General features: G+C 42.6%; 2 protein-coding genes across 2 annotated transcripts; one reads left to right on the top strand and one right to left on the bottom strand.

The window, feature by feature from the left end:
* Positions 1 to 28,208: 28,208 nt before the first annotated feature.
* On the top strand, positions 28,209 to 30,140 carry LOC125451399 (cyclin-dependent kinase 5 activator 1-like). Its single transcript, XM_048528437.2, has 2 exons — positions 28,209 to 28,578; positions 29,153 to 30,140. Exon 2 carries the CDS (start codon positions 29,225 to 29,227, stop codon positions 30,119 to 30,121), a length of 897 nt encoding a protein of 298 aa, XP_048384394.1. The 5' UTR covers positions 28,209 to 28,578; positions 29,153 to 29,224; the 3' UTR covers positions 30,122 to 30,140.
* Positions 30,141 to 61,779: 31,639 nt separating this feature from the next.
* LOC125451822 (unconventional myosin-Id-like) lies at positions 61,780 to 197,987 on the bottom strand. Its single transcript, XM_048529446.2, has 22 exons — positions 197,870 to 197,987; positions 191,563 to 191,771; positions 180,442 to 180,535; positions 179,091 to 179,256; positions 174,196 to 174,249; positions 167,710 to 167,805; positions 166,628 to 166,744; positions 161,660 to 161,866; positions 160,109 to 160,254; positions 155,092 to 155,206; positions 151,866 to 152,036; positions 150,197 to 150,267; positions 146,201 to 146,275; positions 122,879 to 123,011; positions 116,756 to 116,922; positions 112,067 to 112,274; positions 102,408 to 102,631; positions 99,267 to 99,411; positions 97,964 to 98,068; positions 93,949 to 94,062; positions 91,280 to 91,434; positions 61,780 to 62,014 (listed from the first exon to the last, which is right to left on the bottom strand). Exons 1-22 carry the CDS (start codon positions 197,962 to 197,964, stop codon positions 61,858 to 61,860), a joined length of 3,024 nt encoding a protein of 1,007 aa, XP_048385403.1. The 5' UTR covers positions 197,965 to 197,987; the 3' UTR covers positions 61,780 to 61,857.
* Between the last annotated feature and the right edge of the window lie 18,593 nt (positions 197,988 to 216,580).

Genomic DNA, 216,580 nt, shown 5'->3' with positions numbered 1-216,580 from the left:
CCAGACAGGTAAGGATGGCAAGCTAATAAAATGTGAGGATGGCAGCTTCCTTCTCTAAAGTAAACCAGATCAGTAAACCATTAGTACACATCAGTAAACCAGATGGGATCAGAGATAATGGGAACTGCAGATGCTGGAGAATTCCAAGATAATAAAATGTGAGGCTGGATGAACACAGCAGGCCAAGCAGCATCTCAGGAGCACAAAAGCTGACGTTTCGGGCCTAGACCCTTCATCAGAGGCTCTGATGAAGGGTCTAGGCCCGAAACGTCAGCTTTTGTGCTCCTGAGATGCTGCTTGGCCTGCTGTGTTCATCCAGCCTCACATTTTATTATCAGTAAACCAGATGGGTTCTTCACATACCTCACAAGTCATTGAATATCCTGATTCATCTCTAGATATACACAGACTCATGTACTAGTCATAGAAGAGACAGTACAGCATAGGAACAGGCCCTCATGTTGTGAATTCTTCAAATGCCATGTGTCCCTAGTCTAACATGGACATGATACCTTGGTGTATTTCATTTGGTACACAGCCTCATTTTAAGTATTCTCATATTAAGTTTTTTCTTCACTTTTAAGCTTCTTTAAGTTTCTTTAAAGACTTCTGCTGGCAGAAACCCTGCTTACTTCAGTGAAGCTTTCCTTGTTTTGCTAGCAAGTTGTTTCAGCTAGGAATTTACAGTGTTCTGCATATATGGCATAGCAGTCAGAATTTTACTTTGGCTTTTCCCAGCAACATCATCCTTAGGAACCCAACTCTGACATTAACATTGAATACTAAGGGAAAACACATTTCACTTAAAGTCAAAGCAAAGTCCTGCAGATTCTGGAGATCTGAAATAAAAACAGGAAGTGCTGGAAAATTTCAACAGGCCTGGCAGCACCGTGGATAGAGGTCCCTTCCTTGCTGAAGAAATGTCATATTGGATTTGAAATGTTAACTTGGTTACTCTGTCCCTTGATGTTGCTAGACCTGCTGAATTTCTCCAGGACTTCCTGTCTACACTCAAGTCATGATTTTTCAGGAGCCAACCCCAGCTTTAAGTAAGGACACCCCAGGTGTGCCCTTTCAAGTGAGTTGCTGTGATTACCAGTGTCATCTCTGTATGGTCACAACAAACAAATCTCCTCCAGAACTTCTTTAGTAATGTCAGACCAACCGTGGATCATGATCTTTTATCACCCTAGATAGTTGTTGATCTTCAAAAGTTGCTAATTACAAACGTTCACCCTGGCTCTGGCCATAGAAAAACAGATCACCTTTGAGAACATGCTCAGCATTGTACTCATGAGTATCACTGCATAAGGAAAGAGGATATCCCAGTATCTGGCTGATATCTTACTTGAACATGATATGTTGGCAGTTAGTAAAAAAACAAAAGAATTGAGGATGCTGGGAATTGCTGGAAAATCTCAGCAGGCTCTGGTAGCATCTGTGGACCAAGAGCAGACTTAAAATTTTCGGACCAGTGACCCTTCTTTGGAACTGATGGCAGCTAGAAAAATGTTGGTTTTCATGTTGAAGATGGAGTGGGGGAAGAGTAAACAACAGGTTGAAATAGACCTCAAAGAAGACAAACAAAGCACTGGTTAAAGATCAGCCTGGGAGAATGACTAGCTACAAGTGGGGACTATAAGTAGCTGACAATAGGGTGTGTGTAGTAGCAGCCCATGTAATAACAAGGCCTGGTGTGTGGGGGCTGGGACAAAAGCATGGGGGAAGGTGCTTAGTTTCTAAAATTTTTGAACTCAATGTTGAGTCCTGAAGGTTGCAGGGTCCCCACGTGGAAAATGAGGTGTTGTTAACTTGCAGCTTGTGCTGAGCTTTGTTGGAACACTGTAGCAAGCCTGAGACAGAGAATGTTGCCAAGGAACATGAGTAATGTTTTGAAATGCCATAATTTTTTTTCAAAACTGCATAATTTTAAATGCAGCAATCAATGTTGGTGAAAAACAGTCAAAAATTTATCAAACACTCAGCTGCTTGATTAACTAGCTCATATTGAGGATTATACTCTCTGATCAGGATCTGGACAAGATTGCTCTACATCTAAGGCTAGGTGTATTGCTTACTTCACTGGATTAATAATCTAGATTAGTAAACCAGAAATCAGTTAATGTCTCACCATGCTGGCAGGGGAGTAAAATGCAGTTAAATAAATAAATTTGGAATTTTCAGTGGAAAAGTTAATATCAGTAACTCTGTAACACATCATTGAGAGGAAGTTTGCTAATAATCTTCAGGGAAGGAAATCTGCCATCTGGACCCGGTATGGTCTATTTGTAAAAGTAAATTGTAAATTGTAAAGAAAGACTTATAAATATTTTCTGTTAAGTGGCTCAATGGTCAGGACTGCTCCCTCTGAGCACCAGGGTTCAATCCCTGTCTCGGGTGACTACCTGCATAGAGTTTGCCGTGTCTGTGTGGGCTTACTCTGGCTTCCTCCCACAGTCCAAAGCTGTGCGGGTTAGGTGGATTGATCATGCTAATTTGCTATGTAAAGTGCAGGCTAGGTGAATTAGCAAGGGGAAATACAGGGTCTTGGTGCGATGCTTTTCACAGGGTTGGTAGGGAGTTGAATGACTTGCTTCCATGCTGCAGAGATTTTAGGAAATGGCTGAACAAACAATCAGCAACAAAACTTTTCACTATCACCCTGTCAAGGGGATTTATAGACTGACAAAAACGTTATTGGCACTAAGAAAAACATTAAAAATGCAGAAACGGCCTACCTTAGATATTCTTGTGCTGGGATGTGGCTGATCACAATCTGGGCCAGTAGCGTGGCTACAATCACCTCAGTGTCCCTTGATCAAGAAGGGGGATTGTTTTACAAAGAAACCTGCTCATGATCCAGTGATCTATTATAGCAATTGCCGCTCTTTTAATAAAGTACCAATCCTCTTGTCCGCATGTTTAAATGGAGGTTGAAGAATATATGACACAGCTTAAGAGCAAGCAAGTTTTTCCATATCCTGGTCAACATTAAATTGTAACAAGCTGCACCTAGCAAGACGATCTGGTCGTTTATTAATCCAGTTGTTACCTTTAGATTCTTGCTGTTTGCTGATTGGCCACCACATTTAGCAGTAGAAAAATAAGGGAATGGGCTTTAAAGCAATTCTCTAGCCCAAAGTGATTTAGGAATTGCTATGATGTTGGTGCCATTCAATGTCGTGAGTTTTTGCTGAGAAATAGAACAGCAATGCACAGCAGCCACCAGGTGGCAGTTGTGAGTCAGATCAGCACAAAGTTTGTCAGAACGTCCAGATCATTGCTCCCAGAAGCCCTGAAGGAATCACATCAAATTTTACATTGATTGATTTGCTTACATCCCTCGATGTAACTAGTAATATTAGATTTTTGCAGTCAGACCTTTGACTCAACCACCAATTGATTGGCTGTCAACTTCAGAAAAGAAAGCACAGCATCAAATAAAAGGTCAAATTGGAACTGAGGTGAAGGGGCATCACCTTAAGCTAAAGTACTTTGGGGAGAGTTGCCATATTTTTAAAACTGTGTATGCACCTGAGTTATAAGGAGCGGCTGGATAGGTTGGGACTTTTTCTTCGCTGAAGTATAGGAGACGGAGAGTCGACCTTATAGAGGTCAACTTGGCCCATATCCTGCCAAACATTTCTTATTCGTGGAGTTATCTAAATGTCTTTTAAATGTTGTAACTTTCCCACTTCCTCCAGAAGTTTATTCCACACACAAGCCACTCTCTATTTGAAAAAATTGCCCATGTCTTTTTTAAATTTTTCTCCTCTAACCTTAAAAATACAAAATCATGAGAGGCAAAGCTAAGGTAAATAGTGAACAGCTCTTCTCCATGGTGGGAGAGTCTAAAGCCAGAGGGCATAGGTTTAGGGTGAAAGGAAAGAGATACAAAAGTGTCCAGAAGGGTCATTTTTTTCCTCACAGAGGGTGGTGAGTGTCTGGAAAGGGCTGGCAGAGGTACAGGTGGAAGTACAATTTCATCATTTATGAAACACTTAGACAGGTATATGATTGAGATACGTACGGAGGGGTATGGACCAAAAGCTGGCAAATGGGACTAATTTAAATTGTGAAAACTGGGCTGCAAGGCCAAAAGGTTCCTTGCTGTGGCTGTACGACTCAATGGCTAACACACACCTTACGCTTAATTGCGGTGTACTGGCAATTTGATCATTTTACAGAAGAAAATGGTTAAAAAAAAACTGGAAGGTGACATGCAAGTGTCACCCAAATGACGTGTGGCTTTGACAGGCAAGACACAAGGGCAACTCTGTCTCAGGAAACTGAAGTGGGCAGTAAATGAGGCCTTTCCAGCCACATCCTGTGAACATTGTAAAATAGATGACATATTGATGCATAGATACATATACATGGATACAAATCTCATAAAGCCAGCTTTACAATGTAAGGACTAACTGTTGTAACTGGAAATACCGGGCTGAAGCCTACCATATGTTTGGCCGTGTCATTTTTGTCAAGTTTCATGGAGGTTGTCCCTTTGTGTGTTTTCTTGCTTAATAGTTCCAAACTCATGTCATTAACTACTAACCTCACTGCCACACCACCCTCCTTGACTAATGCCAACCCAATTTATTTGCTGTAGCAGTGAAATCTCAGCACTGCAGGATATCAGGAATAGACTGTCATCCCTAGTAGCCACGCCATTTTGGAACCTAGGCCTTGCGCCTGGTCAAGTGTTGGCAGTCCAGAGCTGTCATGTTGTTAAAGAGTCATAAAGCACGGAAACAGACCCTTTAGTCCAACCAGTCCATGCCAAGAATAATCCCAAACTAAACCAGTTTCACATACCTGCACTTGGCCCATATCCTTCCAAACATTTCTTATTCATGTTGTTATCTAAATGTCTTTTTAAAGTTGCAACCTTCCCACTTCCTCTGGAAGTTTATTCCACATACAAACCACTCTCTGTGTAAAATATTTGCCCCTCATGTCTCTTTTTTTAAAGCTTTCTCCTCTCACCTTAAAAATATGCCGCCTAGTCTTAAAATCCCCCACCCTAGGGAAAAGACATTTGCTATTCACCTTATCTATACTCCTCATTATTTTGTAGACCTCTACAAGGTCACCTCTCGACCTCCTGTGCTCCAGTCAAAAAGTCTCAATCAATCTAGCCTCTCCTTATAACTCAAACCTTCCATTCCCAGCAACGCTAACTTCATTGAGATTTTGAAGAAGTGACCAAGAGGATTGATGAAGGAACAGAGATGAATGTAGTCTATATGGCTTTCAGTAAGGCATTTGACAAGGTTCTGCTTGGTAGACTGGTTAACAAGGTTAGATCACATGAAATACAGGGAGAACTAGCCATTTGGATACAAAATTGGCTTGAAGGTATGAGTCAGAGAGTGGTGGTAGAGGCTTGCTTTTCAGATGGGAGGCCTGTGACCAGTGGTTCTGCAAAAATCAGTGCTAGGTCCACTGCTGTTTGTCATTGATATGAATGATTTAGTTGACATAGGAGGTACGGTTCGTAAATTGCAGATGACACCTAAGTTGCTGGTGTATTAGACAGCGAAGAAGGTTAGCTCAACAATGGCATCTCGATCGGATAGGCCAATGGGCCAAGGAGCAGCAAATGGAATTTAATTTAGATAAATGTGAGGTACTGCATTTTGGAAAGGCTAATCAGGGCAGGAGTTATACACTTAATGATAAGGTTCACAGGAATGTTGCTGAACAAAGAGACCTTGGAATGCAAGTTTATAATTTCTTGAAAGTGGAGTCACAGGTAGACAGAATGGTGAAGGAGCTGTTGATAATTTGAGTATAGGAGTTGGGAGGTCATGTTACTTTGTACAGGACATTGGTTAGGCTACTTTTGGAATACTGTGTTCAATTCTGGTCTCCCTGCTACAGGAATAATGTTGTGAAACTTGAAAGGGTTCTGAAAAGATTTATAAGGATGTTACCAGGGTTGGAAGGTTTGAGCTATACGGAGAGGCTGAATAGGCTGAGGTTATTTTCCCTGGAGTGTCAGAGGCTGAGGGGTGGCCTTACAGAAGTTTAGAAAATCAAGAGGGGCTTGGATAGGATGGAAAGTCAAGCTCTTTTCCTCAGGGTAGGGAAGTTCAAAACCAGACAGTGTAGATTTAACATGAGAGGGTAAAGATTTAAAAAGGACCTGAGGGGCAATATTTTTGTTTGTGTGTGTATGTGTGTGCGTGTGCATCTCTGTGTGTGGAATGAACTGCCAGAGGATTTAGTGGAGGCTGGTACAACTACAACATTTAAAAGGCATCTGGATGGGGATATGAATAGAAAGGAGTTAGAGGGACATGGGCCAAATACTGTCAAATGGGACTAGATTAATGTAGGATATCTGGTTGGCATGGACGTGTTGAACCGAAGGGCCTATTTCCATGCTGTTCACCTCTATGACTCTATAGCATCCTGGTAAATCTCCTTTGAACCCTCTCCTTCTTAATAATATCCTTCCTATAACAGGGAGACCAGAACTGGACACAATAGTTCATAAGGTGCCTCACTAAATACGTGTATATTTCCAACATAACATAATAATGTCCTTTACCATTTGCACAGTGACACAACAGCCCTTATCCAATGCATTTCGCAACAAGGCTGTGGAACATTCTCATCCAACCTCTGTTAAAGCAACAGGCCACACATCTTACTTGCCAGTAATCGCACACCATCCCACCACCCTCTTTAAATCACTTCTTCAATGTGCCCTAATTCACACTGGAGCCCAGGATATCATCATTGTTCTTTGTGTAACCAGCATAGACAGGACAGCCTTCAAACAATATATAATATACACGTTCTTTACACAAACTGAAACTGAACAGAAATAGAAGGAGTGTTTCACACCCAGCACACAAGTAAACTACTTGCGTTTTCACCAACAAATATTTTGCAGCCAATGAGTGATCATTGCACCCAGCTCTCACTTACTGGAACTGGGTGTCAATCAGGTCATGTCTGGTTTGGAGCACCCGATGCACTTGTGCTCTGTCATACTCACGGGAATATTCCGCCTGCTCAATGGCTTCCTCCTCCTTCTCCTCCTCAGAAGACTGCTCTTGCTCTCCCAGTTCCTCAGCATCTGTTACATTCTCTTTCTGCTTTCTATAGTTGTACAGAGTATACTGAAGGACCACGGTTTGAACCTGAGGCCTGTCAGCTGCTCCACCATGGATTTAGGTGTGGAATGGGCTGCATTGTATCTTGGGCTCTGCCTCAGTCAGGAGGTTGTGTAAGGGAGTCATCAGCCTTGGTTGCAGCTCTTGTCTCCTAGTAACTATCCTCTAAGGCATCTGTGCCCTCCAATGCAACAGGAATATAAAGTGCTCAACGATGTAGGAGTCACTGGGTGAAAACCTCTAAGTGATACAGACCACATTGATTGAATGGAATCCCTTTCTATTGATGAACTTTGCACTGTTGAGATATGGCATTCTCAGTACAGTGTGTGCATTGTCTATTGCAACCTGTGCCTGGGGAAAACCAGGTATGCTGCATCATTTACCCACCATTGATTGGTATCCGTTAACAATCCTAATGAACAAAACAATTAACCTTACTTCTGAAATTTTCAATGGATTGTTTCAGGTTGCAAAGGAATGCTTCTGATGTCATCCTGGAATGGACTAGCTCAAATTTTAATGTTTTGCCTCTTTCTTTTTCAACACTTGCATCAGAGGAAATAGTTTCTCTATCTATGTACATCAAAAACCTTAACTATCTTAAACATTCCAATTGTATCATTCTCTAAACTTTGATTTTCCAAGGAATACAAATCACATTGACATAGGCATCTTCACAAGTCCAGTTTCATTTTCATTTGTTCTAGCTCATTCAAAGCCAATGAACTGAAACTTTTGGTTTTTTTTGTCCCAGCTATTTCTCAGCTAAGAATAACAGATGATGGAGGTTACACACTTCAGGGTGGATACTGTCATTACTGGGCTCCACTGGTCACAAATTTACTTCCCCCACAGCCTCTATGTCCCTTTTTACCTTGCACATCCCTGACAGCCCATTTCTATCCATCACCCTTCATGGGGAGATCTGCCACATTCAACCTCACTCCAAAGGTCCTCCCTGAAACTTGGCACATCATCTCAATGACACTCACCCTTCTCTTCTACACTACTCTTCTGGAGGTCCTGGAGGTGATCACTACTGCTAATACTGTACACCCCACCTCCTGTCATTTACCATGCCCTCTGATGTTGTTCCCCATACCACCCCAAAACACCTTGACTTTCCCCCAAAACTGTCCTTGTTCCAATCTCCACAAATCACTCTGCTTTCCCCTCTATCTAGCCCTGGACCCGCCATCCCTTTTGCCAATGATCTCTCTACCGGACCCACAGCCTCCCATTGCACCCTCCTTAAGGATCATTAGAATGATATTCGCCCTGATCACTGTCGTTGCAGCTCCCTGACTGACAATGCATGATTATCCTGAACCCTGCTTCAGAATGGACCATAGGTCACAGCCCAGATCTGCTGATGGCAAGTGTCCCAAGCCCATGACTGCGATGACAAAGACCCTGGACTGTGCCTAGACCCATAGCACCTCCTCCCTGTCCCCACCCACCCAAATTGACTATACTGAAGACTAATTCCTATCCAGTTTCTGCTGTAGCTATTTGATTGAATACACATGTATTGCGTTTGCAGCTGCTGCACAGTGTATATCAAGACTTTCCACTCCTGGCAGATTTCGACTGACAAACACAAGAAACAGCTTTTCTCTGTTTCTGCACAAAAGGTCAATATGACATTATTGATAGCTTTTGGTTCTAGCTGAAGCGACATTGCATTAGCAGCACAGTCAGCGAGGAATAGATGCTGACAGCATGCAGGCAGGTGCTAAATGAGCGCCATTTTTTTCTGTCCATTTTTGAGATGTGGGTTATTTTTCCTATTCATTTGTGGGATGTGGGTGTCCTTGGCTGGCCATCATTTCTTGCCCACCCCTAGTTGCCCTTGAGAAGATAGTGGTGAGCTGCTTTCTTGAATCGCTGCAGTCCTCCTGCTGTTGATTGGCCCACAATGCCATTAGGGAGGGAATTCCAGGATTTTGACCCAGCGACAGTGAAGGAATAGCGATATATTTCCAAGTCAGGATGGTGAGTGACTTGGAGGGGAACTTAGAGGTGGTGGTCCAATATGTCTGATGCCCTTGTCTTTCTAGATGGAAGTGGTCGTGGATTTAGGATGCTGCTTGGCCTGCTGTGTTAATCCAGCTCCACATTTTGTTATCGTGGATTTGGAAGGTGCTGTCTGAGGATTTTTGGTGAATTTCTGCAGTGCATTTTGTAGATAGTACACACTGCTGCTACTGAGCATTGGTGATGGAGGGAGGGAATGCTTGTGGATGCATTCCCAAACACGCGGGCTGCTTTGTCCTAGATGGTGTCAAGCTTCTTGAGTGCTGTTGGAGCTGCACTCATCCAGGCAAGTGTGGATTAATCTATCAAACCCCTTACTTGTGCCTTGTAGATAGTGGGCAGGCTTTGAGGAGTCAGGAGGTGAGTAACTCAGTGCAGTATTCCTAGCTTCTGGCCTGCTCTTGTAGCCACTGTGTATATGTGGTGAGTCCAGTCGAGTTTCTGGTCAATGTTGATAGTGGGGGAATCGGTGATGGTAACACAATTGAATGTCATGGGACAGTGGTTAGATTGTCTCTTATTGGTGATGGTCATAGCCTGGTATTTGTGTGGCACAAAGGTCACTTGCCACTTGTCAGCTCAAGTCTGGATATTGGCCAGATCTTGTTGCATGTGAACAGGGACTGCTTCAGTATCTGAGGAGCCATGAATGGCACTAAATATTGTGCAATCATTGCAAACATCTCCAATTCTGACCTTATGGTGGAGGAAGGGTTAGTCCTAAGACAGCAAGCAGGAATTCCTGAAAAGCACCCTGCTCCAACCTGTGAGTTAGGTACCTGTTCCTGCTGCAACCTTTCAGTGCTAGTTACTGTACACCTGCAATGCAAATCTGTGCTTCATGAGTGGCCTCCAAGCAGGTCAGAGAGATGCTATGATGCTGGTGAGGCGTTGGCAAATGTTTGATGCTAATATCCATTAATAAGGGGTGTATGTGTGTCTGGTGCCTGTGAATTGTGCCTCGAATTGCTGTTTAGTCCTAAACAATGTGCAAGTCATTTGGAGGAGGGTGTCAGCTGAATTCGCCAAGTGTTTCCATGTTGGGATTTCTTGATATCTAGATTGGAATCCAAATATTAATGAGGTGAACTGGGCCATTGACAAGGTGTTTACCAAGAAATTACTCCTTTAATTAGCAGCTGCCCAGTGAAAAACGTGCCATTTGGCCAAAAGACACAAAGTGGAGTGAAAGGCTGTTGTGGTGCAGTGGCACTGTCCCTGCCTCTGCACTAGAGGCCTGGGTTCAAGTCCCACTTGCTCCAGACATGTGTAACAATACATCCGAACATGTTATTTAGAAAATATCTTCAAGGTGGCGTGGGATACTCCTGGCTTTGAGTTAGACACGATCAGACTTCTCCTCTGATTCTATCACACACCTTGCCATTGCCCATTCAATAAAGACCCATATAAGATTTCTCCAATATCATTCCCAAGGTGCGGTCTCCCCTAAACTGAACGCAGTACTCCAGAGGCTGTCCAGCCATGAGTATTTTTTTGGAATAGAGCATGACGTCCACCCGTTGACGTTACAACACTCGAGATTAAGGGAAACTCCCTCAGCCTTTCGCATTAAAGTGTTTCTGGAACAGTCACAGAGAGAAGGAAAATGGGGAGAAAAGTACAAAGTCTGCAACCCACTGATGCCAGATGCACCTGACTTCTCATCTCAGAGCTTGAGGCTCTTGGCTTTCTCCCCTGAATAGTGTGCCAGGAAATGAAATCAGCTCGCCATTCTAACTCAAGGTTTCTATGATTTACCTTTCACACCTTTTCAGATAAATATTCCATTAACCTTCTTGATTGCTTTTGTGACTGTAAACTAGATTTTAGACAATTCTCTGGTTGGACCATCAAAACTCACAACATTTTCATAGTTTCCAGTTTCTCTGCATTTAGAAAAATCTCTATTTTATATAGTGGTGTTCCTATACTCAGTATGGCTACCTCTATCCTATGGGCTTTTAAGCACTACTGGCATGCACTTCACATTGCTACAAACTGATGACAGTGCCACCTTCTACTTACAAATCAAGTCCCAATTCAACATTAGCAGAGCTGGAGCATATGTACGGAAATACTTCCATTTTTAATATATGCAGAAAAGAGAGCATTTTGTAGCAGCATCCATATTTCCTGACCTCAGAATTGCGGATAGTGCCGCAGGATATTTTACATTTACCTAAGTGGGTGGACAGGGACATGAGTTTAAGTGAAAAGCCAACAGTACAGCACTGCCTTGGTGTCAGTATAGACTTTTATGCTCAAGCATTCAGAATGGCTCTTAAACGAATAATAGGTTCTGCCACAGCAGCGTGAATGCTGCCAGTGAGCCAAGGCTGGCATCGGGCTGCCTTCTTTTCAAAAATCAGGATGTTTCTATAACGTGCTGTTCTCGATATAAAAATAGTCATAGGCTGTGTTAAAATGGAACACGTGTCGTGAAGAACCCTCCAGAGATCTGTGAAAGAAGGAAATTTTTTAACATTTTTGTTCTTATAAAAGAATGTCTCGCTTTTTGGAGAACTGAGCAACGCTGTCCTTGATACTGTGACAGAACGATACAATGAGGAGGTTCAGCTGGACTGGCAGGCTCATTTTAATGACCTTGTTGTCATTTGAGTTTCACCTAACCGAGAAAATAAAGTGTGAATGTTCTCCTTATCATCGCTTCCTAAGGTCTGTGGGATCTGTGATCGGATTGTGAGATATTGGTAATGAACAGGTCAAAATGTTTGGATGAAATTCACTTTTACACTCATTTTAATGAGGTTATTAAGTCAATACTTGAATTAGCAGGAAAAAAATTCATAGAAATATTTTAATGGGTTCACAATCAGAACACAAATCTCAATTTTATTGTATGTTAGCCTAGCCTGCAAAGCCAAATATGTTGAACCATTCAAATTTTCTATTTGAAATTTTCTTTCTCATCCATCTAGCTGAGGTGTTGGTGCTACAGTCAACTTATTAACAATGAGAACTTGGCTAGTCATTTGTTGGGACAAAACAAAATCGAACAGAAAAATAAATCTTCTGGAAAAGAGACAGATTCTGTTCGTGTCAGGCGAAAATGTTGCCTCAGTCACATGTTGCAGCACTGGTGGCCTATAGTTGGAAGAGAATGTTGCCATTAATCCACCTTTCTACTCTTTTATACATAACAATAACTCTGCTTTCTACTCATTACAAATAGAGATTAAACAACTTAGACAGCTCCTGGTGCAGCATATTAACAATGCCAAAAATCAAAGTGCTAATGGAAACACCCCAAACTGCAATGTAAATTTATTCAAATTAAATTAAAATGTCAGTTCAGGAGTTATGATAGGTCCCTGTGGTACCTTTCCAATATGGAGGGCCTGCACTGTACCAGCAGGCATTGTGCTCCTGCCCCAAAGATACCCAGGTGGATCCGAGTCCTCTCCTCTATGATGAGTCTAAGGTCCTATCTAATTATCATTGTTCGAGGATAATCCAAGACTGAATCTTAACAAGAAGAGACATATGTTTTACTCACCAAGGTGTAACTTATTGCATGATAGCAATAGGTACAAGTAGTTTAGTTAGGCAGATTAACAAAGTTTACCAGGAGCCAGATATAGAGTCAAAGAGTCAGACAGTATGGAAACAGACTCCTCAAACCAACTTGTTAATGCCGACCAGATATCCTAATCTGACCTAATCCCATTTGCCAGCATTTGGCCCATATCCTCTGAACTCTGCCAAATTATATACTCATCCTAATGTTTTTTAAATGTTGAAATTGTCTGCACCACCTCCCCGGCAGCTTGTTCCATACACATACCGCCTATATTCACATCCAAATAGTTTATATCAATGGTGAAAAATAATGAGATAACAAAGTGTGGACCTGGATGAACACAACAGGCCAAGCAGCATCTTGGGAGCACAAAAGCTGATGTTTCGGGCCTGATAAAGGGTCTAGGCCCGAAATGTCAGTTTTTGTGCTCCTAAGATGCTGCTTGGCCTGCTGTGTTCATCCAGCTCCTCACTTTGTTATCTCAGATTCTCCAGCATCTGCAGTTCCCGTTATCTGTGAAAAATAATGAACCTAGCACCAATCCATATAGCACACTGCTGATCACAGGCCTCCAGTCCAAAAGACAACCCTGTGTCTCCTACCTTCAAGCCAATTTTGTATCTAACTTGTTAGCTCCCCTGGATCCCATGTGATCTAACATTGCTGACTAGCCTACCATGCAGAACACTTTGCTGAAGTCCATATAGACAATGTCTATCACTCTGCCTTCATCAATTTCCTTGTTATCTCTTCAAAAATCTCAATTGCGTTAATTTCCCATGCAGAAAGCCACGCTGACTGTCTCTAATCAGTTCATGTCTCTCCAAAGGCATTTAAATCTTGTCCCTCAGAATATGATGTGTCTTTCCTTATTAGGACATTGTGCTATACTGCTCCTCTTCAACCAAAGACTGTATGACATTACCAAAACTGGGGGGAGGCCCAATGCAGCTTCAACATTAATCTGTGCTTTATACCAACAGCTTTGGAGCTGCCATTGAGCAAGGTCCCTCACAAGCTATCATACACTGCTACAGGGAATTAATCATCTTTTCAGCCTTCAAGTGGCTGGTTGAATCGGAAAAAGATCAGGAAAACCCTGCTGAGATTCACCTCCTGGCTACTTGCTACCAAACCCTCTCCTACTGCAACAAACAGCAATGCCAACACTCCCCTATGATCCATGATCCCACAATGATACTTGATCTCAGGAGGGAGTTTTATCAGTAGCACTCACAACTGTCCCAGTAGTTACTGCTATTGAATGAAGCCATCAGCTTCTGATTCTTTAGCAGCTGTCAGTGGGATGGACTTCCTTTGCCTGGGTTCTTGATCCTGGAACAAGACCCACGGCAGAAATGTTGGAGAGTGCATAATGCCATGGGCCATTCCACAAAATGGAATACAGGGATTTTATCAACTATGCAGTTGGCGGACAGGAATGTTGCCACCTTCCTTCAACTGCCTATCCAATCCACTTTGCTCTCTTTATCTATCTGAAGTTTTATCTCTTCTTCATTAGCCCTATCTCTTTGACTGTCTGCATCTTTCTTTTCAATAGCACCATCTCTACCTCACTCAGTTTTTCATTTTTCTCTGTTTCACTATGTCAGTCTGTTGGCTGGTTACAATGCAGCATTTTATAGTCAGAACTATAACCAACTGACTGGACTCCCTTAAAGTGAGAAAGGCCCTGCTCAGTTTCCCAGCGGTGGCCAAAATCTTTGCTGCCAGTGGTTGAATGTTAATTGGATTATCAAGTCATCATCAGCAATCACTCACTAATGAGTATGGTTATCCATCTAAGAAATTCTTTGTCACTGATCATATGTTCTGTGGGTTCTTGTGTGGCTGATGACCTCCATCCCAGAGCTGCATCTTTAGTCACACATGTGGCAGTTGTTTCCGTGAGGTAGATTGGCCCTTGGCTTTGAAGTCATCATAGACTCGCTACACTGTGCAAGCAAGCCAATCAGCTGATTGAGTCCACACCAATCCTCCAGACAGCATCACACTCAGACCCATGCCTTGCCTACTATATCCCTTCAATCCTGCATTTCCCACGGCTGATCCACCTAACCTGCGCATCCCTGGACACTATGGGCAATTTAGCATGGCCAATCCACCTAGCCTGCACATCTTTGGACTGAGCACCTGGGGGAAACCCATGCAGACACAGGGAGAATGTGCAAACTCCACACACACACAGTCTCCCAAAGTGAAATTGTCAGACTTCCTTTCTCCATGTTTTTTCCCGCACTCTGTCTTGCTGCAGGGTTTTCTGACAGAATTGTGTCCTCTCAAACAGGAGTTTCCTCCACATTGGTTTCTTCTGAATGAAGGTCTCTCATACGTTGACATCTATGTGGCATTTCTTGAGGGTAGCCTTTAAGCGAACCAGCACATTATCCCCAAGCCCACCACAATTTAGTGGATAACTAGGAATCACATGTCTTTCCCATGTTCTTTTTGGGTTTGATAGTAGCTACTCTTTGCCTGATTGAAGGACCCAACACTGGGAAGGAGGAGAGTGTGTTGAATGCCAGTCTCCTCCGAACTCCTGCCCCACTTTCCAGTGGTCCTCATCTCACCCTTACCCACATGTGATCCCGGCTCCTTTTGTGATTTTGGGTCTTGAGTGGGTACAGTGACACCAGCTACCATTGCTTCCACTGGCACTAGCTACTGGCCGGTGTCCTCAGTGGATGAGACTTCCACTGCTGGATCACAGGGAAGTCCTGAAAGTGGCTGATTCCATCTGGACATCCGTGGGAAATTAAGGAGGTTTGCAGTCTTTCTCTGAATGATGTGTGTGACCCTTGTCAACCCAACGGAGTGAGGAGTATGGTTTCGTAACTATTACAACCCCTCTCGTACCTCATTCAAATATCCACTCTTTGAATGAATCTAGACTACAATTTTGGCAGGTTCACTGTTAATGAAGACTGGAAGAAAAGACCATCAAGGTTGAGACCAAGATTTTCTAACATCCAGCTACATATGTGCATTCACCTACTGGATTCAATAGTTATAAGTGCATTGAATTTTCTCCTTGCGCAACTTCGGATCACTTCTGAATTCGTAATGCCATTACCTCCATGCTGGTTAAATTTCATGCTGTATGACTCAATGACTCAATCTACCAGAAAAGATGAGCTTTGGGTGAGACTAGGTTGTAAGAGAAAGAACCAGGGCCCTGTTGTGTTTATATTGCTTGGTTTTATATTTTCCAGTGCATGTACCATCTGAGTCATTAAGGGCAATAGGATGCAACTTTAATCCTACTACAATAGTGGCTATTAGATTTTCATTTTGATAAGTAATTCATGGTTTATGAAACAAGGTCACACTGGACAAGGACAGAAAGTGACGTTCACAGAGGATACAAAAGTTATTTGTGCATCATTTGACATTCCCTGTGTAGAAGTTCTCTGAGATTGATTGCAGTGTAATTTAATGCCTGGAGCATCTCTTATCTGGAAAATTAAAGGACTGAATGTAATTCTGTTATTTAATTTTGTGTCATTTGTATATTTCAGGCTAGGATCTAAGGAGTCAACTCAGTTAATTCCAGAAGCAAACTGCTCTGAAAACAATTTATTTTAATCACAATGCTAATGTAAATTTCTATTCCTGTGTGACTTGTTGAAATAAAAATAAAGCCATGCATTTATAGAGTGTCTTGTGAACTTTGAAGTGTAGTCACTATATTATCATAATGCAGCCAATGCACATGGCAAATGTTCACAGACAGCGTTGAGATAATGAACATAAAAATATTGCTTTAACAATGGTGACTGAGGAATAAGTATTAGTGAGGACATTCAGATAATTTCCTTACTCTGTTACCAGCAATGATTTATCACCTCATTTGAAAGGGAGTACATCTGACAATGCAGCATCACTTACTGATAGTCTGAATTCTCTGCTGGAGTTCCCAACATGAGATCTGAACCTAAGATCCTCTGCTGCAGAGATAAGAATGCTATCAACTGAGCAAATGCTGATATTATTATGATCAGAGATACTGGGAACTGCAGATGCTGGAGAATTCCATGATAATAAAATGTGAGGCTGGATGAACACAGCAGGCCAAGCAGCATCTCAGGAGCACAAAAGCTGACGTTTCGGGCCTAGACCCTTCATCAGAGAGGGGGATGCTTGCTTGGCCTGCTGTGTTCATCCAGCCTCACATTTTATTATCTTGGAATTCTCCAGCATCTGCAGTTCCCATTATCTCTGATACTATTTAACCTCACTGCGAAGCCTCTTCCAGGGATGCCTAACCTGAAGAAGTTACCCTCCTCCCTCCGGACCAACCTCAGGGAATCTCTCTCCCATTGCAAACTCTCCATCTTCGGTCCGCCTCCCCCTCTCTCCCTATTTATTCCAGTTCCCTCTCCCCATCCCCCTCTCTGACGAAGGGTCTAGGCCCGAAATGTCAGCTTTTGTGCTCCTGAGATGCTGCTTGGCCTGCTGTGTTCATCCAGCGTCACATTTTATTATAAAGAAAACCACTCCTAGGTACTGCCTGGGAACAAAATAAATCCAAATTTTAATGAAATGCTTGCCTTTATCTACAGATGGCTATAATTCAAAGGTGATGAAGTTATGCTTTAGTTGTGCAGAAACTGTATTTGCAGCAATGTGCTCAGTTTTGGGAAATCAATCTCAGCAAAGATATAGGTGCCTTAAAAGGCGTAAAGAACAGATTAACCCAAATAATAAGTCTGGATTATGCGAAAATGTTAGGATCACACCATGACACTCGATAGAAGGATGTTATATGGCCCATTGTTCCTTTTTCAGTTCTTCAGTAGAGCTTTCCAATTATTGTCACTAACCACTCTTCCCTCTTAATGTAGTATTTTTTAAACCTTCACGTTAACTCCTTTTGAACGTCGCTGTTGAATCTGCATCCACTATCCTTTTCGGCAGCACACTCCAAATCACAACAATCCACTATTTAACAATTTCCTCATTTTACCGCTGGATCTACTAAAACTGTGCTGCTCATTATTGATCCTTCTGTCAATAGAAGCAATATTCCTTTGTTTCATCAATTAAGACTGTTCATGGTTCGAACAGCTGTATAAAATCTCCTTTTAATCATATCTATTCTAAGATGTACAACCTTGTCATCTCAAGTTTCCCCACATGAAAGAAAACCCTCATGTCTGGTTCCATTTTGGAACGTCTTTTCTACAACCTTGAAAATCATCATAAAGTGAGATGCCCAGACTTGAACACAACACTCCAGTGGAGGCCCAATCATTAATTTATAAATGTTTAGCATAATTCCTTGCTTTTGTACACTATTCCACTATTAATGAGACAAATAACCCATTTGCTGTTCTTTTACAACGGCCTTTGCACTTGTCATTCAAAGATTCATGTACTCACACCAGGCCTGTATCTTCCAGCGGCCTCTTCAATATTGTGCCCCTTACTGCTCATATTGTTTTTCCTAATTCTGCCCATGATAATGTATATTGCTCACTAGGTGCTGTGGAATCACAAATGTTTAACTTACATCCCATATTACAACAAATTCCAAATTGACATTCCTAAATTTATTATGATTTCAGACATACCACCCAAACTTTTCATGCTCCCAGGTGAGGAGAGAAAAATTGGTACCCTTTATTGATCTGCTTCCTTAGTTGATCTCAACAGGGTTAATTTAAAAGGATCCCCTCCATTGTGGATGCCATTCTCCCGGACCAAATGAATTTACGGTCAAAAAGGAACCAATTTAACCAGGCTTTCTTGAGCTAATGAAAGAGTGAGGTTCTTAGTTACTAAATGTAAGAATTAATACTGCAACACACAATTTAGAATTGTGAAGAGCTGCCAAGACAGAAATAAGTTAAAAGATATAAATCTCAGTCTCTGAGTTGGTCATGAGAGATGTGTAATGGAATGTTGATATCTGAACAGTCAATTTCAGAATTCTTGGCCTGCTAACTAGCTTCCATCACTCAGGGCAAAAATCCTTCTTTAGTCCAGTTTCATTTTTGAAATGGCTCAGAAAAAGAAAGTCCTTTACATGTAACACAGGGCTGACTAATTCATTAATCTTTGATAGTGATTTTCGGAACCCACCAGCATGCAAACCCAAGCTAGGGCACATGTGTACCTCAGGCTCCTGGCACACATGAACACCTCAGCCACGAGCTCTCAAAGATCAGACTTTTAACCCCTATCCCTGCATATTTTTGAAAGGAGAAAAAGCAACTGTGTGTCTCGTTCAGATTGCTGTTTTTTTCTCCCACTATGGTCAGAGTCTGAGATATTCACTGTAGATTACAGGTCTGTTTTCAATGCACTTCTCCCTTTGAAGCTTTCTTGTTACATTTGGGGAGGAATAGCCATGATCATTTTGAATGATGGAACACACCCAAAAGGCCAAATGGCCTATTCATGCTCCAAGTTTCTATGTTTTCAAGTGTGACCCTCTCCAGTTAGCCACTGAAATCATCTTTTGACAATACCGCCTTTTAAAAAATGTTGCGCTTCAAAGTCTAATATTTGTCCAATAGTTCAGTAGGTGATCTAGAACTGTGTCCTGTTGTGGTAGCACCAGCCTATACAAGTCTCGGACATCAATGTTTATCAATACAATAACTTTTTAAAAACTTGATCCCAAAATGAACCTTCAATATATTCCACTGAAGACCTCCCACCAATCTGGAATATAAAAATTGTTCCTCCTCTGCTTTCTGTCTATCAGCTAATGTTGTAGCCATGCTGCCACTGCTCTGTTAATGCACAGGTTTTAGTTTTGCTAACCTGTCTGTTACATGATATTTTGTCAAATCCTTTTTGGAAGTACGTACATATGACAACCACAACATCCTTACAAACCCAATCCATTGCTTCAGTAAAGAATTCAATGAAGTTAATCAAACATGATTTCTCCTTTATAAATCACTGCTCATTTTCACGTGTCGGCTTATAGTTTTTCATAGCATGCAGCCTTGCCCCAGATTATTGTCTCTAAAAGTTTCCCACTACTGATATGAGGTTAACTGAATTGCAGTTGGTGGATTCACCCTTCTCTCCCATTTTTGAACAAGTGTAAAACATTTGCAATCCTCTGGCATCTTTCCATGTCCAAGTAGCATTGAAAGTTGTGACTACAGCCTTCACTCTTAATAAATTAGGATATATTCCATCTAGGCCAAGTGACTTAATTACATTGAGAGACTTTTAAATGCCTCCCTTTTATGCCAATCAAATGTTACTTCTTAATGTCTATCTAATGTTACCACTGCTTCCTACTTTGCCACTCCATCAACAACATGCAAATATTTGTTAAGTACCTCAGCCAGGCCTCCAGAAGAAGATCTCCTTTTGGTCCCTGCCTTCCTTTGGCTACCCTTTCACTACAGATAGTTGTGTTGAAACTTTTGAGAGCTGACAGTACATGAAGATAATAGTTCAAATTAACTAAAACCCTTTCCCAGTCACCCAAAATTCCAATTGCATGGAGTAGATGTTTTTCTAGATTGTTTCAACTTACTTTGGAAAGTGTACACATTCTCAAGCTCAATTCCTGCTGGAGTTACCCCAAAGGTTAATGACTTAGTAAAGGCATGCAAAGTTCTCAATGTACCAGCCTGATGGAAGCAGGTTAACAGAAAACACTAACCAGGTTCTTGTGCTTAACAAGAACTATTTATTACAAATAAAAATATTATAATCACAAAGCAAACAGCTATAAACTATCAACATCTGGCTTCACTCGTTAAAATACTAAATCTCATTAAAACCCTTCAAACAGACACAGAAAAACAAAAATAAACATTAGTGTTATACATAAAGGGGAAAGATAAACTAGGAAACGAGGTCGAGCAGCAACAGTCCACGGGGTTCAATGAGATGTTCCATTTCTTCCTGATGTCTTCACTTCTTTGATACCCCTTTCTCTAGGTTCTTTCACTTCTTAGCAATAAGTACAGGGCAATTAGTGCAATATTTACAAAATCTCTTAGTTATTAGTTGTAAAGTCTACACCTTACTGGTGAAAGAAAATAACTGACTGTCTTCCAGATTCAAGAACTTTTACTGCAGAAAGATAGAGACACACAACTGGCTCTTCCAACAGTCCAGAAGTTTCTTACCATCTCATGTAAACCTCCAAGCCACTGACCTGCCCAGGAGCCCATCACAGAGTTGTCATGAAATTGACCAGAATGACAGATTGGCCCAAAAAGCTGAACATTGAGCTATATTTAAAGGAAATACAGCGCAGGTACTGTTGAGGTACATTGCCTCAACTGAGAAAGAAGGGCAAACAAAGTCAGAGCTCCCTGAATGACAAAGGAGATAAAATAAAAATTATTTTTTTTTAAATGTGCTTGTGGTAAGTCTCGGGTAAAATATACAAATAAGAACCAGTAGAAATACAGAAGGTTCAGAGGGGATCTTTTAAAGCAAATAAGAGAAGCAAAGACAAATTATGAAAAAAGACTGCAGCCAAGATATTAGGGTGTGCTAAAGTCCTGCATAGACTATTAAATAGTAAAAGTGTGGTAAAAGGAGGAGTAAAACCATTTATAGATCAGAAAGGGGATTTCTAAATACAGGCAGCCAGCATGGCTGAGGTGATAAATGAATATTTTGCATCCTCCTTTACAAAACAGACGCTACATGAACCATGTTGAAAGCGAAAGAAACTCCGTCACTAGAAGGGTTCAAAATTGATAGAGCAGAAGGATTTGATTGACTTTGATAATGGGAGCTGCAGATGCTGGAGAATCCAAGATAATAAAGTGAAGCTGGATGAACACAGCAGGCCAAGCAGCATCTCAGGAGCACAAAAGCTGACGTTTCGGGCCTAGACTCTTCATCAGAGAGGGAGATGGGGTGAGCCTTCTGGAATAAATAGGGAGAGAGGGGGAGGCGGACCGAAGATGGAGAGAAAAGAAGATAGGTGGAGAGGAGAGTATAGGTGGGGAGGTAGGGAGGGGATAGGTCAGTCCAGGGAAGACGGACAGGTCAAGGAGGTGGGATGAGGTTAGTAGGTATGAAATGGAGGTGCGGCGTGGGGTGGGAGGAAGGGATGGGTGAGAGGAAGAACAGGTTAGGGAGGCAGAGACAGGCTGGGCTGGTTTTGGGATGCAGTGAGGGGAGGGGATGAGCTGGGCTGGTTGTGTGGTGCAATGGGGGGAGGGGACAAACTGGGCTGGTTTTGAGATGCGGTGGGGGAAGGGGAGATTTTGAAGCTGGTGAAGTCCACATTGATACCATTGGGCTGCAGGGTTCCCAAGCGAAATATGAGTTGCTGTTCCTGCAACCTTCGGGTGGCATCATTGTGGCACTGCAGGAGGCCCATGATGGACATGTCATCTAAAGAATGGGAGGGGGAGTTGAAATGGTTCGCGACTGGGAGGTGCAGTTGTTTATTGCAAACCGAGCGGAGGTGTTCTGCAAAGCAGTCCCCAAGCCTCCGCTTGGTTTCCCCAATGTAGAGAAAGCCACACCGGGTACAATGGATACAATATACCACATTGGCAGATGTGCAGGTGAACATCTGCTTAATATGGAAAGTCATCTTGGGGCCTGGGATAGGGGTGAGGGAGGAGGTGTGGGGGCAAGTGTAGCATTTCCTGCGGTTGCAGGGGAAGGTGCCGGGTGTGGTGGGGTTGGAGGGGATTGTGGAGCAGACAAGGGAGTCACGGAGAGTGGTCTCTCCGGAAAGCAGGCAAGGCTGGGGATGGAAAAATGGCTTGGGTGGTGGGGTCGGATTGTAGATGGCGGAAGTGTCGGAGGATGACACGTTGTATTCGGAGGTTGGTGAGGTGGTATGTGAGAACGAGGGGGATCCTCTTGGGGCAGTTGTGGCGGGGGCAAAGTGTGAGGGATGTGTTGCGGGAAATGCAGGAGACATGGTCAAGGGCGTTCTCGATCACTGTGGGGGGCAAGTTGCAGTCCTTGAAGGACGCGGACATATGGGATGTGCGGGAGTGGAATGCCTCATCCTGGGAGCAGATGCGGGGAGACGGGGGAATTGGGAATAGGGGATGGAATTTTTGCAGGAGGGTGGGTGGGAGGAGGTGTATCCTAGTTAGCTGTGGGAGTCAGTGGGCTTGAAATGGACATCAGTTTCTAGCTGGTTACCTGAGATGGAGACTGAGAGGTCCAGGAAGGTGAGGGAATGTGTTGGAGATGGCCCAGGTGAACCTGAGGTTGGGGTGGAAGGTGTTGGTGAAGTGGATGAACTGTTCGAGCTCCTCTGGGGAGCAAGAGGCGGCGCCGATACAGTCATCAATGTAGCAGAGGAAGAGGTGGGGTTTGGGGCCTGTGTAGGTGCGGAAGAGGGACTGTTCCACATAACCTACAAAGAGGCAGGCATAGCTTGGGCCCATGCGGGTACCCATGGCCACCCCCTTTGTCTGTAGGAAGTGGGAGGAATCGAAAGAGAAGTTGTTGAGGGTGAGGACGAGTTCGGCTAGGCGGATGAGGGTGTTGGTGGAGGGGGATTGGTTGGGACTGCGGGACAGGAAGAAGCAGAGGGCCTTGAGGCCATCGGCATGGGGAATACAGGTGTATAGGGACTGGACATCCATGGTGAAAATGAGGTGTTGGGGGCCAGGGAATTTGAAGTTCTGGAGGAGTTGGAGGGCGTGGGTGGTGTCATGGACGTAGGCAGGGAGTTCCTGGACCAAAGGGGAGAAAATGGAGTCCAGATAGGTGGAGATGAGTTCCGTGGGGCAGGAACAGGCTGAAACAATAGGTCAGCCAGGGCAGGCGGGTTTGTGGATTTTGGGAAGGAGATAGAAACGGGCCGTGTGGGATTGGGTAACAATGAGGTTGGAGGCAGTGGGTGGGAGGTCCCCTGAGGTGATGAGGTCATGGATGGTGTTGGAGATGATGGTTCTTCCCCTCCCCCCACCACATCACAAAACCAGCCCAGCCTGTCTCCGCTTCCGTAACCTGTTCTTCCTCTCACCTATCCCTTCCTCCCATCTCAAGCCACACCTCCATTTCCTACCTACTATCTCATCCCGCCTCCTTGACCTGTCCGTCTTCCCTGGGCTGACCTATCCCCTCCCTACCTCCCCACCTATACTCTCCTCTCCACCTATCTTCTTTTCTCTCCATCTTCGGTCCGCCTCCCCCTCTCTCCCTATTTATTCCAGAACCCTCTCCCCATCCCCCTCTCTGATGAAGGGTCTAGGCCCGAAACATCAGCTTTTGTGCTCCTGAGATGCTGCTTGGCCTGCTGTGTTCATCCAGCTTCACACTTTGTTATCTTGGATTCTCCAGCATCTGCAGTTCCCATTATCACTGATACAACTTAGTTTCAGTGGCCGGAAAGCTTCTATGAACAATTATTCACAACACGGATACAAAATTAGCTGCGTGCTGAAAACAGAGAATGTTAATTAATAGACATTTTTCAGACTGGGGAGATGTTTGTGTTGGATTTCCCAGCAGTTGGCATAAGGACTCTTCCTTTTCCTGATCCAGAGCTAGGTGTGCAGGGGACCTAAAACTTGAAAGAATTGTAAACTGTGAGGAGGAAAGCATTGAACTCCAGAATGACATAGACAAGTTGGTGGAGCTAGCAGTGACAGATGAGGTTCATTGCAGGAAAGAGTGAAATGATGCATTTTGATAGGAAGAATGTTGAAAGACAATTTAAAAACAAGCTTACAATTCTAAAGAATTGCAAGAGCAGGGGGACCTGGGTGTTATCTGTGGACAGCTTATTGAAGATGGCAGGACACAGCAATTAATAAAGCGTATAGTGTCCTCAGCTGTATTAATAGGGGAGTGGGGTACAAGAGCAAGGAAGTGACATTTAGCTTATATAACACACGTGTTAGGCCTTAACTAGAATATGGCGTACAAATCTAGATGTCACATTATGGGATAGATGTGTTTACATTGGAGAGCATGCAGAAGTGATTCACAAGAATAGTTCCAGGGATGGGAAATTTCACTTTGGAGGATAAATTGAAGTTGGGACTGTTATCCTTGGAAAGAAATAAATTAAGAGGAGACATGTTAGAGGTTTTGAAAATCATGAGGAGTCTGGCTAGAGTGTGTAGACAGAAACTGTTTGCATTTTTAGAAGGATCAAGAACAGAAGGTTTAAAGTGATTTCCAAAATAAGCCAAATGTAATGCAAGAAAAAACTTTTTCATTCAACAAGTAATTAAGGTACAGAATGGTCTGCTTGGACATGTGGGAAAGGCAGGTTCAATTGAGGGATTCAATAGGGGACTGTATGGTTATTTAGACATAAATAATTTGTATGGCAAAAAAAGACATTGGCAGTAAGTAATGGTGTTAATTTAAAGAGCTGGTGCACAGACATGATGGGCCAAATAGCATCCTGTGCTGTAACGCTTCCACAATGACTTCCAGCATCCACAACCGGTCGCATTTGCACAAATCAGTCAGTTAGCTGCAACTACCTGTTGCCAGCTCAATCACATACACATTCAATGCCTTGCTATCTTATTTCATCTCCCCTGCTATTTTCAAAGCAACAGCCTAAGCACTGCACAGAGTGAATGCCAGTAACTTACTTTCAAAAGTGCAATAATTACTTCTGCAGTCCTTATTTTTAAAAACTATAATTTTCCTTTTCAGTCCACAACCAAAAACCAAAGAAAAATGAAAAGATCTGGTCTTTACAACATACACATGCCTTATACATAATTAGAATAGGTGGTCTCTTCCATTTTTTCCTATGTGGAACATGAGGTAGGTAAGTCCTTTTCAATTTATTACCACTGAATTACAATGATGGTATGGTAAGTAGTGAGAAGGAAAGCCTTAGACTATGGGCTTATATGGCCAGTCTAGAAAGGTGGCTTGATCAGTGAGAAATTGAATTTCATCCTGAGAAATGAAAGTGATACATTTTAGGTGGACCATTAAGGCAAGGGGGTATATCTTAAATGGTAGGGACCTACAAGAATGTTGCCAGGATTGGCGGGTTTGAGCTATAGAGAGAGGCTGAATAGGCTGCAGCTTTTATTTCCCTGGGACATCAGAGACTGAGGGGTGACCTTAGGGAGGCTTATAAAACCATGAAGGATAGGGTTGAAACGCTAGCTTTCCTGCTCCTCTGATGCTGCCTGGTCTGCTGTGTTCCTCTAGCTCCATACTGCGTTATCTCTGACTCCAGAATCTACAGTTCATACTATCGCTGAATGGTCAAGATATTTTTCCCAGTAGAGAGGAATAGGTTTAAGGGAAAAGTTTAAATAGGGCCTGAGGGGCAACATTTTCACATAGAGAGTGGTGTAAGTATGGAGTGAACTGCCAGAAGTGGTAGGCAGGTACAATTACAACATTTAAAAGACATCTGGATGAGTAAATGAATAAAAAGGTTTTGAATTAGAGTATCCTTTATTGTCATATGTACTGAAGTATGGAAATCAGATGCACAGTGAAAAGTTTATAATGTTGGCACACACTGGCACCATCTTAGGTAGAAAGTATTTAGGTACAGATCATAGATACAAAATAGAGAAAATAAAGGGAAAAAAAGAAAAACAAAGCTCATTACTTACAGTATTTCATAGCGTAAATTAGAAAATTGAGAAATAAAGGTAAAGAGATAAGCTTTCCATGAAGGGCTTGCAGTAAATCAGCGCAGGGGACTTCCACACATGGTCTGACCAGGCTCGTAAGCTGTTAGGCCATCAGCACTGGCTCCCAAATGCTAGCAAACGGGACTCAATCAGTTTAGGACATCTGTTGGACCACAGGGTCTGTTTCCGTGCTGTATAACTCTATGGCTCTATAAGTACAAAAACCAGAGGGATTTTGGTGTTTATGTCCATTGCTCCCTAAAGGAAACAAGACTGGCAGATAAAGTTGTTGAAAAAACATACTTGTCTCCATTAGTCAAGGCTTTGAATACAAGCGCAAGGAGTTTATGAGGAGCTCTATATAACATTAGTTAGGTCACACGTGAAATACTGTATGCACTTCTGGCTAGCACACTCTAGGAAACATGTGATTGTTCTGGACAGAATATGGGCAGAATCACTAGATGTTGTCTGATCTGGGGTGATTCAGCTACAGAGAGAGATTGGACAGGTTAGTGTGTTTGCCCTCACAACAGAGAGGGTGGGTTGGGAGTGGGGTCTAATTGAAGTGTACAATGTTCTGAGGGGCATGAACAGGTAGATAGGGGAAAATGTTTCTCTGATTATTGGATTGGTCAATGACCAGAGGCCACCGTCTTAAGAGATAGTAGGAACTGCAGATACTGGAAAATTCGAGATAACAAGGTATAGAGCTGGATGAACACAGCAGGCCAAGCAGCATCAGAGGAGCAGGAAAGCTGACGTTTTGGGGCCTAGACCCTTCTTCAGAAATGTGGGGGAGGGGATTTCTGAAATAAATAGGGAGAGAGGGGGAGGCGGATAGAAGATGAATAGAGGAGAAAATAGGTGAAGAGACAGACCCGTCAAAGAGGCGAGGGTGGAGCCAGTTAAAAGGTGAGTGTAGGTGGGGAGGTAGGGAGGAGATAGGTCAGTCCAGGTCTTAAGGTAAGGAGCAAGACGTTTACAGAGGATTCCAGGAAAGAATTTTTCACCCAGGAGGTTCTGGGTGTGTGGAACTCTCTGTCGAGGCACGAACCTTCAAATATCGAAGAACGATTTAAATGAATACTTGACACACCATAATATTACAGGGCTTTTGGGCAAGCGATGAATAAGGCGGGATTAAAGTATTTCAGTGTCATAAGATTTAATGGCAGGCACAGACACGGAGGGTTACAGAATCTCCTTCCATACCATTAAAATCTATGACTCTACTTCCAAACGACCTCACTACTCATTTCCCTGGACCACATTCTAGGTCAAACCTCTGGAGTGGAGTTGCATCGCCGGAGAGTTCAGCACAAAGTCTAGGCTTACACACCCAGTGCAGTATACATGGGGAGCACTGTACCGTCCTAGCTACCGCTTTTCCGGGGAAATGTTAAATTTGGTCACCCCCCCCCCCAGATGGCAGGGTGACCCAAGGTACCAGACACAAATTTCGGGATTTGCCCTTGGTCTCCTGCCCAACATTTAATCCTCAATCAACATCACCAAACGTTGCTGTTTGCAGGAGCTTATTAGGAGTAAATACCCTGCAGCGTGTCCGTACGCTACAACAGTTCCGAAACATGCGAGGGGCTGTGAAGGGATGGAGGAAACGTGCTGAGAAAGGGTCTTTATCAATGCAAATCCTTTCCCTTGGCGTGACAGGGCGGAACGAAATTTGAATTAAAATACAAACACGTCCCGGAGACAAGGAGATGGCGGAGAAGCGGGGGGAGAAAGAGATTCACCCCGATAATAGTGAGACCTCTCCCTGGAGAATTCATTTCATCCGGTGCCCGTGAACTGGGAGGAGATGGAGGCGTGTGCCGTCTGCTGTCGGCAGATCGCTTGTCACTTTCTCTCCGCCCCTGAATCTGACTCGGTCAGTTTCATGGGGGGGGGGGGGGGGTGGTAAGAGGAGGGGTGAAGCGGTGAAAGCAGAAGGCTCGGAGCCCGTGTCAGTGAGAGGGTTTTATCCACCCCAACACAAAATGCTAGAGAAAGGACTAAAAATAAGCCGAATGACAAGATGAAGTGCCCACACCTTTCGCGGAGAACAGATGACTGAAAGGGAAATTGAAAGGGGGGGGTGTTCTCAATGGTTGGTTTCACGCTGCTGAAACCCCACGGACTGAGAAGGAATCGCCTCAGACTGTCAACTTAATGTACCACCTTTATTTTCCCCAAAAGCCGGCGATTTGCACCCGCTCCTGAACACTAAAGTTATTTTTATTATCTGTTAATTAATCAATCAACTGCTCATTGCAGTGGGAGAAAACGAGACTTTCCCCAGACGCAGGTGAGATGTATGAATTTATTCCAATTATTTATTTTCTTTTTTTTACAAAAAAATCCGCGCTAGCTTTGAGCTGGGGCTGTTGTGCGTGAGCGTAAAGAGAGAGAGAATATATACATGTCCTACATATATTACAGAGGAATAGGCCGATTGCTGGGTGGGTTTCAATATTTGAAATGATTTAAACGAGACTTGTGTAAGGGGTTCGATAGGTCTGGTTTTTGCCAACTTCTTGGTCCGTTTCGTCTCGTCGTGGGGTGGGCACAGACTGGGAACCCAGAAACGGTTCAGGTATCTGTGGGTTTGTCATTTTGCAGCCCCACCGCTTTCTCTCTCTCTCTCTCTCTCCAACGACTAACACCACAGGGCGGTCGATAGCCTGTTTTCTTTAAATCTGCTTTTGTGTTTTATTTTGAACGCAGTTAGTGGCGCTGAAGGTTCCTTCTGTTTTGCACAGAGTGCTGATTCTCTCCCGTTGGCTGTATTTTCGAGTGTACTGAGAAAGGGAGCGGCGATCATTTGCACGCATTAATCGTCTTTTTTGTGTGTGTTTTGTTTTCCTCCCCTCCGCTTAAAGGAGCCGTCCCCTCACCCCGACTGCTTGGATTTATAATCCTCAGACTGTGTGTGGGACAACGATAGGGTTAAAATGGGTACAGTCCTGTCGCTGTCTCCCGGCTCGAGGAGATCCAGTATATTGGAGGATCGCACCGAGTCCAAGTCCTTAGGTCACTACCATGCTATCCAAAGTGCTAAGAACAACAGCCAGAAGGAGAAGGGTCTGAAACGCCATTCCATGTTCATCCCAGCCTTGACTTGGAAGAGGCTAGTCGCCTCCACCAAGAAGAGGAGCTCTCGAAAACCGAACCCTGGTGACTACCATCACCAGAACGAGGTGGTCCACCTCAACAGCGAGAATGTGAAGAAGTCTCTGTCCTGCGCCAATCTTTCCAGCTACGAATTACAAGCGGATTCCTCGGGCACCAAGCCAGCCTCTTCCAACAAGACAGCTTCACAGAGTGGGCCCGGCTCCCCCAAGCGAGTGATAGTGCAGGCATCCACTAGTGAGCTGCTGAAGTGCCTGGGGGAGTTCCTGTGCCGCCGCTGCTATAAACTCAAGCACTTAGCTCCCAACGAGCCGGTGCTGTGGCTGCGCAGCGTTGACCGCTCCTTGCTCCTCCAAGGCTGGCAAGACCAGGCGTTCGTCACCCCGGCCAACGTGGTCTTTCTCTACCTGCTCTGCAGAGATGTCATCGACGGAGAGCAGGTGGCCACCGAACACGACCTGCAAGCCAACCTGCTGACCTGCCTCTATCTCTCCTACTCCTACATGGGCAACGAGATCTCCTACCCACTGAAACCCTTCCTGGTGGAGAGCGCAAAGGACGCTTTCTGGGACCGCTGCCTCCGCATCATTGACACCATGAGCAGCAAAATGCTTCAGATCAACGCCGACCCTCACTATTTCACCCAGGTCTTTGCCGATCTCAAAAACGAGGGGACCGCAGATGACTTTAGTAGGATTTCCCTTACTTTGGACCGGTGACTCATCGAGGTGGCGGGGGGGGGGGGGGGGGGAGAAATAAGGTCTGAGGTCCGCCCCTGGCTAATTGGCCAGGCGGAGCTGCTTGGTATCTTTAAATAAATATGAAGTAGCGTCTTTCGCCTTTTCAGCTTTGCTAGGAAGCTTTCTGTTGTCTCTTAACCGCTTAACATTGAAAAATGCTGGGCGGAGGGTCCCTTTTCTGCTTTAAAGAGTACCATCTTTTTGTGCACGGGGCGAAAAAGAACTGTGAATGTCCTCTTTAAGCCGGCTGCAATGTGCCTCAGTTGATCATAATGGGCGTCAATGTGCAATGGCTTTCACGTGTCCTTTAATGGGGCGAGGCCGCTAAATCGATATGAATATGCAGCGGCGAGGACCTGTCACGCTGGGTGCAGTTTCCCACCCCCATCCCTCTCTTCCCTCGCCCCCATCCCTCTTTCGCCCCCGCCCCTCCCTCTTTCCCTTCCCCACCCCTTCCCTCTTTCCTGGCTAATTTCCGGGAAGCTGATCCGTGAAGAAAAACCCCAAAATGCAACAACTAAAACTGATAGAGAAAATTGATAACGTTACAGGCCAGTGCTCACGAAGAAGAAACAGGGAGGGGACTGAGATTCCGCTATTTTTGATGTAAATACCTCTTTCCCCACCAAACGTACCCAGTTAATTTATGTACTTAAAGTCTACGTTTCTAAGTTTTTTTTTAAAAAAAGAACAGTAATGCTATTTATTTATTGTGATGGGAATCTCAACAGTTAACAAGGACGGGGCTGGGCGGATACAACTTTATTTTGGCTTTTTTTTGTCCCTCCAAATAACTAACTCTCAATTGTATTGTATCATTTCCCGCTAACTCTTCCCCACCCCTTCGTCAGTGAAGCTGGGAGTAGGTGAGTCTGAAGTGGACTTCTAAAACCCCTGAGTTTCGCCAAAACGAGGAAAAGAACCACATTGTAACTAACCAGGATCCCGGGCGCCTTGGGTCGAAGGTCCCCTCACATGATCCCCGCTTTCATTTGCAGTGAGACAGCTTCCGTAGCGACCGTCACTGTCCCCATCACCAAAATCTCAACAAAGGATGAGGACAATATTTCTCCAGGGCCCGATGACCACCTTATCCCTTCTTCCTTTCGTCCGTGTTGCTCAGAGTCCCGGATGGTGAATGTTCACTGGACTTTATGGAAGAAGACCAGGGGAACAGAACTCGCCAGAAGCTGCCAGCTCCATGTAAATAGCTTAATTACCTGAACAGAAAATGATGGCAGTTCTGTTTTGTGTTGGAGGATCTGAATCTGACCCTTTGGTGCACTTACTGACATGTCCCTTTTTTCACTGGATCTAAACCTGCATGGAACTTCTTCATCTTTCTAACACAAAATTACAGCACTCCTGTCATGGTTTTTGAATGGGGCCCTTGATATTGGCTGGTAAATGGAACTGCTTAGCTGGGCTTTTACAGTTCTTCCTGTGGAGACATGGGTATCTCTTCAATATTATAGCTGCTCGTTAAATTCTTGACTACAGATTAGGAGAGCCTGTCACCAACTTTTGAGATGGACTGTTTTTCCTTTCACTCTTTTGCCTTGCATCTACATCAAAGTAAAATGGATGCATGCATTAGACAAGAACGTCTTCTGATTTACAGGTAGTTAGATCCTCCTTTGGGGCTTCTGGCCAGGCAGTGATTCAGTCTTTTCTTTGTGGGAACATAAGAATCTCATGGGATTTGAGACCACTTTTTTTTTCTCCAGTAAGTTGTTCACGTGAAAAAGGAAAAAGTTATGTCTGAAAGTTAATCAAATCAAAGGATTTTTTGTGGCCTTTTGACTTTGCAAGACATGTCGGCTAGGCCAATGCTGCTATTAATTATTCTGGAATATTCAATGTAAATGTAATATTACTGTGGTGTGCACGTGAGAATTTATGTAAATTTTGTTTACTTATATAATGTTGCAAATGCAAACTGCTTGTAACCATCTCTCAAACCTATTTGGGAGTAGGTTATAGTAGTCAGTGTTATTTATTTTTTCTACTCTCTAAGCTGGTGAAATAGGAATAATTTTAAGTTTTGAGCCTGCCTTGCACCATCCACCTTGAGTTTAGACAGATGTTTGGGAGTGTATTTAAAAAGAGAACTTTTTGCTTCTGTGCTTGAATTACTGCTTTGTTTCTGAGATATTATGTATAGAATGTGATCAAGACAGTTGGGACTTTTTGACTGGAAAAAATGTGCATGTCTCAACTTTTTTTATTTGTTACTTGTTCCATTTCTTTTAAACATCAAGGGAGATTGGAAAACCTTCTTTTAAATAAAAAATAGAGGTGTGTGGGGGGGGGGGGGGCAAGTGACAGACTAGAATTTCAGAGTTAGCCTATGAATACCTAACCAGGTATAATGATTCTGTATCTCTGGAGATCTGTTGGAATGTTCTCCATACCAAGTTCTTTTCCATAACCTGATCTAAAACTAAATATTGGCACAAGCTCAGCTTTAGCCACTAACCATAAAGTTAATTCCCCAACCTCCCAACTGAAAATCTTTTTTTTTCTCTCAACATGCATTTAATTTTGTATCTCTTGCCTTTTTTTTCTCATTCATGAGATGTTGGCATTGCTTGTTGGGCCAGCGTTGACTGCCCAGAGGTCAATTAAGAGTCAACCGTGTTGTTGTGGGGTCTGGATTCACATGTAGGTCAGATCTGCTAGGTGGCAGATTTCGTTCCCTAAAGAAAGTAAACCAGATATTTGTCATGGTAACTGGCTGACAGTTACATGGTCACTATTATTCCAAACTTTTATTTCTTTTATTCAAGCTACACCATTTCCAATGGTTGTCTTCAAACCCATTTCCTCAGAAGATGAGAACCTGGAGTTCTGGATTACTAGTCCAGTGACAGTCTTAACCTGTCAGTTCCTGAAACCATTCTGCAACTGAAATGCCTGTTGTGACACCTAACTGTCCACTATCATCAATCAAGGTGATTGTTTGCCAGACATCTCTCAATGGAGACAGTGTTGTTCTTGAATTGCTCAGAATAAAGTCGGAAGTCCCATCCTCCTTAGCCACTGCCCAAAGAAGGCAAACAATGGACTCGTTATTCATCTCATTGCTGTATCCATTGTTGTTTCACAAAAATATCACTGCCTCCTAAATCTTTTGAGGCATCTTAACAGTACAACAAGGCATTTTGTTAAAAAAAATCAATACAAGTATTTCTAGCTTATGATTTTCATCATTGACTTTTTGCCAAGTTGGGACGCTAGAACAATCCTAATTTAAATTTGGTTCAGAATAGCAAATCTTTGAATAAGTAGAACTGATGACCATCTTTTAAACAAAATGCCAGGAAATTCCTGGAATCTCCCTCTATCCTTCAACTTAATATTACTGGAAACTATTACACATGGATAGGGTTTTCACAGCTTCTGCCCCCTTTCATTCCTCCACCACCCTCGCTCCTCCAATCACAGATTGGTTCTCCCCTTCACTTACTGCTGATAGGGTCATCGGTGTGCCTGGGAGAGAAAGGACCTCTGATTAGAGGAAGTAGCATTTCTATTTATACTGTGATGTTACTTGTGTAAAGTTATGCCATTATTAAGAATGGGGACCTATAAATGAACTGTACATTTTTCCACTAGGAAAGCTGGTGGTTCTTTAAAGGCTAAAATAGTCATACTGTCCATATGTGGCTCATGGGCCATACGCACTCCAGGGTAATGGTAATGCAGTGATTATATTACTCCTTCAGTAATTGAGGTTTGGACTAATAATTCACAGAATGAATTTGTAACCTGATCAACATAGTTTGAGTGAAAATGCTGACATCAGTAAGGTCTCCATGAGGCTGCTGAATCTTCATAAAACCTGACTAATGGTTTTTTTTAGGAAGACCAATATGAAATCCTTGTCCTTCAGTCCACAGCAATGTTATTCACATTTTACTGCCAAGCAAATCACTGTGGTATCAAACTATTTGGAAATAATAGAGATGGGTTTAAAAATTGCTGTCTAAGTGATGCCCTCAATGAAAATAATATTATTTAAAAGAATCAATCTATCCTTTAAAATAAAACAATTTGAATTCAGCTTGGCTTCCAGCTAGTGGTGAAATGGAGACCTCTTACTGAAAAATGCTAGCAGATTGGAATTGACCAATTCTGCTAACCAGTGCACACACCTGCTATTTAAAGATATCCTCAGAAATTAATCCACAGATTTGAAAATCTCCCACACAGAAAGGTGATTTCTGATCTGAATTCCTGATGCATAGTTCATGGCTTAAACTCTGTATGCAACAATATCACAGATGGAGCTGCAATGTGATTATATTCAGGGTTCAAATGTTAAATTATTTATTGTAACTTTTATCCTGAAACATTGAACAAAAATTGCAAAACGTAGTACTTAACTAACCCATTTAATAAGGTCAGTCTTAAAGATCATAGGAAGCAGAGAGAGACAGTTGACACTTATATTGAGGGATATGGGTTTTACTTGCTAGGCAAGTATTTATTGCCCATTCCTGGTTGCTCTGGTGAAAGTAGTGGTAGGCTGGTTTCTTAAACCAACTGCAGCCCTTGGTGCACAGGGACAGGAACAGGACTGTTAGAAAGTGCAAGGACTTTGACACAGCTATGGCAAAGGAACAGCGATCTAGTTCCAAGGGAGGGAAGTGTGTGGCTTGGAGGGGTATTTGCAGGTGATGGTATGCCCATGCATTTGCTACTGTTGGTTGAAGTAGTGGTTTTGGAAGGTACTATCAGTGGAGACTTGGTAAGTTATTGCAGACTATCTTGTGAAGGTTACTATGTTTTAGTCACTCAAGCCCAGTCACTGATTTAATTACAGCATAATTAATGTTAGGTGAAACTATAAAAGCTTGATAAATTATCAAATATGTGGAAAAGTATTTGTTCCATGGTTCAAATTCCACCCCTGGATGTGAAGTATTAGCTCTCCTGTCTTTCATTGATCCTGTCTGTGGTTCTCTCCGGTATTGTCTCAGTGGCCTTGTTGCAGCACCATGTATGCTTGCTGCCCCTTCGGAGACAGTTCTTAGCTTGCATCCTTGGATGACACATGGACATGGGATGGGCTGTTCCACTTCTGTTGACAACATGATGGAATCTGCTGAAAGGACTTTTTAATTCTGCGGTTGTTGACATGCTCACTGAGCTGGCTTGTTTTTGCTCAGACGTTTCACCACCATGCCAGGTGACATCATCAGTGGACTCTCCGATGAAGCTTATACAAGATCCCTGCAACTTCATCCATTGGTGTCTAAAAATGAGACAACAACAGGAGGACACAGTACAACCTTAAACACTGGCCACACTGCCTACTTCAGGAACATATTGGAACTGACAACAAAACTCCTAAGCCCACTAGGAATCATGGTGGCCCACAAGCCCACAGCCACTCTACAACAAACACTCACGAGGATTAAAGATCACATTCCCACGACATGCAGATCCAATGTGGTTTACAAAATACCATGCAACAGCTGCCACAAGCATTACATCGGACAGACAAGGAAACTAGCCATCAGAATACATGAACATCAGCTAGCAGCAAAATGACACGATGAACTTTCCTTCATATCTGTACATTCAGACAATGAAGGCCATCAGATTTACTGGGACAAGGTAACCGTAGTAGCCCAAGCCAACGTAGACACGCACGGGAATTCCTAGAGGCATGGTTCTCCACCCATAATGCAATCAACAAACGTAGAGAATTAGACCCCATATACAAACCCATACAGATCAAAACTGGAAATGACAGTTCTCACCATAACGGACCGGACGGTATAAATTCCAACTGGAGTAGAATAATATCACTTCATCAGAGGTGATGATGTCACCTAGCATGGTGACGAAACATCTGAACCAAAACAAGCCAGCTTGGCGAGCAAGTCAACAATCTCATCCACAACCCAAGCTACAGATCTTTGCTAAAACTTCAATTTTAATTCTTTTTCAATTTTTGCACAATCTATTTCCAGCATGTTCTGCTTTTATTTCACATTTCCAGCATCTGCTGTGTTTTGCCATAGTACTGCCCTGGAATTGTTCATGAAAGGGCCAAAGTTCAGAAATGCTCATTTTCTAGAAATGTAGAAACAGACCATTCAGCCCCTTGAGCTTATTCTGGCCTTGAGTAGTCATGCTCTGATTCAACTTTAACTTCTACATTTTTGCTTCAAATCCCCTGATCCTTTTGCACGTATCCTGAGATTTATTGTTCTCGATCTTACATGTTCCAACTGTCTCAGAAATAAAGCGAAATGATTTCTGCAGGGCTAACCCATGTGTGCTTGGATAGTGATTACCAGCTGTTTTGGGAGCCAATCAATGTCACCAAAAGCTGCCAACATGATGACAAAATGGAATCTGTGCTCTTCCAGTAAGATAGCTCATACGAAGTTGTTCATCAACATTGCTGATGAGACCTACTTCATATGTAGAATGATTGAAATCAGTCAAGAAATCAGTTGCTTCTTGATATACTGACCAAATCAAAGGAATTATAAAATCAACAAGGGCTAAAGGTAGCAATGTGACTGTGTGTTTGTGCTAGTTCTTTGAATGAATGGCCATTTAGTCCCACTACACCACTTTTATCCTGACAGCTGCCTTAAATTTTGTAGCGGATATGTGCAATTTCAATTTCAAAACTTATAGAATCGCAATTTTGTATCAGTGAGGAGGAAATAAATTTAATCTGCATCAGATCAATGCTGGATTAAATTGGGTGCTTGATCTTGATGCTGAATAATTCAAACCAGATTAATGCAATTCATTCATAACTATACTTTAGAAAAGGCAGCCCCATCTGGATCTGAGCCAATAAGCAGATAGAAGCCATTTGGCCCATTGAGTTTTCCTACCCTCTGAAGAGCATTCTACCCAAACCCATAACCTTATATTTACCATGGCCCATCAGCCTAACATCTTTGGAGTGTTAGAAAACTGGAGCATTCAATGAAAACGCACACAAACATAGGGAGAACATACACACTCCTGACAGACAGCCCCTCAAGGCTGAAAATAAGTCTGAGTCCCTGTGCTGTGAGGCAGAAGCATTATCCACTGTGCCACCCCATAAGCTGCCCACCATCACCAGATGCACATTCCCTTCTCATTCCAATCAGCATTCTTTGGGGCACCTTGGTCCATTCCTCCTCCATCCCTAATCTCCCCACACTCCGACAGCAACACCTATGTAATCAGACAATGTGCAACACTTATCCGTTTACCTATAATTGAATCTCATTGTGAGTTGCTACTGAAACAAATCTCTCTCCCTTTTAGTTCTATCAATTATAAATCTCACTGTCAATAATGATCCACATACCACTGGAAATAGGTTCTTTTTTGTTTTTGGTCTATCAACAGTTTCCAACCTTTTATTTAAAGTAATCTGGCATTAACAATGCTGTTTTGACTGTTGACACCTAAGTCTGCATCCATTCTGTATCAGTGGAGTCAAAATCTCTCATCTGGATGTAACATTCCACATGATTTACCTTTGTGTAATGTCAACCCAGCTTCTAATGTCTTTCATGGAGAGCAGTGGCCCTGAATTGTTACTAGATTCTCTACTGGGCTACTTAACGTACGGAATAGAAAAATGTAATATAGATGCAGTTAAAATGTACTTAGCTTATTTAAAAAAATCATGAGCATCATTGACAAGACCAGCATATGTCATCCATGTATAAGACAGCATGTTAATTTCAAATCTGAATTCCTGATGCATATTTTCTATGGATTAAACTCAGTATAACAATGACACAGATAGAGATATAGTGTGAATACGTTCAGGGTTCAGATGTTAAATTATTTATTATAACTTTTATCCTGATGTGTTGAATATGTCTTGCAACTTTTTGTTCACTGGGTTGGTTAAGTACTAAGGCCAGTCTTGAAGGCCACATCAAGTGGTGAGAGAAATAATTGACACGTTTTGATTTATTCATGGGATATGGGTGTGAGGCCAGCATTTATCACTCAACACTGACAGACTTGATGGACCATTTCAAAGGGCAGTTATGAATCTACTGCACTGCAATGAGTTGGGAGTCACAGATTAGGAAAACACTGCAGATTTTCTTTCCATTGGTGACCTAGAGGGTTTTATCCCTGTAGTAGTCTGACTATTACTGATACTTGCTTGTTATTCCAGATTTATTAATTTAATTTGAATTTAAATGTCACAGCTGCTATTGCAGAATTTGACCTTGTCCCAAGGTCACTAGTCCAGTACTCTGGGCTCAACTCCAGTCATAGAAAATACCGTTCATTCTATAACCCGATTACTACAAATTTTTGGAATGGTGAGGAGAAAAATCTTTATTCTTCATTAAACCTATGCTTGATTGAAATCAGTGCTTGATCCTGACTCTGAATAATCTAAAGAAGATTAATGCAATCAATTCATGATTATATTTTGGAATAGGGCAGCTCCTTCTGGATCTGAATTAGTATATGACTCCAGTCTGGAACTATGTAGTTGCACTCTAAAGTGAGCTTGCAAACTACTTGATTGTTACAAACAATCAATAGTGAGTACGACAGGTTTGTCATTTCAGGGCAAATAGAAATAGACATAAGCATGGACACGTTAGCATAAATTTACAGTTTGATACCAAGCAAAGGGAGACCAGGGTGGATGTAGAGAAAACTTTATTCCCAACAAATTATCAGTTATTAATTTGTAGTTGTACTTTAATAGTTGCTGTTGATCTGTGTTCTGTATGAACGTTGCCATCTAAAAGAAGCCATGAATACCTGAAGTCCAGTCATTTCATTAAATTCTGAGCAGTCAAACAACATTTTTTTTTAAAACAGAGGATGGTTGATTAGGGGCTGAAGCAAGTCCCTTAGGGAAGTCCCTGTCCAAGTGCAAGGGACAGAAGAAGCTGAACTGTTGCTCCCTGTAGCTGATGATAATTAGATTTATTTTTAAAATGTACGTTTCAAGTGTGTTTCAGGCAACGTTTGGAATAAGATACAATTGATCATGCAATGTTGGAGTTCCTTTTGAGCCAATCGGTTGTGTGTCCAATACCATAAGCCTTTAACCCATCATGTCCCATTGGGACATCATCTTCACATCATTACTGCTTGTGTCTATATGTTGGAATTTTCCCTAAATTCTTTCCTTTCTTCATCTCTCTTTCTTCCTTTAAGACTCAATTTGAATCTCATCACTTTGACCAACTTCTCTTAAATCCTTCACTGCTGTGTGTTCTCTCTGTTGGATGACATCTCTGCAAAGCACCTTGAGACATTTTTGTTTTTGACATTAAATGTGCTACAAAGATAAAGTTGTGCCAAATTTAAAGTGTTGCCATTGTTTACATGTTATTCTTCATCCCAGTCACTACCGGCATTTGGAACTGAAATTTGCCCAGGACAGGATGCATTGATCAATATATTCTTTGTCTGAAATTTCTGCTGAAAATAAAATGGCAAGATAAACTCCAACTCTAATTTCTCTCCTTTCCAAGGCCAACAAAATGAGCAGACATGAACCTCTTAAATTTTTACTTTGTGTGTGTGTGTGTGTGTGTGTGTGTGTGTGTGTGTGTGTGTGTGTGTGTATATTTTATTTGCCTGGTATATATTATTTATCTATGTGTTAGGTGGGTATGTGTGTACTGCCCAAAGACAGGCGCTTGGTTTATTGCCTGCTGAAGCCTCATCCTGAGCCAATATCTTGGCAGTTTTACAAAGCAGTGATTTACCATTGACTCTAACTCCTTGATAGGGCAAGAAGGCAGATCCCAAGTCTACCTCAGCCAGAACAGGAATCCAACTCACATTAATTCCAGTGGAAGTGAACAGTGTGCTTTCTAAGCCTGAGGGGCTTTTCTGCTGCCCAGTCAGCTGGCTAAATTGACCCTTTGACATTCAGGAGTGTCTCCCAGAAGACTGAAGAGGTTTCTCTTCTGCTGCTTTGACATTATTGTCTACCTTTTATGCTGTAACTTCAGGCTTTCTAGAAGGCTTGTGTTGTTATTGAAGCTAATTTTCAATTTTTAAAATAAAATATGAGTAACTAGTGCAGAGCACTGCACTTTGACTATTGATGTGCAGTTGTCATTGTTCATACAGTAGTCTCTGCTGAAGCAGGGGTGTTGGGTTAATCATGTCCATGTAAAGTCTGATTGTTTTGTGGCTAGATGTGGTGAAAATGGTATGTGGACTATGAGCCATCATTTTTAATAACTGTCTATTTAAATATTTTTGTACTGTATGTATAAAATAAAACACATAAAATTAAAAATGTGTGACTTATTTTCTTTGTCCACTTATTTCCATTTTTCCAAACCTGGACTGGATCCAAGCAAAGGTTATACAGTTCCTCTTGCTTGTTAAGCTTTCAACCATTTTACACTTCTCTTGAAATTTTCTCTCTGCTGGCACTTTTACTCAATCCAGCACTCCTAAGGAACAGGTTGGGCACAGCGTGAAGCGCACTGTACCGTTCTAATCAAAAAGATGTGGATGCTATTGCTGGCCTCCTGACATAGGAAGCCTTGGGGAAGCCCCAGATATGCTAATGCACAGCAAACTATTTTCTGAGAGTAGTACCTACCACGTAATCATTTTGATGTGTTTGTCAAAATGTGATCTTCCCCAGGATCTGAACCAATCTCATGACACAGACCTACAACAACCCTTTTTTAAATTTTGTGTTGTTAATTTATACCGCAGTTGGTGCACCCCTAGCTCAGGATAGTCATGCACATACCCATATAAACCCATTAAGCCCCCATTCATGTTTTCAAAGTGAGGATGGTGCAATTGAATTGTTAATATAGGTCCCTTTTGGCAAAGGAACAAGTAATCAAATAAAGAAATGAAACTATTAGAAACAATTTTGAAGGACAGAATTAATCTGCACTTGAAGAGGTAGGGATTAATCAAGAGCAATCGGCAAGAGTTTGCAAAGGGGAGACCATGTCTGATCAACTTGATTGAATTTTTTGAAGGGGTGACCAGTTGTATGAATGAGGTGATATCCTTGGTGTAGTCTCCAATAACTTCAGCAAGGCTTTTGGTAAAGTCATGCGTGGGCGACTCATAATAAAGGGAAGGCTCCAAAGAAATTTGGGTATTTGGATCCACAATTTGCGAGTGGAAGAAAGCGGAGAGTGATGGTAGAAGGATGTTTTGTGGCTGGAAGACTGTGTCCAGTGGGATCTTTCAGGGATCCACGTTGGTGCCCTTGCTGTTTGTGGTCTACATTAATGCTTTTGAAGTGAATGTGGAAGGGTTGATCAGTACGTTTGTGGATGATCCAAAAATTGGTGGGATGGGAAATACTGCAGAAGAAAGCTTTAGATTACAGGAGGATGTAGGTGGGCTGATCAGGGGAAAATGGAATTCAATCCAGATAAGTGTGAGATAGTGCATTTGGGCTGGGCAAACAAGGCAAGATACGGTGAGTGGTAGACCTCTGGGAAGAACCAAAGATCAGAGATACCTCAGTGTGTTTGCCCACTGGTTGTTTAACGTAGCAGGATATGGAGATAAAGTGGTTAAGAAAACATAGAGCATACTTGCCTTTATTAGCTAAGGCATAGAATTTAAGAGCAGGGAGGGTATGCTGAACTATATAAATCACTGAGTCGGCCATAGCCAGAACATTGTGTGAAATTCTGGAATCCACATTATAGGGGGGATGTGAATGCAATGGAGAGGCTGCCGAGGAGATTTGCCAGGATGTTGTCTGGGCTGGACAGTTAGTTATGAAGAGAGATTGGGTAGACAGGGATTGTTTTTGTTGGAGTAGAGAAGAGTGGGGTGGGGGGAGCAATGGTTGAGATGTATAAAGTTATGAGGGGCCCAAACAGGCCCGATAGGTAAAAATGTTTCCTCTTCTTGGAGGGATCAGTGATCAAGATATTTAAGGTAAGAGGCAGGAGGTTTAAAGGGGCTGAGAGGATAAAAAACTTTTCAAACGGGGTGAAGGAATCTGGAACTCACTGCCTTTGAAGTTGGTGGAGGTAGAAAACCTCATAAAATTTAAGAAGTATGATGCGGAGATGCTGGTGTTGCACTGGGGTGGACAAGGACAGAAATCACTCAACACCAGGTTATAGTCCAACAGGTTTATTTGAAAACACAAGCGTTCGGAATCTTACTCCTTCAAGTGTTAGTGAGAGAGGTAGTATCAGACACAGAATTTATAAATAAAAGATCAAAGGGTCACACCACTGATGAGGATGTACTAAACAAACTTAAGATGCTGTTAAATCCTGAATTCGTGTGAAGCCACTATCCTGAGAGAACTAAAGATTTTATCAGTGTAAAGAAGAGGTGGCACTTTAGGTCATTTGTGAGGCCTTGTTTAGAATCTGTTTGTGTTTTGGTTTGGAGTCAAACTGGTTTTATTTCTAAAGCAGGAATTTATAAAACACCACATTGACTGGCTGTCTATAAATTGTGTGCTTTTTGAATAAAATAGAATGTATCTACAAATGCAAATTAACCCCACAGATTCAAGGGTGTGAGTGTGTGTGTGTGTGTGAGAGAGAGAGAAAGAGAGAAAGTGAGAATGTTTCTGTGTGTGACGGGGATAGAGAGTGTGTGTATGTATATGAGAGAGGATCTGTGTGTGTGTGTGTGTGTGTTTGTGAGAGAGAGAGAGAGCGTATAGTGTGGTGGGGTCACCTGTAGTGCAACATGAACCCCAGATCCCAGATGAGGCCATCCTCATGGGCACCCAGCTTGGCTATCAGCCGCTGCACAGCCAAAGGACCCAAGACTATGGGGCCATGTGCTGAAAAATGGGATTTGAATAGTTGAGTAATTGTTTTTGGCTGATGCAGATTCAATTGGCCAAGGATACCTTTTTGTGTGCTGTAGATGATATAACTCTAAATGTAGAGAGGTATTGCTATCTGAGCATGGACTGAGGAAGACACATTGATTAAATAGACAATAACGTCCCAATGAAGTGATACATTCTACTGGAAGGAGAACGAGGGTGAAAGTGTTAAAGTGGTACTGCTCCTGCCAGGAGGCTTAAGGTGCAGTTATTAAAGTGATGAATCCTGATTGCTCAGGGAATGTGAAAATATTAAAGTGGTATCATATAAGGAGCATAAAAGTTTGCATATTATAGTAATGTTGTGAATGTGAGTATCTTCTAATCAGTCTCTTCATAAAACACCACTCGTATCTCAAGAATCAATCCAGTGAGACTTTATCACACCCCTTCCAAGGGAAGAATATCCTTGCTTAAGAGGTGTTAAAACTCTACACTTTATTCCAGGTGTGGTTTCACCGAAGCTATATATCTAATTTCAGCTACTCCAACCTCCTTACAATTAAATGTAACTTATTATTTTCCTTGCTGATTTCTTGTTGTACCTGCATGTTAACTTTCTGTAGTTTACACACAGGCACACACAGTACTTCTCAATTCCAATATTTATTAGTCTCCCGACATTTAAAAGAAATCTAGTTTTCAACTCTTCCTGTCAAAGTGCATAATTTCACATTTTCTTGCAGTATCCACCAAATGCCAACTTCATCTCCGACCACTTAACCCAACAATATCACTTTGTGTCATCTTCACAATTTACTTTCTCATTCAGCTTTGTATCATTGACAAACTTTGAAGAAACCAAAGAGTGTATGTACCTAAACTGCTAACGCTGAGGTCGAAGCACTGATCCTCTGGGACCCCACTAGGTATAACCTGTTGATATGAAAATGACCCATTGTCAAAGCCTGTGTTTTTATATGCCAGTTAATAAATCCTCAATTTTTACTAATATATTTATGCAGCCACACAATACCCGAATAGAAAGGCAAACAGTGTGTTAGATTTTATTGCAGAAGTATGAAGGAGATAATACACTAAAGAGACAGTGTTCTGTGAAGCGGCGAGCAAGTATATTCCAGTAACTGTGTCTTGCAAGAAGGATGATGGAAATTTCATTAAAGGCACGAAAACAGATGTTGCTAGATAAGCTCAGCGGGTCTGGCAGCATCTGTTAAGAGAAATCAGAGTTAATGTTTTGAAGCCGGCGACCCTTCCTCAAAACTTCACAGATGCTACCAGACCTGCTGAGCTTTTCCAGCAACTTCTGTTCTTGTTCCTGATTTACAGCATCTGCAGTTCTTTCAGTTTTCATTAAAGGTTCGATGCTGGGGAAGGTGAGTACATTAGAAGGACAGCGTAATCTGTAATCAGGGCACAACTCTTCCTCAGATTTCAGAATGTATGACTTAAGGTCTGTCAGGAATGGAGTTTTGAGAAACAAATATGAACACCAAAAACAAATCATGTATTAAACTAAAGGTAAAACATTTCCCCACGCCCAGTGTTCTCTGGTAAGTGCTAATTACTTGGTGTTGGGTGTCTGCAGTGTAGTGGGAGGAGAAAGGGAAGAGAGACCGTGCTGGAATGATATGTGACAGCTGTGTTCCTGCACCAGCTATAAGCTAATTATAAGTCTGGTCTGCAGCACTAGTCATAAATATTTTGAGTAATTGGAATCAATTGGGTGCATTCTTTAATTGCAAAACTGCCCGTGTTATGGGATGTTTCTTTAGAGGAGCTGCAAATCACAGACAATTCCCTATGCTTCTTTATACTGGCTTTTTACTTTCATGTGCCTATCATTTATTCTCCCCTAGCTGTCGCTCCCTATGCACTCTCTCAATCCTATTCTCTCTTCCTACTCAACCCTTGCTGCCCTTCCAATTCTTCTCTCTTTCCTCAACCACAGCACTATGTCAATCCTGGATTGCGGGATGTTTCTCCCATTAGGTAATCCATTGGCCCTGGATGCTGTACAGCTGGAAAGATCCCACAATGTTAATCAATGAAAAACAGGTAGTTTTCCCACCAACTTGGCTGATATTCATCTTACACTAACACCAGTATAACTAAATTGATGAGTCATTCATCTCACTGTCTGGAGGATCTTACTGTGGGAATAGCCTACAAAGTGCTCCTGTGTGCTGTGCATGGTTCACTCACCGAGCTGGTTCATTAGTTTGCAGACGTTTCATTACCCTGCTGGGTAACATCATCAGAGCAGCCTCCAATGAAATGATGTTGTATTTTCCCACTTGCTATTTAAACTTGGAGTCTCGTGGAGTTGATTACCTCATTTCTGGTTTTTCTTTGCAGTGGTGTATATGTAGTGTCTAAATCTATGTGTTTGTTGATGGCCTTCTTGGTGGACAACCAGGCCTCTAGGAATTCCAGTGTTTGTCTCTGTTTGGCTTGTCTTAGGATCCTGACATTGTCCCAATCGAACTGGTGGTCCTCCGTGTCTGAGTGTGTGGAGACGGGTGAGTATTGGTTGTGTCTTTTTGTTGCTAGTTAGTGTTCATTTGTTCTGGTAGCCAGTCTCCTTCCTGTCTGTCCAAAGTAATGTTTGTTGCAGTCGTTGCATGGGATCTTGTATATCACATTCGTTCTGTCCATAGTGAGTAAGGGGCCTTTGTTTCTTGTTAGCAGTTGGCATAGGGTTGACATAGATTTGTGTGCCACTCTGATGCACAATGATCGTAGGAGTCTTGTGGTCAGTTCGGATATGTTCTTGATGTATGGTAATGTGGCAAGTGTGTAAGGGCATACTGTATCTTGCAGTTTTTCGTGTGATAGGCATCATCAGACCCAGCTGTTTGGGTATCCCTTGTCCTTAAATAACTGATGGAGGTACTCTTCTTCATTTTGATGTAGTTCTGGGTTGCTGCAGTGTGTTGTGGCTCATTTGAATAGTGATACAGAGACTTGAAAGCATGGCCCTTCCAGAGGTCCAACCCAGACTATAGACCCGATACGTGGACGACACTTACATCGTCATCAAATGAACCAAACTAGAGGAGACACAACAACTTATAAACAACATTTTCATCAGCATCAAATTCACCAGAGCGGAAGAAAAGAACGAACAGCTCCCATGATAACAAAGTGTGAAGCTGGATGAACACAGCAGGCCAAGCAGCATCTCAGGTGCACAAAAGCTGACGTTTTGGGCCTAGACCTTTCATCAGAGAGGGGGATGGGGAGAGGGTTTTGAAATAAATAGGGAGAGAGGGAGGCGGACCGAAGATGGATAGAGGAGAAGATAGGTGGAGAGGAGAGTATAGATGGGGAGGTGGGGAGGGGATAGGTCAGTCCGGGGAGGACAGACAGATCAAAGAGGTGGGATGAGGTTGGAGGTGCGGCTTGAGGTGGGAGGAGGGGATAGGTGAGAGGAAGAACAGGTTAGGGAGACAGGGACAAGCTGGGCTGGTTTTGTGATGCAGTGGGGGGAGGGGAGATTTTGAAGCTTGTGAAGTCCACATTGATACCACTGGGCTGCAGGGTTCCCAAGCGGAATATGAGTTGATGTTCCTGCAACCTTTGGGTGGCATCATTGTGGCACTGCAGGAGGCCCATGATGGACATGCCATCTGAGGAATGGGAGGGGGAGTTAGAATGGTTCGCGGCTGGGAGGTTCAGTTGTTTATTGTGAACCGAGCGGAGGTGATCTGCAAAGCGGTCCCTAGGCCTTCGCTTGGTTTCCCCAATGTAGAGGAAGCCACATCGGGTACAGTGGATGCAGTATGCTACGTTGGCCGATGTGCAGGTGAACATCTGCTTGATATGGAAAGTCATCTTGGGGCCTGGGATGGGCGTGAGGGAGGAGGTGTGGGGGCAGGTGTAGCACTTCCTGCGGTTGCAAGGGAAGGTGCCGAATGTGGTGGGGTTGGAGGGCAGTATGGAGCGAACAAGGGAGTCACGGAGAGAGTGGTCTCTCCGGAAAGCAGACAGGGGTGGGGATGGAAAAATGTCTTGGGTGGTGGGGGTCGGATTGTAGATGGCGGAAGTGTCGGAGGAACAGCTCCCATTCCTGGACTTGAAGGTAGAACGCAGGGCCAACGGGGAATTTCCGATGAAGGTACACAGAAAGGCCACACACACGGATCAAGTCCTAAATTTCAACAGTAACCACCCCAACACCCACAAACTGAGTTGTGTGAAAACACTGTTCAAATGAGCGACAACACACAGCAGCAACTCAGAACTATACCAAAAAGAAGAATACCTTTACCAAGTATTTAGACACAACGGATACCTAAACAGTTGAGCCCGATGATGCCTGTCACACAAATAACAACAGGAATAAACACAAAAACCGGAAATGCGGTAACCAATTCCAACTGATCCCAGAGTTTAAATACCAGGCGGGAAAACACGACAGCACTTCGTTGGAAGCTGCACTGATGATGTTACCTGACAGGGTAATGAAACGTCTGTGAACTAACAAACCAGCTCAGCGAGTGAACCAACCACAGCATCCACAACCCGAGCTACAGATCTACTGAAGAATTATGCTCCTGTCTGTTTGTCATAGTGTGCTATATTGTGGCTATTTTTCCTCTACATTGGGGAAACCAAGCGGAGGCTTGGGGACAGCTTTGCAGAACACCTCCGCTCGGTTCGCAATAAACAACTGCACCTCCCAGTCGCGAACCATTCTAACTCCCCCTCCCATTCCTCAGACGGCATGTCCATCATGGGCCTCCTGCCACAATGCTGCCACCCAAAGGTTGCAGGAACGTCAACTCAATATTCCGCTTGGGAACCCTGCAGCCCAATGGTATCAATGTGGATTTCACAAGCTTCAAAATCTCCCCTCCCCCCTACTGCATCACAAAATCAGCCCAGTTTTTCCCCTCCCCCTACTGCACCACACAACCAGCCCAGTTCTTCCCCTCCCCCCACAACATCCCAAAACCAGCCCAACCTGTCTCCGCTGCCTTAACCTGTTCTTCCTCTCACCTATCCCTTCCTCCCACCTCAAGCGGCACCTCCATTTCCTACCTATTAACCTCATCCCACCTCCTTGACCTGTCCGTCTTCCCTGAACTGACCTATCCCCTCCCTACCTCCCCACCTATACTCTCCCCTCTACCTATCTTTTCAGAAATATGCAGTGCGCTTGTCAACGCTCGTCATGTTATTGTACATCAGGAACATATCTGAACTGACCACAAGACTCCTACAGTCACTGGGCATCAAAGTTGCACACAAATCTAAATCAACCCTATGTCAACTGTTAACTCGAACCAAAGACCCCTCGCCCAATATCGATAGAACTAACATGATACACAAGTTCCATTGCAAGGACTGCGACAAACACTACATTGGACAGACAGGAAAGAAACTGGCCACAAGAACACATGAACACCAACTAGCAACAAAAAGGAATGACCAATACTCACTCATCTCCATTCACATGGATAAGGAGAGCCACCAGTTCGATTGGGACAACACCAGGATCCCAGGACAAGCCAAACAGAGGAAAGCATGGGAATTCCTAGAGGCCTGGTTCTCCACCAAGAAGGCCATCAATAAACACATAGAACTAGACCCTATATGTACACCACTGCAAAGAAAAACCGGAACTATCAGCATATTTTCTCCGCCAGCAACCTACACCCTACAATCCCCCTCCCTACCTATAGAATCAATGCTGTCCTTTCCTCACCACTTCAACTCTAATGAAGAGCGATCTAGACTGGAAACATTAGCTTGCTATCTCTCCATTGATGCTGCCTGACTCACTGAGATCTCCAGGATTTGTTGTTTTCAGTACAGATTCCAGCATCTGCAGTAATTTGTTCCCTTCTTTAATACGCTAACTCTCTCAAAATAAGGGCCAACATTCCATTAGCCTTCCTGGTTACCTGCTCCAACTTTTTTTAAAATTCATTCAAGGGATGGGGGCGAGACTGGCTAGTCCAGCATTTATTGCCCATTCCAGAGGGCACTTAAGAGTCAATTATATTGCCATGCTCTGTGTTAGCTTTCTATGTTTCATGTACAAGTATCCCCAGGTCCCTTTGTGTTGCAGCTTTCAGCATTTTAAATAATATTCTGTTCTTTTGCTATCCCCTTCAAAATGAACAACTTCATGTTTGCCAACTCTTTGTCCACTCGCTTAACCCAACGGCCTTAATGTAACCATTCACATCTCTCTTGTAACCTGTCTTTCCACCTAGTTTCGTGCCTTCTCGAGGGCCGAAGGGCCTGTTCTGCACTGTATTGTTCTATGTTCTATGTGATTACTGTACCTTTGTTTCCTTCACCCAAGTCATTAATATATGTAACCAGTTGTGATCCCAGCTTCCTCCCTGAGGAACCCCACTGGTCACAGATCACCAACCTATAAAACAAACCTCTATCTCCACTTGCTGTTCCCTGTCCATCAACTGATTCCCTATCCATGCCAAAATACTATGTACCACATAAGTACCCACGTTATTGGACAATGTTAAACACCTACTGGAAGTCTGAATATCACACATTTCCTGGCTCCCCTCTGGCCACACATATTTAGACTTCCTCGAATAACTCTAATTAGTCAGGCATGATTTCCCTTTCATGAAGCTGACTTTGCCTGATTAGATTATCATTTTCCAAATGTTCTCCTATTACTTCCTTAATAAATTATTCCAATAGTTTTCCAACAATAGATATTAGGCTAATTGGCCTATAGTGACCAGCTTTTCATGGGTTCCAGTTGCATTTCAGAGACATCAGCTCGTAATTAGCTCTGACACAGGCTGTGACTGTGAGAATTTCAAGCTTTCCAAAGTTGTGTTATGTCACGTTATAACCTAATATGAGCACAGACACCTATGTTCCTGAGGATTGTAATATTTATATGTAATGGTATATTGTGCTAATGGTCAGATGGATTCTTCAATACAACAACATCAAGGCCCAGTTTCCTATGTTACAGAAGATAACATGACCATTTCTGCATCAGGTAAAATACGCCATCTGAGACAAATGGCAGCAGTAGTTGAATATCTATTAAATATTCCAATTTACTCGTGTTAGTTATTTAGAAAACTAATTGAAAATCAACCAGAAAACACCGTTCAACCCAGAGAATTTAGACAAAGTGAGAGCCCCTTACCCTTAAGCAACATCAGACAAGGCATTAACCACCAAGAAAACAACTTCTTTTTCATTCAAATATAAGTTAGTTTAAGATGAATAAAAATTCTGAAATTATATTAATTAAAAAGGCTGAAGTACTTGATACTTTTGAGCCTTACAGAAAGCGACTGAAGTACAATACAAAAGATGGAGAAGACTCTGTTTCCGACAGTTGATATAACAGTTGTAATGTCTGCATTTTTAGGAAAAGAGCAATTTTAATCTATACTGACATAAAGTCAAGGGCGCATCGCTTAAGATGGATTGGCTCAGCATTTTTAAGGCAGAAACCGGTTTTTCTTTTCTGCCACCGTTAAAAACCTTTGGTCTTTTGCATCAGGCTACTCCACCATGTGCATCCTTCCTCCTCTCCTGACTTTCTCAAAACTAAAACTGGAACCTCCTAAGTGCAAATAGTTTAGATGGAGCAGATTTTGTCGTCTGTGTCCAGAAAGGATTTCTGACTCAATATGTACATAGGCCAACGAGAGGGGGCACCATACTGGATTTGGTACTTGGCAACGAACCAGGCCAGCTGTCAGATCTCTTGGTGGGAGAGCATTTTGGTGTTAGTGATCACAACTCCCTGAACTTTACTATAGTCATGGAGAGGGATAGGAGCAGACGGTATGGAAAAGTATTTAATTGGGGGAGGGGGAATTATATTGCTGTTAGGCAAGAACTAAGGAGCACCAGTTGGGATCTGATGTTCTCACGGAAATGCACAACAGAAATGTGGAGGTTGTTCAGGGAGCAGTTGCTTTGAGTACTGGATAGGTTTGTTCCACTGAGGCAGGGAAGGGATGGTAAGGTGAAGGAACCTTGGATGACAAGGCATGTGGAACACCTAATCAAGGGAAAGAAGGAATCTTACTTAAGGTTGAGGAAGCAAGGATCGGACTTGGCTCTAGAGGTCTACAAGGTAGCCAGGAAGGAACTGAAGAATGGACTTAGGAGAGCTAGAAGGTGGTATGAAAAAGCCTGGGTGGGTAGGATTAAGGCAAGCCCTAAGGCATTCTATGCTGATGTGAGGAACAAGAGGATGGCAAGAGTGAGGGTAGGGCCAATCAGAATTAGTGGAGGGAACTTGTGCGTGCAGTCAGAGGAGGTAGGGGATGTCCTTAATAAATACTTTGCTTCAGTATTCACCAGTGTGTGGACAGCATGGATAGGCTGATTTGCTTGAACACGTTGATGTTAGGAAGGAGGATGTGCTAGAAATTTTGAAAAACATGGGGATAGATAAATTGCCTGGGCCAGACGGGATATAACCAAGGTCACTACAGGAAGCAAGGGGTGAGATTGCTACCCCTTTGGAAATGATCTTTGCATCCTCACTGTCCACTGGGGTAGTAACAGATGATTGGAGGGTATCAAATGTTATTCCCTTGTTCAAGAAAGGGAATAGGGATAAGCCTTACGTCAGTGATGGGCAAATTATTGGAGAGGATTCTGAGAGATAGTATTTATGATTATTTGGAAAAGCACAGTTTGATTAGAAATAGTCAGCATGGCTTTGTGAGGGGCAGGTCTTGCCTCATAAACCTTACTGAATTCTTTGAGGATGTGACAAAACACATTGATGAAGGCAGAGCAGTGGATGTGGTGTATATGGATTTTAGTAAAGCATTCGATAAGGTTCCACATGGTAGGCTCATTCAGAAAGTAAGGAGGCATGGGATTCAGGGAAATTTGGCTGTCTAGATACAAAACTGACTGTCCAATAGAAGGCAGAGGATGGTAGTAGATGGAAATTATTCAGTCTGGAGCTCGGTGACCTGTGGTGTTCTGCAGGGATTTGTTCTGGGACCTCTGCTCTTGTGATCTTTATAAATGACATGGATGAGGAAGTGGAAGGGTGCGTTTGTAAGTTTGCCGATGACACGAAGGTTAGCGGAGTTGTGGACAGCATGGATGGCTGTTGTAGGTTGCAACAGGACATTGACAGGATGCAGAGCTGGGCAAAGAAGTGGCAGATGGATTTCAACTCAGAAAAGTGTGAAGTGATTCATTTTGGAAGGTTGGAATTTGAATGCAGAATACAAGGTTAATGGCAGGATTCTTGGCAGTGTGTGGAACAGAGGGATCTTGGATCCATGTCCATAGATTCCTCAAAGTTGCGACCCAAGTTGATAGGATTGTAAAGAAGGCGTATGGTGTGTTGGCTTTCATTGGCAGGGGGAAATGAGTTTAAAAGCCGTAAGGTTATGCTGCAGTTCTATAAAACTCTGGTTAGACCACACTTGGAATATTGTGTTCAGTTCTGGTCACCTCATTATAAGAAGGATGTAGAAGTTTTGAAAGGGTGCAGAAGACATTTACCAGGATGCTGCCTGGACTGGAAGGGAGGTCTTATGAGGAAAGGTTGAGGGAGGTAAGGTTTTTTTCATTGGAGCGAAGAAGGATGAGATGGTACTTGATAGAAGTGAACAAGATGATGAGAGGCTTAGATAGAGCAAATAGTCAAAGTTTTTTTTCCCGGGTGGAAATGACTGTTACGAGGAGCCATAATTTTAAGATGACTGGAGGAAGGTACAGGGGAGATGTCAGACGTAGGTTTTTCACACAGAGAGTGGTGGGTGTGTGGAATGAGCTGCCACCAGTGGTGATGGAGTCAGACACTTTAGAGACTTTGAAGTGACTCTTGGATAGGCACATGGAGGATAGTAAAATGTAGGGTATGCAGGGTAGTTTGAGCTTAATAAGATAATCGGTCGGCACAACATTGTGGGCTGAAGGGCATGTATTGTGCTGTACTGTTCTATATTCTACGTTCTATGTTCAATCCATGTTCTTAATTTGCTGATGACACATTAATAGATGGAAGGGCATACTGCAATGAAGACAGAAGGAATCTGCAAGGTTTCTAGTGAGACTGGATAAAAGCTTAGAGGATGGAGTGTAATGCAGGAAAGTGTGAGCCCATGCGCTATGGTAGGAAGAATCAAAAGGCAGACTATAATTCAAATGGAGAGAAAGAGAGATTGAGAAAAAGAAAATTGCAGTACAGAGGAACCTGGATGTTCCTGTAGAGGAAACACAAAACGTTAACATTTGGGTCTGGCAATGAGTAAGAAGGCAAATGGAATTTTAGCCTTTATTGAAGTTTAAACATAGGGATGCCTTGATACAACTGAACAGGACATAAGTGAGACCGCACCTGAAATATTTTGTACATTTTTGGTCCCTGAATTCAAGAAATGATACTGGAGGTCGTTTAGATGAGATTCATTAGGCTGATTCCTGGAATGAAGGGGTTATCTATCAAGAAGGTTAACAAGTTAAGCCTTCATTTATTAGAAGAATGAAGGTTAATCTTATTGAAACATTCAATATTCTGAGGGAGCTTGACAGGGTAGATACTGAGAAGATGTTTCCACTAGTGAAGAAATCTCAAACTAGGGCACATTGCTACAGAATAAGGTTACATTCATTTAAAACTGAGATGCAACAGAATTTCTTCTTTCAGAGAATAGTGAATGTCTGGAGTTCTCTACTCCAGAGAGTTGTGGAGGCTAAATCACTGATAGTATTTAAAAGAAAAGGACGCCGCTACAGTTTGATGAGTTGAGGGCTATGGGGAACTAGCTCAAGAGCAGAGTTGAGGTCTGAGGCAGATCAGCCATGATCTTATAGAACAGTTGGACAACTTCATAGAATCATAGAATCTATGCAGTGTGGAAACAGGCCTTCGAGCCCAATGCGTCCACACTGACTCTCCAAAGAGTATCCCACCCAGACCCGTCCCCCTACCCTATCCCTGCATTTCCCGTGGCTAATCCAACCAACCCACACATCTCTGAACACTTTGAGCAATTTAACATGGCCAATCCAACTAATCTGCACATTCTTCAACTGCGGTAGGAAACTGGAGTACCCAGCGAAAACCCACTCAATGACGGGGAGAACATGCAAATGCCACACAGATAGTCACCTGAGTCCCTGGCGCTGTGAGATAGCAGTGCTAACCACTGAGCCACTGTGCCATTGTGAGGGGATGAATATCCTACTCTCAAACCTGTACAATGGAGATACGTCATTCTTTAGGTCATTTAAAACAATCTTTTAAAGATAGAGCCTGACAACGGACTGTAGTACATTGACAAATCATTTCAAGACATGGCCTACTTGGAGAGTGATACATACCATGTTATCATATTGCTATCCCTGCTCAAATGGTCCCACAGAATGTATGTATGTTCTATCTAACCAACAATCATTGTGTCACGCAACAAAACAAGACTGTCAAATTTCTTTGGATTTCATTTTCATTAAACACCAATTCAGAAAGGATTGCTATCCTCAGCATAATGTACGTGCGTACATAAGTGCAAACCCAAATGTGTAGCTATTCCAAAAGTCAGGAAGAAGATCAGCTCTGCTTCTGCTTGAATTAGTGCCAACATCTTCTCTCCGCTATCTCATACTGTCTCTTTCTGTTGCACCACCTTCTGCCCAAGCTTGTTCTCACCATTCTCACTGCTCCATTCAACATCTTCCTTCACTCAGCCACCCCAAAACTTGAAGCATTGTATTGCATTTCCTACTGTCTTAGGGCACCTCATCACCTTTCCCCCAGTTGGGCAGTGGGTACCCATTATTGAGCTCCTCAAACCCTACACGGAGAGCATTCTGGCACAGGCTGGTGAGGAATTAGACTGGTCCTGCAGTGATGTTGAAACACGCATGTCCAGCTAAGATGTATTGTCCATTGCTGTGCTACAGTCCCATAACTCCACTGTCACCCGAAACTCTACCCCTTGCTTGTGATGTGCTCTTTCTTTTGCCTCCTGCAGGTACAAGTGGCAGCTGCATGGTCTTACTGGCCAAGAGGCTGAACCCACAAAAAGCATAGCTCCCTCAGATGAAGCACCAGCAAAACTGCCTCCTGCACCTTCCACTTGTTCAGACACTGACCCCTTGGTGGGTATGCTTGTTAGAATTGATTCGGGAACACATGCTGATGATTACACCTCTGCCACTTCTCTGCAGTTGGCCGAAGGAGAAATACCTCAGGGGTTGCTAACGTTCAGAGGATTGCCGGAAACCAGGCATCTCCTCAGCCCCAGGTGGGAGTGGACCCCATGGTGCTGGTGCTTAAGAACCCCTTAGAAACACACAAACAGGCAGAGAACTAGCAGGTAGGTCTGTCATGCTGCCTCTGGTAAGCGTCCACCAGTAGATGCCATCATTTCTGAGCAGACCTGAGTGAAAGTGGGCTGCCGTCGACATGTGGTGCAAACTGAATTTCAGAGAATAGTGTGAGCAAATTTATTAGAGATCGCAGAGAGAATCCCACTGTGAAAGTTGGTGAAAGTGACACTAAGTTGATTTCTGGTAAAATTCAGACCTGTATTGTTATCCCAGTAATATTGCCAGAATATTATCTTCCTCCATGCCTGTTCAACTATGAATTATTACAGTTCCACAATGCCTACTTCCATATTTCCAACAGAGGAAAACCATCCTATCTGATGAAGAACTTGACTATCTCAACACATACTCAAAGATAAACTTTTAATCTCTAACAAGGCATGGCACTTAATTCCTTCTTCCCAGAAATTGTGAGCCCCATTTTAAAAAGATGGGAATAGGTGGTCACTGGCAGTCAGTGGGCTGTTCATAGTCCTAGGCAAAGGTGACTTTGTCCAGTAACTTATCAGAGTGCAGTGTGATGATGTTGGTAGATTGTGGTGGGAGCATGGCTGACTACTATGGCCAATCTACCAAGAAGGTTCTGCAGCAAATAAGACAGGTTGCCACAGCAGTTTGAGTAAACTGCTGGCTCAGGGCTCCTCTCAGTGCATTTTCTTTTTGCCTCCAACTTGCACATATTTTTTTGAAGTCTAAGCTGCTTTTATTTCGGTTGTGTAAGGTGTAGCAATCCTTGGTGAGTTTCTCCCCGCACTCAGCATCAGTATCAGAACTCCTAGGCGAAGCTTTTAGAGTGTCTTTTTCGTGCTTCATTTGACAGCCATGAGAGCATGCCACAGGCTTGAGTTCTCCATAGAAGGTTTGCTTTGGCAAGTTAGTGTCGGGCACTCCAGCCAAATGTCCAAACCACCTCAGCTGTGAGACTGTCTCCATGTTTGGTGTGAGCACCCTCAATTACTACACCTGCTTTGTCAATTCTTGTATGCACCCCATCACTGCTCAAGAAAGAATTCTGCCACAATAAGTGAATGTGCCCAATACTGACAGCTTGTATATGGATCTTAGGTTTGAGATTGGGATAGTATGATGGGATTAATGTGAATCTGTTTTTTACCTGATGCAAAAACAGAACTTGCTGGAAAAGCTCAGCAGGTCTGGCAGCGTCAGATAAGCAAAAAAATCAGCAAAATGAGCAAAGAATTACTGTTTCTGGTCCGGTGACCCTTCCTCAGATCCTTCCTCAGCGGGGAGGTGATGGCCCAGTGTATTATCACTGGACTGTTAATCCAGAGACTCAGATAATATTCTGGGGACCTGGGTTGAAACCACTGCCACGGCAGATGGTGGAATTTGAATTCAATAAAATATCTGAAATTAAGAGTCTAACGATGAGTGTGAATTATTGGGGGGAAAGCCAACGGGTTCACTACTGCCCTTTAGGGAAGGTCTGCCTTATTTGGTCTGGCCTACAAGTGACTCCAGGCTCACACCAATGTGGTTGACTCTGAACTGCTCTCTGGGCAATTAGGGATGATCAGTAAATGCTACCTAGCCAGTGATACCTTCATCCCATTAATGAATATAGTAACTCTGATTTTTTTTCTTCACAGATGCTGCCAGACCTGCTGAGCTTTTTCAGCAACTACTGTTTTTGTTCCTAATTTACAGCATCTTCAGTTCTTTCAGTTTTTGTTTACATGATGCAATTGGTTTACATAACTGTGATTTCAGTGAGCATGTCTAAAATGAGCATATGAAGAGAACAATCGTGGACGCCTAAAGAGCTGTCCTTGAGAAATTACCATGTTCCCATGTAAATAAAAGAGTTTTACTGTACCTGAGGAATTGAAAAGCCAAAACAAAGAATTGTGGATGCTGAAGATCTGAAACAAAAGTGGAAATTGCTAGAGAAACTCAGCAGGTCTCGCAGCATCTGTAGCGAGAAAGCAGAGTTAATGTTTCAAGTCCAGCGACCTTTCAGACTCAATTAGAGATAAGGAATAAACTGCTTCAGTGTCACTGCTTGTGCAGGCACTAATCCAAGATATGCCAGGCCTATATCTCAATAGTAGTATTGGTTTAAAGCAATTGTGCTCGTCTGAAACAGACTGACACATTACTTCAGTTTTGTTCACGCTGATCATAAGACTGAAGTTGTCAGGAGCAAATTACTGCAGATGCTGGAATCTGTACGGAAGATGACAAAAACGCTGGAGATGACAATGTCCATCGAGAGAGAGCAAGCTAATGTTTCGAATCTAGATGACTCTTCGTCAGAGCTGAAGTGAAGTATGGAGGGAGCAGCATTTATACTATTGTCGGGAGGAGTGCAGGCTTTGGGGGCGGTGGTGTGCTTGTGGCAGATTTTCACCAACACTACACATCCCACCATCACTACAAGCACTCCACCGCACCCCTCCAGAGCTTGCACCCTGCCAACTGAAGTAGTCTCATGATTTGGAGAACAAGTCCAAGCTACATTACATGGTAGCTTTGATCCAGCAAGTATTGCACAGTCACAGACAAACAGACATTGCAAAGTATTTTCTTGCAGTTGTTGAGCTTGGTCCAGAGCAGTCCCAGCTTGAGCAGCTTTCTGTCCATGTGGCCATCAGGCTGACCTCAGCAACATCATCAGGGAAGGTATAGTTGAGAAAGGTGGAGAAAATCAAAGAAAGTTAACATTAACACACACCATGCACAATTCCATCATTAACTGGTATTGAGTCAAAAGACTTCACCATTATCCAGGATATGTGTGAGCCTGATATCATGAACTGTCTAACTCTTGGGCAGCCAGCGTTAACGAATACTGGAGGTGATCGGGGAGGGGGTGGCGAGAGAAGTGATATCCCACCATGATCAGAGGAAGGCTGGAGTTTGGAAAATGACGGGCAGTTTTCTGGATCTCAGGCAGATTTTCTGCTCCACCTGGCCCACATGGAGATTTTAAAAATGTCATTTTAATAAAACAAAGATTGGCCTTATCCAGCTTGTTTATTTTCTCGTCCCGTGGTTCTAATACCAAGCTGTAGGACATTCCCGGCATGATGAAAAGGATGATGACTGTGAGCTGATGAATTGAAAATGCAAAACCTTTGTTCAAAACAAAGGTCTCAGCACAAACAAAACAAGGGGCGGCACGGTGGCTCAGCGGTTAGCACTGCTGCCTCACAGCACCAGGGACCCAGGTTCAATTCCAGCCTTGGGTAACTGTCTGTGTGGAGTTTGCACAGTCTCCCCGTGTCTGCGTGGGTTTCCTCCGAGTGCTCCGGTTTCCGCTCACAGTCCAAAGATGTGCAGGTTAGGTGGATTGGCCATGCTAAATTGTCTGTAGTGTTCAGAGGTGTATGGGTTATAGGGGGATGGGTCTGGGTGGGATGCTTCAAGGGGTGGTGTGGACTTGTTGGGCTGAAGGGCCTGTTTCCACACTGTGAGGAATCTAATCTAATCAAACTACAGACAGATCAACTTCAGTAGGAAAGTATTCCAATTTGATGATCCAAGACAAGTTTAACAATCGCTTAGGACATGTATAGATGAATTAAGGAAAACCAGTAGGCATTTGTTAAAGACATATTGTGTTTAATGAATTTGTTTGAGTTTTTGGGTCATGTAAATAGATTGATGAAGACAATACAGTTCATTTGGTCAAAGGGATTTCAAAAGGCATTTCATCAGGTAACAGGTTTGTCCAGAAAGTTAAAGCTCACGGAATGAAAAGAAAGCTGACCGCACCGACATGAACCAAAAAAAAAGTGCTGGAGAAACTCAGCAGGTCTGGCAACATTTGTGGAGAGAGAAACAGAGTTAACATTTTGAGATGGTATGACTCTCCTTCAGAATAGAACAGTTGGTGGTTTGTAGTCAGGAACAGAACAGGATTGGAGGTTTAATTTGAGGAGCTAGACATCAAGACGTTGCAGCTGAGCTAGTGAGATGGGCAAAGACATGTGGCACAGACAGAATGCATGTGCATTCTCATTGTTTATAGTCAGTATGTTTTGGACATAAAGAAGTGTTGCTTTTCTCACCTTTGGAGAGTATATTTCAATTAAATAATTTAGCAGCAATATGTCATGGAGTTAAAATTAGGTGATTTATTGTCTCTCACACACAATATATAAATATAGCCCACTTTTACAGTTTACAATTAATTCAGTCTCTGATTTAAAATTCCAAGACTCCTACATGACAAGCTCATGATTTAATGAATAGGTTTGGTGATTTAACGCTGAAGAGAAATATTCACAGTAGGTTGTGAGGTTTATTGTGGTTAAATATCTGTTGCGCTGGTTCTCAGGTGAATTTTAAAACTGGAACAAGGGAAGTACTTTGACTGTTTAATGACTTTCAGCTAGTTTCAGCGTCTCGATCCCAGGCTGTTTGATGACTGATCGTTCAAATGGATTTGCTGAATGCAGCCCCTGAACCCAGTTCTGATCACATGACAGATGGGTTGACATTTTTGGGGCTCACACAGTCTAGTTTGTGGGAAACCATTGCGATACCATCGGAAATCAAAACTGGCCATTGAGTATTAATTATCCCTTCAGTCCAGTATGTAACATTGTGATATAAATTATGTGAATTATACATATTTTTAATATTATTTGAAGCTTGGGTTTTGAATTGTTGGTTAACCCATCGATTAGTTTAGAGGGCTACTTTCGAACATTAATTTTTTTTGACTTTAGGATTTTATGAAATATCAAGTAAGACAATTGAGCTTCAATTTTCTGTTAGAAACTTCTGAACTGGGATGTTTATTTTAAGCTTAAGGAAAACACTCATAGTAGAGAGACAGAGACTTTTTTTTCAGGTTTACTAGTTTTGAGTAGTTCTGTGAGAAGCATATATTAAGCAGTACTCCTGATAAGGGGTGTAAATAATAAAACCAGATTGCTTTAAGTTAATGATCATACCAAACCAGACTGTTGACATAAAACCCTGAAGAGCACTTTAGGCTGAGTTTGTTAAAATCAGTTAAATTTGTTAAAGTCAGTTCATGATATTTATAGGACTATCATAGGTTCTAGCCTAGGGCTAGTTTCCTTAAACCTATCAGTGTTAGAGAGATGAATTCTGGTATGAGCACTGAACAAGAGGTATTGTTGGGTACTGTACAAATATTTTTAAACTTGTAGAGGGGTGTCTCAGGATTCATGGCATTATTCTTTCACTTTGTGTTTAAAGATCATTGAATTTGTGTTGTAACTAAATAAATTGATGTATTTTGTTTTATCTTCATTTCTTTTATGAAAGAAGCTTCAGTTTTACAGTTAGATGGGGAAAGACATATGGCATATTGACATGTAATATTGTCAGCTTCTGGTTCATTGAGAGACCACTTCATTAAAACCAACACAAAACATGATCTATCAAGCCACGTTACAGACTGGGATCAGACTTGTTCGGCTGGGAATTAGAACAACACTGTGACAGGCAGTGTGGAAACTCCATAGCCTTTAGCTTAAAGAATGAAATCTTTGAAATCCACAAGTGGCTGTAAGGTATCTTCATCTACATTCATATTTAATCAGGTGTTTACTGGAGACCTGACATTGTCTGCAGTTGAAAAACCAAAAGAAAACACGATTTGTGGGAGCTATCTTAAAAGCACATGTTCAAACTTTTAAAAATATTCACTGAAAGTTCATAATATATATATTTATGTTTATCATGGGAAGTAGCAGATGAAAATTAATGCAGAGAAGTGTGAAGTGATATATTTTGGTAAAAGAATGAGGATATGATATAATAGAGGATACAAAAGCGGATAAAATAGAGGATACAATTCCAAATGGGTGCTAGTACATGGAGGGTTCATATGCACAAGTCCTGGAAGGTGAGGACGATCTGGGCGTTCAGTTGATAACTGGATCCATGGTTTCATCAGTAGCGGCCCAGTGTATCAATGCAAGCAAGTTATGTAAATCTGTGTAAATCATGAACTCAGCATTAACTGGAATATTGGGTCTAATTCAGAGCACCACATTAGAGGAAATGGGTAATACATTTAGAGGTGGTGCAGACAAGATTTATGAGATTACTTTCAGGATGGTGCATTTCTATTGCTTGGATAGATTGGAGAAGCTGAGATTGTATTCCTTTGAGAGTTTTGAGAGGAGATTTGATAGTCGTGTCTGTGAGGATGTGGACAGAGTATGTAGGGAGAAATATTTCCTTCTGGTGGAAAGATCAGGAACAAGGAGATATGGATTTAAGGTAGTTGGCAAATGAGCCAACAATGACACCAGAAAAAACACTTTTATTATACAGTGAATAGTTAGGATCCGTATTAGCACCTAAAGAGCAAAACATTGCAGAGCTGCAGTGAAGGGATATCTGTGATTTCCTCTTGCAGACAGCTGCCACACACTTGATGGGCTGAATGGTCTCCCTCTGCGCTGCAACCCTTTTATGATACAATTCCATCACTCATGCACATGATCACCTGCACACTTTGTAAATTAATTTCACTAGAATACAATATTGACCAGAGAGGAAAGAACATGAATCTTTTATTATATATATATTTAAAAAAACTCACATTACAAACATAACTGAGCGTGCTTCAGAGAAATCCTGAGTCTCAAGAGCACTATATTCCTGACCAATACAATGTGAAGCCTGTGTGATTTTTCTTGAAGTCAGGCTGTGTTTGTTCAATTCTCTCCTCCACCATCACTGTGCGTTTTTTGCCACGCATGTTGCAATTGATTGGGTTGCTGACGTTGACCTGCAGAGGTATCTTATTCCTGGAGGGAAAAAAAGAGCAAGCAGTGAGTGGCTTGAAAGAAAATTCCTGATAATAATTCTTGGAGATGAACGTGGGGTAAATTTTGAACTCCTAGTGCCAATGATGGCAAAGTAAACGGTGAGTCTGATGCACAATGAGGAGCAGGTGAGGACTCTGAATCTGCACTCAATGGAGTTCAGAGAGATGAGGGCGGGACCTCATTAAAATTAACAGAATTTGAGGGGCCTGAATAGATTGGACATGGAGAAGATGTTTCCACTAAGAGAGTAGGTCCTGAAGGCACAGCCTAGAATGTAGGGATGACTCTGTAGAACTGAGATGAGAAAGAATTTCTTCAGCCAGAGGGCAGTTAATTTGTGGAAGTCATTGCTGAAAAAGGATGTGGAGGCCTGCCATTGAGTATATTTAAGACAGAGATAGCTAGTTTCTTGATTAGTGAGGGGATCAAGGATTGCGGGGAGAAGGCAGGAGAAAGGAGTTGAGAGACATATCAGCCAAGATTGAATGGTGGAGCAGAATCAATGGGCTGAATGGCCTTGGCAGCCAAAAAGAGAGTGCAGAAGGATATAGGTATTTCTGTGGTGAAGAATAAGGCAGATGCAATGTAGTTCAGTAAAGCGTGAAGTTGCCCATTTTGGTAGATAGAAACAGAATTATTTTGAATATTAAAGGTACATTTACAGAGAATGTATTCAGACAGACCTGAATATCCTTGCATATGAACACAGAAATGAAACAGATATATACAACATGAAATTAGGAGACAAATGGTATGTTAGCTTTCATTACTAAGGAATGAGAGAAAAAGAATAAATATATGTTGCTACAATTATATAGTATACCCGTGAAGCCACACCTGGAGTATTTGTGTGTGGTTTTCAGTCTCCTTGCCTGAAGGGTATACTTGCCGTGAAGGGTGCAAACAAAGATTCAGTAGGAAAGTTTTTGGTATGAAATGAGAGGATTAGTATGCTGCGTTTATATTCCTTGGAATTAGAAGAGCAAGAGGTGATCTCATTGAAACATCTGAGATTAAAAATTTGCTTACGCAGCACTGATTAAAAAGCAATTCTCCATGGATAGGTAAAGACACAGAATGCTATTGAGTGACCTGTGCAGGAACATCTGTTAATATCAAAATGTGGCTTAAAAATATCCTTGTTAACTTTAATTAATATTTCTATCCACACAGCAAAATAGAAAATGGCCTAGCTTTGTCCTGTACACAAACAATTAACCCCCCTGGTCGACCCATCGTCTCAGCCTGCTCCTGCCCCACCGAACTCATCTCCACCTATCTGGACTCCATTTTCTCCCCTTTGGTCCAGGAACTCCCCACCTACGTCCGTGACACCACCCACGCCCTCCACCTCCTCCAGGACTTCCAATTCCCTGGCCCCCAACACCTCACCAGTTTCAAAATCTCCCCTTCTCCTACTGCATCCCTAAACCAGCCCAGTTCGTCCCCTCCCCCCACTGCACCACACAACCAGCCCAGCTCTTCCCCCCCACCCACTGCATCCCAAAACCAGTCCAACCTGCCTCTGCCTCCCTAACCGGTTCTTCCTCTCACCCATCCCTTCCTCCCACCCCAAGCCGCACCCCCAGCTATCTACTAACCTCATCCCACCTCCTTGACCTGTCCGTCTTCCCTGGACTGACCTATCCCCTCCCTACCTCCCCACCCACACTCTCTCCACCTATCTTCTTTACTCTCCATCTTCGGTCCGCCTCCCCCTCTCTCCCTATTTATTCCAGTTCCCTCTCCCCATCCCCCTCTCTGATGAAGGGTCTAGGCCCGAAACGTCAGCTTTTGTGCTCCTGAGATGCTGCTTGGCCTGCTGTGTTCATCCAGCCTCACATTTTATTAACCCCTCTGCAGTCTGTTTTTGAATATGAATAAAATGATAGAAAGGATCCTTAAGTAGGACTTGTTTAGCAATAACCTTCTCACTGATGCTCAGTTTAGGTTCCACCAGGATATCTCAGTTCTTGATCTTATTGCAGCCTTAGTTCAAACATGGACATAACAGCTGACCTCCAGCGGGAAAGTGCAGGTGACAGCCCTTGACACCAAGACTCTACCTTAACCAGTGTGACAGACCTGGATGCATTCTGGGTCCAAATGTAACAAGACCCGGTCAATACCCAGGATTGGGCTGAAAAGTGACAAATAACATTCATGCCACACAAGTACCAAGCAATAACTACCTCCAATAAGAGGCAATCTAACCGCTACCTCTTGACATTCAATGGAATCCCTCAGGATCAACATTCTGGGGGTTATCATTGACCAGAAGCTGAACTGGGCTAGATACATAAATACAGTGGCTACAAGACCAGGTACAACAAATGGACTGCTGCAGCTCAAAACCATCTTCTCAAAGGCAATAAATGCTTGCTCAGCCAGTGAAGCCCACATGCCCTGAATGATTAAAAATAAAATTAAAAATAGTTAGTTTGTAATTTTCCACATTGCAAAATTATTCTGACCCATTTTATTGACTGCAAAATGTTCAACCATTGGAGCGAGGATGTCAAGCTTATATTTGTGGGTTTATTTCTCTCCCCTTTTTAAGCATCTGTAACATTTGCAACTTACTTGTCCTTAGCACCACACCTATACCTAAATAGGTTTGAAACTGTGTGGCCAGTAACTCCACAGTTCTAAGAGATTTAGAATAGAAAGGATGAAAAGCTTTCATTTTTGGGGTTAATAGTTGAGCTAGAAATTGTGCAAACACTCAGAATTAGACTGGATAGACTGACAAATGGAAAGGGGTTGAAGTGATATGGAAATAGGGTGGGTATGTGTTTACATAATAATAACACTGAAAAATGAGAATGGACCCTACAGAGCTTTGTAAAATTATTAATAGGATAGAAATGTTTACCACTGAGTGCTATATCAAGGCAAACCATGAAATCAGGCCAGGGGACGACAGCATGTTGGTAAAAAGTTAAGGCCAGGGCTTCACACATACAAAAGAGGAATATTTTCACTGTCCTCCACCGGTTATATTGGGCTGGAACACCAAATTGTGACAGTGCCTTGATATTTTACTGCAGGTATCTCTTCTCTCAGAGGGATGTGAGTCTTTAAACTCTTTGCCACAGAGAGCTGTGGGGCAGACTGCCTGTTCATGTGTAAGGCTGAGATACAAAGATTCTTAATCAGTAGGAGATTCAAAAGTTACAGGGAAAAGGCAGGGAAGTGGATGTGGGGAATATCAGAACAGCCGTGATCCTCCTGGATGGTGGAGCAGGCGAAAGGGGGTGAACAACATATTCCTGTTGCTTTCTTTTTTGAAGGTTTTTCTTATTACGGGCTTACGGTATGCCAAAGTTGCAGGCCTTTGGTTTTAATTCATTTGTGGGAGCCTTGTTGAATTTCTGCAGCACACACTGTAGATGGTACACACTAATGCCAATGTATACTATTGTTGGAGGGAGTGAATGTTGAAGGTGTTAGTTGGTCTGTCAGGCAAGCAACTGCTTTGTCCTGGATGGTGTCCCAATTCGTAAGCATTGTTGGAGTTGCACTCAGTCAAGAAAGTTGGGAGTATACTATCACACTCCTGATTGTGCCTCATTGATAGTAGATAGGCTTTGATAAGCTGTGTCAATCAGCACAAAGTTCCTGGTCTACAGCTTGCTCTTGTAGCCACAGTGCTCATATGATTAGATAAGTTCCTGGTCAATGGTAACCCCCAGTAAGTTGATCATGGAAATTTAATGATGACTACCAAAGGGAAATAGTTATTACCTGGCCCTTGTGTGGAGTGCATGTTATTTGCCACAAGTCTCCCTCAGCCATAATGGAGACCGAGCCCCATGCCATTGTCATAAATGTCATCCACATATTAGCAGTCTAGTCAACAGAGTAAACTGCAGCACTTCACACTCCCAACCACAGAGGTAGGCCTAGTGCCAAACTAACTCTGATAATGTGGCTGGCTTGATTTTAAATAGGGTTTAATGTGGATGTTCAAAAAGACTTACTACAGAGACCCTGCCTGTTATGGAAATCAGACTACTGCTTTGGGTCCTACAAAGCTCATCTGGGCCAATGGTAACCTGAGACCCCTATCCTTCATGTTGACAACCTGCCCTGTAACATTACCATGAAAGCAGTGACAGCTTCTGTCTTATCTTGGGGCTTCCATCTGAAAAACAACACTAGAGAGACTTGTTGGATGATGTACAACTAGTCTGCCTGATTGAAGAGAAGTCAGGGATTGCTCCACTGCAAGAATGGACAGTCAATCACACTTATATGTTGGTTAGTCAAAACTAACCCCTATTCTGGGTGCAGGAATGAGGTTCAAAATTTCTTAAACAACCGCATTGAATGTGTTTCACCAGCAACCAGCATTCTCTGTGTTTGTTTCAGATTTTGGCATGGACTGGTTGGACTGAAGGGTTTGCTTCCATGCTGTATGACTCAATAACTCTATGACTGTCAGTATTTAATAAAAAAGTAATTATCAAAAGGATGAGCTAGAGACTGAACTATGTCCCTCACTTACACATTCCTAAGAAATATGGATTTAAAAAGAAATCAGCAGCTGATAGAAGCAGAAACAGAAAGAGAGTCAAAGACCTGACTGTTTCTCTCTATAATGTGTTCAGAGAATGGGTTCATTCAGATATTCACAGGGCCTCTTGGTTAAATTATCTCTGAGGTTCACCCAAGGCCGCCTTTGCACAAAAGAAGTGCTGTAGCATTCTGATTCTTCCACTACAGTGCACCCTGCATTTCCTCCTGTACATCTCAAAAAAATTCCTTCACTTCTGCACAATCATACTTAGACATGATAGGATGCTAATGCCACAGATAATTCTTGAATTCAGCAGGAGCCTAGTTTCTGGAGGTGCCTTGATTAATGCGTCATTGTATTATGTGTCCCAGAGTTCACAGTCTGACCGGATTTTTGCCTGTAGATCGGAGCAAAAATCAACATTAAAGACACTGGCCAGAGATCACGCTTTTTATGTCAGTTTCAGACACTGGTTACTGAGTTTTGTATTACGAACATTAGCTCACGGGAGAAGCTACCTAAGTTGCACTTCTCTAACAGGCATTGAGTCTTACTAGTGTGCTATTCCCATTCACCCCAATTCGAACAAATGAACAGGGATATGTGCCTTTCGAACTCTGGACGGGGGAAGGGACATCCACATTGCACATCAGTATTTGTGGAAGAGAATCATTTCAGAGCACATGGCAAAGTTTTACAGTGAAAATGCATGGGAACAGATATCTTCTTAGCAGCTCCCATTCCTAAAAACAGGGATTGTGACAATAGTAGACATCATAATCAAGAAGCAATTTTTCACAGAAAGCGAGATGGAAATCTGGAAATTTCATCCCTCCAATTGGTATTTTTGGATTTAGTATTTTCTCAAGTTTGGGCACCTCAAGAAATTATCCAATTAAGGTGTTTGTAATGATAAAGGGATATGATAATTCGAAAGGTACAGAAAATAGATTTTCCCTGGTGGAGAAAATACAGTACAGGTGGCATGTTCTAAAACTGGAGGCAGATGGTGCAAGATTGAAGGCTGGAAATATTCACACAGAAAATAGATGAAATCTGTCACATTCTCTCTAAAAGGCAGCTGTAGCTATTTTAATTTAAATGATTGACACAGAGGTTGATAGATTTTTGTCAAATTATTAAAAGATTTGCAGAAAAGGTGGATAAGTGAAATTGAGACTAGCAACAGTCAATGCATATGGTAGGACAAACCTATAGGCCTCAGTTGCCTTCTCCAGTGCATTTAATCCAATCCTTGTCATTGTTATTGGAAAGTATGCTGAAAGAAGACACTAGTTTGGAGGATGTAATGATAATGTCCTTGGGCTATAATCCAGAAGCCTAACACTCTGGGAACATGGGTTTGAATCCCACAATGGCAGATGCTAGTCTAATGGCAACCATATAACCATTATTTATTGTTGTAAAAACCCATCTGATTCCCTTAGGGAAGGAAATCTGCTGTCCTTATATGGTCTGGACTACATGTGACTCCAGACCCACAGCATTTGGAGATGGACAATAAATGTTGGCCTAGCAAGCAATACCCACAACCCAAAATTGATGAAAATTATAGACAAATAATTCAGACAGTAGCAGAGCGAGACAAGGGAAATGAAAGGGTCAAAGGTTCTGCACTATTTTCATCCAGTGAAATTAGTTAGATATTTTTCCTAACCAACCTGTTCAGAGACATTGTACGCAGCTCTAGAACAAGTGGCTCTTGAACCCTGGCCTTCTGGTTCAGATGTAGGAACACTACCAGCTTGCTATAAGAGCTCTCTCCAATGATATTAATTAACTCAACTTAGGCAATAGGATGAAATAGTCATACATCAGTGCTCCATAGTTTAATTAAACACCCAGCAACTCAGATGTTGAAAAAACCTATTATGTTTCCTCTACATTTGATAAAGAGAATGAGAAAGAACTTACATTCATACAGTGCCTTTCACAAGCACGACATTCTCATAACATTAGAAAATTGCTTTAGAAGTTTTGAGGCCTTCAAGAGGCGAGAGAAACTTGTAGTTTCTTCTGAGGTAATGTCTATCATGGGGGACCCAGTAATTAGTGACTAAAACTGACAATAAGGTCTCAAATGTCAGCGATAAGATAATGACCAGATAATTTATTTTAGTGATGTTTATTCCCGGAAGGAAGTATTGGCCATGATACTGAGGTGAACTTTCCTGTTCTTCTTCAAAGGGTGCCCTCTGAATTTTATAGGTCCACTAGAGAATAAATGTTTCATATGAAAAAAATGCATCTTCGACCGTGTAGCATTCCTTCAGTTCTGCATTGAATTAACCCAAATTTTGTGCTCAGTTCCCCAGGATGGGTCATTAATGCACAGCCTTCTTACTCAGTGGTGAGAGCGCATACAGTTGACTGCTGTTTATTTGCTGTTTGGAGCAGAGAGAATCAGGAGTATGACATGAGGTTTCCCATAACATTTACACAGCAGAAGGGAAGAGGGGATGATACACTCCTGCATTTCAGCCATGCCTTTGTTTGGAAAAGATGCTAAGCCCAGGCCTCAGCGTGTTTTGGCGAATTTAAAGATCTCATGGCAGGATTGAAACATCCAAAGCTGTCTTGACTTTGACCAGTACAATTAAACCACACTTTACTCCTCACAAACTACCTGCTCACTGTTTTTTGTGGGATATTTCCAGTACAAAATATTACGTTTCGCTCTCAGCAGCTTAAAAGTAAATTTTCATGTGAAATACTGGCTGAATTTTTGGAAGAAAGTGTTGACAATAATGTTTCCATGTGTTAACAAACATGTGGAATGGACTTTTGTTACCTTTTCATTTTTAGGCTGATCCCAGACTTGTCAACTCAGCCACATAAGACTCAAAGAGATTTGTAAATGCTTCTTGTCAAGAGTGGGGTAAATGTCATGATTTACTGTATCCGCTGTTCCCGTTGTGGCCTCCTCTACATCAGGGAAAACAAGCGAATGCTTGGGGAACACTTTGCGGAAGACCTGCGCTCAGTTCACAACAAACAACTACACCTCCCAGTCGCAAACCATTTCAACTACCACGCCACCCCCCCCACCAACTCCTCGGACAACATGTCCATCCTGGGCCTCCTGCATTGCCACAATGACGCCACCTGAAAGCTGCCGGAACAGCATTTTATATTTTGCTTGGGAACTCTGCAGCCCAATGGTATTAATGTGGACTTCACAAGCTTCAAAATCTCCCCTCCCCCGACCACATCCCAAAACCAGCCCAGCTAGTCCCCGCCTCCCTAACCATTCCTCCCACCTCAAGCCCCACCCCCATCATCTACCCACTAAGCTCATCCCACCTCCTTGACCTGTCCATCCTCCCTGGACTGACCTATACCCTCCCGAACTCCCCACTACATTCACCTTCACTGGCTCTAGCCAGGCCTCTTTGACCTGTCTGTCTCCTCTCCACCTATCTTCTCCTCTATACATCTTCCAACCGCCTCCCCGTCTCCCTATTTATTTCAGAATCCCCTTCCCCTCCCCCATTTCTGAAGAAGGATCTCGACCCGAAACGTCAAACTTTCCTGCTCCTCTGATGCTGCTTGGCCTGCTGCGTTCATCCAGCTCTACACCGTGTAATCTCAAATTTCCTATTGGCTGGATTTCTAGCCCAATCTGATTTTCTGTTCGGTTAAAGGTAAATGAACTGAAAATCTTGTGAACAGTTAGTAAGACTTCTGAATTCCCCAACTTACCAAAACTCACATCAAATCTACGGACCCTTGTGCTGGGGGCATTCAGGAAAAATACAATAAGCAACAGTAGGATTTAAAATTATGACAACTTGGAAGAATTTGTAGCGTTTTGCGTCTCTACTTTGTTTCTCTACTCTGGGTTGAAATCCATTTAACACAGAGCAAAAAGAAGAGCTTAATATGTCTCAGTCTACTTTCAAAGCCTAATAACACCTTAACTTGAATGCTCACCCAGCAGTTTTTTCAACCAATGTTGAATCTCACCCGGGAGAAATTAACCAGATTACAGGGTGTACGCAACCTTTGGTTTATCGAAAATAAAACAAAAACTCAGGAAATGTTGGAGAAACTGAGCTGCACTGGCAGCATCTATGGAAAGCGAAACAAAGTTTATGTTTCAACTTTAACTTGACTTTTCTTCAGGATTATTATACTGATCCTGCGAGTGTTAAGTGGAACAGTGTAGAATGAACATTGCTTAGTGTCTAACATTTGTTGCCTGGGCCCCTGGCGTGTTTTACGTAATAGCGTAGAGTGTGATTTCTTCTGTACTTAACCTATATTTCTAGCCTAACTTTATTTCTTATTTATTACTTTATATTGACAAGAGCTGTAATGTTGAGCTTTTATAGAGATAACAAGGTGTAGAGCTGAATGAATACAGCAGGCCAAGCAGCATCAGAGGAGCAGAAAAGCTGACGTTTCGGACCTAGACCTTGTCACGTGCATTTTTCGACTCTTTACCTAAGATTTTATATCTAGGTACATTTGTACCTAAGATGGTGCCAACTGTAAACTTTCCACAGTACTCTTGTATCCCTGCACTTGAGTACATGTGACAATAAAACCTAACTCTACCTCTATCTAAGTATAGTAATTGCCACTGTATGATGCTTTCAGTAAGTGCTATCAAAAGGAATGCTTCCATTTCCAGTAACAAACACCTTGATAAGCACCAAAAAAAAACGTTTTTCATTAAAGGGACTGTTTTGCACTTTGGATATTTAAATAGCCAACACAATGATTAAGGGATTTTGGCTTCCTATGTGAGGAGGGTGGTGAAGTGAATCCATCTTTGGACTCACAATGCAGAGTATCAGCGATTTGAATCCCACTGCAGATTGTGGAATTAATTAATTAATACCAGCACTATATATTTATTTTCAGGGTGGCTCAGTGGTTAGCATTGCAGCCTCATAACATCAAGGACCTGGGTTGATTCTACCTTTGGGCGACTGTATGGAGTTTGCACATTCTCCCCACAGTCCAAAGATGTGCAAGTTAGATGTTAGGCCATGTTAAATTATACAAAGTGTTCAAGGATGTCCAAGAATGGATTAGCCATGGGAAATGCAAGGTTATAGGGTTAGGGTAGGGGATGTGTTTGGGTTGGATTGTCTTCAGAGAGTCAGTATGGACTTGATGAGCCAAATGGCTTGCTTCCACACTTTAGGGATTCTACAATTCTGAGATGGCCTTCCACACAAGCATTTCTCTGGTTCGTAAATGGATTATTAGTTTAATTAGATAGCTTATTGACAAGAGAAAGATCCTGTTTCCACTGGAAGCCTGTCAATATGGTGCACTGATTTTGACAATAAAGGAATGAACAAATTTCAGATTTTGAAAAAAAAGCTCTGGATCACATTTGCAAGTTATCCCAGCTGATTAATCACTAGCCTGGATATAGTAATGTGTTATTGAGTAAGCAATCAGGTAAAAATCAATTTAGATTCCACCATGGTGATTCATAACATTGAAAAACATGGTCATTTCTTGATAAAAGGTACATAATTATATGAAAACTGCTGGATTGCTTTAAAAAGGCAGCTGGATCACAAATGTTCTTTAGAAGAGATTACAAGTTATCACTGTTCCTGGACTGGACAATGTGTGACTCCAATGTTATACCAGACAATTGAATTGTTAAGTTCTTGGGGCAACAAGACCATTGGGTGGGTGGGGGGTGACATTCTCTTGTGGTGCATGGGTAGTATCTCTATCTCTGGTCCAGGTTAAAGTCAAGTAATAACATCTCTGAACAGGTTGATTTAGAAAATAGTTCAAAAAAAGGAGTATTAAGATTGTTGCTTACGTCCCAAGAACCAATGTTAAACAAAAATGTTGCTATGCGGGTGACATTTTGAGATGCCACAACAAATTGTTCTGTTTTGCGAGTGCATGTTGGCCAAGTGGATAAAATGAGTGGATTTTTTAAAAAATCAGCCCTTAGTTTTTAAAAATATGGCTTTGGACATATGACCCTAACCTGTTCTGTGTCCTGCTCTGTGCTGGCCTCAAACATTGGGCCTCCTTTGTTTAGAACCTGAGGAGATGATTTCAGGGACAGTCCTGGAAATAACAGCTTGGTATTCAATTGTGGGGTCATGATCCAGGGAGACAATAGAATAGCATGGGATCCAGGGTTTGCTAGCTAATTGGATTCAAAATTGGCTTGATGGTAAGAAGAAGAGGGTGATAGTTGAATGTTGTTTCTCAGACTGAAGGCCTGTGACTAGTAGTGGACCACAGCATTCGGTGCTGGGACCTTTATTATTGACGTAAATGATCTGGATGTGAATGTACAAGGCATGATTAGTAAGTTTACAGATGATTCAAAATTCGGAGATATCAATAGCGAGGAAGGTTTTCAAAACTTACGGAGGGATCTTGATCAGATGGGGTAGTGGGCTGAGGATTGGCAAATACAATTCAAAGCAAATAAGTGTGGGGTGCTGCACTTTGAAAAGTCAAACCAAGGTAAGACTTATACAGTAAATGGTAATGTCCTGAGGAGTGTTGTGGAACAGAGGGACCTAGGATTATGAGTGCATAGCTCATTGAAAGTGGCATCACAGGTGGACAGGGTTGTGAAGAAGGCATTTAGCATGCTGGCCTTCATCAGTCAAGGCATTAAGCGTAAGAGTCGGGATGTTATGAGGCCACACTTAGAGTATTGTGTACAGTTTCAGTCACTCTGTTATAGGAAAGACATAGTTAAACTGGAAAGTGTGCAAAGAAGATTTAAAAGGATGTTGCCAGGACAAGTAGGCCTGAGTTATAGTGACGGGTTGGCCAGGAGAGGAATTTATTCTTTGAAACCTGGAAGTATGAGGGGTGGCGTTATTGAGGTGTGTAAAATCATGAAGGGCATAGATAGGATGAATGCATGCTGTCTTTTTCCCAGGGATGGGGAATTGAAAACCAGATGGCACAGGTGAGAGAACGAAGATTTAAGATGGACCTGAGGGGCAATTTCTTCACACAGAGTGGTGCGTATATGGAATGGGCTGCCAGAGAAAGTGGTTGAGGCAGGTACAATAGCAACATTTAAAAAACATTTGGGTAGCTACATGGATGGGAAGTGTTTAGAGGGATATGGACCAAATGAGGGCAATTGGAGCTAGCAGAGTGGGCACCATGGTCAGCACGGACCAGTTTTGAGCAAAAGGACTTGTTTCCACGCTGTATATAGAAATTTATTGTCGTGTATACTTTTACATGAAAAGCACAGTGAAAAAGTTTCATAAGACATCCCACCATGGCTCCTACATCAATGACAGAAGTCATAAATAATAATTCTAAAAAGAATTTCAGACAAAAGGTTATCACAGTTCAGCTAATGGCTCCTGGGCTCAAAGAAACCCAATTAAGGAATGCTGGAAAATCCTGAAGACATGGCTGGGATGAGACCACCATGCCAGGCAGCTGGGTATGAGGCCAGAAGCTCTCGTACTCCACTGCCATCTTGAAAACAAAAAGAAATAGAAGGAATTGTAAGAGAGTTGATGTTCAGCAGGGCACCAACTCTCAGACATTTCATTTTATCTCTCCTGGATTATGAACCAACTTCTGATAACCGAGCTGTTATTTCTAGGACGGTCAGTAACCTGAACCCATCTGAAGATTTTAACTCCACAGCTTCCCACCTCAGACCCTAAACCTGCACTCACTGCTTCAACCTCCTTTCCTAAATCTAGAAATAAAAATCCTCTGGCAGAAGCATTGTTTCAGCCTGTTCCTGCCCCACTGAACTTATGCCTTCCTATACTGATTCTATTTCTAAGCCCCCAACACCTTGTTCAGTCTCTTTTTGCTTACTTTTGTGATTCTTCTGATACTTTACATCAGTCCCACAATTTCCTGTTTTTTTACCATTACTACCTCCTTTTTCACCATGAATGTGCATATCCCGAACCAGCTCAAAGGTATTGTCCTGGTGATGCTGGGAGCAGTGGAAGCTGAGAGGTATAGAGGTGAGAACTGCCATTATTTATTTTCTTCCTTGCTTGTGAAGCACTTCTAAAGGTTTGATGTGAATTATTCATTGTTAATCATTGCTAGTGATTGAAGCCACTACTTGGTCTTAGAGTAATGTCCACGCCACCCACTCAACTGCTGACTCCACAGTGATCAAGGTCATTTTTCTGAACTCATTTCAAGTATTTGAGAAGTTTGGAGAAGGAATTTTTTCAGAATGTATCTTCCTTCAGCTTAGTTTAAATTTCTAACACTTTTGTCAAGAGATTGTAAATTAGTTTAAATTTCTAACACTTTTGCCAAGAGATTGTCTTGCTTTGGGAGGAGGTGTTTAGGGATAACGAGGAAAAGGCAGGCTTTTTGTACTCACTGGCCTATTTGTGCCTGTCATACTCATATATTTTAAAAATCCATTACTCAGCCTGCACACTGAAATCTCTCACCACAAATATGACAGAGGGAGTACAATTACAAACAGTTTGTAACATATGGGAAGAGGGAGCGGAGGTCTCCAGATCTTCAGAATACGAAACAAGAGGAGACGGGGTCTACAGCCAGTGACGCTACCTTTTCTACACACAACCTCTTTGCAACAGAAAGAAGCATCTCTTCAAACCCCTCTACATATCTCTCTTGAACCAAGTCCATTACTCCAGCTTTTTAAATGAGCTTACCTCTGTTGCCTGGCAACAGTTGCCTACGTGCAGAGAAGGGAGCCAACCTCTCCCCCAACAGACTGCTGATGTTAAATAAAAATTTGCAGCCATCTGGGACAGACCCAGAAGTGGGAAAAATCTCTTAAAGCTGAGGATAGGACTGATGAATATAAAAAAATTATATTCCTAGTCTTGCCATTGTTATTGCTGCTTCTCAGTTACTTTCCTGATGATGTTGACCCCTGTTGGGGCAGATATGATCCTAGACAGTGACACAGGTAAGCGCATTGACTACAGGAGGCATCACAAATGAAGAACCAAACAAAAATGACAGAGAAGACCAGCTGCCAAATTTTACAACTAGGCAAACAATACTTTGTAGCTCCTGACCATCCAGCAATTACATTATTTAGCTGAGGCAAAATGAAGAGGTTAAAAATAATCTAGGTCATAGCTGCAGCCTCATCTGGTGCACAGCTGATGGAGCCTACAAACACTGGCCAGCAATGGATAACCCAAATAAATTAATTGCTCCTTAAACCAGGGGTGTAAAATCTACTGGAATGTTTTCAGTGTCAAAGGTTTGCTAATTTAGCTCTGAGACTCTGCAGCTTCAAGGGAATTTTAAAAATACTTTGGGAATTAGGCATCACAGGTCAGGCTGATACTTAATCCTCACCCATACAGCCTTGGTAAGGTGGCAGCCCTTTCCTCAAACCGTTCCTGTCCGGAAAGTGTGGCAGCAGTTGGTAGAGAATTGCAGCCAAGTAGTCTGTCCCATTTTGCTTTTGTTAATCTTGATAATGATTCCATACGTTGAATGACTGGCCTCATTTTGTCAGTGAGTAGATAAGAGTCGACCGCATAAATGAGAGTCTCGAGTCACATATATGACAGTTTGGGTTTTACAATGAAATTGGGATCAGGAACAGACAATTTAGCCCTATAGGCCCTGCTCCACCATTCAATATGATCATGGCTAATCCTCTATTTCAACGTCATATTCCCCATACCCCTTCACAATCCATAAGAAATACGTTATAAATATTTTCTTTAATACATTCAGTGAATTTTACTACAGGAGAGAGCTGCTTTTAGCAGCCTATCTTATATAGATGTTGAAACTGTGTTATAGTACTGAAGAGAGTGAGAGAGCCTTTCCCCTGGGTTAGGAAGCCTGTAGCCCTGAATAACATCTGAGTAGATATCCACAGCCCTGAGATATTATGGAAAAGAATCACTGTGGTAGTGCCGTGCGCCAGAAGTGTAACAACATTGTCAAAGCGATAGAGTGAGAGATGGCTATTCCAGCAAGAACGACATAATGAATGTGACTAGAAAAGTTGATGAGGGTCGAGCTGTGGATGTGGTGTATATGGACTTCAGTAAGGCATTTGATAAGGTTCCCCATGGTAGGCTCATTCAGAAGGTCAGGAGGAATGGGATACAGGGGAACTTAGCTGCTTGGATACAGAATTGGCTGGCCAACAGAAGACAGCGAGTGGTAGTAGAAGGAAAATATTCTGCCTGGAAGTCAGTGGTGAGTGGGGTTCCACAGGGCTCTGTCCTTGGGCCTCTACTGTTTGTAATTTTTATTAATGACTTGGATGAGGGGATTGAAGGATGGGTCAGCAAGTTTGCAGACGACACAAAGGTCGGAGGTGTCGTTGACAGTATAGAGGGCTGTTGTGGGCTGCAGCGGGACATTGACAGGATGCAGAGATGGGCTGAGAGGTGGCAGATGGAGTTCAACCTGGATAAATGCGAGGTGATGCATTTTGGAAGGTCGAATTTGAAAGCTGAGTACAGGATTAAGGATAGGATTCTTGGCAGCGTGGAGGAACAGAGGGATCTTGGTGTGCAGATACATAGATCCCTTAAAATGGCCACCCAAGTGGACAGGGTTGTTAAGAAAGCATATGGTGTTTTGGCTTTCATTAACAGGGGGATTGAGTTTAAGAGTCGTGAGATCTTGTTGCAGCTCTATAAAACTTTGGTTAGACCGCACTTGGAATACTGCGTCCAGTTCTGGGCGCCCTATTATAGGAAAGATGTGGATGCTTTGGAGAGGGTTCAGAGGAGGTTTACCAGGATGCTGCCTGAACTGGAGGGCTTATCTTATGAAGAGAGGTTGACTGAGCTCGGTCTCTTTTCATTGGAGAAAAGGAGGAGGAGAGGGGACCTAATTGAGGTATACAAGATAATGAGAGGCATAGATAGAGTTGATAGCCAGAGACTATTTCCCAGGGCAGAAATGGCTAGCACGAGGGGTCATAGTTTTAAGCTGGTTGGTGGAAAGTATAGAGGGGATGTCAGAGGCAGGTTCTTTACGCAGAGAGTTGTGAGAGCATGGAATGCGTTGCCAGCAGCAGTTGTGGAAGCAAGGCCATTGGGGTCATTTAAGAGACTGCTGGACATGTATATGGTCACAGAAATTTGAGGGTGCATACATGAGGATCAATGGTCAGCACAACATTGTGGGCTGAAGGGCCTGTTCTGTGCTGTACTGTTCTATGTTCTATGTTCTATGTTCTAATTGGCCTCCCCGATCTGTAGAGAATTCCATATGTTTCACTAGCCTTTGAGTGAAGAAATATTTATTCATCTCAGTCTTAAATGGTCTATCCTGTTTCTTGATGCTGTATGCCCTGGTTCTAGACTCCCCAGCCAGGGAAACCATCCACCCAGCATCCAGTCTGTCCAGCCCTGTTACAATTTTATACATTTTAATCAGATCCTCCGTCAGCCTTCTAAACTTATGTGATTAGCAGCCCAGTTGAACTAATTTTGCTTCATAGGACAGTCCTGCCATCTCCTGTATCAACCTTGTGAACTCTGTCACACACCTGCAATTGTAATACAACATGGAAACAGACCCTTCAGTCCAACTAGTCCACATGACTATGTTCCCAGACTAAACTAGGTCCCACCTTCCTGCATTTGGTCCATATTCCTCCAAACCAGCCCAGCTCATCTCCACCTCCTTGACTTGTCCATCTTTTCTCCCACCTGTTGGCTCCTCCCACCTCATTGACCAACACCCCCTCCCACCTCCCACCTACCAGCCTCATCCCCGCTTCCTTGACCTGTCCGTCTTCCCTTGGCTGACTAAGCCCCACCCTAACTCCCCAATTACACTCACCTTTACTGGCTCCATCCCTGCCTCTTTGACCGGTCTGTCTCCTCTCCACCTATCTTCTCCTCTCCACCTATCTTCTCCTCTATCCATCTTCCATCTGCCTCCCCCTCTCTCTCTATTTATTTCAGAACCCCCTTCCCCCACCCCCATTTCTGAAGAAGGGTCTAGACCCGAAACGTCAGCCTTCCCGCCCCTCTGATGCTGCTTGGCGTGCTGTGTTCCTCCAGCTCTACATCTTGTTATCTCAGATTCTCTAGCATCTGCAGTTCCTACTATCTCTGGCTTGTCCAATCCTGTTTCTTCCTCATATAAGATTAACTTACACAGCTATCCAATAGTTTCATGATTATTTCTGCTTTATTTATTTTAAATTTCCAGTTTCTTTTTAAAATGGCTTCATTTTAAATATTAAATTGAGTATTGATCCCATCTTGTGGATTGTCGGTAAGTGATGCCCTAAGCTGTATATAGTGATTCAGTATTTTAATAAGGTGGCTTCTCAGGGTCATTTATGGATCCTGACCCAGGACTGTCAGGAGTAATCACCAGTTATGGGTTTTGTCTGGATGGGCCTATTATTGACCAGAGCTATGTTTACATTCAGTTGAGCAGAATGGACAGGCTCTCAGAGAGTTAACAGCAAACTATCCGGTAAGATAGAGCTGTAGCCTACCACTGAGGTAAAGGAGGGAGGTGCCACCATCCTCAGGTGTCCTCTTCGAAACTATAGAATTTTGAACTCAGAAAAATGACCACAGTTGCCAGGCCACCATTGTGGAGAGATATTGAGGTGGTAACCTTTCTCTCAAAACCATTCATCACCTTTGCTTGACTCCGTTCCCCGCCACCAACCATCTAATCTCTTGCAATTGGAAACTGTCTAGCCAAGGGGAGGTACTGCCACTTGGAGGCCGGAAGCCATTGTACCCTTGATCTGCTAAAATAGACAGAACAGGGGTTTGTTTCTGAGGTGGGATCAGTGGTGGGAAAGGACGGTGCAGCGCAAGATGAAGCCAGCACGCTGACACACACTGGCTTATGGCATCTTATTGTGGGGACCTCTCCACCTACCTTCTCCTTTATCCATCTTCTATCCACCTCCCCCTCTCTCCCTATTTATTTCAGAATCCCCTTCCCCTTCCCCATTTCTGAAGAAGGGTCTGGGCCTGAAATATCAGCCTTCCTGCTCCTCTGATGCTACTTGTGTTCATCCAGATCTTCACCTTGTTATCTCAGCGTCTTATTGCACACCAGCTTGTCTCTGTTCCTGCTCCTAAATTGGGCTAAAGGTCTTGTGCCTTAGTGTCTACCTGTGGAGCTACATTGGCACAGAATGACTACCACATTATCCCTTCCAGCAATTGTCACTGCACTTCCAAAGGTAAATCATTTCATGTAATGTTCTGGCATGTCCTTCAAGCAATGTTGTGATATCATCATAGATGCGCTGGACTTTCTCTATACTGAGGGAAACCTGTCTTCTTTTCCACTTGCAGTGAAATTTATTACAAGGTCCCACCCTCCTAGCCCTGACAATGAGGTTGGGGAATTTGCTATAGCTATTTCTATTCACACTCTTTGAGGAGGCAGAACTTTCAGTTTGATTTTATTTCTGATTATTACAGTAAGTTTCTACCTTTAGGCTTGTCTGGAAAGTCGTCTCACACATTTGATATTTGCCGAGCAAGACTGTCATGACAGTTCATATCTGATTCAGGAGATGTATGAACTGCGACATAAATAGACATTGCCTGTCAACAGGCTCAATTAACCCATGTGATTCAGAGTCTTGCACTCTAGGTGCTCCTCACAAGAAATCCTGTAAGGGCAGCAGCAGTAGGGCCCTCGTAACTATTGCTGCAGGCAGAGGTTTACCAAAACAAGTCAGGAAATGGAAATCAACAAATCTGATGATTCGTAGTCCAGATAAAACGACGATGGGATCAATAGTGACAGCTCGGGGAAATTTTACAGCCTTTGGAGTTGAGATTGGAGACAGGTGAATGAGCATAGTCAAAGGAAAATGTGTTCTGTTAATTTGTAGGTACATTACCATCACGTCCTGCTTTGGCAGGAACAACGTGCAGGGCAAAGGAGCAAATCTAAATAACATTGATAAATAGGCAATTGACACCAATTCTCAAGGGATGGCACATTTTTGATGGTGTTACATTGTCCCTGTACTGTGTCAAATTTTTAGCTGTTCCAAGAAGTGGCTACACAATGAGAGATTGAAGTTTGATGACAACAAGATACGCTTAAATGTTCAATGGTACAATAAGTAAACTTCATGGAATGCTGCAGCCAATGTCTGTCATTGTGAGAGTCGCTCCTGAAGGATACTCCCATTGGATGCAGAGACTGCTGCCAGTTTTGTCAGTCTTTTCTTGTAGCCATTCTGTCCTGGGATCCTATGAAGCTTCTTGGTCACAGCAAGGCCCTGAGCTGTTGTAAAGGCTCTAACTCACTGACGACCCCTAAAACCATCACTGACCAACACCCTACACCAACCGCCCCTTCTTTTTTTAATTTATTCATTCATGGGATGAGGGCATCACTAGCTCAGCAGCATTTATTGCCCATCCCTAATTGCCCAGCGGGCAGTTAAGAGTCAATTGCATGGTATGAGTCTGGAGTCACATGCAGGCCAGACCAGGTAAAGATGGCAAATTCTTTCCCTAAAGAATTACTACTCATGTCTTCCACTGTGAAGACTGACGCAAAGTACTTATTAAGTCCTTCAGCTACTTCCTTATCTCCCATCACTAGCCTTCCAGCATCAATTTGGAGCGGCCCACTGTCTACTTTTGCCTCATGTTTGTTTCTTATGTATTGAAAGAAGCTTTCACTGTGATTTCTAATATGACTAGCTAGCCTACCTTCATATTTGATCCTCTCCTTCCTTATTGCTCGTCTGTCTCCTCTGCACCTATCTTCCCCTCTGTCCATCTTCATTCTGCCTTCCACCTCTCCCTGTTTATTTCAGAACCGTCTCCTCCTCCCTCTTTTCTGATGAAGGGTCTCGGCCCGAAATGTCAGCTTTTGTGTTCCTGAGATGCTGCTTGGCCTGCTGTGTTCATCCAGCTCCACGCTCAGTTATCTTGGATTCTCCAGCATCTGCAGTTCCCTTTTTTTAATTTTGGGGGCAGTTGCTGTCAATACCCACCCAAACAAAAGCTTCATTTGTCATTTTCAAAATTGGTATAGCCCACAATCTGCTGAGTGAACAAAAAAAGTACCCATTTGCCTGTGACTCTCAGATGGATTTCTTTCCGATTTATTTATTCTTTAATGAGACATAGCTGTTGCTGATTGTCCAGCATGAACTGACTTCTTGAACAGCTTCATGTTGCTGTACAGAGACCCACAATGCTGTTCCAAAAGAGATTACGAAGATTGACTCAGTAACAACCATTCATTTCCAAATAAGTTTGTGAGTAGCTTGGAGGTGACTTTTACTGGGGTTAGTGCTACCATGTCTGATGTCCTTGCCCTTGAAGATGAGGTTTCTAAGTCTGGAAAGGTGTGTGTCAGAATAGTGGATAAAAAATGTGGCAGTGCATCTTGTACAGGGACACATTATTGTCTCTTGGAGTTGGCTGTGGAGAGAATGGATACGGTGCCAATCAAGGGGCTGCTTTGGCCTAGACTCAAGATTGTTTTCAGTGTTGTTGGATCTGCACCGTCATTGACACACTTCTGACTTGAGAATTGGAGGAGGGCTGCAGGCTTCGGAGTGTCAGCAGTTTCTACATCAAATCGCAGAGTCGTCTTGCTCTGTCTCTGAGTCTGTGGTCCCGAATGATATCTAAAACCAGGTCATCTCTCTTGTGAGCTTGTTATTCTAAACTGGACATTGCGCTTTCTTTACTCAGAGAGTAGTCAGGGAATGGAACGCTTTGCCTGCAACGGTAGTAGATTCGCCAACTTTCGGTACATTTAAGTCGTCATTGGATAAGCACATGGACGTACATGGAATAGTGTAGGTTAGATGGGCTTCAGATCGGTATGACAGGTCGGCACAACATCGAGGGCTGAACGGCCTGTACTGCGCTGTAATGTTCTATGTTCTATGTTCTAACATTACTGAACCAGGTGGATTTTTCCAACAATGGGAAATGGATTCATAGTCATCATTAGACTCTTAATTCCAGACAAAAATTGAATTCAAACTTCACCAACTACCATAGCAGGATATGAACCCAGGTCCCCAGAACATTCCTGGGCCTCTGAATTAACAGGCCAGCAGCAATACCAGTAAGCCATTGCCTCTCTCTTACACTTACCCCAACTAGTGAACGGGGATTAAGCAGCTTCCAGCACATTGGGTTTGTGGAGCTGGAAATAACGCCACCCATGGTCAAAAAGATTCAATGTCCAAAACAGTCCACCTTGTGGACCCCGTCCCGGAGATGTGAGATACTACAATGTAACAATGAACTTCGATTCTCACAGCACAACTTCCGGATTTCAATTAAATTGACACCATGCTTGAAGTGAACATGAGGGGGCAATGCAGCCTTGGGGTCCGGAAACAGAATTGATCCTGCCTCCCAGACTGAGCTCGGATTGGGAAGAGGTTGTTAAAATCAAACTTTCTCTCTTCAGGACTAGCAGAATATGTGACGGCTGAAGTTCTGCAATCCGGTGCGGGTGGGTAACTTAACTTCGTGTAAGCACGAACTTGCTGCACTGAACAGAATCCTTCTGCTTTTCTACGTGGATACCTGTGCAATATCATGCAAGTGCACAGCTCAGACAGTCTGAGTGCAGCGCTGGAGTTCTTGAGGTTTTGACCAGTAAAGCCTTGTGTCGTGAGCTGAACGTAATTTGCTGTGAATGCACCATTTTGCCTCCTCGCCTCTACTTGTCCATCTTACAGTCTGGTCCTTCCCTCTCGCAAACCCTTCTAGATGAGATATGATTTGGCTGCAGGATCTCTTTTATAATTGAAAGCAGTTCATCCTCCAAAACAAATAACAAGGGAAATGAGTCATCGACACATTAAAGCATTCCAGCTTCCTGTTCGCTAACCAACGTGTGAGCCTCCATTCCCTAGCCTTGGCAGTTGCTATATTAACTGTAGTGAGTTTGTGGATATAGGGCGACTGTGAAATGTACACAAAGCTAGGGATTTGGTTCGGTGCTGATTTCTTCACCTCAGTCAAAATAACATGGGTTTGAATGTCACTCACTCTCAATGTCAAAAAGATGTTCCAGACTGAGACCATTATCACTGCACCATAGAATGTCCTGCGTGTTGGATGAGATGTAAGTGAATGTACCCTTTTTGGGTGGATATAAAGGATACAGGGAGAGGGAGTAAGGAATAAAATAATCCCACCATGTACTGTTTGTAAAGTCTTGTATACAAATTGGATGCCAAGTTACCCTATGCTCAAAAGCATTTAATTGCTTTGGGTTTGATTTATTATTGTCACAAGTACCAAAATACAGTGAAGAGTATTGCTTTGCATGGTATCCAGACAAACCAAGCCTAAGATAAGTACATCAGGGTAATAGAATAGAATGCCGAATATAGTAATACAGCTACAGGGAAGATGTAGGGAAAGATCAACTCTAACATAGGACAGATTCATTCAGAAGTCTGATAACAGCGGGGAAGAAGCTGTTCTAAATCTGTTGATATATGTTTTCAAACTTTTGTATCTTCCGCCCAATGGAAGAGCACATAACCGGTGTGGGAGAGGTCTTTGGCTATGTTGGCTGCTTTCCCGAGACAATGAGAAGTGCTTTAGAACAGGTCACGAAAGGTGCTTTTCAAATCAAAGTTCTTTCTAATATTCAATAAATATGCCTATTTGCTTGCAGACATACAGAATGTTGTCTTTTCCACACATTAATAAGGAGGTGATGTGCAGTACTTAAATATTAAATACACACTTGGAACAAATGCTGACTTGAACCTATGCCTCCTGGTTCAAAGATAGGGACACTACCACCTTGCTACAAGAGCATCCCATGACATGCAGCAGTTAACCTAGTCCAGACTATTGGAAACAGTTGTAGCGGTTCAGCAGTTCACTCGCCAACATTACACCCGGCTCGTTGCAACTATTACAGTCATCGAGTTTGTGTTTGAAGAAGCCTAACTGAACTGGAAATGCTAACTTTGCTTTCTCTCCACAGATGCTGCCAGACCTGCTGAGTTTCTCCAGTGTTTTCTATTTTTGTGTTTCAAGATTTGCAGCATCCACAGTTCATTGTTTTATGTTAAGGTCGAGTCCAATCCTGTCCTCTATTGACGTTTGTACACACATTCCTCTGGTCTCCACTAATGATCAAAAGTGGAAATTGTAATTGAATGTTTTCTCTGGAGACTAATTTTACCGTCTCAAACCTGCAGGCCTACTGCGATCAAACTCATTTCACACAGGCTGAGAATCAACACTGGCTCTCTACTGCTGAGCTTTTTTTATATAAATAGATTTTCCATTGAATCTGGCTGGTCTAAGCAATTGCACTGTGCAACCTGCATCTGAGGTCTCATGAAAATGTGATCAAACATTAATCGTTATTCTTCTGTTGTAGAGGCTAAGTCCTGACAAAGGGTTTGATTGCTCATTTCATTCCTAATTCCATTCTGGGCTTCCTCCCCCACAACACAGCCAGACTGAGGTAGGCCCCCAGTCACAGGCTCCCACAGTGCAGAGGTTGCCCAGTTACAACAATGCTACCAGCAGGTGGCAGTCCCTCTCCAGCCCTGTCTGGCCTCTAAGAAGCCAGTCAGAAGCGTGCTGACAGCTGCCTACAACAGATGGTGCCGGTCAAGTCCTTTGTGCCTGGAGCTTGTGGGGGAGGGAGGGATGGAGAGCTGTACGGTTAGGCCTCAAATCAAGCCATCTGTCACCTGTCAGAGTTCGATTCCGAGGCAGAAAAGCCATTTACGCTGCATATCCCCCAGCTGTTCAATAATGGGATTACACAGGGTCGATAATCAGATCAATTCAATGTTCCCTAACAGAGTCAGAATATTCTGATTCAGGTTCGTGTTTGTCAAATGTGGAAGAATCAAACAGTGAAACTGCACTGTCAGCTTTGAAGTCAACGCAATGACTGAAATCTTTCATTAAAACTAACAATTCATAATTGGACACAGAAAGCAGACAAATTGTGTCAAATTTTTCATCCTTTTTCACCTACCATTACCTCTCTGTATCCAGTACTTTATCCCTGTCTATATATCTCTCTCACGCACACACACCATTACTACAATGACAGAATTTGTGTAGATTTTTCAAAGAAAGTAAGATTCCTATTGAGATCTGACAGCACATTGATGGGAGTGTCCTGTTGTAGGAAGGTAAGAAATAGTATTGTCAACTTTCCTGATTATCCTGAAGTTGCTAGACAATGAAGATTAATTGCACACTCACTGAGGGAAACCCATGAGGAAAAACTGATCTGGGCACGTTTTCAGACTTAGCAACAAGCAAAAGAGTTGCAGGCATTGAAGATGAAAAGCAACATATTAACTCCACAATAAAACCAAGCAATGTGAAGACCAGACTCTGGAGTGCAGAGAATTGTGAGCACCACAGCAGTGATTATTGACTGATTATCACAACAACTGATGTGTCAGATGGTTAGAGGCTGTGAAATCTTCTGGAATTTTACTCAAATGCAACTATTTGGAACTTCAGAGTTCATGCATTAAGTGAGTGAAGAACAAACTGAGAAAGAGAAAACATAGAGAGAGCTGCTTCAGTCACAAAACCACTTAAAACAGAAGCTGACATTTCAGGCCTAGACCCTTCGTCAGAAAAAGGCGAAGAGGAAGAGGGTTTGACCCCTCCACCAAAGACATTTTTCCATCCCCAACCTTGTCTGCTTTCCGGAGAGACCACTCTCTCTGCGACTCCCTTGTCTGCTCCACACTGTCCTCCAACTCCACCACATCCGGCACTTGCCCCTGCAACCGCAGGAAATGCTACACTTGCCCCCACACCTCGTCCCTCACCCCCATCCCATCCCAAGAATACTTTCCATATCAAGCAGATGTTCATCTGCACATCTGCTACTGTGGTATACTGCATCCACTGTACCCGTTGTGGCATCCTCCACATTGGGGAAACCAAGCGGAGGCTAGGGGGCTGCTTTGCAGAACACATACGCTCGGCTCGCAGTAAACAGTTGCACCTCCCAGTTGCGAACCGTTTCAACTCCCCCTCCCATTCCTTAGACAACGTGTCCATCCTGGGCCTCTTGCAGTGCCATAATGATGCCACCCGAAGGTTGCAGGAACAGCACATCATATTCCGCTTGGGAAATCTGCAGCCCAATGGTATCAATGAGGATTTCACAAACTTCAAAATCTCCCCTCCCCCTACTGCATCCCAAAATTAGCCCAGCTCGTCCCCGCCTCCCTAACCTGTTCTTCCTCTCACCTATTCCCACCTCCCACCTCAAGCCGCACCCCCATTTCCTACCTACTAACCTCATCCCGCCCCCTTGACATGTCTGTCCTCGCTGGGCTCACCTATCCCCTCCCTACTTCCCCACCTACACTCACCTGTACTGGCTCCATCCCCGCCTCCTTAACTTGTCTGTCTCCTCTCTATCTATCTTCTCCTCTATCCATCTTCGATCCGCCTTCCCTTCTCTCCCTATTTATTTCAGAACCGTCTCCCCATCCCCCTTTTCTGATGAAGGGTCTCGGCCCAAAACATCAGCTTTTGTGCTCCTAAGATGCTGCTTGGCCTGCTGTGTTCATCCAGCTCTACACTTTGCTATCTCGGATTCTCCAACATCTGCAGTTCCCATTATCTCTAAAACAGAAGCTGTTAGCTTATCACAGATGACTCAGAACTCTTAATACTCAACAGTATTAACTCGTGAATGGAGGATGATTTAAGTAATGAGAGACCACAAGCCAGAAGTGATAAACAATCTGACAAGGCCCTAGAACATCTACATAGGAAGGATTCACCGAACTGTTGAAATATTGCCCTATTTATATTTTTCCTGACTGAGCATTTAAATGTCTGTCAAGTGAGATTAATTTGGAATGTGGATGCTTTTTGATTTCACTGAGCATAAAGTTTTAACTTTTGAAGCTCTATCTACTATTGACAATGTGACATCCTCTGCTGTAGTGAGACCAAATGCAGAGATTGTTTTGTAACGTTTCTGTGACCTGCTTTTACAAGGACATTATAAACCAACAACAGGCCTATTGGGCCCTGTCTTCTTATTGACCATGCCATCACAAGACTTAAAAGCAGATGTAGGACATTTGGCCAATCAAACCTCCTCCACCATTCAAAGAGATCCTGGCTGATCTGATTATTCTCAATTCCACTTTTCTGCATTTTGCCCCAGTATCCCTTGATTCCCTTAAAAAGCAAACTCTCAACTGCAGCCTTGACTATACTGAAAGCCCCAGCCTCAACAACCTTTGTGATAAAGAATTCCACAGATTCAGTGCTCAAAGAAAAATATCTTTCTCCTTTCTTGTCTTAAATGAGCGACTCTTCACTCTGAGGCTGTGCCCTCTAGTCCTAATGTCTTCCACAAGGAGACAAAACCCCTGCATCCAGCCTGTCAAGCTGCCCAAGAGTCTCATTTTTTTCAATAAAGTTAATTCTCATTTATCTAAACTCTAATGAGTACAGGCCAAATTTACTCAATCTCTCCAGAGAAAAAAAATCCCTGCATGCCTCTGATCAGCCCAATTCTCTGGACCGCCTCAAGTGCCAGCATATCCTCCCTTCAATAGGAGCCCAAAATCATTTACCGTATTCCAGATGTGGTCTAGCAAAACTTCTTCATTGTTTCACTCCATTCCCTTTGAAATAAAATTCAACATCCCGTTTGCCTTTCCTTCTGCCTGCTGAACTCATATCCTATCTTTTTAATGATTTATGAACATGGACCCCCAAATCATCTCTCCGGAGTTCTCCCCTCTATTTATTTGAAATCTCTCTCTACAACCCAAGTAATTTGCTCCACCAGATGCAACCTTCAGGATGCTAGCTCACACTTGTAGACAATAGAGTCTATTCCTCTAATTACACAGCCTCCTACCACTACCGTGCTCCTATTTCCCACCCCCAATCATCACGTCAATGTCACTGTACCATTGGTACGATGTTCAGTTTGCTCATTGCCCCAGTAATTCCTCATTCTTATCCACACACTTTTCAAAATCTTCATAACTGTTGGGCAGTTGCAGCAGCCAAGGTTCCTCAGATACTAGTTCCTAGGTAGTCATTCCCCCACCTTGTCTGCAGTTACACCCTCCTGTCCCTGATCACACAGACCTAATGTAAATGACCTAATCTGAGGGGAGTGGCCACCTTTTAGAGAAATGTAGCTAACATCCCAGTTAACTTTCCCTTTCTCTGATGTGGGGCATTGTCTGCACTCAGACTCCAGCTCCTCAACCCGAATCCAAAGTATTTGAATGACAGACATTTGCTTCAGATGTGTTCGCTCTGGACCGCCCTAGTGTCCAACAGCTCCCAGATGCTGCAGTAGCAACAACACTACAGTTGCACTTGAACATGTAACTTGCTGATCCTGAGATGGGAATGTTGCCAACCCATTGTGAAGACTTCCCCTTTGCGAGAGTGTGCTGATCTTTCAATGCTTCAGACAGTTTTGGAAGAGCGCATTGACAGAATAACTGCAAAAGAGTTGCTCATAGAATTCTTCACAGGCGACATCAGTAAGATCTTGAACCTGACCGAAAGATTTAAGTCTAGATCTCTGCAAAATTAAGTGAGGTCCCGTTTGACCACAAGCCACGGTAAAAAAAAACAACATATGGAGAGATAGTAAGAACTGCCAACGCTGGAGAATCTGAGGTAATGAGGTGTAGAGCTGGATGAACACAGCAGGCCGAGCAGCATCAGAGGAGCAGGAAAGCTGATGTTTCAGGCCTAGACCCTTCTTCAGAAAGTTTCTGCTGTGTTCGTCCAGCTATACACCTTGTTATATACAACACTCAAAAGCAACAGCTTTTAAAGACATTAACAAAAACACCTACAGTGTTGTGCAGCAACACCTTGATCACAGGAACCATCAAATAATGCGAAACAGTGATCTATCTGTTGCCATGGCAGTAGAAAGCAGTCTATAGCAGAGGTCCTGGTCGTCAAATTCATTCAATCGTTAATCCTACTCCACGTCTATAGGATTAATACCACTAGCAGACAACCGCAGTTTTATCAAAGGAGACTTGCAAACAGATAAACCAGCCACATATTAGATAATTAGGAGTCAATACGGTGTCACTCAAAGGTAAGCTTGTCTCTTGAGGAGGTAAGTCACAAAAGGGAACAGAACATTCTGCCTTATTTTTCCTATTCAGTATTTGCATCAAACAATCCCAGGTCAGTAATACCATAGGTTCAGCATAAAATACTTTATGCTCTCCTATCAAATGCTTCCAAGTAATTTAGGACATTAATTAAATACAAATTAAAGGTTCTGCTGTACAGCCCAATCAATGTACTCCCACTTAAACTGTCTTCCAACCTGTTCTTGGAACTGATTAATTGATCTGGATTTTGGGACCAAATTGTATCCTTTGTAATTTATCTCTGTGTCTTTACATGCTTTCTGTACCTGATAATTGCCAATCCCGATATTTACAGAAGTCTTTTAAGTGTGGCCATTTTATATTAGCAGTTTGTTTTGTTTTTAATTTGTAACACAATTCTTTATAGTGCTGTCACTATTATATCATTTGTTGCTCGTCTTCTGGAGCTGTGACTTCCCACTGTATCAATAGCTGCACTTCTCCATCCCTTGGTCCTTCATTCCACTTTGTGCTGTTAAATCCTGACATCTATTATTCGAATGCATCTTGTCATCCTACATATCCTCACCTAACCCAAAACACCTCCAGCTTCCTCATATCATCACCAGATTCCCATATCTCCCAGCTCTGCCTTCTCTATATTGGCCGAGCTGTCAAGTTATTCCAAATTTGTCAGAAGTTGGTATTCTGAGTAATAATAATTTTATCCTTAAGTCTGCTGCCTATAGCATCTGTGTGGTCATTATATTATCCAATTGGTTTGCTGATGGTCTATGTTATTGATAGCTGAGGAGTACATTCATTATTTTGTGTCAATTAACACAGAATGATGGGTAGTTTTAGGTGCCAAGCTGGTGCTGTTTTTTATTCCTGTACACAGATGATAGTATCCACTGCTAGGGGTTACCAGGACAAATGGGTGAGGGTAGAACACTGATAGCTGATGGCATGGGAAGAAATTAGGATAGGTCTGTCAAAAAAAACCCTCATCGATCATCCAAGAAGCTAAATGTACTGGAACTGGAAATCAAATGGACAAACATCTTCCTTGTTTGACCCTATGTTGTAACATAGCGATCACAAAGCTGGGGATCTCCTTCACACCCTTGGCATAGCTTTCCTTTCTGTTGTTAATATTATTGAGCCACTACACCCGTATTTACCTCATCTTCTGCTTTTGTTTCAGATCTGGAAGTGTCTTGCATTACAGGTTATGGTCCTTCATGCAATTAAACACTACTAACTTCCCTGTTATATTGACAGTATTAAGATGCACAGTGCAGTAGTGTAAGGCTCATGTATCTCCAAGGAAGTGTATCATGCCATTGTCTATCATTGTGACCTCAACATGATACAGTGTATTAGTGCCATGGCTTATATGCAAGCAGCAAGGTAGAAGTTAAATGTGCAATACTTACCCTCCAAGTCAGCAATATCTGTACATAGTTTTATCTTCAAATAAGGAAACCACATTAGTTTTTCACCAATTCTTGAGCATAGAAGAATAATCATTCATTATTTCTTTGAACGAGCAGTAGACAGCCCACTGCCAAAGTGGCTTCCACAGATATTCTGTGTATTTGTGAGAAGGTGAATTGCTGCATAGTTGGAATGTGTTTACATTGCTTTGTAACATGGTATTGAATGCATCACTCACTTGCTAAAGTGATTGGCCAAGACACCAATAACTTCTCCAATCCTATTATCGTTTCCACGCTGCATCTTGTCCAGACAAACCACCAGATCGTCATTTGCCTTGGTGTGGAAGATGATCAACTGATCCCTGCCATTAGTAACGCTGACCCCAGTGACCTGACGGAACAAATGGGGGATGTTAGATTCACCGAGCGAATGGCTTGTGGGTTTAGATTGTCCAAACTAGGAACATTTCAGTTTAACATTATCCATTTGGCCAGAACACTTTATCTGTTACAGTGGATTTCTGACTCTTACAGTTCAGCCATTGCTGCCAGTGTTGATTGTACAATTCCTCAGTCGAGTAATATGTTTGACCTGTGCGTCGCCATGTCAGTCAAACAGCTGCTTGACTACCAGCTGACACAGCACCTGTGTAACTCAGACCTGTGCCATCGAAACTAAAGGTGGAATAGGTGGCAAGCCTTTCAAGTCTGCGCCTTAACTATTCTGTACCTCAACCGCTGTTTTGCATCATAGCTTGTAACTTTTTTATTCATTCACAGATGTGGCTATCACTGTCAAGACCAGAGGCCTATTAAGAGTCATCACATTGCTGTGGGTCTGGAGTCACATGTAGGACAGATCAGGCTAAGGACCACAGTTTCTTCCCTTAAGGATATTTGTAAACCAGGTGAGTTTTAAATTAGATTCGTAATTCCAGATTTTCATTAAATTTAAATTCCACCATTGGCCGTAGCAGGATTTAAACCCTGGCCCTAGAACATCTCTGGATTAATAGTCTAGTAATAACATCACAAGGCCATCGTCTCCTTTAGACTAATAAAGATGTGTCTGTAACAGTCTAGAACTTTCTATTGATTCCATACCCACAGCCTGCTGGAAATAAAATGCCCCAGATGCCCCTTATCCTGATTGGGCTAGATCTGACCTTAAGGTCATGCTCCTTAATTCAAACATGGGAAAAAGGTTTCTTACGACCTAACCTGTCAAAACTCTTTGTTATTTCTTTTAAAGAAAGGGTCTATTTTCACACAGCATCTTTTATAATCGTGGGATATCATTGAGTGCATTACAACCAATCCAGAGGTAAAATCCTTTATGAAAAAAACATTAAATCTCAGTTAGGAACTCACCAGTTGTAGTGGAGCTCCCTTTTAAGGGAAACAAGACAAATTCGACAAGTATATCGTGTTTGCATGTTTTACCAGTTTTTCCTCCTGGGAAATGAAAGCCCTCTTGCAATTGCAGTTACTGTTGTAGTGGAAAAAAATAATGTGGGCAGTGGCACTAATCTTCAACAAGTATCTGGAGTCAGGAGGAAACCACTGCAAATCCAGGCCCCATAGAACATCTTCCCAAAATGCATTCCATCCCTTTCTTATGGAGTAACAAGAGCCCATTTAAGAACCATTGGTTAGGCTACAGTTGGCTTGGTTCAACTGAGTGAAGTATGTTTTTCTCACTTACACCTGAATATCATATTCAGGGTCCTGCAGCAGATATAGAATCTCCTGTCAAAATCGGCCAGATGGCTGCTTATTTCTTCTCAGGTTCTTCTCATAATTCCTTCTCAGGTCACAAAGGCAGACTTTGACTGAGATGTCACTCAATTCAATCTTGAAAAGATTTGCGGCTTCCAAGCTTTCCAGCCTTCTGTCCTTAAGCAGGTTCCTAATGGTTTGATTCCATCTTTAAGTGCTATGTTTAATGGTGAAGTTTGGAAGAAGCCATACCAGACTCAAAATTCTGTTTCTCTCTCCTGAGAGATTCTGTCACATCTGTTGTGCTCCTCCAGCATTTTCTGTTATATTTCAGATTTCCAACATCTGCACCATTTTAGGAGCATAGGAACTGGATCAGGTAAGTCAGCCCATCAACCCTGCTCCCCCATTTCATACAATGATGACTGATTTAATGCTTAAGTAGCTTTTACCCACTCCATCTTCTTAGTCCTATATGTCACTGATAATTAAAAATTTATCAACCTCCACTTTAACTGCTCAAATACTGAGTTTCCATAGCTCTCTGAGGTAGAGAGTTCAAAAGGCTCGCCATCTTTTGAGTGTAACAATTTCTCCTTTTCACTGTCCTAAATGGCATCCCCTTTATTTATAAATTTTGACCCCAGGTTCCTGGCTGCCCATCCAGGATAAATACCTTACTTGCATCTATGATGTCAATCCCTTTAATTTCAATGAGATCACCTCTCATTCTTCAAAACATTAGAGAATATAGCCACAGCTTTCCAAATATCTCTTCATAGACAGTCCTACCAGCTTGGGAACACGTTTGGTGAACCTTTGTTCCACTCCCCCCATGGCAATAATCTGTCTCCTGAAATAGTGAGACCAAAACTGCACACAATAATCCGGATGTGGTCTAACCGAGCTCCTACGCAATTGAAGCAAGACTTCATTACTCCTGTACTCAAACCCGCTTGCAATAAAAGCTAACATTCCATTGACCTTCCTAATAGCTTGCCATAACTGCATGTTAGCCTTCAGTGACTTATTTACAAGGACAGTCAATTCCCTTTGTACATCTACACTTTTCAATCTCTCAACATTCTCTGTTCTTTCTACATTTATTTTTATTCATCTCAATGATGAGATTGGAAGAACTGTCTCCAACTTATAGCTGTGGCTTGATGCGTGCCTGGATACTCACATGGCTAAGTGGGAGTGCCTTCATGCTCTTATAGCGTTTGGCTGGCTCCAGCTTGTACAGGTGTTGGTCAGTGATGAGAATAGCTCGATCCTCACATTTATTAAACCTATTCACCTAAGTTGAGAAAGCAAGAAAAATGAGCATTTCTGCGAAGGGATATATAAATATTCTGGAGAATGATACAAATACACAACTACACACATGAAGATATGCAAACACACACATGCTTATGTATACAAAAAGCACATGCTTATTACATCAGGGTTCAAATGCTCAAAATGTCTTTTAGCTTCAGATTCACCAGCCACTCTCACAAAGTCTGGTATCCCACCGTACAGCATTTCTTCCTTAATATCCAGTGGGTTGAAATAAATGTAGGTGTCAAATCCCAACACTGAGGTGTGGTTTATTGGAATGCATCACATAATCTATTTGAGTTAGGTGGGTGAATAAATAACAACACCAGGATATAAACTAATAAATGCATTTATTAAACATTAAAGAGGTTGAACAGGTACAACATAGGGTACAACGGGCAAGGATGGTAATGATAATAGTATAATGCAAGAAGAGGTGCTAGTAGATATGACATTCCTGAAGGTGAATAAACCATCAGGGCTGGAAGGATTGTATCCCAGGCTGTTAAAGGAAACCAGTGAGGAAATGAGGGATGCTCTGAGAATCATTAATCAATTTTTACCAGATACAAGCAAAGTATCAGGATTTATGAGGTCTGCAAACTTTACACTGTTATTTAAATTGGGTCTGAGGCATAGGCCAATGACTATAAGCTAGTCCAAAGATGTGCAGACGAGGTGGATTGGCCATGCTAAATTGCCCATAGTGTTCAGGGATGTGTAGGTTAGGTGGATTATAGGGGAACATATCTGGATGGAATGCACTGAGGTTCAGTGTGGATTTGTTGGGCTGAAGGGTCTGTTTCCATACTGTAAGGATTCTATTCCACTCTAGTCATAATGCTGTAAAGGCAAAATACTGCAGATGCTGGAATCTTGAAACAAGCACAGAATGCTGGAGAAGCTCTACCTAGACTTTGGTGATAGGTAATGCAGAGGGGAAAAACAGTAAATAAAGGAAGGATGGAAGCTGGGATTCCACATTGTCTGATAATAACCTCCCCCATCAGGTTGCCTCCCACTCCCATTGTCAGTCAGATTTCAGAGTCCCAATCCCTAAATCTCAACACTCTCCAGGCCCTGTGAGCTAGGCAGCAGGTGCAACGCCCAACCATATCGAATTGATCTGGCCCAGCTTGCCCAAAGTGCTGGAGAGCTGCCAGACTCTGAGTAGCCAGAAGAATCCTAACACAAGGTTTGAAAACGCTGACTTTTGAATCTGGAGCCTGGATCTATCTCTAAAATCTGCTTGTTCTCCTGCAAAATATGAAAAACTATATCAGGCACCAGGTAAAAACAAGTGAATTTTGTGTTGTGACCCATGGAATAGTGGGACCAGAGAAAGACAATGCACTCCTCCTGTCTCTGTTATAGCAAAAAACTGGTGGTGGGGGGGGGGGGTGTACACAGCAGAATGCCCAATGCTGACAACACTTAATTGGATTCCTCAATAAGGTGAGCATCTCTATAATTATACTTTGGGATACAGGCATCACCCAAACTGTTTTGTTGGGGAAAGGCCTGACTTTTCTATCAGACAGTTATGGATATGTCCACACTTTAGTCAATAGTAGTTGTGTGGAGTACTTTTACTGATGTGGTGCTGTTTCATAAAATGTACCATCGATGTACAATGGTGGAAAAATCACATAGTAAATAAGTTGGCATCTCTAATCCCCAAGCGGATTTTTGAGGAACCATTTGGCAGATTGATATAGAGTATGTGGAACCAGAACTGAAAACAAAACCAAGATATTGATCTATACGTAATATTATGGATGGGGTTATTTGGTTCCCAGAGGCCATCTTTTTGTGAATAATTACTTCTATCACAGCAGAAGATAAGTTAATCTAGTTCTTCACTTGATATGGATGATTGATGGAGCTCCAGTAGGATCAAGTTTCTAATTTTGTGTTCCAGAAAGTCTAGATCAGTGTTGATGCAGGAGAGGAGTCAGGTGTCAGTGCATCTATTCAAGAGGTCAGTTGAGTGTCAGTGGAAGTGAGGGTGGAAGAGCGGAGGTATTCATGGGGTGTTGGTTGGGCCGGTGAGGATTTGTTGCCCATGTGTGGTATGTTTAGTGGTTGGAAGTCTAAATTGTGCAGTATGTGAATGTGAATGATTGTGGGGATTCAGTGGTGAGTCGGTAGAGATCAATTTTATAGTGATGCAGGGGTCAGAGAAGATTTTGATATATTGAACTGTTCCTGGCTAATTGTTAAGTAATTTGGAACCCTTTCCACTCTCTGGCTGTAACCCAGTGTTGGGGACATACTGTGTGTTCCAGATGCTGGAGAGTTGCCGTTTGGAAGATTAAACTTTCTGGGCAATTAGCGTGTAGTCTGTGGGTCAAGACTTCCAAGGTCCTGACATACATTCTTAGGGTCTGTCCGGTCCACAACTATCCTGAGACTGGAAGACCTCCGGTGTCACAGGTGGACAGGGTGGTGAAGAAGATATTTAGTATGCTGGCCTTCATTTGGTCCAAGCGTTGAGTATAGGAACAAAACCAGAAGTTGGTTATAACCAGTTCTGAGGAAGGGATCACCAGACCTGAAATGTTAACTCTGACTTTTTCTTCACAGATGCTGCCAGACCTGCTGAGCTTTTCCAGCAACTTCTGTGTTTGTTCCTGATTTACAGCATCCACAGTTCTTCTCGTTTTCATTGAGTATAGGAGTTAGGACGTTATGTTACAGTTGTATAAGTAATTGGTGAGGCCATACTTGGAGTACTGTGTGCAGTTTTGGTCACCCTGTTATAGGAAAGACATAGTTAAACTGGAAAGTGTGCAAAGAAGATTTACAAAAATGTTGCCAGGATGTGTAGGCCTGAGTTATAGGAGAGGTTAGCCAGGATAAGACCTTATTCCTTGGCATGTAGGAGAATGGGTGGTGTATAAAATGAGTGGTGAACTGAAGTCTATAAAATCATTGAAAGGGTGAATGCATGTAGTCTTTTTCCCAGGAATGGGGATTTGAAAACTAGGGGTATAAGGTGAAAGGAGAAATAGTTAAGACGAGCGTGAGGGGCAACTTCATGCAGAGAGTGGCACGTATGTGGAATGGGCTGCTGGAAAAAAGTGGTTGAGGCAGTTACAATGGTAACATTTAAAAAAAACTTATGGATAGATACATGGATGGGAAGGATTTAGAGGGGCATGGACGAATTATGGGCAATTGGAACAAGCTGAGTGGGCACCATGGTTGGCATGGACCAGTTTGGGCCGAAAGGCCTGTTTCCATTCTGTATTACTGTATGACTCTATCTGGGTCAACATTTTTTGAATGTGGAATGGGTAAGGAGTTTGAATAAAAGAAGTCCAGCTTTGATGAGGCTTTCCCATTAACAATCCCATTTTCAATACTGACAAAAGAATGGAGAGGTGAAGAGCAAATTTTACAAATATAAGTCTGGGAACCTTTGTTGAGGAAAATCACCAAATAACGTTGAATGCATTGTTCAAATGGCAAGAAGCTGTTGGAGAAATAATGAGATTTTTTTAATGCAAAGAGTTCTTATGATCTGGAACACACTGCCTGATATGGTGGTGGATATATTTCAATAATAACTTTCATTAGGAACTTGAATAACTTTATGAAAGAGCAAAATACTCAGGACTATGAGGAACAGCAAGTAGCAAGTAGACTGAACCTTTCACAAAAAACAGTCTAAGCATAATGGGCTGAATGGCCACTTTCTATCCACTACAGGACGATGGTAACATTAATTGCTTGTCTTTTTAAACAGCAATATACTGTTTAAGATAGCAGGTGGGATTGAAAGTCATATAAAATGATTAGCGCGCTCATGCACCATTATTGTTATTAGCAATTGTTCTAGTTAAAATGAAGGTCCATTCCTTCTTTATCCTTACCTTTCGTACATGTGCAGAGAACAGCACAGAGCTGAACTGCTCCTTGCTTTTCAGTCCATTCATGGTTGTGGTAAACTGGGACATCATCTCTGGATTTTCCCTGGCCTGCACGTGCAGAACACATAATGTCAGAACGTAGTTCCAAGAGCAAGTGTTTGTGTCTGTGTGTTGTGACAATCAGCAGGGAGTCAATGAATAAAGGTTTCATATTTGCCAGCAGTAGGAAAGAGAGACGTGTAAGAGGGAAGGCACCTCCCATTCCACCTGTCAATGTACTTGGGCAGCCTCTGACACATCCTACTTACAGGGAGGTTGTCACCAATTTGAAAGCAGGCAATATGGCGAACAGGAGTGGGCCTGTTAAACTCACAAATCTATTCTAACAGTCAGTAAGATGCTGATTTCCCACCTTTAATCCATGTATCTTGTCATTGTTACCAAACAAAAATAAATCCACCTCATGCTTTAAAGGGATAATGAAATAGGAACAGAGGGAAAGGAAGAGGTTGACCAACAACAACAAAAACATGCATTTCTAGAACACATTTAATGTTGTTAACAAACCCAATGCACTTTATCGGATTATAACCTGACAAAATTAAGATCAGGAAAGGGTGTTATGTAGAGAAGAGAAAGAGACAGAGAGATGGAGAGAGAGAGAGAGAAGAGACAAAGAATCTGGTCATAATGTTAGGTTTAGGAAGAAGGGAGTGAAGGGGATAGACAAAGACAGTTAGGGAGGGAATTCCAACTCATACTGTACGGACAAAAGGATCGTAAAAACGTACATAGAAAAAGGAAGTGAGCAAAATCATGACTACAGCTGTAAAGAATATTTTTAAGACATTGCGTTCCTGACAGACAGACTCATTCATTGTATCAAACGTTCCATTAAGCATCCTGTGTGCTTTTCATAAAATAAATGTGTGTCAGAATCTTTCAGGTCAGCTCTTCAACAATAACTTTGGAACAGAGGAGTATAGGATTTAGGAGTTGATTTTTTCCATTTAGCTCTTTGATCCTGCTCCACCTCTCAATGAGATAATGATTGACATGATCTTGGCAAAACTTTGCTGTCCCTTGACACCCCTTGTCTATCAAACATCTACCTAAATCAGCCTTGAATAAATGTAAAGGTCTAGCTCTCACTGTTTATTTGGGAATGATTTGAAGATGATTCCAGTGTTAAAGGCGCTGTGAAATTTGATTTGTTCATTTTAACTAAAGGCAGAAATAGTATGGAGACACGGTTTTCTGTCTACAAATAAGATGGGCTGACAAACTGATGGCAAATGATACTCACAGATGAGAGGTAGTCCTGTTCCCAGTTTCTCTGAACACCCCAGTCTTTTCTTCGCCCCAGCAGTGCATCCATGGCAGCAACCTTTGCCTTGATTTGTGGCATATCAGAAGGTGGGATGTTTTTCACAATTTGTCGTGCCCTCCACCTACAAGAAAGTAACAGTCAATAACAGCTGCAGAAAGAGCCCTGACTTTCCTACTGTAATAATATTCTCACTGTGACTGATGGTAAAAGCACAAATTCTCTGATGACTGTCATCAGGCTTATGTCAATAGTCAGAAAGCATTAGCAAGCATTTTTTTTTACTTCCCACAGGGCACTGTAACTCTGTCAAAGAAAAACTGAAGCTCTCCTCTAGGGTAACTTACCCTTCCAAACATCTCCAATATGTTCAGACATTCTCCAGAAAATTATAATACTCTAACATTGTTTCAAGAATTCTGGTCTAAGGTGGTTGTATTTCTATCTTTGCTGTTGCAACATGAACCATGAATGCATAATCTAAAACAACACACTGCCTACCAACACCCAATAAAAATGGTGGGTGCTGATTTTCATGGTGAGACTTCAGGAATTGGAATGCTCACTACATTTTGGCTGTCATTGTGTAAATTCACCTATTGATACTTCAGTGGTCTGTCTGGCACTTTACACACTTTTCATATAATTTGTCAACATGTGTTTTTTGTGGCAAAGGAATTGCAGATATTGTCACGAGATTTAACTGCTTCTGTACATGGTATTTATTGGGTACATGCACATGGAAGAGCCATATGTTGGCATAGAGGTTATGAAAAGACATGGGGATGAGTGGTGGACATTAATTGGTTATAAGGTGGCATTGGGTTATAAGGGGCCATGGGCCCAGATGGGAAGATGAGTTGACATAAAGGGAAATGGGGCCATGAATAAGGCTTTTTGAACTCACCTTCCAAAGGCTCACAAAACCAAACAGTTCATAACCCTACAAGGGAGCCCTGGACTCTGAGGCGTGAAGAAGTTAGCTTGAATCCATGAAAATTTCAGGTGATGCCTGTCCCGACAATGAAGCCAGTCAGGTTGGGAGTTCAGGGTGTGGGCGGGCTACCCCTATCCTTTGAAGATGAGTACAAATTTTGAGGTTGCCAGGAAATCCCTGAGTTAGGTCTCCCTCTTCACTTTTAAATGGCACCAGAGTCACTCTGACTCTGAAAACACCCGAGGTAAGTAGTTCCAGCTCATAGAACAGTCAGAGAAAAAAGCTGTAGGGGAGAGGGGAAAGATTTAAAAGGGACCCTGAGGGGCAACATTTTCACAGAGCTTGGTGGGCTTTTATGGAACAAAAGGCAAGTGTAATTATAAAATTTAAAACATATTTGGACAGGTACCTGGATGGGAAAGGTTTGGAGGGATAGGGGCCAAATGCAGGCACATGGGACTAACTCCGTTTGGGAAAACTGGCCAGTCTGGATGAGTTGAATCACAGGGTCTGTTTCCAAGCTGTATGACTCTATGACTCTATGAAAATGCAGAGGAAAGTTTACTCTGTGTCATATCTTACTGGAAATTTTATTTCTACTGCTGGAGCCAACACTAAAGTAAAGTATAAAATGCATTTTAACCAGAGTTTGCAGAATTACCCAATGTACCTGTATTTTTGTACAGAATTTGACAGAAAGCACAGACCAGGGTCCTGTATGTAACAAGGATGACTATTCATTACAAATAAATAGATTTGAGCTACTAGTAAATAATTAGGAGCCATCAAAATATACCTCTCCCAGTTAAAATTTTAACCCCCTTATTACTTGCCCCATACACACATACAGACAGACAAAGATAAAAAACAAAATGATGTTATGGGTGGAGTGGAAGCTCAGGACAGTAGTTCAATGATCTCTGTCTACAGGATTCACTGAGATGATGCTATTGGATTGTCCGGATTTTGGCTTTTTGATCTTCCTTCTCTGGGTACTTTCACTTCCTTGCAGGAGGCACAGGTTTACGACTTATGAAGTGTCTGACTTTTTAATTAAAATCAAAAGCTTACAACAACTGGTGAGGGGAAACTAAGCTAGCTTTCTTCAGGCTTTGGACATTTTGTTAATTGCAGTGAAAAAGACAGCACCGTCCTTTCTGGAGGTCTGCAGGTCCTCTACATATCATTCCCCCACTCAGGCTGTTCAGCTGCCTGGGAACCAATCACCTGACTGTTGGCCCTTGTCATTGACAATTCATCACAGTTCCATGTACCAATTATCTACCCATTCCCAGCCGAATCTCCCCTTTTACATGTATCCTGACTTCAGCCCATGTGCAATAAACTTCCCAGTACTGCTTGAACTAGCAGCAGTGTAGATATAGGAGACATAATGGACTCAAAACCTTAACAGTGTTTCTCTGTCATGGATGCTGCCAGATGTGCTGTGCTTCTTCAATGTTCCCTCCATTTGTAGAAGTGTAAATAACACTTGTGATTTATGTTGGGAATCTGAATTTAAAAAGTGAATCTTTGTTTTTATTTTGTTTTATTTTATTTTATAACAGCCCTTTTCCAATTTCAGTCAGCAATCAAAAATGCAGAAAGGCACAAAGATAATCTGATTCTTACTCAAGCCACTGCTACCTTGGAAGGCTTTGGTGAACAGTGTAAGGAACATTTGATGCATCACAGTTTGGTATGGCAACTGGTCTGCCTCGGGCAATAAGAATTTACAGAGAGTTGTGTATACAGCCCAATACATCATGCAAGCCAATTTTCCATCTATTGACATCATCGATATGTCTCGCTGCCTCAGGAAGGCAGCCAACGTAACTAAAGACCCCTCCCACCTGGGTTATAGTCTCTTCCAACCTCTTTCGTTGGGCAGATGATACAAAAGATTAAACACACATACCAACAGATTCAAGAACAGCTTTTTTCTTGCTGTTATTAGATTTCTGAATGGATATTTCACATTTTAAATTTAATGTTGGGCTCGCTGTTTATGCACCTTCTCTGCAGCTATAATACTATATTCCTCACTATTAACCTATGTGCTTTGTATGGTATGATCTGCCTGTACTGCTTACAAACAAAACTTTTCACTGTACCCAGGTACTTGTGACAAGCAAACCAAATCAAATAAGTTTGTGAAGTTCCTTAAAGAAAATACATCTTACCTTCGGAACAGATACTTCATATTCTCCTCAAATTTGACTAAGACTGTTGGAGGCGTTGGCCATATTACACTCTTTCCATAGTCTTTCAAGCTCCGTACATTCTGGAAGCGTCTCATTACCTCGATGAGATATGCCTTGACCTTGAATGTTTTGTAGTAACTCATGATTGCATAGACAGCTCTCATACCCCTACAGCGTTTCCTCGCAATGGCACCCCTCCAGAGCTGTGGAGGAAAATAGAAGGAAACTGCTCAGCGATGGAATTTTCAACATTTTATTGCACAGCTTTCAACTATGAAGTATACCTTTTAGCAATAGGTCTCAAGTGCCTTCTTTCTGTCTTTTCATAGAATTCCTACAGTGTGGAAACAGGCCTTCCGCCCAATTAGCGCACACCGACCCTCATAGCATCCCACCCAGGTTCATCCCAGTATAACCAACTTAATGTACACACATCCCTGAGCACTGTGAGCAATTTACTATGGCCAATCCACCTAACATGCACATCTTTGGACTATGGGAGGAAACAGAGCATCAAGAAGAAACCCATGCAGACACGGGGAGAATGTTTAAACTCCACACAGACAGTCACCTGAGGGTAGAATTGAACCCAGGTTGCTGGCACTTTGAGGTAGCAGTGCTAACCACTGAGTTACCGTGCCACCTCAGCACATTCTGTGTTTGCAGTGAATCTCAATCTCAAATTGGCTTGCGAATCCAGAATCGATACTGCAGTTACTTTATCACTGATTAAAAATGTCACTCGAGAGCACTACTGAATGGCCAGTGTACAAATGGAAAGAAATGGTTTTATTACAGAATTGTTGCTGAGGCTGTGAGTGAGAGATAGTAGCAGGACATTAGGTGGGATTTTGTGCATGGCTAGAGAGTTTGGTGACTGGGAAACGTTTAAATAGGCAAGAGGGTAGCAGAAGGGCACTCTGCTACATTCACCGCTACTGAGAATAATTCCATGACAGGAAGGCCTGTAACCAATTAATGTCGACTTTTAGTCCACATCTGGCCATTGCTGGTACAAACCTCATGAGGAACCCCTCTGGGTTTTCTGAGGAAAACAAAGGGAAGTGCATTGATTGACTATTGTTAATATATTATTGTGAACTCCCCAAGCAAGAAGTGCAAACAAACGCTTGTGAGGTGGCAGAGGGGCCTCCTCTTTCAACTGGCATCCAGAATCTCATTGAGAGCTCTGACATCAGCAAGGATGGTAGGGTCGTGAGGCCATGAGACCCGAGACCCAAGACCTGACCTTGTTGCTGATACCCACTTCTGACACACATAACCCTGAAATTCTCTCCATGGCACCCAGATTCCTAACATCACCACCTCTAGCCTGGGATCCCATAATTCACCTCAGCCTTGGGTGGTTGCAATACCAACAGCAGACACCACCTCACCAACAACATGACCATTCAGTAGAATTGTGAAGCTGGATGAACACAGCAGGCCAAGCAGAATCTCAGGAGCACAAAAGCTGACGTTTCAGGCCTAGACCCTTCATCAGATGAAGGGTCTAGGCCCAAAACGTCAGCTTCTGTGCTCCTGAGATGCTGCTTGGCCTGCTGTGTTCATCCAGCTTCACACTTTGTTATCTTGGATTCTCCAGCATCTGCAGTTCCCATTATCACTCATTCGGTAGAATTGTCAGCTTATTTGGCCAACACCTCTCAGTGCATGGGGCTTCTGCCCCAACCTCTTCCTCTTTTTGGGGGATTTCGAGTGCCTGGCTTGTACACAGTACAATGTGCCTTCCCAATAATAAGTGACGTGGGGTCCTCACCAGCTATCCAGCCAAAAGCAGATACCCCATTGGCTCACAAAGATTCTGTTCATAGCTTGGGAGTGTTTAATGGGAATATAATTGAAACTTTATGTCTTGCTCACTTTGTACCTACCCTGAGACTCTTCACCAGGATATTACAAAGATTGGACGTCTTTTTTAATTTATCAGAAATAAAAATCAATAAAAGTTGAAAAAAAGGATGCCAACTTACTTTCAAACAAAATTCTGATTTACATGGCATCCACAGACATAAAACCCTATGTAACTAATGCGTGATAAGAAGCAGCTCCAATGGTTTTTATGATTTTTGTTGCAGTTATTTTAGCCTGGCTAACCCTGTACTAAATAAAGTGAGCCATGAGACAGTCTGAACATGTTCAGTATTTTGTATTCAGTAGACATATTGTACACTATTGATCAGAAGATAAGATTTGGAAAAAAAAATGCTGAAGCTGCTAGATGAACCCTTTGTGGAATTCATGCTGCAGCTTCAGCTGCTTGATTAAAAATATTTCTATGAATAATTAATTAAAAATTAATATATTACTGTGAGTAACCAGCATTTGAAGCATTCAGCTTTTAAACCATCGCCACTGCCTCTCTTGCTGAAACTCAACTGCTCTGTGTCCTATTTTTAACTTACTTCTTGACCCCGTTTTGTTACATTCAGGCCTGTACCATTTTATCATGATTGTTAATCTAGCTACATTAAACACACAGAGGAAATGAAATCCCTCCAGTATCTAGGAGGTGCAAGGGGGACAAAATTAAAACACAACGGGCCCTCAAACAGTAAGGGGGAGATAAGGATCAAATGTGTAATTACACTTCAGAGGAACGTAAGAATAATAAGCAGTTATATTAACAGATTTTAATTACCCCAAGTATTATCTGGAATAGGCTTAGTGTGCAAGGTGGGGAGCGAGCAAGTGCATAGAAAGCCCAACAAGGGAGGGGGATATTCAAAACCTAATATGCAGAGGTAGGCTTGGACAGGTGGAAGGCACATCACTAGGGGAGCATTTTAGAGATGATAGCCAAGCTCAGCTAGGTAGAGTGAGGTGATGGCCTAGTGATATTATTTGCTGGTCTTTAATGTGGAGACCTGAGTAATGTTCTGGGGACTGGGTTTGAATTCTGACATGGCAGATGATGGAATTTGAATTCACTAAAACCTGGAATTACATTAATAATGATGATCATGCTGACAGTGAATGATCTGGCTCTTTAGGGAAGGAAATTGCTATCATTACCTGGTCTGGACGAAATGTGACTGCCAACCCACAGCAATGTGATTGACTGTTAACTGCTGTCTGGTCAATTAGGGATAGGCAATAAATGCTGGCCTAGCCAGTGACTCCCACGTTCTATAAATGAAATAACAAAATTAAGATAGCTATGGCAAAGGACAAGCATGGGCTGGGAAGGGAAGTTCTAAACTAGGGGAAAGCTGATATTACCAAGATAAGACACAATTTGAACTGGAAGCAGCTGCTTACAGCTAAAACTGGGTCACAGCAACAGGAGATATTTAACAAAGAAACAGCCAGAGTAAAGGACAAATATGTTCCTGTAAAGACAAAGCGTGAGACCAAGACAGGAGAACCTTGAGTGCCAAGAGGCATACAGGTTAGTTTTAAGAAAAAGAGGAGGTGTTTCAGGCATGTACTTAAGGTTCAATACAGCTGACACCCTAGAGATGTAAAAAAAGTTCAAGGGAACTTAAAAAGTAAATTAGCAAAGCCAACAGAGTCCATGAGAAAATATTAGCAAGTTTAATAAAGGAAAACCCAAAGGGAGTTTTAAGAAATATATGTAAAAAGCAAGACAAGAATCATGAAAAGTGTAGGGCTCATTATGGTCCATAGATGTAGTCTGTCTTTGGACACCAAGATATGGTCACAGTCCTCAAAGAGTGCTTTGAGTCGGTCTTCACAATGGAAAAGGATGGTGCTGGAAGAGACATCAGGACGAAGGACTGGTAAATACTGGAAAAAAATTGAACTTAGAGGGTGAGAGAGAGAGACAGTAGTTACTAGTGGAATCGGCAACCTTAAAAGTAAATAAATTCACAGGCCCACACAAAATTCATCCCAGACTGTTGAGGGAGAGAAGGGAGGAGATATCAGGAGTCCTGACTGTAATTTTCAAGTCCTCTCTGGCCCTAGGTGAGGTGTCATTGGACTGGAGGACAGCTAATATTGACTCATTATTAAAAAGGAGAAAGAGGTAGGCTAGGAAATTTCTGGTTAATGAGTCTAACCTTGATGGTGGGTAAGATTTTATAAAGGATTCTGTGGGACACAATATCACTGCACTTGGAGAAACATAAATTATTAAGGGATAATCAACATGGATTTATCAAGGAAATGTGCCTGACAAATTTAATCAAATTCTTTGAGGAGGTAACCAAAAGTGTTGAAGCAGCTAATGCACCTGATGTTATCAGGTGGACTTTAGCAAAGCTTTTGATAAATTACTTTGATGAATGGAATTCAACCTAGAAAAGTGCAAGACAAGAGATTACTCCATAAATGGTAGGAACTTAGAAATTACTGAAAATCTAATTTAATCTCCATCACACCCCTAGTATGACAGACAGATGAGGTGGTTGAGAGTACATTTGGGACTTTTGCCTTTATTAGCTGAGACATGGAATATAACAGTAGATTGAACTGTATAAAACAATGGTTAGAAATTATGTGGAGCACAGCATGCAGGATTATAGGAGTGTATACAATACAGCACATTATATGAAAAGTATGATTGCACTAAATTAGGTGTAGAAGAAGTTTACCAGAATACCACGTGAATTGGAGGGGCCCTGGCAGCAGTGAATTGAGAGGTGACCTGATAGGGGTTTATATAACGAGGGACACAGACAGAGTTGACAGGAAGGCACTTTCCCCATTCGTGGAGGGATCAATGACAGGGAGCATAGATTTAAGGTAAGAGGTAGCAGGCTAAGGTGGGAGTTGAGGGAAAATAACTTTGTACAGAGGATATTGGAAGTTTGGAAGTCACTGCCTGAAAGGTCATTTGAGTCAGAAAGTCTCAAAACTTTTAAGCAGTATTTAGAGTTTCACTTGTGTTGTCATAGCCTCCAGTGCTATGGGCCAAGAACTGGAAAATGGGGTTGGTGTCATTAGATCGTTGTTGGCCAGCATGGACAAAATGGACTGAATGGCCTCCTTCTGTGCAATAAACATCTATGAGTCCATGAAGCAGTGAATATGCCTTTAATCAGGCCAATTTTCCATATCCTTTGCTGCTGCAATGATTTCTGAATGCCTGACACTCTAACAATAGCTATATTTATAAAGTGCCTTTAATGTAATAAAACTTCACAAAGTCTTTACAGCAAAATTGGAAAAAAAATTTGACAGTGAGACACATGAAGTGCTATTAAGGCAGATGACTAAAAGTTAGATAAAATAAGTAGGTTAATAGCTGCAAATGACATGAGTTTGAAGCTGAGCAGTTTCACATTAGTGGTTGCATTGCTAAGTCTACTTTGATAGAAGTTAGTATAAAATCATCGGAATATACCTGCTCAAGAAATAACTTTATTCCATTTCCAGTAAGGGTACATACCTGCACTAGTATAGCCAATTTTCAATATGATGACAGGTTCAAAAAGCTGTCAGACAACACAATGGGAAAGCTGAGGTAGGGCACAGTAGAGTTTTAGTGTATGTAAATGTATATTTATGTAATAATAGTTTTGGCTATTGGTCTGTATTTATGCTGTTTTTTCTGTGAATACACGTAAGTGTGGATATTTGGTCATATATATGTTTGCATAACCGCCTGTCTATATATGTGTTGGGTTTCTCGTGTAGATGTATATCGGGGTGCTTGCATGTCTCTACCGTTCTGAGTGGTATTCAGGTTATTCTGCTTCTGTTTCTGTGCTCCAATTTCTAAAAGCGGAAAAATCTAATAATTTCAAATCCTCCCCCTAGGGCCTGATAAATGGCATTGCTATAAAGGAACTGGACATTTATCAAGCCTGGCAGGAAGAGGCCAAGGTCTCAAAAGTAGGCCAGACATCTTCATGTGATCTCTACAGGGCTGAGAATGAGGAAGAGCTTTGTGAACCTGGACCCCTGCTCCCCATTAATCACTGTTAGAGACAGCATCTATAAAACCAAATGATTCTTCAGAAAGGCTGCGATCCAACCTGAGCAATTCTAAGGCGTGTGTTGTAAATGTTAGAATATTGAAATAGTGATGGGAACCTGGTGTGGCTATACCTGCAGACAATTTATTTTTCAGGCATAAATCTGGGTCAACATCTTAAAAGGGAAATATAACCAACTAATTGAATGTTTCTTTACCTTTAGCAGTATTGAAACTGTGTGTATAGTACCAGGAGGAATGCAGAGTGCAAAGCTGTGTTTGCTGTTTGTAGCTTGTGAAGAACTGAAAGACAGCGAGAGAAATCTGCTTTGTGAGTAAAGAGTGAGGTTGGGTAATTGTTCCTTAGTTTATTGTTTGTAGTTAATAAGGGTCACAATGGCAGAAGAACTTGGTTCCATAGAATGTCCCTCCTGCAACATGTGGGAAATCTGGGACCCTTCCAGTCTCAATGGTGACCATATGGGCAGAAACTGTGTTCAGCTGCAGCACCTGATTGACTGGATGGACTCACAATGGAGCATCCATGAGGCTGAGGACATCATGGATAGCACAGTTAGAGAATTAACACACCACAGGTAAAGGCAACACAGGCATAAAAACATTGAATGACCTCCAGAAAGACTAGTAAGCAAGCGCAGGTAGTGCAGGAGTCACTTGTGGCCATTCCCGTCTTAAACAGATATATCCTGTTGGATACTGTTGTGGGGAGAAGACATCACAGGGGAAAACAGCAACAACCAAGTCTGTGGCATCAGAGATGGAAAAAGACTGGGAGAGATTTAGTGACTGTGGACTCGATTGTAAGGGAAAATGTCAGGGTGGTTCTGCGGCAACAAATGAGACTCTCGAATGGTATGTTTCCTCCCTGTTGTCTCAGAATGACTACAGACCATTCTGAATGGGGAGGGTGAACAGCCAGCAGTCGCGGTACATATTGGTATTAAAGACAGAGATGAAAACAAGAAGTGAGTTTCGGCAGCGGGAAGTTAGAAAGTTAGGTAGTAAATTAAAAGGGAAGTCTACTAAGATTGTACTGTCCAGATTACTTCAAGTGCCATGCATTACTGAGTATAGGAATAGGAAGATAGGTCAGGACAATGTAGCTATAGGGATGGTATAAGAGGGATGGCTTTAGATTTTTGGATCATTGGGACAGTTTTTGGGGTGGGTGGGACCTCCACAAGCTGGACATTTTGTACATGAACTAGCATGGGTCCAATATCCTGGCTGAGAGGTTTGTTCATTCTGCTGGGGAGGTTTTAAACTGATCTGGTCAGGAAAGGGGGCAGAGAGTAGATGTAAAGTCCTAACACTATTGCAAGGTCCAGTCAGATATAGGACGAGTGCTAAGACAGCCCAGTATGTGGAGGAGATATGGGCAGGATAAGGCAGAAGACAAAGACAGGATAAGTCTAGAAAGCTAAATTGTATCTATTTTAATGCAAGAATATTTGACTGGTAAGGTAGATGAACTTAGAGCATTGATTATCATGGGAGATTATGATATTCTTGCAATCACTGAAACATGGCTCAAATGAGGACAGGACTGGCAGCTCAAAATTCCAGGATGGAGAAGTTTCAGATGCGATACGAGGGGAAGCAAGAGAGGCGGGAGTATTGCAATGTTGATCAACAAGACCACCAGTGCTGTATTCAGGGAGAAGATCGTAGAAGTGACTTCAAATGAGGCCATCTGGTTAGAGCTTAGAAATCAACAAGGAGCAATTAACTTGCTGGGGTTATATTACGATCTCCCCCAACAATCAACTGTGATCCCACTGAATGGTGGAGTAGGCCTGAGGAACCAAATGACCTACGCCTGTTCCTTTTTCTCATGGTCCAACCAAAATAAATCAAATTTGACGGCTGAACTCACATAGAACTTTATAGGTAACAAAAAGAAATAAATTAGTTTGATGTAGCAACTTTCATAACCACAGAACATTCAAAATAATGTAAATTTGATTCACTATTATAATTTAGGAAATGCCACGTCCAATTAGCAAACAACAAGCTGCCACAAACAACACTGAGATAATCTGCTTTGGTGATGCTGCTAGACCAGCAGCAAATATAGGACTGGAGAGGGAAGATGATGCCTCAGTGTAATATATAATCTGCGAGATGGTACTGGGACAACAGAGCGCTCGATATGGTTAGACTATTTATAAAACAATTATGGGTTTTGAAAAGGTGAATGGTAAGTCATCACTTGAACTGTTTGGAGGGTGTGGGTGGCATTGGTTGGAGGCTGGGGGTGTGGTGTTAGTCAACTAATTATCATTCTAACATCAGTGAGGAGCTCATGTGTACCACCATGTTATAACCATGCTTGATGCCCAGGTCTTACGTGACAAGAATTGGTTTATTACATCTCAGTAACTACATACAGATTACATTAGCTGTTAAGTGTTTTAACTATTACTATTAAGAGATTGAGAAGACAACTGTGTCTCCATCAGGAGACTGTGACAGCGTTCAACTGGGGTCTGCCTAATCCCCTCGCACTGCTCTGTTCTTCACCCAGCGTTATAATTCAGAATCAGTGGAGCTTCAGCACAGGTTAATCTTTTCATTTCGGTTATCTTACATAAAAGTTACTGTAATTAGCACTAAAAAGAATAAAAAGAAAGTTCTCTACTCAGAAGCACTTAGGATTATTTCTTGTCTTATCACAGTCTTATTGATTCAAGTGCCTTCTCCTAGCTTGAACAGCTGTTGTAAAATGACACTGCTAACCTTACCTCCCCATTAACACCAGCCAGGCAGCTGGTTCCATTTTGAAAGGGACCTACCACCAGATGCCCAGAGCCCTCTGCTTGCAGAGGTAAGCCTTGTTTCCTATGGGAATTAGTGCCCTATGGCATAATGTAGGACCCTGATTGGCTTCTCAGATTGCAACTAGCTGGAGCCTTTGAATTGTACATTCCGACCAGTTTCATTGACATTAGAAACAAAGAGGCCACTAAAATGAATGTTAAATTATTTTTGTGGACTTTGCAGCCACATACAGTGCTGGACGGTTGCTGCCTCAAGATGTTCCTCCTCATCAATTTCAATAATCTGCTCTTCCCTTTCTGTATGTCAATTTATTTTGCTGGTAGCCATCTTTGCCCAACTTGAGGTTTTAATCTGATGAGATAATTGCTCAGCTCAACTATCAAATTTTAAATGTTGCTAGGACCTTTTTTCAAGATTTAACTTGTTGGCTAATTGCCATTTTTCTGGTTAGATCCCCAAAAATCAAAACAAATCTGAGGGCTGTAGAGACCCATACATCTCTTAAGAGAACCTTGAATGCATGTTTAAAACTGAGACAGGTATAGAAGGTTATTGAAACAGAAACAGAAACTGCTAGAAAATCTCAGGCAGTCTGACAGCTTTGGAGGAGAGAAATCAGAGCTAATGTTTCTGAATCTTCTGAGGAAGGGTCACTGGATCTGAAATGTTAATTCTGATTTCTCTCCACAGGTGCTGCCAGGCCTTCTGAGATTTTCCAGCAATTTCTGTTTTATTTTAGATTACAGCATCCACAGTTCTATCAGTTTTTTTTTGTCCAGAAGATTATTGTTGATAGACGGCAAATCAACACTAGTTTTGAATTACTCTGGTGATCTGGCATAGATAAGGTGGGCCAAATGATCTCCCTGTGTTGCAAAGCTCTGCAGCTGATGGCTTAATAAATTGCTATAATGCAACTTCATATCTTTACCTTCTGCAGAAACAGCACAATTAAAGGAATTGTTTCTGCCCGTACTGATTCCAGACCGAATAGCGTCTGCGGTGTACGAATGAATAGTTTTGTCTTTCCATAGGCAACATCTTGCTGGAAGTTATGTTGGTCTACGATCATTCGGGTGGCTTCCAGGTCTGTAGACATCAAGTGATTGGGCCAAGTGTACTCACAAATCATCTTATACCTGACATTCGTGTTTAAAATTGGACAGAGATATTAAAGCATGTTCAAGTAATTAACATAACACACACAGACACACACACACACAGACACACACACACACAAACATACATATATATTTATTGCAGGAGTACTTTTACTATTGGGGCACAAATTTAAAAATTTAAAGCAAATTATAGAAAGGTTAGAAAGAATTTTAGAAGTCATTTTTGTTTTTACCCAGAGCTTGGAGGGGTGGGAATGCATTGGAGGTCTTATTTGAGACCCACATCCCATTTGAACAATGTTTCGTTATGCATTTGCAAAGTCATAAGTTACAAGAATTTGGATCAAGACCGGGAAAGTGGAATAAGGTTGGATAACTTTCTTTCAACCAACTTGGACAAACGGGCTAAGAGATGTCCTTTTTTGCCGAACCTTTCTATGATGCTATAATGTGTCCAGTGATGAAAGCTTACAGTTCTTCTGTGGAAATCTCAGTAAGTTTGGTCCTTAAGCTAGACAGGATCTGAATACATAGACTAGGCAACTTTATTCACTAACAGGATATGGTATATGTGGCGCTGTCATTCCTGTTTCTTCTTCAGCTTCGGATAAGCTAAGAGGACTGTTGATGGATGTTGCCTATCTGGTCCTCTAGAGCTCATTAATAAGGCTCCACACAAGAATTTGTTAGCTCAGATAACAGCACATAGAATTGGAGGTAACCTCATAATATGGGCTGATAATTTGCTAGAAGGCTGGAAAGAATAGAGGTAAAGTGTGTGTTTGCTGTCTTATTGATGGGATATATATCTGTGATGGAACGTCAGATTTTCATTATATAGCTTCTAAAAGTTTGGAGAATATGGGGAGTTACATACCAAAGTCTACAGAATACTTAAAGATAGGAGGCAAAATTATTTCAGAGGATGGTATCACAAAGTTACAAATGAACATGGACAGATTAAGTGAGTGGGCAAAACTGTGGCAGATGGAGCTCAAGGTAGAGAAGTGTGAGGACCTGAAAAAGCCAAATTGGGCAGGTTAATAAAAACACAAACAGCTGTAAGAGTTGAGCATTAGTGTTTGCATCTGTGGAGAGAGAAACAAAATTATCATATCAGGTCAAGGACCTTCCTTCAGATCTGCAGGTGGATATAGCTATCTTCTAAGCAGGTTCAGGGGCGAATTGCTTTCACACCAGTTCAACGGTTCTGAAATGTTTGAAAAGTCTAATCCATGATTTGTAGACTGCTGCACTTTGGAAAGGAGTTGCTTGCAAAATAGGGTAGACAGGTCGCTTAGAGATTTATCAGAACTGTCTAATGTCTCAACCTGACCTCTGCATGTTGTTCATGAAGTCTGTTGATGTGCTTAGTGCCATTCTGAACCAGGGTTCTCCATTTGGTCAGTCACAAGTGTTAGAGTAGAATGGAATAGAATCCTTACAGTGTAGAAATAGTCCATTCAGCCCAACAAGTCCACACTGACCCTCAGAGCATCCCACCCAGACTCATCGCCCCTCTAACCCACCTAATCCAAACAATCCCCAAATACTACAGGCAATTTAGCATGGGCAATCCACATAACCTGCACAATTTTGGTCTGTGGGAGGAAACCGGAGCATCTGGAGGAAACCCCACGCAGACACGGGGACAACATGCAAAGCAGTCACCTGAGGATGGAATCGAATGTGGGACCCTGGTACTGTGAGGCAGCAGTGCTAACCACTGAGCTGCCGTGCTCCCATTTAATGTTATTATTGAACATGTCAGACTTCAGATCGAAATCTGGCTTAATAGATCAGAGTTTGTTTCGTTTGGCTTAAACAAAGTAGTGACCCACTGAAAGCTTTGGTGAAACCATGCTCCATTCCATTGAGTTGACAACTGCTGAAGAATTGGGCAATCATTTCAACTGCCTATTGGCAGTGTACCATGTGCTGAAGCTTACCTATCAAGCTTGTGTAATGTTTGTATGAAAAGTTTTGCCAGGATTTTTGAAGTCATTATCGTAAATACCGGAGAATTTTATTGTTCTAACTCCTCAGTATGGAAGGGAAGCAGATATTTGACTGCTGGTTGTTCTTTGTCAGCTATCTGTTGAACCATAATGTTCTTTAAACAAGTAGAATTCTGACAGAAGTCAAAAAATACCAATCCATTATTATGTGTTTGCTTTCTATTTTTACTGTTTTCTTATGCTCTTTTGGAATATCAGAAGAAAAATCTGGTGCTTATTACCTTTTTTTTATTTTTAATGTTGGCTTCAAAATGACTTTTATTCTCTTTTATTTGTTGTTGTAGCATTAAAAGTAGCAGGCTTATACCGGTAGTTTCCTTTCTCTCAGTGGCATGCTCTCCATAAAAGGAGGGATGGGGTTGCGCAGGATTCTTCTTATTTTCAGCCATTTCGGAAAAATAACTTTTCCAAATTCACTCATGGGACATTCTTTTGAATGGAAGTGATAATGAGTTTGAAAAGTGCCCTGTAGAGAACCTGGTGGAATTTCTGCAGTGCACCTTGTATATGCTGCATGTTACTGCTATTGAGTGTTGATGGTGGAGGGAGGAAATGTTTGTGAATGTGATGCCAATCAAGTAGACTGAATTATCCTGGATAGTGTCAAGCTTCATGAGTGTTGTTGCTGCTGCATTCATCTATGCAAGTGGAGAGTATTTGATCACACTCCTGTCTTGTGCCTTGTAGGTTATGGGTGGGATATGGGGAGACAGGAGATGAGTTACTCGCTGCAGGATTCCTAGTCTCTGACCTGCTTTTGTAGTCACTGCATTTATATGGCTGGTCCAGTTCGGTTTCTGGTCACTGGTAACCCCAGGGGGATTCAGTAATAGTCATGCCTTATACATAAATAGTTTGGTTAATTTTAGTTTATCTTCAATTATATTATGCAACTGTTGATTGTTAAAACCAAATATGCAATATTACATGAGTGATAATGGGAACTGCAGATGCTGGAGAATCCAAGATAACAAAGTGTGAAGCTGGGTGAACACAGCAGGCCAAGCAGCATCAAAAGGAGCACAAAAGCTACTGAGCACTGTGCTCCTGAGATGCTGCTTGGCCTGCTGTGTTCACCCAGCTTCGCACTTTGTTATCATGCAATATTACATGCTTATGTTTCAGTGATAGATCATCTTATTACCAAAAAAGGTAAATTATGATCTATCAAGATTTCAGTCAACATTCTGACTTGTATACTAGTAACATCACCTGGTATCATAACACACTGTTTCAAAGGTTCTGGCCCATCAGGTCTAGAATCAATGTCATATTACAATACATAAAATGTTTCTATACAATGTTGAGTCTGATTAATTGAATGGGTTTGAAATTAGATAATGTGTAAACAGACTGGGCAGATGTGATAATCTCTGTTGATTACAACAAGGAGAAATTTATTCATCTACAGAGTGGTGATTCATATGGAATTCTCTGCCACAGAAAACAATTGATGTGAAAGCATTGAATGTTTTTGGGAATGAATTAGATGTAATTCTTAGGGCTAAAGGGATCAAAATATGTGGGAGAAAACGGGAACAGGATACTGAGTTGGATAATTAGCTATTTTCATGTTGAATGGTGTGGCAGGCTTGAAGGGCTGAATGGCCTATTCCTGCTCTTGTTTCCTCTGTTTCAATTATGGATATGAACAGGGATTCACTTGTGCTACTAAATAGGTGCAGCCTGAAGCTGTGGTGGCTAGATTAGGCCATGCGTGAGTAATGTAAACCTCTGCAAATAAAAACCTATAAATGTGCAAGATAACAAAGTGTGGGACTGGATGAACACAGCAGGCCAAGCAGCATCTTAAGAGCACAAAAACTGTCATTTTGAGCCTCGACCCTTCATCAGAAAAGGGGGATGGGGAGAGGATTCTGAAATAAATAGGGAGAGAGGGGGAGGCGGACTGAAGATGGATAGAAGTCCGCCTCCCCCTCTCTCCCTATTTATTTCAAAATCCTCTCCCCATCCCCCTTTTCTGATGAAGGGTCGAGGCCCGAAACGTCAGCTATTGTGCTCCTAAGATGCTGCTTGGCCTGCTGTGTTCATCCAGCTCCACACTTTGTTATCTTGGATACTCCAGCATTTGCATTTCTCATTATTTCTTATAAATGTGCATAACTATTCTCAGCTACCACCAGTTCTGAAGAAGGGTCACTGGACTCAAAACATTATCTAGCATCACAGCCTGAAAATAGATTTACCACTTTACTAAGGAGTAGAAGAAGAATGGAAAAAGAAACTGCGTATCCAGACTCATTCCCTTTAAATACGTTTCTGAGTACCAATAGCTTCCAGGGTTATAGGGATGAGATGGGTAAAAGGGAGTGAAATGTTCGATCAGCTACGATCATACTGAATGGTGGGGCAGGCTTGAGGAAGCAGAATAGTCTAAGCCTATTCCTATGTTCCTAAATAAGTGCTCAGCTTTCTACTTCTAAGCCTACAAACGTTGTGAATACACAGAAATGGATTTACCTCTGCAGGAAACGCTCATATGGTTGTCGATAAGCGAATCCAGCTCTCCGCACCCGCACATTTTCCAAAAGTCCCAAATATTCCACCTGGTGTCTACAGCGTTCATAATCGAAAATTAAGGGAGATTTCTGATCATTGGGCTTGATGCATCGTACGTAGTAAGGTTCCTGAAAAGGGGCAAAAGAGTATACAAAACTATTAGAATACATGAACTTTTCCAAGATGGTTATTTACATTCGTGACCTAATTAAACAGAAGACAGATAATTCAATTTTATCATTATAATGATTCAAACATCTTCCCATTCTTTCCCTTAGTACAGAATCTCGGTGGATCAAGAATTTGAATACATTTACTACATAATACAAAATGAAATGGATAAAACTGATTTCTATTCACTCACACTGTCAAAAGTTGCAATATGTCAAGGGCATTCTTAGCCAATCATAGTGCATAGAGTCAACATGACCATACTCCATCCTTCTGACTTTACTGCATGCAATTCTAATGGCTCAAAGTGTTTCCTGCTCACCGTCATTTTATAGAATCCAATAAGTCAAACTGTCTCCCCATTTAGGGTCATTTATAGACTCCTAGTTGGCTATTAGAAAATATCCTTCAACCTCCAGCCCAAATAACATAGAAAGAAAAGAACCTGTCAAAGTGCAAGATTCCATTTTTTCATTCTATTAAGAGTGCAACATTTGAAAAGTCAGGAAGTGTCCATATTTTCATGTATTCCTGACTTCCTTATTGGAATAGATTTTTCTTCATCTCACTTGCTATAAAATGGTGAACTCTAAATCTTTTCTTTTTACTCTAAATTTTGTCGACCTTTGGCCTTGAATGAAAATAAAACGTAAATGAGTAAGAAACAGGAGAAACCTATTTAGTCCATCAGCCAGGATATCCAAAGCCCTTATAAACCTAGTCTTATCCTGCACTATGTTCTGGCAATTTTACTTCCTCCCACAATACCGAATCAATCATCATAACATCAGATAGGGTGGGGTCCCTGTGTACCCCACCCTATCTGTTTAGTCTTCTCCCACAGACCTTGTACACTCTCACTTTCTGCATGATATTCCCATGTAACAACAGTCCAAGCCAGTCAAATGTGCTTAGATTAGCCCTGACCTTGGATTGTGTCTCATCTGGCAGCAGCAGGGGAAGGGAATAACTGTCCTGGATTCCACTCCTTCGGGAACAAAGCTAATTAATTGTGATGGCAGAGAAAAATGACAACAGTCCCAGGAAGGATATGAAAGAACATATAAAACATAGAGACTGCTATAGAGACCAAGGCAGCAGGTTGAAGCCCGAATCGGTCACTCCAGAGACCAATTTAATCTAGTTTTGTTAGGACAGATTGCAAGGTGATTTGGTGGAAGTGAAAAGTTGGAACAAAGTAGATCAAAACAGATTGCTTCTTGTGATTGTAGAGTCTAGAACAAGGGTACAGGATTAGACATAAGAAATTTAGTACAGAATATGTGAATATGATGTGAGTGAATGAGACTAGTAAATGAATTGCGTGTGCGCGAGACTGGCTTCTGAGTTGTTAGTGCATGAATGAGGCATGTGAATGAGACAAATGAATGCAACATGTAACTGTGTTGTTAGTATGAGGCTGTGTGTGTAAATGAATGATTAGTATGTGACAAGACACCTGAATGAAATGTGTGCAGATGAGATCAGGTGAGTGAGTTTAGTGAATGAATTCAGTATCAATGAGACAATGTATTTTGTGTGTGTGATTGAGCTTTGTATGAATGTGTGCTTGCATGAGTTGTGCACTGGTGTACAGGGTTTGAACAAGTTGTATGTGCATTAGATGTGAGGTTATATGTGGCTGTGAAGTAATGAATTATAAACCAGTGTAAGTTGTATCTATATGTGTGTGGAAAAGTTCTGCCCCATAGGATTGAGTTGTGTTTTATGTAATTAGGTTGTGCGTGAATAAAATATGCATATGAATTATGTGATTGATACATGAATAGTTTTCCCACGTGTAAGAATAAGATACATGTATGAGTTGAACGCAAATTTTTATTGCGTTTATCAAAATGAGTTATGTACCTATGTGAGTGAGTTATTTTAATGTGTGTATACAATTGTGTGTGAGTGTTTACATTCTGTTTGTGAAAGGGTTGCACAAACGGGATGTGCAAAGGCTGTGTATGCGTGTGAATGATTACAGAAATTGAGCAGATCTAAAAGGAAACAATGCCACAAACAGACAAAACTAGCTGAAGAGATTCACTGAGAGTGATCAGACAGAAAAAGAGTGTAAGCTGAATGTGGAACATTGAGAACAAAATCTAAATCACTGCCACACATGGAAGATATTGATGGATAACAGGAAGGTGTTACAAGGTCAGTCTTGGCAAATCGTTGATTTTTCATTCGATAATAGTTTCTATTTTGTTTAAGCATGGTGTAAGCATACTCATAGACAGAGCTGCAGGAGAGTTACAAGTAGTAAGTCACTGAAAGTAGGAATGTACAGAGGGGGAATATCACGAGTGTCGGTGAGAGAGACAGGTAAAATTACACTGAAAGACACTAGTAAAACAAGGAAGAGAGCCATTGGTGAGCAGCCTCAGAGTGTGTCTTTTTGTACAGAATCAGCGAAGGAACCTGAGCAGTGAGCAGCTGTCAGAATCACTTTGAAGCAGTCTGGGAGGAGTGTATAGCAAATCAGCATCTGGATTTTTGAGGGACTTTGGGCATAAATAAAGACAAGACTTTTACAGTTTATAATTTAATTTGATTCTGCCAAAGATAAATTGGGATTTGTTCAGCTATCAGATCTTCTTTGTACCTCAAATGCATGTAAATATAGTCTTGTACAAGTAAGATATACCTTTGGTTTGTTTGTTAGGCAGAGTCAATCTCCAATATTTGCCTGTTTCCTCATATGCTACTGGATAGAACCGAACTGTTGTTGTGACTATTTTTATACATAGTATATATAAAGTATTTCTGAAATAAAATGTCTAATCTGACTCAATGGGAAGCCAATTGGATAATCAGTGGAGGGGAAGAAACCTGGAGGTGTAAAGCAGTAGTACAGCTTCCTGATAAAGGCCTCATGGGCAATACCCAGATTGAGCTCAGTAGGAGCTGCAGCTAAACCCCAATAGGAACCTGGTAGAATTTTAAAGAGCTGATGAAAGGGGCATCAACAAAAAACAGTGAGCTGATTGGCAAATAAGTTGCCTTTGTTCACTTTATATAATTATATATTAAGGAAAGGTAAGATTTGTAGATTTTTTTAAAAAGAAAACTTGACTTCACCAGTTTCAAAATCTCCCCTTCCCCAACTGCATCCCTAAACCAGCCCAGTTCGTCCCCTCCCCTCACTGCACCACACAACCAGCCCAGCTCTTCCCCCCCCCCCCACCCACTGCATCCCAAAACCAGTCCAACCTGTCTCTGCCTCCCTAACCGGTTCTTCCTCTCACCCATCCCTTCCTCCCACCCCAAGCCGCACCCCCATCTACCTACTAACCTCATCCCACCTCCTTGACCTGTCCGTCTTCCCTGGACTGACCTATCCCCTCCCTACCTCCCCACCTATACTCGCTCTACCTATCTTCTTTACTCTCCATCTTCGGTCCGCCTCCCCCTCTCTCCCTATTTATTCCAGTTCCCTCCCCCCATCCCCCTCTCTGATGAAGGGTCCAGGCCCGAAACATCAGCTTTTGTGCTCCTGAGATGCTGCTTGGCCTGCTGTGTTCATCCAGCCTCACATTTTATTATCTTGGAATTCTCCAGCATCTGCAGTTCCCATTATCTCTGACACTTGTTTAGTTTTATACTTGGCTTAAATTTAGGGTAAGAGTTTTATTAACAAGGGAAAGCAGGAGAGGTTATTCACACGTATTGCACAACCTGCAGGATGTGGTGAAATTTCAGTCTGAATGTCCTCATCTGTAGGAAGTGCCACCAATTTGATCAGCATGAGCACCAGGCTTTGGAGCTTGAGCGCTGCCAGGAGGCACAGCAGGGCATTCACGAGGCTGAGAGTTATGTAGATAGATAACAAAGTGTGGAGCTGGATGAACACAGCAGGCCAAGCAGCATCTTAGGAGCACAAAAGCTGACGTTTTGGGCCTAGACCCTTCATCAGAGAAGGGGATGGGGTGAGGGTTCTGGAATAAATAGGAAGAGAGGGGGAGGCGGACCAAAGATGGAGAGAAAAGAAGATAGGTGGCGAGGTAGGGAGGGGATAGGTCAGTCCAGGGAAGACAGACAGGTCAAGGAGGTGGGATGAGGTCAGTAGGTAGGAAATGGAGGTGCGGCTTGAGGTGGGAGGAAGGGATGGGTGAGAGGAAGAACAGGTTAGGGAGGCAGAGATATGTAGATAGAGATATTATGTAGATAGCATGTTTTTCAATGTGGTCACCACACAGCTTAAGGAAGGGCCATCAGGGAAGGAATGGGTGACTATCATTTGGAAAAAGGGAGGCAGGATGGTGAAAATAAAGGTATAACTGGAGAGCCAGTGAAGGAACAAGAGTATCCAACTGATTCTGGGGCAAGCCCTGCTGTACAATCCAGATGAGTCACATTTAAACAGTTCCACTGATATCACCCCGTGAGGTTGGCTGGTCATGTTGGGGATTTTCAATTAGCTTGGCAGGGAAATGAAAATTAAGGGTAGGTTCAGAAGGAAAAGTAGAGTTCGGCTCTTTGTGGAAACACAGTACATGGATTGAATGCCATCTGTGTAGATTTGTATGTTTCTCTATTTCTATGATTGTAGTGCATGAGACATGTCAATGAAGTTATGTTTGAAGGACACACGTAAATGAATTGTTTTCTTTCAATCTTTCATGCGACGGGGTGCTGACAAGGGCAGTATTTATTGTCCATCCCTAATTTCCTTTGAAAGGAGTGTCCTGGTTGGTCATTTTTGAGGCAGTTAAGTGTCAATCAAAATGCTACAGACTGGAATAACATGTAGGCCAGACCAGGTGAGGATAGCAGATTTCTTTTCCTGGACGACATTACTGAACTGGATGGGTTTATGACAATCAGATAACAAGAGTTTCATGGTTCCATTCCAAACTAGTTTCCAATTCTAAATTTCTTATTAATATTAAATGCCATGGTGAGATTTGAATGCATGTCCCAGGGTACTAGTCCAATACACATCCACTATGCCTCCAACTCCCCATATATCAGTGAGCATAATTTAATGATGGCTCAGTGGTTAGCACTGCAGCCTCACAGCGCCAGGGACCTGGGTTCAATTCCAGCCTCAGGTAACTGTCCGTGTGGAGTTTGCACATTCTCCCTGTGTCTGCGTGGGTTTCCTCCGGGTGCTCCGGTTTCCTCCCACAGTCCAAAGATGTGCAGGCTAGGTGGATCGGCCTTGCTAAATTGCCCGTAGTGTTCAGGGGTGTGTGTGTTATAGGGGGATGGGTCTGGGTGGGATGCTCTAAGGGGCGGTGTGGACTTGTTGGGCTGAAGGGCCTGTTTCCACACTGTAGGGAATCTAATCTAATGGAATTATACCTACATATAAAGGAATAGCGAATCCCGAATGCGCATGTGACTAGATTTAGTCTGGGTGGTGATGGCTACCATGGCCCTGTATCCTTGCAAAGCACTGGGGTCAATAACTTGTCAAGCTGTGTCCTAATCTAGAACCACAACATACAGGCGTTGAAGTGGGTCTGCGTTACAGTTAATTCATGAAATTCAAGTTACTATGGCAACATACACTTTTACATGCTTTTTATGTATAGCCTGGAGCTGTGGATCGTCAGATTCCAATGATTTCTTCCAACACATAGCTGGCCAGGAATATTTCCCAATCTTAATTCCCATTGGCATGCATTGGAAAGACTCAACCTGTTTGGCTGCATTATGAACTCACGTTGATTAAACGTCAAGTCTTAGGTGAGGTTCCAAACCAGAGCTTCTAGCTCAGAAGTAAGGTCGCTATCCACTGTGCCACAAGAACTCAACACAGCCAGCATGGGGAAGAGGGGACCAGCTACTATTAGCAGGTGAATAGTGATGGAATTGAGCTCTGAACATTAGAGAGGACTTGCACTGCACTGTCCTTGTAATATATAAACAGAGGTACTCAGATTAAAATCTCCTTACCTTACATTCCAAGTTAACAACAAGTGCAATCATGGAACTCCTGAACAGGGTCGCAGCAGTCAGAGGTCGTTTTGTGACCTCTGTGATACTCAGTTCCCCTTCTGGCCACATGTCTTTCAACACAGGGTTAGAACTGTAAACAGAAAGACAACATATTTCAGTCCAGTAATAATGTCAGAGTTGGCACAGATCAAGGCCAGCTGTTAAGTGCAAGAAATGTGGATTTCTCTCTTTTCTCATTGCATGAGATTTTAAAGACAGGAACATCATGGATAGATCCAAAGTTCCCTTCTTGTTGACCCTTCAAAAACACACAAAATTAGTACAGCACAGCTTAGATACAGATACAGAAGGTGTTACCTTTCCAACTCAGTAATATTAATTAAGATGTAGTTTAATGTCTCACACCTTAGCCCAACCCCAAATGTCTCAGGAATATTTCCATTTCTCATGCTGCAAATATTCTAATCTCTAGAATTGAATCTGATTATTCTCAGGCTGGTTTGAATGTGCTTATGTAGTTTGAATTGGAAATAGTGTCCATGCAGGGAATGAAGCATCTCGATGCCTATTTTGGGTAGATCCTTAGAGTGGGTGCTGGGAAGGTATACTGGGAGTTTGTAGGCCCAGCTGAACATGATTCCAGATCGTGATGATGCAATTCGTCATTTTCCACTTGAGCACCTTGATCTAAATCAACTTCTTCAGGAAGCAATTCTCTGACCTCAACCTGAGGAACAATGTGTGTAATATTGGCACTTCACTAAGGAAGATCGTACTGAAATCTAACAATGATTGTATAATATAGAGGCCAGGTCATGATAGCATTGCCAGTGTGTGTGAAAATGATTGTGGGCATAAATATTTTGACGTCAGGCATTTTTGACATCTCTCATTTCACCTGTCACTGTTTTGTAAGGGAGATCATGGTGACTCAGCAAGTAAAGGGGGCTCAAAGCATTTCATGCAATCTTTGAGGACAAGGGCAAGCAGAGTCGGCTTCAGCTTCCCCGTGGTGTTGGGGCAGGCACTAAATGCATGGACGTTGCTTTAGGGATGTTGCGTGTAAATTTAGAGATGTACCAGAAAGGGCTTCACTCCCTCAGCATCCAGCTGATGTGAGACCACACTGAGTACTTCATGCTTCTCCATGTCCACTATTCTAGCAGCAGTTATGACTCTTCATTCTGTGACAGGCCACTGTACTGTAAGCATCTGGGTCACCATGAGAATCCAAAGAGTGGCAGCCCTCAGACGCTGCATCGTGCCTAGGTTCAGAGTGTGGTAGAGCAATTGCCCAGTAATTCCATTCCTGCAACCATCGATGTGCAAACTTCTGGTGGAATTCTTCATGGTCATCAGCATTGAACATAGGATAGCTGGTACACCTGTCAATGTACCACACATTGCTCTATGTACCTACCAGCCTGTTCTTATAATTCCCCAACTGAATTCCCATCTGAATCATCTGCAGCAGAGCCTGTGAGTTGACACCTTGCTTTCATTCCCCTCTGTGGTCAGGCTAGTTTTGTCTGATATCTCACTACATGCTGATGCAGCCTCTAAGCCTTCCTCTAAAGTGTAGAATGTCAGTATCTGAAATGATGGCTATGAGATTCAGAGTGAATGAGGGTGTTGCATTATCAGCCTCTTCTTCCTCTGGCCCTTCTTAGTCCTGCACCACTGCCTGATTAGTTGGCAGCTCTTAGGCATCTGAAAGGAGAAATGCAGAACAGAAGGGTTGTTGTGAGTGGAGGAGAGGTAAAGGCAGGAGCTGCATGCTTATACCATCTTCAGCTTGTAAATCTACAGAGGTTGTAGAATGAGGAGCAACTGGGATATGAGAGAAAGATTCACTTTTGCAGATATCGCCATTATCAATGGTTTTCACCTTGTCAGCAAGCATGGCCTCAGTCATAATCACTCTAATGACCAGCACCATCACCTATATTCAGGTGAGGACATGCAACCTATTACCTGACAATTAGTTGGTGCTTCCTCTGGTTGTGATGCACTTGTATTTGTTGAATAGCTGATAGAGTGTGTGTGAGCTGTAAGATGTGGGTGTGAGGCTTTCAGCAATGCGAAGTATGGTGAAGCTATGGATATGAAGTATTATTGATTGCGGGTCAGTGAGTAAAGATGGGCAGGTGAACAATGCAGGCAAGTTTAGTTGTAAAACTACGCTATTTACACCCACGTGGGACCATATGGGGGACATAGTCATATACTAATTGTGTCACTGGACTAGTAATCAAGAAGCTCAGGATAATATGAAAGCTACGGATGCGGATTCAAATCCCACCCCAGCAGCTGCTAGAATTTAAATTCAGTGAATAAATCTTGACGTGAAAATGTATCTCAGAAATGGTGAAACTATTGTTGATTGTTGTAAAAGCATGTCTCGTTCATTGATGTTCCAGAGGGAAGGAAATCTGCCATTCTTACCTTGTATAGTTTGTATTAATTCCAGATCCACAGTGATGTGGTTAAGTCTGAGATGGCCTAGCCAAACAGGGATAATTAGGGATAAGCAACGCCATGAAAGAGTGAGGAAATGAAATGGAGCTTCTTTTGGCACTGCATCCAGATGCAGGTGGATTGGCTGTCACAGCTGTGTGCTCACCTTTGTGGTGTCAATCTGGAAGGTCTCTTATTCCCCAATGGATAGGCAATCTCCCTTCTTCTGTAAAGAAGCTCTACTATTTAGTCTGGGAACATTAGTGCATGGTATCTGTTCACACACACAACTCCAGGTACTTTCTGCGCCAGATACATCCAATATGCACCTTCACATTTAATAGGTGCAAACTGTCTTTAAATAGCATGGTCTACCTTCAGTCTGTGATAGCCTCGCAGATGCTTGCAACCCCAAGATGCCATTTCATGAACAGATTGATTTTTTTTGGAGTGATGGCAGTGGGGTACTCCAAGGATCATGGGAATATGGGAATTAGGAGTGGGAGTAGGTATTTCAGCCCTTCAGCCCATTCTGCCATTTAACATGATCACGACTGATCTTATCCTGGTTTCAACTCCACTCTCCTGTTCCACAGGGTCCTTTATCCCACTTTACATCAGAAACATATCTATTTCTTTATTGAATCTGTTGATTTATTCTGCCTCCACTCGACTCTGGGGCAGTGAGTTCCACAGATTCAGAACCCTCTGAGAGAAGGAGTTTCTCCTCATCTCACTCAGTGATAGCAAGAACTGCTGACACTGGAGTCAGAGATAACACAGTGTGGAGATGGAGGAACACAGCAGGCCAGGCAGCATGAGAGCAACAGGAAAGTTGACATTTTGAGTCAGGAACCTTCTTCAGAAACATGGGAGTGGGAAGGGAGCTCTGAAATAACTAGAGAGAGGAGGTAGTAGGAACTGCAGATGCTGAAGAATCTGAGATAACAAGGTGTAGAGCTGGATGAACACATCACGCCAAGCAGCATCAGAGGAGCAGGAGAGCTGACGTTTCGGGCCTAGACCCATCTCTAGGCCGAACATCAGCTCTCCTGCTTCTCTGATGCTGCTTGGCTTGCTGTGTTTATCCAGCTCTAAGCCTTGTTATCTCAGAGAGAGGAGGGCTGGGGGTGGGGATGGTGATAGTTGAGTCCAGGTCGGAAATGGTGGGGATTGGTCAGTGAGATAGGATGAGCGGATAAGTGGGAGAGAAGATGGACAGATTGTGTCAGTTCAAGGAGGCTGGGCTGAGAGTGAGGGTTGGTCATGGGATGAGGATGGGGAACAGGGAGAATTTGCAACTGGTAAATTTAAGCCATTGGGTTGTGGGGTCCCAAAGTGGAATATGGGGTGGTGTCATTGTGACACTGGCAGAGGCCCAGGATGGACTCTCGCCCAGGGAGTGGGAGGGGGTGTTGAAGTGGCTCGCAACTGCAAAGTGTTATCGTTTGACGTGAACAGAATGCTTTTGATCTGCAAAGCGGTCTCCAAGCCTCTGTTTGGCCTTACCGATGTAGAGGAGATCACATCAGGAGCAGCGGATGCAGTAGGCCATGTTAGCGAATGTGCAGGTGAACCTCTGTCCGATGTGGAAAGTTTGTTTGATGCCTGGAATGGAGGTGAGGGAGGAGGTGTAAGGGCAGGTGTAGCACTTCCTGTGGTTGTAGGGAAAGGTGCCGGGGGTGGTGGGGCTAGTGGGGAGTGTGGAGTGAACAAGGGATTCATGGAGAGAGCAGCCCCTATGGAAGGCAATAGGGCTGGGGAGGGAAACATATCCTTGGTTGTGGGGTCAGATTGCAGGTGGCAGAAGTGATGGAGAATGATACGTTGAATACGAAGGTTAGTAGGGTGATATGTGAGGACAAGAGGATTCTGTCTTTTTTTTGTTGGTGGGATGGGGTGTGAGAGTTGAGGTGCGGGAAAAGTAAGACATGTGGTCCAGAGCATTTCCAACTATCTAAAAGGGGAAGTCGAGGTCCTTGAAAGAAGAGAACACCTGGGATGTTCGGGAGTGGAATGCCTCATCTTGGAAGCAGACGCGGCTGAAGTGGAGGAATTGGGAATAGGGGATTGCATTCTTGCAGGAAGGTGGGTGAGATGAGCTGTAGCCCAGGTAGCTGTAGGAGTCGGTGGGCTTGAAATGGATGTCGGTTTTGAGGCAGTCACTAGAGACGGAGATGGAGAGGTCCAGGAAGGAGAGGGAGGTATTGGAGATGGTCCAAGTGAGCTTGGGGTTGATGTGGAAGGTGTTGGTGAAGTGGATGAACTGTTCATGCTCCTCGTGGGAGCACAAGGTAGCTCCGATACAGTCATCAATGTAACGGAGGAAGAGGTGGGGTTTAGGGCCAGTGCTGCTGCAGAAAGAGGGATTGTTCCACGTAAACTACAAAGAGGCAGGCATAGCTTGGGCCCATGCGGGTAACCATGGCCACCCCCTTTAGCCTGTAGGAAGAGGGAGGAGTTAAAGGAGAAGTTGTTAAGGGTGAGGACGAGTTTGGTTTAGCGGATGAGGGTGTTGGTGGAGGGGGACTGGTTGGGCCGGCGGGGGAGGAAGAAGCTAAAAGCTTTTAGTCCATCTGCATGGGGGATGAAAGTGTACAGGGATTGGATGTCCATAGTGAAGATGAGGTGTTTGGGGCCAGGGAATTGGAAGTCATGGAGGAGGTGGAGGGCACGGGTGGTGTCCCACACATAGGTGAAGAGTTTGTGGACCAGGGGGTATAAAGCAGAGTCAAGGTAAACGGAGATAAGTTCGGTGGGGCAGGAGCAGGCAGAGACAATGGGTCAGCCAGGACAGTCAGGTTTATGGATTTTGGGAAGGAGATAGAGCGGGCGGTGTGGGCTGGGGAACAATGACATTGGAAGTTGTAGGCTGGAAGTCACCTGAGGTGATGAGGTTATGAATCGTTTGGGAGATGATGTTTTGGTGGTCAGGGGTGGGGTCATAATAAAGGGGCAGTAGGGGTGGAAAGGTTGAGCGCCTCTCTCACTCACTCCAACTTCTCCCCCATGGAGCATGCAGCCCTCTGCTCCCCCCACGTCAACCCTAACTTCACCCTCAAACCCGCAGATGAGGGAGGCACAGTAGTGGTATGGTGCACTGACCTTTACATAGCTGAGGCCAGGTGCCAACTTTTTGACACCCTCTCCTATCGTCCCCTGGATCATAACCTGGACTTAAAACCCTCCAAAGGCAGAAGTTGTGGAAGTTATATAATATTGGATTAAAGCCACTGGGACTACAGAAACCATGGGCTGCAACTGAACCAGGAAGAGGCTGGCTGAGACAAAGTGGGAAATATACGAATCCAGGGGTAGATATCTGGGACAGGAGTTAGCAAACTGAAATTAAAGGGAAACACCCATTCATGCCTCAGCTACAAACAACACAAGCCAGTCTGCAGGAAACAAACAACCTCAAGAACTTCAGACCCTTTGGAGCCTACACACGTATATAAACACATTCAATTCCAATCAGTGCTCAGGCACAACATGACTGAACATTCTACACCATGGTGCTACATGCAAACCTGTTTCACCTTGGACATTAAAAGCCTTCATACCACTCTGTGAACTGAACAGATACCCATCCAAGGGAAATGCTGGGCATTTGAAACCCATCAAAACCATTCACCTCACACACAAAACCATTCCCACCTACTCCAGTGCTCAGGAAGCCCATTCAGCCCTGAGAGGAGGAACAATAGCTCAACAGATTTGCGAGCTAACAATGGAGCACCCGGTCTATATAACTGCTGGCCCTGATCTGGAAGAAAGAGAGAGCCATCTCTGCAGCTATCAACAGAAGAGGCATCCTGGCAGCTACTCTCCCTGAAAGCTATCTGCACAAGTACCTCCCTGAAACCCACCGACACAGGGCTGTTCCGCACCAGGGGAACCAACAGCAACCAACCACGACGAGCAGATCTAACGACCGGCGCCCTCTGCAAACCACCGGCACAACTCACAAGGCCTCAGAAACATCCTGAGGTGAAAACCAGCTCATAAAAGCACCACAAAGTAAGAAAGCCCAAGTTCTCGAACCAGACCCAACACCATCTGAACTCTTCAGTGTAGCACTGGCTACAGCAAGTGGAAACAGCCAGGCTGTATTTCAAAGATGACAAAGTGTGAAGCTGGATGAACACAGCAGGCCAAGCAGCATCTCAGGAGCACAAAAGCTGACGTTTCGGGCCTAGACCCTTCATCAGAGAGGGTATAGGCCTGAAACGTCAGCTTTTGTGCTCCTGAGATGCTGCTCGGCCTGCTGTGTTCATCCAGCTCCACACTTTGTTATCTTGGATTCTCCAGCACCTGCAGTTCCCATTATCTCTGATCACAGCTGTATTTCAAAACTGTTTTTATCCCCAGCGGTGAGCCTATTTCCTCGAGACCCAAAGTAGCGACCTAGCTAGCAGGGAGGGAAGGTGGGTTGATGACAGTGTTGAGCACACCAAGGTCAGGAAGTCTGATTAAAGTGTATGTTTGAAACCACTGTTTAGTTTCTAATAATAATTAACCTGTATTAAGTGAATAACTGATAGTGTCAGCTTCGCTGTTTTGAATCTGCCTTTTTAACTCTTGTAATTTTATTCACCTTGGTTTTATTTCCCTGTTTATTACTTGTGCCTTTTTATTTCTTGTGATGTGCTCACCTTTGGATTTAATAAATGCAAAGATTCTTTGCCCTGAAACACCTGTTTACTGCCTTCTTCACTTCATGTTCCTAAATTAAGTTCAGTGTCAGAACCAGGAATATGCAGGTGATTCAAACCACCTAAAAATCAGCAGATTACTGATCGCAAACCAGAATCCCTACAATCCCTGCAATCAACCTGGTGAACCCTCACTGAACAGCTTCAACACCACTGTATCCTTCCTCAAGTAAGAAGATCAAAACTGAACACAATATTCCAGGTGTGGTCTCATCAAATGATTGTAACACAGCATTTTTTTTTGCTGCTATAATTCAGTTCTTTTGTAATAAATGCCAGGATTCCATTTGCCTTTGTAATTATGTGCTGCACCTGTAAACCCACTCTCTATGATTCATGCACAAAGATGCCCAGATCCCTTTACACTGACACAGTTTGAATTTGCTTCCTATTTAAACAATAATCCGCCCTTTTATTTTCCCATTCAAAATGAACAACCTTGCAATCCACATTAAACTATATGCAGATTCTGGCCTATTTTCCTAGCTTATTAAAGTCCATCTGTAAACTCTTTATCTCCAAATAAAGCCTGATTTTAGTATCGTCCTTGAATTTTGCTACGTTACACTCTGTCCCTGTAGATAATTTTTACAGATTGAAAATAGTTGAGGCCGTAGATCTGAACCCTGTGGGATCTCACTAATTACAGTTCGCCATCCAGTAAAGGACCCATTATTCCCGATTGTTTGCTTTCTAACAGTCAACCATTCCTCTATCCAAGCCAATACTCTACCCTTAACCCTTGGGATCTAGCCTTCTGGATCGACTTTCATGCAGAATTTTGTCAAACACCTTTGGAAGTCTAGGTTTAGCAGATCCACTGGGTCCCCAGCATCCAAATTGCTGGTTACATTCTCTAAAAACTCCAGCAAGATTGTCAAGCACAAATTTCCCTTTATGAAACTACTGACACCTGGTGATTGGAGCTTTGTTTTTCCAAGTGTGCAGCTATCTTCTCCTTCATGATTAACTCCAGAAACTTCCCCACTACAGAGCTCAAATTAGCTGTTCTTTAGTTTCCCACATTTTGCACATCTTTTTTGAAAAATGTTGTACATTAGCTAGGTACAAATGTCCTTTTCCAGAGGTTCTCAGGGAAGTGCTCGATAGATATGGAAGTTGTTTAGGGAGCAGTTGCTACAGGCACTGGATAGGTTTGTCCCACTGAGGCAAGGAAAGGATGGTAAGGTGAAGGAACCTTGGGTGACAGGGCATGTGGAACACCTAGTCAAGAGGAAGAAGGAAGCTTACTTAAGGTTGAGGAAGCAAGGATTGTACAGGGCTCTAGAGGTTTACAAGGTAGCCAGGAAGGAACTGAAGAATGGACTTAGGAGAGTAAGAAGGGAGTTTGAGACGACCTTGGCAGGTAGGATCAGGGGAAATCACAAGGCGTTCTATCCTTATGTGAAGAACAAGAGGATTACCAGGCTGAGGGTAGGGTCAATCAGGGATAGCGGAAGGAACTTGTGTATGGAGTCAGAGGAGGTAGGGGAGGTCCTTGATGAATGCTTTGCTTCAATATTCACAAATGAGAGGGACCTTGACAATTGTGAAGACAGCATGAAACAGGCAGATATGCTTGGTCAGGTTGATGTTAGGAAGGAGATTGTGCTAGAAATTGTGAAAAACATGAGGATAGATTAGTCCCCTGGGCCAGATGGGATATAACCAAGGTCACTACGGGAAGCAAGGAAAGAGACTTCTGCCCCTTTGGCAATGATCTTTGCATCCTCCCTGTCCACTGGGATAGTACCAGATGATTGGAGGGTGGCAAATGTCATTACCTTGTTCAAGAAAGGGAATAGGGATAATCCTGGAAATTACAGACCGGTCAGTCTTACTTCTATGGTGGGCAAATTATTGGAGAGGATTCTGAGAAATAGTATTTATGATTATTTGGAAAAGCACAGTTTAATTAGAAATAGTCAGCATGGCTTTGTGAGGGGCAGGTCATGCCTCAGAAGCCTTACTGAATTCTTTGAGGATGTGACAAAACACATTGAAGGTGGCAGAGCATTGGAGGTGGTGTATATGGATTTTAGCAAGACATTTGATAAGGTTCCTCATGGTAGGCTCATTCAGAGAGTAAGAAGACTTGGGATTCAGGGAAATTTGGCTGTCTGGACATAGAACTGGCTGTCCAATAGAATACAGAGGGTGGTAGTAGATGGAAAGTATTCAGCCTGGAGCTTGGTAACCATTGGCATTCCACAGGGATCTGTCTGGGACCTCTGCACTTTGTGATCTTTATAAATGACTTGGATGAGGAAGTAGAAGGGTGAGTTTGTAAGTTTGCTGATTACATGAAAGTTGGTGGAGTCGTGGACAGTGTGGACGGCTGTTGTAGTGTGCAACAGGATATTGACTGGATGCAGAGCTGGGCAAAGAAGTGACAGATGGAATTTAGACCAGAAAAGTGTGAAGTGATTCATTTTGGAAGGTCAAATTTGAATGCAGAATACGGGGTTAATGACAGGATTCTTAGCAGTGTGGAGGAACAGAGGGATCTTGGGTCCATGTTCATAGATCCCTCAAAGTTGCGACCCAAGTTGATAGGGTTGTAAAGAAGGCGTATGGTGTTTTGGCTTTTATTGGCAGGGGAAATGAGTTTAAGAGCTGCGGGGTTATGCTGCAACTCTATAAAACTCTGGTTAGACCACACTTGGAATATTGTGTTCAGTTCTGGTCACCTCATTATAGGAAGGAAGTGGAAGCTTTAGAGAGAGCGTGGCGGAAATTTACCAGAATGCTGCTGGATTGGTGGACAGGTTTCATGAGAAAAGGTTGAGGGAGCTAGGGCTTTTTTCATTGGAGCGAAGAAGGATGAGTGGCGATTTGATAGGGGTGTACAAAATGATGAGAGGCATAGATAGATTGGATAGTCAGAGACTTTTTCTTAGGGTGGAAATGACTATTATGAGGGGGCATAATTTTAAGGTGGTTGTAGGAAGATGTAGGGGAGATGTCGGAGGTAGATTCTTTAGAGAGTGGTGGGCGTGTGGAATGTGCTGCTGGCAGCGGTGGTGGAGTCAGATACTTTAGAGACTTTTAAGCAGTTCTTGGATAGGGACATGGAGGATAGTAAAATGTAGGATATCCAGGGTAAATTGATTTTAGTAGAAAAATAGGCCAGCACAACATCGTGGGCCGAAGGGCCTGTACTGTTCCATGTTCTATGTTCTTTTCCAGAATCAGGAAATTTTGGAATGTTAAAGCTAATGCATTCATTATCTCTGCTGCCACCCCCTTTAATACTCAAACCATTGGGCCCTGGTGACTTTATCTGCCTTTAATCCCATCAGTTTACTTAATACCTGCTTCCTAGTTATAGTAATTTCACTAAGTTCCTCTGTAGTCACTGCAGCTTTGGAGAAGAAATTATTATCTTCTACTGGGTAAACAGAGACAAAATATTGGCTTGGGGAGAGGGAACTGGAATAAATAGGGAGAGGGGGGAGGCGGACCGAAGATGGAGAGTAAAGAAGATAGGTGGAGAGAGCATAGGTGGGGAGGTAGGGAGGGGATAGGTCAGTCCAGGGAAGACGGACAGGTCAAGGAGGTGGGATGAGGTTAGTAGGTAGACCTTCCACCCCAACCTTCAGTTCACCTGGGCCATCTCCAGCACATCCCTCACCTTCCTGGACCGCTCAGTCTCCATCTCAGGCAACCACCTTGTAACTGATGTCCATTTCAAGCCCACCGACTCCCACAGCTACCTAGAATACACCTCCTCCCACCCACCCTCCTGCAAAAATTCCATCCCTTATTCCCAATTCCTCCGCCTCCGCCGCATCTGCTCCCACGATAAGACATTCCACTCCCGCACATCCCAGATGTCCAAGTTCTTCAAGGACCGCAACTTTCCCCCTACAGTGATTGAGAATGCCCTTGACTGCGTCTCCCGCATTTCCCGCAACACATCCCTCACACCCCGCCCCCGCCACAACCGCCCAAAGAGGATCCCCCTCGTTCTCACACACCACCCTACCAACCTCCGGATACAACGCATCATCCTCCGACACTTCCGCCATTTACAATCCGACCCCACCACCCAAGACATTTTTCCATCCCCACCCCTGTCTGCTTACCGGAGAGACCACTCTCTCTGTGACTCCCTTGTTCGCTCCACACTGCCCTCCAACCCCACCACACCCGGCACCTTCCCCTGCAACCGCAGGAAATGCTACACTTGTGCCCACACCTCCTCCCTCACCCCTATCCCAGGCCCCAAGATGACATTCCACGTTAAGCAGAGGTTCACCTGCACATCTGCCAATGTGGTATACTGCATCCACTGTACCCGGTGGTGGCTTCCTCTACATTGGGGAAACCAAGCGGAGGCTTGGAGACCGCTTTGCAGAACACCTCCGCTCAGTTCGCAACAAACAACTGCACCTCTCAGTCGCAAACCATTTCCACTCCCCCTCCCATTCTTTAGATGACATGTCCATCATGGGCCTCCTGCAGTGCCACAATGATACCACCCGAAGGTTGCAGGAACAGCAACTCATATTCCGCCTGGGAACCCTGCAGCCTAACGGTATCAATGTGGACTTCACCAGTTTCAAAATCTCCCATTCCCCAACTGCATCCCTAAACCAGCCCAGTTCGTCCCCTCCCCTCGCTGCACCACACAACCAGCCCAGCTCTTCCACCCCACCCACTGCATCCCAAAACCAGTCCAACCTGTCTCTGCCTCCCTAACCGGTTCTTCCTCTCACCCATCCCTTCCTCCCACCCCAAGCCGCACCCCCATCTACCTACTAACCTCATCCCACCTCCTTGACCTGTCTGTCTTCCCTGGACTGACCTATCCCCTCCCTACCTCCCCACCTATACTCTCTCCACCTATCTTCTTTACTCTCCATCTTCAGTCCGCCTCCCACTCTCTCCCTATTTATTCCAGTTCCCTCTCCCCATCCCCCTCTCTGATGAAGGGTCTAGGCCCGAAACGTCAGCTTTTGTGCTCCTGAGATGCTGCTTGGCCTGCTGTGTTCATCCAGCCTCACATTTTATTATCTTGGAATTCTCCAGCATCTGCAGTTCCCATTATCTCTGAAAATATTGGCTTAGTGCCTCTGCCATTTCTGATTTTCCCATTATTACTTCGTCACTTTCATCTTCTAAAGGCCAATGTTTTCTTTCACCATTTTCTTCCTTTTATATTCTCATAGAAGCTTTTGGTATCAGTGCTTATGTTTTCTCCTAATTTCCTTTTGTAGTTCATCTTAACTTTTTTGATTTTGCTCTTAGTAACTCTTTGCTGATGTCTAACGTTATCCCAACCCAACAGAGTGCTACTAACTTTTGCAGTATGAAATGCCCTAGTTTTTGCCTTTATGTTATCCTTGACTTCCTTGTTAAACCAAAGAGATCTTTCACCTTTTGACAATTCCTCTTCCTCTCAGGAATGTACTTTAATTGAAAGGTATAGTAGTATTTAGGGAGATGCTGAATAGACTGGGTTTACTTTCCCTGGAGTGTTGGAGGCTGAGGGGTGACCTTATAGAGGTTTAGCAAATCGTGAGGGGCAAGGATAGGATGAATAGCCAAGGGTTTTTTTTCCCCAGAATAAAGGATTCCAAAACTAGAGAGCATAGGTTTAAGGTAAAAGGGGAAAGATTTAAAAAGGACCTCAGGGCTAACTTTTTCATGCAGAGGGTGATGCGTGTGTGGAATGAACTGTCAGAGTAAGTGGTGGAGGCTGGTACAATTACAACATTTAAAAGGCATCTGGGTGAATATATGAATATGAAGGGTTTAGAGGGATACAGGCCAGACGCTGGCAAATGGGACAAGATTTATTTAGGGTATTTGGTCGGCATGCACGAGTTTCTGTGCTGCACAATTGATGACTCTATCTCCCTAAATATTTGCCAGTGCTTGAGCTCCAGCTATTCACAATACCTGTATATATCATATGGATGAAGTGTGATATTTCCATGTTTAATGATGAGTCAAAAGTAGGTGGGTTTACGAATAATGAGGAGGAAGTAAGGATGTTTCTGAGCGATTTGGCAGATTGAGTGAGTGGGCAGTAGATAACAGATGCAGTACAGTGTGGGTAAGTGTGAAGTTGTCCATTTTGATTAGAGAAACAGAAAGGCAGAGTAGTATTTAAATGATGATAGCTTGGCAAATTATGATGTACAGGCAGATATGGGTATCCATTTATATCAGTCGCTGAAAGCAGTAAGGATAAGAAATGGTATGTTTACCTTTAGTGCAAAAGGACTTGAGTACTCGTATATGTAAATCTTATTACAGCTGTACAGGGCCTAAGTGAGACAACACCTGGAATACTGTGTGTAGTTTTAGTCTCCTTATTTAAGAGATGATTTACTTGCCATAGGGGGAGTGCAGCATATGTTCACCAAACTGATTCTTGGATGGTCGGATTGTTGCAGAAGGAGAGATTGGGTTGACTAGGCTTCTATTCATTAGAGTTTGGAAGAACGACAGGGAGTCTCATTGAAGTTATATGATTCACACAGGGCTGGATGGACCGGATGCAGCGATTATGTTGCTCCCGATCCGTGGAGTCTAGAAGAAGGAGTCACGGTCTACGGCACAGGGTAGAACTGAGAGAAAAAGAAGTTTCTTCACTCAGAGAATGGTGAAGCTGTGAAATTCTCTACCACATAAGGCTGTGGAAGCCATGCCACTGAATATATTAGAAAGAAATAGATATATTTCTCAAAAATAAAGATGACAATGGGCAAGAGAAGGAAGCGTGAATATTGCAGTGAGGTAAGGGATAAGGCTTGGATGTCAGCTGCAGTCATAATGTGCAGGCAGCATGATATTGGCATGCTCTTACCACTGTATAATGCATCTTGTTCCTTGCAACTGCTTTCAGGGCCTATTGAATTTGACTCCCAAGAATTCGCTGGTATTAAGTTTATAGTCTCAGTGCCCTCTATTGGATGTTTTAAGTATAACACTTCGAGTGAACCATGCTTTCAAATAAAAATCTCTTATTAATACCCATCTTTGAGTTGCTTCATGTAACTGTACAGTTGTGTGTGTAATGGAGCTGACTAGCAGTAATCCTGATCACCTCTCCAACATAATCAAAACTTCTACATTGAATGAAATTAAGTTATTTGAGATCTCAAAATCTATCGGAATAACATTTTTAATAGAGTTGCATCCTTCAGGGAGAAATGTGTTGGATCTGTATTGATGTCAAGGTGGCTGATTGATGGAACAAAACTGGACCACTATGCTAAAAAGAAAATGTAATGCCTAAATCAGTTCAAATCCAGCTTTAATCAGGGACTGAGCACCAAGAATTATCTTTGAGACAGGGATGGTTGGCAATGCCAATCGAAGCTGGAACTTTAAATAAAAACTGAAAGAACTCTTGGGTGCTTTAAATCAGAATCAAAGACAGAAATAACTGGAAAAGCTCAGCAAATTTGGCAGCATCTGTGAAGAAAAATCAGAGTTAACATTTCGGGTCTGTTTTCGTTCTGAGGAAGAGTCACAAGACCCAAAACTTTAACTCTGATTTTTGCTTCACAGGTGGTGCCAAATCTGCTGAACTTTGCCAGCAAAGCTGGAATTCTACTTATTCAGTTCTTTCTTGCAACTTAAGTCTATAAGGGGTATAATACCAACTAAATTACAACAGACCACGGCCATCCAGACCACATCAACTATTTACCTGCAAGGGAGAAAAATCGCCCCAATTACATTTCCCATTCTCATAGCCTGTCAATTCTTATTTTTGCCTTTCTTGATAGCTGAAGTAGTTTTTGCCTCAATAACTAATCCTGGAGGTGAATCCCACTGCCTCACAACAGTTTGTGTGAAAGTATTTACTTATTCCCTTCCTAAATTATCATATCTACAGACGTATTCTTGTCCTTTCAGCCACTGGACTCAGTCTACTCCTACCCATTCAGTCTCATCTTTACTATTTCCAATACTTCTTTCCTATTGACCCATATTTTATCAGGCATGACCCACTCTCTTGACGAAGCTGCATGGTCTTATGGTCCAATATGGTTCAGGTGGTGTTAAGTACGTCTGCCTATCCTCCTGTGCAATTGCACGGGAAGGGTGACAACAAGCATAATTAATGTGGTGTGGTGTTAATGAGGCAGAAGCTTTCCAGAGGGATGTCCTTCTGAGACATTACAGAAATGGCGCCATGGATCTCACTTGACGAGAGATTAACTGACTATGGAAAAATTGGTCTGGTTGGACTATGGTGACTTTACCTTTGCCAAGTCTAAGCTTAAACATGTCTAATAATCTTCTGCGCACTACCTTGTCAAAGACTTTTTGAAATCTATGCACACCATATACAATGCATTTCCCCATCTATAAGATTTGCTACTTCTTCAAACAACAGAATAGGTTTCACTTTCCCTTTGTCTAGATTTGCTGCCATTTCTTCCTTAATAAGATACCAAAGTTTTCCTCAGTTGATAAGTAGTTGCCTAGATGAGCCTTTTATAAAACTGGATATTACACTGCCACTCTTCAATGTATTATTTGATATGATTTTATATAATATAAAAATATAATAATTTCTATCCTTGCAGCGGTGCTTGCCTTCAGAGGCTGGAACTTTGACTTCTGTTACTGATTTTACTCTCACCAATCTCAGCATTCAATTCCTCTCTGATTTGATATTTTTTTGGATTTTACCCTGGATTTTTCCATGTTCAGTTAGTCTTTTGTTAAGTGAGATTCAGAATGACCTCTTTCAGGCAATGTACTCATCATTAATTCTACATCTCATTAATTATGCACCCAGGCTCACTGTCACCCTTCCTGTGCAATTGAACAAGTTAGACAAAGGAGAGCCAATGGACATGATCTATTTGGACTTCCAGAAGACCATTGATAAGGTGCCACACAGGAGGCTGCTAAGATACCAGCCCATGGTGGTAGGGACAAGGTTTTGGCCTCGATAGAGGATTGGCTGATTGGTAGAAGACAGACTGTAGGGATATGGCGCTTTTTTTCAGCATAGCAGCGAATACATTGTGGCGCTCAGCAGGGGTCAGTGTTGGGGCCACAACTATTCACATTATACTTTAACGATCTTGACGAAGGAGCTGAAGTCATTGTTGCTACGTTTGCAGATGACACAAAGATAGGTGGAGAGACAGAAAGCATTGAGAAAGTGGGAAGGCTTCAGAAGGACTTGGACAGGCCAGCAGATTGGATAAACAAATGGTAAATGAAATACAATGTGGGAAAGTGTGAGGTTATATACTTATGTAGGAAGAAAAGAAGGGTAGCTTATTTTTTAAATGGGAAAAGCTTCAGGAATCTAAAACACAAAAGGACTTAGGAGTTTTACCTCAGAATTCTATTAAGGTTAACACATAGATTCAGTTGGTAGTTAGGAAGTCAAATTTTAACATTCATTTTGAGAGGTCCAGAAAATAAGAGCAGGGATGTTCCACTGAGGCTGTATAAGGCCCTGGCCAGATCACATTTAGAATATCATGATTTATTTTGGATCCTGTATCTAAGGAAGGACCTGTTGGACTTGAAGGGGGTCTCAAGAGCAGGTTTCCAAGAATGATCCCGGGAATGAAGGTTTTGTCATATGATGAGCAGTTGAGAATTCTGTGTCTATACTTGACGGAACATAGGAGAATGGTGGGGCAACTCATTGAAATTTACAGGACACTGGGATCCCTGGATAAGCTAGACATGAAAAAGACATTCCCAATCATAGGAGAGACCAGGACCAGAGGGCACACCTCAGAATGAAGGGACCGTCCATTTAGAGCAAAGATGAAGAGGAACTTTTTCAACCAGAGAATGGTAGATCCGAGGAACTCATTGCTGCAGAAGGTTGTGGAGAGACCATACTGGTGGTGAGCTTAACTTGAGGATGGCTATGCCTCAAGCAAAGAGAAATGTTGAGAAGTATAGATTTTCATGGTGATCTTAGCCAATAGGATCAAGTGCCTGACAGACTGCGGCCAACCCCCAGAACTAGAATTGGACAAACACCTGACTAAGTGTGACAGCCCTCCCTGATTGACTATAGTCGCCCTTAAGCCTTCTGATGGCTGGTCCCCTTTGACATTATTACCTGGCCAATTGCTTGAAGCACATACAATTCTTTTTGCCACATAAATTGCTGATACATGTTGCAAGTCTAATCTAATTTTAATCTAGTGTCAAGCAGTGAAATGTTCACCCCACCCACCCCCTTTATTTTGTAGTGTTTTGCCACATGACGAGCTGCTCACTCTGGGCAAAAAAAAAGTGTAAGCCACAGTGGCTGGCAGTTTCCAAGTAAGCACAGAGAGCAGAGAAAGCAATCTAATCTCCAAGCACCATAAGAAACATTCTTTGCAAGATACATGAAAACTATATATTCCTGCACATAAAGCAACCTGAGGGAAGCATGCAAGTCTTATATATCCTTGAATGCCAAAGTCATGCATTGAGGTTCCGAAGTGGCATGAGAGTTGGGCTAAGAGCAACCAGCTGAGGCTGGTACTTTGTTGATGATGACTTGTGTTGATGAAGACTCGAGGGGAATGGATCCTTTGTGTTGAACACACATTTAAATGATGGCTGGTTCAAACATGCAGCAACCTGTGGTCACCAGGCACTGACGCTGACTGATATGTTGGAAAAATACGTCACCTCGTTTTTTTTGGGAAAGGATGTGATCTATGTGGACTTCAGTAAGGCATTCAACAAGGTTCCTCACGGTAGACTGGTTAAGCTAGGTTAGATCACATGGAATACAGGGGGAACTAGGCATTTGGGTACAGAACTGGCTCAAAGGTAGAAGACAGAGGGTGGCGGTGGAGGGTTGCTTTCCAGACTGGAAGTCTGTGACCAGCAGTGTGCCACAAGAATCAGTGCTGGGTCCACTGCTTTTTATCATTTATATAAATGGTTTAGATGTGGATGTAGGATGTTTGGTTAGTAAGTTTGGGGATGACACAAAAATTGGATATATAGTAGACAGTGGAGAACGTTAACTCAGAGTACAATGGGATCTTGATCAGATGGGCCAATTGGCTGAGGAATGGCCAATGGACTTTCATTTAGATAAATATAAGATGCTGCATTTTGGAAAGGCAAATCATGGCAGGACTTATACACTTAATTGTAAGGACCAGGGGAATGTGGCTGAACAAAGAGACCTTGGAGTGAAGTTCATAGTTCCATGAAAGTGGAGTTTCAGTTAGATAGGATAGTGAAGAAGGCATTTGGTATGCTTGCTTTTATTGTTCAGTGAATTGAGTATAGGAGGTGGGAGGTTATATTGCAGATGTACAGGACATTGGTTAGGCCACTTTTGGAATACTGTGTTCATTTCTGGTCTCACTGCTATAGGTACGATGTTGTGAGACTTGAAAGGGTTCAGGAAATGTTTACAAGGATGTTGCTAGGGTTGCAAGGTTTGAGCTATAGGGAGAGGCTGAACAGGTTGGAGCTATTTTCCCTGTAGCATGGGAAGCTGAGTGGTCACGTTATAGATGTTTATAGAATCATGAGGGGTGTGGATCGGGTGAATAGACAAGGTCTTCCCCCTGGGGTGGGGGAATACAGAACTAGAGGCCTAGGTATAAGATGAGTGGGGAAAGTTTAACAGGGACCTAAGAGGCAACCTTTTCATGCAGAAGGTAGTGCATGTATAAATGAGTTGCCAGAGGAAGTGGAGGAGGCTGATATAATTACAAGATAATAAAATGTGAGGCTGGATGAACACAGCAGGCCCAGCAGCATCTCAGGAGCACATGCTGCTGGGCCTGCTGTGTTCATCCAGCCTCACATTTTATTATCTTGGATTCTCCAGCATCTGCAGTTCCCATTATCACTGATATAATTACAATATGAGTACGTGAATAGGAAGCATTTGGAGGAATATGGGCCAAAAGCTGGTAAATGGGACTAGACTAATTTAAAGTAATCTGGTCAGCATGGATGAGTTGAGCTGAAGGGTTTGTTTCTGTGTTGTATATCTCTATGACTCTATGACAAAGCAGTTGGAAGTGATACAGAGAAAAGCCAGTGGGCCAAGCAGCATCTCAGGAGCACAAAAGCTGACGTTTCGGGCCTAGACCCTTCATCAGAGAGGGGGATGGGGGGAGGGAACTGGAATAAATAGGGAGAGAGGGGGAGGCGGACCGAAGATGGAGAGTAAAGAAGATAGGTGGAGAGGGTGTAGGTGGGGAGGTAGGGAGGGGATAGGTCAGTCCAGGGAAGACGGACAGGTCAAGGAGGTGGGATGAGGTTAGTAGGTAGCTGGGGGTGCGGCTTGGGGTGGGAGGAAGGGATGGGTGAGAGGAAGAACCGGTTAGGGAGGCAGAGACAGGTTGGACTGGTTTTGGGATGCAGTGGGTGGGGGGGAAGAGCTGGGCTGGTTGTGTGGTGCAGTGGGGGGAGGGGATGAACTGGGCTGGTTGAGGGATGCAGTGGGGGAAGGGGAGATTTTGAAACTGGTGAAGTCCACATTGATACCATATGGCTGCAGGGTTCCCAGGCGGAATATGAGTTGCTGTTCCTGCAACCTTCGGGTGGCATCATTGTGGCACTGCAGGAGGCCCATGATGGACATGTCATCAAGAGAATGGGAGGGGGAGTGGAAATGGTTTGCGACTGGGAGGTGCAGTTGTTTGTTGCGAACTGAGCGGAGGTGTTCTGCAAAGCGGTCCCCAAGCCTCCGCTTGGTTTCCCCAATGTAGAGAAAGCCGCACCGGGTACAGTGGATGCAGTATACCACATTGGCAGATGTGCAGGTGAACCTCTGCTTAATGTGGAATGTCATCTTGGGGCCTGGGATGGGGGTGAGGGAGGAGGTGTGGGGACAAGTGTAGCATTTCCTGCGGTTGCAGGGGAAGGTGCCGGGTGTGGTGGGGTTGGAGGGCAGTGTGGAGCGAACAAGGGAGTCACGGAGAGAGTGGTCTCTCCGGAAAGCAGACAGGGGTGGGGATGGAAAAATGTCAGCAGACAAGGGTGGCGCAGTGGTAGAAGCAGACAAGGGTGGCGCAGTGGTAGTATGGCGTACTGACCTCTACATCGCCGAGGCCAGACGCCAACTCTCCGACACCACCTCCTACCGCCTCCTCGATCATGACCCCACACCCGAGCACCAAACCATCATCTCCAACACCATTCATGACCTCATCACCTCAGGGGACCTCCCACCCACAGCCTCCAACCTCATTGTTCCCCAACCCCGCACGGCCCGTTTCTATCTCCTTCCCAAAATCCACAAACCTGCCTGCCCTGGTCGACCCATCGTCTCAGCCTGCTCCTGCCCCACCGAACTCATCTCCACCTATCTGGACTCCATTTTCTCCCCTTTGGTCCAGGAACTCCCCACCTATGTCCGTGACACCACCCACGCCCTCCACCTCCTCCAGGACTTCCAATTCCCTGGCCCCCAACACCTCATATTCACCATGGACGTCCAGTCCCTGTACACCTGCATTCCGCATGGAGATGGCCTCAAGGCCCTCCGCTTTTTCCTGTCCCGCAGGCCCGACCAGGCCCCCTCCACCGACACTCTCATCCGCCTAGCGGAACTCGTCCTCACACTCAACAACTTCTCTTTTGACTCCTCCCACTTCCTACAGACTAAGGGGGTGGCCATGGGCACCCGCATGGGCCCCAGCTATGCCTGCCTCTTTGTAGGTTACGTGGAACAGTCCATCTTCCGCACCTACACAGGCCCCAAACCCCACCTCTTCCTCCGGTACATTGATGACTGTATCGGCGCCGCCTCTTGCTCCCCAGAGGAGCTCGAACAGTTCATCCACTTCACCAACACCTTCCACCCCAACCTTCAGTTCACCTGGGCCATCTCCAGCACATCCCTCACCTTCCTGGACCTCTCAGTCTCCATCTCAGGCAACCAGCTTGTAACTGATGTCCATTACAAGCCCACCGACTCCCACAGCTACCTAGAATACACCTCCTCCCACCCACCCTCCTGCAAAAATTCCATCCCCTATTCCCAATTCCTCCGCCTCCGCCGCATCTGCTCCCACGATAAGACATTCCACTCCCGCACATCCCAGATGTCCAAGTTCTTTAAGGACCGCAACTTCCCCCCCACGGTGATTGAGAACGCCCTTGACCGCGTCTCCCGCATTTCCCGCGACACATCCCTCACACCCCGCCCCCGCCACAACCGCCCAAAGAGGATCCCCCTCGTTCTCACACACCACCCTACCAACCTCCGGATACAACGCATCATCCTCCGACACTTCCGCCATTTACAATCCGACCCCACCACCCAAGACATTTTTCCATCCCCACCCCTGTCTGCTTTCCGGAGAGACCACTCTCTCCGTGACTCCCTTGTTCGCTCCACACTGCCCTCCAACCCCACCACACCCGGCACCTTCCCCTGCAACCGCAGGAAATGCTACACTTGTCCCCACACCTCCTCCCTCACCCCCATCCCAGGCCCCAAGATGACATTCCACATTAAGCAGAGGTTCACCTGCACATCTGCCAATGTGGTATACTGCATCCACTGTACCCGGTGCGGCTTTCTCTACATTGGGGAAACCAAGCGGAGGCTTGGGGACCGCTTTGCAGAACACCTCCGCTCAGTTCGCAACAAACAACTGCACCTCCCAGTCACAAACCATTTCCACTCCCCCTCCCATTCTCTTGATGACATGTCCATCATGGGCCTCCTGCACTGCCACAATGATGCCACCCGAAGGTTGCAGGAACAGCAACTCATATTCCGCCTGGGAACCCTGCAGCCATATGGTATCAATGTGGACTTCACCAGTTTCAAAATCTCCCCTTCCCCCACTGCATCCCTCAACCAGCCCAGTTCATCCCCTCCCCCCACTGCACCACACAACCAGCCCAGCTCTTCCCCCCCACCCACTGCATCCCAAAACCAGTCCAACCTGTCTCTGCCTCCCTAACCGGTTCTTCCTCTCACCCATCCCTTCCTCCCACCCCAAGCCGCACCCCCAGCTACCTACTAACCTCATCCCACCTCCTTGACCTGTCCGTCTTCCCTGGACTGACCTATCCCCTCCCTACCTCCCTACCTACACCCTCTCCACCTATCTTCTTTACTCTCCATCTTCGGTCCGCCTCCCCCTCTCTCCCTATTTATTCCAGTTCCCTCCCCCCATCCCCCTCTCTGATGAAGGGTCTAGGCCCGAAACATCAGCTTTTGTGCTCCTGAGATGCTGCTTGGCCTGCTGTGTTCATCCAGCCTCACATTTTATTATCTTGGAATCTCCAGCATCTGCAGTTCCCATTATCTCAGAGAAAAGCCAGGTTGGGCTAATAATAAGATGGGAAAACTGGAAACAAGGTCAAAGCCGCTCTGTAATGGGATTCTGAAGTCAATGTTAAAAGCACAAGGGTAAAATTACAAAATGTGTTCTCAATCTCAAAATTTTGTTTTTCACTCATGCTGTTCTGTATTTTTCCAATATTTTCATCATTGCGCCTGCACAAAAGGGAAGGAAGTATCCTGCTGTTTTTAAATTCTAGTTTTCTCACATTCTCCTCAAGCTTTCTCATTGCTATTTTTATAAACTTCTTCAATTTGAAAACCACTCTAAGCCTTTTCGTACTTATGGCAACTTGAAATTGTTGCTAGCTTTCCTTTTTAATGGATTATTTATTTCATTAAGTATTTTTGTACCCCTTATTAATGAATTATTTATTTCATTATGTATTTTTGTACCCCTTATTAATGAATTACTTATTTCATTATGTATTTTTGTACCCCTTATTAATGAATTATTCATTTCATTAAGAATTTTGTAGCACATATTTTAACAATACATAAAGCATCTGAAAGTGATTTGCAAGCACCAAACTTCTTTGAAGTACAGTGACTGGAGTTATCGAGACAAACTATAATCGCTTTTTACACTGAAAAATCCTTCAAAATAGGGATCCAATTGATTAGTTTTGGCAAGAGTGAATCATTCCCTTTTACCTATTTTGTACTGTACATATCCAAGAGCCGTCACTGAAACACACACAAGCCCTGTAATACCTGACGATGGTGAAACTTTCCATTTACAGGAAGTGATACATGAACCATAGAGTACTAGATGGGATGAACTGTTCCCTTTTACTATTGTGAACTTTAAATCACAAATAAATACAAAAGAGACACTGCAGTCATTAGAACTCTGAGCACCATACTCACCTGTTGTACATTAGACGTTTGAAGTCTTGATAGAGTGTGTCCTTGTTCTTATCAATGAAGCCTTCTACTGAGTACCTGAACCCAAACATAAAGCAGTTTTAGTTCAAAAGCCCATTGCTTCTCTTCTCTTAGACATAGACGACAGATAAATACAGGTCCAATAATACGAGCTACCCCCAAGCCCAAAACCTTATTCAAGTATGTATTCGTTTAATATAATCCAGATAGTGAATGTTAGTGGATTTATGTCAAATATAAATATAGAAACAATCTAGAAATATGAAACACAAAAACAGGAAGTTTCTTTAGCAAAATACCACGGGGAAGGAAGCCTGTCATTCTTACTCAGCGCGACCAATATGTGAATACAGACCCACATTACTGTATTCGATTCTTAACTGCCCTCAGAAGAGGTCTAGCAAATCATTCAGTTTGTTAAATATATTCCGATCTTTTAAGAGCATTTTTCGAAAATCTACAGGAAAGGGAAATGGAAATTGTAAGAGATAGATGAAAGGGGAAGAGGAGCATGAAGATAGGGATGACATTAGGATCATGCAGCCCATCAATTTAGAGTCAGAGACCCCGACAGCATGGAGACAGGCCCTTTGGTCCAAACTGGTTCGTGCCGACCAAAATGTCTAAACACGCTAAGACCATTTCCCTTCACTTGGCCCAGCACAAATACAGGCACATTTGTCCAACTTGTCCATGCCGACCAGATATCTTAAATAGATCTACTCCCATTTGCCAGCATTTAGCCCATATCTTCCTGAACCTTTCTTATTCATATACCCATCCACATGCATGGAGCGAAGGTCTTATGAAGAAAGGCTGAGGAACTTGGGTCTGTTCTCATTGGAGAGAAGGAGGCTAAGAGGGGATTTAATAGAGATGTACAAGATGATCAGTGGATTAGATGGGGTGGACAGTGAGAGTCTTTTTCCGAGGATGATGACTTCAGCTTGTACAAGGGGGCACAGCTACACATTGAGGGGTGATGGATTTAAGACAGATGTCAGAGGCAGGTTCTTTACTCAGAGAGTGGTAAGGGGGTGGAATGCCCTGCCTGCCAATGTAGTTAACTCAGCCACATGAGGGGCATTTAAACAGCCCTTGGATAAGCATATGGATGATGATGGGATAGTGTAGGGGAATGGGCTTAGATTAGTTCACAGGTCGGCGCAACATTGAGGGCCGAAGGGCCTGTTCTGCGCTGTGTTGTTCTATGTTCTATGTTCTATGCCTTTTAAAAGTTGTCACTGTACCAGCCTCCATGACTTCCTCTGACAGCTCATTCCATGCATGCATCACCCTCCACATGAAAATGTTACTTCTTAAGTCCCTTTTAAATCTTTTCCCTCTCATCTTAAACCTATGCCCTCCAGTTTTGGGGGAAAGACCTTGTCTGTTCACCCTATCCATACCCCTCAAGATTTTATAAACCTCTAAAAGTCACCCCTCAGCCTCAAATGCTCAGGGAGAAATAGTTCAACCTATTCTGCCTCCCCCTATAGTTGAATCCCTCCAACCCTGGCAAATTCCTTTTAAATGTTTTCTGAGCCCTTTCAAGTTTTGTAGCATCCCTCCCGTAGCAGGGAAACCAGAATTGCACACAGTATTCCAAAAGTGGCCTCACCAATGTTCTGTACAGCTGCATCATGACCTCCCAACTCTTCTGCTTAATTCACTGACCAATAAGAGCAAGCATACCAAACAATTTCTTTGCTATTCCATCTAACTGCGACTCCACTTTCATGGAACTGTGGACTTCACTCCAAGGTCTCTTTGTTCAGCATCACTCCCCAGGACATTACAATTGAGTGTATAAGTCCTGCCATGATTTGCCTTTCCAAAATGCAGCACCTTACATTTATCTAAATTAAAATCCATCTGTCAATCCTTAGCCAATTGACTCATCTGATCAAGATCCTGTTGTACTCTGAGGTAGCCTTTTTCTCTGTCCATGACACCAGCAATTTTAGTGTCATATGCATAGTTATTATCCATACCTTCTAATGTTGACATCTAAATCATTATATAAATGATGAAAAGCAGAGATGAAAATGATGACTCAACAATGATCCATGCGCACTTTGCTGGGCACAGGCCTCCTGTCTGAAAAGCAACTCTCCACCACCATCCTCTGTCTCCTATCTTTAAGCCAATTCTGTATCCAAATGGCTAGTTCTCCCCGTACTCCATGTGATCTAACCGTACTAACCAGTCTACCATGAGGAATATTGTCAAGTGCCTTATTGAAGTCCATATAGGTCACATCCACCGCTCTGCCCTCATCAGTCCTCTCTGTTACTTCTTCAAAAAGCTCAATCAAGTTAGTGAGATTTCCCATACACAAAGCCATGTTGACTATCTCTAATCAGTCCTTGCCTTTCCAAATACATGTAAATCCTGTCCCTCAGGATTCCCTCCAATAATTTGCTCTAAATCATCTAAATCATTAATATATTTTGTAAACAGTTGGAGACATAGATTAGATTCCCTACAGTGTGGAAACAGGCCCTTCGGCCCAACAAGTCCACACCACCGCTTGGAGCAACCCACTCAAACCCATCCCCCTATAACCCACACACCCCTGAACACTACTACGGGCAATTTAGCACAGCACTGATCCCTGCTGTATCCCATTGGAGTCATACAGATTTACAACATGGAAACAGGCCCTTCGGCCAAACTTGTCCATGCCACCTGGTTTTCACAAATAATCTAGCCCTATTTGCCTATGTTTGGTTCATATCCCTCCATATATGTCCCATCCATGCATCTGTCCAACTGTTTCTTAAATGACAAAATTGCACTCGCCTCCACCACTACCGCTGGCAGCCTGTTCCAGATACTTACTATCTTCTCTGTGAAAATATAGCCCCTCTGGACCCTTTTGTATCTCTCTTCTCTCACCTTAAAGGAGATTTAGACACACTGAGAGCTTGGCAGATTTAATACAATGTGGATTCAGAAAAGAAATGGCTGAGAAAAGATTGGCAAGGATGTTGCCAGGATTGCAGGATTGGAGCTATCGGGAGAGGTGATTTTTTTTTCCCTGGAGTGTCGAAGGCTGAGGGGTGATCTTATGGGAGCTTATAAAATTATGAGGGGCATAGATAGGGTGAATAGCCATGATCTTTTATCCTGGAGTAGGGGGGTCTAAAACTAGAGGGCATAGGTTTATGGTGAGATGGTGAAGAATAAAAGGGACCTGAGGGGCAACTTCTTTTACACAGAGCATGGTGCATGTGTGGAACGACTTGCCAGAGGAAGTGGTGGAGGCTGGTACAATTACAATTTTTAAATAGGCATCTGGATGAGTATCTAAATAAGAGTGGTTTAGAGGAATATGGGCCATATGCTGGCAAATGGGACTAGATCAGTTTAGGATATCAAGTCAGCAACAATGAGTTGGATTGAAGGGTCTGTTTCCACACTATGAATCCTATGACCCTATAGAATTATACTTGGAAGTAGTCTTGTACTAGATTATTAGGACTGGCAGACATTTTAGATTGGCCTTACTCTAACTCATTCTATAATTATAATTGACTTAGATTTTTCATGAAAGTTAATGTGAGCTCCAAGATCTTATAAGGTCAACATGTACATTTACGAATGTTTCCCTTTTTATGTAAATATATGGAGACCAATTGCAATCTAGATACTGGACTTAAAAGGCATTTTTCTACAAACAGCCTGTGGTTGGAAATCCCCAGTTCTTTTAGTTTGGTCAATCGTTACAAATAGGAGTAATTGGATTTCTTTACATGGTTTTAAAGATGCTTCTGGTTGTTTGATCCACTGTCTCGCTCTCTCTCTCTCTCTCTCTATTGAATTTTGATTCGCTGTTAGTTTATGAATATAAATTTGGAGTGGAGCGGTGGGAAGGTGAATGTTACAACTTTCTCACGGTGCTTAAAGCTTTCAGTTTGCCACAAACGACATCCATAACAAAGAGTTTTTTAAAGGTAAAAGGAGGGGACCTACGTGACTTGTCCAGCATAATGTTTTATCCTGAAGTGTTTGTTGAACTCCATGTTCTTTTCAGTCGGACACAGCTGCAAACGGCAAACAAAGTGTTAAGTACAGAAACCGCTATCAGATTGAGTAGCCACCAACACAACATGAACTGAGTCTTCTTCTTCGGAGGTCATGGTTTTAGCTTATACTAAATTAACCAGCTTGTTTATAGCTGGCGGTAACAAAATGTGGAGCTGGAGGATCACAGCAGGCCAGGCAGCATCAAGGGAGCAGTAAAGCTGATGCTTTGGGTTGAAGGGCCCAGACCCGAAACAACAGCTTTCCTGTTCCTCTGATGCTGCTTGGCCTGCTGTGCTCATCTAACTCTACACCTTGTTATCTCAGACTCCAGCATCTGCAGTTCTTGCTATCTCAGTGCTTATAGTTAGATTGTTTATGGTTGAATCACATTACTCTCAGATTAGACAAATTGCAGATCAACTGTGGCTCCTGTTTCTCATTGCTATCCCAGTGGCTACCAATGGAGTGCTCAGAAACAAATTTTAGATGAAGACCAGATTGAGTTTAGTTGCGAGCCTTCCTACAGTTGGATATCTTCCTCTCTATCCCACCCAAGCCACACACCATCTGACTTTAAAATATATGTTAATTTTTTCATTCTCATAGTTCAATGTGCTGAAACTCACTAACTAACAGCATCCTGGGACCATTTCCACCATATGGACTGCAGAGGTTCAAGATGAATGCCCACTGTCAGCTTCACAAAGGCAACGAGGGATGGCAAATAGTGCCAGCTTTCCAACTGATGCACTTGTCTTATTGATAAAGGAAAACCTGTCAAAACTGTCTCATTGGGTCAGGGCTGCTTGTTCATGGGGATTGTGTCGCAGCAGCACTCTTCTTTGGACGGGCATTAATGAATGGTGTGATTTCCCTCCAATTTATTATATTAAACAGTGAAACTGGTTAATCTGCCCACATCTGGTAAAGCAGAGATACGAGGTGATATTTAGTGCCAACGGCTAAGGGACAGAGACCCAATGTTTAAAATGATTAATGTTTAGCGATGCAACTTTTGTGAGTATCCTCCTGCACTGCTACATAACTCCAGGTTATGACAGGTTTGGTTACAGGCTGCCTTCCCATTTTATTGGTCAGGCTGTGCCATATGCCACTCACCCAATCTAATGAGTTTCAGGCTTCAGGCATGAAACCAGGAACAGAACTTGTATTATATGGGAGCACTATAAGCTCAAGAAATCCCAAACACTTCACAGCTAAATCAATACTCTAATAAGTGCTTTCTGAGGTGGAGATGATATTGTAATATAGGAAACTCATCGGTTCATTTGCCGATAACAATTTGTCATAAACAGTTCTTGGGGCCCTTCTAAAGTTAATGAGAGACATTTTACAGTGGAAGTAACAGATGCTTAACATAACCATACCAACAGTTTCACTTCCTTTCTGTTGTCAGCTTGCACAGCAGACCAACACAACAATTATGTACCCATTGTCCCCACAGGTAATCCCGCTATAGATTTAATGAGATAAAGATTGGGCATAACCAATTTGCCTTAAAATTCTTATCTTGATTATTTTGAGCTTATGTTAGTCACTGCCTGTTATAAATTTCCTGGCCTCTTGCTGTGCCCAGCTTCTGCTTTTGTCCCACCTTTCTGCTAGTGTAGTGGGCATGTTTGCCCAGCTTTGAGTCCATGGTGTCCACCAATATGGCATCTGTCACCTTCCCAACGTTCATACAGGCCTCATCCAGGATGGCAATGATTCCTTTGTGTGGTTGTTCCACAAGATCCACAATGATTTGATTGTTGAAGTAGTCAATCTGGACAACGAAGAGACAGAAAGGAAAGAAACTTTCAGTAGCCAGATGTTAATCTTTGGGATACTTAATCAGTGCCAAACTATGGAGCTAGGCTGGACATGATAAATAGGAAGCAGCTCAGTGGGCATTGTATATGTAAGCTTTACAACAGTCTTCGGAGGCTATTAGACATTGTTAAGGAATATGGAATCAAGGGGAAGATAGCAAACTGAATTTAAAAATAGATGGAAGAAAACAAGGGATTGAAATTAACTGCAATTTTCTGTGCAGTTTAATGTGTGTAAGAGTGTTCACTAGGATTAATGTTGGCAAAACTTATACACACAGTATATATCAATGATATAGCTATACTAAAACAGGAGAAATGGTTAAGACTTTAGGAGACATGAGGAAATTCCTCCGTGATATTAATAAGGTGAGGGAATGAATTAAAAGAGGCAGAATGAATTCAATGTTAGTAGGTTTATGTAGACACCAACAAGAACAGGTTAACCTAGTTATTGAGAATTCCATGTAGAAACTTAGCTTAGCAACAGGCAGGTAATATTCCGTGACATTTAAGTGGAGATGGTTTGCACATTCTACCCGTGTCTGCATGGGTTTCATCCAGTTTCCTCCCACAGTCCAAAGATGTGCAAGTTAGGTATATCAGCCGTGCTAAATTGCCCATAGTGCCCAGACAGGTTAGATGGGTTAGCAATGGGAAATGCAGGGTTATAGGATTAGGGTACATGGTTTTGGTCTGGGTGGGATGCTCTGGAGGGATAGTGTGGACTTCGAGTGCCGAATGGCCTGATTTCACACTGTAGGGGTTCTATGATTCTATGATAGTCATTCTTCTGTGCAGAGTTATTTGTGAACAGACTTGGCCTCAAGATGAAAACAATGGTGATGATGGGTTGTGTAGGACTGTGGTGAGGTTTGGAATACTGTCTAAAATTTGTACTCTAAATTGAAAGAACAATGTATATGCTTTTGAGACAAAACAGTGAAAGTTCTGAGATGAGAGTGTCATCTTAGGATTGGAGGCTGAATAAATGCATCCACCATGTCTGATATCTAGAAGAACAAGAGGTGCTTGCATTGACTGATACAAGGCTCTGGAGGGATTTGACAGGTTTGCAACTCTAGAACATGGGGGACATAGTCTCTGAATAAGGAGTTGACCAGTGAGAACTAAGATGAGGAGAATATCTTTTACACAAAGGGTTGTTAATGGCTAGAATTCACCAGCCTGGAGTGTTGTCAATGCTCCATCATTGAACATATTCAAGGCTGAGATCAACAGACTCTTGGTCTTCTCAGAGATGAGTTCTCTATTGGGATATAGGGAAGAGAGCTGAGACGGAAGGTGGATCATCATTGTACTAAATGAGAGAGTACATTGGGAAGTTGTAGGACCTTCTCCTGCTCCTATGTTTAATGTTCTTAAGTTCAAGGTCTTTGACAGGCGTATTACAAAGAGCCATTAATGATTACCTTGCCAGAAAGGGTTATTGATGGGTTTCAGAGGAAATTTAATGCCACTGGGAAGCTGAATCTTTGCGCTGGACTCTGGAATGTAAAGTAACCAGGTCCTGCTCAACAAGTAGATGAAACTTACCAGTGCTTAGTTTGGGTAAGTTGCTCACATTTCTGGCTGGTTTATTTTCAGCCAAACCTTTGCATACAATTGGAAATACCTCATAGTTTGATTAAGCCAATCCATGCACAGCCTATCTGCCTTGGCTATGTGTGCTTACGCAGATAATGTGTGTGCAGTCTTATATCAAGTAAACAGATAACAGCAGTGTTGAAATCTCAGACAGTGGTTCAGAGATTTTTACGTAGAGCTGACAAGTGTCAATGTTCCTGATGAGTATCTGACTCCCTAATCTGGTCCCTCAGAAACATTGAAAGGAATTTCCAGACCCTCCTACAACAATGGCTCAGGAAGAAATTCCATTTTTCCAAATACCTGGAGAGATCTGTCTGTGCCCATTTGCTTCAGTGATTGCTTTAAGTTTGTGAACTTGACGTTGCTAACTTGCTGATTCAGAGACTAAAGTTCTTCAAGTGTAAGCCTGCACAATTATGGGCAACTGTGGAGCAGAAACTATGAGCAATGGGGCATCAGATCACTGTCTTCACCTGGATTTCTTTCCCTACCACTCCCCATATTCCTGGTAGATCCAGCGGTCCTTACTGTATGATTGATGAGGGCATTGGGATACTTGATCATTATGGGTCCACCCCAGTTAAAACTGCTTCCAAAGCGGGAAATTAGTATGAGGTACTTGCAATTAGCTTTAACAGCTTAGTGACAGGAGAAAGCCTGATAGCCTTTTGTCTCCCTCCAAAGTTTCAGTGTCTATGAAAATGACCTACTTTCAATATTTGGGAACTTCAAGCTCCCTACACAGGTACTAAAATATAAAGTCGGCATTGTCTTACCAGGCCATTGGGATGCTTTCTCATTAGAGAGAGATGGTTAATGGTGACTTAACCTAAGGGTCACCATGCCTCAGGTGAGGGGAGAGATTGAGAAGGAGAGTCCTTCATGGTAATGTCAGCTGGTGTGGGAATTGAACTCACACTTCTGGTATCAGTCTGCTTTGCAAACCAGCCATGCAAACTAATTGACCCCCTATACAGGTGCTACAGCATTGCTGAAATGTCAATCTACATCATTCTAGGGCTGGTAATGCCATTTGGAGACCGCTTGCAGACTAGCAGTTGGCTAAAAATTCTGCCAGTGTTAAATCAGGAAAATTTCACATTGGAACATAGAATGGGTAGAGATTAAAGACCCCAACCAATATTAACACTAGCATAATGCTTCATAACCTTTCATTAGGGTCACTGTTAACTTTCTCAGCTCTGCATTCTGTTGATAAATTACTTCCCATAGTGCAATGAATTAAGACCGTAAACCATAAGACATAGGAGCAGAAATTAGGCCATTCAGCCCATTGAGTCCGCTCTGCCATTCAAACATGGCTGATAAGTTCATCAACCCCATTCTGGGGCTTTCTCCCCATAACCCTTGATCACCTTGATATAAGACTTGACTTACATGTTGCCACTCGATGCCCTCTCTCTGGTACTCTGCTTGCTCCTGCCTCAGGATCAGCTCAATGAAGAGCTGTTGAAGCTTCTCATTGCAGTAATTTATACAGAACTGTTCAAAACTGCAGGAAGATCATAGCAAACCATTAGAATTTCCTTTCATTTCTTGCATATAAATGTATTTCCGTCTTGGAGATTAATATCTGAGGTCAGCAACATCTCACAAAAGATCACCAGGAGAGGGCAACAATAATCAATTACTCCATGGCCCCATGTTGTTATCCAGCACCAGAGTGGGATTTGAACCCAGAACTTTAGGCTCAGATACTAACCATTGTGTCAGGAGTCTTCCAAGGTGTACCTAAGCGTTTTATAAAAATTTACCATAGTTTGCTTGTTTTTGTACTCTTCTTTGCTCTCAAGGTAACATCTTTGATTATCCATGGGTTACTGAACCATGATTAGTGCCATGATTGTACTGTATGTCTTCAGGGACTGTCTCTGAGCCTACTTCAGCCAGAATGGGGATCAAACCCTGCACTGATATTAATGTGAATCACAAACTAGCCAGCTGAGGTCACCAACTTTCATTTATGCTTTAAGCTTCTGCTTATAGAAGCCATATCGACTTCTCCTGACAACTTCAAAGGTCAGTGCATGTGAACGCCTTAGTCTCTCTGGTCTTGCACTTCCAGTTATTTTCTCCAAACATACATCACCTGACACTTTTCTGTATTAATTTTCATCTGTCACACACCTATACATTTCACCCATCCATGAGCTCTGAAGTTTTTTCTCCCCTCATTCCTGGAACGTGGGTATTGTTGACTAAACCAGCTTGTGTTACCCATCCCCAATTGGCCTTGAGACGGTGGTGACAAATCATCTTCAAGAACCATTATAGTCAATGGCGTTTAAGTGCATTATAATTCCAAGTTTTGTGTCATCTGCAATGTTTGAACTAATAAATCATTTATATAATGCAGGGCTTATATTTCTTGGTATTGTTATAACAAAAAGTTTTATAAGGTGATTATGTTTTATACTGTCTCCTTAATTCACTGTAAAAATAAGAAAACAAAGTGAGTCATGTGGCCGGCTTCAAATTTTGATGGACAACCAGCTGCGTGTTTTGCTTACCATGGAGGCATTTACTGGGAATAAAGTATGAAATGTTTTGGACTGGGTAAAGGAGGTTTCAGGGAGAGACAAAAGGCTGAAGCCAATGTAGTCACCATAGGACTGTAAGCTAGCAGGCATCGTCAGTTTGGTGAATCTGATTTATTGTTGTCACATGTACTGAGATACAGTGAAAAGTGTTGTTTTGTGTGCAATACAGGCAGGTCATACCATACAAAGTGCATCAGAGTAGCAGAACTGAGTGCAAAGTACAGAGTTATAGCCTGAGAAGGTGCAGAGAAAGATAATATTTGAGACGACCATTCAAAAATCTGATAACAGCCGAGAAGAACCTCGACCCGAATCTGTTTGTATGTGTTTTCAAACTTTTATATCTTTTGCTCAATGGAAGAAGGTGGAAGAGAGTACAACCAGGGAGGGAGGGGTCTTTGATTATGTTGATTGCTTTCCTGAGGCAGTGGGAAGTATAGCTAGAGTCAATGGAAGGAAGGCTGGCTTACATGATGGACTGGGCTGTGTTCATGACTGTCTGAAGTTTCTTGCAGTCTTGGGAAGAGCAATTGTCATACCAAGCTGCAATTAATCCAGATAGGATGCTTTCTGTGTTGTATTTATAAATATTGGTAAGATCCTTGTGGCCATGTCAGATTTCCTTAGCCTGTTGAGGAAGTAGAGATATTGTTGTGATTTCTTGAACGTGCATCAACATAGGTGGAGCAGGATAGATTGTTGATGATCATCCCTCTCAGGAACTTGACGCTGTTGACCATCTCCACCTCAGCACCATTAATATAGAAGGGGATGTGCCCTCTACTACGCTTCTGCATGTCAATGGTCAGCAGCTTCATTTTGCTGACGTTGATGGGGAGCCTGTTGTCTTTACACCATGCTGTTAAGCACTCAATCTCTTACCTGTACTCTGTCTCATTGTTGTTTGACATCTAACCTAAAATGGTAGTGTCATCTGCAAACTTGTAAATGGAGTTGGGGTGGAATTTGACCACAGTTGCAAGTGTGTAAGGAGTACAGTAGGGGGCTGAGTACGCATCTTTGTGGGGCAGTGGTATTGAGAATTATAGTGGAGGAGGTATTGTCACCTATTCTTACAGATTGTAGTCATTAAGTAGGAGCCTGATGTAGGTATCTCTCTTATCCAGATGTTCCAGGAATGAGTGTAGGGCCAGGGAGTCTGCTGTGGGCCAGTAGGTGAATTGCAAAGGATCAAGGAAATTTGGTAGGCTAGAGCTGATGTCAGCCATGACTAACCTCTCGAAGGACTTCACAATTCTGGACGTCAGAACCACCGGCTGGTAGTTATTGCGTGCTGCGAGATTTTTCTTTGGGACGAGAATGATAGTGGCCTTCTTGAAGCAAGTGGGGACTTCAGATCATTTGGAAGGAAGGATCATCTTCAATTGAAGAGGTAAATCTCATAGCTGTCTAAAGAATCTGAAAGATTTGCACAGGCAAGACCAAGTAGGAAAGATTGCCAGAGTCAGTCGGTCTAACGGAAAAGGTTAACCAGGATGTTGCCTGGTATGGGGGATTTCAGCTATGAAGAAAGGTTGGATGGACTGGGTTTGTTTTCACTAGAACGCAGGAGGTTGAGAGGCGATCTGATAAAAGTTTTTAATATTGTGAATGGCATGGATAGAGTGGAAATAAGAGGATTTTTCCCAGGGTGAAGGAGTCAATTATTAGGGGACACAGGTCCAGGATTTGGGGGGAGTTTAAAAGAGATGTGCGAGGCAGGATTTTCACACAAAATGTGCTGAGTGCCTAGACTGTGCTGCTGAGGAAGTGGTGAAAGCAGCACAATAATAGCATTGAAGACACACTTTGAAGGGACTGGAGAGATACGGATCCTGTAAGTGAGGACAGTTTCAGTATGGAAGGGCAAAATGTTTTGGTGCAGGTTTGGAGGGCCGAAGAGCCTGTGTTTGTGCTGTATTGTTCTTAGTTTGTCGTCTTTCTTTCTTCTAAAGGAAGTGATTTTTTTTAAAAAAACTGATTACTTGACGTTATAATATGATGAAATAGGAAGTTGGGTGTGGCTGTGGACTGTTTCCTAAGAAGACTGTGATCCTGTGGAAAACATATTGTAGCAATATATAAAAAATGCAGTGCTGGATTATCAGTGGTGGTCAAGCATTATTAAGGGCTAACTTTTCTGTTGTTTAGAGAATTGATTGCTGATTAGGTAGTACTTAGTTAAAGTTATTTTCAGTTGGTTAGCTACAGTAAAACTCTTAAAAAGTGAAATTACATCATACAATTCTTTTATGTTGGGCACTGGCATTCAATGTGTACAGTTACTGGTCTCCAAAAGGATGGTAAAATAACTTCATGATCTGTCCAAAACACTTAATGTGCCTCCTAATTAACTATCATCGACAAACCTGAATAATACAACTCCCTATTTCATTTTTAAAGTAATTAATATATTTTAAGAAAAGCTGATTTCCTCCAATACAGATTTTTGGGAGTACCACTTATCACATCGGACCAATTACAGAATGTGATGTTTATCTTTATTCTCTATCAGGTATCTCCTAGCCAATTACAAATCTACATCACAAGTTTGACTCCAATATCATGGACAACTATCACTACTGTTCTTTCATGCAGAACGTTTTCAAATCCATTTTGGAAATCGGTATAGACAACGTTCATTGACACTCTTTTATTCACTGGTAACATTTCTTAAATCCTCAGAAATCCAGGCAGATTCTCCTTGCTCAACCTGGCTAAGTCCTCCACCACAGATTCCTGTAACTTCCCCACAATTAACGTTAGAATGACAGGCCTGTAGTTTTCTGATTCCTCTCTGTGCCTCTTTAAGGAATTTATAAGATTGTCCAATTCAAAGACACAGGTTTTGAATGTAGATAGAAACTTGGTCACCTATGTCTTTTCATTCCTTGGAATGGAAGTTTATCTTAAATTTGATTATTTTCTTCATCAGCAAGTTTTTCTTTTACTGTTGTTCACTTTCCTCCGCATGGCTTACACCAATGATTTTTGGGTTCTTCCTGCAATGTGAAAATGAATACAATCTATTCATTTTAAAATTTTTATTTAATTTACTAACTTGGGAATAAGCAGGAAAAAACAGCATCTGAGGTATCAATGTTTTGCAAAGATACAAATGCCAGTTAAGGGTTTGGGATTGAAAAGAGATGACTATGGGCACAACAAACAAAGATTCTAGAGATGAGTGAATTGCTGGTAACTTATTTGATTTGGAGTAAAATATCTAGAATCAGATCAATAATTATTTTTGTGGAGACTGTATAATAGAATCTCAATGACTCAATGTGACATAAGGAGAATTGCCACAAATGAAAACTTATAGATAAATGATCAATTTTTTATGCCTTATTTTACTCAGGAAGATTTGGCTTCCCAGTGTGCTAACTTAAAAGTCGTGTTTCCTTTTTTTAAGGGCAATGTTTAGTCTCAATACTCTGGTACGAAGTTGTGACTCTACTCCCTCCAATCAGTAATGCTGATCTCGGCTGTTCTCACAAACAAAACCCTGTCTCTTACTGTAGCCCATTTCAGGTGGTTCTTCCTGCTCCCCTGGCCTGAAACATTGACAGCTGCTTGACTCTTCCATGGATTCCTAATTTCTACTGATCTTGAGTAACCTAGAGTTCTAATTGCCAGTAGTTGCTCCTACTTAAATAGAACATTGTGACATGTGGCCTGCTCTCAATATGTGTGACTTGGAGATACATCAGCCTAGCAGGTAAAAAATTCTGATTAGCAAATCTAGTGAGTGTCTGATTGTAGATCAATGCTAATAGGTTTTCTAGAAATTGTATAAATCTGTTGTAATGCACATTTCAGCAAGTAATAGATAATGCCTCTGTGCTCCATACCTGTTGTTTTCAAAGATCTCAAATCCATAAATATCCAGCACTCCAATCACAGTGTTCTTCCCGTGAATGCGTGGGTCATAACCATTTACCTCAATGACATCATTGATGCGATTTACAATCCAACAAAATAGGCGCTCATAAATGGCCTATGAAGGGAAGGAAGATGAAGTGAAAATAGCACACATCCACTTAAAAGAGGAAACACTTCTTCCTGTCTTCTTGCTCATCAGGCTTCCCCAATATATTATGAGTCATCTTCTACGAACAGTCTCAGGTCAGGTACAGAATAAAATTCCTTCTGCATTGACTCAAGGATACAGAATTCACATGGAGTTTCCCACAGTATGTGGGAGCATTCTCAATCCATGCTAACTTATTCACAAAATGCATGATCAAGCCACAATTACATTTTTACGAAGATATCGATACAGTTTTATAATTTATTTTCCAACCAAGCCCCAGCAGAAGAGTATAAAGAACTGGCTGCAACCACATTCTCAAAAATCCTCTTTTCTCCTCAATGCCTCTGATAGCATTGTAGGAGGATGATGTTTTAAAACTGGTGACATTGCAATGCAGGGATGTATATATATAAATGATTAAACAAGTAAGCTAGGTGACTAATATCAAGCTTTAAAAGTTGTTAGACTTTGTTCCGTTCAAGCTACTGTCATAGCATTGTATGATATGAGAGATAGTAAGAGTTGCCGATGTCAGAGATAACACAGTGTGGAGCTGGAGGAGGGGCCCAACCTGAAACGTCAGCTTTCCTGCTCCTCTGATGCTGTCTGGCCTGCTGTGTTCCTCCAGCTCCACACTGTGTTATTACTATATGGTGTGAACAGTTTAGTCAGTGAGATAAGAGGAGTAGTTGCTTAAACTTGAATCGAGGAATGGCCTCCTTTGGTTTGATAAAATCGAGGAGGTGATAATATTGTTCATCTTCAACATGAATGGTTATATTTGAAGAATATGTAACCTAATATCATGGTGCTGCATGCCAAATTATTCATTTAGTCATAAATTCAGTCATTGATTTGTACACAGCATGATCCCACAAAGAGCAATCAGTTAAAGGTAATCCATTTTAAAAGTGTGATTGGGGTTAAACTTTGCACAGGAGACTAGAAAGAACTCTGCTGCTTTTGTTAGAAATAGATCCTTGCAACTGTTATATCCACTGGAGAGCCTTGTCTTTATGTTGATGTTTACCCTCCATTGTGTAGTGTGGTGCCAACACCATACTATACAGGATAGATTCAGAATGGATCATAAAGCTCAAATATGTGCATCTAAGAGGCACTGTGAGCCATCAGCAGCTGTAGAGTTGTATTCCACCAAAGCCTCATGGCCCAGCATAAATCTCATCAATATCCATATTCATAAAGAAATAAAAGGGGTTTCAGTTTAACATCTCACAGAAAGACTTGAAACCTCCAGAGATGAGAGTGCTAACATTGAGCCATGAATGAGGCTCAGTTATGTTGCAAGAGTAAGAGCTCCAATAACATTCAAGTGAAAGAAACCCTAATCTCACCAGCATTTCTTTACCTTGGCAAAAGCATCTCGACCATATGCAGCTTCCTGCACTGTGTGACCTTTTTCAATCACTTCACCTCCTCCTGTAGCCACAGTGCGATGCAGAAGAGTCTTTCTGACAGTGTCTGGCTCTGTCATAGTGATATCTGCAATCTGTGACACTACATCATCATTGCTGATGGAGGCAGCATCACTCTCTGTGGTAAACATTAGGTTTCCCTGTGAAAAAAAGACACAAGCAGAATCAACAAAGTCAATGGGGACACCCTGGGTAATGACAATCTTTGTCAATTGACAATTTGCATACACAGAGAAGAAAATGAGATGTACCCATCTTACACATGGGCTTTGGGTACAGACAAAGAAAGCAAGGGTATTATTGCATGTATGTGATCTTCAGCAATGTACAAAGAAATCATGGCTTATTCTAGATATGAACAGTGGATATACATTGAAGAATTACTAGTCATATCCATAAATAGCATAATTACACCAGGGACTAATGGAATGTGTTACTCACAACCCCACAGGTAGGTAGCAAGGGGCCAAAGGGCATGCCATTTTTACTTAAACATACACTGAGGAACTTTGAAATATGCAAGACATGCTGATGAGTAATGCATGCATGTTAAAAAATTACAGGCTTGGTTGTTTATGCCATAAAACATCATTGAATTGACGCATAATTTGTAACATAATGAATGGATACACATTAACAGTCTAAAAACTTCAGGTTCATTTTTACTGATAACAGCTTTTTATTTGCAGACCTTTTCATAGATTATTTCAAATCCTCAAACAATCATGTTTTTATTTTATGTTCTCTAAATTATAATTCCAAACCTCATGTTTACTAGTCCAGCAATATCACTAATGTACTACCATTGTCCTAAATTTTAGTAAGTTATGCAGGGTTTCAGAAAATATTTGCAGCGGTGTTGCCAAGGTTGAAGGGTTCGAGCTATCGCGAGATGCTTAACATGCTAGGACTATTTTCCCTGGAACGTCAGTGGCTGAGGGGTGACCTTATACAGATTTGTAAAATCATCAGGGGCGTATATAGGGTGAATAATCAGGGTCTTTTCCCAGGGTAGGGAAGTTCAAAACTACAGAGCATAGGTTTAAGGTGAGATGAAAAGGATTTAAAAGGGACCTGAGGGGCAAATTTTTAACGCAGAGGATGATGCATGTATAGAATGTACTGCCAGAGGAAGAGGTGGAGGCTGGTACAATTACAACATTAAAAAGGTATCTGAATGGGTATATGAATAGGAAGGGTTTAGAGGGATATGGGACAAATGCTGGCAAGTGGGACTAGATTAATTTAGGATATCTGATTGGCTTGGACAACTTGGGCCATAGGGTCTGTTTCTATTCTGTACATCTCTATGGCTCTAAGTATTAAGCCTACAACCATAAATAAGGTTGATACACACAGGATTTTGTGCAATCATGGAAAAATACTGCCATTCAGCCCATCTTTCCTGTGTCAGCTCTTTACAAGAATTAGGTAATTAGCTGCATCACTCTGTTCACTTTCCCATTGCCCTACAAGTTTTTGTACTTCCAAGTATTTATGCAATTTTGCTTTGGAGATTATTACTGAATCTGTTCTCACCAACTCTCAGGCAGTGCACTGTAGCTGATAAAAAGTCATTGTGTCAAATTCATTCAGGTTGCCTGTCTTTCTTTGTGAATTACCTTCAATCTCTGTCTTGCTGCTGCAAATGGATTCTACTTATTCATTCCAACAAAAACCTTCAACATCTTGAATGTCTTTATCAAATTTCTTCCTCACCTTCTATACTTAAGGAAGAACAACTACAGTTTTTCCAATTTTGTAATAAAATTGAAGTCTTTCACTGCTTTTAAGACTGTAACAAGTTTCTTTCTGCATTCTCTAAAACCTTGACATCCTTTCTGCCTGATCTAGATGCAATAGTCCCTGGGGTCTAACCTGCAGTTTATGATGATTTAGCATTATCCCCTTGCTATTGTGCTTTACTCCTCTATTACCTATGTCAAAACTCCATACACCTTTAAAAAACCTCCTCAAGACATCCTGTCACCTTCAAAGATTTGTAAATATAACACCCCATTGCCTCTCTTGTCTCAGGGACCCTCTTGAAAATTGTACCAGTGAGTTTAATTGCTTCTCTTCATTCTACTTACTTGCTAAATTTCAAATGTGCTAAAGTTCTGAGGAAGGGTCACCGGACCAGAAACATTAACTCTAATATTATCTCCACAGATGCTGCCAGACTTGCTGCGCTTTTTCAGCAACTTCTGTTTTGGTGTGCTAAATGTCATCCGGCCATTTCACCACCCTGTATATATGTGAATGTCATCCTGGTGTCTGCCACTAACTTCACTGTAAATTTCCAGCTTCTGTGTTATCAGTAAACTTTGAAATTATGCTTCAGCACTCTCAAACCTGGGTCATTGATTTATATCAAAATAAACTGTGATCCCAACAACAATACACTGGGACACACATACTTCCTTCCAGTTTGAAAAACAACAATTTAGCACTACTCTCTATTCTCCATCTCTTAGCTAAGCTTGTATCTATGCAATCATTGCCCTTTAATCCAATGAGCATCAGTTTTATTAACAAGTGAAATGTGTGGTTTTTATGCAAACGCTTTTGGAATTTCATTTACACAACTCTCATTGTAATAATCCTCTCCATTATTTATTGAATACCTCAATTTAATGGAACATAATTTGTCTTTCTAATCTGTATTGACTTTTATGTCTTCATCCATGTATATCAGTAGGCTATCCAAATAAAATACACAGAACTGCTAAAACAGATCATTGGAAACCAATAGTAACACTGAACCGTTTATTTCTATTAATTTCTTGATGGGGCGTGGGTGTTGCTGGCTGCATAAGTATTTATTGCTCATCCCTAATTGCTCTTGAGCAAGGGGATAGCGAATGAATTTCATGAACTGCTTTTGTCCCGGTGGTGTAGGTATGTCTTTTGGAAAGCTCAGAGCAGTGTTTTAGGTTTTTGACACAACAGCAGTGCTGAAATTTCGATATTGTTCCAAGGCAACATAGTCTGTAGCTGGGAGGGAAATTTGCAGGTGGTAGTGTTCCCTTGCATTCTCTGTCCTTGTCCTTATGGGTCATAGACATTCCAGGTTTGGAAGGTGCTGTCAAATGAGACTTGGTGAGTTGCTGCAGTGCAACTTGTAAATGATGCACATTGCTGATGCTGTGCATTGGCGATGGACAGAGTGATTAAGGTGGTGAATGATGTGCCAGTAAAATACACTGTAATGTTCTGGATGAGTCAAATTCTTTGAGTACTCCATCACGCCCCTGACTGGTGCCTTGCAGGTGGGTGAGCGGGTGAGTTACCTGCTGCAGGATTCTCAGCCTCTGGTCTGACCTTGTCACCATAACAATTATATCGCTAGTCCAGTGGTGTGAAGACTTCTGTTCAGAAAAGCAGGAAGTAGGGCTCCCACTAAATTCCAAAATACCCATTTGAAATATTTTAAACTGATTTCCCACATGATGGCTAAGCAGATTGCCAAACTGATTAGGCTAATTGAACATGGGGTAGATGTGGGATCAGACAATCGGAAGGAGTAGCCCCATCACAGGGGATACTTGTTGAACTGCATTGTAGTACCTTTGCACCTCTTGACAGCAAGTTGTATGCCCATCTGACCTCAGGCTTGTCACCAGTGACACCAAAAGTCGGCGTGCTGGAATTGGTCTGCTGTAGCATTGTCCATATTGTTCATTTTTCACACATTTTTGCTGTATCTTGACAGAAAACCACCAGGATCCCATTTGCCCCAAGGGAGGCAGGTGACTGAGAGATCATACCCAGAAATCAGTTCAAATACTTTATTTTAAATGATGTTAGTTTTCATCTTTAAAATGTATTTATATGGCAAAGTTCAAAATAATTTGATTTTTAAAGTGATGGAAACATTTCATGGGGAACTGTAGAGTTTTGTTGGGAGAAACAAAATAAGCGAGCACAATCTTAAAAGATAATTCAGAGTGAAATCAGGAAGACTTTTCACACAAAGGGTAATGAAAATCTGGAACAAAGAACAACGAAGAACAAGATCAAAGAAAATTACAGCACAGGAACAGACCCTTCGGCCCTCCAAGCCTGTGCCGATCGAGATCCTTTGTCCAAACCTGTCATCTATTTTCTAACGGTCTGTATCCCTTGGCTCCCTGCCCAACCATGTACCTATCCAGATATATCTTAAAAGACATTATCGTGTCTGCGTCTATCACCTCCGCTGGCAATGCCTTCCAGGCACCCACCACCCTCTACATAAAGAACTTTGCACGCATATCTCCCATAAACTTTCCTCCTCTCACTTTGAACTCATGACCCCTAGTAATTGAGTCCCCCACCCTGGGAAAAAGCTTCTTGCTATCCACCTTGACTATACCTCTCATGATTTTGTAGACCTCAATCAGGTCCCCCCTCAATCTTCGTCTTTCTAATGAAAATAATCCTAATCTACTCAACCTTTCTTCATAGCTAGCGCCTTCCATACCAGGCAACGTCCTGGTGAACCTCCTCTGCACCCTCTCCAAAGCATCCACATCCTTTTGGTAATGTGGCGACCAGAACTGTACACAGTACTCTAAATGTGGCTGAACCTAGCCACCCAAAAGGCTATGGGTGCTGAATGAGCTAGAGCTTTCAGAGCTGAAGATCAAAATAATTTTGAGAAGTAATGGTACTGGAGTTGTTCAGTATCTCCATCATTTTAAAAACCGATTAATAAATGCATTAATTCTGAGCCTTGCCTAACAATTATGAATACCAGATTAATTGAAAAATTATTAAAAATGGAACAGAGACTGGAAATAAAATTAATGTAAGGCATCTATAATTTAATTGAATGGCAGAAGAAGTTCAAGAGGCATTAGTTTATTCCCATTCAGATGTTCTAATTGAAATAATTATTCATCAAAGTTTATCATTACCAAATGCAAGATGGTGGCCAGGATTTTGTAGATGGTGTCAATTTCTTTGTCACTGAACCCGATGATTTCCATAGCTTTCATTACAGCCTTAAAATTCTCCTTGTCATTGATCAGAGACTGAAAGTTGTTGAAATGCATGTGAAGAAAAGAAATTGACAAGAGTTAGCATCAGGCTATGTGGCAGTGTTGAACATTTAAAGTTAAAGGCTATCAGGAACTATTCCACTCCCACTCGCCCCCCAACCGCCCGCAATTCGCAAGCTCATGTGCCATGACTAAGCGATTATTTTAAAAGAAAAATACTCAAATACGCATTGTAAAGTGAGGAATGATAGGTTGACCATACTTGTCATTAGTTTCATAGAGCTTATACTTTGCAGTTTGGTGACTCAACTAGCTTCAGGCTAGGATAACAAAGTGTGGAGCTCGATGAACACATTAGACCAAGCAGCATCTCTTAGCTTCAGGCTAAATTTGACAGTCTGAATGCTTCTAATTTAAAGATATAGACAACCAAAAGTGTTAACAATAGTAGACAGGGAACAAAGCTTAGCTTACCTATTGTTTGTCCAATTCTACAGAAAAAGCATTTACTTAAAATACACAAAGTTACTGGCTTGTTATGTCACTGCTATTTCCACCTGCCCCTAACGCAAGCATGATTACATATTGCAATTGCAACTTGATTAGCTCATTTATTAGTTCTCATCGAGAAGATTATCTTAAACCATTTCTATTGTGCAAGCAATTAGCCTTTAAAGGTCCATTTTCAGTTGAATACCTGATTGCCATAGAAGCTTCGATAAAGGACAGGAGATAGGAGATCTTTCACATTCCTCAGGGGATCACTGTTTTTGGTGGGACTTGCTGCCTTCATTCCATTGTGGTGGAATGCATAATGTGGGGAATGCCAACTGAGATGTGAAGGAATTTCTTCTGCCTGACAGTAGTGAATTTCTGGAATTGTCTACTGTAAACAGTTGTAGAGGCTACATCTCTACAACTTTCATGTACAACTAGTTTCATGTATTTGTCAGAAAAATTGATTTCAGTCCAAAAAACCTCACCCCCTGAATACTTACATTGACAGTAGCTCCATCTCGAATAAATGCATATTCTTCAGCTTCTCTCTGCAAGTACAAGGACTTCAACAGATCATCAGAGCCACCCAGGATCAGCTGAAAATGTACACAATGGCAGAGGATTTATATATTTTTTCTGATCCAGTATTCTGGGCTAATGAGCACACATGACCAGTTTTTTCTCCAGGGCATATTTTGTTTCATAGGTATTTGAAACCCCTAAAACAGGAATGCATTGACATTTCTCAAACATAGAACATAGGACATTATAGCACAGTAAAGGCCCTTCAGCCCTCGATATTGTGCCGACCTGTCATACCGATGTCAAGCCCATCTAACCTACACTATTTCATGTACGTCCATATGCTTGTCCAATGACGACTTAAATGTATTTAAAGTTGGTGAAGCTACTACCTTTGCAGGCAAAGCATTCCATTCCCTTACTACTCTGAGTAAAGAAACTATCTCTGACATCTGTCCTACATCTTTCACCCCTCAATTTAAAGCTATGCCCCCTCGTGCTCGCCGTCACCATCCTAGGAAAAAGGCTCTCCCTATCCACCCTATCTAACCCTCTGATTATTTTACATGTTTCAATTAAGTCACCTCTCAACCTTCTTCTCTCTAACGAAAACAGCCTCGAGTCCCTCAGCCTTTCCTCGTAAGACCTTCCCTCCATACCAGGCAACATCCTAGTAAATCTCCTCTGCACCCTTTTCAAAGCTTCCACATCCTTCTTATAATGCGGTGACCAGAACTGTACACAATACTCCAAGTGCGGCCGTACCAGAGTTTTGTACAGCTTCACCATAACCTCTTGGTTCTGGAACTCGATCCCTCTATTAATAAAAGCTAAAACACTGTATGCCTTCTTAACAGCCCTGTCAATCTGGGTGGCAACTTTCAAGGATCTGTGTACATGGACACCGAGATCTCTCTGCTCATCCACACTGCTAAGAATCTTACCATTAGCCTTCCGGTTACTCCTACCAAAGTGCATCACCTCACACTTGTCCGCATTAAACTCCATTTGCCACCTCTCAGCCCAGCTCTGCAGCTTATCATTTTCCAATCCCCTTCATACTTTTAAGAAAATTCAGTAACTTAACACTATATAAAACAGTTCAGTGTTTTTTAAACATTTAACTTTTGAAATGTGGCCAGTTAGTAATAATTATTGGCCATCCTCAGTTCCCCCAACAAGGTTGGCTTGTCAGACTATTTTAGAGATTGTTAAGAATTAAAGTGTTGCACACGAGCCTGCTAAATAAGGTAAGAGCCCATGCTGTTAGGGATAAGGTACTGGCAATGGACAGAGGATTGGCTGACTGGTAGAAGGCAAAGAGTAGGGGTAAATGGGATTTTGATACAATGGCAATCGGTGACTAGTGGAGTTCCACAAGGATTAGCATTGGGACGACAACAGTTTGAATTTTAACTTAGCAATCTGGCAATCTGACTGTGGACATTGTTGCTAAGTTTGCAAATGACAGAAAGATAGGTGGTGGCACAGGTAGTGTTGAGGAAGCAAAGAGGCTGCAGAATGGCTTGGACTGGCTGGGAGATTGGGAAAAGATGTGGTAGATGGAATACAATGTGGGAAAATGTGAAATCATTCACTTTGATAAAAAGAATAGAGGCGTATGTTATTTTCCAAATGAGGAAGTCTTTGGAAATCTGATGTACAAAGGGACTTGCGATTCCTCGTTCAGGATTCTCTTAGGGTTAACATGTAGGTTCAGCAGGCTGTTAGGAATGCTAGAATACAAGAGAAGAGATGTTTTTCTGAGGCTGTATAAGCTCTGATCAGATCACATTTGAAATATTGTGAGTGATTTTGGTCCCTGTATCTAAGGAAAGATGTGCTGGAGTTGGGGGTGGGGTCCAAAGGAGCTTCACAAGAATGATCCTGGAGATGAAGGGCTTGTCACATAAGGTGTGGTTAAGGTCTCTGGATCTGTACTCAGTAGAGTTTAGATGGATCAGGGTCAATCTAATTGAAACTACAGAATACTGAGAGGCATGGATAGTGTGGACATGTAAAAGATGTTCCCACTGGTAGGTGAGATTAGGACCTGGGGGCACAGCCTCAGAATGAAGGGATGATCCTTTTAAACCAAGATAAGGAGGAATTTCTTCAACCAGATGGTGCCAAACCTCTGGAATTCATTGTGGTAGAGGACTGTGGAGGCCAAATCATTGAATGCATTTAAAACAGAGATAGGTAGATTCTTGGCGAGTAAGGGGATCATGACGTACGAGGAGAAGTCAGGAGAATGTGGTTAAAAAATACATCAGCCATGACTGAATGGGAGAACAGACTCAGTGAGCTAAATGGCCCGATTCTACTTCTGCATTTTATGGTCTCATGATCAATCACATTAGTGGTATATTTAGACAAATGAATGGTGGAAAAATCTCTTCTTCAGGCATATTTGTCCGTTAATTGCATTTTTGTGGCAACCCAGTTCTTGTGATCAATATTTTTCATACAAGTCCAAAACTGATCAGACGTTTTTGAATTGAACCATCACTGACAAAGTGATCCAATAGCTTTGACATGCTCGGTTATTCAGAATGACTCTGGAGCCTCAGCTCAATTCCACACTCAATCTCAAATCTCTGTTCAATTTGCAGTGAATCTCCAGGGTATGCCAAATCCCAGGACTTTCTGACTCAGAAGACAAGAAGCAATTGTGTCTCACAGGCATGGTATTCAAATGTAGGTCAAATTTTAAAGATGTATACCTTGTGTCATATCTATTATTAGCCTGATGAGGTTTCCAAGTGATTAAAAGGTATAATAACTCATGTGTATCTGGTATGTGAACTGAAATCACAATGCTTTGAGTCAGTGGTTTATTCTTTTAGCTGTAAGCACATCAGGGGAAACCATATTTTAATTCTGTGATGTATGTGCTTAAGTGGAGTAGCCCCTTTGCTCATTTAACCTCCCCCATTTCGAACTACATCCAATTACCATTTTTGTTTTTGGAAGGGGAATAAATGGATTATGAATCAATAACAATTTGACTCAGAGGTGAGACTTTAACCACTGAACCAAGGCTTAATTACATACAGTAACACAAATTACTCCTACACTTAGATCAACCTCCTTGTGCAGAAATATCTTGAACATTTTTATGAATTCTACATACAGATTCCATAGAATTCCAAGATGTATGGCTCTTCACAAGTCCAAAGTGAATAGAAACAGAAGAACCTAACCATCACTGTCAAAGTGTTCTACTGCAAATTGAAGTAGTTAACTGTAAACCTGCGGTAATTGTCAATGAAATCCTCTTTGGAATCTGTTCTATCAGTTTAATGACTTGCTAGAATACAGGAGAGTGAAACCACCCCTCATTTGTAACTAAGATAGCATTTCTCTCACAATCTGGAAGAGAAACAGCGGAGATGTTTCTTTCTGATGGACTTTTCCACCTTCAGCTATAACATGCAATTACTCTCTCAAAATATTTCTCTTTCTCTCTCCCTTTCATTTACTAGTCCCAGTGCTGTTAGTATCTTTATTCAACATCTTGAACCATCCACTCCTTACCTCCTCCAATTCAGCAGGATTTAATAACTTTCCCTTTTAAATTCAAGGAGCCTGCTGCTAATTGTTATCACCACTTCTCTACTGCCTCTGTCAGCTACAGTTAGCTATATTAGTGCAGACCAGAAATGAAACAGTTGGCTTTTTTCTCTGTGAGTCTCACTATCACATTGGGCCTGCCTGGAGAAGGGATTTGATTCTCATTCAGAGCAATTCCACAACTCATCAAATACACAAGCATGTGCAGGTATGTGCACAAATATTCAAACATTTGCATACACTTTCATACTCATCCAGCTATACAACCAGAAGAACACAGACACATGCACAAAAATACAAAATAGGCTCTGATAAACACCTAACAAATGTGCATCCATGATGTACACTTGTGTGCGTATGCATACAGACATATCCACATTAGATCCACTCAAATACACCATATCTTGACAACCATAAATACACAAACTCTCAAACAGAAGGACTCACAGACACATTTGCAAACACAATTTTGAACAGAAATACAAACACAGCAACACATGTTGAAAAATATTCACACAACTACACCTACAACCACCCAGGTAGAGCCTCAACCCGAAATGTAAACACCATCTTACACATGTGCATCTACTAACATAAGAAGCACACAAGAATAATGTATGAACAGATCAATACATACATCTACACACCTCCGCCTATAGCCATGCACCAACATTCATCAATGTACACTCATAAGTTCAAGTTAATATAACCACTTGGAGACACATTTACAAACACATCTCTGATTGACAAGATTGGTGGAACACCTTGTATATGTTTCTCTGGATATAAACAATCTTATATCACGGTTCAAAGAAGAGTTGTGATCTCTTCTCAGTTTCTGATCAACACAAATCCTCAGTCAATATTATTAGAAAAGGTTAAACTGATCCAACTTGTGAGAGAGTGTGATGAGGAATAAGTGCACATTGGAATGCGTGCTCACTTGGGAATTTGGGCTAATAAGTGACATTCATACTTCCTCAGTACCAGGCAATTACCATCTTCAACAAGAGAGAATCTAATCACTTTCTTTGATATTCAATAGAATTGTCATCACCAAATCTCCCACTATCAACATCCTGGGGATTACTATTGACTGGAACCTTAACTGGCCAATATAAAGACTACAACAGCAGATCAGAGGTGAGAATAAACAATGTGCAATTCACCTCTAGCCTTCCTAAAGTCTGTCCAACATCTAGAGGGCTCAAGCAATGGCTGACCAACAAGGGTGACCTTCTTCATGTATGGCAGAAAGTACTCCAAACATTGGCACTTTTTGCAAGATTCCCATTGACTCCAGTTTTGCAAGGAGTCTTCGATGACAGCTTTTGACAGTTGCTGAACAGATATCAAGCACAGTCACTATTATCTCACCTCACAACTAGAATTCAGCTCCTTTGTCCATTTTTTGGACAAAGGCTGTAATGAAGCCAGGAGCTCAGTGGCCTTGGTGAAATCCAACCAGAACATCAGTGAGTACGTTATTGCTGAGTGAATGCTACTTGATAGTACTGTCAATAACAGGTTCTATCACTTTGCTAATGATTGCTAAGGACTGATAGGGTGGTAATTGGCTACAATGGATTCACATTTCTTTTTGTGTACATGACATGGTTTGGAATTTTTTCACATTGTCAGGTAGATGCCAGTGATATAGCTGTTATGGGACAGCTTGGTTAGGGGTCTGACTGGTTCTGGAGTCTTCAGTCCTATTGCTGGAATGTTGTAAGGGCAGTATCCAGTGTCTCCAACTATTTCTTGACATCACATGGAGTGAATTGACTTGGCTGAAAACTGGCATCTGTGATGCTGGGGATTTCTGAAGGAAAAGGTTGAAATCAACAATCCCTTCAGCATTTCTGGTAGAAGGCTGTTGCAAATGCTTCAGCCTCATACTTTGCACTGATGTCCTGGGCTGCCTCATCATTGAAGATGGAGATATTTGTGGATACTCATCCTCCCTTTAGTTGTTTAATTGGCCACCACAATTTATGACTGGGCGTGGCAGGACTACCGAGTTTAGATCTGATCCGTTGGTTGTGATATCACTTAGCTCTGTCTGTAGCATGCTGTTTCTGCTGTTAATTTAATATATTAAAATAAAATCATTCATTCATGGGCTATGGGTGTTGCTGACTGGGCCAGCATTCATTACACATCCCAGAAGGCAGTAAAGAGCCCTGAAGCACCTGAAACAATGACTTTCCTGATCTTCAGATGCTGTCAGACCTGCTATGCTTTTCCAGCTCCACATTCTTTTGACTGAGAGTCAATCACATTGCCGTGTGCATCCAGAATCACATGTAGGCCAGACCAGATTTTGTCCCTAAAGGACATTAGTGATCAAATGGGTTTCTCTGGCAACTGACAACGGAATCACGATGCTCATTAGAGTCTTAGTTCCAGACTTTTTTGTTGAATTCAAATTCCATCCTCTCTCACCAGATAATTACTTGGGTGTCTGGATTAACAGTCCAGTGGTAATACCATTAGGCCATTGCTTTTTCCAATTCAATTTGTAGCTTTACCAGATTGATACCTCATTTTTAGGCGCTGCTCCTGGCCTGCTTGCCTGCATTTTTCATTCAACTAGGGTTGACCTCCTGACTTGATGGTAATGATAGAGTGTGGCTATGCCAGGTCATAAGGTTATCAATTGTTTTTGAATACGTTGTATGCTACATTTGCCTATGTTACTTGAAACATACTGATGAGCTGTGGGACTTCATAGATGTATAAGATCCTATGTAAATGGCTGGACTCTGAAATAGAGTTTGCTGTCTGGGGTTGTATTTGGTTGACCTTGATTTCTGACTGAAAAACAAATAATTGAGACAGATAATAAAGAAACAGATAGAAATAGAATAGAATAAAATAATGGTTACCTGATAAAAGGAATGGAAATTCCTTTCTCCTCTTTGTTGAATAATCACACGTGACTGTGAGGACAGCAATAAAAATCACAATTCAAGATTAGGGACAATAAACACTAGTGTTGAAACATTTCCCAGAAATGCTGATTAGAATACAAGTCAACTCTCATCAGGCCTCTGTTAAAATAGCATTTACTTTGATTCTAACCACCAAAAGATTTTCTGATCCTGCACTCCAAACTACAACAAAAGATAATGGCTCGTCAGAATAACAACTTCTTTTTACACCATGCCTTTAGCATGGTATAATGTTCCAAGGAACTTCACAGTAGTTTAGCCGGTCAAAAATAGAAGAGAGGTAGAGAAGTGTAGGAAGGGAATTCCAGAAGTTAAGGCTGAGATAGTGGAAGACAAGGCCATCAAAGATGGAGTATTTAACATTGAGAATGTTCATCACCAGAGCATCACAGACGTCTTGGAGGACTGAAGGGAAGGAGGAGAATTCAAAGTCATGGAAAGAAGGCTATAGAAATATTTTAAGGCAAGGATGACATTTTAAAATCAATCCCTTGCTTATTTGGGAGTCAATGTACTTGGGTAATCATAGAAGCAATGTGTGAATGAGAGTCAGTACAAGTTAGGTCAGGGGCAAGAGAGCAATGGATGACTTCAGGTTTACATGGGGCAGAATCTGAGAGGGGTAACCGAAACAGTCAAATTTAGAGCTAACAAAGGCAAAGATAATAAAGCCAGAAAAGACTTAGGGTTGATTTTAACATTTGAAAGCTGAGATTTGTGAACAACCTGGCTCAGTCTCAAATGATTATCAGAGAAAGGGATGGAGTCGATGGCTCAGAGTTTGTGGTGGGGACTGAACTTCGGGAATCAACTCTTGGCCTTCCCACTGTTTGATGGAGGAAATTTCTGCTCATCCAGCACAAGTTATCAGGCAAGTAGGCTGAGAAGTTATGCTAAGGAATTGAAAGAGCTGATAGTCAGATACAGTTCAGAGGGATTAATAGCTTCATAATGGCACTAAGCTAACCATTCATAGACATGTCCTGATGATTTAGATGTTATCTTAAATCAACACATTCAGCCATGTTGTTATATACCTCTGGAGCAGGTGGGACTTGGACCCAAGCTTTCTGACCCAGGGATGATTATCCTACTACTGCATCACAAGACACCTGACCTACTCATACTTTGTTCTTCATCAGTCTTTTAGCTCTTGTTTCCAGAAGAGTACTCACAACTGAACATTTTTTCCCATCACCAAATCATCCGTGGTATTTTTTCATTTACTAACTTCCAACAGTAAATCGCCCGTGTTTTCCAATTGATTAACTTACATGCAAAGCCCATTAAGGGCAATGCAGAGCATCAAAGGTGAGGGAAAAGGGAGGGAGAGAGGAAGGGGCGGGCATCCTACTGATTCATTATCGTTCTTCATCCTACTGATTTACTTCTATAAAGTACAGAAACAACCTTCAGAAACGCTCTTACACTCAACTTGGCATTCTTTTCTTCCCTCTCTGTAAATGACCAATTTTGTTTTGTTCAATCATTAACCAACGCCAGTAAGTCACCCATGTTTCCAACTGAATAATTTACGCGCAGAGCCCATTAAGGGCAGTGCAAACCATCAAAGGTGAGGAAGAGGTAGGTAGAGGAGGAGGAAGCTAAATCAAAATGGTTTTGGAAAGGGTCATAAAGCTGTGGTGCCCAGCTCCCTCCACTGATTTATTCTTTTTTGAATATACTGATTTATAGCCATAAATTCAACTGCCACCACCTGAAAGTTTAAATTCAACTTAATGGCCTAGATCTTCTAGACTTCAGATGATTGGCAACAATTAAGACTAGCTTTATAATTCCAGGCTTATTATTTGAAGTCAAATTCCACTTTTCCCTGCAACAATAGCCTGGGATTCCAGATTATGAGTCCAGGACAGCATCATCTCGCCATGCAACGGGCTCCCAATTCGTCAACACAAATTTGGTCAATATTACAAGGCAATAAATTTAAGGAGGAGATAGGCAGTTTTTAATATATAATGACTTGAAAGGTTATGGAGAGCAACAGGAAAGTGGAGTTGAGGCCATGATGGTATCAGCCATGATCATACTAAATGACGGAGCAGGGTTGAGTGTTTGAATTGCCAACCCCTGCTCCTAGTTCTTATGTTTTTATGTTCTTTTGTAAGACCTCAGCCCCTCTCAGATGGAATTCCAGCCTTGTGCAAGTCTACATTATTCTCAGCTCCACCAGGAGCAATGGTGACTGGTAGCACTATGGCTAGACCAAGCTGGATGCAATCAGTATGATTTCCAGCTAAGTCTGGGATCTCACCAGAGCCAAGGGGCAGTTCACAGCAAGAGGGATTGGCAGGCAAAGAACATTGGGCAAGACAAGAGGATGTGGGGGCTAAAAATGATTGTTGGAGGTGGAGCTATGGTTGGCACCAGGGACCCAAAACATTGCCAAACCATCTGCTATCACTGGTCAGGGTCAGTAAACAAAGAGTCACAGCTATATATTGGGCACAGGTCTCTCCCATTGCTGAAAAATCTGAGGATGAGACTCAAAAGTGGACAGCCCATCTGACGTCTCCCCACAATACCTTGACGGAAGGGGGTGGGTGGACAGGAAAGCCTGTTTCTCAGATCCATCTGTGTGTGCCCATAAGTGTGTAGGCCATAAAGCCCAGTACATATAACTAAGCACTTATTATAAATGTTTGCCTGGTTTATTAAAACCTTAGAAAAGAACATCTGCCTTCCTCAATGAGCTTGGTTTGAACACTTAGTCATGGAGTTGACTCTTAGCTGGCCCCTGTAATAGCCTAGGAAATAGTGAGTCATTACAATGGAAGCTTATCACCAGCATTCCTTTAAGGGGAGAGCAATAAATGCTTTTCTTGATAATGAGTATGTGGCTTTTGAATTGTTTTAATAGAGGCTGGGTGTCAGTGGCATACAAGTGAGAACACCCCAGAAGAAGCGCAGGTTTACATCCAGTTGAAAAAATGTGGAAGAGGTTGAAACAAACAGAGCTTCAAAAAGAGACAGAAATGGAAAGAGAGAATGAAAAATAGATACAGACAAACAGAATTTGACAGGAAGACACAGGAATAGACGGATAAAGGTTGAGAATGAGTGAAAAGTAGATTCATAAATTATATGAGAAATAGGGTCAGAGATGATAAGAGCATAAGAAAATAAGAACTAGGAACAGGGGTAGGCCATCCAGCCCCTTGAGCCTGACCTGCCACTTAATAATAAGATCATGTCTGATCTTTTTGAGACTCAGCTCCACTTACCTGCCCACTCACCATAACCCTTAATTCCTTTACTTTTCAAAAATTTATCTAGCCTTGCCTTAAAAACATTCAGCGAGGTAGCTTCAACCACTTCACTGGGCAGGGAATTCCACAAATTCACAACCCTTTGGGTGAAGTAGTTCCTCCTGACCTCAGACCTACTTCTGCTTCCCCTTATTTTGAGGTGATGCCCTCTAATCCTAGTTTCACCTGCTAGTGGAAACAACTTTAACTATTCCCTTCATAATCTTCTATGTTTCGTTGAGATCTCTCCTCATTCTTCTGAATTCCAATGAGTATAATCCCAGTATATTCAGTCTCTCTTCATAATCCAACCCTCCTAACTCTGGAATCAACCGAGTGAATCTCCTCTGCACCCCCTCCAGTGCTCGTATATCTCTTCTCAAGTAAGGAGACCAAAACTGCACACAGTACTCCAGATGTGGCCTCACCACGACCCTATACAGCTGCAGCATAGCCTCCCTGTTTTTAAACTCCATCCCTCTAGCAATGGCAGACAAAATTCTGTTTGCCTTTTGAATTACCTGCTGCACCTGCAATCCTGCTTTTAGCGATTCATGCACAAGGACACCCAAGTCCCTCAGCACAGCAGCTTGCTCCAATTTTTTACCATTTAAAACACAGTCCATTTTGCCATTATTCTCACCAAGATGGATGACCTCACACTTATCAACATTGTACTCCTTCTGCCAGACCTTTGCCCGCTCACTTAGACTATCTCTGTCCCTCTGCAGACTTTCAGTGTCTTCTGCACACTTTGCCCTAACACTCACCTTAGTGTCATCTGCAAATTTCGACACACCACTCTTAGTCCCCAACTCCAAATCATCTATGTAAATTGTAAACAATTGCGGTCCCAACACTGATCCCTGAGGCACACCACTCGCCATTGACCACCAATCAGAAAAACACTCATTTACCCCTACTCTTTGCTTTCTACTAGTCAACCAGTCCTCTGTCCATGCCAAAACATTACCTGTAATACCCTTCAACGTTATCTTATGTAGCAGCCTTTGGTGTGGCACCTTGTCAATTGCCTTCTGGAAATCCAGATACACCACATCCACAGGTTCCCCATTGTCCACCATGCAAATAATGTCCTCAAAGAATTCCACCAAATTAGTTAAACAGGATTTACCCTTCATGAACCCATGCTGGGTGTTCCCAGTGGGACAATTTATATGCAGATGTCTTGATATTTCTTCCTTAATGATAGATTCAAGCATTTTCCCCACTACCGAAGTTAAGTTAACTGGCCTGTAGTTAACCTGCTTTTTATCTGCTTCCTTTTTTAAACAGTGGCGTCATATTGGCTATTTTCCAATCTGCGGGAAACCCCCCCAGAGTCCAGTGAATGATGAGACGTACCAGTCTGATTCATCTTATATACTTTAAAATGGAGGTCCAGTACAGCCATTTCCAAAATATTTCCCAAGGATTTTTGCTGGCTTTTCCCTCCCAAACAATTTTTTAAATGCAGAGAAATAGAGATACAGGCATAGAAATATTCTTGCAACTTTCAACTAGTGCACTAGAAGGACAAACAAAAAGACATTTTCTTACTTTCTCAAGCAAATAGTTATTGATGTGTCCACCAGTGGGATCCCCTTTAAAGTCAAAGTTGATGTCCATGTATTTCCCAAATCGGCTAGAATTGTCATTCCGATTCGTCTTTGCATTCCCGAAAGCCTCCAGGACACAGTTTGACTTCAGCAAAACGTTTTTTACACTGGGGAAGGGGGAATGGCAAAGGGATGAACATATATCATGTAAATGCTCAGAATGAGAACAATAACTTCTAGAGCTGAGAGTAAAGCTCCAAAAACTTCATTCCCTTGCAGGAGAATTTTCTCTACAGCTGGGAGAGTAGGTTCAATTCATTTCACAATCAGTTTTAAGTGGGGTTAATGTTCATCCTTACTGCCCAAGCTTCAATCTTATGTTTATCCCTCACTCAATTTTAATCTCACTAACTTTACCTTTGTTATCATCATCAAGAATGGCTTATTTGGGTGCTTCTAATCCTCTAAAACATTCCACAGTTATAACAATTTAATCAGTTAATAATCATCACCGAGCCAACAGACACCTCAAGACAGAATTTAAGGAGGATTTAAGAGTTGAAGAGGTGATGGGAAAGTTTGGAGAGCAACTTCCAGAGTCCACAAACGAATGCAAGGTGGTGTACCAAGAAATATCAGCGGTAGAGAAAAGCCATGTTCTTGAATCCAAAGCAGTGTTCTAGACATTCAGTAATTGTTTAATATTTTAAAAATTATTCCTAGGGACATGAGCATTATTGACAACATCATCTTTATAATACACCCGTAGTTTCACTGAGACATTGATAGTAGACCATATTCTTAAACCATTGATATCAAATTCCTTACAGACAGTAAGGTGCTGAGAACCATATCTCTATTGCTTATTGGAATGATTTGTGCTTTCAACTAAAATCATTTCCCAGGTATTGCATTGGAAATTTTACATCTCCCCACATTCCTGCTTCTTTGTCAGGTACTACATAAACACCTCATCCCTTCACCCATCATTTCTTTCCCACAGATTTAAAATTTTCATCCATTTCAAATCCTTTCATGACCTTGGCCTTCCATTCTCAGTAACCTCCTTTAGCTCATGAGCTCTTAGAGAACTCTATGCCCCTTCAGCTCTGGCCTTTAGTGTCTTTCCATTCCCGTTATTCTCTCATTTGTGCCTTCATCTGCCTTGACCCTAAGCTGTGGAACTTGATCCCAGTCTATCTCTCTCTCTGTCTCCCTCTGCACCTTTCAGGTATCCTTTAACACAGAAGTGTTAAATTGTGTTAAAAGCGCAAGATTATTTCAGGCTGTTGTGTGTGATCTAGGCACAGGATTCACGAAACTTGATGGAATATTTGAAAGCTAGGCTTTACCTCTCAACTTCCATCCTCTGGCTGGGGTTGGTGATGGCTGCAATATACTGCATTATATATTTACTCGCTTCTGTCTTGCCAGCGCCACTCTCACCTGAAAATATGAACAAGGAGATATTTTTCTGTAATCTGTTAGAGTTTTTTTTAACAGAAAGAGGCAAGAAATGAACAATATTGTGGCCAAATGTCGAAAATTACAGAACTATGTCAGCAAGTTTGGCATGTGTCAGCTTTAATTCAGCCAGGAGCACGCTTACCTTTGAATTAATGATTTATGAGGTCATGTCCCACTCTGTGACTTAAGCTCAAAGTCTCCACGCCATTTCTGTGTCGTATTGAATGAGACTGCTGTCTTAGATGGATATGCAAGATCCCATTCAGAGATAGCAAGAACTGCTGGTGCTGGAGCCAGAGATAGTACAGCGCGGAGCTAAAGGAACACAGCAGGCCAGTTAGTATCAGAGGAGTAGGAAAGTTGATTTTTTGGGTTGGGCTCCTTCTTCAGACATGGGAGTGGGGCGAAGGGAGCTCAGAAATAAATAGAGAAAGAGCACCTTCCCCAGGCCCACCCCTCCTCTCTCTATTTTTTTCTGAGCTCCCTCCCCCTCCCCATGTCAGAAGAAGGGTCCCAACCCCAAAAAGTCAACTTTCTTACTCCTCTGATGCTGCCTGGCCTGCTGTGTTCCTTCGGCTTTGCACTGTATTTTCTTTGAAAAATCCCATGGTGCTATTCAAAGAATTGTGTTAACTGTGCCAAAAAGTTTTTTTTTCTAAATTTATTCTTGGCAAGTGCAGATTGCTGAAAAGGATATTGTCCATCCCTGTTTAGATTGAAAATACTGAGCAGTTTGCTCAGCCACATAAAGGCAGTTAACAGTCAACTTTGGTGTGGGCATAGATGTATAAGTAGTGCAGGGCAGATAAACACAGCAGGTTTTCTATTCATGTATAGGCAATCGTTCATAGCTGACTCCAAGCTCAACCTCACTGTCATCTCACTCTCTCAGCACCTTCACTGTACCTGTGCTTTATCTGTGTTGTTATACACCAACATCCAACAGTGAATGAGCAAAAATATCCTCCAATTAAATATTAGAAAACAGAAACTATTGTTTTGGATCCAACCAGGGACTAGGTGATTTGAATCTGGTAATGTGTAATGTGTAACATGTAATACCACAATCTCAGGGCAAAAGATCCCCCAGGAAAAGGTAAGCATAATTTGTTGAATTTAACATTATGTTTGAGAGGGAGAAACCTGGGTCAGAAACAACTGTATTAAACTTAAATAAGGGTGATTACAAAGGAATGAGGGGAGAGCTAGCTGGAGTGGACTGGGAAAAAGCTTAGCAACAAAAACAATTGAGGAGCAATGTCATGATTCTGCCTGTGAAACTGATGGAAAAGGTAAGAGACCATGGGATCCAGCAAGATTTGGCAGATTGGATCCACATTGGCTGAGTGGCAGGAAGCAGAGGGTAATTGATGAGGGATGTCTGGAAGTCCCACATGGGTTAGCATTGGGACTTTTTGTATTTGTAGTTTACATGAATGATTTAGACTTGAATTTAGAAGGTTGATCTGTAAGTTCACAGATGATACAAAGTTGATTGAGTGGGAAATAGTGAGAAGAATGGCCTTAGATCACAGGAGGATATAGACTGATATGTCAGATCGGCTGGTCAGTGACAAATGCAATACAATCCAGATATATGTGAGCTGATTGGTCGGGGTTAGCCTAGGTTGGACCAATAGAAACACCAAGAATCAAAGGTATACATAGACATCGGTCCCTGAAGGGAGCAGGACAAGTGGATGAAGTGGTTAGGAATGCATACAGGATATGTCCCTTTATTAGCTGAGGCATAGAGTTTAAAAGCAGATTTAAAAGCTAGAACTGTATAAAACATCGCTTGGTCCGCAGCTAGCGTACTGTTTGCAAGTCTGGTATCCATATTATAGGAAAGATGTGATTGCACTGGAGAGGATGCCGAGGAGATTTACCACAATGTTGCCAGGGCCAGATAGGAAGGCATGATCAGACTTGAAGGATCTGTCCACTAAAAGTCAGGGTGGGGTCACTGCTGCAGGAAGGTGCACGGAGGACTTAATTGTGGAGACTAGAGTCAGAATGCTGGGATGCAGAAGGGATGACATTGATAGTGAAAGAGGGTGAAGGACAGGGTTCCATGATGGTAAGCAGCATCCTGGCTTTCTCTGCTATATCCAGAATGAACGTCTGCAACTGTGCAGGACAGCTGTAGAGTGCCACCTATTAACTGGGTGTGCAAGACCCTTTTAAATATGTTGCTGGTGTCAGGGATGGCAGCATATCACAGATATTCAACAGTGGTTAGCACTGCCAACTATAGTGAATGGGTAAATCAGGATAGCATCAGTTACATAAGGGCATGGTAGATCATTAATGAAACCAGTTTGGGGCAATTGCAGAAGAAACCTTGCTAGGTCTCATGATCAGAAGCCATCATAAAACTTGACAAAAATGACAGGTATAAAAATATGAAAAGATTCAGTCCAGAGAAGCAAGCTCATCATATTGTGGTTCTAGAAACTGAGAGGAATAGAAAAGAGAAATTGCAATTGCAAAGAATTGGGTAGGGTTCTAATACCTAGGGAAATGAGTTACAATGAGGAAGTTAACAGCAGAAAAGGGCACTTTGGATGCACTTTCTTTTTGAACAACTGTGAAATTACTGCAAAGCGGCATCACTGACAAAGCTGGTATAAATTCACCGTCCTTAGATTCCTTGAGAAGGACCATGCATGATAAGTGTGAAGATTGCTGGACTTATGGAGAGTTGGTGAGAAAAATGCAAGGATAATTTATGATCTTCAATGCTTAGCCAATAACCTGAAATGACAAATTCCCTATCCTTTATGGAAACTGCCTAAATTTTATTCCATTGAAACCAATGGTGCAAATATCAAACAGATCTGTAAAAGGTAAGGTGTTCTGTCATAGCAGATTTCAGCCTAGGCAATGAAGACAAACATCGACCCCACAATACACAATCCCAACAAGCTAGTACACTGTAAAAGAAGTAATCAAAAGGATTAATAGAAAGTTGACCCGATAGAAGTTTATAAAATAATGAAAGGTATAAATAGAGTTGATGATCATTGTCTTTTTCCCTATGATGGGGAATTTCAAGACTTGGGGACACATTTTTATGGTGAGGGGAGAGACATTTAAAAAAAGACATAAGAGGCAAATTTTGTTTACGCAGAGGGTGGTTCATGTGTGGAATGAACTTCCTGATGAAGTGGTGAATGCAAGTACAATGACAACATTTCAAAGACATTTGGATGGATACACAAATAGGAAAGGTTTGGAGGGATATGGGTCAGGAGCAGGAAGGGTGGGACTAGTTTAGTTTGGGATTATGTTTGGCATGGACTGGTTGGACCAAAGGATCTGTTTCCATCCTATATGACCCTATGTCTCTATAATTGGATGTCTACTCCGAATATTGGGTACCATTCCAGAAAATTCACATCAAGAAGGAGATATAAGCCATGAGAAAGGTGCAGCACAGAGATAGCAGCATTATACTGGGGATTTAAGGGTTAAATTTTAGCAGAACAGTTTGCACAATATCCGCTTTAGTTTGGAAGGTTGAATGAATTGAATTGAGGTTTAAAATGATAAAAGGATTTCATTGGGTAGACAAAGAGAATCTATTTCTATCATGCCTGAAGGGTTCTGAAAGGGCTAATACTAGGATTAAGTGCAATTAGCATCATCCATTGTGATAAAAAGTAAAGTTGTTTCAGTCCCTCTTTCTCATTAGAGAGACACCCAACGGTGGCTTAATCTGAGGAACACCGTGAGTCACGTGAGGGGTGAGCTTGTGAAAGTGGCACCTTCAGGATAACCTCAACCAGTATGAAAAGCGAATCCATGCTGTTTGTATCACTCTTTGTTGCAAACCAGGAGGGGCTCTGCCGGCGAGATTGTTTATGCATGCCCAGGCTCTCTGCGCCACCGCATGCTGCCCTCATGGTAGCTGGGGTGGGGGTGGGGGGTGCGGTGGTGAGACTGTCAATCACCTCCTTCTGGAGTGTGCCTATGCGCAGGAGGTCTGGAGGGTGATGCAGTGGTATTTGTCGACATTTGTCCCAAGCAGCTCCGTGACACAGGACTCCGTGGTCTACGGACTGCTTCCCGGGACACACATCGAGACCAACATCAGCTGCACCTGGAGGACCATCAATGCGGTGAAAGACACTCTTTGGTCTGCCTGCAACTTGCTGGTCTTCCAATTGAGAGAACTGACCCCGACCGAGCCTTGCAGACTGGCGCACTCCAAGGTCCAGGACTACGTGCTGAGGGACGTGCTAAAGCTTGGGGCAGCTGCAACCGAGGTGTGGTGGGGAAAGACCACCGTATGAACCCCCTCGTCCAGAATAGGAAAAAGAACCCTATCTGGTAACTGGGCCCAGCTGGCACCTTCGCCAACTGGTCAGGGGTCCAACGGGGACTGTGTGGGGAGACGACCGCCGGGATTTTTCCTTTGTTTTTGTTTTTTGAAATTAGGTTCCCTACAGTGTGGAAACACTCTCTTCGGTCCAACAAGTCCACACCGCCCCTTGAAGCATCCCACCCAAACCCATTCCCCTATAACCCACACACCCCTGAACATTATGGGCAATTTAGCATGGCCAATCCACCTAGCCTGCACATCTTTGGAATGTGGGAGGAAACCCACGCAGACACAGGGAGAATGTGCAAACTCCACACAGACAGTTACCCGAGGCTGGAATCGAACCTGGGTGACTGGCGTTGTGAGGCTGCAGTAGTAACCACTGAGCCACCGTGCCACCTACTTTTAGTTGGTGTACGTACCCCCTGGGTAACCCGGAGTGGCTAGCATGACTGGGTAGCTGTGTAAATATGTTTACTTTTTGTATAATCTACGAATAAAGTTTTTTTTTAATTAAAAAAATTTTTTATTGCAAACCATGCCTCTAACCTACTGAGCTAACAGACCAAAAACAAAGTTGCTGGAAAAGCTCAGCAGGTCTGGCAGCATTGGTGGAGGAGATAACAGCATTAACGTTTCAGGTCTGGTGACCCTTCCTCAGAACAGCTAACTGAACCCCTTCCCTTGTGATAATGTGATGAGGACTTGGACTGTAAGAAAGTTGGAGTTAGTAGGGGAAAGACCTGTGATTAATATGCTTCTAACAGTCCCTGTAGTAGCATTCATAAAACATGTAAATAGTTACAGTAATGCAAAAAGTTTGGATTGCTTGAAGGAACAATAGGAATGAAGGGCTTGAAGAAACCTACGTGCACAGTCTGGCAGTAAAGTGAGGGCATGTAAAATGGTTGACTTCTCAAGAAAACACAAAAATCCTCATCAACTGATTCCGTTTATCAGGATTAAAGATATATTATGTCTACAGATGTCTTAGTGCATCATAATTCTATGTGCAACCACATTAAAATCTGATGCTTCAGTTACAGACAAACAGTACTGTTCCAGAAACAGCCTACGGGATGTCCCAAACCAACCCAATGTGTAGTGTACATATTAACTCGAACATGAGATGCTTTGCAGAAGAGGAAGCTCTCCCAATTATATGGGCCTGTACATGAGATTTACAGGCTCAGTATAAAAATGGTCATTCAAATGGCACACAGATCGTTAGTCTCCAGTAGCTGAGAAGGAACTTGCAAGAATGCCTCCAAGAATCTAAAGATTTTGTGTTTGCCTTATGGTATCCCCTTATGAAACAATCTTCATGCAGCAGAAACTGAAGAGTGGTGGATGCACACTCCAGAATAAAGTTAGCAGCCTTATCGTCGTAATGTTGACTTCATCCAAGTTTTGCGTCACACATCCATTTCACGATTGCCAGTAAATTAATTTAGTCATATTTAACAAGAACGAATGAGGGATTGGGAATGTTTTACCATCTGTTGAAGCTTTCCCAAGGGTTGGCTATATCCCAAGCCCAGCTATGTGGCAATGAAAACCTATTTCACTCATAAAAATCATTTTCCCATTGTTGTTGATGTATGGCAAGTGACTGTTCGTCCCAGCTTTGGTTTAAGAGGATACCTAGGGGAAACTGCATAGAGAACACTTGGAAATCACCACTTTCAAGCCCAGAACGCAGTCATTTTTATGGTGTCCCAGAATTTACAGGGACAATTTGGAACTCATTACCAACTGCCAGACCGAGGAGAATTTTAATACACACCAAAATCCCATCAGACATTGACAGAATGAGGATTGATTTTTTTTTGTTTTCAACAGAAACTCTTATTTCATCATCATCAATTGTTTCTCCCGACAGTTGAATATGGTTAATAATGACAGACACAGAAGCAGTAATTGAGTCTTACGTCATATTTTTGCAAAGCATGTCATTTTAGACAATAGGCCCAATTTGTGAATCAGTACATCTGCCAATTCCCAGACAATGATAGATTTAGGCATATCACAAGTTCACTGTGTTACCTACAATCTGATGGGGAGCTAAATGTGGGTCAGTCTTACAGAAGAATTCAGACTATTGTGCAGTATTGTTGAATTGCATGTCCACCCAGTTCCAATACAGTCTAGCACCAGGTGGGCAGAACGCTGTATACTCAGATCTCTATCTTTCCTAAGAATCTGGTTCCAGATTTATGCCTTACATGATAACCAAGCAGTACAATCATAGGGTATCATAGCATGGTGATCGGCACTTTGGTCCATCGTATCCATGTGGTCATCAAGCAGCTATCTACTTTACTTTCATTTTCAAGTGTTTGACCTGTAGTCTTGTGTCCTATGCTGCTTCAAATTGTCATCTAAATACTTCAGAAATGTTGTCATATATGACACATGGAACATATATGTATGTATACATTATGGTACATAATAAAGAATAATCCTATTGCACGTAGCAAACCACATTTTAGAATACATAAATATTGCCATACAAGGAATGAGCCAGAGTTAGCAACAGAAGTACAGTTAGGGATTAGGGTTTTTTTTACAGAAAATGTTCAGCCGCTCACAGAAAGTTGAACCAATGGTGATCGTACATCATCCATACTGCTGAAGGGCTGTATTGTGGAACCTCAGGAACCATGAACAGATTATGCAATGGGTTGAAACAGCTAGCAAAACTGAGGATAAAAGAAAACTATAGACCCTTGATCATCAAGTAAACAGTCCAAGTCAACTACCTCATTCCAAAAAGCTACACTTCTTCCAAGTTTGACAAGAATGTACTCGCGAATTATGAATGAAACTTCCTGATCATCTGAATTTATAAAGTTAAAGATGTGAGTAGGATGGTGTTGAGGTAACTGGAAATGTACAAACCAACATATGACAGTAATTGTTTTGCATTATGTCTCACAGTCAGTACACAGTACATACTGACATACTCATGTTATCATCACCATATCATTACATCTGACCAAAGGGCAGGGGGTCTCTGACTCCATTTTAACTGGGACCACTTGAAGTATCACACATTAATTGAAGTGTGCTGCTGTTTGTAACTGAAGAGTTTAGTATTACCCAGGCCATGAAGTGCCTGTGACTGTAATATATGTCTATACAAAGAGCTGTAATGAATGCCTTGAATATATCAGCACTTCATTGCGAAAGCTAACTGAAGTATTGCACTGTAAGGCACAAATACCCTGCTTGAGCCAGGAGTCCACAACATGATGAAAGATCGAACAGTTTGAAAGAAAATGATTTGGAGTGGGAGTGGGCGTTTGAGATGATATGTATGGGTCGGCAGTATTAATTATTTTGATTGAGCACGATAAGCACCATTGACTGTGGCGATACATGAAAATACATTAATTAACATTAGTTAATCCACAGATGGAAGGCTGTGTGCAGTTTTGGTCACCACTCAATAGGAAGAATGTAATTACACTGGAGGGGTTGTAGAGGAGATTCACCAGGATGTTGCCTGGCCCAGAGTGATGAAGCTGTCAAAAGAGACTAAACAGATGGGTGATAATGGGGACTGCAGATGCTGGAGAATCCAAGATAACAAAGTGTGAAGCTGGATGAACACAGCAGGCCAAGCAGCATCTCAGGAGCACAAAAGCTGACGTTGCGGGCCTAGACTCTTCATCAGAGAGGGGGATGGGGAGAGGGTTCTGGAATAAATAGGGAGAGCGGGCGAGGCGAATTGAAGATGGAAAGAAAAGAAGATAGGTGGAGAGGAGAGTATAGGTGGGGAGGTAGGGAGGGGATAGGTCAGTCCAGGGAAGACGGACAGGTCAAGGAGGCGGGGTGAGGTTAGTAGGTAGGAAATGGAGGTGCGCATGAGGTGGGAGGAAGGGATGGGTGAGAGGAAGAACAGGTTAGGGAGGCAGAGACAGGTTGGGCTGGTTTTGGGATGCAGTGGGGGGAGGGGATGAGCTGGGCTGGTTTTGTGTTGCAGTGGGGGGGAGGGGACGAACTGGGCGGGTTTTGGGATGCGGTGGGGGAAGGGGAGATTTTGAAGCTTGTGAAGTCCACATTGATACCATTGGGCTGCAGGGTTCCCAAGCGGAATATGAGTTGCTGTTCCTGCGACCTTTGGGTGGCATCATTGTGGCACTGCAGGAGGCCCATGATGGACATGTCGTCTGAGGACGACATTTTAACCATTTTAACTCCCCCTCCCATTCCTCAGACGACATGTCCATCATGGGCCTCCTGCAGTGCCACAATGATGCCACCCAAAGGTCGCAGGAACAGCAACTCATATTCCGCTTGGGAACCCTGCAGCCCAATGGTATCAATGTGGACTTCACAAGCTTCAAAATCTCCCCTTCCCCCACCGCATCCCAAAACCCGCCCAGTTCGTCCCCTCCCCCCACCGCAACACAAAACCAGCCCAGCTCATCCCCTCCCCCCACTGCATCCCAAAACCAGCCCAACCCGTCCCCTCCCCCCACTGCATTCCAAAACCAGCCCAGCCTGTCTCTGCCTCCCTAACCTGTTCTTCCTCTCACCCATCCCTTCCTCCCACTTCAAGCCGCACCTCAATTTCCTACCTACTAACCTCATCCCACCTCCTTGACCTGTCCGTCTTCCCTGGACTGACCTATCCCCTCCCTACCTCCCCAACTATACTCTCCTCTCCACCTATCTTCTTTTCTCTCCATCTTCAATCCGCCTCCCCCTCTCTCCCTATTTATTCCAGAACCCTCTCCCCATCCCCCTCTCTGATGAAAGGTCTAGGCCCGAAACGTCAGCTTTTGTGCTCCTGAGATGCTGCTTAGCCTGCTGTGTTCATCCAGCTTCACACTTTGTTATCTAAACAGATGGGGTTGTTTTCTGTAGGGCAGAGTTGGCTGAGGAGTGATCTGATTGAAGTATAGTGAGTTCCGAGGGGCATGGACAGGGGGAAGCTTCTGCCTCTAGTTGAGGGGTCAATAACCAAGGAACAGGATTTTAGAGTAAGGAGCAGGAGGTTTAAGAGGGATTTGAGGAAATAAAAATTCAGCCGGGAGGTTATGACTCTCTGGAACACCCTGCCCAAATGATTGGAACCCTCAAGACATTTAAGAAATATCAAGAAAGCACTTGAAATGCTACAGCATACAAAATGATGGGCAAAATGCTGGAAGTGCGTTTAGAAGAGATGGATGTTTGGTGACTGGTGTAGACACAATGAGCCAAAGGGTCTCTTTCTGTGCTGTAAAACCTTTGATTCTGTGACAGAGAGAGGAGTAAAATAGGGGTAGGTACAGGCAGAACCTAAGACTATTGTGTTCCTAACAGTCTTTGTAGTAATGTAGAGCATATTCATGTAATCCTTAAATAGTTGCAATGTTGCTAGAACTATATACTCCACAAGAATCTTCTATTCTGACCAGAAAGGTGGCTGTATTCATCTACATTAAATCACTTAGTCCTGAAGGAACTCTCTCACACATAGCTTTTTCCATTGAGGGAATGTGGAACTAGGCACACAGCCTTAAAGTTTGCTCCAGTCTTTTAGGAGTGTAAACCAGGAAACACCTGTTCACACACAATATGTGGAATTCTGTCTTCTGAGTGAATTGGCATTTTCAAAACAGGAAACGATAGATTTTAGTTACGTATGGAATATTGGTAGATATATATAGATGAAATGCAAAGCCGTCATTTTCTAACTAAATGGTAAAACAGACAAAGGGGCTGAATGGCCTACTCCCATTCCCATCTTCCAAAAACTTTTCATTCTCATTTAATCTTCCTCTCATCTCCCAATTAATCATCGTAGCCAATTAGCTGGGTGCTTTGGATGAATACAGCAACTTTGTTTGAGGGCTCTTGTGTAGTGTTTCAATCATGGAAACCTGGATTCAAGCCCCACCTATTCTGAATATATGCCACAACTGTACAGGTTGATTCAAGTACGACACTTATAGAAGGCATTGGTAGCATCCCTACATATGTTTCAGGTTTCATGTATAAATGTTGCAAGTTCAACTCCTACCTACTTCAGATGTGTATAATAACATTTCTGAACAGGTTGCTTATAAAATATCTACAGCAGCTTTAGGGGTAGTGCGTCCAAGTAATCGAAGGTGTTGGGTCTGGGCTTCAGTTTCGTTGGGGTGTGTGTTCAAACGTGCCACTGCCCGTTGTGCTAGTAGTTATCATTCAGAGCCTTTTGGAGGGCTCTTGTTGTGCAGTAGTAAAATCCCTACCTCTAGACCCAGGAGGTCTGGGCTCAAATTTCACCTACCCCATGAGTGTGCCATTATCATATCTATACAAGGTGATTACAATATGATATTTTATGCATATTGATATTATAGAGCAGCTTGCGAGCAGTAAATTCAATTTTACTAATTTGTAAATTGTGTCAAAGGATGATTGAGTCCTTTTATTAAAATAACAACACCATCTGGTCAGCCTCGAGCCTCTACTGCCAAGAAGGTTGACCACATTTTATATACACTATTGATATCACCTTCAAACAATGTGAATAGTAGCTTTTAAAATCTGTACTCAGTAATTCTCTTCCAAAGCTATTTTAGTCTCCTTCCCTGTATTCAAAAGCATGTTTCACTATCAATGCTTTGGCTTCATGCCCAAATTCTTTTGTATCTTACCATTGCTATATTACCCATTCCAACCTATTTTAATGTACCTGATATTACAATGCATGTGTCCTTAGCTCTCCTTTTCATGGCTTTGTAAGCTGAGTCTGCAATGGCATACAAATGTGGTGGTCTTTCATACAGCTCCCTTCCTTTGTAGTGTTCGATCATGTCTCTTCCATATAAATCAATATGCTGGTATGGATTTACTGAGACAACCACCTCTCCGATGTAGGTGTAGATTCTATTCTTATAAAACCTGTAAGAGAAGAAATAAGCAGTAATGTTTTTTTCAGACACAACCAGCACCTGTTTATCTTTGAACATGTTACCCTTTGCTTCCCATCGATTAGCATTCTTGACTTCGTCTTGTTTAATTTCAGCTGGACCCTAATATCTCCTCCATTGCTTAAACTGGATCTGAGACGTTGTCTTGTCTTTTATATCAACATATTTCATCTTCTAAATCCAAATACTCTTTTTAACAGATGTTTCCTACATTCTCAGTTGAAATCAGCACCAATACAGCACAACTTCTTTCTCTATTTCATTCATTCTAGGGCAGTAAAGCTGTGGTGTGGATATAACAGTCTACTTGCTGAGTTAATGAAATCACAAGTACAAATCCCACCCAAACAAGTTGTGGACTGTTACCAGGAAATGATCATGAAAGCTTCTGGAGAGTTGTTTAAGACCCATATCAGCAACTAGGGGTCACAATTTCAAGATTGTCAGCAAGACAGCCAGGAATGAGATGAGGAGAAACTTCTTTACTCAGAGAGTTTTTAGGATTTAGAATGCACTGCCTGGAAGAGCTGGGGAGGTGGATTGCACAGGAGGTTTCAAAAGAAAACTCAATACATAAGTGAAACTGATTAATTTATAGGGCTATGGAGATAGGGCGGTGGAACAGGACTGGCTGGGTGGCTGTTTCGGGAGCCGGCGCCAAATGATAGGCTGAATGGCCTCCGCCTGCACTGAAAAAATTGACAATTCAGTGATTCTAATGCCATTCAGTGAAAGGGATCTGGCTTTCCAAGGCAATCTGATCTATATGTCAGTCTCATCCAGCACTCAGTGGATGATCCTAATGCCCCTTGACAAGCTAGAGATTGCAAAAAATAGTGTATTTGTAGGTATACCCACAGGCTGAGAAGAGCTTACAATAAAGAAAACCTTTACTTTCTCTCCTTCATGTTGTAATCCACACTTGCCACTTCTCAAATATTGATAGCTGTTTAGTAGTACAGAACTTGAGAAATATTTCAATGTTGAGGGGATAAAAGCAATGCAGGGACTGGAACAGGATTGACTACCCTGGACTTTGATGGTAATGCAGGCTTCATGCTGCTTGTCCTTTTGAATGATTTCAGCATCCAGGCTGTGCTATTTACACTGTATTGACCAGCTGGACGTACCAGCAGCTGATCAATATTTTGAGTGGTTGGGGCTCCGCTGCTTAGAAGTAGCCTCCTCCTCTTAAAGAGGAGGAGAACTGCATCTGCTCAGAGTTAATGACTAAAGAAAATCTGACAGGCAATTGCATTAAAAGGGCTCTGGCCTGTTTGATGCTGCAGTATAGGTTTTTGGTGGAAGAAATTGAAAGAGGTTACAAAGATAATGTCCTCAAATAGCTCAGGTTCATTCTCCAGTGACATAAAGTCAAATCCTGCCATACTGGTTGGTGAAATTTCAATTAATTTAATAAAGTCGAGGATTGAAAGACAGCTTCATTCGTGTTGATTTTGAGTATATCATGAACTATTATAAAAAATAAAATGTGCTCTTCTTTTTGCAAAGGTAGATATTTTCTAATTCACCTATTTAGAGATGTTAGTATGTACCTCGGAAGCCGGTAGAATTTGAACCCAGGTCTCCAGGCTCAGAGGTAGGGGCACTACCAGTGCACCACAAAAGCCCTCCTTTCAGGAAGGTAACCTGCCATCCTTACCTGATCTGGCCTATGTTTGACTCCAGGCAACAATGTGGTTGACCCTTAACTGTCCTTTCCATTCAGCTCAAGAGGCACTTAGGAATGAGCAACAATGCAGATCTTACCAGAGATGCCCACATTTCATGAAAGAATAAATACAGATAAAAATGTTCTTTTTGCACGGAGGATGGAGGCTCTCCAGAAACACTGGCAATGCTTGTGGAGCACATAGTCACTGCAATTAATACCAGGAGCCAATCTCTGTCAATTTGGAGGCAGTGCTGGAGGAACTGTAATGACCACATGCAAACCACTGACCACAAACTTCTTGACAATCTGATGATGGTCTCTTTTAATAAAAAGTATAGAGGATGTTTGCCGCAGAGGCCTAGTACATCTGCAGCTGATGTATGGATGCCCAGGGTTGCTTGAAGTTATCTTCCAGGGTGTAGTCTAGTGTCGTTTGTTTAATGTCACATTTCTAGTGAGTTGCGCTACAGTTAATGTGACAATATTGCTCGGGAGCAGTTTTCAACACGGGAGAAACAATTTGCATTTTTCAACTAAGTTGCAGATGTTGAACTTTGACTCTCACAAATGAGAAATGAGGTGTCTGTTAATGAGGTTACAATGATTATATTCACCCTCATTATTTATTTCATTTTGTCTCAGTAGTATACACTCTCCTTTTCTACCACCAGCCGAATAGAAACCAGATGCCAACAATTCTCAACATGACTGTCAGACCGGTTACCTGGACACTCCAGCTTGCTCCACTGGACTTCCATCTTGGGTAACAGGCTATGGTCCATAGGCCATGATTGCCCATAACTCACGTCCAAGGACACTGGAATCTATCGAATGCCAGCCTCTCTGCGCTATCATGGTACATTTCCGATCCACTCACAGGATACAGGATACTTCTGCACTTTGATGCTGCACTTTGGAGTACACTGGTAACTTTTATTGGAAAGTATCTCCATCTTGCTTTCCCTTTCTTCCACCTTACCCCCTCAGTTGCAGTTGAAGGACCACTGTCCTTCTGTTTTGCTTTGCAGCTTAGTACAGAAACAGCTTATCATACTGCTTGGCAGCCTCCAGTCAAAGGGATGGACACATTGCTGAATGGTACAGTGCTAAATCAATTTCATACCATAAGCATGTCCTGACAATGTATAGGGCAAACACACTGCATGTGTACCAACTAATTGGTCATGTCTCAATTCAAAGGAGTGTCGCCCTCAGGGTGAGGGGCTGCTGTTACTCAGTGGGTCCTGGTGGAGTCTGGGCAGTATCACAATCAGTACAAGGGCTTGAGTAGAGTCAGACTCCAGTTGAGGTGGTGTATGGCAGGGGGTCTGTTTCACTGCAGTACGCGGAGAGGACCATAGAGAGTCCTGCATGTCCCACGAAGCCAGGAAGGGAATTTGCACATTGTCAGTTAGGGAGATGCACAGAGAAAAGCCAGAGGTCCATCAGTCATCAGTCAGGGCTGTCCATCCAAACTGGTTTGGGGATGGATCACGGTCAGTCCTGGGAGTGGGTTTCAATTAAATGAATGTTGGTGTTGCGGGGAGTTACCAACGCTTAGAGCCAGAGGCAGTAACCTGGGATGCAGAGGGCCAAGGATGGTAAAGAGGACACATTCAACATTTAAGGGGTTGGGGGAACTAGCAGTGCCTGGGAAGACATTGGATGCTGCAGGAGAAGGTAGGCGATTGACAGTTACTACCACTGTCGACTCGGAGGAGGAAGTGTGTGTGATGATGGTGGGTATAACCAAACTGCAGTGACAGAGTACAGGGGTAAGGATGAGAGTTGGAGATATAGATCAAGTGGTGGACAGGATCAGGTGAGGGATCAGTAGAGATTGGCTGTCCATGGAAAGCTAGGTAAAAAAGGACATAGATAATATAGTGTGGAGCTGGAGGAGCACAGCAGGCCAGGCAGCATCAGAGGAGCAGGAAAGCTGATATTTCAAGAAATGATTTCTGAAGAAGGGTCCCGACCCAAAATGTCAGCTTTCCTGCTCCACTGATGCTGCCTGGCCTGCTGCGTTCCTCTAGCTCCTCACTGTATTATCTCAGACTCCAGCATCAGCAGTTCTTACCATCTCTGCAAAAAAGGACATGACTGGTTGTTAGAGGAAGAGAGTTATCTGACTTAGCTAGACCAGGGGTTCAGGCTTACCCTGACTCTAACCGTACATTGTCTTCCATGATCTTTCAATTCTTAGATGTGATCGATGAATGGGAAAAAGCTGTGACTATGCCTGGAATGGGCAGAATCAGTATTTGTTTGCTCTCCAATAATGTGGGCCCTACTTCTGAGTTACAGGAGATTCTTTATGAAGCCAATGTGTTCATCATTCATGTACGGGGTGCAGATTGAGTCATTCGCAATTATACCACCCTGCATTTGAAATTCATTGTATCCAACTGTGTAGGATGTAAATGCTGGTCCAAAGCGCTGTGTACCATGTCAATGATGCTTGCAGGTTAGACATAGACAGCTCTGTGAATCAGAAGTAGTCATGTGTGACCTTAAAAGAGGCACCTGCAGGCCACAGAGCAGACTACTGAGGCAAGATCAAGTAGGCTGCTTAAGGGCAGGAAACTGATTCTCTCTCAACATGAACTGTAAATGTCACGCACCACAATCTTTAATGCAGTAATGCCTTTTGTGGCTGATGTGGGGCTGGGAGGAGAGGGGCTCAATATTAATGCAGCATTTGCAAACACCTGCTGCTTCTTTGTATCATGACTAGTCGGGTATTCATCTGAACAAGGTCCAATGCTAAAGTTCCACAGATGCAAATGCTGCCTACTCACATCACTAAGAACATCATCTATATCAGCTAATATTGGATATGGAGAGATTGTCTTTGGGGACAGATTGAATAGGATGGCAGTTGAATAGTACTTACTATCTTAGAATGCTACAGATACTGGAACATTGAGTAAATTTAAAGAAAAGAAAGACAGATTTTAAATTAATGATGGATGAAGGGTCATGGAAAATGGGCAGAGTTGATGTTGAGAGAGAGATAAGAAAGTGTGGAGCTGGATGAACACAGCAGGCCAAGCAGCATCTTAGGAGCAGAAAGCTGATGTTTGGGGGCCTAGACCCTTCATCAGAAAAGGGGGATGGGGAGAGGGTTCTGAAATAAATTGGGAGAGAGGGGGAGGCGGATCGAAGGTGGATAGAGGAGAAGATAGGTGGAGAGGAGACAGACAAGTTAAAGGGGCAGGGATGGAGCCAGTAGAGGTGAGTATAGCTGGGGAGGTAGGGAAGGGTAGGTCAGTCCGGGGAGGACGGATAGGTCAAGGAGGTGGGATGAAGCTAGGAGGTAGGGAATGGAGGTGCGGCTTGAGGTAGGAGGAGGGGATAGGTGAGAGCAAGAACAGGTTAGGGAGGCGGGGAGGAGCTGGGCTGGTTTTGGGATGCAGTGGGGGGAGGGGAGATTTGAAGCTGGTGAAATCCACGTTGATACCATTGGGCCGCAGGGTCCCTAAGCGGAATATGAGTTGATGTTGAGATGAGATCCGCCATGATCATATTGAACAGCACAGCAGAGTAGGGGGGCTGACTTGCCTACTACTGCTTTTAGTTCTCATGTTCAGTGCAGGGGCTGAGTTGAGCTGGGGTGAGGTGTCAGGTGGAAATTGGGAGGAGTTGGGTAGAGGACATGGCTTTGGTAATCAGGATAACATTGGAATTAGCCAGGTCTGGAAGTGACAATGGCATAGATGAGATTTCTAGCAATAGATGAATTGACCAATTGCAAGCTGGAATTATTTCTAGATCTGGGCATGAACAAAGCTTTCTTACTGTGAAACAGATGTGTTTATTAATAGCCACAGCTAACATATAAAAGGTCACCAAAAACATAATTTTTCTCCCTTTAAAGTCCATTTTCAACTATCACACAGCTACATTTTAGGCTCCATCGTGCTTTGCTTTCCTAACTTGAATGATTCTTCAGAGATCGTTGGAACTGCAGATGCTGGAGAGTCTGAGACAACAAGGTGTAGAGCTGGATGAACACAACAGGCCGAGCAGCATCAGAGGAGCAGGAAATCTGACATTTCGGGTCTAGACCCTTCTTCAGAAATGATTGATTCTTCCACAGCTTTGACAAGAAACTACTTTCCTCAGATTTGCTTTAAATTTGCTGCTGCTTCATAGCAACACACTGTTAACTTCTACAACAACCTTTACTCTAAATATGCTGTACAGTTGTCACTTTGTACCAATTCATTTAATTTTCTTACACATTCCAAAATTTTTACTTTAAATTTTGTATCTGAGTTGGTTAACACCGGTGTTTTTTTTAACCAAGAGAGAAAGAAAAATTAAACCCTTTCAGTTTTACTTCCTGCATTGATTTCACCTTCTAACTTCTGTTCCATCCAAACACTCACCTCACTTTCAAATTGGCTAAGAACTCCTCTATGGTGAGGTTATCCAATAAGACAAAGTCGGCTTTGCCAAACTCCAAGCTCTCCTGCTCTGCCATTCCTTTTGACAGGCGTGGCGTGACTCTGCTGGTTCGGAAGTGGTATGAGCTCAACACAGGCTCCTTCCTTCTAATATGACATCCGGAAGGTACCAATCAGCTGAGACGCTTCTTGCACAGTCACTATCTGTGGTTGCAGCCTGTTTCCCCTCAAACCTTCAGGAACCATTGCTGAATGTGACAGAATACTTACAAAGAAGAAGGAAGTTAAGCCTGGGGCTTGGCAATGCCAGTGTAAAGAAATTTTATTTGTGTTCGTATAAGGTTCTCATCAGGGAAGTTCGATATTCAATCTCCTTACCATTCAATAATATGTCGCCTGCTCAGCATTCTTGTCTCTGAGATTGTACGTTCAAATTCTATTCCAAAGTCTTATGTAGAATTGGAATATAGAGTCTAGAAATAGGCATTTTCCACAATGATAACATGCAGCTCATTTACATTCTCACTGCTTCTGGGCAAAGATGTTTCTTCTGAATCCGTTATTTGACTTCTTTGTGATGACCTTATGTAGATTGTGTATAGATTTGTTCATCCTTATAGGTCTTGAGTGGAACATCTGAAACAAGATACCACCAAGCTAGGCAAGACTGTGAGATAGCCCTGAAAGATTTTGCAATGTGTTCACATTGGCTTTTCACTTCATCAAAGAAAAACTTCCCTCTGGCGTTAGTATCAAATTCTGTCTGGATAAGAGGTTTAAAACCTCAATCACCACTGTGCCACAATTAAATTGAACTGTGCAGACATAGATGATCTACAGCTCGGAGGATGATTGTGGTTTTATTGCCTACATTGCACTAGATTAGCAGACCACTCCTGATCTCTTCAGTTCTGAATACAAAAATTGCAGCTTGTACTTAAATTTTTCCAAAACGCATACAACAACCCACCCCTGGTCAGCCAAATATTCCATCACCTCATATACCTTGAAGACGAAACTCTCAACAAACTGACCACTTCCCTAATAATAAAATGTGAGGCTGGATGAACACAGCAGGCCCAGCAGCATCTCAGGATGCTGCTGGGCCTGCTGTGTTCATCCAGCCTCACATTTTATTATCTCAGATTCTCCAGCATCTGCAGTTCCCATTATCACTGACCACTTCCCTTACCTTGGCAGGCACCTCTTTCAAAAGGTCACCATTGATCAAGAGAATCAACAACATATCAACAGCACCAGTTCAACTTTCTTCAAGTTACAGAAGTGAGTTGAGTGAATCGATTGTACTATTTTACTTCTGTCCAGGCGTGTGGCTGATAAAGGTCACAGGTAGCTTAGACATCTGGAAGCATTACCTATTATTTAGCGTGGTGAATATGAACTAGAGGTAAAGTTTCTATTGTCTTAGCATACCATCGGGCTGCTCTTTCATTAGAGAAAATGACCAATGGAGGTTTAACCTGACGGTCACCATGCTTCAAGCGAGGGAAGAGGTTGAAAGAGAGAATCCTACATGATACCCTCAGCCGGCGCAGGAATGGAACTGATCACTACAAGACTTGACATGAAGATTGATGAATGAAAAATCTCCTAGTAGTCATGTGATCTTGCATCGCTTCCCTTGATGAGGTAGATTACCTTATTCACATATTTTCTTTAACTCTTTAAACTACACTTACACAACATATCTTCCCCATGAAAAGAAAAACTACCGACTCGATCTCTGATCTTTGATTACTGTGGACTTCCACCTATCTCCTCAATCGTGCCCTCAATCTTCTCGAAGGAGGTTGAAAATTTGAGCCCTCTATGCTTTCTCTCAAATTCTGTTGGCTGGAATGAGAATTACCAGATCATACCAGGTCACTACTCAGGGCATCTTGCCAGTGTCTTTAATAACTTGTCAAATCCACAGAAGATTGCCTTCTTGTAGAAACTAATGCACTGCCATTTCTTCCAACCATTCCACTTACTTTCTCTGTCACCATAATGTTGTCAACTTTTACTTTCAGCAGGGTATTTACCTCAAGTGGCAATACTTCTGTTATCTTGAGTAATATATTATGGTTAAAGTTGCACTGAAAGATTCAATAGACATTTAAAACAGCTCCTTGTATGTACATATATATTACAATTACAGGCTCTTCAGTATTCAGGCTGATTTGAAGGAATTTTATTGGTTTCAAATTGCAGCACCCTTTTATCAGCACGTCATGCTTCAAGTGACCCTAGTTAAGGTGGTAGGGTGATGGTATCATGAACATGTCACTTTAAAATGTACTGCATATTATTTGTAAGATATGACATAACAAGATAGGATCACTTATATATTCTCAAGAAACTGGCCTTATCAGTTTTGATCATGAACCCACACAAACTCCAGAGGAAATCTGGTGGGTGTTAATGTTGTGGAAATGATTGTAATTGCTTGTTTGATTGGCATGGGAATCATTCCCCTTCTCACTTACTCTGGACAGAAATCCCTTCAGTCATTCTCTTTACTCCTGATAATGGATTGTATAGTTGTTGCAATTGGAAATCATCTCATCTCATGACTTTCAGAGCCTTGTCACCAATCAGAATTTCACACTTTAGCATAACACTTGGTGATATCCAAGTGACTCAGGTGCAAGCTATGAAATATCTCAAATCTGAGGTCTCCATGTATGCCCAAAATCTTATAATAAATCAGCAAATAATCTGTAACACTGAGATTGTCTTTTCCTCAAACAAATATTGCCTCAGAATAGGTTTATGTGGAATATACCCTGCCAATCCTTTAATGCTCTGCTCATGGAACTGAACATATTCTTCAACTGACTTTTATACACATCTAATCTCATTTTGGTAGTGCCTTGGATAATGTTGTAGAACAGAGGGCCCTAGGGGTGCAGGTACATAATTCTTTGAAGTTCGTATTGCATATGAACTGGGTGGTTAAAAAGGCTTTTGGCACTTATACCTTTATTGCTCTGTCCTTTCAGTACAGGAGTTGGGAAGTCATGCTGAGGTTGAACAGAACATTGGTGAGGCCTCTTCTGGAATACTGTGTCTATTTCTGGTTGCCCAGTTATAGAAGGAATATTATGAAGCTGCAGAGGGTAGAGAAGAGGTTTACCAGCATGTTGCATGGTATTGAAGGGTTTGAGTTTTAAAGGAAGGATGGATAGGTTGGGACTTCTATCACAGGCGTGTAGGAGGTTGAAGTTTATAAAATAATGAGAGGTATAGATAGAGTTAATGGTAGTTGCCATTTCCCTAGGATGTGGTTTTCAAGACCAGGGGTCACATTTTTAAGGTGAGAGGAGAGAAATTTAAAAAAGACATGAGAGGCAAATATTTTAGACAGAGGGTAGTTTGCATGCGGAGTGAACTTCCTGAGGAAGTGGTGGATGTGTGTACAGTTACAGTGTTTAAAAGACATTTGCATAGATACATAAATAGGAAAGGTTTGGAGGGATATGGGCCAGAAAAAAAGGCAGATGGGACTAGTTTAGTTTGGGATTATGCTCAGCATGGATTGAGTGGGCCAAAGAGTCTGTTTCTGTGCTGTATGACTATGTCTCTAAGTAGGAACTCTCCACATCAATAAAATATATATGTCATTCTTCAGCCTTGTTACAGGTATACAGCTGTAAAAAACTCTGGTCGGCCGCACTTGGAGTATTGTGTACAGTTCTGGTCACCGCATTACAAGAAGGATGTGAAAGCTTTGGAACGGGTGCAGAGGAGATTTACTAGGAAGTTGCCTGGTATGGAGGGAAGGTCTTACGAGGAAAGGCTGAGGGACTTGAGGCTGTTTTCGTTAGAGAGAAGAAGGTTGAGAGGTGACTTAATTGAAACATATAAAATAATCAGAGGGTTAGATAGGGTGGATAGGGAGAGCCCTTTTCCTCAGATGGTGACAGCGAGCACGAGGGGGCATAGCTTTAAATTGAGGGGTGAAAGATATAGGACAGATGTCAGAGGTAGTTTCTTTACTCAGAGAGTAGTAAGGGAATGGAATGCTTTGCCTGCAACGGGAGTAGATTCGCCAACTTTAGGTACATTTAAGTCGTCATTGGATAAGCATATGGACGTACATGGAATAGTGTAGGTTAGATGGGCTTGAGATCGGTATGACAGGTCGGCATAACATCGAGGGCCGAAGGGCCTGTACTGTGCTGTAATGTTCTATGTTCTATGTTCTATATACAATGATCTGTCTGCTATATTCCCTTTGCACATATTCTGTTGTAGCATCAGTTCTTAACAACCTCAAACAAATTTCCTGCACTCTTTGCATCTTTGCTAATTCATTACGTTCAATACATCAATCAAAGTTCAGTGGTCTGTCTTCAATTTTATCTGAAGAACACTGGCACACTCTATAAACTTCTCAAAAGCCCAGGTAATAGTTGATGCCTCTTTTTCAGTGATTTCATAGCTTCTCATTGTTTCCTTTAAAGAAGAGAATGTACCTTTACCATCTCATTGGAAAGTACAGTCCCGAAACCAGTCAATGTTCATTTTATTTCCTTTTCTTTCCTTTTTCTATTTCTTTTCTTCATCTCTCTGGCATCATGGGGAGGCCAAGTGGTGTCAGGAGGCACTCCTGGCTTTGTAAGCTTAGAGTGTGGACTCCTGGAATGGCCACAGGGCATTGGCTACAGCAATGGAAGAGCAGGGCTCCTGGCTTTGTAGACCTGGAGTGAAGACCTTGTCAAGGACCCTGGCCAATGAAAATGAACTCTATTTAAGTACTTATTTTCACCTTTTACCTCAAAATAGTGCTGGATTGTAGCAACAGAGCAGTTTTCACTATATGTATATATGATAGTATATAAATCATTCATCATTCAGCAACAATTATAGGCTGATCAGAATCAAAATGATCCAATATGTACGGTGAAATTAACATTTCTTAATCCTTCAAACACAGTGCAGACCCCAAACCGACTACAACACACACCCCACACTGACGACAACACACACCCCAGACTGACTGCAACACACACCCCAGGATGACTGCAACACACACCCCAGACTGACAGGAGCAAAGCCTTTCACAGATGGAGTGGAGCAAATCCCAACCCCCTTGATTTACTGGAGCAAACCCTCGGAACTGTCTAGAGAACATTTCCCAGGCTGACTGCAGCTCATAAGCGTGCTGACTGTAACATACATCCCACGACTGATTGGAACATAGTCCCCTGACTGACTGTAGCACACATAACCCCTAACTGATTGGAATGCAGTCACCTGACTGACTGTAGCACACACACTCCCCGACTGACTGGAACACAGTTCCCTGACTGACTGTAGCACACACACTCTCCGACTGACTGGAACACAGTTCCCTGACTGACTGTAGCACACATACCCCTGACTGATTGGAACACAGTCCCCTGACTGACTGTAGCACACATACCCCTGGCTGACTGGAACACAGTCCCCCGACTGACTGTAGCACACATATCTCCTTACTGACTGGAACGCAGTCTCCTGACTGACTGTGGCACACACACCCCCTAACTGACTTGAACACAGTCCCCTGACTGTAGCCCATACACATACCCCTGACTGATTGGAACACAGTTCCCTGACTGACAGTAGCACACATCCCCCTGACTGACTGGAACACAGTCCCCCGACTGACTGTAGCACACATATCCCCTTACTGACTGGAACGCAGTCTCCTGACTGACTGTGGCACACACACACCCTAACTGACTTGAACACAGTCCCCTGACTGTAGCCCATATACATACCCCTGACTGATTGGAACACAGTCCCCTGACTGACTGTAGCACACATACCCCTGACTGACTGGAACACATACCCCTGACTGACTGGAACACAGTCCCCTGACAGACTGGAACACAGTCTCCTGACTGACTGGAACACATACCCCTGATTGACTGGAACGCAGTCTCCTGACTGACTGTAGCACACACACCCCCTAACTGACTTGAACACAGTCCCCTGACTGTAGCCCATATACATACCCCTGACTGATTGGAACACAGTCCCCTGACTGACTGTAGCACACATACCCCTGACTGACTGGAACACATACCCCTGACTGACTGGAACACAGTCCCCTGACTGACTGGAACACAGTCTCCTGACTGACTGGAACACATACCCCTGATTGACTGGAACACAGTCCCCTGACTGACTGGAACACAGTCTCCTGACTGACTGGAACACAGTCCCCTGACTGACTGTAGCACACATACCCCTGACTGATTGGAACACAGTCCCCTGACTGACTGTAGCACACATATCCCCTTACTGACTGGAACACAGTCCCCTGACTGACTGTAGCACACATACCCCTGACTGACTTGAACACAGTCCCTTGACTGTAGCCCATATACATACCCCTGACTGACTGGAACACAGGCCCCTGACTGACTGGAACACAGTCTCCTGACTGACTGGAACACAGTCCCCTGACTGACTGGAACACAGTCTCCTGACTGACTGGAACACAGTCCCCTGGTTGACTGTAGCACACATACCCCTGCCTGATTGGAACACAGGCCCCTGACTGACTGTAGCACACAGACCCCTGACTGACTGGATCACAGTCACCGGACTGACTGTAGCACACATACCCCTGGCTGACTGGAACACAGTCCCCTGACTGACTGTAGCACACATACCCCTGACTGATTGGAACACAGTCCCCTGACTGACTGTAGCACACATACCCCTGACTGACTGGAACACAGTCACCTGACTGACTGTAGCACACATCCCCCTGGCTGACTGTAGCACACATACCCCTGACTGATTGGAACACAGTCCCCTGACTGACTGTAGCACACATACCCCTGACTGACTGGAACACAGTCCCTTGACTGTAGCCATATACATACCCCTGACTGATTGGAACACAGTCCCCTGACTGACTGTAGCACACATACCCCTGACTGACTGGAACACATACCCCTGACTGACTGGAACACAGTCCCCTGACTGACTGGAACACAGTCTCCTGACTGACTGGAGCACAGTCTCCTGACTGACTGGAGCACAGTCCCCTGGCTGACTGTAGCACACATACCCCTGGCTGATTGGAACACAATCCCCTGACTAACGGTAGCACACAGACCCCTGACTGACTGGATCACAGTCACCGGACTGACTGTAGCACACATACCCCTGGCTGACTGGAACACAGTCCCCTGACTGACTGTAGCACACATACCCCTGACTGACTGGAACACAGTCTCCTGACTGACTGTAGCACACCCTGACTGATTGGAACACAGTCCCCTGACTAACTGTTGCACACATACCCCTGACTGACTGGAACACAGTCACCTGACTGACTGTAGCACACATCCCCCTGGCTGACTGTAGCACACATACCCTTGACTGACTAGAACACAGTCCCCTGAATGACTGTAGTACACATACCCCTGGCTGACTGTAGCACACGTACCCCTGACTGACTGGAACACAGTCCCCTGAATGACTGTAGTACACATACCCCCTGGCTGACTGTAGCACACATACCCCTGACTGACTGGAACACAGTCCCCTGACTGACTGTAGCACACATACCCCTGGCTGACTGTAGCACACATACCCTTGACTGGCTGGAACACAGTCTCCTGACTGACTGGAACACAGTCCCCTGACTGACTGTAGCACACATACCCCTGGCTGACTGGAACACAGTCCCCTGACTGACTGTAGCACACATACCCCTGACTGACTGGAACACAGTCTCCTGACTGACTTGAACACAGTCCCCTGACTGACTGTAGCACACATACCCCTGACTGACTGGAACACAGTCCCCTGAATGACTGTAGTACACATACCCCCTGGCTGACTGTAGCACACATACCCCTGACTGACTGGAACACAGTCCCCTGAATGACTGTAGTACTCATACCCCCTGGCTGACTGTAGCACACAGACCCCTGACTGACTGGATCACAGTCACCGGACTGACTGTAGCACACATACCCCTGGCTGACTGGAACACAGTCCCCTGACTGACTGTAGCACACATACCCCTGACTGACTGGAACACAGTCTCCTGACTGACTGTAGCACACCCTGACTGATTGGAACACAGTCCCCTGACTAACTGTAGCACACATACCCCTGACTGACTGAAACACAGTCACCTGACTGACTGTAGCACACATCCCCCTGGCTGACTGTAGCACACATACCCTTGACTGACTGGAACACAGTCTCCTGACTGACTGGAACACAGTCCCCTGACTGACTGTAGCACACATACCCCTGACTGATTGGAACACAGTCCCCTGACTGACTGTAGCACACATACCCCTGACTGACTGGAACACAGTCCCCTGACTGACTGTAGCACACATACCCCTGACTGACTGGAACACAGTCTCCTGACTGACTTGAACACAGTCCCCTGGCTGACTGTAGCACACATACCCCTGACTGACTGGAACACAGTCCCCTGAATGACTGTAGTACACATACCCCCTGGCTGACTGTAGCACACATACCCCTGACTGACTGGAACACAGTCCCCTGACTGACTGTAGCACACATACCCCTGGCTGACTGTAGCACACATACTCCTGACTGACTGGAACACAGTCCCCTGACTCACTGTAGCACACATATCCCTGGCTGACTGTAGCACACATCCCCCTGGCTAACTGTAGCAGACATCCCCCTGGCTGATTGTAGCACACATCCCCCTGACTGACTGGAACACATACCCCTGACTGACTGGAGCACATCCTTGACTAACTTGTACTTTCTTCCCTACACCATGTTTGTGTTCCAAGCAGTGCAGACCTTTGTGCTTCCCATTTTCTTTTCCTGTGCCTCCATGCGGTTCAGCATAAGAACACCTTTGCTATGTCTACCTGAGGTGTCATTCAGTCAGAAGCTGCCCTCTGCTTGCCACGTGCCAAGTGGTCTTGGATATGGTCCAGATTCAACAACCGTCCTTAAAGATGTTTGAGCATAAATGTTTGGGAGTGTCGCATACAACTTTGTCTCGAGAAGTGAGTCCTTATCCCGAGGTGGGTGAGGAAGTGCAACTCGCCAGGCATGCTCCTGTGGTTTGCTGTTGCCTTTCTGAAGTATTGTGTTTCTCAATTGGGTAGAAGTTCATTGCGAAGGTAAAGTTAAATCCAGCGTGTTGCAGCTTTAATGGGATGCAAATACAAATAGGCCTCTCAACATGAACTGGTGACAAGCTTGACCTGCTACCTGAAAGTGGAAGAACTCAGTCGATGAAGTTGACAACTAGAAGAGGAGGACTGTTTCCTTCATCCATCCCCATCCATCTCGCATGGCGTGGCCTGACAAACGCCGCACCTCATTTCCATTCACATTTATCAAAGTCATACTGACCTCACTGGACTCCTTGCTAAATCATTAAGCAAAATAATTATTTGCTACCTCTTCCTTTTCACTACGGCTGCAGATTTCTCCTATAACCTTCACCTGATCCAGACTTCTCATGTTTTCTTTGTGCATCTTTATTATTTTCCGCACTCCACTTTCTGTTATTATTTCAGATCTCCAGAAACTGCAGCGTTTATTTTTATTTTTTATTACTGTGGAAATACACACACACACACACACACACACACACACACACACACACACACACACACACACACACACACACACACACACACACACACACACACACACACACACACACACACCTCTTCAGGAAAACAAAATAAAGACTTCTTAGCAGCAATTGGCTTTTGAAAACAATAGTACTTTTATCAATAGGTTAATTTTGAAGGCTAAAGGATAAAGCATGGACTGTTCAAGAGTCCGTTGCTCTGAAGCTCTGGATGGCATTCTGGATGGTGTGGTCAAGTCATTAATTGTGCATGGTTGTCTCTGAAGTTCTGCAGGGATAGCTTGCTCAGAAAATACAATCTTGAGATACTTTTGCAGTTGCTCTTTCAAAATAACAAAAAGATTTCACCCTGAATACAATAAGAGGGTTTGCTTTCCAAAAAAGGCTACATCTGCCAACATCTATGACACATTTAAAAAATAAAATTCTAGCATGCACATAAATATAAACTTAATTAAATGAAATTAACTATTGGAAATGTGGAAGAAAGTTTCTGGCAAAGTAGATTGTCTTTTTTTTTAAATTGCTATTTTACCGAGTGTAGATATGCACATGTGCAATTGGGTATGAGCACACTCAGTCCACAATTATTGGTGTATTCTTAGGCTCTGCAAAGATGTCATATCAGAATTGAGAGTGATCAGCTGGGATGTTTGTTCTTATCTGGCTTTCGTCCAACTCAATCAGCTAAAACAAAAAACATGTCTAAGCCAATCACTGCTCAAAACAGCTCCAGCGGAGACCTACAGCAAAATATTACATCGCACAATTTCTAGGAAGCCTTGTTAAAAATAATCTTGAATGTCCACAGTGACTTTTCAATGCCCTATTGCAAAGAAACCACTCCAGATGTTTCCACAAAACTCGAAATAATTCATTTTCCAACAAGCCTTCAATGCTGAATTCCTCCAAGTAATATTAGATATGAACCATCTTCATAACGCTACACTGCACAGACAAAAATAATTATTTCCATCTACTACAGTGCACCTTATATGCACTAGAGCTGACCTTGAGACACTTCTCATTGCAACTGAGAAAAAAAATGACTTGATGTCCTTCAGTATTAAATAATTCATCAGTCTTCTGGAGTGCTTTATCTGAATGAGCCAATTCCTTCCTCCAGATCTGCGGTGTTATGTGGCCATTTCACTTGGTGCCTTGCCATGTGTTTATTTAGCAAACCATTGGTCGCTAAACTATTCCAAAGGCTATGCTGCTTATGAGTATCTAGTCAATAATCTGAAGCAGTATTCCTGTGGTGAGAGATACAGAGGCGAAAACAGTCATGACTGTTAAGTTCAGCACTTTCCAGGAAGTTTACAATTAAGCAACCCATTGCATTAGGTCAGTCGCATATAAAAATGTTCATTGGTTTCTTCACTTAGAATCCATGTAAAAACAGGCCTCGCAGGACAAATGAAGACCATCCAGTCTATTGTGTTTGTACCAGCACATTGAATGAGCTGTACAATCAGTCCTGCTGTTAACCCATTCTCCTGCATCTTAGGGCATCTCAAAGCACTTTGCAGCTAATTATATAATTTTGAAGCACATTTGCTGAAGGAAATGTGCCTTCCACATTTTCTACAGAGCATGTGCTTCAAAAATAGAAGGGAATAAAGATCACATCATTTAATTGAGGTGTGGTTACATAGCTTTCTTTACACAAAGAATGTTTTCAAACTCCTGAAATGATGTTGGAAGCATTTTCTATATTTCTTCTTTAACAGGCTTTATTTTAGCTGCCTTTCCATCTTTCCCAAAAAGTGCAGATGGGAGATGTGTGCACCATGCCATGTTATCACCCATTGAATAAGGCTGGTCACATAGGCCAGTTTGTGTTCACTTGACTAGTTTCTTTTTTGGTAAACCATGGAATACTCTGCCACAATCGCTCCTTTGAAAAGTAATCAGAAAGTTGTTTGAGAAAAATGATGGATACAAACAGTGGCTGGGTTGCAAATAGATCTGGTCAAAAGTCAATTTGTATCCAAGTCAGAACATAATGCAGGACAATATAAAATAATAAAATGTGAGGCTGGATGAACACAGCAGGCCAAGCAGCATCTCAGGAGCACAAAAGCTGACGTTTCAGGCCTAGACCCTCTGATGAAGGGTCTAGGCCCGAAACGTCAGCTTTTGTGTTCCTGAGATGCTGCTTGGCCTGCTGTGTTCATCCAGCCTCACATTTTATTATCTTGGATTCTCCAGCATCTGCAGTTCCCATTATCTCTCACAATATAAAATAGTCCATTTGTAAGCGCAGGAAACATTTATATATTAGATCTTTAAAATTATCCCCCTGCACGGGATAACATTCGTTTGTACAAATGTTCATAAGTTGGATGTTCATAAATTGTATTAAAAGACATTGGAAGTGAACTAGAAAATGGAGTTTGGCTGGATAGCTTACGGAGAAATACAACAGGAGGGATAGATGGGACAACAAACTTTATTCTGCATTGCAACATTCCATTCATTCCATTATTTTCCAGGTTCTGAAGACAGAATGACACATCTGCTGAACCTGAGCTTCACTAATCATAACTAAAGAGGTCAAATTTCCCTGCGAAATTCCACTAATCTTCAGCCACAGTTTTGAAACTAACTTGAGTTTTTTTTGATTTGTTCCTGAGAGGTTTGATCTTACGTTGGAAAGGGCAAACATCAACTCCCTTGCTCAGCTGTGAGGTAGCACAGCAATCTAGAAGTCCTGCCAGGATGCGAACAAAACAGCTTCTTTAATTTACCAGTGATAATGGGAACTGCAGATGCTGGAGAATCCAAGATAACAAAGTGTGGAGCTGGATGAACACAGCAGGCCAAGCAGCATCTTAGGAGCATAAAAGCTGACGTTTCAGGCCTGGACCCTTCATCAGAGAGGGGGATGGGGAGAGGGTTCTGGAATAATTAGGGAGAGAGGGGGAGGGGGACCGAAGATGGAGAGAAAAAAAGATAGGTGGAGAGGAGAGTACAGGTGGGGAGGTAAGGAGGGGATAGATCAGTCCAGGGAATATGGACAGGTCAAGGAGGGATCCCAAGTGGAATATGATTTGCTGTTCCTGCAACCTTCGGATGGCATCATTATGGCACTGCAGGAGGCCCATGACGGACATGTCGTCTGAGGAATGGGAAGGGGAGTTAAAATGGTTCATGACTGGGAGGTGCAGTTGTTTATTGCGAACCGAGCGGAGGTGTTCTGCAAAGTGGTTCCCAAGCCTCCGCTTGGTTTCCCCAATGTAGAGGAAGCCACACCAGGTACATTGGATCCACTGTACCCGGTGTGGCTTCCTCTACATTGGGGAAACCAAGCGGAGGCTTGGGGACCGCTTTGCAGAACACCTCCGCTGGGTTCGCAATAAACAACTGCACCTCCCAGTCGCGAACATTTTAACTCCCCCTCCCATTCCTCAGACGACATGTCTATCATGGGCCTCCTGCAGTGCCACAATGATGCCACCCGAAGGTTGCAGGAACAGCAACTCATATTCTGCTTGGGAACCCTGCAGCCCAATGGTATCAATGTGGATTTCACAAGCTTCAAAATCTCCCCTTCCCCCACTGCATCCCAAAACCAGCCCAGTTCTTCCCCTCCCCCAACTGCATCACAAAACCAGCCCAGCTCGTCCCCTCCCCCCACTGCATCCCAAAACCAGCCCAGCCTGTCTCCGCTTCCCTAACCTGTTCTTCCTCTCACCCATCCCTTCCTCCCACCTCAAGCCGCACCTCCATTTCCTACCTACTAAAACATCCCGCCTCCTTGACCTGTCTGTTTTTCCTGGACTGACCTATCCCCTCCCTACCTCCCCACCTATACTCCCCTCTCCACCTATCTTCTTTCTCTCCATCTTCAGTCCGCCTCCCCCTCTCTCCCTATTTATTCCAGAACCCTCTCCCCATCCCCCTCTCTGATGAAGGGTCTACGCCCGAAGTGTCAGCTTTTGTGCTCCTGAGATGCTGCTTGGCCTGCTGTGTTCATCCAGCTTCACACTTTGTTATCCTTTAATTTACCATGCATTTTTGACCAGACAAAATTTTAAAAGAACCACACAATGAATCTGATCACTTGTGCACTCTGAACAAATAAGATGGACATAGGTCAGAACATTTGCCACCAGTTCTAAGGCAAATAACATCTAGTGGAAAGGGGAAACTTTCTGTGTGAAGATTTCTCACTCTATTTCCTGATAGAAAGGGGACCAGCACAACAAGTGAGTTGAAACATGTTGTTCCATCAACCTCATGGGTGGGACCAGCCTGGAAAAGTTCCTTGAAGTTAAAAAGAGCTTAATGAAAATACAGTACCAACCTATACACAAGAACCAAATCATTTATCTAATGATGTTAATTGAAAACAACTACTGGTCAAAATGATGGGAGAACTTTGCTGCTTTTCATCAAAATTGTGGTGAAAATGTTTCACTTCCACTATAGGAAAAAGACAGGGAATAGGCTTTAAACTCTCATCAGAGAGATGGATGCTTTGATGGTGCTTTCCACTATGCATCGGGGAGGTTATATGTGCTATTTTTGAAGTGGGACTTGAACCCTCAATCTTCCAGCTCAGAGTTCTACCAACTGAAAGATGTAAAGGCAAACATGGCTATGAACTTCCACCCACCCTTCTCTCCAAATGAGAAAAGAAATGTGAACACCTGCAGGCTTTCACATTTCTGCTTCAACTTTATAGTCCTCCACTTTTCAGTTGGTAGTATTCTGAATCAGATGTTCAAGTCCCATTCCAGGCTGGGACTTCAGCGCTAGATGAAAATGTTCAGCACTCTCAGAGCTTCTATCTTTGTGATGAAAATTTAAACCTTGACCCTGTCTTTCACCTTTGCTTGGAGTGGAAGATCATTCCCAGAAAGAGAGATGGGCTTTCTTTAAATCATGGCCAATGGTTATCCTCAATTAACATCACCAAAATAAATAATCTAGTTGCTGTTGTATACAAATTAGCAGCACTTTTCCCTATATTATGACAATGACTACACTTCAGCCAAAGTACTTAATTGGTGATGGAGGGTTTTGTAATTTCCTGACCTTGTAAAACTTAGAAATGCAAGTTATTTCTCTCTTTATTAGATGCAATACAGTTAGCTGCAGAGTAAAGCTTCCTGTCACTGCTGCTATTTCAAGGTTGCACCAATGTTTTTTTTAATTTCCTACTCGTGGGTGATATGACTAATTTGAAAGTAATTTCTGCTTTATAGACCCGCTTCCATTAGCAACTACCAACAGACTGATCAAATTTATTTTGCATAGGTCCTTAATCCCAGAAATTCATTCTTTTGACTAGAATCAGAGTCCTAGATATAAAAGATCAGCATCCAACTCAGTGCCACTCTCATATTGGAAAAGCCCTTATAAGCATTCACCTTCAGAAAAGAGCAAACAGGAAGTTGAAACAACACAGGGGAAAAAGATATTTCATCCACCTCGCTTTCAAGGACTACTATTACAGTGATCACCTTTCTCTCTATTGAGGAATCTGAATGCATTTGCATTGTGATCCAAATAATTTTACACAGAAAGGAAGTTGTTCATCTGTCATTATTGAACTGACTCATTCACATAGTTAACCATTTAGTTCTCCCCCATGTACATTCTCTGTCAAACACATTAAGCCTCTTCAGTCTCTCTGAAAGAGATCCTTTATTCTCTCTCCTTCCTTTTCGCTCATTCACCCCACCTATTCCTCCATTAAGTCCCTGAAATACTTACCCCTCTAAAGTCAATCTTATCCTCTCATTCTTATTCATTGTTTCTTCAGGTAATTCCCAACAGCATTCTAAATAAAACCTTTATTGTTTGGTCATAATGTTACATCTTTATAAACATGCCATTTAGGATAATGACTAAAGCTACAATGCCTCTAGCTCCTGGCTGTCAGCTTTGGCTCAGTGGCAGCTCCCTTCTTTCTGAGTCATAGTGATCATATTTTGGAATCCCATTCCAGAAATATAAGCATGTAATCGAGACTGTTGCATTTTGCAACACTGGCAGGGACATCTGCTCTCAAGGCAAGGTCAAAGTGACTCTGTTGACTCAAGAGTAAGTATCAGATCTCACTGCACCTCTAGAAGAAGAGCAGGTGGCTCTCCGCACTATCCTTGTCAACATTTACCTAAACCAACATTTACCTAAGCCCACACCTAGAACACAGTACTGGTCATTTAGGGAAGAATGTGAAAACTTTCGGCAGAGAGCATCTTAAGTCTGAGTGAATGGTATCCAGAAAGAGGGACATCAGTTACTGGAATAAATTGAAGCAGTGGGAGCTGTTCTCCTTTGAGAAGAGAAGATTGAGAGAAAATTTGACCCAAGTGTTCAAAATAATGAAGGGTCGAGGAAAAGTAGGTTAGAGGAAATTGTTTCAATTGACAGAAAGGTGAAGAATCAAAGGACACAGATTTAAAGTGATTTGCAAAAGAATCAAAGGTCAAATGAGGAAGCTATTCCTTATGTAGCGAATGTTAGGATCTGGAAAGCACTGCCTAACAGAATAATAGAAGCTGTTTCAGATGTGTCTTTCAAAAGGATCGTAAATAATCCCCTAAAGAGAGAATGTCAAAGCTAAAGGAGAAAAGGTTTAGAGAACAACCAGATCAGTTGCTCTTGCAGAGAGCTGACATCAACACATGGACTGCATGGTTGCTGTCTGTGCTGTGTGCATTTTCTGATTCCATGATTCTATGGAGGGTCAGCAAATTGTTGCTGTGTATCGCATAAATAGTAACACTCTGTCACTGTTTGCCAGTGGCGGAAGGAACACTCTGCAATTTGACGTAGTTTTCCCATTTTCATGCCAATCTGAGTGTGCTTCGCCCATAGGTCTCAAAGGTTTTAGAGTAGATTTGTAACTCAGGTTGTGGATGTTGTGTTTGGTTGTCTCGCCAGAGCACTACGTGGTAACAGCTCTACTCCATACATGGATGCCTCAGGAATCAGGTACTACCATGCAGTGTGAGATATAAACCATCCATCATCAAACTACAAGCTCATAAAACAGCAGAACACAATGGCTGCAGGATGGTAAAGGTAATGATCAGCGATGCACACAACCGGCCCCACAGATGTGACAGAGAAATTATGCAGCAAAAAACTTCATTACTGGAAGCTACCAACCAAGACTGGACAACGGACCTAGAACAAGCCATCAACACAGCGAGACAACCAACCACAACATTCAGGTAGTAATCTGCCACCTTGTTTTTGCTTCTGAAGTGAATAACATTTGTCCGAATTATACTGCATCTGACCTTTAGATGGGTGGAAGGTTACTGATGATGTGGTTGAAGATGTGTTGGGCCAAGGACACGATCTCAAGGAACACCTGCAGTCATATCTTGGGGCTAAGATATGACGGAATACTCTCCACTTACAACCATCTTCCTGTGTGTTAGGCATGAATCCAGTGATGGAAAGTCTTTCCCCAGCACCTGTTGACTCCAACTATATTGAATGCCCTTGATACCACAGTCAGCCAAATGTTGCTTTGTTGTTAAGCACAGTTCCTTTCACCTTTCCACTGGAGTTCACTCCTATTGTCCATGTATGAATGATGACTGTAATAACATCAGGAGCTAAGTGGTCTTGCTGAAGCTTAAGATGAGCATCAGTGACCAGATTATTGCTGAGCAAGTGCTGCTTCATAACACTTACAATGGCATCTTTCATCATTTGGTTGATGATTAATTGAGATGATTGAGATATATACAATGATAAGGGGCATTGACAGGGTGCACAGAAGGAACTTTTCCCCTTGGTGGAAGGATCAATGACCAGGGGGCATAGTTTTAAGGTAATGGGCAAGAGGGGATGTGAGGGGAGGGAGGTGGAAATCTGGAACTCATCCCTTCTAAGGCTGGTAGAGGCAGAAACCCTCTTAACATTGAAGATGTACTTAGATGTGCACTTGCGATGTCAAGGTATATAGACCGAGTGCTTGAAAATAGGACTAGAACAGTTAGGTGGCTGTTTTTGCTTGGTATAGACACAATGGGCCGAAGGGCTTTTTCAGTGCTGTAGACCTCTATGACTGTATTGAGATTGAATTGAAGGGGCCAGGATTTGTTGGATTGGATTTGTCCTTTTTATTTATGCTGCCAGCAGTGGTAGTGGAGTCAGATATTTTAGAGACTTTTAAGTGACTCTTGGATAGGCACATGGAGGATAGTAAAATGTGGGGTATGCAGGCTAGTTTAATTTTAGTAGGATAATAGGTCGGCACAACATCGTGGGTCAAAGGGCCTGTACTGTGCTGTACTGTTCTATATTCCATGTTCTAGAACATACCAGGGCAATCTTCCACATTGTTAGGTAGGTGATAGTGCTGCAGCTGGGAAGACTGTGATGCTGGGACCTCCAGAGAAGCCCAACGTGAACCAACTTCTCAGCACCTGGTCAGAGATCTTTGTAAATGCTTCAGCTTTGTCATTCATACTCCACCGTCAGTTAAGATGAGGATGTCTGTGGTGGCTCCTCTTTTGGTTTGTTGTTAATTGACCACTATCATTTGGGACTGGTATTGGGAGGACTTCAGAGCTTTGCTTTGATCCATTGATTGCTTAATGCAATTTTATGCTGTTTCTAATATTTAGGATGCACTTAGTCCAATGTTGTAATTTCATCAGGTTGTCCTCACCTGACCCTAGTGCCATTCCTGCCAAATATTCCTACGCTGCTCGTTGAACCAGTTTTGATCTCCTGGCTTGATAATAATGTTTGAGTGAGGGAAATATTGACCATAAAGTTAGCAACTGTGGTTGTGTAAAATGCCTTGCTGCTGTTGATGGTCCACATTGTATCACAAGTACCCAATTTCAAGTTGCTGGATCTGTTTGAATGCTATCTTATCTAATCTCCATGGCGGTGCCACACAATGTGACAGGATGAATCCTTAATGTGAAGACAGGACACCATCTCAACATCGTCAACTCACTCCAATTAGTATTACCATGGATAAATTCATCTGCAACTGTTAAATTGGTGAATTCTATTAGGAGTTCAGGAAGAGAATTCCAAATTTTGATCCAGTGACTGTGATGGAATGGTGATATATTTTC

The sequence above is a fragment of the Stegostoma tigrinum genome, chromosome 5 (assembly GCF_030684315.1).
Source record: "Stegostoma tigrinum isolate sSteTig4 chromosome 5, sSteTig4.hap1, whole genome shotgun sequence".
In the NCBI taxonomy this organism is placed as follows: Eukaryota; Metazoa; Chordata; class Chondrichthyes; order Orectolobiformes; family Stegostomatidae; genus Stegostoma; species Stegostoma tigrinum.
The sequence above is the reverse complement of the archived record's forward strand: the minus strand, read 5'-3'. Positions and strand labels throughout refer to the sequence as shown.

Bases quoted from the DNA above. Each gene is read 5' to 3' on its own strand.
- LOC125451822 (XM_048529446.2), bottom strand. From the start codon at position 197,964: ATGGCAGAGCAGGAGAGCTTGGAGTTTGGCAAAGCCGACTTTGTCTTA. The intron at 155,207-160,108 runs GTATGGAGCACA...ATCTTCCTGCAG, and splicing joins GAGATCTTTGAAAACAACAG to TTTTGAACAGTTCTGTATAA. The intron at 150,268-151,865 runs GTGGGACAAAAG...TGCCGTTTGCAG, and splicing joins CCCACTACACTAGCAGAAAG to CTGTGTCCGACTGAAAAGAA.
- LOC125451399 (XM_048528437.2), top strand. From the start codon at position 29,225: ATGGGTACAGTCCTGTCGCTGTCTCCCGGCTCGAGGAGATCCAGTATA.